This window comes from Geotrypetes seraphini, chromosome 10 (assembly GCF_902459505.1).
Source record: "Geotrypetes seraphini chromosome 10, aGeoSer1.1, whole genome shotgun sequence".
Lineage (NCBI taxonomy): Eukaryota > Metazoa > Chordata > Amphibia > Gymnophiona > Dermophiidae > Geotrypetes > Geotrypetes seraphini.
This window is the reverse complement of record NC_047093.1, coordinates 100,722,476-101,010,833: the sequence shown is the minus strand read 5'-3', so window position 1 is coordinate 101,010,833 and position 288,358 is coordinate 100,722,476. Positions and strand designations below refer to the sequence as shown.

The 288,358-nt window shown below is 43.7% G+C and overlaps 2 protein-coding genes and 1 long non-coding RNA gene across 8 annotated transcripts; 2 read left to right on the top strand and 1 right to left on the bottom strand.

Annotated features, from left to right (window-relative positions):
* Positions 1 to 49,309: 49,309 nt before the first annotated feature.
* NRARP (NOTCH regulated ankyrin repeat protein) lies at positions 49,310 to 54,068 on the top strand. The gene has a single exon (XM_033961568.1). It carries the CDS (start codon positions 50,149 to 50,151, stop codon positions 50,491 to 50,493), a length of 345 nt encoding a protein of 114 aa, XP_033817459.1. The 5' UTR covers positions 49,310 to 50,148; the 3' UTR covers positions 50,494 to 54,068.
* A 76,152-nt stretch (positions 54,069 to 130,220) lies between these two features.
* PTGDS (prostaglandin D2 synthase) lies at positions 130,221 to 278,415 on the bottom strand. 6 transcript variants are annotated; one of them, XM_033961560.1, is made up of 10 exons: positions 278,152 to 278,415; positions 272,521 to 272,663; positions 227,483 to 227,559; positions 206,850 to 206,963; positions 199,465 to 199,566; positions 183,025 to 183,074; positions 176,175 to 176,256; positions 153,456 to 153,623; positions 152,591 to 152,764; positions 130,221 to 130,459 (listed from the first exon to the last, which is right to left on the bottom strand). In XM_033961560.1, the coding sequence occupies exons 1-10, from the start codon at positions 278,260 to 278,262 to the stop codon at positions 130,428 to 130,430; spliced, it is 1,053 nt and encodes a 350-aa protein (XP_033817451.1). In that variant the 5' UTR covers positions 278,263 to 278,415; the 3' UTR covers positions 130,221 to 130,427. The 6 variants fall into 6 exon arrangements, with proteins under 6 accessions (XP_033817451.1, XP_033817453.1, XP_033817456.1 ...); XM_033961562.1 differs by having other exon boundaries at positions 183,037 to 183,074; XM_033961565.1 differs by lacking the exon at positions 278,152 to 278,415 and adding an exon at positions 277,970 to 278,027.
* Positions 188,274 to 199,528, top strand: LOC117368183. Its single transcript, XR_004540916.1, has 3 exons — positions 188,274 to 188,436; positions 188,892 to 189,052; positions 198,807 to 199,528. It is a non-coding gene; the product is annotated as an uncharacterized LOC117368183 (long non-coding RNA).
* Positions 278,416 to 288,358: the final 9,943 nt, after the last annotated feature.

Genomic DNA, 288,358 nt, shown 5'->3' with positions numbered 1-288,358 from the left:
TATTCAAAATGTGTGACTTTGAAGTGATGCTAGTTTTCACTGCTTTCATGTGCACAATTAAAGGAGCCTGTTCCATTGAAAGACAAACAAAAAATATTGCAGGTTCCTTCTCATGCTAATTCTTCATCTTTTTCTTCTTTTTTTCTACTACAAATTCATTAGGAAACAAAACTCAAGACATTAAATTGAAAACTTGTTTACTGAAGACTAAAAAAACCTGACAATCAGGGACTGACATTCTAGCAACTAGCACAGAACTGCAGTGACCAGATATGCTGGTGATACCAGTACACTGCAGAATACAGTGAATAAAAATGATGAGGACTTGACTCTGTCCTGGAATCTTATTGTTCTGATTGGGTTGTTTGTTGTTGTTTTTTTCCATCCATCTCTCTATCTCGCTTCATTAGAATGTGGGAATGGCTGGTTCCTTTGGACCAAACACAAAGATATTGCTGCAATATTATTGCAGTCAGGGCTGGATTTCCCCCAGTCAGGAGCGATTTTAGACATGCTGGGGCCCAGGGCAGAAATTAAGGATGGGGGCCTCTGATCCCCTCTCCTCTCTGCACCCTCCCCCCTGATATCCCTACTTCCCATTTCTACCACATAAAACAACTTTAAATTACTTCTTTAACATGACATAATTTTATTCTTCTATACTGCCAAAATAAAACAATTTCTAGGCGGTTTACACAGAATAAGGCTGGACAATCAGCAAAATACAATAATTAAAATACAACAAATTTCTTAAATACATTCAATATAAAATTAATGTTAGCCATAATATCCACATTTAGGAAATAAATTTATCAAACAATGCTGATTTACGGTAATTACTTTTCAAAATGCACCATAAGACAGCATGACTCCACCAATACAATTACCCCACCAGGACTGCTGCTTACTAGCTTGAAATGCAAGAGTCTTATCCAAAAAAGTCTTGTATCTGCAGCCAGTAGTTTTTGGATAAACAAATAGGTTGGAATTCCTGGTTATCCTCACTGGACTGTATAACACGAAATGAGATAAAAGGTAAGTTGGGGCTAATCCCCAAATCAACTTAAAACAAATACAAGAAAATTTGAATAGTACTCGTGCCTCTTCCGGGAACCAATGTAACAGTCGATAGTAGGGACTAATATGAACATTTTTCTTCAACCCCCAAATCGATCGGATAGCCATATTCTGTACTATTCTCAATTTTCTCAACATTTTCTTTAGTGGTCCCAAATAAACAATATTACAGTAATCTAATATGGATAAGACTAATGCCTGCACTAATAATCTGAAGGATAATGAATCAAAATATTTTTGTATGGTCTTTACTTTCCATAGTGCAAATAAGCACTTCTTTACCACTAAGTTTGTGTGTTCTACCATGGTTAACACACAAAACACAGGACAGACCTTTACCAAATACAGAACAAGAAATCACAAACAGAAATTGAACTGGGAACCCCAAGAAATTAAACTCAGCAAGTATTACAACACTGGAGAAATAAAAACAGTTATGCACTTCTTTTTATACAAGGATCCCAGGCTCAGGTCCACCAAAAAATAGCCACCTCCCTTGCTCTGGCTGGTGGAGATCCCAAAACCCTGCCGGTTGAAGATCACCTCCTCCAGTCTAGCAACCAGAAATCTTCATTTTCTGCAGCTAGCAGCAGAGTCCCTGAGCTATCACCAGCTGCAGAGCTTGAAGAGTTCTGGCCGCTGGACTAGAGGAAGAGGTCTTTAGCTGGTAGGGCTTTGGGAAGCCCATGGCAGGAAGAAAATTTAGTGCCCACTCCTTTTGGGCTCAGGGCCACTGCCCACCTTCACTCCCCCATCAGTTGTCTGGTAAGCCACTGGGCACAATGCAATGATCTGTGATGCACATATCCCAAAGCTAACATATTCCAGGTAATACATTTAAAATAAAACTCTTTTTTCTACCTTTGTTGCTTGTACATTTTATTTTTCCATCATGTTGGGCCCATTTTGTCTCTTCTGCTTTCTTGTGTCTTCTGCTCATTCACTTTTCAGTGGTTGCTGTCCATATGTTTTTTTCTCTTCTCTCCTCTCCTGACTTGTTTCATTTCATCACTACTCCTGTCTTTCATATACTCTTTCCTTTCTAGCTCTTCTTGCCCTTTTATAACTTTTCTGCCTCTCCATCCACTCAAATTTCACCCTTGTCGTCCTTTCTACTTTTCAGCCACTTACCTTCTCCATATCTCATGCTCTAGCTCTCCCATTTCATGCCTTCCCCAGCCCCCTATTCCCTTGTATCTTTCATTTATACCTCTGTACTTACTACCCTCCTCTCATTCATCTCCTTGCCACCCTCTCAGCCTCTCCAACATGATTCCACAATTTCCAGTACATCCCTTCCTTCCATTCTTGTTCCTTAATAACTCAATGTCAGCCTATGATGAAGTTTTTCTTCAAGTCTAATGTGGCTTTTAGTACACCACCCTATATCAAATAAAAATGAAATGCATAGCTCCGATGGAAGGAGTTGATATGCCAGGCAGAATTAACACAAATCAAGGGGCCAATTTTTCTGATCTGACAGGGCTGTATACATCTAGCACAACTACAGAAAAATAACTGTGTTAACTTAAGCAGTACTATGTACTTCTATTTTCATTGTGTTTCCTAAAACAAACACTGAAATAGTAATTGACAATCATCCCAGCTTTCCAAAAAGGAAAACTACCCTACTGCCATTATCTTTGCTTATTTTGTCAAAATAAGAACATTTTCGTAGAATTTTTTTTCCATCTGTTACTAAACTATGGCCCCTTTTTATCACACTATGTTAGGGTTTTTTTTATTGCTGGCCATGACAGTAAAAGCTCCGATGCTCATAGAAATTTTATGAGTGTCAGAGCTTTTACCGCCGCAGCGTGATAAAAGGGGGGGTCTATATTTGTTGCAAGATTGAATGTAAAGCGTGAGAAATGTCAGAATGTAGTAGGTTGGCAGTTGAAGTGCAATCTCCCTCTTTCAGCTCCCCTGAAGCGCTGGCTTCAGATTCTATGGTATGTCTGGCCTCTGGACTCCCACCTGTGGCATATCTAGCTTATTTGACACCCGGGAACTATCATGTTTTTAACATCCCCTCTTCTATACGAAAAACATGATTTTTAGTAATAATCTACAAGTCACACAAGAGTGTACTTTGGAAAAGGCAGCATCTTACACACTGCAGCGAGCACTAGAACATCAGTAGCCTTTATCCATCATGTTTCTATGTTTCTATAAGGGCCTGGGATAGGCACGTGGGATCTCTCGGAGAGAGAAAGAGATAATGGTTACTGTGGAAGGGCAGACTAGATGGGCCATTTGGCCTTTATCTGCCATCATGTTTCTATGTTTCCATCACTACACCAAAACATAGCCAGATTAAACATAGAAACATAGAAATAGACGGCAGATAAGGGCCACGGCCCATCTAGTCTGCCCACCCCAATGACCCTCCCCTACCTTTCTCTGTGAATAGATCCCACGTGTCTATCCCATTTGGCCTTAAAATCAGGCACGCTGCTGGCCTCAATAACCTAAAGTGGAAGATTATTCCAGCGATCAACCACCCTTTCAGTGAAAAAAGAATTTCCTGGTGTCCCCGTGCAGTTTCCCGCCCCTGATTTTCCACGGATGCCCCCTTGTTGCCGCGGGACTCTTGAAAAAGAAGATATCTTCTTCCACCTTGATGCGGCCCATGAGATACTTGAATGTCTCGATCATGTCACCCCTCTCTCTGCGTTCCTCGAGTGAGTACAGCTGCAACTTATCCAGCCGTTCCTCGTTCAGGAGATCCTTGAGTCCCGAGACCATCTGGGTGGCCATTCTCTGGACCGACTCCAGTCTCAGCACATCCTTACGGTAATGTGGCCTCCAGAATTGCACACAGTATTCCAGGTGAGGCTTCACCATGGATCTATACAATGGCATAATGACTTCAGGCTTATGGCTGACGAAACTCCTGCGAATGCAACCTATGATTTGCCTTGCCTTGGATGAAGCTTACTCCACTTGATTGGCAGTCTTCATGTTCTCACTGACGATCACCCCTAAGTCTCGTTCTGCTTCAGTTCTTGTTAGGATCTCGCCATTAAGGATGTAAGTCTTGCATGGATTTTGGCTGCCCAGGTGCATGACTTTGCATTTTTTGGCATTGAAGCTGAGTTGCCAGGACCTAGACTAGCGCTCCAGTAGGAGTAGGTCGTGCATCATGTTGTCGGACATTGAATTTATGTCTGTTGTGCTTTTGCCCACTACATTGCTTAGTTTGGCGTCATCGGCGAATAATGTTATTTTACCTCGCAGCCCTTCTGCCAAGTCTCTTATAAAGATGTTGAATAGGATCGGGCCCAGGACCGAGCCCTGCAGCACTCCACTGATTACCTCCGTCATTTCAAAGGGGGTGCCATTCACCACTACCCTCTGAAGCCTACCTCCAAGCCAGTTCCCGACCCATTTCGTTAATGTGTCGCCCAATCCTATAGAGCTCATGTTTCTCAGCAACCTGCGATGTGGTACGCTATCGAATGCTTTACTGAAATCCAGGTATACGATGTCCAGGGACTCCCCAACATTCAGCTTCCTCGTCACCCAGTTAAAGAAGCTGATCAGGTTGGATTGGCAGAATCTCCCCTTAGTAAATCCATGTTGACGGGGATCCTGTAGATTCTCCTCATTCAGGATCGTATCCAATTGGCATTTGATTAGAGTTTCCATTAGTTTGCACATTATTGATGTGAGATTCACTGGTCTGTAGTTTGCTGTCTCCATCTTGGAGCCTTTCTTGTAGAGTGGAATGGCGTTAGCCGTCTTCCAGTCCAACGGGACGTTACCCATACTAAGGGAGAGATTGAAGAGCGCGGATAGCGGTTCCTCCAAGACATCACACAACTCCCTGAGCACCCTGTGGTGTAGGTTGTCAGGCCCCATTGCCTTGTTAACCTTAAGCTTTGACAGCTCGCAGTAGACACCGCTGGGTGTAAACTCGAAATTACTAAACGGGTCATCTGCGTCAACCCTTGTCTGTAGCTGAGGGCCGAGTCCTGGCACCTCGCGGGTGAAGACTGAGCAGAAGTATTCATTTAACAGTTGGGCTTTTTCCGAGTCCGCTTCTACATAGTCTCCGTCTGGTTTCCTAAGACGTACTATCCCGCCTGAGTTCTTATTTCTGTCACTGATATACCTGAATAAGGATTTATCTCCTTTCTGGATGTTCTTTGCTAGAGACTGGCTGAGCTATTCAATCTCTCCCTAAGTAAGGGTAAAGTTCCCCTGGACTGGAAATTAGCTAATGTCGTTCCTCTGCATAAAAAGGGTTGCAGGGCAGAGGCTGCGAATTATAGACCGGTGAGTCTCACATCAATAGTGTGCAAACCCATGGAAACACTAATTAAAAGCAAATTGGACACGATCTTGAATGAAGGGAATCTTCGGGATCCCAGTCAGCATGGATTCACCAAGGGTAGGTCCTGCCAATCCAATCTCATCAGCTTCTTTGACTGGGTAACAAGAAAGTTCAACTTGGGAGAGTCTTTGGACGTCATGTACCTGGACTTCAGTAAAGCTTTTGACAGTGTCCCACACCGCAGGCTGCTAAGCAAGATGGAATCGATGGGGTTAGGAGAGACACTAACTGCATGGGTCAATGATTGGCTGAGTGGCAGACTTCAGAGGGTGGTGGTTAATGGTACCCTCTCTAAAACATCGGAAGTGACCAGTGGAGTGCCGCAGGGCTCGGTCCTGGGTCCACTCCTTTTCAACATATTCATAGGGGATCTGACTCAAGGGCTTCAAGGTAAAATAACACTATTCGTCGATGATGCCAAACTATGTAATATAGTAAGTGAATGCAGTTTACAGAATTATATGGCGCAGGACCTGCTTACATTGGAAAGTTGGTCCTCAACCTGGCAGCTAGGCTTCAATGCTAAGAAATGTAAGGTCATGCACCTCGGAAGCGGAAATCCATGCAGGACGTACTTTTTGAACGGAGAAACTTTAACTAGGACTTCAGCAGAACGAGATTTAGGAGTAATCATCAGTGCAGACATGAAAACTGCCAATCAAGTGGAGAAGGCTTCATCTAAGGCAAGGCAGATATTGGGTTGTATCAATAGAAGCTTCGTCAGCCGCAAACCTGAAGTCATAATGACACTCTACAGAACCATGGTGAGACCTCATCTGGAGTACTGTGTGCAATTCTGGAGGCCACATTACAGTAAAGATGTGCACAGAATTTAATCGGTTCAGCGGACGGCCACCAGGATGATCTCGGGGCTCAAGGGTCTTTCGTACGAAGAGAGACTGGACAAATTGCAGCTCTACACTCTCGAGGAACGTAGGGAGAGGGGAGACATGATCGAAACATTTAAGTACCTCACGGGACGTGTCGAAGTGGAAGATGATATTTTCTTTCTCAAGGGACCATCGGCCACAAGAGGGCACCCGCTCAAACTCAGGGGCGGAAAATTTCATGGCGACACCAGAAAGTATTTCTTCACAGAGAGAGTGGTTGATCATTGGAACAAGCTTACAGTGCAGGTGATCGAGGCAGACAGCGTGCCAGACTTTAAGAATAAATGGGATACCCATGTGGGATCCCTACGAGGGTCAAGATAAGGAAATTGGGTCATTAGGGCATAGACAGGGGGTGGGTAAGCAGAGTGGGCAGACTTGATGGGCTGTAGCCCTTTTCTGCCGTCATCTTCTATGTTCCTATGAGACTCCTCCATGCGGAATTTGGCCTCCCTAACTGCTGTTTTGACGGCTTTTGACTTGGCCAGATAGACTTCCCTAGAGTCCTGTTTCCCTGATTGTTTGTAAGAGATGAATGCTTTTTTCTTCTCCTTGATGAGGTCCGAAATCTCCACAGAGAACCACTATGGCTTATTGTTCCTTCGCCGTTTACTTACTGATTTAACATAGTGGTTTGTTGCTTCTTGTATGGTGGCTTTCAAAGTCGACCACATTTCTTCCACGTTATTGGTTTCTGCTTGGCTTAGTAGCGCCTGGTGGACGAAGTCTCCCATTTCTTTGAAGTTTGTGTCCTTGAATTTGAGGACCTTGGTCAGTGTGGTAGATTTAGTGAAACTTTTCCTGAGATTGAACCATACCATGTTGTGGTCACTGGAGACCAATGTGTCGCCCACCTAGACCTCTGTGACACTTTCTCCATTAGTAAGTATCAGGTCCAGTATTGCCTGATCCCTTGTTGGTTCCAACACCAGTTGCCTGTGTCTTGCTCCCTTCATAGAGTTTAATAGCCTCCTGCTGCTGCCGGAAGCAGAGGAAAGCGTGTCCCAATCCACATCGATCCTGCACAGCCAATGCTAACAGAAAACCATGTCTTTCATATACACAGAACACAGAAACACCCTCGCCCAGTAGGGAATAAGTAATCACAGACTAAAAATAGAAATTTATAGACAAAAGTTAAACTAAACCACCAAGAAGATGGACTCTGTATACAATGTAACATCACAGAAACAAAAACACTGATGGAAGTCCCTTAATATTGTACAAAATATAAAGACAGCAGATGTAAATTTGAAAAAAGAGAAATAAATCACTTTACAAATGAACAAATAAATTAAAACAAAAAATGGAAAATAAGGTAATACCATTTTATTGGAGTAATTCATTTTTTAATTAGCTTTCAGAGGTCAAAACCTCTTTCCTTGACTTGAAGAAAGGGGATTTGGTCTCTGAAAGTTAGTCAAAAATGCATTAAAATTAATCTAATAAAAGGATCACCTTATTTCCATTTTCTATTTATAAATATTTATCAACACTAAACTAAACTAAACCTTTAGAGATGCATAATCAAAAGATACGTCTAAGTCAGTTTTGGGCTTAAGTGCTAGTCGCCCAAAGTCGGACATGGGAAAAGGTCCATTTTTAAAAAATATGTCTAACATATTTTTTTTCAAAAATCGTCTGTTCGTCCAGCCGTCTGATCGTCCAGACCGCTAAGTTGTCCATCTTTATACCCCATTAAGAACATAAGAATATTTTTGTCTAAAAATTTGTCCAAGTCAAAAATGCCCCCAAAAAAGACCTTTTGGACATGGTCGGGGGTCAGCAAAGTGATGGACTGGACACCTAAACATTGCACCAGAGTAGTGGGGTACCTTACAGGGCAATGCTGTGAACTTCACAAAAAGGGTGCCACATGCACATCTCACCACAACAATCTTATAGGTCATGGTGAGCCCCCCCCCCCAACACCTCCCAGAACTGATTAGACCCACCTGTCTACCACCCCAATAGCCCTTATGGCTGCTGGTGCCACTTATATGGAAGTACATAAGGGTTTGGGGATTTTTGGGGGGTGCACGTTTCACCATGCATGCAGTGGTTAGAGTGGCTGATGGGCCTGGGTCCTCCTCTCCATGGTTCACTAGCCCACTCCCCAGACCACTTAAGCCACCTCTGTGCAGCTCTACTAGGCTTTCCTATGCCAGGCTGCCAGGTGCTGATGTTCTGGAGGCAGATCTATAAAGTTGTTATTACGATTTTATGGAAGTGTGTGTGTGGGGGGGGGGGGGGAGGGTCATCAGTTATCACTGGAAGAATGTGTAGGGGTCTGTACTTTGCCCCTACATGGTTATCTGGTCACTTTGGATACCTTCTTGTGACTTAGAACTGGTTTTAGATGGCCTAAGTCACAACGTTCAAGTTCCGTCTAGGCAGTGTTGTAACACTTTTGGTTATACATGTAGTACGACTAAGTCTAGGATGGCCCACGTCACGCTCAAATCCCACCCTCACCACTCCTCCTAAAACACCTCAATTTAGCTCTGGGCGTACTGCAGCACTGTGAAGGCCTAAGTCATTTTTAGATACGTCTAAAACCCGGTTCGATTATCGGCACTTGGACGACTTGTCTCACTGATCGTCTTAATGCCAATTTAGGCCGGTTTTTAGACGTATTTCTATTTCAATTATGAGCCCCTAAGCTTATATACCGCATCCTATCTATAAAGATAGAGCTCAGCACGGTTTACAGGAACTTTAAAATAAGGGAAAAAACATAGAATTAGTGATTATAAAGAGAGCAGGGAAATTTACATTTTTGAGAATAGCCAAGTTTTCAGATGTTTTCGGAATAATTGGAAGGAGCTCAGATTCCGCAGCTGGGCAGCAAGGTTATTCCAAAACTCAGTGATATTGAAGAAAAGAGATTTCCCTAATTTTCCAGCATAGATAACACCTTTTAACGAGGGGAAAGATAGTTTAAGTTTTTGGATGGATCTGGTAGCTTCAGGTCTTACAAAATTCCGAGATAGTGGAATTAGAGGAAGAGTTCCACGCAAGATCTTGAATGTTAGGCAGGCACATTTAGAGTGAACCCTACAAATTACTGGAAGCCAATGAAGTTTTGACAAAAGCGGGGAAACATGGTCAAATTTGCTTTATGTGAAGATCAACCTAGCCGCAGTATTCTGGATCTGCTGAAGTCTTTGAAGACTTTTCTTGGTTAGATTTAGATAGATGTTGTTACAATAGTCCAGCCTAGAAAGAATGATTGATTGTACAAGGACAGCAAAATGTTGTTGGTGGAAACAGGATCTCACTTCTCTCAGCAAGTGGAGACTAAAAAACATTTTTTTTTTACCAGAGAGTTAAGATGGTCATTAAATGAAAGTGTAGAGTCTATAATGACACCCAAGACTTTGCTTGAGAATTCAATCAGCAGTGTGGGTCCAGAAGGTAATGAAATGAGCAAGGGTAGCTGATCTAAATTTGGGCCAAGCAAAGTAGTTTTGTTTTGGATTCATTAAGCTTCATTTGGACAGTGAAGGCCCAGGATTGGAGTTTCGTTATACATGCTATTATATTCACAGCGAGGTTAGTAAGATTCGAATCTATCTCAAGAAGGACAAAGAAGTCATCTACATATGTATATAATTTTTCAAAGGGAGATAGTTTGAAAAGTTTCAAAGTAGACATATAGATGTTGAAAAGAATAGGGGACAGAGGTCATCCAAGGAGATGACATGGTGCCATTCATATTAACAGTGTATGAGCGAGATCGTAAGAATTTCAAGAACCAGTCTAAGACTGTGGAATCAATGCCTATCTCAGAAAGTTGGTAAATTAAAATATCATGGTGGACGACATAAAAGGCCGCAGATAGATTAAATTGTAATAGGATTGCAAACTTATTACAAAAATGTAGGTGCTGAACCTTTGAAATTAATGAGGCCACTAGGGATTTGGCTTGGCCCAAAGTTAGATTCTCTCCCTTCTGCTGTGATCTTAGACTCAGGAGAATCTTTGAAAATTGAGGGCTCCTTTTACTAAGGTGCACTAGCATTTTTAGCGCACGCAGGAAATTACCATGCGCTACACCACGCACTACGCTTCTAGAACTAACGTTGGCTCAAGGTCTAACACGGCTTAGTAAAAGGAGCCCTCGTTAATACTGGGTATTGTTGTTGATTCTTCACTTACATTTAAGGACCAACTAAACTTGCTTATTAAAAAATGTTTTTTCAGCCTCCATGCTCTGAGAAGAGAGCACTTTTTCACCAACCAAATAATTAGAAATAATACTATAATGATCTAGGTAGTTCATTACAATATCCATACCAATTAGATGACTAAATGTTTCAGAAACAAATATCCCAGATCAGATATGTTCTTATCTGCATGAAAGAGTAGAGCAGTGGTCTCAAACTCAAACCCTTAATGGGGCCACATTTTGGATTTGTAGGTACTTGAAGGGCTGCAGAAAAAATAGTTAACATCTTATTAAAGAAATGACAACTTTGCATAAGGTAAAACTGAGTTTTACCTTATGCAAAATTGTCATTAACTATTTTTTTTGCTGCCCTCACATTTAAAGTTTAATATCTTTCCTTTTTCAAAACTGACACATTTCAATCACTATATTGAAAATAAAATCATTTTCCCTACCTTTGTTGGCTGGTGACTTTATTTTTCTGTGCTTTTAACTATGTTTCCAGGGCCTTCTTGTCCTTTGACTGTTTTTCTCTCCGTCTTCACTTTCTGCCTTGCATCCATCTTTGCATAAATCAAATATCAAATTCCAAGCTTCCAACCTTTAAAGGTTTTTTGGGTAGTAGATTGTATGAAGTGTTTAAGGAAGATAAATTTTCCTCTCAGGTAAACTCATGTGGGGTTCCTCAAGGCTCACCTTTATCGCCAACTCTATTTAATATTTACTTAGCTTCATTGGGTAACCTTTTGCAAAGCTTAAATCTTAGGTTCTATATGTATACTGATGATATCACTATAGTCGTTCCATTTACGTGTCTGACAGTAGAGTTAGCAAATTCTATAGCAACCATCTTAAAAAAGATCGAATTTTGGATGATTGATTTCAAATTGAAATTGAATCCTGAAAAGACTAAACTCTTTTTAGTCAGTCCTACTGACAAGATTAAAGAATCAATGATACATTTTAATGGCCTGGACTATCCTACAGAAATGTCCATAAAAATACTAGGAGTGACTTTAGATTGACATCTTACTTTAGAACAGCATACAGATTTGTTACTCAGGAAATGTTTCTCAACTATCTGGAAACTCTGAACAATTAAGAAATATTTTGATACAGTTTCCTTTCGTCTGTTAGTTCAGTCATCGATATTGAGTATGCTTGACTATTGCAATATAATTTACTTGGGTGCCTATAAGAAAATTTTCTAAAAACTAAGGGCTCCTTTTACTAATGCCTCCATAGAGCTTGCGTTAGTATTTTTCATTTAGCGCATAGTTTGCACATGCTAAAAACACTAGCGCACTTTAATAAAAGGGGCCCTAAGAGTGGTTCAAAACACTATTGTTCGATTTGATTTTTGGTTTGAAAAAATGGGAAAATGTTACTCCCTATTACCAAAAATTACATTGGTTACCGATAGAGGCCAGAGTTTTATTCAAATTTTCATGTATCTGCTTCAAATCAATTTTCGGTATGTCTCCAGGTTACCTTGTTTCCTGTTTCTCCTTAAATTACTCAAACAAGCCTTCATCTAAAGTCCAGTTATTTACATACCCTCCTGTCAAATTATGTCGTTTTAAGATATTTTTAGAGAGAACTCTCGCATTTTAGGCAGCTAAATTGAATACCTGGTTTGGCAAAATTATACTAGAAGTTCCATCTTACTATAATTTTAGAAAATTACTAAAAACACAACTATTTGATAAATTTGTAACTTATGGTTCTGATGTTAATACTTTTAATCTATAGGCATTATGTATCTTCTAGAAATAGCTTTTCTTGTATTGTAAATCAGCTGGATATTCAGCCTTATCTTGCTGTGAACTGCCTAGAACCTTTTACTGGTTTGGCAGTATATAAGAAATAAATTATTATTATTAGTCCAGCCCTAATGCCTACTTGACCTGTTTATCTGCTTGATTAGATTGTAAGCTCTACTGAGGCAGCTAAATTGAATACCTGGTTTGGCAAAATTATACTAGAAGTTCCATTTTACTATAATTTTAGAAAATTGCAGGAGAAGAGCACAGGGAGCAGCTCCCCTAAAGCACTGCAGCTCGCGCCTGCCACAAGCGGATGGAGGTCAGCGGCAGCAACGCTCGCGCTTCTTCCACACACCTGTCGTGGAGAAGGGATGGTTTAAACATCTAAACGGGCCGGATATGGCCCGTGGGCCGTAGTATGCCCATGTCTGCCCTAATGCCTACTTGACCTGTTTATCTGCTTGATTAGATTGTAAGCTCTACTGAGCAGGGGTGCTCTCTTGAGTGTTTAATATACAGTACTGCATACATCTAGTAGCGCTATAGAAATAATTAGTACTACAAGGGGTGTTCAATAATTTATCTACCTGAGTATGAAAGAAAGTAGCCAGCATGTTGAAACAACATGTTGTGCTATGTCTCATGGTTACTTGTTCATAGTATGAGTCTAACATTTCAAGAGACAGGATATCAAGAGAGTCCTCATACAAATCATGAAAAAAAAAACTTGCTAGATTTGGAGTACCGTTCAGTGATAAAATTTCTCACAAAATAAGGGAAAAAGCCAAAGGAGATCCATGAATGCATGACTGCAGTTTATGGTGAGTCTGCCCCATTGTCCTTGAAAGTAAAATTTTGGAGCAAGCAGTTTAAGTGGTATAGAAAGTCCATTGAAGATGAGCCTCACACTGGCTGGCCTGTGGAAGCAACTTCCACAGAAATGTGCAAGAAAGTCGAGGATTTAATTTTTTCAGACGGACTAAATTCCCAAATAGCTGAAAAAATGGGTATCTCAGCAGATACAGTTTTGAAAATAATTCATGAAAAGTTGAGCATGTCCAAGTTTAATGCAAGATAGGTTCCAAGAATGCTGATGCCATGACAGAAGGCCATGAGGCTCCAGAGCTGTCAGGAAAACTTGGAGATGCTTCATGAAGACCAAGTGAATTTTTTTCATCATTTGGTGATTGAAGATGAGACTTGGGGTCTATCACAGATATCCTGAGTCCAAAATGGAGTCAATGCAGTTGAAGCACAAGTCATCTCCCATCCAAAAAAAGTTCAAGACAGAAAAATCTGCAGGCAAAGTCATGACAACTGTCTTCCGGAGTTTGTGCTATTCAAGACAAACATAACTAGGGAAGTTATGCCAGCACAATGATCGCTTTGCAGGAGTTAAACGAGGAAAAAAGATGAGGAAAACAGCAGGTATGCTGCTTCTTCATGACAATGTGTCAGTGCACATGTCACGACAATCACAGGTTGCCATCCGAGAATGTAGGTTTCAGCAGCTGAACCATCCACCCTAGTCTTGACCTGACTTCCTTGGATTATTTCCTGTTCCGAGTTTTGAAGAAATCTTTCTGTGGACAGCAGTTTTCAAGTAATGAAGATGTCAAGGAAGCTGTAATGTCTTGGTTTGAAGCTCAAAAAGAATTATTTTCAAAGGGGATAAAGTCATTGCAGGAAAAGTGGATGAAGTGCATGGAGCTATCAGGGGACTATATTGAAAAATAAAACCAAAATTTTTTGACAACTCTTTTCTTTCCTACTGAGATAAATTATCGAACACCCCTAATAGTATTAGATGTCACAGCAATAATTTTGAACCCAGAGTTCATTCTTGCCTAGTTTACCCCCTAGACATCGAGGAAGGGGGAGCTTCAAAATGAAGAGCCAGGAGGGGGCTGCTCTTCAGGCAGGCATGTTGGGCTTAGCCTGTTTTTTGAGGGAGGGAGGTTCAGGATAGAATACATTAGAAACATAGAAACATGGCAGATAAAGGCCAAATGGCCCATCTAAAGTAACCATCAGTGTTCCCTCTAAGCGGGCGGGTGTTGTGAGCAAACTTTTTTCACTGTGAGCTAAAAATATCGGGCGCCAGCAAGTTATGAGCCAAATAAATATGTTGCTTTCTACCACAGAACTTCCTTACGTTTGTATGGAATCTATCCCCTTTCAACTTTAGAGAGTGCCCTCTCGTTCTCCCTGCCTTAGCTACTAAGTCTATTCCCTTCAGTACCTTGAATGTTTCTATCATGTCCCCTCTCAATCTCCTCTGCTCAAGGGAGAAGAGGCCCAGTTTCTCTAATCTTTCGCTGTACGGCAACTCCTCCAGCCCCTTAACCATTTTAGTTGCTCTTCTCTGGATCCTTTTGAGTAGTACCGTGTCCTTCTTAAAGTACCAGTGCTGGACGCAGTACTCCAGGTGAGGGCGTACCATGGCCCGGTACAGCAGCATGATAACCTTCTCTGTCTCTTCAGTCCAGCATCTGCCCCTTCCATTCACTGTCTGTCTTTCCCTGCCATCTCTCCTCCTGCCCCCCCCACCCCCCAATTTGGTCTAGCATCCATCATCTTCCTTCTGTTCCCCTCATGGTCTGGCATCTCTATCCTTCCCTCCCCCCTGTGGTTTTTAGCATATCTCTCTTCTCATTTCCTCCACTCAGATCTGATCATTCTCTGCTCTCTCTTCCCTTTTCTTCTCTGGTCTTCCTTCTCTATTTTCTGCCTCCATCTAAATTAAATTCTTTCTTACTATTTAGTCCCGTTTCCCTCTTTTCACTGTGTCTACACACAGCTTGTCACCCCTTTCCCTCACCCCTCCATTATCTTACTATTTTCTTCCCCCTTTATTTATCTCCTCCTTCCATCCAGTATGTGTTCTTTCCCCACTTCCATTCAGCATCTGCTCTCCCTTCTCAACTGACATCCATCTGCCTTCTGCTCTCTCTCCCTTCTTCTCACTTCCATCATCTGTCCCCTTCTCTCTCTCTCTCATCTCCTCCATTCCATCATCTGCCCCTTCTCTCTCTCTCTCCCCCCCCCCCAACTTCCATCATCTGCCCCCCTTCCCCTCACCTTTGTGGGTCACTTTCTTTCCCCTGAGGGTGGCTCATGTCACAGGGGAAGCTTTGGCCGAGCAGAACCGCTTGATTGACAGTGGAACTTACTTGATTGATGTCGATGCTGGGGCCCGTTGCCGTTTGAAGGAAAAAAAAAAAGGTGGAAAAAAGGGACCTGTAAAGGCGAGAGGAAGGGAAACCTCCAGGACAGCTGCTTTTTGCCCTCCTTCAGCGGCCCAAGAGTTCAGACCAGCAGCGGCAGCTCTGTATGCTTTTAACTTCGGCACAGAGCTGCCCCTAATCAATAGTTTAGCGCGGTTTCATGAGGCAGCCTCGGGGCCTTTGATAGCCGGCCCGCTTCGATGATGCGATGTGGGCCGGCCTAGCAAAGGCCCCGAGGCTGCCTTATGAAACCGCGCTAAACTATTGATTAGGGGCAGCTCTGTGCCGAAGTTAAAAGCATACAGAGCTGCCGCTGCTGGTCTGGAGGTGCGGAGACAAGGCAGGAGGCAAACGCGGTGGAAGGCAGGAGTCCCGGCGAAGGCAGGAGTCCCGGCACAGCGACTGCAACAGGAAGTTGCAAGTCAGCTGACGCCGGCCTTTCGTTGCGGCGGGGACCGAATCCTTCGCGGACCGGCAAGATTTTGTTTGCGGACCGGCGGTTGAAGAACTGTGCTCTACACTGTGTGCGCTGTGACGAGAAACTTGTGCGCTGCGAGGTAATATTTTGAGCGCCAACGCACCCCAGCGCAGCTTAGCGGGAACACTGGTAACCATTATCTCATTCTTTCTCTGAGAGATCCTACTTGTCTATCCCAGGCCCTCTTGAATTCAGACACAGTCTCTGTTTCCACCACCTTTTCCGGGAGACTGTTCCACGCATCTACCACCCTTTCCATAAAAAAGTATTTCCTCAGATTACTCTCGAGCCTATCACCTCTTAATTTTATCCTCTTAATTTCAGCCCTCTCATTGCAGAGTTTTCTTTCAAATGAGACTCAACTCACGCATTTAAGCCACATAGGTATTTAAACTTCTCTATCATATCTCCCTTCTCCCGCCTTTCCTTCAAAGTATACAGATTGAGATGTTTAAGTCTATCCCCATATGCCTTATGATAAAGACCACGCACCATTTTAGTAGCCTTCCTCTGAAGCAACACCATTCTTTTCATATCTTTTTGAAGGTGTGGTCTCCAGAATTGTACACAATATTCTAAATGAGGTCTCGCCAGAGTTTTATACAGGGACATACTTTTTCCTATGCACCCCAGTATCGCAGTCACCTTTTCAACCTGTTTTGCCTCCTTATGATCATCACATACAATCACACCCAAGTCCCGCTCTTCTGTCGTGCAAATAAGTTCTTCACCCCCTAAACCATTCCCTCTGGTTTTTGCAGCTCAAATGCATGACCTTGCATTTCTTAGCATTAAATTTTAGCTGCCAAATTTCAGACCACTCTTCAAGCTTCGCCAGGTCTTTCTTCAAGTTATTCACACCATCCTGTGTGTCTACTCTATTGCAGATTTTACCAGACAACCCTTCAGCAATATCATTTATAAAAATGTTAAAAAGAACAGGCCCAAGAACAGAACCTTGAGGCACACCACTGGTAACATCCCTTTCCTCAGAGCGATCTCCATTGATCACTACCCTCTGTCGCCTTCCACTCAACCAGTTCCTGACCCAGTCCATCACTTTGGAACCCATCTCAAGGACACTCAGTTTATTTATTAGACGTCTGTGTGGAACACTGTCAAAGGCTTTGCTAAAATCTAAATACAGCACATCTAGCGCACATCCTCTATCCAATTCTCTGGTCACCCAGTCAAAGAAATTGATCAGATTTGTCTGACAAGACCTACCTCTAGTGAAGCCATGTTGCCTCCAGTCCTGTAATCCACAGGACTCCAGAAACTTGACTATTCTCTGTTTTAAAAGCATTTCCACTAATTTGCTTACCACAGAAGTCAGACTTACCGGCCTGTAATTCCCTACTTCTTCCTTAGTTGCACTTTTGAGGAGAAGGACTACATTCTTATTGATGGGTCAGGAGTGAAGGAGAGAACAAAGGAACACTCAGACCATTGTCCAGAAGTTATGCAGGTGAAGGCCAGTATTCAGTGTCAATACCTGCCTCCCTAATTGACCGAGGAAAACAGCAGTCTTTTCTACAATCCTCTCTGGTCACTTGGCTATATGGCACCAGCACTGAATATCACCATACCTGCATAACTCCCAGCTCCTCAAGGTCCACTTCCAGACCACCCTTCCATTGCTTGGATTCCACCTGTGTGGTTAATGTTAATATTCAGCAGCACTGCCCAATTAAATGCCACTGAATATTGGAGGACAACCAGATCAGTGGGATTTAAAAGGGCTTGAGAGACAATTATGTAGCTGCAATAGAGAAGAAGGGATGAATGAATGGAGGGAATCCCATTCCTATGCTGCCAGAGTTTGCCAGGAAATGAATTCATGCTACAAATGAGTGGTACAGTCAAAGGAGCTGGACACGATGGAGATTCTAGGGGGCAAGCAGAACCCATGAGACAATGCTGTCAGAGACTCCAGAGGATGTGAAAACAGGCCAGTTGACATCTCTTGCTCTCCCTGTCATGTGGAATAGGAAGAAGAACAGAATCCAATTCCACAATTATTGAGTGCTCCTGCCAAGTAAACCTTCCTCTGCTTCCTATGTGCAATCCGTTGAAGGATCTTTTCCTCACTTGTCAGACTGCTGGAAAACAAACAAGCTCTCCTTAGCAGGAAACAGGCGCTGGATTGCACAGATGCATCTTTCCAAGTGCTGGAAAAATCTTCCTGTGTTCAGGGCTCTGGGGGTCAACAACTGCAAGGAAAAACTCTATGCATGTAAGCTACAGAGGTCTAAGTCCAGTGCTTTTTCTATTTAAATGTGCTAGAGCAAGGATGTCCAAAGGTCGATCGCGATCGACCAGTAGATCGCAAGGGCAAGACCAGTCGATCACTAAGCCCATCTCAGGCTCCACAATAGATTTGCATTGCCTTTGCTCTCTACCTGCTTCCCTGCTGCACAGGCAAAAGCCAGGCCTGTGCAGCCACAACACATGCCTTCACCCCCCCCCCGATCCTCTCCAATGTCAAAATTGACGTTCGGCTGGGGTGGGGGAAACTTGTAGTGGCTGAACGGGCCTGGCTTTTGCGCGTCGGGGAAGCACGGATAAATTGTCGTCGGTGGCTTGGGGGGGCATGGAGAGAGATAGAAAGACAGTGGCTGGGGGGAGGGGAAGGGAGAGAGGGTAGAAAGAGGGGCAGAGTAGAAAGAGTAACATCAAGCCCAAAGGTGCAGCTGCTCCTTCAGGCTGAGCAATTGCAAGGCTATCACCTCTGGTCTGTGCTGCTGGGTTCCTGGTAAAATCTCTTTCCATTCTCTGTTGTACCAGAGAGAAGGTGCAATCAAGTGAGGTAGTACTCCGAACCATCCCTTTTCTTTTAATATGCGGCATAGTTCAACTAAATTGCGGCAAACAGAAGCAAGAAAATCTTGTCTCAACAGAGGAGAGATACGGAGCTCACCAGGTGTGTGCCGCCATCTTGACCACTCCTACACGATGGCTTGGGGGGCAGGGAGAGGAAGAAAGACGATGGCTTGGGGGAGCAGGGAGAAAGAAATGGGGTCAGGAAAAGAGAAAGAAAGACAGAAAGGGGGCAGGGAGAGCGAAAGACAGAAAGAAAGGGAGGTAGAGAGAGAGAAAGAAAGAAAAGGGGCAGGAAGAGAGAAAGAAAGGAGGGCAGGGAGAAAGAAAGAAAGGGGAGGAGGCAGGGAGAGAGGAAGAAAAAGTAGGAGGAGAGAAAGCACAGTTACTTACTGTAACAGGTGTTATCCAGGAACAGCAGGCAGATATTCTCTACATGTGAGTGACGTCATCAATGGAGCCCCACACGGACAGCTTCGCAAGCAGACTTGCTTGAAGATCTTCAAGTTTGCGAGTGTACTGTGCATGCGCATGTGCCTTCCCGCCCGAGTCAGGGCACGCGTCTCCTCAACGTGGCCTCAGTTCAGATAGCTAGCAATAAGCCAACCAGGGAAGGTGGGTGGGTTGCGAGAATATCTGCCTGCTGTCCCTGGATAACACCTGTTACGGTAAGTAACTGTGCTTTATCCCAGGACAAGCAGGCAGCATATTCTCTACATGTGGGTGACCTCCAAGCTAACCAGAATGGGACGGTGAGAGAGTTGGCAAGTTAGGAGAACAGAGTATGTAAAACGGACTGGCCAAAATGGCTGTCTCTTCTGGAAAAAGTATCCAGACAATAGTGAGAGGTGAATGTATGAACCGAGGACCAAGTGGCAGCCTTGTAGATTTCCTCAACAGAAGTTGATCTGAGGAAAGCAACAGACGCCGCCATTGCTCAGACCTTATGCCCCGAGACCCCACCCGGGAGCAGAAGACCAGCCTGGGCATAGCAGAAGAGATACAAGCCGCCAACCAGTTGGAGATGGTACGCTTGGAAACAGGACACCCCAACCAATTTGGATCAAAAGATATTAAAAGTTGAGGAGCAGTCCAATGAGCTTGAGTGCGTTGCAAGTAGAAGGCCAACGCATGCTTACATTCCAGAGTATGAAGCGCCACTTCTCCAGGATGAGAATGAGGCTTTGGAAAATAACAAAGGAAGAACAATAGATTGGTTGAGGTGGAAGTCCGAAACCACTGTAGGCAAGAATTTAGGATGGATACGGAGGACCACCCTATCATGATGGAAAACGGTGAATCCGCAACCAAAGCATGCAGCTCACTAACTTTTATAGCAGACGTGAGGGCAAAAAGGAACACCACTGTCCAAGTGAGACATATCAAATGAGCCCTATCAATTGGCTCAAAAGGAGGCTTCATTAATTGAGCAAGGAGAACAGTGAGATCCCAAACCACCATAGGTGGCTTGAGGGGAGGAATGAAATGGAAAAGACCTCTCATAAATCTGGAAACCACAGGATGAACAGAGAGTGGATTCCTGTCAAGCGGCTGATGAAAAGCCGCAATGGCACTGAGGCGGACTCGAATAGATGTTGATTTGAGACCAGCTCGAGACAAGTGCGCAGATAATACAGCACCGAAGACAAGGAGGCAGATTGCGGCTCCTTGCGATGCGTTGCACACCAAGAAGAAAATATAGTCCATTTCTGTCTAGTGGACTGTTTTCTAGAAGCCTCAAGAATGTCCAGTACAGATTGTGAAAAACGGAACGAGGCAATCAAGTGGAGAGGTACCAAGCTGTGAAGTGTAGAGACTGCAGGTTGGGATGAAGCAGAGATCCTTGACGCTGAGTAAGCAGAGAAGGAAAAACTGGTAGAAACAGAGGCTCCCTAGTGTTGAGTTGAAGCAGAAGGGAGAACCACGGTTGTCTGGGCCACAGAGGAGCTATCAGAAACACGGTGGCGCAGTCCAACTGGAGCTTGACAAGAGTTTTTCAGAATCAGGGAATGGAGGGAACGCGTAGAGAAACAGATGTGTCCATTCTAGAAGGAAAGCATCCATCTCGAGTCGATGAGGAGAGTAAATCCTGGAGCAGAAATGAGGCAATTTGTGGTTGAGGGAAGACGCAAACAGATCTATCTGTGGAGTCCTCCACTGAGCAAACACCTGACGTAGAGTCGAGGAACTGAGTGCCCATTTGTGAGGTTGCAGAAGACAACTCAATTTGTCTGCCAGACAATTCCACTGGCCTGAAGGTAGACCGCTCTGAGAAAGATGTTGTGACGTATCACCCAATGCCAAATCTTCAGAGCTTCCTGGCAAAGAGACAGGGAATCCATTCCTCCCTGTTTGTTGACATAATATATGACCACAGGGTTGTCCATCCAAACAAGGACCATGTAGTCGCAAAACAGATGATGAAAAGCTGTTAGAGCATGGAAAATGGCTCTGAGCTCCAACAGACTGAAGTGACACTGATGATCCATGCTGGGTCAAAGGCCCTAAGTACGGAGACAATCGAGAGGAGCCCCCTTGAAGCATAGGTTGAAGAAACTGACGTGAGAATCTTCTGATGAGGAGGCATGTGCAAAAGCAAATTCCCAGAAAGAGTGGAAGATAGCATCCACTATTGGAGAGACTATCTCAAGGAAGGAGTCACTGTAAAGTGAAAATGCCAGAGTCCGTTACGTCGCTAGAAGAACCTCCTGGCAAGACAATGCTTCGATAAGCCTGTCCTCGTAAAAAGGAAAGACCGGAAGACCCTGCGTCCACAGGACTGCAGTCACCATAACCAGGCATTGTGCTGTGAACGAGAAGGTGAGGCCAAAAAGGACCCGGTACCGAATAGGAAGATTCCCCACCCGGAATCTGAGGAATCTGCGAGAGGCTGAATGAGTGGGAAGATAAGGAAGCCTCATGGAGATTGAGAGAGCATAACCAATCGCCTTGAGCCCTCAAGGGATTGGAAGCAGGTAACCCTCTTTGATGGTGGTAAGAACCCAGAGGCTCCCATCGTTGATAGAAAAGATGGAAAGAAGGAACTGCGGAGGTTTAACCACAGCATGAGTCTGGGGAGCTTGCTGATGGAGGGAGCAGATTTCTGTGAATACCGACGCGGATGATGGCATCCACAATGGATTCAGCAACAACTCACATCCCTGGCCGGGCAGAATGGCCAGTCAATCCGGAAGAGTGGAATCAAGCCCGATGTCCCAGTGCCACAGAAAGGGTAGTGACTGTGGATGAAGGGTCAACATCAGCAGATGGCACCTGGACCACATATACTCAAAAGAGGTTCAAGGGATGGGGTTTACGCAGTACTTCAAATAAGAGGTGTTCTGCGGCCTAAAGCTGCTACCTAGCTGCGATTCCAGTGCCTTTTATTTAGCCATCAGTAGGCGCTTAAACCTTGCTTTTTTCAAGTAACTTAGGTGCCAGCAGGGCACCTACCGATGCCTAAATTTAGGCTCCTGTTTTAAAATTTCCCCCAAAGTGCCTAGTGGTAGTAATGACAGCCCTTCCCTCATGGGGGTTTCATGTATTTCCCTACTTAGACAACTGGTTGATCAAAGCTTCATCAACACTGCTAGTTTGGCATGCCTTCAACTCAATGGTTCATCTACTGGAGCTGCTGGAGTTTGCCATCAACCTTGCAAAGTCATGTCTATGCCCATCTCAGACCCTAGAGTTCATAGGAGCTCTCTTAGACAGTACTCGGGGTCTCGCTTTTCTAATGCAGCAGAGTCTCAACAATCTAACTCATTTGTGCCAAACAGTCTCCACCCTTCCATACATAATTGCATATCAGATGTTGTGTCTTCTGGGACGCATGGCATCCATAGTACGTTATTGCATTTGCATCTTCTCCTCATAATCCCACAGTGAACCCTGTCAACTCAATGGTCTCAGGATATGGGACAGCTGCTCCAATTCAAGTCTCGGTCCTCTGTCACTCCCTCCAATGCTGGATGTTACTTACAATCTTACTCAACGTCTTTACTTTCAGCCCTTTTACCATCAAAAACTTCTAACCACAGATGCTTCGATGTTAGGGTTAGGGTGGTGTGCTCATCTGGATGGCCTTCACACTCAAAGAGTATGGTCTCACCATGAGCAAAACCTCCATATCAATCTCCTTGAACTCCGAGCGATAGTCAGTGCTCTCAAGACATTCCAGGATCGGCTCCTCGAAGAAGTAGTTTGTGTTTGAATAGACAATCAAGTTGCCATGGTCTATTTAAATAAACAAGGAGGCAGAGCTCTCATGCCCTCTTCATGGAAGCAATTCAGTTTTGGTCCTGGGTGACTGCTCATGGCATTCTTTTCAGGGCAGTTTATCTAGTAGGGAAGCAAAATGTTTTAGCAGACAAATTGAATAGACTCCTTCAACCTCACAAATGGTCTCTCAGCACAGCAATTTTGCATCAGATTTTATCCAGATTGGTGACTCCAGACATAGATCTCTTTCTCCCCCCCCCCAACCACAAACTTCTGCTGTTCTGTTCCAGAATCTGTACCCCCAATTGCTTGGAGTTGGATGCCTTCCTCATTCAATGGGGGAACAGATTTCTCCAAGCATTTCCTCTGTTACCTCTCATTGGAAAAACTGTAACATAACAGCTTGCTTCTATACCGCATTACTGTGAAGATCCATTCAGTTTACAAAAGAGAGAAGAAACAATCAAGGAATGTTTTATTACCTAGAAATCTAGTGAACAGATATGTTTTTAGGTGTTTCCTAAGCTGTTGATGCATGCCAGAGTGTCGATGAGGCACAGATGCACCATGAACTTCCTAACCTGAGGGGTCTGCACGATCACTGCGGTGACAGCCACGTTGCCCACAATCGCCAGCACATCCAGGAGCAGCATGACAAAAAGCGCACGATCTCTGGGCTCCCCTGGGGCTCCGCTTGAAGAGGCTACAAAATAAACCCAACTGGGCAGGAAAATCGAATTGAATTGAAAAAAATGATTCAATGGGCTGAATCGATCGAAATTTTTTTCCTGAATCGGGCAGCACTACTGGGAACTTTCAATGCCTGCACCCCCCTTCCCCCAGCTGAAGCTGCTGCTGCAAATTCCTCCCAGCCCCACCCTGAAGCCAACCCTACCACACAACATGCTCCATTACCACCCACTCCCACCGCTGCACCAGCAACAACAGGGATGGGCTGGGCCAGCAGTGGTGTACCTAGGGTATGTGGCACCCGGGGCCCATCATTTTTTGACACACACCCCCCATGTAAAAAAATGTTTTTTGTAATAACCATGAAAAATAAATGATCATAATAGAAACAGGCACTGAAAATTTTCTTTTATTGAACCTCATATTCTTTTATTGAACCAATAATCCAAACATAACATAAATTATGTCTGAATTGTCATGACATCAGAAGTACATATGGAGTAGTTGCAGGTGATGCTTGGGACTGTTCTGATTGTGTTAGTTCGGTTTTATGTGTTTTTTGAATAGAAGGGTTTTTATTTCTTTTTTGAAGGTTTTGTAGTTTGTGGTCGATGTCAATAGGTTGTAGAGTTGGGGGTCGAGTGTTAGGAGGTTGACGAACAGTTTTTTTTCTTTTGACGATTTTGGTTGGAGGGTGTGTGAATGGTGCGTGAGTTCTCCTATGTCTGGTTGAAGTGGATTTAATTATTTAGCTGAAGAAATTAGTAACCCCCCCCCCATTCCACACACATTAATTCTCTTCCATTTTTGTTCCCATTCTAAAAAACACTGATAAGTTCCCAGAAAAAAAATACATTAAAATAAGAAGTGAAAACAAAAGCCCCAACAGATGAGAACATAACATAAGAATAGCCTAACTGGGTCAGACCAATGGTCCATCATGCCCAGTAGCCCATTCTCATGGTAACCAATCCAAGTCACTAGTACCTGGTCAAAACCCAAAGAGTAGCAACATTCCATGCCACCGATCAAGGGCAAGCAGACACTTCCCCCATGTCTTAATAACAGACTATGGACTTTCCTCCAGGAATTTGTCCAAACCTTTCTTAAAATCAGCAATGCTATCTGCTTTTACCATAATTTCTGGCCACTTCATATTTAAGCTTAGATCTTTCCTTCCAAACAGAGACCTTGCTAGATGTCAAATACAGAAAGAACAAGGTAACTTCACAAGGACTTAGCTGTGCAGGAAATGTGAATCTCCTCATACACCCACCATATAGTGCAAAAATGTGCAAAGGTCTGGTTTTTTCTTTCGATCACTACATAGCCTAATGCCACACAAGCAGCGCTGTTACAAACATATTCTGAAGGTCAATGCTAAGGTTACCAAAGTTTCCTTCCTTGGACCACAAGGAGATACTGACAAACCACTGGAAGAGATCCCAAAACAACTACCCAGGCACAACACCTAAAGACCCACTCAGTGTGTGAACCAGTTGAGTGAAGTGGACTAACTGGGGGGTGGAAATGGGCCTGGAGTTTGCTCAGCAGAATTTCCCAGACCACCTCTTCCTCTCAACACATTGACACGCTGCCGCCACCACCACCACCATTAGGAACACCTCACCGGGTAGGCCAGCAATGCTTATAAATTTTATAAAACACATTATTATATTTTCTTATAAAGCACATATTTTAACTGAACTCTCTGACATCCTCAGCCTTGCCATTCACAAAAATTGAAGGAAGATAAGTTCCAGTTTCCTGCTGTCTCATGTCTCCGGCCTATACAATATATTTTTCTTCTGCAGACCCGTCAAAACTCTGACCAAATCCTCGTTTCACTTGCATTATAAAGTACTGAGGATGCCATCTCTCTCCAATCCCAGGTCCTAAAGTCTAAGACAGTAGTGCAAACTAATGCTGCCCGATTCAAGAAAAAAAAAATTTTTCGATTCGATTCAGCCTATTGAATTGGTTTTTCGATTCAACTTTCCTGCCCAATTGGGTGTTTGTTTGTTTGTTTTTTTCAAACATCCTGGTGGGTTTATTTTATAGCTTTTTCACCCCCCTTTGGCTTCTCCTAACCACACTGGCGCTGTGGTGTAAATAAAATAAAGAAACAAAAAGGACTTTTCCTCTCTGTTAAATCCTAGCTCACGTTTGCGGTCTAACACCAGCTCTGGCAGGATACACATTTCAAATCTGACATATTGTAATCACAAAACAGAAAATAAAATTAGTTTTTCTACCTTTTGTTGTCTGGTTATTTTTCAAATCTTGTTGGTCTAAGGCTCTGGTTGTCTTCTGATAACTTGCTTGCCAGGGTCTCCGTCTTCCTTCTTTCTGCATGCTAACCATCCATTTGCCATCTTTGTCCTCCCCATTTCCCTTCCCTCCCCAGGAGGTCTGGCATCTATCCTTTTTTCGTCTCCCTCCACAGATCCATCTTTTCTTAACTACCCTTTCATCCAGCATCTCTTCCTCCTTTCCCACCACCCCAGGGTTCACCATCTCTCCCTTTCTTTTCCCAACTACCCTCCTATCCAGTATCTCTATCCCCCCCTCCACATCATCCCTTGTGTCCAACTTCTCTCCCTTTCTATTCCTTCCCTCTCTAAAAACCATGGTCCATCATCTCTCTCCCTCTTCTCTATTTTCAGACTCATTATTTCTTCCCACCCAAAGTCCGGCATATGCACGTCTCTTTGAACCCCCCCATTCCCTCCGTGTATTTCTACACCAGGGCCCCCCTCCCTGAAGGCCTGTCCCCCCCCTTAAAGGTCTGCATCCCACCCCTGAAGGCCTGCACCCCCCCTTGAAGGATTGCACCCCCCCTTGAAGGCCGGCCTGCCTGCCCCCCCCTTGAAGGCCTGCCTGCCTGATCCCCCTTGAAGGCCTATCCCCCCTTGAAGGCCTGTCCCCCCCTTGAAGGCCTGCACCCCCCGAAGGCCTGTCCCCCCCTTGAAGCCCTGTCCCTCCCTTGAAAACCTGCCTGCCTGTCCCCCCCCTTGAAGACCTGTTCCTCTGTTGAAAGCCTGTCTGTCCCCCCCCTTAAAGGCCTGTCCCCCCCTTTGAAGGCCTGCCTGTCTCCCCCCCCTTGAAGGCCTGCCTGCCTGTCTGTCACCCCCTCACCCTTTAAGGCCTGCCTGCCTGCCCCACCCCGAAGGACCGCTCGCCCCCTGCACCACCTATGAAGCAGCCCGCAGCGGGATCGCGATGTCAGCGATCCCTGCGCTGCTTCGGAGCTGCTTCCTCCACCGCGGTCCCGCTCCTCCTCTGATGTCATTTTCTCTGCGTACAGTGTACTTTGTGTTTTTTTTAATTTTGTGGTTACCATTATGTATTAATAAAATATTGTGTGCATATGAAAAATGGATGGAAGAAATTGCATTACAGTTAGTACTATTATTATGGGGGTGGAGTCAGGGGCTGAGTTTGGGCAGGTGTACTCGTTTTGGTATTTGTTAGGCTTAGAGGGTACTTGGCTTGAAAAAGGTTGAGAAACACTCTTCTAGATGATGAAGACTAAGAAGTTTGTGGTTTAGATAAAATTGTCAAAGTATCTTATCTGCAGCTTCCTCAATTTTTTCTCCAGTGCTAGTGGCCAATTTCCAAAAAAAAAAGTACTGTGATCCTCACATCTTATGAGAGCCATCCCTGGCTCCAGATCTGTAAAGGACTAAATGAAACCAATTTTATCTAATAGCCACCAGGGTAAGAAGGAAACTAGAGAAAACTGTAGATGATATTGGTATGATGCTCTGGTAAAGGTCCTGTCATGAAAATGTAGCAAAGTGAGGGTCAGTACTCACTTAGGGCAGTGGTCTCCAACACGCAACCCCCAAAGTCCTCTACTATGGTTTTCATTTTGCCACTTGATATAGTAAATATAAGCACTCTCTTAAGCGTGTTACTCAAGTTTCTCATTTATGGAATTTGCTACTTTTGACAATCCAAAATAAAGAGAGTTTTTAAAATATATCCTTGAAGTTTCCAAGTTTATTACCCTGTTTCCCTGAAAATAAGCCCTAGCGTGATTTTTAAAGATGCTCCTAATATAAGCCCTACCCCTAAAATAAGCCCTAGTTAAGATCGACCCCTGAAGTCATCTCCCCCCCACCCCCGACTCCATCCCTGCCCGATTTGCTGAAAAAAACTGGACTCATCGATTCAGCAACCCCCACCCCGGGTAAGACCTGGCATACCTCCACTCTGAGACCTCCTAAAGCAGCAGCGATGGCAGCGCTCTGAACGGGCTGCTTCGCAGCTTTCCCTCTGACAGTATGTCAGTCTTAGGATGGGAAGGTCAGTGGGGTTCTGCTGCACAAGGGGATGAGTGAGAGGGGAGGAAAGATGGGGGGAGAGAAAGGAAAGAGGAAGAATTGGGGTGGAGGAGAGGAAGGGAGAGATGAGTGTTGTACATGAAAAAAAATAAGACATCCCCCGAAAATGAGCCATAATGTGTTTTCTTGACCCAAAATTAATATAAGACACCGTTTTATTTTTGGAGAAACACTGGTAGTTATTTATATACTGTCTATCAGTGGAGATTTTCTATGCGGTTTTTACATTCAAGTACTCAAGCATTTTCCATATCTGTCTCGCTGGGCTCACAATCTAACATACATGTGACTATGGAGGATAAAGTAACTTGCCTAGGGTCACAAGAATCAATATTAGTATTAATTTTCAATATCCAGTTTGAACTAGCAGGTCAAGGCAGTTTACTAAATTAGCATGTGTAAGCTTGAAATTTTTGGGTGGCCCCCCAGAGCTTTCTTGTATTCACACTGTGGTCTTTTACATGAAAAAGAAGTGTTAACAGGTTGGTTCACCCTCTTCTCCCCTTAGGAAAAAAAAAAAAAGTCTGTAAACAAAGTTGGCTAATAAATTATGGACACTTTTTTTCCCCACTATGTACACAGGCCTAGTCAGAAACAACTTTCAGTGGTTCCAGATGAAAATGGGTAAACCACTGAAAGAGTATAAACACAGGACATCAAACAGTTCAAAAATTACATAGAACATCAGAGAGATAAGGACAAAACATAGATGGAAATGTATTAGGTTTTGTTAAATAAAATAGTTTCACCTAGAACTTGTTGCCCGTAATTCAAATGGACTAACCAGGGTAGTCACACTATTTATTTATTTATTTTTAAAACACTTCATGAAACTCTCCAGAACTTGATCCTCTCAACTTTACATTTCCCACCTCTCTCCTTATAACCAAGGCTTAGCAGGTTTTTGCTTGTTTTATTGGGTTGCCTGATTTCCCTGTTTCCAACAACTTGGGTGCATAAGATCAATTGCCCCGTTTTTATCAGTGTCTCTCTAGGGTTACCCATATAAAGTAACATTTTTCAGGTTATCTGTGCCTGGAGCCTCCCAGCCCAAATTTGTGCAGCCTACTGGTGACACATCAGCTTCTCTTTTACAGACTGCATAAAAGAAACAATAAATGCGATCTTTCAGCGCCTGATTTCCTAGCTGCTACTATAACTAGGCTTCTACATTCCAGATTGTTTGAGCACTATCAACGTCTATGAGGCAACACTGAAACCGGGGCCGGACTACACAGAGCAGCCACTTGAACAGTCTGCTGCTCTGCACTTCCGCTTTTAGATGTTCTCAGCACAGAAGCCAGCTCTGTGAGTGCCTGAGCACCCCCAATATCGAGCAAACTATTTCCATTGGGTTTCGCACCCCCAATTGTTTTGAAATGAGGGGCACATTATAACAATCGGTATAGTAGCGCGCCCTCTCCCCTGCCTTTAAGCCATCGTTAACAAAGTCAGCTACTAATCTGAAACCGCCGCTTTTGCGGCAGGAATGATTTTTGAACGCTTCCTGATGACGGATTTCTGGGAAATGAAAAGATGAGTCTGCGCAGCGACTATCTGCTTCGGTTCCTGATCCGAGTCCCAGTCCTTCCTCTGCCTTGCCGAGCCGAGCGTGCAGGTTATTTGATCTCGCTTTTAGCTTTTCTCTGCTGGGAAGAAAGGCTCTCCTCTTTCCCACGCTCCGCCACACATTTTAATGAATTAACTGGAAGGCCCGCCCCGCCCTTCCAGTCCAGCACTGGCTCACCAGGTCACGCCCTCCTCCCCATTCCTTCCCTGACTTGGGCCCGGGGCCTCCCAAGGGGGTCTCGAGGAACCGATACTTTGGGAAAGCTGAGACTGGCGATGATCTCTTTAGGGAAGCTCCAGGTGTGATCAATCTCAAGCGTTGTATGTCCATTTTCATAAAACAAGCGACATGAAATTAACTCTCTTTCTACGTCCTTATATATTCCCAGATTATATTATCATAAAATGTTTTTGGTACTGAGGGAGCACATATTTCATACTAGAGAGGATCTAAACCTCTCTGATGATTAATGGAAAATATATATTTTCTTTAGAAATAATATGCTTACACTTCATACTTTTATTCTTTACCTTTCTGCGGTATAAATTTGTTACATTCTTTATTGTTTAAAGACAAGTTTAATATTACTATATTTCTCGGCAAGTACGACCTTTCTGCCCCATTCCAGCCTGCTAAATGTTGGGAGCAAACTGAATGCTTTCCTTCTAGGGAGCGTCTGCAAACACTCAAACGGTGAATGGAGAGGAAGGGCAAATATTTTCCGGAGCCATTTTTAAATTAAGAATCCGACCATGTGAAAGAAAGCAGTGAGTAAAAGCTCATTCAGACCAAACGACAATTGATTCATACCGCTAACACTCTATAAGCAATGCATTTATATTTTAAATCCACACCTACTCTCTTTATAGACATGCACTTCAGCAGGGTACGGTAAAGCTATTTTCAAACGATTATAGTGAGCTGTCAGTGAAAATCAATATTTATTGCCCAAAGTTATATATGCAACATATTATTGTCTAAATTTATTTTTCCATTCCTAGAATAGTGTAAAGAAAGGTAAATTTGGTGGTTATTTTGTAGTCCCAGGAAGTTATGGCATGGTTCAACTCCTCAGACACCTTCTTTAATGTGAAGATTGACTTCTATGCTGAACTATTTCCCTCTGCTCTGGCTTCCTCTTTCATTCATGTTCTAGATCAGGGGTGTCAAAGTCCCTCCTCAGGGCTGCAATCCATATGCATGAGATCTATTTGCATGCACTGCTTTCATTGTATGCTAATAGATCTCATGCATATTCATTGGGGAAATCCTGAAAATTCGACTGGATTGCGGCCCTCGAGGAGGGACTTTGATATTCCTGTTCTAGATGTTAGGATTTGAACTAGGTTTCCCTGGTTTCTATGGTGCAATCTTGCAACGGAGCGCTCATGTTTCCGACCTCACTGCCACATAACTGTGCATGGACAAACTATCGAATACGAGTACATAAGAATTGTCATACTGGGACAGACCCAAGGTCCATCAAGCCCAATATCCTGTTTCCAACAGTGGCTAACCAAGGTCCCAAGTACCTAGCTAGAACCCAAGTAATAAACAGATTTTATGCTGCTTATATCAGGTTAAAATAAATATGATCATGTCACTCCTCTTCTACAAAAAGCCCACTGGTTACCCATCATATATAGAATAACATTTAAAATAGCACTTCTAACTTTCAAAACAATACAAACCCATGTCCCAGCATTTATTGACAGACTTCTTATTCCATACGACCCTCCGAGAGCTCTAAGATCCACCTCACAGCATACTCTTAATATCCCATCCTTAAGAATAATAGGTACTCGACGTAATACAATCTTTTCAGTAACTGCCCCCACGATTTGGAATTCCCTACCTATATATATACGATCTGAAAACAATCTACAGAAATTTAAAAATAGTTTAAAATGTTTCTTTTTTAAAGATGCCTACAATTGACTATACAACTGACTATTCGTTTCAAGTCCAGCAACTCTTGATTTCCCCCTCCCATTGTTCTTCCCTTTGCTGTATCTTTTCTTAATAAATATTGTAGTTCTCCCCCCCTCTTTTCCTATTGTATCCTTATAGATTAACAAAAAAAAAAAAAAAAAAACAACCCCACGAAGTATGTTAAGATGTTAGTCTCTGTGTACTTTTATCAATGTTTTAATTATTATTGTACAACGCTTAGTATTTTGATAGGCGTTTAATCAAATAATCAAATAAACTTGAAACTTGATTTCCCCAAGCCATCTCAATAATTACCTATAGACTTTTCTTTTAGGAAATTATCCAAGCCTTTTGCTAGCTCTGTTCCGGTTATCACGTAACGTAACAATTGTCTTTAATTTTTGATTCACCCTCATATACCAATCATCAACTGTTTTGTCTAAGTGGAGGAATGGGAAATCTAGTTCAAATCCCAAAGTGGCTCTTTCTGAGTCACTTAACCTTCTGTTGCCTTAGGTACCCGTTTAGATTGTAAGCCCAATAGCAAAATATTATTGTACTTGAATGTAACTCACCTTGAACCACAACCCAAAAAGATCTAAGTGTTAAGAGTCTGAGCTATGAAAGGAAAAGGGGATGGGGCCCACTTTTCTGTGGTTACAATCAAAATTACATATTACACACAGGAGCTGTAAGGTATCATTTTTCTAGACTTTGGTTAAAACTGAGAATCTGTGCAATAGTGGTGATGGGGGAAAGTTTAATTTCCTGATGTCAGAACCCAATGTGACAATGATGGTCTTACAACTACTGCCAAGATACTGTAAGAATATTAAACTATCTCTTAGAATAAATACATCAGCACAAATGAATCCTGTATGGAAAGAGAATGGAACTAAATAAACTTAGCAGTGCTTAGATGGCAACTCCAAAAATTCGAAAACAAAATCAATGTCGGTAAGACTTCTTTGTTCTGCGCTCTAATAATCACAAGGACATTCAAGATTACATATGTATATGTAGTATCACATCATACCTTATGCCAGGTGTGCCCACATTTTTTTGGCTTGCGAGCTACAAGTCAAGATGATCTACCAACAATAAAATTTTTAAAAACACAAAGCACACTGTACGCAGAGAAAATGTTAATTATAATTTATATTCGGGGGGGGGGGGGGGTGTTCAAAGAGGTCAAGGCAGATGACTTTAAAATATGAATGTCAACTCAGTAATAACTATACAAAAATAGACAAATATACCCCCTACCTTTTACTAAACCGCGATACCGGTTTTTAGTGTAGGAAGCTGTGCTGAATGCCCTGCACTGCTCCCGACACTCAAAAGCTCCCTGCGCTAAAAACTGATATTGTGGTTTAGTAAAAGGGGGGCATAGTGCAAAATATGGACATCAGATATAAATTCTCAAAACAGACACATTTTGATCACTAAAAAATAAAATAATTTTTCCTACCTATGTTGTCTGGTGATTTCATGAGTCTCTGGTTGCACTTCCTTCTGACTGTGCATCCAATATTTCTTCCCTTCTTTCTGCCTACTGCATGCTTCCTCTCCTCCAGACCTCATTCTATTCCCCAACCAACATCTCTCTCTGTCCCTCTATGAGTCCAACTTTTTCTTCCTCTCTCTCTGCCCCTCCCTTTTCTTTCTTTCTCTCTCCCTGCCCCCTTTCTTTCTTTATCTCTCCCTGTCCCCCTTTCTTTCTGTCTTTCTCCCTGCCTCCCAAGCCACCGTCCCCTCCTCCAAGCCACCGTGTGGGAGTGGTCAAGATGGCGGCACACACCTGGTGAGCTCCATGTCTCTTTTCTGTTGAGACAAGATTTTCTTGCTTCTGTTTGCTGCAATGTAGTTGAATTATGCCTCATATTAAAAGAAAAGGGATGATGTGGAGTATTACCTCACTTGATTGCACTTACTCTCTGGTACAATAGACCAGTGTTTTTCAACCTTTTTTGGGCAAAGGCACACTTGTTTCATGAAAAAAATCACGAGGCACACCACCATTAGAAAATGTTAAAAAATTTAACTCTGTGCCTATATTGACTATATATAAAGTAATTCTCTTGAATAGGAATCAAATAAACACAAAGAAAGTATTTTATAATTACTTTATTATGAAATATTAAGTAAACAGAATAGTGAAAAATTATAAAATACTTTATTCAGTGCGAAACCTGGGCCTGTTTAGCTGAACACAAAGCTGATATTCTGGCTGGAATCGAAGAAAGACACACACGTAGCTCTTCGTCAACAGCCGTTCCCTTCACTGCCCCGTCACCGCCATCCCTTTCACCGCCCCGTCACCGCCACTGCCATCCCATTCACCGCCCCGTCACCGTCCCTGCTGCATCCATATAAGCCTTAGTACTGTAATATTTAGCTTATTCCTTTCTTATAAATCAAAGTTCCTGCTGCTGAACTAGAGAAAGAGATGTTCAGCTGGCAGGGCTTTGTTTATAAATTTTTATCAACACAACTAATATACTATTTTATCCTAAAACAAAAAATAAATAAATAAATATAATTTTTTTTTCTACCTTTGTTGTCTGGTTTCTGCTTTCCACATCTTCTCATTCAATTCCTTCCATCTACTGTGTGTCTTCTCTCTACGTCTTCCATTTGCTGTTACTGTGCCTCTCCCTTCACCCCCCCCCCCCAATTGGTCTAGCACCCATCTTCTTCCCTCCGCTCCCCCATAGTCTGGCATCTGTCTTCTTCCCACTCTGTCTTCCACATTTCTCTTCGGGGTCTGTTCCTCTCCACCCTCCTTCAATGTCTGTCCTATTCCTTTCCACCACCACCCTTCCCTCCCTCCTTTACCATCTGTTCCTTTCTACTACCCTTCAGCTCCTCTCACGTGGCTTATCTATCTACCTTCCTCCCTCTTATTTTCATGGCACGTTACAATGTAATTTGTGCAAGCCACTGGAGCCTGCGAGCTCGGTCCCTGTCCCATCCCCACAAACCATCTCGCTTCTGTGCTCCTATTTTCTCCATTTCTAATATCTCCCCTATGTATCTGTCATTGCCCCCCCCCCGTGTCCATATACCATCCCCATGGCATGTCCCCTTTATGTCTCTGTCCCTATGCCCCATGCACATAATTTCCCCTCTTTCTGTTACCTTCCTGTGTCCAGATTTCCCCTATCTTCCTCTTCCATACCAGTGTGTCTCTTCTTTTCAACCCCATCTAGCTTTTTTCCCTCTTTCTTCCCCCCCCCCCTGCTTCTAGCATCTGGTTCACCTGCCTGTCCTTCCCTTTCTTTCCTGCTGTGGGTTTTTCTTTCCTTCTTCATCCCCTTGGCCCAGAATCCTTTTCCCTTTCACTCCCTCCTTCCAATTTGAGCCGGGAACACGAGCGATCGCACGGTCCCCGCAGCCACCACTCGCCTGCCCAATCGATCCTACTGTTTAGCCAGCTCTCTCCCTTCGCCTCACCTTAGTTTGTAGGTTTTGTTTTTCGGCGACATGCATGCTTTCCCAAAGAGCCGCGCACGCGCGGCTGCTCAGTGTTCAATCTTCTGCTCTGCTGCAACTTCCTGTTTCCGGTTGCGTCAGAGCAGAAGATCGAAACTGAACAGCAGCGGGGACCGGGGGAGTCCCATAGGAGCGCGTGCGGGACCCGGCCTGAGGCCTAATCAGTGTCTGCACCGTACGGCACACCAGGCAACATCTCGCGGCACACTAGTGTGCCGCGGAATAGCGGTTGAAAAACACTGCAATAGACAATGGAGAAAGATTTTACCAGGAAACCAGCAGCACAGACCAGAGGTGATAGCCTTGCATTTGCTTAGCCTGAAGGAGTGGCTGCACCTTTGGGGCTTGATGTTACTCTTTCTACCCCGCCCCTCTTTCTACTATCTCTCCCTGCCCCCCCCCCCAGCCACCGTCTTTCTTTCTTTCTCTCTCCCTGCCCCCTCCCAAGCCACTGACGACGATTTCTCCCTGCTTCCCCAATACGCAAAAGCCAGGCCCGTTCAGCCACTACATAAGCCTCTCCCCCACCCCTCCACCCCCCCCACCCCCCCGATATCAATTCTGACGTCGGAGAGGAAGTTCCGGGCCATCCAGGTGGCCCGGAACTTCCTCTCCGATGTCAGAATTGATGTTGGGGGGGAGGGGGGAAGCTTGTGCAGTGGCTGCATGGGCCTGGCTTTTGCGCTTCGGGGAAGCAGGGAGACCGCAAAGGTAACATGAGTCTATCGCGGAGCCTGGGATGGCCTCCGCGATCGACTTGCGTTACCCTTGCGATCTACTGGTTGATTGCGATCGACCTTTTGGGCACCCCTGCCTTATTCTATGAGTTTATCTTGGACAGACTGGATGGACTATACAGGTCTTTATCTGCCATCATCTATCTATTATGCTTCTAGATACTCATATGTTTGTGTATATATATATTTGACACTGGTTGGGTATATATACATCAATAGAGAAATGAACATCTTAACTGGAAATCTTGGCATGAGGAAGATGTGTGCAAAAATGGTCGTGAAGGAACTCACCGATGAACAAAAGCAAAGGAGAGTTAAAGTAAGATAATATTTTGGGCTGTGTTATCACTGGTGATGAAACATAGGTGTTCCAATATGTCCCTGAAACAAAGCGTCAAAGTGCAAAATGGAAGTCAGCCAATTCTCCATGAACAAAAAAGTTCTAGTCCAAACCAAGAGTCAAAATGATGTTGCTAACCTTTTTTTATATCAGGGATTGTTCATTGGACAAACAGTTAATCAAGTTTACTATTTGGAAGTGCTGAAAAGACTGTGAAAAAGTATGACGAAAACAACCTAAACTTTTCACCACCAACTCATGGCTCTTGCATCACAACAATATACCAGCTCACATCAGAGCAGGATTAATTATTCGAGGGCCCCTAGGCACACAAGTACACTGGGCCACCTAGCCCTGTCCTGCCCATACCCCACCCCCATTTATTTACCTGTTTTCTTATTTACTTCTTTATTTCCACTTGTATTTCTTTTTTTCTTTTATTATAAAATTCAAAACAAAGATTACCATACCAGTACCAGTGTACAGTTTTAGTTCTATGCAAGCCCCAAACATCTCTGAACAAATCCCCCTTTCCACCTACTTGCCCAGGACTTTAACTCTGAACCCTTTCCATACAAATATAGTGTTCAAATGCATTGTAAAGCAGTAATACTATCCAAAACATAAGTCTATATTAATAACCAAGTTTGCAACTCCTCTCAACTGCCTCACTCTATGTCATCCAACTTTAACACGTATGTATGTATAAACAACCAAATCTGTAACTCCTCTGGTATGTTCCACTCCATGTATGTTAATTTGTAACAAAACAAAGAGGCAAGCGGTCCACCAAATACAACGTGGAACAAAAGAAGATCGGCAGACATTAAGGAGATTCAAATCAGGTTTATTCAAGGTGCTCCCAGGAATCATGCCTGATGCATTTTGCCAAACAAGGCTGGTCAATGCTAACAGAAAACCATGTCTTTCATACACACAGGACACAGAACCACCCTCAGGCAGTATGGAATAAGTAATCACAAACTACCTCCCCCCCCCCTCTTTCTTTACAAAAGCATGGATGAGGTTTTTAGCACTGGCTGGCGGGCTGAATGTTCTGTACTGTTCTGATGATCATAGGAATTCTATGACCATCAGAGCAGTGCAGAAGGAATGGTACAGTTTAGGGGGTGAAGAAACAGTGGTGCATATCCCTCAATACTGAACAAAATATAAAGATAGCAGATGTAAATTTGAAAAAAGAGAAATAACAAATCACTTTACAAATTAACAAAAATAAAACAAAAAATGGAAAATAAAATAATACCATTTTATTGGACTAATACATTTTTTTTCATAAATCTTTATTCATTTTTTTAAAACTCACAATAGGTATAACACAAAATAATACTTTAACATTACTTATTATATCATCAAATTATAGCTTTCATCAAATATCCCCCTCCCTTATATCCAACAATTAATCATAAATAAAAGAAATCATAAAATATTTCCACTCCACCCTGGACGTGTATAAACAAAAGGGAATTCATATTTATTCTATGCAATAATTTCAATCTTTACAGTATCTTGTTCATGATTCCCAAATAACCTGGAATTTCTTAAGTTTCCTTGATACACAGCAATTATCCTTTCCATTTTGAAAATGTGACACAAAGAGTTCCACCAAAAGCTGTAATTCAGCCTCTCCCAATTTTTCCAGTTATTCATAATCTGTTGTATGGCAACCCCTGTCATAATGAGTAGAAGTTTATTGTTATTAGAGGATATTTGGTTTTGACATGCCAAACAATACAGTGTCATAGGATAATGCCACCGGATTATCTAACAAATTATTTATTTGACCCCACAAACCCTCTTCCATGTCATCAACAGCAGATGAATCTAGAGACTAGTGGGATTATGTCCATCAACCAGCTGGTGGAGATAGAAAGAACTGAGTTGTCCTCTGCCTTATTGGATGTAAAGCCTCCTGGCCACTCAGTATACTCTATCTCCAGCAGGCTGATGGATGTGTTCCTCACAGCTCCTGGTTTCTGCTTCTGGATTTTGGGCCTGTCCTGGCTATTTGGAAAAGAGGGATGTTCTGGCTCATCAGAGCCAGTTTAGAGGTCACACCTGGCCCCCTCCACCTAGCTCCCTGCCTCACCCTCTTCAAGGTAACACCTGCTCATCGCAGGTCCCTTACCCGAACTGACATGGTGCCTTCTCTTCAACTCCTTTTCCATTTAAGAAAAAAAAACAAAAAACCCTGAACAGGCACTGTTGAAAGGAGTACCGGTTTTCACAGCTGGTTGACTCCTTAAGAGGATTGGAGCTCTCTTGCTCCCAGGCGCATGTGGTCTTGCTACTGCAGTTGGCTGTTCCTTCTTGCTGGCAGGTAAGGATTCATGCTTTCGCAGGGAGGAAGCTAACACGTTTGCGATGGTGCATGTTTTCCTAGTCCCAGCGAACTTGATTTGAGGAGCTCTGCGCCTAGCCTTTCTTTTTCAGAGGGCACAGGCGAGAGAAGTACCTGGCGCTTTCCCACGCAGAACGGTGGAGGCCAATTTTCCCCTCAATCGCTCGTGGACATTTTGAGGTGGAGGTTGCGGCCATGGGGGGGCGCAAGTTGTAGCAAGTGCCTACGGTGATCATGACGGTTTGGGAACTGCTTGTTAATTTGGTGCAGTTTTGTTGGGGGTGTACACGCGACGGTAGAGCTTAGGGTTGATCAGACATGAAGGCAGCCTCGCTGGATGGTGTACAGGCCGATGGCTGTGGATATTTGATTCAAGCTATATTGGAGATCTTATTCCTCTCATTTTCTAATTCTCCTTTTTCCCTGATTTTAATTTCTACATCGCATTGCATACGAAAGACACTTTCCTATCATCCTCTACTTATCCAGATTACAGACTTTTATTCCCCAAAGACTTAGTCTGGCATTTTCTGATTTTTCTACATAGCATCAAATAATTTTATTGGCTTTGTACATTGCCCTTATTGTCCCAACCTAGGTATGGGCAGGAGAAGCCACTTTGTCAGTTACCTGATGGTTTTCTGGGGGGAGGATGCCCAGGTGTCCTAGCGTCTTAGTTCGGATATGAATGAATTATATATATATATGTCAGGTGTCGCTTCCGAATCCGTCACTTGGGACATCATAAGTGCGGCTCTAGCATGGAACTTGAGCCTGGACTGTCCTTTTGCCCAAAGAGGGGTCACGGTAGATAAGGGTAATGTCTATTTCTGTACCTTTCTGGTGGGATCATTTCTTATCTCTTCCTTTACTGGATCTCTGGTATATGATTTGGGGGGAGTTTCCTTACAGGGTTTATCTCCTCATTGGCTGTGGAGCCTTGCTCTGTTCCTTTGGTATCAGCATACCTGTTCTTAGTCGACTGCGGTTGTATTTTTTCCTGAATGTCATGGCTTTGCCATGAGATAGGATGGATGGAAGATATAATGAATTCAATCATCAGGAGTTCTTATGGATCCTTGGAGATGTGAAGGACTGGTACCCTGAAGTCATTCTCTTCGTGGAGGGTCATTGCAATGATGGTTTCCACAGCATATTGCTCTCAGGCACTGATTGCTCCTGCTCACATGTGCTCTGAGGGTTAGCCTCTGTCTAATCATGGGATACATATACTAAGAGCTTCTTTTATGAAGGCGCGTTAGGGCCTTAACGCGAGGAATAGCATGCGCTAAAATGCTGCATGCGCTAGCCACTACTGCCTCCTCTTGAGCATGTGGTAGTTTTTCGGCTAGCGCACGCTAATCCGGTGTGTGCACTAAAAATGCTAGCATACCTTTGTAAAAGGAGCCCTAAGTTTCCAAGTTTATTTAAAATTTGATGGATCGCTTAATCAAACTTCAAAGCGATATACATAGCTAAAATTCATACAACTTTGGGGAGGGGGACAAAACATGCCACATTTATCCACAACTAAGACTTACGCATAGTGAGGAAAGGGGGAAAGAAATACAATATTTTAAAGAAAATAAGACAAAAAGGGAATGGACAAAAGGGAGGGTAACAATAAATAAGGTTGCACGGCAGACCCTGAATCAAGACAAGAGTACTAGCAGTTGAAGGCATCTTTATAAAGAAAGCATTTCAATTTACTCTTGAATCGGTCTAACGGGGGTTCTTCCCTTAGTTGAATGGGGAGAGAATTCCACAGTTATGGAACCGTTAAAGAGAAGGATCAAAAAGTTGGTCCCGATATAAAATCCAACTACAGTGGTGCCTCACACAACGAACTTAATTCGTTCCAGGAGCAAGTTTGTTATGCGAAAAGTTCGTTATGTGAAACGCGTTTTCCCATAACAATACATGTTAAAAAAAATAATTCGTTCTGCAGCATAAAATATGCTAAGATGACATAAAAAAAGATAAATTTGTCAAAATGGTGAAAATGGTGGTCTTGCTGAGGCCAAACTCTTTGACGAGGTCACACTGTTTTACCCCACATTCACTCCTTCTAATTATTTCCCGTTTCATTTCAACAGAAATCACCTTCCTGCTTTTTTTAGAAGCCATGATATATAAAAAATATTGAGTTTATCTTAAAAGGACGACTGTATACAGTGAGAGAGGGCAGTTAAGCGCAGTGACTAACGACTGCCTGCAGTGCCTGCGCGGAAGGATGCAATACATCGGCAGCTCGGGCGACTTCGTTGTGTAAAACAAAGTTCGTTGTGTGAAACAAAGTTCGTTGTGTGAAACGAAGTTCGTTGTGTGAAACGAAGTTCGTTGTGTGAAGTTCGTTGTGTGAAACGAAGTTCGTTGTGTGAATCAAGACATGAAGTTCGTTGTGTGCAGCGTTCGTTGTGTGAGGCATTCGTTATGCGAGGCACCACTGTACAGGCCAATTGCTAACATTCCATATTTGGCTAAAATAACAGAAAAAATTGTATATAATCAATTATCAGAATACATAGAAAAAACCAACATATTGCACCCAAATCAAACCGGGTTCAGACAAAACCACACTACAGAGCACTCTTTGATTGGGATGACTACAATGATACTCTATCATCTGGATCACCACTCCTCTGTTGTATTGATTTCTCTCTATCTATCCTCAGCCTTTGATACCATTGATCATACTCTTTTAATACACAGACTTCACTCCATAGGGGTGACTGATCAAGTCCTTAGCTAGTTTACATCCTACTTTGAAAATCGTTCCTCTATAGTCACCTTCAACAATACTAACTCTAACAACTTCACATTACCATATGGTATCCCTCAAGGATCAATACTCTCTCCTATTTTATTTAATATCTTTCTCGCTCCACTTATGACTTTATGTCAATCCATTGGTTTTTCGGTATTCGCCTATGCCGATGATATACAATTATTACATCCAATTGACCCCAAGAATACACAGGAAATAACAGCAATAAATAACAAATTGGATCAGATTCATCACTGGCTGGATACTAATAAGTTATCATTAAATATTCTCAAAACCAACGCGATGCTCTTCCCATGGAAGGATAGTAGTTCATTTATTACCCCAATTTCGATTAATGGTAACCCATTACAGTTACAACAAAATATTAAAATCTTAGGTATTGTATTTGACAATAAATTATCATACCATGACCACATAAGTAACGTTGTTAAATCTACTTTTTTCAGACTACGCCAAATTCGTTCTGTCTCTAAATTTTTATGTACAAAATCTCTCAACATTCTGATTCATTCTTTAGTCATCTCTAAACTCGATTACTGTAATGCTTTATTCAAAGGTTTATCTCATAAAGAAATTAGACGTCTTCAAATTGTGCAGAATGCCGCTATTAAAATAATTCACAAAGCAAAAAAATTTGACCACGTCACACCCTTACTTAAAGAATCTCATTGGCTTCCTGTAGCACACCGCATTTTATTTAAGATATGCCTACTCACGTTTAAAACTCTCATTTTTCAAACTCCCGCTTTTATCCATAGAGTCTTAATTCCATATACCACTTCTAGAACACTGAGATCTCAGGATCAACATCTATTGACCATTCCCTCGTTAAAAATTATTAATACTAGACGGCTCACTATTTTCTCAGTGACAGCTCCTCAGTCCTGGAATGATCTCCCAATACATATAAGAGAAGAAAAGAACCTCGAAAAATTTAAGATCAAGCTCAAAGGTTTCCTTTTTAACGATGCTTTTAGTGAATAATGATTTTTTATTATTTTTTATCCACTTTTTTTACTGTCTTTCTTCCCCCCCCATGTTTTTACCTTTGTATTTTGAATTTAATATAGAATGTAACCATTAATGAACTTTCCCGTTGTTTCAATATAATACGTAATAACTTAATTTTTATTTTAAATGGTGTTTGTTTTTGTAATATTGTTTATTTATACAATATTTTACCTGTGTTTATAATTATTTGTATTATTTTGTACATCGCCTTGAATGTAGAGAAGGCGATTAATCAAATTACTTAATAAACTTGGAAAACTTGGAAGATGTATTGTCAGCGTGTATTGATAACCTTAAGAGGAGGAACTGAAAATAAATGCTGATCATTAGACCTAAAAATTCTTGTAGGGGCATAAGGAATTAAAAGCCTATCGATAAAAGCCAGGGTTTTATGAAGAAGGCATTTAAGGGTTAATAGACATATTTTATAAGATATTCTGTAAGAAACTGAAAGGCAGTGTGCTTTTTTGAGAAGCGGCGAGACGTGATCGAATTTTTTTGCTTGCATGATAAGTTTTATTGAGACGTTTTGAATAATTTGAAGATGTCTTATTTCTTTTTTGACAATTCCCATGAAAAGGGCATTACAGTAATCAACTTTTGAGATCACCAAGCAATGTATTAATATATTCAAAGATGTAGGTTCTAAGAATTTTGAGATGGAGCGAATTTGACGTAGTCTGAAAAAGGTAGATTTAACAACACTGCTAATATGTTCGTGAAATGTAAGCTTTTGATCGAAAGTTACTCCTAGGATCTTAATCGAGTTGACTGTCTTTAGTGTGTTACCCTTGAAGTTAATGGAGAAGCTAGAGTCTTTCCATGGGAAAAGCATTACCTTTGATTTTACAACATTTAGGGCCAATCTGTTAGCTTCTAGCCATTGGTGTATTTGTTCTAGTTTCTTATTAATTGCTAAGATATCATGGGTATTCTCGGAGTCTAGTGGGTGCAAAAGCTGGATGTCGTCAGCATAGATCAGGGGTGTCCAATGTCGGTCCTCGAGGGCTGCAGTCCAGTCGGGTTTTCAGGATTTCCCCAATGAATATGCATTGAAAGCAGTGCATGCAAATAGATCTCATGCATATTCATTGGGGAAATCCTGAAAACCCGACTGGACTGCGGCCCTCGAGGACCGACATTGGACACCCCTGGCATAGGTGAAAGCATTAAACCCAATGGATTGGCAGAGAGTCATCAGAGGAGCTAAAAAGATATTAAACAGAAGAGGTGATAGAATGGATTCTTGTGGAATACAATAGTGTACAGTATAGCGTTCTGAGGTGGAATTATTGAATGTGATTGTGGAAGTACAGTCTCTGAAATAGGAAAGAAACCACTGCAGAACCTGATCTGAGATACCGATAGCTTTCAATCTTTCGAGGAGAAGATTGTGGTCTATGGTATCGAAAGAGGAGGAAAGGTCAAGAGAAATTAAAAGAACAGATTTATGGTGATCCAAATGGTAATGAATAGAGGTTGACATACCTAATAGGGAGTGTTCTGTAGAGTGATGTTGCCTGAAACCTGTTTGATTTGGATGTAGGGTATTTGTTTTTTCAATGAATTCTGAAATTTGATTGAAGACAACCTTTTCAGTTACTTTTGCTAAAAAGGGAAGATTAGCAATAGGCCTATAATTTGATTTATTATCCGGCATGATGGTATGGTCTTTAATGATAGGATGGATGGTTGCTTCCTTCTAAGATTTTGGTAAAGAGCTGAACTGTAAACTTTCATTCACTAAAGTATGAATGAAAAGATCGAATATGGAGAAGTAATGTTTGATGATGAAAGGAGGGATGGATTCAGCACGCAATCCTTTAATATTGATGCTCTGGATGAGACGTTCAACTTCCTTAAGGCTTGGAAGGTTGAATTGGGAGCATTTAGAAGATAAAGGCGATGAATCGGCTTGGACAGGTTCTAGATTTAATGGTTTTGCTGAGCTAAAGTCTTTTCTAATGGTATCTACTTTATCAGTAAAGTAGGAAGCAAGTTCCTGAGCTGTGGTCAAGGTGCTACTCTACGCAACTTGTCTCTTGTTCTGAGGGTTTATGGATTTTAGTATTGCATAGAGTGCAGAAGAGTTTTTAGCCTTTTTGCATGGAATAGTATTTCTTCTTTGCTTGATTTATTTTAGATTTATAAAAGCTCGCTTGTTCTTTGAAATTTTCTAAATTACTGAGAGTTTTGTCCTTTCTCCATCTGCGTTTGGTTGATCTAACCTGTTTTTTGATAAGGGTTAATTCTGCTGTATATCAGGGATTGGAAAGGTTCCTGGGAGGAATTAATCTAGTCTGGAAGGGAGCTAACACCTCCATGAGTAGTGAAATGGTGGAAATCTTCCATTGGTGTAAGTGGTTTTCCAATGTTGATGATTTAGAGTCCAAAAATTCCAATTTGAAAGTTGAAACGATTGACTCTTTTGTAAATTTATCAAAATCCCTAAAATTGATTACCTTGGGCTCTATGTTAAGGTTATCATGAATGGTGGTATGGTTCACGGAGAAAAGAAAGTGACTACGGAACTGGAAAGATAGGTCCTAAGGAGTATTTGGAATTTGCAGACTTAGGGATTAAGATCATGTCTAATGTATGCCTTGTTTGGTGTTTTGGATCTGTCAAAAGAGGGAGAAGGTAAAGCCTATGGATAAAAGAGAGGGCTTTAACAGAAAGGCTATTGTGTGTATAATCAAAGTGGATGTTGAAGTCTCCAAGAATCAGCGGGTTGGGTGTGGAGGACCCGAAATCAAAGAGGAGAGATTGTAAGTGGGCCTCTAAGGGGGTGCACAGCTGGCATACCAGGTCTGGAACCTCCCACCCTACTCTGCCGCTGCTACTTTCCTGAAACAGCAGCAGTGGCAGTAAACTTTAAATTCAGTCATTGCGGGATCTTCCTGTACCTCACCATGACTGCCAGCCCACTCCCTCTAACGTCACTTTCCTGTTCCATAGCAGAGCCAGCAGCTGGGGAGGTGCAGCAAGGTCCTGCGCGATGACTGGATTTTAAAGTTTTACAACTGCTGCTGCTGGTTTGAGAAGCATGCAGCAGTGGAGAGGAGGTGAAGGGCAATATACTGGATGGCATTGGGATGGAGGGAGAGAGAAGGGAGCAGAATACTGGTATAGAAGGATGGTGGAGGGAGAGAAAAGGAACAGATGCTGATGAAATTGGTGTGCAGGAAAAGGGGGCGAGAGACAAGAGGGAAGGAGAATGGATGGAATTGGGTTGGAGTGAGAGAAAGGGGGGCAGATGTTGATGGAAGAGGGGTGGACGGAGAGAAAGGGCACACATTAGATGTTAGTGGGGAAGGTAGAGGGGAAGCCTATGCTGGATGGAAGGGATCAGAGACAGAAGGGAGCAGATGCTGAATGGAAGTGAGGAAAAGAGAGAGAAAGAGGGGAGCAGATGCAGGCAGGAAGTGGGGAGGAGAGAAAGAGGGGAGAAGACACTGAATGGAAGTGGAGAGAGGGGACAGACACTGTATGGAAGTGGACAGAGAGTGGAGGAGATGGATGGAAGGGGCAGAGAAAGAGGGCACATGATGAAAGGAGGGGATAAATAAAAAGAGGGCACATGCTGGATGGAGGGAAGAGGATAGAGTTAGTGGAATACTGGAGGGGATGAGGGAAAGGGATAGCAAGCTGTAGCTAGACACAGTGAAAAGGGAAATTGAGGACTGGGTAGTAAAAACTTTAATCTAGACAGATGCAGAAAATAAATTGAGAAGGGAGAGTGAAATGCCAGATTATGGGAGTGTGGGAGAGGGAAGGGAAGGAGTAGAGAGATGCCAGACCATTGGAGGAGGGAAGGGAAGAAGATAGATGCCAGATCAATGGGGGTGAAGGGAGAGATGGAAGGGGAAGGCATACAGTTTCTGGAAGGGGCATAGGAGAGAAGATGCCATATAGAAGGAGCACAGAGAGGGCAGACAGTGGATGGAAGGAAGAGAGTGACAAGAAGATGAGGAAAGCAGTAATCAGAGAAGACAAAGGTAGAAAAAAAAATTCTTTTTTTTAACTTTAGGATAAAGTAGTATTGTAGCTGTGTTGATAAATATTTATAAATAGAAAATGGAAATAAGGTGATCCTTTTATTGGACTAATTGTAATACATTTTTGACTAATTCAGATACCAAAACTCCCTTCCTCAGGTCAGGACAGGATACTGTAACAGCAGTGAGAGGTTTTGGCCTCTGAAAGCTAATTGAAAAATGTGTTAGTACAGTAAAATGGTATTATCTTATTTTCCATTTTTGTTTTATTTCTCCCCCCCCCCCCACTTTAGTTTTTTTTTTAATTGCTAGCTGTGGCGATATTAGCTCCAACGATTATATGAATTCTTTGAGTGCTGGAGCTTTTACTGCCGCGGCCTGCGATAAAAAAAACCCTAACACAGCTTAATAAAATGGAAGTGGGGGAGGGTATTTGTTAATTTGTAAAGTGACGATTGCTATTTCTCTGTTTTTTCAAATTTACATCTGCTATCTTTATATTTTGCACAATATTAAGGGGCATGCATCACTGTTTCTGTGTATGCAGAGTCCAGGTTCTTGGTGGTTCATTTTAACTTTTGTCTACATACTTCTAATTTATACCCCTGTTTACAAAACCTTAGAGCGTTTTTTAGCGCCGGCACAACTCCGATGTTTATAGGAATTCTATGAGCGTCTGAGTTGTTACCGCCATGGCCGGTGCTAAAAACCGCACTACAGTTTTGTAAAGAGGAGGGGTTAGTTTGTGATTACATATTCCATACTGGGCAAAGCTGTTCTGTGTGTATGAAAGACATGAATCTCTGTTAGAACTGATTGTTCAGGATCAATCTTGTTTCGTTTTACAATGGGTGTATTGGTTTACTGTTCACTGTAGTATGTAAGATGCTGCATTTTCCTAGGTACACTCTTGTTGTGCGGCCTGTGGATTGTTACTAAAAATCATGTTTTTCATATAGATGAGGGGGGGTGTCAAAAAATGATGGGCCCCGGGTGTCACATATGCTATGTACGCCACTGGGTCAAGGAACTTCAGAAAATTATAATTATAATGTACAACTATTTGGTGAGGATTAGAGGCGAGGGAAATTCGCTTACAGTTTTGCTGACCCAGGATTATAAAGCAACACCTCCTTTCCAGTTACAAAACCTGAGCTTGATTTATGGAAAGTGAGGAAGTGCCATGAGGAAAAACCTGTGATCAAGTACAGCCTGTATTCTCTCAAAATTGTTTAGTTATTTCTTTGTTGTGCGGTCCTTTGAATATTGCTGGTTAAAAGCAGATTAGAGTTAATAAAAATAGCATAATTGTTATAAAATACATCTTAAAGCTCAGAGAAATTGCATGAGATGTGTGCCTTCCTTCCTTCCAGGATAAAGACTTGCTATGAATACTGTCCAGTATTACTGTGACTTCTCTTACTTGCTATGCAGTCCTGGAAATACATCAGATTAGAACAGAGTGCAGTATTTTTTTTTTCCGAGGGGGTGGGAGGGAGGGTATTTCTTCTATAGAATGCTGGTTTTCTATACCTTTGGTACGGTTTATCCTTAAAGCCGATCCATTAACAATGTGCCCAGGAAGGTTAAATAAATTCCATGCCCCCAACTACCCCCCCCCCCTTTCCAGTTAAAGAGCTAAGACCCCTATCTTTAAAGGAATATTATTAATACTTTTTAATTTGTGCTTCATTCCAGGATCCGGCATGCAAAACTTGCTATTTATTTCACTCTAAGTGAATATAAACCCTTACAACCGACTTAGCCTATGCAAACCTATTGAGAGAAACGTTTTTCTCTAATGTACAATAAGCTCCAGAGACTAGAATTAACTAACCCCTCTAGTTAGGGATTCTAACACACCACGTACTTCGAGCATTTATTGTATGGGTTCTGGACAGTATTTCAAATAACACACACACATTTCAAATAAAAGCAAAAAGCAACACTTTTAATTCTAAACTCTGGACTTATTTCGAATAACATTCTGTTATATGTTATTAATATCAAATCAGTCTTTCTGAAAGAAAAGGCATATAAAAAAAATCGGAGGACAGAGATGAGAAGATTTATTTTTTCGTATAATATTCGTAGGGTCTTGTATAATAGCCTTTTTACCGATTATTCTTTAATATGTATAACATTGAAACCTGACCACAGAATGTATTTTGTTAACCGAGTCGAGCCCTCCTGTTGGGATGAATCGGTATAAAAAAAAAATCAAAGATTTGATTAGATTAGATACACAAATAAATAATGAGACGTCCCGAGAGAGACGAAAACAATAAAAAAAAAAAGTCACGTTAGTGGCACTGGAATTATTTCTACAAAATCCAAAAAGCTGAAAAAGATAGCAGAGATTTCGTTCCCGGGTTTTTATTATTATTATAACATGCAAATGGCTGACACCTTCTTGCAACAATTGAGTAATCATTCGCATTGTAGCATATTGCATTTCGTGCCTTCATGCTCCTTCAGCCTATGTGGTTGTTGTGCCCAGTTTTTAGCCACTGGCGCCCTCTGCCTGTTGCACCTCGCGCAAACGGAAGCACATATCGCTTGAACGTTACATCGTGTTAGATTGAAGGAGATAGCGATGGTCTTAGCGACGAAATTGCAGTTGTTCTGTCAAATATGCGATTCTATGTTGTGGTGCAGTGAGGTGAGAACTGGGTTCAATTCCCACTGCAAGTCTTGTCACTCTGGGCAAAGTCATTCTCTTAGGTAGAAAACGATTGTGGGCCCATTAGGGACAGAGAAAATGCCTGCATAGAATAAATGTTGTAAATCCACTACTCTTAGCATATGTTCCACCAAAAATAAGTACAGAAGTAGTCACGTACTGTAAAGATCGCAAAAAAAGAGGAAAAGAAACCTATTTCAGAACCAGTAGCATGTCTTTCCAGCATCGGCAATTTTGACACGATCCCTAACCTCCCTTGTCGCCCTGCCCCCCACGTGGGTCGCGCCCAATCGGCATACTTTCTCCCAAACCCACTTCCCTACCTCCCTAGCGAACCCCGCCCACGATACGTCACAGGTATGTTATTTTGTCATTCAAATAAAAGGTCTGTCTAAAAGGAGAGGCGCCGAGGCTTCCCGTCGACTGAAGTTGGAGAACGAGGGGAGCGGGGTGCAATTCAGGCTTCGGAGGGAAGGGCGAGGCGTGGAAGGGGGGAGACGGGTGCACGAGAGAACGCCGCTCCCCCTACCTTCGGTCTCTATTCGCCCCGTCGCTGCATGCCAAAGGACAAGTGTCGCTCACATCTTCAGTAGCCCGCAGAGAAGGACAGAATCCCCAGCAGAAGCAAGTCGGCTCCTCTTTCTGCCCCCCCCCCAACGTCTGTGGGGAGGCTAAGGCAGAAGCCTACCGGGGAAGTGGAAGAGCATCTGGTTTCGGTCGGCATCTGGGAGCTATTTTGGAGCATTCCTAAGTGACACTTGCGAGATTCGGCTCTGCGAACCCTCTCCCCGGCTCGAATCCAGTGCTGAGATCCTCGGATTTAGCTGCTGGGGGGAGGGGGGGAGGAGGGGGGGGGCTTTGGAAACCGCAGCCCTTGTGTAACCCTGTCCGAGAACTGCTTGCGAAGAGGCACCTGCATCCTGCTCTCATGATCTCCAGACTAACTGCCGCCCGCTTCCTGCTGGCTAAATAGCTGCGAGGAAGCGCCCAGCCCTGCAGTCTTGAAGCAAATTCTTCTTCTTCTTTTTTTTGGCAAACTTGGGGTAAAGAAAGAAAGAATATCCCTCGAATTGAAGGATTTGGCCTGTTCTAAAAACTGCACCTTCAAACACTTCTCCAGCCCCCAGGTTTGGGGCTGGTGGTGGGGAAGCCTTTGACTGGTTGCTACCCAGCGCCCCCTCCTGGCCCTGCAGTTGCTTTCGCCATGAGTCAGACCGAACTGGCCACCTGCACGGCGCCCCAGACCCAGAGGATCTTCCAGGAGGCGGTGAGGAAGGGCAACACCAAGGAGTTGCAGTCCCTGCTTCAGAACATGACCAATTGCGAGTTTAATGTGAATTCCTTCGGGCCCGAAGGGCAGACGGCCCTGCACCAATCCGTAATCGACGGCAATCTGGAACTGGTAAAACTGCTGGTGAAGTATGGGGCTGACATCAGACTGGCGAATAGGGACGGCTGGAGTGCCCTGCACATAGCTGCTTTCGGGGGTCACCAAGACATTGTCCTGTACCTGATCACCAAGGCGAAATACTCTTCCAGTAGCCGATGATGTCAGCGTGGGGTGTGTGTGGGTGTAATTATTTGTTTTCTTTTGTGTTAATTATTATTATTATTATTTTTAAGTGCTGTATCTCCTTGATGAATCCTAAAAAGAGAGAGGGGGGGAGGTGTATTGCTCATTTGAAAAGACAGTTTTGCTTTTCTCGTTTTCTTAAAGCCTACATGGGGTAATCAATGGAAACATCATTCCCTTATCTTCTCCCTTTATTTCAGGCTAAATTATAGGTAGTTTTTGTAAGTATTCCCTCCCCTCGGTAATAGTTTTCTGTTAGGTTTGAAGCTTGATTTTAAAGTACAGGGTGAAAGGTTCCGAATAGATGTCTCCAGCCCCAAATAAGAATAGTTGTCGATTGTTTTCATGCCTAAGGTACACTCTGATTTTACAGCACCTTCATGTGGGCTTGAGAAGCAAGTGTCATCTTAAAAGTAGAAGTTTTAATTTTTTAAACAAATTATATATATGTTATATATGTATAAATAAATAAATAATTTATATATATATAAAATATGTTCTTGAAATGTCAAAGCTGCTTGGTCTCCTGATTTTTGCGGAGAAATCTGGAGACCCACAAAGATTATGGAAAAAATATACATGTAAACGGCTTTTTACTTTTTTAAAATCTTGTTTTCTCACTTCTGGGTTTTTTTTTTTTTTTTTTTCTTTAACTACCTCGACTGTATTACAGTATTCAATTTTGTGAAAAAGCTAATCAGATGCTGTAAAGTTTAAACATAGTGTTTCCCTTCCCTTGGCCCATTGGAATGAAATCTGTCTAGGTCCGAACAGACAGCTAATTTAACCCCCTTTATTGATAAAAGGTGGGTTAATGTTTTAATGTCAAGCAGCCCCCTTAAAGTATTCATGCTCAGAACATTTCAACTCTTCCAACGCTTTTTTTCTTTGCCGGACTCTCTTCACCACTTACAGAGAGCAAACTTTTCACGACCTTGTTGCTTTAAAATACTTATAATACATCCTGCCTGTAGGGGAAGGGGTGGCTTTTCCTTTAGACTTCCCTGTTTTTTTAAAAAACAAGTGAAATTAACAGTTCAGCTTTTGTGGCCAAAATATTATAGCCCTTTAAGCTAATCATTATCCATGTAGATGTTTTATAAATGTAATTTCTCTGAACAGATCCGCTCACAACAAATCAAATATTTTAACGTTGATTACTACATGGCAAGCTCAAGATCATGATTTTATATTCTTTTTTTCTTTTCCAGTAAACTGAAAAAAAAATTGCTGGTAGGAATTTTCTATGATAAAGTGGCAAAAGAGAAATTGGTAGGGTGGGGGCGGGGGTAGGAATCTCGCTTTTACACAGAAGTAGAGATTGAGTGACCCCTGCTGGGTTGAAAGAAAGTTGCATAATTACCTGAAAACGAGCTTAATCGGAGTGATAGTAGGACTGAGTTTCACGCATCACAAATACAGAAAAAAAAAAATCGAATGGAATTTTATCTGTACAAAAAAACAAAACAAAAGAGAAGAAAACATCTTTATTTGCATTTGAGAAGTGACTGCACATACAATTTTCAATGCTGCTGTTTATTGCCATTAGCACAACACTATCATACAGAAATAAATGATAAAGGTGCCTCTTTGCACCTAAAAAAATTACTGCCAACTTTCTTGTTCCTTATCCAAAGCTGGAAAATGTAGTAACTTTTTAACTATTTATCTTTGTGTGTGTGTGTGGTTTTTTGTTGTTGGGGTTTTTTTTTTTTTTTGGGGGGGGATGAATTTTGTTGGGGAATAAAAGCTATTGCAAATGATGGTCATGTTGGTGAAAGAAATATGCCTAGCCTTAAAAAAAAAAAAGAAACAAAAGTAAAATTTGTCACATTTTGGTGCACTGACTAGTCTGCTTTATCTAGGATGCAGGTGTATCTTAAAGTGAAAAAAAAAATTGTAAGCAGACAAAAAGGTGAGACATTTTGTCTTGGAATGGGTCTACCTTATGACTTTCTGGTGAGATCTTTCCAGTATTTTCATTCCCAATCATAAAGCTTTTCCCAGAGAATTTTCTTGTTAGTGGCTCTGGGGGAAAATATTTAATACACCTGGCCCTAATTAGTGTAGGGATCATTCTGAAGAAAGAAGATAAGGATAAAGACCATATTCACCAGGCAACAGTGATATTTAATGTTGGCTGTTAAAAATATGAAGCATTTTCCTTAGATACAAAATGGAAAAAAACCCTGCAGTGCATTAGCCCTTGGAAATGTGATCTGAAAGTCATGGGAGGAGCATTCAACTACAAGACAGAGGTCTCACTCATAGATGTAGTTTACCTGCTTACTTTGGCGAGGTGCAAAGGCTGAGAAAGTCATATTGGCAGTGGGAGACAATTCAGCATTAGCATCCACAACATTTTAAGGTGTGTTTCTCCTTTTGCTCTCCTCTCCCAAACTACACCTGTGATCTCATTACAAAAAATATTAAGTAACTGATCACTTGCAGATTGCTTTAAAAACGCTGCAGAAGTTGTGGAGTGTGACCTTTGCTGTATCTGTGTGCATTGAGTACCAGACCCTTTGTAACTGCTTTGGTGTTAAAAAAGTTGCAAGAGATGAACAAAAACTTTTTATAGAGAATATAGAATAGCTTTCAGATGGCCGCACAAGTGTTTTTTGGTGGGGTTTTTTTGTTTATTTTTTGATAATAGATTTCCCACAATTTAAATGTCATAACATTTATGACATGCTATTGAAAATCCTGATTTTTTTTTTTTTAGGCCAAGCTCTGTTCTTTTTTTTAAAGAAAGCTTGGTTTTAAACCCAGTTTTAAAGGGAGTATTTTTTTTCTATAATGTTGTTAAAACACAATGTACCCATATTTATATTTTTATAAGATGCCTATAACAATTGTGAATCTCTATTCTTAGTTCTCAAGCTAGCATTCTTCTAGCCACCTGTCTTGGAGATTTGGAAAAATAACCACAGCCTGACCAATATTGCAAGGGGAAAGGGGTGTTTGCCTGACAACTGTTTTTACATTGATGAATTTTGACATCACACTATTATGTAACATCCTGAGAAGTTGCTGCCTTTTAGCTCATGTTTCAATTTTCTATGCAACCCCACACCCTGCTGTATCCTGAAGAGCATATATATGATTTAAAAGGAATGGTGATATTTTTACAAATGAGGTATTTTTCATAGTTTGATTTATAGTACAGTTGACCTTTCATGCCAAAATGGGGAGCGTAAGGGGGTAGGAAGTTCTTTTATGCATGGGTGGTCACTTTTGGGCAGATTTATAAAAAATCTTTAATGTGGGTGTTTTGTACTTTGAAAGAAGCAGTTTTATTGAAAATGTCGATGAGATTAGCGGACCTTGACGCTGATGCACAGATGACTCCAAAGAGGAGTTTTTGTGTACATTCTTCTCTAGATGTGAATACCTTTTTTTAATTATGTTAATTAATGCTAAGACATTTTGGGCTTATATTGAAGCTGTATGTGTCACTATTCTGATCATTGTAACTGGATAAAGTCTGTATAGACTTGTAACAGCAGCATGAAAGATTTATAAATAAATTTTTCATTGATCTTTTATATAAAAAACACTCTTCCTTTCTTACAACTTTTGCCTTGTGGTTTCGTAGAATTTTTTGCTTCTGGTGAAATCGAAATCTAACCAAGGAGAAGAAATGGAATGAAAATTGTTTTGTCCTTTCAAGGGCTGGTTGTCTGCTAGCTTTAAACAGACATCAAAGTTTTAAAACTTAGCTAATGCAGAGCTAACTTATTAGGGCAACTAAAGGTACCAAGTAAAACCATGCCATTTTATAAGACTATCTGGACTAGATGCACAAAACACAGTTGCTGTGGTCTGATTTTTTTTATCCGATTTCTAAAAAGTAATGGATGTTCAAATGGCTGCCCATGCAAATGAGTTTTGTGAAGGGCAGCCATCCCATCTGATCGTTAGGTTAGCAACTGGCTAAGCTGTGCTAACATGTGCAGAGCTGGTTTGGGGAAGCCTGAACAACTGAGTGGCAGGGGAAGCCCCAAAACAGTCTCCTGCCACTCAGATGTTGGGGCTTTATTCTTTTTTCCCTTTTTTCGTTAATGGCACAGATTTTGTGTATCTGTTACACATGCACAATATCTGTCCCCATAAAAAAAAGTGAGCCCCCCCCCATATGATGGTCCAACCCTTGATGACCCCTGGAACCAAAATAGAGACAGGAGGGCTGCCCGCTCCCAACTGCTGCCACAAAATGCCCCCCTCACCCCCTGTACATCAATAAAAATTGGCAGGAAGGATGCTTACTCCTGCTACCATGAAACCTCCCCTGAACTGACCCTTCCCCACTTTACAAAAAGTAGCAGGAGGGATGCCCATCCGTCCTTCCACCAGATGCCCCCCTCCTGGAACCACCTTCCACACCTCCCAAACCATTCCTGCATTAAGATGACAGCAGGAGGGATGCCCAGTCCCTCCTGCTCACAGGACTGCTACTCCAAAATGGCAGGCCTTTCCCTTCCTGGTGCATCTTGGGATGCACAGGGAAGGGCCCAAGGCCCTGTTTGACTCAGACGCCTAAGGCTCCTCCCATGCATCCCAGGATGCACTGGGAAGAGGAAGGACTACCATTTTGGAGTGGCGATCCTGCGAGCAGAAGGGACTAGGCATCCCTCCTGCTGTTATCTTAATGTAAGGGGATAGTTCAGGGTGTGTGTGGGTAGTTTTTAGGGGTCTGGGGGGGCATCTGTTGGCAGGAGGGAGTGTGCATACCTTCTGTCAATTTTATATATATTTTTTTTTTGTAAAGTGGGGAAGGGTCGGTTCGGGGTGGGGTCACGGTGGCAGGAGGGAGTGGGCATCCCTCCTGATTTTTATTGAAGTACAGAAGGGGGGTCCTGGCAGGGGGTGGTTTGGCTCAGGAGGGGTGGGGTTCACAGCTGCAGGATGGAGTGGGCATCTCTCCTGCCTCTATTTTTGTTCTGGGGGAGGGGGGCCAGCTCAACATTTTTTTAAAATGGGCCAGATGTGTGTGTTACACATACACAACATCTGTGCCATAGAAAAAGAAAAAACAGACCTGTTGTTTTTTGGGGGTCAGTATTTGCAGTCTGCTTATGGTATCCGATCAGAGCGTTTAGTGCATCTAGCCCTGTCTCAATTGTGTACTCTTATTATTAAGATTTTATTTAAAGTTTAATAATTAAATTTGTAATCATTGTGTTGACTTTATAGTTGAATATTTTTATTGAAGACACAAGTTGCAAAAAAGGCAACAACATACTTCAAAGATAACAAAATTAGTCTCAAATAACATACATTCAAAACAACAATTTTACAATGAATAACACCAACACACCCACACACATCACAGTGCTGGTGATCACATCCCTTCATTGCATTGGATTTGTAGGCATAAATTCATTTGTAATAGACTCCCAGAAGGCACATATATATAGAACTACCCCCTTAATGATAAAGAAATGAGAATATACCAAGTGGACCTACATGGAGGAGAGTGTGGTTTAGAGCTATAGCCTCAACTCTCTACTGCTCCTTGTAATGCTGAGCAAGTCACTTAATCCTCCACTGCCCCAGGTACATTAGATAGATTGTGAGCCTGCCTAGACAGATAGGGAAAATGCTTGAGTATCTGATATGTTCTGAGCTCCCCTGGAAGGACAGGCTAAAAAGTCGACACTGGGTTTTACTAAACAGTGCTAGCTGGCAAAGTAAATGCTCCAACGTTCATTGGAATTCTGTGGGCGTCGGAGCATTTACCTCGCCAGTCCATGCTAAAAAAACCTTTAGCGCCGTTTAGTAAAAGGAGCCCCAGATAAATAAATGCATGCCATACAATTTTCACTATGCAATACTCTGGTTAAAATTTGTGATAAGTGAGAAAGATCCTAAGATGGCGTCAAGGACAGACGCCGAGCATGTAGCTCTCCTCTTGATTAGATTTCAAATGCTCACCAAAGCTTACCTTGAATGTTTTTCCTTTTTTCTTTTTGGCTGCCTTATTTATGATGGGGAGGCAAAAGGGAAGCACTTGATCTGGTCCTCCAGTGGCTGGGAACGTGAGATATTTAGTTCAAACTACCATTGCAGGAATACAGATGCGCCAAATGATGTAGGCAACGTCGACCTCAGGAAAGACCCCTAATTCAATGGCGTATTTTTGTTCTGGACGGGTTTCATCCTGAATCAGGGGCAGGCTCCTCTCCAACCCGGACGGGAAAGTCCCATGGAGACAGAGGTGACACAGTCCTCCCAAGGGGAAAGGAAGTTGTCTAGCTATGGAGGAACAAAGGGGAGAAACTGATAGTTGAGATGGACCCCGCTGCAGCCCTGACATCGGAGGCTGGAGAGATTTATTCCACAGGGAGAGAGAACATGCAGTTTGGAGAGATGGTAAAGCTTGGAATTGTCAATATGGACGAATTGGGGAGGGCTATCAAAGTCTTGGACTCCAATCTCAAAAAAGCAGCAACAATGTTACAAAATGATTGTGGCTCTATCAGTTCCCTGGTAAACACTCAAGGTGAAGTGCTATGAGAATACGGTGAGAGTATAAAAAGACATGAAGAACAGATTAACCAAATTAAGACCTTAGAAGTGGAACTTATTAAAGAGTGATCTTATATTCAGAAAAAGTTAGAATTCATGGAAATAAACAGGAAAAATAATTTGAGAATGTTAAATTTTCCCAAATCTCCAATTGTGGCAGCAAGTTGAAATGGTATGGACATACTTGAAAGAGATTTTGTTAATTCTAACTGAAAATCTACCACCAATATTGAGAGCTCAATATATCTCTATAGGGAATAAATTAGCTAATTCTACTCCTACTGAAATGGTGAGAGTGGATGGAGGTGAGATAAATCTAATATTCTGGAAAATTCCTTGGAAGTAATTACTGAGAGAACTACTCATAGTGACGTTTGCTTTGGAATTTGATAGGGATTTAATTCTTCAGACTTAATTCAGACATATTAATGAACAATGATTCACCAGTGTGTTTGTTTCCTGATATATCTCAAGTGACACGGAAAAGAAGAAAGGACTTTTTGGCATATAGGCCGAGAGTTCAAGCTTTGGGTACATCCTTTATATTAAAATTTCCATCAAAATGTGTATCATGAGGGGGGGGGAAAGTTTCTCTTTTTTGAACCAATGCAATTGGATTTTATCGTGGCTAAAGAAGGTGTGGGGGGAGGGGAAGTAAGGATAAGAATGATAGTGTTACCCACAATTTAAAACGAACCAGCTGCCGACTTAGTCCTCCAATGCTGTCCTCTTAGTTATTTATTTACCACCTCCTTTACAAAGCTGCACTAGCATTTTTAGTGCCGGCTGTGGCAGTAACAGCTGGGATGCTCATAGGAATTTTATGAGCATTGTTGCTGATACCGCGGCAGCCGGCGCTAAAATGCTAGTGCGTATTTGTAAAGGAGGGGATTAATTTCTTTGAATAATTTTTTCTTTCTTGGGCCCTATAAGTTGTGGACTAAATAATATTATTTCTAATAGCTGGTGAATTTTGCCACCATATAATTATGTAGGGGTTGTTATTTCTCAATCTGTATTCAAGTATTGTATGTTTGTCTTTATTTGAAATTTGTTTTTTTGCTGCTGGTGGCATTATTCCTGGAATTTGCTACCAATTGAAATTAAGCAGTCTTCAGTTGTGGTGCAATTTAGAAAACACATAAAAACTATCCCCCTCTTTCACTTTAGTGGTCTGTGGTGACATTCAGTAGCACTGACAGGTTAATTGCCACTGAATATTAGTGGCTAGCCCTACACAAGCATAACTGGCCAGGAGCCATTTCTGGCCAGTTATTTTGCTTTGAATATTGACCCCAAAGTGAACAAGGTTATGTAGTTAGGTGGAACACATTGCTGCATATTACGCTAGCTCGGAGAAGTTGTGACTACTCAAGTGATAGAGAGAAAAACGAAGGCAGACAAAGACCTCACAACCCACCCAGTCTGCCCACCCATGTCATTTACTATCCCCTCCCCTCAGAGATTCTAAGTACTTGTCCCAAGCTTTCTTGGATTCAGATATGCTTTTTGTCTCCACCGAGAGGCCATTCCAAGCATTCACCCCCTTGAAAAAGTATTTTCTGAAGTTACTTCTCAATCTATCTCCTTTCACCTTCATACTATTCCCCTTCATTCCAGAGTTTCCTTTCAATTGAAAGACTCAGCTCATGTGTATTTATGTCATGGAGGTATTTAAATGTCCAAAGTATACATATTGAGATCTTTTACTCTGTTCCTGTATGAAGACCAACAACCATTTTAGTAGCCTTCCTCTGGACCAACTATCCTGTTTATATCTTTTTAAAGGTTTGGTTCTGTTTAATTATTTTTTTGAGACTTGAGTGGCTCCAGGGTGTGAGAGAATGCTAGTGGTTATAGCTATAGCCTCAGCTTCTGAGGTAGTGGGTTCAAGCCACTGAGCAAGTCACTCAATCCTCTATTGCCCCAGGTATGTGATCCCACTGGGACAGATAGGGACACATGGTTTGAGTACATGAATGTAAACCGCTTAGACAATAGGCGGTATATAAATAGCTAAAATAAATAAATATTGGCATTGGTCAATCAAGAGCAAATAGGAGAAGTCTAAGAACTATAGACCAGCTAGTCTGCCCCTAGTGGTAGATAAAGTAGTGGAGTCCCTGAAACAAAGAATATAATTCAGCAGATTCCAGACTCCCTGAGGCATCATAGTCATTCCAAAAAGGAGATCCTGTCCAACAAATCTGATCATTGTGGGCTGGGTTCAACTGTGAAACAAAAGATTGCAATAAAGATTTTGATACTGTTCCTTATAGTAGACTCATAAGAACATAAGAATTGCCATAGTGGGACAGACCAAAGGTCCATAAAGTCCAGTATCGTGTTTTGAATAGGATAAACTGAGTTGCTTCTGAATGGACCACAAAGTGGTTGAATGGTAGACAGCAGAAGATGGTGTTAAAAGGACTTTACTCCCAGTGAATAAACACTATTGGTGGAGGCTCAAGAATCAATCCTGTTAGGAAAGGTTTGTCTTTTTGTAAATGATACAAAGGTCCCAGTGGACATTTCTGATGAAACAGACACAAGGGGCAGTGGAGAGCTTGAGGTTTGTTACATGTTTGGCAGTTAAGATTCAATGAGTAAAAAATGTATAGAGTAATCCAGGTACATGAAAGGGCTACACAAATGACTAAGGGAATGGAACAGGTCAGAGTTTTCCAACTTGGAGAAGAGGGTATTGAGAAGATATATGACAGAGGTTTAAAAATTCATGAGCAGGATGGAATAAGTTGAAAACAATTATGAGGGGGTGCTGAAAAGTTTTCAACCCAAACCAAGAAGGGAATGATGTGGAACCATGAAACTTACAAGTTATTTCACATGTTTATCCTTAAGTTCAACACACTTGGTACATCGTGTTTGAAGTTTCTGTAACCCTTCCAAAAAAGACTCTGATGTCTGATTACTGAAATACTGCTCTGCTGCTGCAATCGCCTCCAAATCACTCAAAAATTGTCACTCTTTCAGACTCTTTTAAGGGTTTGGAAACAGAAAATAGATGGAGCAAGATCTAGCGAGTCGGGTGGTGATGCACTGAAATCTCAACTGCATCAAAACATTCATTGTTTGCCAGCCTTGTGAGCAGGTGCATTGTCTTGCAAAAAGAGAACTCCTATCCGCAGCTTCTCTCTACTTTTTTCTTTCAATGCACAGCAAGTTACAGTGGTATTCTGCGTTAACTGTTTGGCCCCTTGGAAGATAATCATTCATTGCAACACCTTCCTGATCCCAAAACACTGTGGCCATGACTTTTCCTGCTGAATTTTGGCCTTGAATTTCCTTGACCTTGGAGAACCTGAGTACTGCCATAGTATGGACTGCTGTTTTGTTTCCTGATCATAGTGATGTAACCATGTTTCAACAGTAACTAGTAACCTCAGCACAACCTGCACAAGTCTAGCTGCACCTCTAAATATTTTAAGTTATTTTACAAATTGTTTTACCTTTGTTTTAACTGTCATTGCTTTTACTTGTTCATTTAGCCTGCTTCAATCTCTCTGCCACCGCTGTGCGGTGGCGCGCCCGACGCCTCCCACTACAGCCTGCTTCAATCTCTCTGCCGCCGCATAGCGGCGGCGCGCCCAACGCCTCCCACTACAGGTCAGCTGATGCAATATTTAAACAGCTCATTTGCGGCGCACGCCTCACCTCAGCACAACCTGCACAAGTCTAGCTGCACCTCTAAATATTTTAAGTTATTTTACAAATTGTTTTACCTTTGTTTTAACTGTCATTGCTTTTACTTGTTCATTTAGCCTGCTTGACTAGGATTGCAGAATTTGGGAGGGAAGCAACAGCATGGTGTTTGTGCAACAGGAAAACAGCACTATACACCTGTTCTCAGTGCATAAGAACATAAGAATGGCAGAGACTGGGGAGGAGGTAGGTAGGGGAGTCAGGAGCTGAAGCGAGGTTTTGCCACTGGATCCCACTGGGGAAAGGAGGTTGGGAAGGCAGGGAAGGACCTATGCTCACAGGCTGGTGAGCTGGATGGCAGGAAAGGACAGATGCTGCATTGGCTGGGGTGTTGGGAAAACAGAGAAGGACAGATGCTACATATGCTGGGGGTGGAAAGGCAGGGAATGACTGGAGGTTGGGAAGGGCAGGCATGGGCTGGGGTGGAAAGGGAGGGAAAGAGATGCACTGGGGGTTGGGAAGGGAGGGAAAGAGAGATGCTGCCAGTAGGGAAGGAAAGAAAAAGGAAGAATGGTTGGACATAGATGAATGGGGCGGTAGGGAAAGAGAGATGGTGCACATGGGGAAAGGAAGCAAGAGAGAGAACTGGACTTGATAGTTATGGAAAGAAGGGAAGAAGAAATATTGGATGTGGTGTAGAGGGAAGGTTGGGACAGATGGAAAGCTAGAAAATTTGATCATTTAATGTCGCTCACTGGAGCCAATAGACAACCAGGAAGCAGTCAAGGGACTAGCCAGCAGAGAGAAGCAGGTTTTAAACCCAGGATAGTGGGGAAAATGAAAGCCTAAAAGTCCAAGAAGGAAAAGGAGACCAGTGAGGGACACCAGGTGGTGGTCCAAACCTTGACTCAGGGACAGCCCAAAAGAAGGAGCCTGGTTAAATCCTGTAATTTGGAGCCCACTGAAAGATGGAATGGGGTATTTGCCATGGTGTCTCAGCCAGAAATGGAGACTGAACTCCAGGAGGACTACCTGGGTCTAAAGCCTACCTCCAGATCTAGCTACTGAGCTAGAACAGGCTAAGTGCCAAATTAAAGGCCAGCTATTTACTATTGAATATGTAGCTAAACTAAAGGAGGAAAAGAAAAACCTCCAGAGGCAATTGGTAGAAGTTCAGGACAAAGAAAAAGGAAAGTGTGGAAGAGGCTCAAGAAGTCAACAAAGTTGTTCAGACTCAGCTGACTGAGATGGAAATATCTAAGAATAAAATAGAGAAGGAACTGAATAAGGAAATTAGCAACCTCAGAGCAAGGAATGAGGTATTGTCCCAAAAGTTAGAGTTGCCTTGTAACAGTCCAGGGGGATGCCTATCAAGCCAAAGCAGAGGCTGCAAATGCCAAAGTGGAGTAGCTGCAGCAGGAGTTGGCAGCAACAGTGCCAGGCTGGCAGTATACCATACTGCAGGATCAACTAAATGAAGCAGTACAGAACTGTGAGGCAATGAAAGGCAAGGGGGCTGGAAGACCTGAATGGCACGCTCCAACAAGAGATGCATCTCTGGGAGGAGGAGGGGATGAAGATGGCTGGGAGAACCCAGCAAAAGTGCACTCAGCTGAGAAAAGAGCATGATGTGTTGTCCCAGAAGTTGGAAGAGACCCAGGCTCAGCTTGCTACCAAGACTGCCAAGGGGCAGGAGTACTAAAAGCAAGTAGAAAATTTGGATGTGGAGATGCAAGCCATTCAGGAGCAGCTATGAAAGAGACGGGCCTATCAAATGGGGGAAGAATCAGCCCAAGGTCCAGGAAAGTGGCTTCCTGATGCCCTTATGGGGCTGAGAGAGAGACCATCTGGAAAGAGAGTACTCAGGGTGACCTTGAAGAGAGGGGCCTGACAACCTCTATAGAAGTCTGGAAAGAGGTAAGACAGGTATGCATGTTTGGTGATGGGGTATAAGTAAAGAACGCCACTGTGGAGTTCTCAAGAAGTGGAAACCCACGGCAATTTGCAGTTCAGTTCTACCCTGCACCTAGGCACCAAGGTAACTATAGATGAGAAAGACTCTTAGTCCACAGAACATAACAAGATTTCCTGGATGGGGGGAGATGGGAAGAATGGACTCTGATTTGGTTACAAGGGATAACCATACTCTTAAACCAAAACTCATCTATGGATCCAAGAGCTAAAGTGTCAAAAGGTCAAGTGTGTCAAAAGCCAAAGAGCGCATTGATCCGGGTCTCTCCAACAGGGGAAGGAACCCAGAGACTGATGGTCAGTAGCCCCATGACTATTATGGACTACAAGAAGATGGACTCAATCACAATGGTACTGCTTGTGGTACCCTGTTCCCTTATGTATGTATGAGTCATGGAGAGTAACAATTGGGGTTGTGGCTTTGGTGGTGGTCTTGGCAATTTAGAATAGTGGATAAGATCCTAAGTGCCCTGGGAATGTCTTACCCTCCACCCTTGGGGAAGGGACCTCTGGTAAAAGTAGGTGCTCACCTTATTAAGGATGAGATTAGGGGACGGTATATAACAGATTGAGGGGTTTCCCTCCCCCATGCAAATATTATACTCCCAGGCAGCAGGAGGTGCTAATCAAATGTGGAACTACAGGTCCCAGCATGCACTTGGCTATGGAGCTCAGTGTTGACTCACAGGAAAGAGGTATTTCTACCCAGGCTGGATTTATTCTAAAGAAGTCCCTGAGGGAGAAAGAGGAACTCTCAAATTTTCCCTAGATATAGGCGGGGCAGGCCTTGGGAAAACTGACTGGTGCTTGTATGTGCTTGGCTGAGGTAAGACAAATTCATTCTATTTTGTGTGAGGCAAATGAACATAAGAACATAAGAAATGCCTCCGCTGGGTCAGACCTGAGGTCCATCGCGCCCAGCAGTCCGCTCACGCAGCAGCCCACCAGGTCCAGGACCTGTGAAGTAATCCTTTATCTATACCCCTCTATCCCCTTTTCCAGCAGGAAATTGTCCAATCCTTTCTTAAACCCTAGTACCGTTCGCTGCCCTATAACGTCCTCTGGAAGCGCATTCCAGGTGTCCACCACACGTTGGGTAAAGAAGAACTTCCTAGCATTCGTTTTGAATCTGTCCCCTCTCAACTTTTCCGAATGCCCTCTTTTTTTTTTTTATTAAAACAAACAAAAATTCTCTTTATATGCAATTGTGTCTTGACTGTATGTGTGCTGAACTCTCTCGGTAAGCCAGGCTAGCCAGCCAAACCAGGCTAGTCTTCCACAAGAACAAATGTTTAAAAAAAGCATTTAATTTTGAAATTATTGACTGAAATACAGTATGTTAGCTTTGGGAAATGTGTACAGCAGATGTTTTTGTATTGTGTTTTTCTCCAGTGTTACTTGCTAAGTTTAATTTTTTGGGGGTCCCAGTTCAATTTTTTCTACTTATTTTTGTTTCTAATGTGTGACCTCTTGGTGAGGGTCTGACTTAAAATGTTTATTTGCAATGCTTTAGGTCCATAAAATTGTATAAAATTATTTTTCTGCTTTGAGCAGGGAGATGCGGGGAAGAAAATTAAGACTGCAGGGACAGAGAGAGGATGGGGCTGAAAATATGGGGGACAATGAGGGGTCGGGGTTGAAATATGTGCTTCACTGCAGGGATGGTGAGGGGATGGGGATGAAAATGAGAGGACGGTGAGGGGACGGAGATGTATCTTTGTCCCTTCTTTACTCTAGTTGGAAGGACCTTCTGTGCATCAGATGATCTGAGCAAAACATTCCAGATCAGCAAGGATCACAGAGCAGAACTAGAGTGGCTGCAGCAGTGGTAGCATAGGCAAGAGAAGGGAATGAGATGAGATTCTGGATCCATTTTGGGGTAGGAGGGTAGGGAAAAGGAGACAAGATGCTGGCCACTTGAGGAAGGGTTGATGCTGGACTGTTGAATAGGACTGAGAACCACCCAGAGAGAGACAGAAGTAGAAGGGTAAGGCTTTGAGCCACTCCAGGTGGATGGGAAGGGCTTTAAGCCACTCCAAGGAGGGGAAGCACATAGCTAAAGTTTTCCTTAGGGCATCAGATGCCCTTGGGCTTGCCCTGCCAATATCAGACAGCATTATTCAATCTGGTTAAAATCCTTCTGATTCCCAGATAAAGGTGCAATAGGATAGAACTGTAACAAGAATGCAACAGCTAAAGAACAGGAGAAGACTAGTAAATTCAACCATAAATGCCCAGGAGTAGAGATGACTATTGTCTGTGCTGTCAAATCAGCATCAACTCATGGCAACCTTATGTTGAGTCTTTAGGTAGTTAATTGTTGATAGAGAAATGTCCATAGCTGTTATTGAATCTGTCCATAACATGACTTCAATTCTTTGTTAATACTGTACATAAACCCATCAGAGAAGGTCAACACATAGCCTGCAAAGGCTGGAGGAAGCCAGGAATCTCTGGGGAAAATGGGTTAGGATTAAACTTTCATCTCTTCCCAAACAATGCAAATATGAATTGGCATGGCAGCTGTCTCTTACAGAGCTGTAAACCATGGAATGAGAAGAAACAGGACTGGTGTTTTAGGGATCCATGCCTGTCCGTTCAGGGAGGCTCTTTTGTGCTCTTCGGAGCAGTGAAAGCTTTTCCATTTATAAATTCCAGTACAGACACAACAACTGGGGGATGTGAGATGCATTGAGCCCTCTGTCTAGGGAGAACCTTCCTGCTGCCTTCTGTGGGTGGGGGTAGGGATCTGCTTTCTTTAATGCAATGCTATGAATGTGGAGGCTCTTTCTGCTCCCTGTTTAATAGATTTGAATATGAAAAGGTGGCATTGTCCAGGGTGAGGGAGCATTCTCTTTTGTTTGAGAGGGTTGGATTTATTGAGCATTTGGTGATTGAGGAGGGGTGGGGGTATCCTGTACCATCGGTCTTTGCAGTGTCCTTTTTTTCCAGGGGCTCATTAGCATAGCAGCTGCAATCTAAGAGGGAGGGGGGCCAAGCTAGCAAAAGAGAGGACAGCGTCCTGCCCTTGAATAGACAAAAATAGCTCCAATGAAAAGACGCAGCTCAGAACAGAAAAGAAAGGGGAAGGGTGAATTGGGGTGTTTGTTTGGGAAGAGGGGGAGAAGAAGGGGGATACTGGAAAGCTTAGAGAATGTTGCCATCATGTTTAGTTTCTGCAGCTGAAAAGTTTTCTAAGGATCCTTGAAGTCGGTTGGACCATCAAATGAAGCGGATTTAGGGAAAGCCCCACAAAGAAGCCTATGCATCTAAACTGGAGGAAGGGGGCTGCTTGTCTACCCTTAGCATTCTTAAAGTCTGGTTTGCAATACAGCAAGAAACAAAACTGTTTTAGAAAGAAACGTTCAGTTGATTCTTTTATTGAAGTTTTATAGGGAAAATAGAAAACATGGTTTGGTGAAGGAGTATAGTGGTTGTGGGGAGAGCTCCAGTTAAGCTTGGATGTATTTGATAATTCTGTGGACTCAGGATTAATTTCATAACACACATTTATGTGAAACATCCCCCAAAATGCCTATTTTATGACTATTTTACAAAGCCAACATAAGTACCTATTGTCTTTACCCAGCAGCGGCAATTCTTATGTTCTTATATGCTCTCAGAACTATCCCCAATAGAAAAGCAGGTGCCTACTTTTCTTTATGAAATAGGGACATAGAATGCCCATTAAAAGAATTATCCTCCATGTGTATAGACATATATTTTATAAAATTCAAGTGTATATCGCAGCTCCATCGTATCTGATCCCAAACTATGCGCCTGGGAACACCTATGTTCATATAAGCAAATGCAATCTTCTTATTTGTACCCATGTATTCTGTCATGCAATTTTATGTTACCCATTTTCAATGTGTAAAACATGTTGTATACATGTAACATGCTTCATGTAGCAATATGGAAATAATATGCACTGTATTGACTGTTTATAAGCTATTCAATTCATTACACAGGTCAACACATTATTTTCATCAGAGTTAATGTTGGGTGGGTTTTGTAGTATTTTTCATTCTGATTTCAAATCTGTGTTTAGTTTTTCACTAGCATGTCACATTTTTATAATGAGGCTCTTATATAATTATGAATTTTAATTGGGCAATATATCATGCGTGTATAGGATAAATGTATAAGGAGGGTTAATGACATTTGTCTTGGTTTTTTTATGCTACAGACGGTGATTAATATCAGTCTTTATCATGCCAAGACATTGTGCTAATCATCCAGATAGTTTCTGTTACGTCTGTGGTTCATTCATGACGAAAGCACATGTCGCCCAATTACCGTAGATCTGAAGAAGGTATACAAATATACTTTGGCTGTCCACTGGTGACCAGGATAAGTCTTGGGCTCTGCATATCATCTGTACCAATTGTTCCAACGGATTTCGTGACTGGCTCAATCAACGAAAGGCAGTGATGTCATTTGCAATCCCAATGATATGGAGGGAACTGCGAGACCATATTAAAGATCGCTACTTTTGCCTTGTGAACACAAGTGGATTCTCAGCTAAAACTATGCACAAAATTATATATCCTACTCTGGATTCTGCTATTAGGCCTGTTCCTCATGATGACTCACTGCCTGTCCCTGTACCTCCACAAGATGGACTTGCTTCTGAGGAACATGATGAGGAATGTGATGACGATGCAGTAGCTAGTCGTAATCCATTATCTGATCCTGATTGTGTGGATGATGAAGATTCAGAACTAGAGACCCGTACACAAGTTGAGCTCAACGATCTTTTTTAAAAAAATATATGTATTGAAAACTGTGAGCAAGACATACAGGCAGGAAATGTTCCAAAGAATATAATGCCAAAATCAGGAGTTGAAGACAAAGATAAAGCAAAACAAGAAACAACCAGGACATTCCGGACAAATGTTACAATCCTGACCATGCCCATGTCACAGCTGTATTTCAATTTAATCCCCCAACCAAGCATACTCCCAGTTGCCTGAAAGTCAAACCACCTCAAGTCCCACCATGCTCACGCAAACATACCAACAAACATCATACATGCTACAAACAGTCCTACACCCTATGCTCAATGATCTTATTCATGATCTAAATTTTTCAAAAGAAAAAGCAAACTTCTTGCTTTAAGGCTTAAGCAAAAGCACTTGCTTGCAAAAGATGCTAAGTGCTTATTTGACTTTGGACTGAAGATACTGCAACATTTCTTTAAGCTGATGCTGCAATTCTAAAACCCTATATGCTAAAACGCTATAAACTAACATTAATTATAACTTAAAAAGTTTACATGACTGAAAAAAAACTAATGATCTGAAAGCAGCGTGAAAAACTAATTTAGAAAAAAGTGCTGTGTTGTTAGATGATTCCGAAAAAATTTTTTTGGTTGCCTTATGTTATCAGTGCTATGGTTTATCTGCAGCCCTAGTAATTAGAGCTGCAGTTATGACTGATTCTGTATCAAGCTCTCTGCACCTGCTTGAGCTAGGGAGTTTCAAAGGGAATTGATTGGCTGGCTCCAGCAACTGTCAGAGGCCAAGGTCAGGGGTTTCTGGTAGTTGCTGGAAGCAGATCCTAATAGAAGCCAAGGTAGCTCTTGGATTTTCTAATGGGTGAGCTAGTAGCAGTAGTTACACTCCCAAAGATTTAAGCTCTGCTTTTGGTGCCAAAAATTGAGTTTTGGATTCTCTCCTGTCATCTGATCATCTAGTCTGAAGGAGAGTCCTTTCAATTTGCCTTTTGCCTGAAAGCTGAACACCTGAGAGAAGAATTATAGATCCAGGCTGTCTTTACCATCCAGGTTAGACATTATGGGGCTCATAATAATAATTTTTTTTTTTTTTTTTAAATGTTCAAAAAGTTGCCTAAATTGGTACTTGGACGATCAAAAAGACAGATCATCCAAGTACTGATAATCAAAGCTGGTTTTAGATGTATCTAAAACCAGCTTAGGCCTTTACCATGCCTCTGAACACCTAGAGCGAAAAGAGGCTTTTTTAGAGGTGGGGAAAGGGCAGGAGGTGGGCTGACCTAGACTTAGTCGTACTATAAGTATAACCAAAAGTCTAGGAAGATGGCCCAGTCAGAACTTATATGTTTTGACTTAGACCAAGTCAAAACAGGTATAAGTTCCAAATAGGGGCTGCTGAGCTGATCGTGGTTGCTGCGATCAGTTCAGCAGCCCCATCAACCTGCCCACCCACCACCGCAACGATTGCGGCAGGAGAGATGCCTAATATCTCCTGCCACAATCGCGATCCCCCCAAACTGCCAAGAACCACGGCAGGAGAGATGATTGATTGATGAATAATTTAAGATAAAAATATAAAAAATATATAATATAAACAATATATAAACAATACATAAATTACTGATCCTATGACGATTGGGTCCGGTGATTATTATCATTAGAACCTATGGGACATTCTAAACCCTCTGAGGATCGTTAAGAATTTATGTTATTTCTTATGAGGATTGTTTGACTGGTGTTGAATTTGAAATAAGTATGCTAGAGTCCAGTCTGGAATAGCCTACAATATAGATTTTGATTTGACAATCTCTCCTGCTGGCATCCCCCCAATACCGGCAGGAGAGATGCCCAATCTCTCTTGCTGAAGGCACACCCCCCCCCCATTGAATACTGGCAAGAGGGATCCCAAGCCCTCCTGCCGGCACCCCATCACCTCCTGCCAGCACCCCAATGCTCCCGCGACTACCAGCAGGAGGGAGCTCAAGCCCTTCTGCCGGAAGGCAAACCAACTCCCAACCCCACGAACTGGCAGGAGGGAGCTTAAGCCCTCCTGCCGGAAGGCGAAACCCCCACCACCCGCTCCTACAAATATGAGCAGGATGGATCCCAGACCCTCCTGCCCAGGGCGTACCCCCTGCGACCCTCCCAGTCACCCCCGATCAACCCCCGAATAGGCTCCCCACTACACAGGCTTCCCCTAACCCCAGATATCCCCTCTAATCCCCAACACCCCAATTTACTGCTATTTATGTAACATCTCTGTAAATGTAACAACACTGTAATATGTATCATCGCTGTAAATGTACAATCTCTTCTATTGTTAACCGCATTGAACTTCCATGGTATTGCGGTATACAAGAATAAAGTTATTATTATTATTATTATTTACCTTAACGTTGGCCAACTGGAATGGTCCCAAGCCCATACAGCTGGCAGGCCTATGGCCTGATTGGGCCGGGCGCCTAAGCCCCCTCCCATAGAAGGGCGGGCCTGCCGGCTGGCCAGGCTTAAAACCCATCCGTCCAACCAATGTTAAGGTAAGTTGGGGAGGGGGTTAGGGGGGTGTCCATGGTTAGGGGGGGCCTGAATAGAAGGGGGCTGTTCAGAGGTTTGGGGGGTTGCGCCATGAGCAGGAGGGCTTGGGCTTGGGCTACCTCCTACCAGTTTGAGGCAGTATTCATGGGGGGTGCACCTCGACAGGTGGGCTTAGGCTCCCTCCTGCCGGTTCAGGGGGTTGGGGTTCATCTTCCAGAAGGAGGGCTTGGGCTCCCTCCTGCTGGTAGTTGGAGGGTTGGGGTGCCGGCAGGAGAGCTGGGAATCCCTTCTGCCGGTATTTGGGGGGGGAAAAGGTGTGTGTTCGGTAGGAGAGATTGGGTATCTCTCTTGCCGTTGTTCGCTGCAGTTCAGGGGGGAATCGCGATCGCATCAGGAGAGCTTAGGCTTCTCTCCTGCCACGATCATTCAGGGGGGAGGGGATTCTGTAACTGGTGTTTTTGACAGATGCTGGTTATAGAATCCATATTTTAGGCGACGGACGATTTTTTGGTTGGGAATGTGTTTTAATTTTAGATGTGGTGGTCTGGGCAATTAAACTGCTGAACATAGAGGTAGGGGTTCATAGACAACTCGGCGAAAGACAAAGGCGCGCGCCGACAACTGAGCGCAAGACGGAGGTGCGCGCCAAAGAAAATTACAGTTTTTAGGGGCTCCGACGGGGGTTTTGTTGGGGAGCCCCCCCCCCAGTTTACTTAATAGAGATCGCGCCGGCGTTGTGGGGGGTTTGGGGGGTTGTAACCCTCCACATTTTACTGTAAACTTAACTTTTTCCCTAAAAATAGGGAAAAAGTGAAGTTTTCAGTAAAATGTGTGGGGTTACAACCCCCACACCCCCCACAACGCCCTCACAACGCGGCGTGATCTCTATTAAGTAAAGTAGGGGGGTTCCCCCCACGCCCCCCCCCGTCGGAGCCATAAAAACTGTAATTTTCTGCGGCGCACGCTTCCGCGCTGCGCTCAATTATCTGCGCGCGCCTTTGTCCCAGCGCGCTTTTGACCTGACACCGTTGTAGGCCATTCTCAAAAAAAACCCACTCATTTTTTGACACTGGACTGACGTTATTTTGAGAATGGACATTTTCCCTGCTGCTACTTTCAGTGTTTAGGGGCTTAGGCCATTAGGGGACTTAGACTTTTTTTTATTGTGGAAAGTTCCAGGTCTGAAACCCAGTACTGGCTTACTTTAGTGAGAAGGTTTGGGGAACACTACTCACCCCATGGAGTCTCATTTAAAAGGAGTTTAAGGAGAGCCTCAGAATTTGTGCAGCACACAGAAGATTTAGAATCAGAAAATAATATTAAATATTGAACTAGGCCAGTTACTGGGCAGACTTGCACGGTCTGTGTCTGTATATGGCCGTTTGGTGGAGGATGGGCTGGGGAGGGCTTCAATGGCTGGGAGGGTGTAGATGGGCTGGAGTAAGTCTTAACAGAGATTTTGGCAGTTGGAACTCAAGCACAGTACCGGGTAAAGCTTTGGATTCTCGCCCAGAAATAGCTAAGAAGAAAAAAAATAAAAAAAAAATAAAAAAAAAAAAATTTAAATTGAATCAGGTTGGGCAGACTGGATGGACCATTCGGGTCTTTATCTGCCGTCATCTACTATGTTACTATGTTACTATCCAGATAGCCCCTACTCCATTCCTATGGAAACCTATACTAGAAAGAAATTGTGCACAAATACTGGTACCAGAGTTTCCACCACAAAATCCTGGAATTAACAAAGGTACATTTCTGTGAACAGCTCTTACTATCTAATAAGAACTATGCTACTGGGCAGCCAACATTTGAAATAATCTAATCTAATCTAATCCTTAGGTTTGTATATCATCCTACCCTGAGTAGAAACTGCAATTTTTTTATTTTATAACATCTTGGTTTTGAGGAAAGGAGAATGGATGCCCACTGTATATAAGTTGGAACTGGTTGTGCTATGTAACTGTTTAAGCTTATGGCTTCTTTCATCAACTGGGAGAGTAAAATTCAAGGTTTGGGAGTTTGATATCTTGTGTGGTTTACCTTACTGGAGTGAGTGAGTAGACAGTCTGATATGTGCTTGCAATTGCCCTCTAGCTTCAAAGTTGATCCCGGCCCTAGTCCCAACAAATAAATTCTTTGTAAACCTTTTAACCACCATCTGTGCAGGGTCTAATCAACTGCCTAGCACCCCACTTAACAAAGGGGCCTTACACAAAATTATCTTCTTGCTGTACAGCTCAAATCTTTGTAATGGAGAAAATATCCCTAAGGGAAAACTTGTCAGAGCCAGCACAATGTACTTTTTAAAATGCCAGCCATGGTATTTAAAAAAAATCTATCTATCTATCTTTGAAGAGCAATTCTAAAACTGGACTCCTGCATTTATAAACCCCTTGCACACTGTAAGTACATATTCCCTGCTATTTAGACCCTGGGAGATCACTGATAAAGAACATAAGAATAGCCTTACTGGATCAGACCAATGGTCCATCAAGCCCAGTAGCCCATTCTCACGGTGACCAATCCAGGTCCCTAGTACCTGGCCAAAAGCCAAGGAGTAGCAACATTCCATGCTACCGATCCAGGTCAAACAGTGGCTTCCTCTACGTTTTTCTCAATAACAGCAATGAAGTTCCAGTTTATTTTTGGCTGGCTGAGACATAGCTGACTAGGTCAATATTCAGTGGCTAGCCAGCTAAGTCTCAGCAGCCAAAATAGACCACCCTAGACATACATTAGCTGGTCAATGGCTAATCCGCTAAGCCGGTTATTCAGCAGGAGGTAGCCAGCTATCTCCCACTGCATATTACAGGATAGCTGACTATGTGCTAATCAGCTGGCCAGGAGTCATTCCCAGACAGCTACTTAGCACTGAATATCAGCCTCATAGAATATTAGCAAGAGGATAGAAACATGATGGCAGATAAAGGCCAAATGGCCCATCCAGTCTGCCCATCTGCAGTATCCACTGTCTCCTCCTCTCCCTAAGAGATCCCACTTGCCTATCCCATAGTTTCTTGTCTCTACCACCTCTACCAGGAGACTATTCCATGTGTCTGCCACCCTTTCCGTAAAAAAAAGTATTTCCATACATTTCTCCTAAGCTTATCACCCCTCACTCTGGAGTTTCCTTTCAATTGAAAGAGACTCACCTCAAGTGTATTCATGCTACCTAGGTATTTAAATATATCTTTCATATCTCTCCTTTCCCGCCTTTCCTCCAAAGTATACATGACATGACATGGGTTAACTCTCTATTATCCACAGGAATCTTCCCACCGGAGCAAGGTCACATCATGATTACCCCCATTTTAAAAAACGCAAAAGAATCACCAAACTCCCCATCCAACTACAGACCGATCGCAAGCATCCCCCTATTCACCAAAATAGCAGAAGGGGTAGTAAAGGTAGAACTCTCCACATACCTAGAAAAATTCAACATCCTAAGCGACTATCAATCTGGCTTTCACACGGAAACCATCTTAGCCACCCTTCTTGACCATCTTCACACGCTCTTTAGTCAGGGCTCTAGTGCATTGATCATACAACTAGACCTAAGCAGTGCCTTCGACCTGGTCGACCACACCATTCTCCTTGAATGTCTGTCACACATTGGTATCTCTGATCAGGTCCTCAACTGGTTTCAGGGGTTCCTAAAAAATAGATCCTACAAAGTACACCAGAACAACGCTTTCTCATACAGCTGGGAAAAGGCTCCCCTCTATCCCCCACCCTGTTCAATATCTACCTAGCCTCCCTAGGTAACCTACTACACACCCTCAAGCTCAAATTTTTCATCTATGCAGATGATATCACATCAGTCATCCCTTGTACCAGTTTCTCACCTGAAAAAACAAATATCCTCAACCAGATTGAGCTCTGGATGCTAGCATTCAGGCTGAAACTAAATTCCGACAAAACAAAATTTTTTCTGGCCTCCCCCAACGACAAAATCAAGGACACCACAATCCAATTGAAAGGAAGGCCTTTCCCCCTTGAAAACACCGTAAAAATCTTGGGTGTTACGCTGGACAGACATTTATCCTTAGAAACTCACACCGACCTCAGCGTCAGGAAATGCTTCGCAGTACTCTGGAAACTCCGCACCATAAAAAAGTACTTCAATGACTCCTCATTCCTCAATGACTCCTCTAGTGCAATCTGCCATTCTCAGCATTCTAGACTACTGTAATATTATCTACCTGAACTCCACGAAGAAAACTACCAGGAGACTAAAAGTGATCCAAAACACCGCCGTTCGCCTCATCTATGGCCTAAAGAAATGGGAAAATATCACCCCTTTCTACCACCAACTTCACTGGCTGCCTTTCGAATCCAGAGTGCTCTTCAAATTCGCATGCTTCTGCTACAAATCGGTAAATGGCCTCTCGCCAAGATACATCAATCCCCTCTTTAACCTTTACTGAACCAACAAGAAATCCCGCAGAATTCAACTGTTCGCCTACCCCTCGCTAAAGCTCTGTCATATTAAAAGATTCCTAGACAAAACCTTCGCCTTCCAAGCAGCCAAGATGAACCCATGGATCACCCAAATGATTCTAGAGGCTCCCACTTACCTCAACTTCAGAAAAACACTCAAAACTTATCTATTCAACAAACAAGCCCCGTAACGCCCCCTCTCCAGAATTACCCGGCCACACGCTCGACCCTTTCCCCCCCTTTATTGATCGCTGTCTTCCTGCTCCCTTCCTTCTTCATCAGCCAAGTTCGGCTAAAGTTGTTGTAAATCCAATAAATTGTGGTAAATCGGCCCGTTCGGCCCTGCCCCCTCCCTCTATTGACCACTTTCCTCCTTCTCTCCTTCCACTTCCGCTTCTTCAGCCATGTTCGGCTGAAGGTGTTGTAAATCCAATACATTATTTGTAAATCGGCATGTCAATGCGGATCCTAATGTAATTGTTGTGAACTGCCTAGAACTCGATGGGCATGGCGGTATATAAGAATAAAATTATTATTATTATTATTATATTGAGATCTTTAAGTATGTCCCTGTACACCTCCACCTTCCTCTGGACTGACCCCATCCTGTTTACATCTTTTTGAAGGTGCAGTCTCCAGAATTATACACAATATTCTAAATGAGGTCTCACCAGAATCATATGGGGGCATCAATACCTCCTTTTTCCTACTGGCCAATCCTCTCCCTATGCACCCAAGCATCCGTCTAGCTTTCTCCATCGCCTTTTCAACCTGTTTGGCCACCTTAAGATCATCACATACTATCACACCTAAGTCCCGTGCACAAAAGTTCTTCATCCACTGTACCATTCCTTCAGGTTTTTGCAGCCCAAATGCATGACCTTGCATTTCCTAGCTTCACTAGCTCCTTCCTCATGTTATCCACACCATCAGGGGTGCCTACTCTATTGCATATTTTGGAATCATTCACAAAGAGGCAAATCTTACCAGATAGCCCTTCAGCCACAGGCGTCGGAATGGGGGGGGGCACAGGGGCCATGGCCTCCCCCCAAATTGACCATTCTGTGGGTGATCCAGTGGGGGGAAACCACCCAACACACACACATTTCTTGCGTGGCTGGAAGCTTGCCTACCGGCCAGCGTGCTTGCTAGTTGGCAGCCTCTAACGCACCCCCTTCGCCTGCATCTACTCCTCCCCCACCCATCCGCCTGCCTGCTCACCCTCCCGCCGTGTTTTAACTTCTTAGAAAAGTGCTGTGCCACCCTGCTGCTGGCCCAGTGAGTTCTTGCTACTGCGACCAGCCCTAGGGAAACAGGAAGTTGTCAGAGAAGGCGGGCCACAGTAGAGAGAAGATGCCGGGCCAGTGGCAGGGCGGCGCAGCGCTTTTTCTAAGAAGTTAAACATAGCGAATGAATGAGCAGGCAGAAGGGAGGGGGGAGGGGTATATGCAGGCAAAGGGGTGCATTAGAGAGTGCCAACCAGCAGGCACGCTGGCCGGTAGCTAAGTGTAGAGAGGAGCATATGGGACTGTGGGAAGGGAGAGATCAAATTGAACTCAGATGACAGAAGGAGGGAGAAATGTAAGGGAGGGAATGATGTCAGATGTGTGAGGGACAGGGAGAGATAGATTTGAGGATGGCAGAGGGGGTAGAAGGAAGACAGGGAGGGGGCAGAAGAGGGACAATAAGAAATGGATTTGTAGAAGGACAGAGGGAGTAAGAGAGAGAGAGATGGACATGTGGGAAGGGGGAATGGGAGAAATGGATGTGGAGGGGCAAAATGGGGAGAAGGAGAGAGAGATTTGGTGGAGGAAGCAAGATAGGGATAGGGAAAGAGATTCAGGGGAGAGGCAGAAGTGGGATGGCGAGATGGACAACTCGGGGAAAGCAGAGAAGAAAGAGAAGACATGACTAGGGAAAGGCAGAAGGGGTCTGGACTGGGAGAGGTGAGAGATGTCATACTTGGGATCATGCCAGGACCTCTAGCCATAACTCTGCTGCTGCCTGTGGTTTTGTGAAAAAAGAAGTGCAGCTGGAAAGAAGGAGGAGTAAACCTACTTGGATGTTTTAGAGCTAGCCAGAACACAGGTACATACTCTTGGAAGGGGGCATGAATTTGGGACATAGAAGGGAGGAAGGAAGAGAGGCACATTTTATCTGCCATCTCTTACTATGTTACTATGTTACATTGGGTCACAGGATGGAGGGAGAGGGGCATGTTGGGACACAGGAGGGAGGGGCACATTGAGACAAGGAAGGAAGGGAGCGTGAACTTGGGTCAAATGAGAGGGGGCATGAATTTGGGGCACAGAATGGAGAGAGGGTATGTGTTAGAAGTGCGAGGGGGCACAAACATGGGACAGGCTGGAAAGGAGGGAGGGAGCACTAACTTGGGACACAGAAGGGAAGGAGGGGGCATGAACTTCGGACATAGGATGGAAGGATGGGGAAAAGAGATGCTGAAGTGGGGGAGGGACTAATAATAATAATAACTTTATTTTTGTATACCGCAGTACCATAACAGTTCAGAGCGGTTTACAGAGGAAGAGACTGTACACAGACAGCGATGTTACATACAAGACATTCAGATTAGCTTAGCAAGTCGGGATTAGTCAGGTATATCCAGAGGCATATCAGAGATACAAGGCGGGGATACAAGGCAGGGAGGGAGTCAGAGAAATTTATCAAAGAGATAGGTTTTAATTGATTTCCTGAAAGTTTGGTAGGAGGGTGAATTTGAAATGAGGGTGGTTAGACATTTGTTCCATTTGCCTGCTTGGAATGACAGAGATCTATCAAGGAATCTCTTGTAGATACAGCCCTTTAAAGACGGGAAGGCAAACAGGTAGGCATTACGTGTGTGGGTAGGGCCTGAAAATTCAAAATGTTCTGGCAGGTAAACTGGAGAAGAGCCTGTTAAGGTTTTGAAGCAGAGGCAAGCAAATTTGAAGATGATCCTTGCCTCCATCGGCAGCCAGTGCAGTTTTCAGTAATAAGGGCTTACATGATCTGATTTTTTGAGATTGTAGATGAGGCGAACGGCAGCATTCTGTACGATTCTCAAGCGTTTGAAGGTTTTTTTAAAGGATCAACAAAAAGGATCTGCAACCCGAAGAATAGCCAAGGACCGCTTAGCTAATTTTTATGCATTTCTTTTTTTTGAATGAAAGCTTTTATTGAAATATACACAGAAAGATGCAGCAGGAAAAATAAGCAGCACAAAACAATAAAAGAAAACACCAAAGATGCTGCCAGCAAATAAAACATGTGCAATATCCACGATTATACAAGAACAAACTACAGAACCACCCATAACACAGCAAAATCCCCCCCCCCCCCACCCCCCAGGGACGAAACACAGATCCCACACCACCATAAAGGGTAAAGGGTTTCCTAACCCAACTCAAAGAAAGGAGCAGGAAAAGGATCTCCCAAGCACAAGTCCCCCCGTTCAAGCCCCAAACTCAACTCCCAGCTCCACCCCCACAACTAACCCCTACAGAGTCCCGAAAGCGGCGCCAAATACGAGCATAGCCATGCTGTTTACCATGCCGTATAGAAGCTGCCAGGTAATCAAGCGCTGCTCCACCATGTGCCATGTGGGAAGTTGCACCTGATTCCATAAGGAGGCTAAAGCCAACCGGGCAGCAGTGAAAGCCAACTTACAAAACAAGGAGTCTCCCCAGTCAAGATCCAATTGGTGCCAATACAAAAGGGCATGCCACCAATCAATCGGAATCTGTAAATTAAGGATCCGGGACACCCGAGTGAAAACCCCAACCCAAAAACCACTCACCCTCCCACCTGCCACCACATATGAAGGTAGGTACCCACCTCCCCACAGCCCCTCCAGCAAAGAGCCCTCGCCCCCCCTCGCCAGCGAGCCAGAGCCTGAGGTGTATAATACCAACGGAAAAGAACATTATACCCATTTTCAACCAAGTATCCAGGGAAATAGCAGACTCCCAATCTCCCTCCCAAGCCAACATATAGGGTAGGGGCAGAGCCCCCCGACTATTAAGGCACCTATATATAGCAGACATAGCACCCTTCCGGAGTACCGGACCCAACAGCAACTCGAAGGGAGTCTTGCCACCCCGCAAGTCCCCCAGTATGCCCGAGGTCCGGAGATAATGAACAGCTTGCAAGTAAGGAAACAGATCCCGAGCTCTAAAATCAAAACGGCCCTGGAGCTCAAGAAAGGGCCGAATTCAGCCCAGAACCGGATCCCACAATTGTACCACACAAACCAATCCACGAGATTCCCAACTAGCAAACACTCCCTCTCCCCGACCAGGCACAAAATCCGGATTATGTCGCAACGGTGTATACCAAGAATGGCGCCTACCCAACAATAAGCCTCTCCGGGTCAGATTCCAAACCCGTAAGGAAGTGTCTACCAAGGACAAAACACCCGCGGACCTTACTCTCCCAGGTACCCAAGGCCGATGCATCAATGGCACTCCGTCGGAAAAACTTTGCTCAATCACCACCCATGGTTTCGGGTCCTGCGCCTGCCATTCCAAAAGGGCAGGCAACTGAGCGGCCTGATAATACTTCACCACATTGGGAACCGCTAACCCCCCGTCACTCCGACCCAAACATAGGACCTTCCTGCTCACTCGAGGTCTCCGTCCGGCCCAGATAAAGTCAAAAATATGCCGTTGCACCCCCTCCAACATGCGCCTACTCACCCAGAGTGGTAACACTTGAAATAAAAACAGGAGACGAGGCAATATCATCATTTTCACTATTTCCACCCTACCCAACCAGGAAAAAAAGTGATCCTTCCAACTGGACAAGTCCTGTCAGATACGACTAAAGAGCGGGGGAAAATTAAGATCATAAACATCCACTCCCGGCGGGCCGAAATAAACCCCAAGATAGCGCAAAGAATGCTGAACCCAACGAAACCGCTCGTGACCCATTGCCAGTCTGAGTAATGGCCCTTTATTCCAACCCTTTGTTTCCTGCCCTCCAGCCAGTTTTTGATCCATCGGTGGACCTCCCCTTGCACCCCATGGTTCCATAGCTTCCTTAGCTGTCTTTCGTGTGGTACCTTGTCGAAGGCTTTTTGGAAGTCAAGGTAAACGATGTCTATAGATTCCCCTTTATCCACCTGGCTGTTTACCCCCTCAAAGAAGTATAGTAAGTTTGTGAGGCATGACCTGCCCTTGCAGAAGCCATGCTGGCTCGGCTTTAGCTGCCCAGTGTTTTCGATGTGTTCCCAGATGCTGTCTTTAATCAGTGCTTCCATCATCTTTCCCGGGACCGAGGTTAAGCTCACCGGCCTGTAGTTTCCTGGGTCTCCCCTTGAGCCTTTCTTGAAGATGGGCGTGACATTTGCTAGTGCTTTGAGTTCCCCCATTTTTTTTCCCAGGCTTCTGGCATTTGTGTACATACATTTGAGCTCCCTTAGTGCATTTGTGTACATACAATTTAGGTCTCTTGGTGGTACACTTCCCATCTGCTAATATATCTAAAAAAATATTTTGTCGTCCTCTCCCCCACTCCCCATTTTGGTTATTTTGTTCTTCCATTTGCATCTTTGCTTTCTTGACTACTTAATCAGCTTCTCTTAAATTTTCCTGATATTTTTGCCTGTCTTCCTCTTTCTATGAGCTTTTGTAGCTAACCTTTTTTTCCTTACCTTCTCAGCTACTACTTTTGAGAACAAAAGTTGCCTTCTTTTCTTTTTACTTTACTTACAATAGCTCCTTTCAGTTTTGCCCACTCCTGCTTCTTCCAGATGTTACCATCTAGACAACAGTTCCTTGACGTAAACACTCATCTAAACAAAGTTAGTTTTTATAAAAGTCTAGAACCTTCACTTTTGAATGAGCTCCCTCTATACCTGTCTTATTAAAGCACACCATGTGGTGATCACTGGATGCCAAATCAGCCATGATAACATCAGAAGCACTTTCACTGTTGGTAAGCATTAAGTCCAGTAAGGCCCCATCACATGTGGGTTCTATTACCAACTGCTGGAACAGTTCTGCGAGAAAAGGCACTGCCCATAAGATGAGTAAGACTCAGAGACTTTGAATAAAGTAAGAATCCAGGTTCTCCCTACTTCTGGGAGATCCTATAATAGGGATACTCCAATCAACATCTGGCATATTAAAACAATCTATTAGTAGTACTTTTTTTACAGCTATATTTTGAATGGCCAAGCACTATCGGGGAGTCCCTGGACATCGTATACCTGGACTTTAGCAAAGCATTCGATAGCGTACCACACCGCAGGTTACTGAGCAAGATGAGTTCTATAGGATTTGGTGACACATTGACGAAATGGGTTGGGAGCTGGCTTGGAGGTAGGCTCCAAAGGGTGGTGGTGAATGGCACCCCCTCCGAAATGACGGAGGTGATTAGTGGAGTACCACAGGGCTCAGTCTTGGGCCCAATCCTATTCAACATCTTTATAAGAGACTTGGCAGAAGGGCTTCGAGGTAAAATAACATTATTCGCCGATGACGCCAAACTGAGTAATGTAGTGGGCAAATGCACAACAGATGAAGATTCAGTGCCCGACAACATGATGCACGACCTACTCCTACTGGAGCGATGGTCTAGGACATGGCAACTCAACTTCAATGCCAAAAAATGCAAAGTTATGCACCTGGGCAGCCAGAATCCATGCAAGTCTTATACCCTTAATGGCGAGATCCTAGCAAAAACGGTAGCAGAACGAGACTTGGGGGTAATCGTCAGTGAGGACATGAAGTCTGCCAATCAAGTGGAGCAGGCTTTGTCCAAGGCAAGACAAATCATGGGCTGCATACGAAGGGGTTTCGTCAGTCGTAAGGCGGAAGTCATTATGCCATTGTATAGATCCATGGTGAGGTCCCACCTGGAATACTGTGTGCAATTCTGGAGGCCGCATTATCGCAAGGATGTGCTGAGACTGGAGTCGGTGCAAAGAATGGCCACCCGGATGGTCTCGGGACTCAAGGATCTACCATACGAAAAACGGCTTGACAAATTACAGCTATACTCGCTCGAGGAGCGCAGAGAGAGGGGGGACATGATCGAGACGTTCAAGTATCTTACGGGCCGCATCGAGGCGGAGGAAGATATCTTCTTTTTCAAGGGTCCCACGACAACAAGAGGGCATCCGTTGAAAATCAGGGGCGGGAAACTATGAGGTGACACCAGGAAATTCTTTTTCACTGAAAGAGTGGTTGATCGCTGGAATAGTCTTCCACTACAGGTGATTGAGGCCAGCAGCGTGCCTGATTTTAAGGCCAAATGGGATCGGCACATGGGATCTATTCACAGGGCAAAGGTAGGGGAGGGACATTAAGGTGGGCAGACTAGATGGGCCGTGGGCCCTTATCTGCCGTCTATTTCTATGTTTCTATGTTTCTATATTCTATAACATCATTTCCAGTGCAATAGGTGAGACATTCTAGACCACAGGGTTATTTCCCTTTATCCACATAGACTGCAGAAGAGAACCATTTCAGGTTTTCTACTCCACCTCAAGTTCTGCTCTCCCACATTTATTATTTTTAATTTGACGTAGTTTTGTCCCCTTTTGCAGTTCTTTTACATTTCAAGAAATTTGACAAGCTGCCTGCTTGAGAATTCACAGACTTTGGTCTGTAGCTGGCAGGCCGATCCCTTTGGAGTACCAATCTGCTAATTTTCCTTGTAGCACAGGGCTGGAGCCTGGTCTCACTCCCTGTTAAGCGAGGGGTCAAGCACAGACCGTTCAGCATGCTTAGGGGGGCTCAGCGGTGTTCTGCAGTGTGCAGGCTGTGTTTTGTACCTCTGCCTTTCTTTGTGTGCAATCAGTGGTCCGCAGGGGTGGAGGCATAGTCAGAGAGTACTAGCAAAGGTCTCAGCCTATTCGATATAGGCCCGCTGAATGCTCTGGGTTTTGCAGTGGGCTAGGGATTCCACCTCCAAGGCCACCCTGGCTTGTCTGCCTTTTAAGGGGCAGTTCTTATTTGGCAGGGGGTTGGATGATCTCATAGATGCTGTGATAGACCATTGCCCAAAGTCTCTGCCAGATAGTAGGGCCAGATCTAAGGGGGCTGGGAGTCCTAATTTTTGTGGCTCCAGAAGAAACTTTCGTGACTACAAATAGTTTTCTTCCTCCTCATCGCAAAGATCTGCATGGGGTTTCAGGGGTTGGTATGCGGGCTGCTGCCCAAACTGTCCGACCTTCCAACAAGACACAATGACGCCAGGTCACAAGGACCCCTCTAAAGATAGGGGGTCTTCTATCGGAGTTTCTGCCTGGCTGGATGCACATTACAGCAGACCAGTGGGTCTTGGAAATGATTAGATCAGGCTACAAACTGGAATTCACCCAATCCCTGTCCGATTGGTTCATGACCTCTCCTGCAGGGGGTCAGGAAAAAGCACATAGAGTCCATGCTATGGTTCAACACTTGCTGGATATTCGAGCAATAGAATCAGAGCTAAGCGATTTTTTGGGGCTCAGACAATCTGTTTACTTTATCATACCAAACAAAGGATTGGAAGATTGGAGACCTATTCTAGATCTAAAACATGTGAATGCAGCTCTCTAGATTCATCGGTTCTGGATGGAGACCGTGAAGTCGCTCATTGTGGTAGTGTCTCTGGGGGAGTTTCTGGCCTCCTTGGATCTTATGGAGGCATGCCTGCACATTCCCATTTTTCCAACTCTCTGCAAATTTCTAAGGTTTCAAGTGCTGGATCAGCATTATCAGTTTTCAGCTCTGCCTTTTGGCTTGGCAACAGCACCCCAAACTTCCACCAAAGTGATAGTGGTAGTAGCAGCTCATCTGAGGAAGATGGGGTTGCAAATTCACCCATATCTGGATGACTGGTTGATCAGAATACCCTCGTTGACAGAGGGGCGTTCTATGGTGGAAAGGATGCTCCAGGTGCTAGAATCCTTGGGCTAGATTGTCAACTTCAGGAAGAGGCATCTGATGCCCACACAATCCCTAGAATACTTGGAAATTCTGTTCAATACGGCAGTGGGCTTCGTTTACCTGCCTGAACCTCACAGACAAAAGCTGAGTGTGCAGATTTCGGCTCTGTTGAAGACGTCGGCTCCTTCCACTTGGGTCTACCTGCAGGTGTTGGGCTTTATGGTAGCTGCGCTGGATGTGGTCCCCTGGACGAGGGCGCACATCCATCCTCTTCAGCATGCCTTGCTTTCTCATTGGGCACCACAACGAGATGCCTTAGAGATGCATCTATCACACAATACAAAGGAAAAAATCACAACCCCATGTACAGGATATAAGAACGAAAAAGGAGTGGGGAAGGGACACAAAGTCAAGCCACTGTGAGGACAATCAATTTATTGAAACAACATATATCCACATCATACATATATCATAAAAATATAAGCATAAAAATATAAACTGGACCCAAACACAGTCCATATTTCAGCTAGGGTAGCCTTTCTCAGGAATGCATAAAATAGAAGCCCAGTAGATGGTGCCAGATTACTACTAATCAAACGAGTTGCTCTCAAAGTCTGCTATCTGACACAGTACCAAAATAAACACTGTGCCGATGCTGAAAAAAACGATGCAGAATACAAAGTACGGCAAGCATAAAAGTATTCTGCAGCTTTCTCTTCAGCATCGGCACAGCGTTTACTTTGGTACCATGTCTGATAGCAGACTCTGAGAGCAACTTGTTCGATTAGTAGTAATCTGGTACCATCTACTGGGCTTCTATTTTATACACCTCTGAGGAAGGCTACCCTAGCCGAAACACAGATCATGTTGGGGTCCAGTTTATATTTTTATGCTTGCCATATTTTATGTACGATATATGTATGATGTGGATATTTGTTGTTTCAATAAATTGATTGTCTTCACAGCGGTTTGACTTTGTATCCCTTCCCCACTCCTTTTTCATTCTTAGAGATGCATCTGCCATGGATGTTGGAGGCCAGAACAAGCATGGCCTGGTGGCTTCGCCCTCAGTCGCTCTGCAAGGGTGTCCCGTTACAGATTGCCTCTGGTTTGTGGTAACCATGAATGCCAGCCTTTGGGGCTGGGGGCTCACTATAATAGTCGTCCCCTTCATGGCTGTTGGACCCCTTCGCAGAGGAAGCGGTTCATCAACTGGATGGAGCTCAGGGCCATTTGACTATTCCTGAGAGCATTACAGAGTCATCTGGAGGGGCGAACTGTCCAAGTCTTTTCTGACAATGCGACGGCAATGGCATTTGTCAATTGACAGGGAGGGACCAGAAGCTCTCCCTTGGCTCAGGAGGCCCGGTTTCTGTTTCTTTGGGTGGAACGTCATCTCCTGGCACTGACGGCGTCACATGTGGCCGGAGTGAAGAATGTTCAAGCGGACTTCTTCAGTTGTCAGAGTCTGGATCCTGGTGAGTGGACTCTGTCACTTCAGGCATTTCAGGCGATTGTGAGACTTTGGGGACAACACTGTCTTGATTTCATGGTAACGGCACAAAACAAGAAAGTGCCATGCTTCTTCAGTTGCAGATTCAAGCCCGGAAGTGCAGGGCTCGATGCTCTCATACAGCCATGGCCTCCGGATGTTCTCTACATATTTCCACCATGGTCGATGATCAACATGGTTCTTCGAAGGATTGCGACTCATTCAGGCTGAGTCATTTTATTGGCTCCCGACTGGCCGCGAAGATCCTGGTACGCAGATATGATGCAAATGCGAATAGGACACAGTCTACGCTTGAGTGCCTACATGGACCTGCTCACTCAGGGCCCGGTAGCCATGGATGATCCTGGTTGCTTTACTCTTACAGCTTGGCTCTTGAGCATGTGGCCTTAGAACATACAAGCTATTCAGAGCTTGAGATCGCTACTCTTCTCAAATCTAAGAAGTTATCCACAGTGTCCGCCTACGCTAAGGCTTGGAGCACCTTTAAACATTGGTGTAACCAGGATTAGGTGGACCCTTTTTTGGCTCTTGTGTCGCGAGTCCTTGCCTTTCTCCAGGCTGGTCTGGATAAGAGCCTCACTGTGGCGTCTTTAAAAGTCCAGGTGGCCGGTCTATCTTGTTTCCGATCTTGTCACAAACACCCCTCTGAGTGGAGTTGCAAAGTGACAATAATCTTTGACCTGGTGTGCCCCTTACTACCAGGAGTTACCTCAGGGCTTATAACCGACCCTAGGCCCTTCCTGCCTGGGGTCTGGGAGTACGGGTAAGTACTTTTTGCATTCACAAATTCAAACTCAGTCTCAAAGTCAAAAATCAAAATGGCTTTAATTTTGAACCCAGTGGTCAAAAATGCATAACATACAGAAAATGACATTCAGCTTACACAAAAAATCAGATTTCAAAATAAAGGCAAAAGAAAATATATGCTTCTGGCAAACATCACAAATAATGTTATGAGCTTTAAACCAGCTCCAGTCCAGCAATGCAGTAATTATTAACCAGCATTCAGTTCCTTGCATAAAGGCATAGCCCTCAGTCCTGACTGCAGTGAGTTATCACAAAAAGTATTTTGAAAAAAACAAATGAACTTGTCTTGTATGAGGCAATACACTCTTGCTCAGCATTCAAAGTAAAGATGCTCTCAAGACACAGAACTACTTCTCAATGTCAATTATTTCCAGGCAGAACAAAAAATACACTGTATAATGTATACAGGAGTGTTGTAATTCAGTGGCTGACAGTTTGTACATTCTCTGAGGCACCAAGAGATATGTTGTAGCAGTAAGCAAGCTTTGCATAAGGCTCTCTGATTCCTATAGCAACCATTGGTAGGCAGCAAAGTTGAACGGTGTTCTGTGATTACTATCAGCAATGGCAAACACAGTGTGTTTTGTCCAGCATTCAAAAACACTAGCTTTGCACAGAGTTCTTTGGTACAAAATTAATATGAAATTGGTAGACTGTAAAAGCCCAGGCAAGTAAACTTCTTAGCCCAAAACTAGTGCCAAATTCAGAATCACAGAACAAAAACAGAGCATACTATGCTAGAGAAAAAACACCAGCTGTTTCACAGCTACTCACGGCTTTAGCTAATTTCCATTTGCTCTGACTGGCTTTCTGAGATAGGGCAGGCTTCCTGGATTTCCATTCCCTCCAAAGCCTCTGGAACATGAAAGTTAGAAATGGGGAAACTTTCTTCCACTTCCTGCATGGGCCAGTCCAAGACCTCAGGGTCTGCCTGCTCTCTCCAAGACTCCTGCCTTGCTTCAGTCTGCTGGAGTGCTTCTATCACGTCACTCTCCTTACTGCTTCCTTCAGCCTGCCTTTAACCAGACCAAAGCTACTCCCCTTCAGCCTGTAGAGGGGAATGGGTTTTGGTTCCACAGCAGGCTGTGTTAGCTCAAGCCTCCTCTGTTTGCTTTGCCTTATTCTCAAAGGCACAGTTACCTTGGCTTTAGCTGCCCTAGCTGATGTGCTGACAGGGTATGAATGCTGTGTTTCTCCTTGCTCATAAATAACCTGATCTAGTTTACCACTGTTCCTTCAGCATGGGCAAGGGAGGTCAGCCTCAACTTGCTCAATAGAGTTGACCTGGTCAGCTCTTCTGCACAGGATCTTCTTGTCAGCACTAGGGGCAAAACCAGTGTGGGGGCTGGGTTTGTCACAATCTTGGGATAGCCGGTCCTTGTTAGCTTCTCATACAGATGTTGTTCATTTTCTGAAGGGGGCTCTTCAGGTCCAGCCACCTGTTAAGAATCTGTTCCTGGCCTGGGACCTTAATGTGGTGTTGTCGGGCCTTGCCAGAGCTCCTTTTGAGCCTCTTCGTGATGCTTCTTGCCTGGTTCTTATGACCAAAACTGTTTTTTCTGGTCACCATCACTTCTGCCCGCAGGGTTTCCGAACTGCAGACGCTGTCTTGTAGAGACCCTTTTCTTCAAATTTCTGAGACAGGAGTTTCACTCCGGACTGTTCCTTCCTTTTTGCCAAAGGTAGTTTCAGCATTCCATGTCAATCAGGAGGTTTGCCTGGTTTTCTACCGACAGGTTCCAAACATCAAGATTGTCTCCTGAAAAAGTTGGACGTGCGCAGAGTTCTGCTGTATTATCTGGAGGCCTTGCTCTGGTTGTAAAAGGGCTGTAAAATATGCTTTATGTAATTCAGTATTGTTTAAGGATCTTACTGTTACTTGGATTCCTTATCCTTCTCTGACTTCTGCCTGATAAGGTCATTCAAGGTACTTCCTTTCCTCGGCCACCGAGAGCTATCTCAGCTCTGATTGGCCTCTCTCTATTGCCCCCCTCCTCTTACCTGGTGGGTTCCCTGCAGTTTCTATGTGCCTTGGCAGTCATGCTGGAACTCACATCTGACCACATGGTTTATGGCCGCATGGTAATTTAGGCCACCCTGATATCTCTCTTTGATTAGAGGACCATTGTTTTCACCTTTTCAATATGACCTTTCGCATGGGTTATCCTGTTACCCAGACTGGCTCTTGGACTTTTCAGTATATACCCCTACCTCTCACCTTCCCCCTACTCTTCAAACCTTATCACCGCTACATCATTCTGGAATAAAGAAGCTGTACCCAGAGGTAATCTTTCCATCTATCCTCTGAGAAAAAATCTACAACTGTGAGTATTTATGTTATATTTACTCAATAAAGTATATCTTAGAAAACTGGAAGAGTATCTGCGTTTGAATCAACATGGGGAGGGTTTAACTCTGCTTAAAATATGATTCATAATCTGGGATTTCATCTTATTAAAGCAGCAAATTAAATATTTTCGCTGTTTGTGCTGATGCAATCAATTAAGCAAGGTACTCCCGCTTCTAAGGCCATGATCTCCCAGTGGATCCATAGGGCCATTTTGTCTACTTACATTCTTGCAGGAAAACAATCTCCTGTTTCTTTTAAGGTGCATTCTATTAGGAGTGTGACTTCTTCATGGGCTGAAGCGCAATCTGTTTCTCCTGATGAAATTTGTAGGGCGGCGACGTGGTCGTTTCTTCACACGTTTGCCAAATTTTACAGAGTGGATGTTGCTGCCAGATGGGACTCAGCTTTCAGGTCCTCGGTCTTGAAGGCCAGTGCAGCAAGCCCACCCTGACTCTTTGGGGGACTGCATTTGTACGTCCCTATGGTCTAGAATGTTTCACCTATTGCCCTGTCCTTGCTGTGCCTGCTTTCAGATTTCAATGTCACATTGCAGGACCCATGAAACAAGCAGAGCTCTGAAGTCTCAATGTGTGGTTGAGACAATAGTGCAGAGATGAGGGATTTAGATTTGTTAGGAACTAGGAGATCTTCTGGGAAAGGGGGAGCTTGTTCCAAAAGGATAGATACATCTTAACTGGGATGGAACCAGGCCGCTAACACTAACATTTAAAAATGAGATAGAGCAGCTTTTAAACTGAGATGGGAGGAAAGCCGACAGTTGCCTAGGAGTGGATGATTCAGTGTAAAGTATCCTTGAAGGATTCTATTGAAACAGGAGATTTAGGGAGTCCCAATAGAGAGGTTTCAATAATGGTAAAAGAAAGCCAGGAGTGTTTATGAGGAAGGCAAAGTGAAGGACTCAAATTTTCCCTATCATCTTGTATGTATAGAAATGCTAGAAGCCTAAAAACTAATAGGAGAGTTAGAGTTTATAGCACTGAATAATGAGGTCCCGCATGAACGATTGCTTTGAATAATTGCAAGCCATGGAATTGAGGGTGAAATACTCACATGGATTAAAAACTGGTTAGTGGATAGGAAACAGAGAGTGGGGGGTAAATGGACAATACTTGGACTGGAAAAACGTCACGAGTGGAGTGCCGTAGGGTTCGGTGTTCGGGCCCATGCTCTACATATTTATAAACAACTTGGAAATTGGTAAGACGAGCGAGGTGATTAAATTTGCGGTTGATACAAAGTTATTCAAAGTAGTGAAGACACAGGATTGTGAAGACCTGCAACGTGACTCGAAGAATGGGCCGTGCCATGGCAAATGAGGTTTAACGTGGATAAGTGCAAGATGATGTATGTCGGTAACAAAAATCTTATACACGAATACAGGATGTCTGGTGCAGTACTCGGAGAGACCCCTCAGGAAAGAGACTTGGGAGTCAATGAAGCCATCCGCGCAATGTGCGGTGGTGGCGAAAAGGGTGAACAGAATACTTGGAATGATTTAGAAGGGGATCACAAACAGATCGGAGAAGGTTATCTTGCCGCTGTACTGGGCCATGGTATGCCCCCACCTGGAATACTGTGTCCAGCACTGGTCACCGTACTTGAAGAAGGACATTTGTACTACTCGAAAGGTCCAGAGAAGAGTGACTAAAATGGTTAAGGGCCTGGAGGAGTTGCCGTACAGTGAGAGATTAGAGAAACTGGGCCTCTTCTCCCTTGAAAAGAGGAGACTGAGAGGGGACATGATCGAAACATTCAAGATAATGAAGGGAATAGACTTAGTAGATAAAGACAGGTTGTTCACCCTCTCAAAGGTAGAGAGAACGAAAGGGCACTCTCTAAAGTTAAAAGGGGATAGATTCCTTATAAACGCAAGGAAATTCTTCTTCACCCAGATAGTGGTAGAAATCTGGAATGCTCTTCCGGAGGCTGTCATAGGGGATTCAAGACAAGGTTAGACAAGTTCCTGCTGAACCGGAACGTAAGCAGGTAAGGCTAGACTCAATCAGGGCACTGGTCTTTGACCTAAGGGCCACCGCTTGAGCGGACTGCTGGTCACGATAGACCACTGGTCTGACCCAGCAGCGGCAATTCTTATGTTCTTATATAATAGGTAGAGATGACACGGGGAAAAAATTTGTCCCTGTCTCCGACCCGTCCCCGTGAGCTCATCCTCGTCCCCATCCCGTTCCCGTGAGCTTTGACCCCCATCCTATCCCTGCAAGCTCAGTCCCTGCCCCGTCCCTGCAAACCATCTGATCCCATCTGCACAAACCATCTCCCTTCTGTGTTCCTATTTTCCCCATTTCTAATATCTCCCCTCTGTATCTGTATACTCCCTCCTGTGTCTGGCATTGCCCCCCCTCCCCCTCCCCGTGTCCATATACCATCCCCATGTATCTTCCCTTTATGTCTCTGTCCCTATGCCCCATGCACATAATTTCCCCTCTGTTTCTGTTACCTTCTTGTGTCCAGATTTCCCCTCTCTTCCTCTTCCACACCAATGTGTCTCTCTCCTCTCCAACTCCATCTAGTTTTTTTTCCCTCTTTCTCCTCGGCCAGCTTTGCTCTGGTGTCCTTTTTACCCCCAAGCTCTATGGGAAACTAATATATATATTTTTAAAAAGGTTCATTTCAGCTGGGTCCTCTTGTCACCAGCAGCAGCGCACTCCCTCCCTCTCGCCTGCCATGGTCCATGCATCTCCCTCCCTCGCCTTTATCTTCACTAACGATTTTTCTCTTAACAAACAGCTGGAGCATTTCCTGAAGTCACGTGCGGTTGGCTGGCTGCCTGAAACTTCTCTTCTGCTCTGATGCAACTTCCTGTTTTCGGTTGCATTAGAGGAGAAGTTTCAGGTAGCCAGCCAGCCACATGCGACTTCAGAAAATGCTCCAGCTGCTTGTTAAGAGAAAAATCGTTAGTGAAGGTAAAGGCAAGGGAGGGAGGGAGATGCTCGGACTGCGCCATCGGATTTTAAGTATTTTGCACGGGTTCCCTCAATTAACTGCAGGGACAAGCCAATTCAATGTTCCACGGTGCGGTGAATGGCCTTGTCCCCGTACCTGCGGCGACCAGGTTTTTTTTCATCCCCGTTTCAGCAGGTTACCCATGGCTACCCACAGATAACAGTCAGCGTGTCATTCTGTAATAATATATTAAAATAGCCCAATGTTGTTTATGACGTTGTCTATGTAATATACACCATCAATCTACAACGGTGTATAATAAACTTCAAAGTGCCTAATTTCTAAGTGATCTTTTTTCAGATAATACCTTTCTAAGTACCTCTATGGTCTTCAGTTCCAGCCAACCACCAGCCAAATTATTTGAAGATTTGTTTTTTTTTCTGGCTTTTATTCATCATCAGACCTTAGTTTTTTTTAAAAGTGCTTTTACTCTATATTCTATGTTTTGTGCAAATCGATAAACTTTTCTTATACAACTTTAAAACTTTTGTATGTAATGTAATGTAATGTAAATGTAATGTAATTATGTAATGTAATTTATTTCTTATATACCGCTACATCCGTTAGGTTCTAAGCTTTAGCTTTAGCTATTTCTTCATTCTTTTTTTAAACCTCGGGAAGGACCAGGTTCGCCAGTTTCACCCATAGGCTTTATCAAGAATGGGTCCCCTGCAAATAAGAGGCAAGAGTTGGTAAATGCATCAGTTTCATTGTTCTAAAACTTTAAACTCAATACCTTAGCAGTTCTAGTTTTAGAAGTAAAATTACCCCTTTTGTTTTTTTCCACAGCATCCCGATGTGTGTTCTTCTATGTAAAGATAGCCGCGGCATTTTTTGGTTCTGTTTAAACTCATGGACACCGCCAGACAACACCTTAGCACAGGCAAAAAAATGCTAATTATCCAACTAGATCTCTCTGCAGCCTTTGATCTGGTAGACCATAACATCCTTCTACAGATACTGGACTCAATAGGAATCAGTGGTAAGGTACTATCAAGGTTTAAAGGATGTCTACAATCCAGAACATACAGAGTTAAAACAAAGAAAAATCCGAGCCATGGTCTAACTCCTGCAGAGTACCCCAAGGATCACCTCTTTCTCCCACACTCTTCAACCTATACATTTCCTCCCTCGGCTCCTACCTAGACAAACAAGATCTAACCTCTTACAGCTATGCAGACGATCAACCGTTCGATCAACCAGCACCATCCATGGCAGACACAATACACAGAACACTTGAAACAATAGCAACATGGATGAAAGACCACAAACTAAAACTAAATCCGGACAAAACAAACTTCATCCTACTCAAAAATAACAAAACCCCAACTGTAACAAACCTTGTCATAAACTCTACAACATACCACATCCAACCCACTTTAAAGTTCCTGGGAATGCTAATAGAAAGAGGCTGTACAATGCAGCCACAAATTAACAAAACAATAAAAAAATCATTTGCAGTCATGAGAAACCTGAGGCAAATCAGAAAATTCTTTGACAGAAAACAATTCCAACTCTTGGTACAATCCCTAATCCTAGGTCTAATAGACTACTGCAAAATATTATTACTCTCATGCACAGCAACCATGATAAAACAACTACAAACAATACAAAACACAGCCCTCAGACTGGTCTACTCACTGAAGAAATTCGACCACATCACAGAGGCATACCACGACTCACATTGGCTCCCAATACAAGCGAGAATACACTTCAAATTTTACTGCCGACTATTTAAAGCAATAAACAGAGACAGCCTAGCCTATTGGAACAATTGACTAGTTCAATGCACAACAGACAAAGATTCAATGCCCGACAACATGATGCACGACCTACTCCTGCTGGAGCGCTGGTCTAGGACATGGCAACTCAACTTCAATGCCAAAAAATGCAAAATTATGCACCTGGGCAGCCAAAATCCATGCAAGTCTTATACCCTTAATGGCGAGATCCTAGCAAAAACGGTAGCAGAACGAGACTTGGGGGTGATCGTCAGTGAGGACATGAAGTCTGCCAATCAAGTGGAGCAGGCTTCATCCAAGGCAAGACAAATAATGGGTTGCATACGAAGGGGTTTCATCAGCCGTAAGGAGGAAGTCATTATGCCATTGTATAGATCCATGGTGAGGCCCCACCTGGAATACTGTGTGCAATTTTGGAGGCCACATTATCGCAAGGATGTGCTGAGACTGGAGTCGGTGCAGAGAATGGCCACCCGGATGGTCTCGGGACTCAAGGATCTTCCATATGAAGAACGGCTTGACAAATTACAGCTATACTCGCTCGAGGAGCGCAGAGAGAGGGGAGACATGATCGAGACGTTCAAGTATCTTACGGGCCGCATCGAGGCGGAGGAAGATATCTTCTTTTTCAAGGGTCCCATGACAACAAGAGGGCATCCGTGGAAAATCAGGGGCGGGAAACTACGAGGTGACACCAGGAAATTCTTTTTCACTGAAAGAGTGGTTGATCGCTGGAACAGTCTTCCACTACAGGTGATTGAGGCCAGCAGCGTGCCTGATTTTAAGGCCAAATGGGATAGACATGTGGGATCTATTCACAGAGAAAGGTAGGGGAGGGTCATTAGGGTGGGCAGACTAGATGGGCTTTGGCCCTTATCTGCCGTCTATTTCTATGTTTCTATGTTTCACCTCAACCAGACATAGGAGAACCCACACACCATTCACACACCCTCCAACCAAAAACGTCAAAAGAAAAAAACTGTGCGACAACCTCCTAACCACTCGAGCCGCAAAACTCGACCCACAACTCTACAACCTATTAACCACGACCACAGACTACAAAACCTTCAAAAAGAAATAAAAAAACCCTTCTTTTCATAAAACACATAAAACCAAACTAACGCCAGCATCACCTGCAACTACAACATATGAACTTCTAACATCATGACAACTCAGATGTAATCTGTACGACAACTTCTAATATCATGACAACACAGATGTAATCTGTACGACAACTTCTAATATCATGACAACACAGATGTAATCCTTAACAACTCAAAGAATTGTACAAACTACTCCTTAAACACTTCTAATATCCGGCAAACCATTTGTATTCCGCCTTGAACCGCAAGGTAATGGCGGAATAGAAATCCCTAATGTAATGTAATATCAACCGAGTGCCCCTGCCCAAGCTCCGCCCCAGACCACAACTCCCATAATAATAGTACCAATTGTAAGGCCATTTCTTCTATTTATTTTTATAAACAACCAATCTCAGCCAAGATCTTGGTTTCTTATAAACTTCTTCCATTTATTTTTAATATACAAACAATACTGTATAATTTTATTAACAATACATAATGGTAATTACAAAATTAAACTACATATAAGTAAGTACATAAGTAGTCGCCTCCGCCGGGGCAGACCAGAGGTCCATCCTGCCCAGTGGTCCGCTCACGCGGCGGCCCATCAGGCATATTGCCTGAGCAGCAGTCCCTGACTATAAGTAAGCAGTCCCTGACTATATCAAAAACAATTATTTCACTCTCATAAAGTAAACTGTCTAGCCTCTTGTCAGCTGGTGTGTTCTTACTGATCTTAGTGACTAGTCAGATTCCTTTTTTCATTTTCCCAGAGAAATAAAAGATAAGTTGGTCGGTCACTATGTGTAAATTCTCTTGACTGTAGGCCCATGTTTGTTCTTACAGTTTTAATGGGAGACATGGGCTTTTTTGGATGAAATGGGCTTTTTTGGATGAAATAAGCATTTTGAATCTTGGTTTCAATGTACTAATTCCCACAATCAGATCATTTTCTGGACACAAGCGTTTTCTTATTTTAGATTTGAGAGCTATTAAATGAAAAAGAAGCTGGTTTTCACATAAGTATATAGAAGTGAGAAAGTTCTGTAAGAACCATTTTTCTTAGCTGTGGGTATTCCCTTTTCTGCATCTGCCAAAATGCTGCAGTATTTCTCAGGCCCTCATTTTGCACTGTTTTCAGTGTACTGTCAGAAGAAAATTCAAACAGTTTATCTTATGCTTCATCTGGAATCTCTGCTGCTGAAATAGCATGGCCACTGAAAGGATTCAGAATCCAAAGTTTGTGCATATCTTCTCTTTCATCAGTACTTGGAAAATAATGTTCAAAATTAACTCCAGATTTGTCAAATGCTCACTGATGGTGTTTTTAACACTATCAGCCAAAGAGAGGTTGTTTTCTTCACAGAATTCTGTGAGCTGTGGAAAAGAATTTAAGTTTCCTCATAAAGCCATGTTTTGTTTTGTTTTTAAAGCTGTCACCTTATCTTGCAATGTGAACATGTTCGTGCAAAACTCCTGCAGTTGTAGGTTCAGGTCATTGATTTTGTCAAACATGTCACTAAGCAAGTTTGCAAATCCACTGTTCATCTTCAAAATTACTTAACAGTACACTTTTCACATCACTCAGGAAAGCAATCACTTCATTCCTTAACTCAAAGAGACAATTCAGAAGCTGTCCACGTGATAGCCAGCGAACTTCTGTTTGAAGCAGAACTGTGATATGATCAGCTCCCATGTCATGGCACAGTGCCCGGAAAGACATAAATTTAAAGCTCTTACCTTTATAAAGTTGACAGTTTTCAAAGCAACATCAAGAACATCATTTACATCTCTGCTGAGTTGTTTTGATGCAAGTGATTCTGAAAGGTCACTTTGGGCAGCCAAAAAACCTAGAGACTTGAAGAAGGCACAGATAGTTTATTAGCATACGTATGTGACTCCCGAGCTCCAAGCTGGCTTCAGAAGTGCCGAAAACAGGACGTTACAGAGATATTTATACATTCTTCTGGCTATACAACTGAATTCTAGAAAAAACTTCGCCGGGACAGGGAGGGCAGAATAGGGGGAGGTGTAGCATTATATACTAAAGATGACATTATGGTCACAAGAATCTCAGATGTCCAGTACACTGGGGAATCCCTTTGGGTTAATTTGGCCAGAGGGAAGGACAAATGCTTGTATCTTGGCATAATTTACAGACCCCCAAGACAACATGATGACCTGGATATGGAAATAATCAGTGATATAGAAAATATCACCTTGCGTGGGGACACAGTAGTGTTAGGTGACTTCAACATGCCTGATGTGGATTGGGTTACACTTACCTCTGCTTCCGGCAGCAGCAGGAGGCTATTAAATGCTATGAAGGGAGCTGGTCTCAAGCAACTGGTGTTGGACCCAACAAGGGATCAGGCAATACTGGACCTATTACTTACCAATGGAGAAAGTGTCACAGAGGTCTCGGTGGGCGACACATTGGCCTCCAGTGACCACAACATGGTATGGTTCAATCTTAGGAAAGGTTTCACTAAATCTACCACACTGACCAAGATCCTCAAATTCAAGGACACAAACTTCAAAGAAATGGGAGACTTCGTTCACCAGGCGCTACAAGAACAAGCAGAAACCGATAGCGTGGAAGAAATGTGGTCGACTTTGAAAACCACCATACAGGAAGCGACAAACCGCTATGTTAAATTAGTAAGCAAACAACGAAGGAACAATAAGCCGAAGTGGTTCACTACAGAGATCTCGGCCCTTATCAAGGAGAAGAAAAAAGCATTCATCTCTTACAAACAATCAGGGAAACAGGTCTCTAGAGCAGACTACTTGACCAAATCAAAAGCCGTCAAAACGGCAGTCAGGGAGGCTAAGTTTCACATGGAGGAGTCTCTGGCAAAAAACATCAAGAAGGGAGATAAATCCTTCTTTAGGTATATCAGTGACAGAAGTAAAAACTCAGGCGGGATTGTACGTCTTAGGAAACCAGACGGAGACTATGTGGAAAAGGATTCGGAAAAAGCCCAACTATTAAATGAATACTTCAGCTCAGTCTTCACCCGAGAAGCGCCGGGGCTTGGCCCTCAGCTACAGACAAGGGTTGACTCAGTTGATCCGTTCAGTAACTTCGAGTTTACGCCCAGTAGTGTCTACAGTGAGCTATCAAGGCTCAAGGTTAACAAGGCAATGGGGCCTGACAACCTACACCCCAGGGTGCTAAGGGAGCTGTGTGATGTCCTGGCGGAGCCACTGTCCAAGCTCTTCAACCTCTCCCTTAGCAAAGGCAGCGTTCCGTCGGACTGGAGGACGGCTAACGTCATTCCACTCCACAAGAAAGGCTCCAAGATGGAGACAGCAAACTACAGACCAGTGAGTCTAACATCGATAGTAAGTAAACTAATGGAAACTCTAATAAAACACCAATTGGATAAGATCCTGGATGAGGAGAATCTACGGGATCCCCGTCAACATGGATTTACAAAAGGGAGATCGTGCCAATCCAACTTTATCAGCTTCATTGACTGGGTGACGGGGAAGCTAGATATTGGGGAGTCCCTGGACATCGTGTACCTGGACTTTAGCAAAGCATTTGATAGCGTACCACACCGCAGGTTGCTGAGCAAGATGAGTTCTATAGGATTAGGTGACACATTGACGAAATGGGTTGGGAACTGGCTTGGAGGTAGGCTTCAAAGGGTGGTGGTGAACGGCACACCCTCTGAAATGACGGAGGTGATCAGTGGAGTGCCACAGGGCTCGGTCTTGGGCCCAATCCTATTCAACATTTTTATAAGGGACTTGGCAGAAGGGCTTAGGGGTAAAATAACATTATTTGCCGATGACGCCAAACTAAGTAATGTAGTGGGCAAATGCACAATAGATGATGTTTCAATGCCCGACAACATGATGCACGACCTACTCCTACTGGAGCGCTGGTCTAGGTCCTGGCAACTCAGCTTCAATGCCAAAAAATGCAAAGTTATGCACCTGGGCAGCCAAAATCCATGCAAGACTTACACCCTAAATGGCGAGATCCTTACAAGAACTGAAGCAGAACGTGACCTAGGGGTGATCGTCAGTGAGGACATGAAGGCTGCCAATCAAGTGGAGCAAGCTTCATCCAAAGCAAGACAAGTCATAGGTTGCATACGCAGAGGCTTCGTCAGCCGAAAGCCGGAAGTCATTATGCCATTGTATAGATCCATGGTGAGGCCCCACCTGGAATACTGTGTGCAATTCTGGAGACCGCATTATCGCAAGGATGTGCTGAGACTGGAGTCGGTTCAGAGAATGGCCACTCGGATGGTCTCAGGACTCAAGGATCTCCCATACGAGGAACGGTTAAACAAATTGCAGCTATACTCACTCGAGGAGCGCAGAGAGAGGGGGGACATGATCGAGACGTTCAAGTATCTCTCGGGCCGCATAGAGACGGAGGAAGATATCTTCCTCTTCAAGGGTCCCACGACAACAAGAGGGCATCCGTGGAAAATTAGGGGAGGGAAACTACGAGCTGACACCAGGAAATTCTTTTTCACAGAAAGGGTGGTTGATCGCTGGAATAGTCTTCCACTACATGTGATCGAGGCCAGCAGCGTGCCTGATTTTAAGGCCAGATGGGATCGTCACATGGGATCTATTCACAGGGCAAAGGAAGAGGAGGGATCTATTCACAGGGCAATGGTAGGGGAGGGACATTAGGGTGGGCAGACTGGATGGGCCTTGGCCCTTATCTGCTGTCTATTTCTATGTTTCTATGTTTCTATGTTACTTTTCTTAACAATCATTGGTCCTTAGCTCACTCTAGCAGGTCACTAGCAAGTCACTTATCTAGGCCCTGCAGTCTTTCTGTTGCATGTCGTTTTTGCTGAGATAGCCATAAGAAGTTAGAATGTCCAAGCTAACACCCAGTACAGGCAGAGATAAGTTAGGTCTGCAGCTAAACATAATTCAGCATTTTATTAAAGAGAAAACTTAGTTCAACACTTAGGAAAACCAGTCCCAGACTCCTTCAGTACTTGGAAAACCAGTCCCAGACTCCTTCAGTCCCCCCTTTCAGGCTAATCGAATGAAGGAGGAAGGAGACGAGTCTGATAAGTTTAAGAAGGAGGAAGGTCAGGATCAGTTGTAGGAACTGGTAGATACTTGGGTGGGTCTGGATTGGCACTTGAATTAGCGCATTGGCGCATTTTGCATCCACGCATTTTGTATCCACCCCCCTTTCAGGACAGACTGGCCCGAAAGAGTGCATGCCCAAGTCTGTTCCTGAGAAGTGTATTGGGGTGTAAGGGTGCCCAGAAAAGGAATGATTGTATACAAAGGGGCCGAAAAAGGGGGCAGAGACTGGCAGCTCGGGCTGTACAGTCGGCAAGGGCATTGCCACGAGAGACAAGATCAGTGACACAACAGTGGGCTCGACAGTGCATAACCGCAAAATAGGAGGGCAATTTGATGGCCTCGAGGAGGTCAAGAATGAAGGGAGCATGATGGATTAGGCAGCCAGAGGCTGTAACGAAACCTCAATGTTTCCAGATGGCCCTATGGGAATGCAAGGTAAAGAAAGCATATTTGGAGTCAGTATATATATTGCAAGACTAAAGAGGCAGAATATCGCAGGGCAGAAGTGAGGGCATACAGCTCAGCCAGAGGGCAGGGGCCTGAGTCAGAAGTTTTTGGAGGCAGCGGAAAGACCACTCTTCTCTTATGGAATCAGAGAAAATGAAGAAAGCAAGCAATGATAAATCAGATACAGTGAGTTCAGATGGACAACTAATAGAGGTAAAGAGTCCACATGAAGAGCATGGCCGAATATATCTTGAGTTTAAGGAGGAGGTTTATTTCCTCCTGCTGTTTTAGAAACTGCAGGACGAGATTAGTTTATTTTATTTGTATTCCTCCACTGTTTAGGATTTTACAGGGCAAATTTGCACTTGCACTTGCCTTGCGGCCACTAAAAACTGTCCTAAATAAATTAACTGCTTGCTGCCTATATGCCACTAGGGTAAATCTACCTTTGCAGCATATTTATGAACTGCTGAACGGGTTGTATGCTAGATTAAGTTAAGATAACTACTATATGCTAAACTAGATCAAATGTTATGACAGTTTTTATGTCAGATAGTGGCACAAACACTATACTAGTGGGTCAACCTGGAAGTTAACTAGATTACTATAAATGTCTGTATATTGTCGCAGCCACGGTTCCTGATATGTGCAGCAAATCGGGAAATCTGTGATAGATACAGAATTGGTGTGTTCCTTCCTACCTCACGATCCTCCGAGAACTCTACGATCTGCCTCTCAGCACCTTCTTTATGTCCCATCCTTAAAATCGTCAATACATGCAGAGCAACTTCATTCGCCACAATAGCCCTTACAATATAGAATTCGTTACCAATACATTTAAGGTCTGAAAAAAATCTTGATAAATTTAAGGGCGGTCTTAAAAGCTTTTTATTTAAAGATGCTTATGATTTCAGGGTCCTTCCATGCCAAATTTTGCTTTTTTATATTTATCACTGATATGATCCCTCTCTTTTCCCTCTTGTTTAACCGTAATTGTTCGCTTTTGTTTTAAAATTGTATTTCTCCTGTTGTTTCCATGCAAGTACTGTCATGTCACCAATAAGTTTGTTAATTGTCCCCCTTTTTAATTTTTTAACTGTAAAATAGACTAATGAGAGTAGAATGGCAGGGGAATACAAGCAACTGGAAAGAAACAAACATAGGAGTACCACAGGGATCAGAAATGTCACCCGTGCTGTTCAATATCTTTCTCCAACCATTGGGGGAATTCATCACAAATCTGGGATGGGAATCCTACATCTATGCAGACGATGTCCAACTAATCATCCCAAGAAATGGGTCTTGAAGACTAAACAGAAGATCAAGACAGGCCTAGAGAAAATCTTTGGATGGTTCCAACCAATCGGCCTAGGAAAAAACAGAACTACTTGTAATCAACAAATGTGGTGAAAATAGCTCAAGTTACCAACTAACACTGAACCATAACACCATAAAATCATTCATGGAGGGAGTGAGAAACCTAGAAGTATGGTTAAACCCAAACCTAGAGATGACAATACAAATCCAACACATCGTGAAAAATGCCTATGTCAAACTCTACTAGGTTAGAGGACTGAAACCTTACCTAACTTATTAAGCGATATCCAATATAATATCTCTAGTACTCTCAATCTTTGACTACTGCAATGCAATCCTGCTGGGCTTTGCCAAGAACATGATTAAGCAGATCCAAATAGTGCAAAATGCAGCAGAATGATTTCTACTGGGTAAAATCAAAGCAGATGAGTGCCACCCCACTACTGAAAGAATTACACTGGTTCCTCATCAAAAGCAGAATAACATTGGTACATGCAAAGTTCCATTTGCCTTTCATACTTCAGTCACTCTCCCAAAAATAACTTCAAAACCCCAACTTAGTGGCAAAACAATTGCAGCTTTATTACAAACATAACTTAACCACATTATCATCAACATATCATACTTAAATACAAATTGCTTCCTTCACAACTAGGCGGTACCACACTAGCTGTCTACTAATCAATCTTTAATTTCTTATCACCCCACAATACATGACCTGCGGTACTGCAAGGTCATGTTCCGTCTCATGGTGATATCACATACGAGTCTCCACATAACATTCGTCAATAAACCCCACAATACCTTGCAAAATAATGTAATTGCCCCTCTTCCCCTTTTTTTCTCTGCCCATTGCAATTGCTTAACCCACCTCCCTCAAATAAAAATCCCAGCACTTTTCTCCTCCCAGCTCCACCTCCTGGCAACCCACTACCAATCTCTACTCTCCATTCGATGTACCACATCGCTTCCTCCAATTCCAAGCCTGTCCTTGTTTCACAACCTCCTTTAATCCCTTCTTTCCTTTACTACCTTTCTCTCACTCTAAACCTTCTATATTAACTGTCTTACTTATCTTAAAAACCCAAATTTACACCCTTTATCAAAATTAAGCTCCCCCCATACTCCCCCTACCCCCACCTAATAGGCTCATGGAATGCTCACCACTGTTATCAGACCTCAGATTAAACTTTCTTTAAATTCAAAATCATGTTGCTGACACACAAAATCATTCATCTTTCAGAATTGCAATACCTAGTATCCAGATTTACACAGTCATACACCAACATACACCCTGCGAATGAGCCATGAATACATACTGGAAATACCCTCCTTCAGAGACATCAAATACAAGGATGTTCTCAGTGATGGCATCAATGTAGTGGAAATCCCTACTGAAGGGATTAAAACTAGAAAAAGACACCAGAAAGTTCAAGAAAGGAATAAAGACCATCCTTTTCATAGACCACTTTAACTTATAAGCATTCGGGGGGGGGGGGGAGGAGTAGCATTGAGGAGGAAATAATGACCAAACCCATAGGCAGCAGAACTCTTTTTTGTTTGGGGGGGGGGGCCCGATAGCTCCGTCCCCAAGCCCACCCAATCTCTACCTCAGACCCCACCCCGTTAATAGTATTAATTGTAATACCATTTTTTTCCATTTGTTTTTCATATATACACAATATCATCTTATTGACAACACATAATGGTTAACCACAAAATTAACCTACACAAAGTACACTGTATGCTTCTCAACATTCATTTCTATCAGAACACCTGGTCTTGGTTACACATGCAGAACACAGATAACCCCTATGCAAATATGGGACCACAAAATAAAAGTACTAATACCATGTTTCTCTGAAAATAAGCCCTATCCCGAAAATAAGCCCTAGCATGAGTTTTAAAGGTGCTCCTAATATAAGCCCTACCCCAAACATAACCCTAGTTAAGATCGACCCCTGAAGCCCCTAATGTCCCTGACCCTCCCTGTCTCCATCCTTGGCACTCCTGCTGCCTGATTTGACAAAGAAAATCAGACTCATCAATTCAGCAACCCCCCCCACCCCAATAAGACCTAATATACCTCCACTCCGAGGCCTCCAAAAACAGCAGCAGCGGCAGCATTCTGAACGTGCTGCGAAGCCTTAGCTTCTTAGTGCTCGATTTGCTCTAGTTTCAGTGGCCCACATAGCATACATCCTGTTACACTTCAGTGCATAAATGTAGACCTATACACCAACTGTGTATGAAACTCAATATAGGCATTACAATGATGTGTATTGTTTTGAAAGTTAGCAGGTGACAGAATGTCTCTGTGGGCAAGATATGTATTTTTTTTGGAGATTAAGAATATACTGTATATACCCAAAGGCACTTATACATGTTTGGCACTGGCACAGAGGCTATGTGGGAGAGTGCTGACATGACGAGCCTTTTTTAAAAGGTCCACACCCAAATGTTTGCAAGGTTCCAAACGATGGCCTAATTGAGGTAGCTGCTATCCTTTTTTGTGCACACTTCCCGCCATCGGTGTGAACATTCAAACAGATACAGCAAGGCATGCAGTCCTAGATCGCACACAGCACATTATGGCAACCTAGAAGAACTTTTGTAGAGGTTAGGAACCATGACAGTTCCGGAAGTGTGCATTGTGCGAGAGGTTCACCTGGTAGGCCTTAGTGACACAACAGCAGTAGAAGTGGCATGAGAAGACATTTGTAGTGGGGGCGGAGCTTAGATGGGGGTACTCAGTTGATATTTGTTAGACTTGGGGGGTACTTGGCTTGAATAAGTTAAGAAACTGATGTAGATGATAGTGCTGCACACAGTTGAGGCATTTTTATCCCACAGTTGAGGCATTTTTATCCCTGAATTAGATGGTGTACAGCCTTTCTTGAGGCACATCAATGAGCTCCTCTACTTGGGGCACATAACAGATATGCTTTGTGATGAAAGATGCTACATTACCATCCATGCTGCAGTGTGTAGCTGATACAGGAGATATGCCACACCAAACCCTTGAGGTTGCGAATCATATTCCTACTGCAGTTCTTTGTAACTGTGGCAGAGTCCCTTGATGTTTATTTGAGGCAGGTACAAAGTACCTGTTTAAAATATGTTTTCTGCTTTTCCAATATTGATGTCCTGTCCCCTTTACACTCCCACCCCCTACATGCAATGAATTACATATGACCATCATTGCTCCTAGGGTTTCCAGATTTTCCGTCTGGAAAATCTGGACCCCTAGACCTGCCCCCAGGTCCAAGTTTCCAAGTTTTATTTAAAATTTGATTAAGCACTTATAGAAATTTCTAAGCGATTTACAATTAAAAACCAAGGTAAAACACTCGGGTCATACAAGACAAAACAAGACTGTTACTAATAGAAACAAAAATAGAAAAACAATGAATGGGCAAAACCAAAGGAAGGATAAAAGGGCTAAGTTGTCACTGTAGAGAAGTTAATTATTTTGGGGGTGGACCGCAAGTTTGCCACTAGCTTCAGCTCTCAAAAGCATCATTAGGGGTGGTTGCAGGAGTATTTGGAAGTGAATGTGGAGTGTGGGGCATCGATGGAGGCAGTTTGGGAGGGGTTAAAGGCTACCCTTAGGGTCAGATTGATTGCTCTGGCTTCTGCCCGGCAGCGTAAATGTAGGGAAGCTGCAGCGGCTTTGCTACTGTTGATAGGCAGGTTAGAGAGCTTACATAAGCGTAGACCTTGGGATATCGAGTTGCGTGGGCGATTGCTTCAAGCTCGCCGTGATCTCCAGGCCTTGGACTTGGAGCGTTTGCAACTTAATTTGCAGCTCCTACAACAGAGATATTTTGAGTTTTCTAATAAAGCTAGCCGATCGTTTGAAAGTGCGGCAGACGCGCAATCAGATTCTCTCGATTCGGGCGGCTTCTGGAGAGTTGTTGCGGAAAGATGATGCTATTCGTGCACGCTTTGTGGAGTTCTACTCCCATCTCTATACTCCGGAAGAGACTGGGTCCTTGCAGGACCTAGATGCCTATTTAACTTCGGCGGTGATGCCCAAGATTGCGCAGGATGATGTTGCTAGGTTGGACCGTCCTCTCACGCTGGTTGAGGCTCGTGGAGCGCTGCGTTCTATGAAACCTGGTAAGTCGCCTGGGCTGGATGGCTTTACTGTTCGGTACTACAAACGTTTTCAGGATCTTCTGCTGCCTCCTCTGTTGCGCTTTCTTAATTCTTTGCAAGAGAATAGTGCCCTTCCGTTTTTTATGCGATTGGCAGGCGTTATGGTGTTGGCCAAAGCGGGGAAGGACCCCCTTCAGTGTGCTTCTTATAGACCGATCTCTCTGTTGGGGGTTGATACTAAGATCTTCACGTGGATTTTGGCGGACAGATTGATGAGCTGGATTCCCCGGTTGATCCATTTGGATCAGTCGGGCTTTGTGGTGGGTAGGCAGGTGGGTGATAATACTCGTCGGGTTTATAACTTGTTTGAAAGGGCCAGGGGGTGTGTGCGGGAGACTGTGTTTTTATCTATCGACGCTGAGAAGGCCTTTGATAGAGTCTCCTGGCCTTTTTTGTTTCGGGTATTGGATTCTGTGAGTTTGGGTCCGCGCATGCGGGACTGGATTCGTGTCCTTTGTACTTGTCCGGTAGGTTGTATTAAGGTGAATGGGGGTTATTCTGAGACTTTCTCTCTTGCACGGGGAACGCGTCAGGGATGCCCTCTCTCCCCGCTCCTCTTTGCCCTGACGGTGGAACCCCTGGTGCAGCGGGTGCGGATGAATCGGGATATTAGGGGGGTTGCTGGGCCGGGAGGGGACTATAAGTTGTCTCTGTTTGCGGATGATCTTTTGTTTACGGTGGAGGATCCTAAGAATTCTTTGCCTGCTGTATTGCGGGAGTTGGATGCTTTCGGTAAAGTGTCGGGGTTTCGCGTTAATGTTGGGAAATCTGAACTACTTAATATTAATTTGACCCCAGACAGAGTGACTTACCTACGGAACCGGTTTTCGTTTCGGTGGGTTCAGCATTCTTTGCGTTACCTTGGGGTTTATTTCGGACCGCCGGGAGTGGATCTTTATGATCTTAATTTCCCTCCGCTCTTTCGTCGTATTCGCCAGGACTTGCTTAGTTGGAAAGATCAGTATTTTTCTTGGTTGGGTAGGGTGGAAATTGTGAAGATGATGATATTACCTCGTCTCCTGTTTTTATTTCAGGTGTTGCCGCTCTGGGTGAGTAGGAGTACGTTGGAGGGGGTTCAACGGCATGTTTTTGACTTTATTTGGGCTGGACGGAGACCTCGAGTGAGCAGGAAGGTCTTATGTTTGGGGAGGAGTGAAGGGGGGCTGGGGGTTCCCAATGTGGTAAAATATTATTAGGCTGCTCAGTTGCGCGCCCTTTTAGAATGGCAGACGCAGGACCCGAAACCGTGGGTGGAGATAGAGCAAAGTTTTTCTGACGGGGTGCCATTGTTGCATCGGCCTTGGATACCGGGCAGAGTGCGGTTTGCGGGAGAGTTGTCTTCGGTTGGCACTTCTTTACGGGTTTGGAATCAGACCCGAGGAGGCTTATTGTTGGGCAGGCGCCATTCTTGGTATACGCCGTTGTGACATAATCCGGATTTTATACCGGGTCAGGGTGAGGGAGCGTTTGCTCATTGGGAGTCGCGTGGTGTGGTTTGTGTGGGACAATTGTGGGATCCGGTTTTGGGCCGTATTCGACCCTTTGCAGAGCTCCAGGGCCGGTTTGGCTTTGGAGTCCGGGATCTGTTTCCTTACATACAAGTTGTTCATTACATCCGGACCTCGGGCCTCCTGGGAAACTTGAGGGGTGGCAAGACTCCCTTTGAGCTGTTGTTGTGGCCTGTACTCAGGAAGGGAGCTCTGTCTGCTATATACAGGTGCCTTAATTATCGGGGGGCTCCGCTTCCCTATATGTTGGCTTGGGAGGGTGATTGGGGATCTGCTATTTCTTTGGACACCTGGGGGGACATCTGGAAAGAAGTTTTCTCGGCGGGTATTGCAGCTTTGTTGATTGAGAACGGATATAAGGTTCTTTTTCGTTGGTATTATACTCCTCAGGCTGTGGCTCGTTGGCGGGGGGGTGCGAGTGTTCTTTGCTGGAGGGGCTGTGGGGAGGTGGGTACCTACCTTCATATGTGGTGGCAGTGTGGGCGGGTGCGTGAGTTCTGGACTGGGGTTTTCTCTCGGGTGTCCCGGATCCTTGATTTCCAGATTCCGGTTGATTGGCGGCATGCCCTATTATATTGGCACCAATTGGACCTAGCCTGTGGAGATTCTTTGTTTTGCAAGTTGGCTTTCACTGCTGCCAGGTTGGCTTTAGCCTCCTTATGGAATCAAGCGCACCCTCCCACGTGGAACATGGTGGAGCAGCGCTTGCTTACTTGGCAACTTCTTTACCACTTGACGGCCTTACGGCATGGCAAACGGCATGGCTACGCTCGTATCTGGCGTCATTTTCGGGCTTCTGTGGGGATTCATGGTAGGGGTGGAGGGGGGCTGTGAGTTGAGTTTGAGGCTGAACTGGGGGGATTCGGACTGGGGGGGATCTTCTTCATATTCCTCTCTTTGTATTGGGTTGGAAGATCCTTAACCTTATCGGGTGCTGTGGGTACTATGTTTCATCCCTGAGGGGTGGGAGGGGGGTATTTGGCTGAGTTTTGGTGGGTTTTGTAGTTTGTTATTGTAAGTATGTGGGGATTGCACATGTTTTCTCTTGTTGGCAGCACTTTTGGGGTTTTCTTGATTGCAGTGTGTTGCTTTTTGTGTTTTTTGCTGCATATTATATGTGTATTTTATGTTTTGTGTATATCTCAATAAAAGCTTTCATTTGAAAAAAAAAAAAAAAGCATCATTAAAAAAATAAACCTGTAAGAGAGCTTTTAAATTTATCTAACCGGGTTTCAGCTCTGATAAAAGAAGGCAGTTTAGTCCAAGTTTGTGGTGCAGTTACCGAGAAAATTTCTACTCTTCTTGTACTGATTATTTTTAGAGAAGGGATGGTCAGGAGATTTTGATCAGCCGATCCGAGAGATCTTGATGATGTATAAGGAATGAGGAGCTTATCTTGGAAAAATGGTTGTTTTGCTTGGCAGATTTTGAAAGTTAACAGTGCCAGTTTGAAAAGTAATTCTATGCTGTATTGGTAGCCAGTGTGCACTTTTCAGAAAGGGGGGGGGAGACATGATCAAATTTTTTTTTTGAGTTCATGATGATTTTTATTGCTGTGTTTTGTATTATTTGCCTTATTTCCACCCGCCCCCTCCTTGTCCCACCCCCAATCCTGCCCCCACCCTGCCTCCAACCCCGCCCCCCCCCGCCACCTACTCTCATCAGACAGGACATCTAAGAATGCACGGATTGTTGTGATGATGTCACATGCGTGACATCATCGAATCATATCCGTGCATGCACGGATGCTCTACTGCGTGAAGGAAAGCTTTTCAAAACCCGGACAAAGTGCCGGGTTTTGAAAAGCCGTCTGGACCCCTGGACATGTCTGAGGAAATATGATAGGGATTACACCTGGCCTGAGGTTTGTCGAGTTTCTTACTGTGTTGGTGCCCTGATCCTGCCACATTCCTATTTCCCAGAGCATGTGATATACTACACAGTTGGACTTTGCAGTTTCACGTGCAGCATTACCGTGTTTCCCCGATGATAAGGCAGGGCTATCAAATAAGACAGCCCCCCCTTTTTAGAAAAAATTGTAAAATAAGGCACCCCCCCCCGCAAATAAGCCACCCACCGATACCTGCGCTTATCCGAATCGGGTGGTACGGTGGGTGACTCCGTGTGGTCCCTCCGTCTACCGCGGGGGTCGGCAACCCGCGGCTCCAGAGCCGCATGCGGCTCTTTTCCACCTTTGTCGTGGCTCCGGTAGTGTGTCACGCAGGCATGCAACTTACAAGTCCGGCGTCGCGGCGGGAAATAGCCATGCTGAGCAGTGAGCTCAGCACGTACACAGATGAAAGCCTTGCTTGCTGATTGGTCCGGCAATCAGCAAGCAAGGCTTTCATCTGTGTAGTGCTGAGCTCACTGCTCAGCATGGCTATTTCCCGCCGCGACGCTGGACTTGTAAGGTGCACGCCTGAAAAAGAAATCATCCTGGCCGGGGTCGGTGTCATGCTCCGAAGATCTACAGCCTTCCTATCTCCCTCTCCCTTCTACCTCCTTCCGGCCACATCCCCTGCTCCGCGGCTCTCTTCGGCAACTCAGCAGCAGCGATCGACACAAGCTTCTGACGTCGGGGCCTACCCTCTGCGAGTCCCGCTTGTTTCAACTTCCTTTTTCCACAAAGGCGGGACTCGTAGAGGGAAGGCCTCGATGTCGGCAGCTTGTCTTGATCACTGCTGCTGATGAGTTGCTGAAGAGAGCCGCGGAGCAGGGGGGTGTTGCCAGGTGCAGGTAGAAGGGAGAGGGCCAGATGCAGGACTCGTGGGTGAGGGAGCAGAAGAGAGAGAGAAAGAGAGAGGGGAGGGAAACAAAAGGAAATATTTCATACTGGGCTGGGCCGGAGTGGAGGGAGGGTGGAAAGATTCTAGCTACAGGGTGCAGTAACAAAGGAAAAGGGGGGGGAAAGCTGAAAATGGAGATAGTGACACAAAGAAGAGAAAGGGTAAGCAGGACCTACTGAATAAGGATAGAGATACAGAGGGGACATGAAAGGGTAAATAAGGCATCCCCCCGAAAATAAGCCCTAGAGCATATTTTGGCCTTCCAAAAAAATAAGACAGTGTCTTACCATCGGGGAAACACGGTAGATTGACGTGTGCATATAATATGCACACGTCAATCTTATCAAAACCAAGAACAATTGGCAACAAAGTTTCAATCCTGCTCAAAAACAGACACCGGTGTCTATATTAAGTCACAAAATCGATATTAGGCCTTCAGTACTGTATTTGATAGATTCAAAGTTTGGAAAACCTTACTTTCAGTGCAAATATCACGGCTCCTGATTAAAACTCTTATGACAAATTTAAATGGGTAAAGCAAGAATCTGCAGCATTTGCTTCACTAATTTTACGTTTGTACAGAATCTATCCCCTTTTAACTTTAGAGAGTGCCCTCTTGTTCTCTCTACCTTGGAGAGGGTGAACAACCTGTCTTTATCTACTGTCTATTCCCTTCATTATCTTGAATGTTTCGATCATGTCCCCTCTCAGTCTCCTCTTTTCAAGGGAGAATAGGCCCAGCTTCTCCAATCTCTCACTGTACGGCAACTCCTCCAACCCCTTAACCATTTTAATCGCTCTTCTCTGGACCCTTTTGAATAGTACTGTGTCCTTCTTCATGTATGGTGACCAGTACTAGACGCAGTATTCCAGGTGAGGGCGTACCATGTCCCGGTACAGCGGCACAATAACCTCCTCCGATGTTTGTGATCCCCTTCTTAATCACTCCTAGCATTCTATTCGCCCATTTTGCCGCCGCCGCACATTGCGCAGACAGCTTTATTGACCAGTACTCCAAAGTCTCTTTCCTTGAGTGGTCTCTCCAAGTACCGACCCGGATATCTTGTATTCTTGTATGGGATTTTTGATACTGAAATGCATTACCTTAGACTTATCCACGTTGAACCTCATTTGCCATGTCGCTGCCCATTTCTCAAGCGTGGTTATGTCGCGTTGCAGATCTTCACAATCCCCCTGTGTCTTCACTACTCTGAATAACTTCATATCATCCGCAAATTTGATCACCTCACTCTTCGTACCCATTTCCAGATCATTTATGAATATGTTGAAGAGCACAGGTCCAAGCACCGAGCCCTGCGGCATCCCACTGGTGACGTTCTTCCAGTCCGAGTATTGTCCATTTACCCCCACTCTGTTTCCTATCCGCTAGCCAGGTTTTAATCCACGTGAGTATTTCACCCTGTGTTCCATGGCTCTCAATTTTCCAAAGTAGTCGTTCAGGCGGGACCTTGTTAAACACCTTCTGAAAATCCGTGCAGCATCTGTCTTATCCTGCCTTCCCAACCCCCTCCCAGCCCGTGCAGCATCTGTCCTTCTCTGCTGACCCAACCCATTCCTGGCCATGGCCCCTGGACCCCTCACCGTTCCAACACCGATGCCACCAGGTATCCTACACTTTAGACAAACATTCACGGTCTGCAACTTCGCTCTTAGGCGATATGTACAGTTTCATTAAGACTTGAATTTATAAGCATAACTTTTAAGCACCTAAATTAAGATTAATTTTCAGCTGAAAATTTAGACTTCTAAGTTTGACATGAAATAGGGCACAAACTTAGGAGTTCAGCTTTGTTTTGAATAGCAGGCCCTATGTTTCCTAAACACTTTGTGCCACATTCACTTGCCAAATTTTTTTTATCTGTTGCAATTTTCAATCAACCTCACTACGTTGTACTCCTTTAGTTGCATCCCCCCACCTCTTTGTTCTTGCTCCAAACCCTTCATCTGAATCAAACCACTCACACCAGTAACCTTCCTCTGCTTCTCTTCCCCCCTAGCAATTAAAAGGAACAAAGCTGCAGTTGTCTGGAGCTGGTCCTGGGTATTGCTGACCCCAATTTTCTGTGTGGTTGGGCAGGGTGAATAGGGCCATTGAGAGACTATGGATTGGCACCTTGATGCAGAAGCTGTGTCCCATTCCTGCTCTCCCCCACCCTCCTCTCATTTCTTTGCTCTCTCTTTTTTCAGTGTTCTTTTCCTGTTCATTGCTTCTCACTGGCTCCAGACTTTTGAAAGAAAACTGAGAGGTGATTAAGGACCCCCATCTGAATACAGAAGACATCAGCTGTAAAGGATCAGAGCTCACTTAGAAGTTGGAATCATCTCTGTTCAGCCTGACCTGCGTTTTTGCACTTCTGAGCAAGGTCTTTTTGTCCCAGCAGAGGGGCATGCTTGCTTTATCCTTTACTCCGGATGCATCCTTTAATTTTGGGGTTGAAGAACTGCAGTCAACTTTGCTTTGAGTATTTCTGAAGAGTCTTTGGAGAATGAGGTTTCGGAAGAATTATAGAGGGAATTAAAATGTACTCCTTAATTGTCCAGTCCTTGAAACTAGGTATTTCCTGATCCTTTCATCAGAACAGGTTCAAGGCATTGTTACCTAAGAAAATAAAATTAGAGTCACATTGCTAATATAGCTTTAAAAGTCACCCAGATATCCTATTCTATTCCACTAATGACACCTATACACAGTTCTGCCTACTGCATCCCTCTGCTATGCCACATAAAAATCTACTGTTCTGTGTGCCCCTGCTCTTTCACTGTTGGTAGTCATACCCAAAGCTCTTCCAATGCATCTCCCCACCCTAGCAACCTCACTGAATGCAACCAGTGCATTCAGTGGTGATTTGCACTATCCCCACTATTCCCAGACCTCATGCTAGCTGTGCGCTGTTTCTGTGAATTGCACAGATGCTAGATAGGAACTGGGCGGAATGTCCCTAACAGTTTTGATTTCAAGTCTCCTGTTGTGCATAGCTCATGGTCTGCCACTATCCCCTGTGCAGTCAGCCCCTGAGCTATGCCTAAATTAACAATGACAGTCTCTTGCTGTCATTCTGTGCCCAGATGGGCCACGACTTCCTCACATTTATGTACAAGAATTCTGATAGAGCACCTGTTTTTCTGAATAGGCAAACATTCCAAATGCCTTGTACTGGTTGCATAGAAGTAGAAAAATCACTTTAGCTTTATATTAAATTTGTTTTGTTTTCAAGGGAGGGGGTGAGAGCGAATGTTAACTTTTTCTTAATTCTGCGTAAGGCTCAAATCAGAACGCTAATGTTCACTTTTTCTATCTACTATTTCCTGGTCTATTCAACCAACAGCAACCAGAAATTTCAGGATAGGTAGCTCTGTAGAAATAAAAATAATGGTTTCTTGGGATGTACCAAACTTTTAGGGGGAAATCCCTAAGAGCTGCTCTGCAATATTTTTCTGTTTTCTCTCTTGCAGGAATAATTTAGCAATTGTGCAGATTGACTTTTCTGTAACTTACTTTTCTGGGCTTTTTTTACTGTATTTTCATGGGGAAAGTGTCAAACAAATACTTTTATCCTCAGGGAAGTAGTAATGCATATAAATGGAAATTTTTTAAATGCATTTGGAGTTTGGCTGGAAAATGTATTGGCAGAAAAAGAAGATGCAGTACCGCAAAAAGAGAGAAAGGAGCGTGCACAGTGGCGTACCAAAGGGGGGGGGGGCGGTCCGCGGTCCGCCCCGGGTGCAGTCTTAGTGGGGGGGGGGGGGGTGCACAGCCGGCCAGGTCCAGAAAATGGTCGATCGCCAAGGCAAAGTGAGCCGATCGTGGAGCCCATCCCAGGCTCCGTGATAGACTCACTTTGCCTTGGCGATCTACCAGGCTGATCAGCCTTCCACCCAGCCAGGCAGCGATTGGCTGGCCTGAACTTCCCACCAGACTTTGACATTTTTCCAAAGTTGAAACAACCTATGCGTGGACATTGTTTTGCATCTCTGGAAGAACTTTCTTCTACCGGTACCTGAGCCATTCAGCAACTGAACTAAAACTGTGTCTTGGATAGAATAATGAAGCTTCCCGGACGTTGGGACTCAGTCACTGCAAAGCAGGGAGACTATATTGAAGGATTGTAAAGAAATACTTGAAAAAACCAAAACATGTAAATTTTAAAAAATAGTGTACATTATTTATGAAATGACCCTTTTATATATATATATATATATATATAAACCTATTTGGTGGGGTAAAGAGGACTCCTCTTTGATAATTATAGAAAAAGATATTTAATAATGAATTACTCAAGCAAAGCAAATGATATAAATATATAACCTTATTCCCAAAAGGCTAAGAAAATAAGAAGAGAATCCTAATCCCTACTCAAAACGGCTGTGGTTCAGAGCAAGTAGACATGTCTGATGCACAATCTTGACATCATTGTGACATCATCAATATGCACATAGGTGGCAGATTGTCACTAAACAAAAATAGGAATATATGCTGGGGTTCCTGACCATACTAGGGATTTGAACCAACCACTTCAGGAAGATGAAGAAGTGCCTTTAACCACTGAGCCACAGAAAGTTTCTTTTAGGGCTTCTTGCCATGTGAGATGATACCTATCCTTGAAAACTGGAGAGGTACCAGAGGACTGGAAATTGGCGAATGTCACACCTATCTTCAAGAAGGGATCGAGGGGTGACCCCGGAAACTACAGGCCGGTGAGCCTGACTTCAATTATAGGGAAGATGGTGGAAGCTATGATCAAGGATGGTATTTGCGAGCATATCGAGAGATATGGCCTACTGAGAACAAGCCAGCATGGATTCTGTAAGGGAAGATCATGCTTAACGAACCTTCTGTACTTCTTTGAGGGAATAAGCAGTCGGGTGGACAATGGGGAACCTATAGACATCATTTACCTTGATTTTCAAAAGGCTTTCGACAAGGTGCCACATGAAAGGCTGCTTAGGAAACTGTGGAACCACGGGGTGGGAGGGGATGTGCACAGATGGATCGAGCACTGGTTGTCGGGTAGACTGCAGAGGGTCGGAGTAAAGGGACAATACTCTGACTGGCAGGGAGTTACAAGCGGTGTGCCACAAGGATCGGTGCTAGGGCCGTTACTCTTCAACATATTTATCAATGACCTGGAAAAAGAGGCAAAGTGCGAGGTTATAAAATTTGCAGACGATACCAAACTGTGCGGCAGAGTCAGGTCTAGGGAGGAGTGTGAGGACCTGCAAAGGGACCTGGACAAGCTGGAAGACTGGGCAAACAAATGGCAAATGCGCTTTAATGTGGAAAAATGCAAGGTCATGCATATAGGGAAAAAGAACCCGTTGTTCAAATACAAATTGGGGGGGGCATTATTGGGAGACAGCAGTCTTGAGAGAGACTTGGGTGTGCTGGTGGATGCATCACTGAAGCCATCTGCACAGTGCGCAGCAGCCTCGAAAAAAGCCAACAGGATGCTGGGCATCATAAAGAGGGGCATAACAACCAGGACGCAGGAAGTCATCATGCCACTGTATCGAGCTATGGTGCGTCCACATCTGGAATACTGCGTTCAATATTGGTCGCCGTACCTCAAGAAGGACATGGCAGTGCTTGAGAGAGTCCAAAGGAGAGCAACGAAACTGGTAAGAGGGCTGGAACACTGCCCATACGCCGAGAGGTTGGATAGGCTGGGGCTCTTCTCTCTGGAAAAAAGGAGGCTCAGGGGAGATATGATAGAGACCTTCAAGATCATGAGGGGCATAGAGAGGGTGGATAGGGACAGATTCTTCAGGCTGAAGGGGTCAACAGGCACGAGGGGGCATTCGGAGAAACTGAAGGGAGATAGGTTCAGAACAAATGCAAGGAAGTTTTTCTTCACCCAAAGGGTCGTGGACACTTGGAATGCGCTACCGGAGGAAGTGATCAGGCAGAGTACGGTACAGGGATTCAAACAGGGATTGGACGGATTCCTGAGGGATAGGGGGATCGTGGGATACTGAGAGAGGTGCTGGGATGTAACACAGGTATAGAAAGCAAACCAAGTAATAAGTATAGAAATCCAACCAGGTCGTGCATGTGCAAGACCGGAGGGTTAGGACTTCGATGGGAAGATAAGACTCAATGGGAAACCAAGGTGGCAAGGGGGCCCCTTCTGGTGACTCAGACAGGCCGTGACCTGTTCGGGCCGCTGCGGGAGCGGACTGCTGGGCAAGATGGACCTGTGGTCTGACCCAGCGGAGGCACTGCTTATGTTCTTATGTTCTTATGTTCTTATAAGGTATCATCTCACATGGCAAGAAGCCCTAAAAGAAACTTTCTTAGGAGATCATATCCATCTCAGGGAAAAAATAAGTTTCCCTCTGGATCCTGGAAATGACAGAGTGCAAATGTAAATGGCAAAGTCCAACCCATACTCTCTTATGAGACCAAAGGGAAGCTGTTAAGGTATTGGGGGGGGGGGGGGGTTGTGGTGATTTGAACCCTATGGAAGATGGAAGAAGTGCCTTTAACCACTGAGCTACTGGAGCTTTTGTATAGGTGGGGGTTCCTATTATTTTTTAGAGACATTCTGCCATCTAGGTGCATATTGATGTCACAATGATGTCAAGATTGTGCATTAGACATGTCCACTTGCTCTGAACCACAGCCATTATGAGTAGGGATTCTCTTTTTATTTTCTTAGCCTTTTGGGAATGAGGTATAGTATGTTATATATATTTCATGAGCTTTGCTTGAGTAATGCATTATTAAACAACTTTTTCTATTATTATCAAAGAGGAGTCCTCTTTACTCCCCAAAATAGATGGTTTAGTAAGCAATATATATAATTTTTTCAAGTGCTTTGCTTAAGTAATTAATTATTAAACATCTTTTGACCTTACTATCAAACTGGAGTCCTCCATACCCCTAAAAATAGAAGCCCCATTCACATATTTGCGGACACCTTCAGCACGCCTAAGTTACATTACATTACATTACATTAGTGATTTCTATTCCGCTTGTACCTTGCGGTTCAAAGCGGATTACATAAGAAGAAGCTGGACATTTTCAGGAGGGTACGTGACATTTAGGGTAAGACATAGTTACAGAATGAGTATAGACTTGGTAACATTGGATGAAAGCAGTTATATTACATTACATATCAAATCTTTTTCCAGGCGTTGGTAGGTAATATGAATCGGTAGGATGAATTAGGTTTTTTTTTTTTGTTTGTTTTTTTTTTTGGTCGGTTGAGGATATGGTGTCAGGGAGTGGGTAACCTGGTCGGTGTATGTGGAAGAGGAGATTAGGTGTTTTGAATATGCTTTTTGAAAAGTAGCATTTTGAGTTCTTTGCGGAATGCTTTGAAGTCAGATGTTGAGGTTAACAATCTGGTTATGGAGGGTTCGAGTTTTGCTGCATGCGTTGCTATGAGGTTATCGTAAAGCTTTTTACGATGAGTGCCGTTGAGTGGTGGGTATGAGAATGGTGTCAGTGTTCTTCTTATTCTGGGTGGAAGGTTGCGGTGTAGGCGATCGATTAGATAGGCAGGTGCTGTACCGTTGAGTACTTTGAAGATTAGACAGTATAGTTTGAATTGGATTCTGGCTCTAATCGGTAGCCAATGTGAGTCTAGGTAGGCGTTAGTTATGTGGTCATATTTTCCGAGGGAATAGATTAGTCTGAGAGCTGTGTTCTGAATGGTCTGTAGTTTTTTGATCATTTTTGTAGGACATGGTAGATATAGGATATTGCAGTAGTCCACAAGTCCTAGTACCAGGGATTGAACAATGATCCTGTAGTGTTCTTTGTCGAAGAATTTCCTTATTTTTCGTAAGTTGCGTCTACCTAATTCACGCCCAACTCATGCTAAAAAAAGTAGACCTGCTTTTGCAACGCCTACATTTTAGGCATTAGGTAAATGCGTTAGGATGCTGAGCGGCATGTGATTCTGTAAATGGATATCTATATCAAAGCCACGTCCATGCCACACCAATGCCTATCCCATTAGTTGTAGCTTTTTCCGATGGGCGTCCATGAAATTGTGTACGCCTATTTTGTGAATTGCGTCCAGCCTTTGGATGTCTAACTTTCAATTATTGTTTGTCATAGTCGTTAATTGGAATTAATAGCCATTTATTTGGATGCCTATGTTATCATACCTAGACTACTGCAATTTGGTGCTTCTGGGTATACCTGCATCAGCACTGAGTGTGCTGCAGGAAGCCCAGAACGTGATTGTTCAAACTCTGTTTCGATTAAGAAAGAGTGATCATGTGACAGAATGCTATATATCTTTGTATTGGTTAAAATTAGAACATTGAATCCTTTATAAATTATTGGTCATGGTGCATCTTTGTATACACAATAAGGCACCAAAGCATCTGATGGATAACATTCTGTCATATGAACCACAGCGCATGTTGCGCTTGGTGTCTCACAATGACCTACATATTCCGACAGTGAAACAGCTGCTGCTAGCTGCGTCTAGAGCAGGGGTCTCAATGTCCCTCCTTGAGGGCCGCAATCCAGTTGGGTTTTCAGGATTTCCCCTATGAATATGCATGAGATCTATGTGTATGCACTGCTTTTAATGCATATTCATTGGGGAAATCCTGAAAACCCGACTGGATTGCGGCCCTCAAGGAGGGACTTTGAGATCCCTGGTCTAGAGCTAGCATGTTTTCGTGTGTGGGTCCTCGGAAGTGGAATAAGCTTCTAGGTTATTTACAACAGCAAACAAGTTTGAGTAGTTTTAATAAAATGTTGAAGAAACACCTCTTCTGTAAGATGAAATATGGGACTTGATCTATAGTTTTTTGATGCGAGGCGCTGGAAGCCTCTTTGTAATTTTAGGAGGCTTTACATTAACATTATTATGTTTTATTGATGTTCTGTTTGTTATAATGTATGTGATCCTGTTTATGTATGTACTCTATTGTGACCTGCCTTGGGAAAGACGGGGTATAAATAAATAAATACAAATACAAATTATAACATTTTCATATTTGTTTTCCATTCCTTTCCTGATAATTCCTAACATTCTATTTGCTTTCTTTTTTTTTTTTTTTTTTTAATTTATTCTTTATTGAATTTTCATTTATTTTTAATGATATTACAATCATATCTGAAATAAACAGTATCTACCACAAATCAAATTATATAGGAAATAATTTTAGGAAAAATAAAATAACTGTTTCAACTGTTAATTAGTCCACAATCACAGGAGAAGGGATTTCAACAAAATTGAAGATAATTTACTCAAACATTTATTAGGAAAAAGGACAGGAACCTGAATTAATCCCAACGTACTAACTTAGAGCTTTTATTCCTGAATATTGGCAGGGGTGCTTACAGATCTCACCTCATTTTCAAAGATAAATCTCGTCAATTGTGCAGAAACAAAGAAAATACATCTAGCTCCCTTGAAATTAACAAGGCTTTTACATGGGAATCTTAATACAAAAGTCGCACCCATTTTTAAAACCTGGTATCTCAAAAGCAAAAATTGTTTCCTTTTTTTGTGTGTTTCTCTGGACACATCTGGATACATTCTTATCTTTTGATTCAGAAACAAAACATCTTTATATTTTAAAAAAACAACTTCAACAACCACTCTCTATCTGAATCTAAAGCAAATTAAATAAACAATGTGGCATAAGTAATTTGTTCTGAATCTGACTTCTCTAATAAATTTGTCAAGTCCAAAACATCTATCGCTGGTTCCTGGGGATCTTCCGGAGATTTCTTCTTTCCCGAGGAAATGTAATAGATTTTTGAGATAGGGGGAAATGAGTTCTGTGGGATTTTCAAAATCTCCGAGAGATATCGTTTAAACATATCTAGTGCTGGAGTAGTAGCTACTTTAGAAAAATTAATCAATCTTAAATTCTGTCTTCATGTTATGTTTTCCAGAACTTCCAGTTTAAAGTTGATATTACCATTTTCTTTTATGAGGAGCTGATTTTGTGCTAAGATTACCAATTTCTTTTCTTGTTCAACAGATTTTGTATCTAATTTGTCCACCTTTTGTTGCAATGTGAGTGTCTCAGATAGAATCACTGAGCAATGAGAAGAAAGTGTTTGCAATTGAGTTCCCAGGAACAGAATTTAAATCTACCACAGAAGGCTTCTGCAGAGGTGCTACCATATAATTAAATCTCAATTCCTTGAGGTTCACAGTACCTTCTTGTAACTTATTCCGTGGTGATTCTTGTAAGTCCCCTGCCATTTCCAGGTCTCCCAGCGGTGATAGTTGGCTCACTGAAGCAGCTGACACTCTCCAGACTGCTTGTTCTTCTTCCTTCTCGTCCTCGCAGCTCTCGGAGGCAGCTGCTAGAATCCCCTCACTCCCCGTGTCCTGCAACACGAGTTGGGGGAGTGGCTTTGCCGGCGTGGTTTGCTCTTCCGGCAAAAGACTGGTTACCTTGAAAGAGGTGCCGGGGCTATCCGATATGCCCCCACCTTGCGCCAAGGATTTTTCATCCGGCTCTCCGTGGGGACCATGTTTGATGAATGCATCCATCGGACCAGGCAGTTGTTGCACCCCGGGTTCCGATGGATAAACCCGGGTCTTAGATTTCCATTTCACCATTGGTAAGTGACTCGAGCGCATTCAGCCGAATGCCTTCAGGCTGCCATCTTGGTTAAGCTCCTCCCCCTCTATTTGCTTTCTTAACCACTAAAGCACATTAAGCTGAGGATTTCAACAGATCCTCAATAATAACACCCAGATCCTTTTACTGGTCAGTGACCAGTAAATACAAAACCCAGCATCACGAAGCTATAGTTCAGGTTCCTCATTCCCACATGCATCACTTTGCACTTGCTCAAATTAAATGTTATCTGCCATTTTGATGCCTCGTCTTCCAGTCTCACAAGGTTATCTTGTAATTTTTCACAATCCTCTTGTGATTTAACAACTTTGAACAACTTTGTAACTTTGTGTCATCAGCAAATTTAATTATCTCACTAGATATTCCCAATCTCTAGATCATTGATAAATATGTTAAAAATCAGTGGTCCCAGCATAGAACCCTGGGGAACCCCACTATTTACCCTTCTCTATTGAGAATATTGACCATTCAAACCCACTCTCTGTTTTCTGTCTTTCAAGTAGTTATCAATCCATAAAAAGACTGTTACCTCCTAACTCATGACTTTCTAATTTCCTCAGACATCTTTCGTGAGGTACTTTGTTGAATGCTTTTTGAAAATCCAAATACACAATATCAACTGGTTCGCCTTTATCTACATCTTCATTCAACCCTTCAAAGAAATGCAGTAGATTGGTATGGCTTTCTCTCATTAATCCATGCTTATGTATATTTTCTGACATTTGTTCTTTATAATAGTCTCTACCATTTAGCCCGGCACCGACATCAGATTCATCAGTCTATAATTTCCTGGTTCACCTCTGGCATCACATTGGCCACCCTCCAGTTTACCGGTACTATGCTGGATTTTAAAGAAAATTACAAATTACTAACAATAGCTCTGCAAATTCTTTTTTCAGTTATCAGCACTCTGGGATGTATAACATCTGGTCCAGGCAATTTGCTACTGTTCAATTTCTCAAATTGACCCATTACATCATCCAGTGTTACAGAGATTTGTCTGAGTTTATCTGATTCATCAGAATTGAATACCATTTCTGGCACTGACAACTCCCCAACATCTTCCTCAATGAAGATCGAAACAAAGAATTCATTTAATCTCTCCACTATGGTCTTGTCTTCCCTGAGAGCCCCTTTTATCCCTCAGTCATCTAGCGATCCAACTGATTCTCTTCCCAGCTTCTTGCTTTTAATATACCTAAAAAGGTTTTTACTGTGTATTTTTGCTTCCAGTGCAATCTTCTTTTCAAGGTCTCTTTTTGCCTTCCTTATTAGCGTCTTGCATTTAACTTGACATTCCTTTGCTGTTTTCAATTATTTTCAGTCAGATCCTTCTTCCACTTTCTGAAGGATTCTTTTTTAGCTCTAATAGCTTCCTTCATCTCACTTGTTAACTATGCTGGCTAACATTTGGTCTTCTTTCCTCCTTTTTTAATACATGGAATATAATCTAGTCTTGGCTTCCAGGATGGTATTTTGGAATAACTTTAATGTCTGATATATATTTTTTACTTTTGCAGCTGCACCTCTGAAGTTTCTTTATTTACCATTCTCCTCATGTTATCATAGTCTCCTTTTTTAAAGTTAAGTGCTGTTGTATTGGATTTCCTGTGCAAACTTATTCCAGGGATTATATTAAATCTGATCATGTTATGATCACTGTTATCAAGTGGACTCAGCACGTAATGGTTCAGGTGTTTCACTAAGAACTAGATCTAGAATTGCTTCACCTCTTATTGGTTCCTGAACCAGCTGTTCCATAAAGCAGTCCTTGATTCCATCTTATCTCCCTAGCATGCCCTGATGTTACATTCACCCAGTTAATATTGGGGTAGTTGAAATCACAAAAGGCCCATAGTAAGAATACCATCAATCCTAGAACAATAACTATACTCTCTTGTGAAGGGGTTCAAATGTTAGTCTATTATGAATATAAAGTAGAAAATCTTTTTGAATATAAAGCGGAGAAAAAGACCTCAGCACACAAATTGCAATTTTCAACTCAGGCACAAGCCTGAAGTAGTCAAACAAGAACACCTCTATCATAGGCCAAAAAACTCCACTGTTTACTTCAATATCAGAAGACAATCATTTGAACCTTGCTTCAGGAATTTTGGTCATAAAAAGAAGAAAAACTCTCGAATGGTGTGGCAAATAATCACTCATTAGGCGCTTATTCAACCAAAATTGGCAAATAACTGAAGGATCACTATATACTTTAGTAAAACATAAAGGTCACACTCTGATCGTGCAGACATCCAAAAATTCTCAGCAACAAAAATCCCAAACAAGAAATATAATAAATATTTCACAAAAAAGCACTTAACTGTCCAACACAATCTTCATCCGACGTATCTCTGTCCTGAAAGTTTTAGCGTTCGCCACGCTGCTACATCGTGATCTTCCAAGGACTTCAGCTTACCGGACAGGAAAAATAAACTCTTTCTCTTCCACAACCACACACCTCACTGCAGCCAATAAACTGTACAGCAAAAGCCACACCAAACAACAAACTCCCAACAGGAGACCCTGTTTGGCAAGTGCGTCTTCAGGGGAGAAACAAGTTGAGAGATAAAAAATAATAATGACGCGGCTGCAAACTCTCCAACTGCAGCACGCTACCACATTGTTAAAAAATGAAACCGGCTGATGTCAGCCACTGACGCTGACCAATGGGGACAAGCAAATACTGATCAGAGAAAGGCTTTCCATTCGACCGCCAAATTCAAACCCTTTGGTACACATTAGAGAATGACACGGTGACAAAATTCATCACCGTTCCCGTCCCTGCGGATAACCGCGGGAAATAATCCCTTGTCATTTTCTAGTGTCTATTTCAACCTCAGTCCTTCTACACCAGCATTCCTCAGAGCAAAGCTTGCGGGTCAGTGGTTGTGCCCAATTATACTCTGATTCTTCCCTCTCTCCTTAAAGAATGACATGAAGATGGTTTCCCGCGGTTATCCACGGGGATGGGAACGGTGATGAATTTTGTCACCGTGTCATTCTCTAGTACACATGTCTGCAAAGAATAAATCCAGCGCTGCTCTTTTCTTCTCAACTGCATTCGAATATCACCCCTCCTTTCACTCTCATTCAGCTGTTCCAGAACAACACACTTAAAGGCAGAAATATCATGTCCATATTCCACGCAATGATCCATCAGAGGTTCCATAGGTTTTCTGCTAGTCACACAATGTCTGTGTTCAATCGGACCTAGTCGACAGGGACATATCAAGGCATTGATAACATTGTGTGAAATACAGGAAGTGTTAGATCTCAGAGCAATATTAGTTTGTGTCCTCACATCATGAAATACAGAAGTTTCAAGCATTATAGCACAGACAGAACAATGTCCACAGTGAAGATGTTTCCCATGCACAATTCTTCTCTCCCCATCCCTCGTCCATACTGATGCAGGACACAAAATATCCTTCAAATTTGAATTGCGCCTGTATGAAAATAAGACATTCAAATCTCTAAATGCTGGGTGGGCTGCCAAAACGGGTTGATGTTTCTTAATGTTGGGTGAGTTTTGTAGTATTTTGTTTTTTCACTAGCACATCACATTTTTGTAATGAAGCTCATTATATATAATTATAAACATTAATTGGGCAATATATCATATGTTTATAGGATTAAAATATAAGGAGGGTTAATGACAGTTCTCCTTGTTTTTTTATGCTACAGATATTATTTACAGTGATTTATATCAGTCTTTATCATGACATGACATTGTACTAATCTTCCAGATAGTTTCTATTATGTCTGTGGTTCATTCATGACGAAAGCACAACGTTGCCCAATTATCGTAGATCTGAAGAAGATATACAGATTGTACTTTGGCTGTCTACTGGGTGACCAGGATAGGTCTTGGGCTTCACATATCATCTGTACTAGTTGTTCCAATGAACTTCGTGACTGGCTCAATTGATGAAAGGCAGCGATGTCATTTGCAATCCCAATGATATAGTGGGAACCGCAAGACTATATTAAAGATTGCTACTTTTGCCTTGTGAACACAAGTGGATTCTCAGCTAAAACTAAGCACAAAATTATATATCCTACTCTGGATTCTGCTATTAGGCCTGTTCCTCATGATGACTCACTGCCTGTCCCTGTACCTCCACAAGATGGACTTGCTTCTGTGGAACATGATGAGGAATGTGGTGATAATGCAGCAGCTGGTCACAATCCAGAATTATCTGATCCTGATGATGTGAATGATGAAGATTCAGAACCAGAGACCTTTACACAATCTGAGCTCAATGATCTTATTTGTGATCTAAATCTTTCAAAAGAAAAAGTAGAACTTCTTGTTTCAAGGCTTAAGCAAAAGCACTTGCTTGCAAAAGATGCTAATATAACTCATTACAGAAAAAGGAATCATGACTTAACAACATTCTTCACTGTAAATGGCTCATTGTGCTTTTGTCATGACATTAACGGGCTCTTCAACAGATGATGTCCAGATGAATGGCATCTCTTCATTGATTCTTCACAGGGAAGCTTGAAGGCAGTATTACTGCACAACGGAAATTCAAAATCAAGTATACCATTTGCCCATTCTGCTCATCTAAGGAGTCTTATGAGAATATGAAGAATTTACTAGAAGCAATCAGTTATAAATCACACCAGTGGAACATCTGTGGTGATCTGAAGGTCATTGACATGCTAATGGGAATGCAAGGAGGATTCACTAAATACTGCTGTTTCCTGAGAAGGGAGGGAGAGAGAGAGAGAGAGTGAGAGTCCTGTACAAAATTATCACTGCAAAACTGAAGGAAGGGATATATAAAAGGCCAAAGATCAAGTCCGTTATGCAGGATGAAGATTTTAAGCAATCACTCTCAGCAACTGAGCTTGAAGCTTGGGAGGCATTTAAATGGTTAGTGGAAAACTTTCTGGACAACCATGTCTCCTTCATACAAGGAAGGAATTCAGAATATCCTTGACTCATATCAAAAACTTGGCTATCGCATGTCATTAAAAATACACTTTTTGCGCTCACATCTTGACTTTGTCCCGAAAATCTTGGTATGCAGAACGTTTTCACTAGTTAATGGAGCGGAGCGTCGCTACCAAGGCTTCTGGAATGAGGGTATGATGGCTGACTACCGCTGGATGTTGTGCCATGACAATCCAGACACAACTCACAAAAAGAAATCATACTTTAAGCATTTTTGAAGAAATATTGGTTGCTAAGTTAGAGTACAGTATAATTATGTTATGCTGTGTGCTTATTTGACTTTTAACTGAAGATACTGCAACAGTTCTTTAAATTGATGCTGCAGTTCTTAAAACCTTATATACTAAAACGCTATAACATTAGTCATAACTTTAAAAGTTTATGTGACTAAAAACTAATAACAGATCTGAAATCAGCATGAAAAACTGATTTAGAAAAATGTGTTTTGGCAGATGAGTCCAAAAAATTTCTTTTTTGCTGCCTTGTGTAATTTTTCTTTTGTATTATCTTGTATCACATTTATTTTAAAAGACACAGCTGCATGCTTATATTAATTTGCATTCACCTTAATTTTTTTTAATGTATCAAAGAAAGGATGAAATAAAAAAGACACTATTATTGATAAAAAGGCTTGAGTTTTAATTTTTTTTGGGGGGAGAAGCACCTTATGTCAAAAAGCAGCATTGGACTGAAATTTTGATGGGGCCTGAGGTTAACATGGGTGGGCTCTAGGAACTGCAGATGTTGGCACCACCTTCAGTTTACATTACATTAGGGATTTCTATTCCGCCTGTGCCTTGCGGTTCTAGGCGGATTACAGTATAGAAAATATCTGGGACATTCCAGTAGAATTACATTTCAGGATAAGAGTAGTTACAGGAACAGTAATGAGTTATGATCCTACAATTTCACAGAAGATAATACTTATTACAGAAGATAATACATATAACAGAAGATAATGCATTTTACAGAGGTGATACATGTCGACTAGATCGGTTAAATCGGGTGTAGTGTAGAAGAATTACAGTACATTCTAGATCACAGATAAAAAGATAATATAGGTGGGTGTTTCCGAAGTCGTTGATTGGGAGCTCATTGGGTGGTGGTTAGAGTGATGGGAGATATTTTTTGAACAGTAATGTTTTTATTTCTTTGCGGAACTCTTTTATGTCTGTTGTTTTGGTCAGTAATTTTGAGATGTCAGAGTCTATTTTAGCTGCCTGTGTCCCCAGCAGGTTGTCGTAAAGTTTCTTATGACGAGTACCGTTGAGTGGTGGGTAGGTGAAGAGGTTCTGTGTTCTCCTTCTTCTTGGTGGGAGGTAGTGGTGAAAACGGTTAATTAGGTAACTGGGTGCCGTGCCGTGGGTTACTTTGAAAATGAGACAGTAGAGTTTGAATTGTGTTCTTGCTTTTATTGGTAGCCAGTGGGATTCAAGGTATGCATTGGTAATGTGGTCGTGTTTGCTGAGTGAGTATATGAGTCTGAGGGCTGTGTTCTGGATGGTCTGTAGTTTTTTTATTGTGTTGGTCGGGCAAGGTAAGTAGAGGCTGTTGCAATAGTCTACAGTACTTAGCACAAGGGATTGGACAATGATCCTGAATTGCTCTTTGTTAAAGAATTTTCTGATTTTTCTTAGATTTCGCATTGTGAAGAATGCTTTTTGGGTGATTTTTTGGATTTGTGTTTGCATTGTGCAGCGTCTGTCTAAATGTATACCTAGGATTTTGAGGGCGCTCTGTATAGGGTACTTGATTGAGTTTACTTCCAGTTCTGTTAGGGATGGTTTTTTGTCCTTCTCTAGTAGTAAGAATTTAGTTTTGTCAGAGTTCAGCTTCAACTTGTGATCTGTCATCCATTTTTCCAGTTTCCAATGTAGTTTCCAGGCGTCCTGAGGAGATTGGGTCGTTTATGTCGAATGGGAGGAGGATGGTTATGTCGTCCGCATAGCTGAAAGAAGTAATATTTAGGGCATCCAGGGTGGTGCCTAGGGAAGCTATGAATAGGTTGAAAAGTGTGGGAGAGAGGGGAGAACCTTGTGGTACTCCGCATGGATTCGACCATGGTTTAGATAGAATGTCTTTTGATTTGACTCTGTATGTTCTAGTTTTAAGGAAGCCTTGGAACCAGTTATGAACTTTACCTGAGATTCCTATTGCGTCTAGTATTTGGAGAAGTATGGAGTGGTCCACCAGATCGAATGCAGCTGAGAGATCAAATTGGATGATTAGCAGTCTGTTTCCTTGGCTGAGGTGACTTCGAGCTATGTCTAGTAGAGATACCAGAAGAGTTTCTGTACTGTGGTTGGTTCTGAATCCGGATTGGGATGGATGTAGGATGTTGTGGGCTTCTAGGTACATGGACAGTTGTTGTGCGACTAGTCCTTCTATTATTTTGATGTATGTTGGGATAGAAGCGATTGGTCTGTAATTTGATGGGTTATTTGTTGGACCTTTGGGGTCCTTCAGTATAGGCGTAATTATAATTTCTCCGAGGTCTGGTGGGAACTGGCCTTCCCTGAGTGTGGTTTGTAGCCATAATGTGTAGCTAGCTTTGAAGTTGGTGGAAGCAGTTGCTAGTAGGTATGGTGGGCAGTTATTCAGATCACATGATGATTTGCAATATTTTTTGTATAGCCTGTCCAGTTCAGTCCACTGGGTTGTAGGGAAGTCAGTCCAGATCCTGTCTGCTGGTATTGCTTCATCTGTTGTGGGTTTTATTAGAATCTTGTCTATGTTGTTTTGTGGGTTAATGAATGTTGTTCTAATTGAGATGATTTTGTTTTTGAAGTGGTCTGCTAATTGAGAGGCTGTAGGTGTTAGGTTTTCCTGGGTGGCTAGACATGGTTTGGTGTCGGTAAGGTTTCTTACTAGATTGAACAGTTTTTTTGTGTCTGGTTTGTCGGTGCCTATGAGGTTGGAGTAATAGTCTTTGCGTTTTTCCTTCAGTTTGATTTTGTATTGCTTGATTTGGATTTTCCATTCTGTTTTAGTAATATCTTGTTTCTTTTTTATCCATGCCCTTTCTAGTTGTCTACATTTCCTTTTTAGTTGTAGGAGTTCGGTGTCAAACCATTTATCTGATTGTCTATGTATTTTGTTTTTTGCTTTTAGTGGTGCTAGTTTGTTCAGTGTCGATTCGCTGAGAGACCGCCAGGTGTTTATGAATTCACTAGGGATGCTGGAATCTATTGCTGGATCCACTGCGCTCCAGAATGTGTTGGGTTCGATTTTCTGCCTGGTCATAAAGCTTGTTTTGGGAGGAGTGGGTTTATTTTTGTTATGCTCCCAGTTGATGGTGAAGTTGTATTTATAGTGGTCCGACCATAGGGTGGGTTGCCAGGTGCCGTTGGTGATTTGTATGTTTTGTGAGTTGAGGTTTGGGGATGAGTATGCTGCTATATCGAGTTGATGACCTTTTTCGTGTGTTGGTTCCGGGTTGAGGATCTGGTACGATAGGGTACTGAGGTATGATATAATATCTACTACTTGTTTGGAGGTGTGGTCTTCTAGATGGAGGTTTAAATCACCAAGGATCAGATTATTTGTAGAGGAAAGAGAGTTCTGGAGGATGAACTCTTCTAGGTCATGTTTAGTGATGTTCCATTTTCCTGGGGTGATGTAGCATAGAAGGCAATTTAGATTTCCTGTAAGTTTACCTCTTATTAGCTTATGCTACTCTTGCTTCTAACTGGGTAGGCCTAATTTCAAATGGTAAAGTCCACCTGTGGCTATAACCTTGATTCCTGTGCCAAACCACTGAGATTAGAGGTTGCCATCCGGCTTCAGGTTTGTCTAACAAGATTGACCCATTTCTGTTTTTTTCCCATTACACGTTGAGACTTGAAGACTTGCTTCCCTTTGGGAAATACAATTGGAAAATTAAAACTACAAACCTCTGCATGCTGTGGGATTAATCCTGGGCTGGATCAATCTTGTGAAAATCTGGGATGAGTTGGTAAACCTCATCCCTGTGCTCAGTACTATTCAACCCTCTCCTGAAGGAACACCTTGCCACTATGAATACGAGATAAGTCTTCAATGTATGCCAATCTTTCTCATATATTGTTTATTCATCTGATTACTTAGCTGTACTTCCAGGAGAGGGTTCAGAAGCACTGCTTTGATAGTGGTTCTCAACCCAATCCAGGGGAAATGCCCATCCAGTCAGTGTTTCAGGATATCTACAATGAATATGCATTTTGAATTTGCATGAACTCTCTCATGAATATTCATTCTGGGTATCCTGAAAACTTGACTGGCTGAGTGTGTACCCTGGACTAGGTTGAGAAACACCTGCTCTAAAACATCCAGTCTGAGGGCTAGATTCCCAAAAATCCGCATTAAAAACCGATGGGCCACTGTCACAGCAATTATTATAGCAATTTTTTAAAGGCGAGTCATTCTCTTATGCAAATGAGGTTGGCGGAGAGTAGTGAAGATTTGCTAAATCTGCATGTGCCCATCGCTGTTGATAGCGATGGGCACATGTGCAGAATAAATTTTAAAAAAACCCTAAAACAAAACCAAATCAAGCTGCCAAAGTCAAGCAACCCCCCACCCGACACCCCCCTCCCTGGCAGGTGGAGAGATGCCCACTCCCTCCTTACACCAAGCAATGCACCTCCTGACACCCCCCTCCAAAAGTGGTATAATTTGGCTGCAAATGTAGCATAATAAGGTTAGAGAATCACTCGGCGATTATAGAGAATCGCTCGTAGTGATCATTTTAATTTTAATGACCTCGTTGTACTACATTTGCATGGCTGTATTGGAGACTGCTAGAAAACTCTTACAAGACCTCAGTAAGCTATTTTGATAATCCGCTGCTAAAATATTTGCACGCCAAGCCGGTTGGAACCAGTTTAGCGAGCATGTTAAAGGCAGATTTTAGTTTTGAGAATCTGCCGCTGAGAGATGACATTACAGAACAGCCAAAAAGAACCAAAACAATACCAATACTGGAAAAGAATCCACTTCTACTTCCTTTTACATTTTTATTTTTCTCCCCCTGTTACCACTCCGGACGTGTTTTTGCACTTCATTTTTACCAGCTCATTTATTTATTTATAGATATAAAGGTATGATGATGTACGGGGCAGGATTCATTTAGACTTCGGTCTAAGTGCTTGTCACTTCATGAACTCCTGCCTGGGGCTGTTGGTTATTGCGAGGGATGAATTAGGCCCGTACTGATTATTGCCTTTTGCTTTTTTATTAAATTAGTTCCTTATTTAAGGATCTAACTGGTGGTGCATGTTCCACGTCGTTGTTGGTCCGGGTCAGGAGAATAATATACTGTAGTACCAATTTTTGTGACGTGGATTACAGAACAGCTACATGATCATACTATGCCTGTTGTACATAGGCTCAAACATAGTGGGAGGAAACTCATGTTTTTGTATGCTTCCTGTATTCCTGGAAATCCTGGCTAAAGCCATGAATTGAGGATATTTGATTCATGTTCTAAGCACACCAGGATGACTCCAGGGATTTAATTCACTCCCTGGTATAAGGACTGTGTTTGTGGATGCCTGATTTCTAGTGAAACAATGTTATACTAAAGTAAAAAGGATTGCATCTGTATGAGATGCTCAGCCAGAAATGAACACAGAATCATTGAAAATCAGACAGGTCTATGAAACTTTTATTTCTACTTTCTGGTACACACTCATATTCTTTCAATAAACTGTAGGGTATCTGCATTGGTATCATACTTCATAAGAGTTTCTGAATGTAATGTCCCGAATAAACTTTCTGGCATTTTGCGCAAAGCTCAAAAGCTGTTCAGTAACTTTTTGGGCCTTGAGGGGATGGCAGAGTTCAGTTTGACACAGCCAAAAATTCTTCATCTGCTGCAGAAAGAAAAGAGACAGGAGTCATTTACTGCAGATCAGGGGCAGTACAGTAAAATGGGAGTGATTGTGAACATTCATGTGCACCAATTGGCCCATCCAGTCCATTACATTTCCCTTAGAACCAGCAAATGGCTGGGAATTGCAATTTGAATTAATAAGCACAGTAACCAACAAAACAATTCAGCTATCAAAGACAATTTTAGATTTAGTTAAAGGTTACATACGTTTTTATATAAGACTAGTCTTTAAGCCCGTTATATTAACGGGTGCTAGAATAGATTTGTGTGTCTGTCTTTCTTTCTTTCTGTCTCTTTCTTTCTCTCTCCTTGGCCGCTGTATGTCTGTCTGTCTTTGTTTTGGTTTCTGTCTCTTTTAATCTGTTTCTGTAGCCCCCTGTCCTTCTGTGTGTGCCGCAAAAAACGCACCGGACATATATGCGTCGCCGGTTCACCCTATTTAAAGCCTTATCTTTTATGCTTTGAGGGGGTGTTGGGAGGAATCCCCCCCACTACAGCTAGAAGTCCTAGCGCTCCTGTTGAGTGTGTGAGTGGGGGAACCCCCCACTACACTGAAAACTCCTAAATAGGGAAAAACGGGAGTTTACCGTGTATTGTGGGGGTTCCCTCCCAACTACGGGAGCACCATCACTTCTACCTGTAGTCGGGGGGTTTCCCACCCAAATCGCTAGAAAAGCTGAAACCAATCTTTCACCAATGCTGTGGGGTTTCCCACCCACACACACCCTCAGAGCATAAAAGATAAGGCTTTAAATAGGGTGAACCAGCGTCACGTATATGTCCAAAATAATGAATGCCGACCTTGACGTGGTGGCAATATCCGAAACTTGGTTCACAGACTCATGGGTGGGATATGGCTATACCGGGATACAACTTATTTTGTCAGGACAGAGAGGGAAAGTCAGGGGGATGGGTGGCACTATACATTAAAGAAGACATCAAAACTACCAGAATCACAGATGTCAAGTACACCGGGGAATCCCTCTGGGTGAACCTGGCCAGAGGCAGGGAAAAATGCCTGTATCTTGGTGTAGTATATAGACCTCCAAGACAACTGGAAGACAAAGACTCCGAACTAATTGAAGACATAGAGAATATCACTCTATGGGGAGACGCTGTTCTGCTAGGGGACTTCAACATGCCTGACGCAGATTGGAACTCATACTCAGCAACAACCAGCGGCAGCAGGAGACTGTTAACATCCATAAAGGGAGCACGACTCAAACAAATGGTATTGGAACCCACTAGGGCCCAGGCGATCCTGGACCTGGTACTCACCAACGGGGATAGTGTCTCGAAGGTCTCGGTAGGAGATATGCTAGCCTCCAGCGACCACAACATGGTGTGGTTCTACCTCAGGTAAGGTTTCCCTAGATCAAACACAAAAACAAAAGTATTCAACTTCCGAGGCACTGACTTCGAACGCATGGGAGAATTCGTCCACCGGACACTGCAGAACCAAGCTACGACCGATGATGTGGAAGCTATGTGGTCATCACTGAAATCTACCATACATGAAGCGACAAGCCTCTACATTAAATCAGTACACAAATGGTGGAGAAACAACAAACCCCGCAGAAATCTCGCACCTCGTCAAGGAGAAGAAAAAAGCATTTATTTCCTACAAACGAACGGAGACTAGGGAAGCTAAACTAGAACATAGGGCGAGGTCTGCAGCGGTCAAAACGGCAGTCAGGGAGGCCAAACTTCAAGTGGAAGAGACTCTGGCAAAGAATATGAAGAAAGGGGACAAATCCTTCTTCAGGTATATTAGTGATAGGAAAAAGAACACAGACAGGATAGTACGCCTTAGAAAACCAGATGGGAACTGCACAGAATCAGATTCCGATAAAGCAGAACTACTGAATGAATACTTCTGCTTGGTCTTCACCTGCGAGGCACCGGGGCACAGTCCGCAGTTGCAGGCAAGGCCCAGCATGGAAGACCCGTTTCAAAATTTCGAGTTCACACCTGGCAACGTCTACTACGAACTGGCAAGACTCAAGGTGAACAAAGCCATGGGACCGGACAATCTACACCCCAGGGTGCTTAGTGAGCTGCTTGATGTCCTGGCAGAACCGCTATCAGGACTCTTCAATCTCTCCCTAAGTTCGGGGAGAGTCCCCATAGACTGGAAAACAGCTAACGTCGTTCCACTGCACAAAAAGGGTTGCAGGGCAGAGGCTGCAAACTACAGACTGGTGAGTCTCACATCAATAGTATGCAAACTCATGGAAACACTAATCAAATGTAAATTAGATGCAATCTTGGATGAGGAGAATCTACGGGATCCCAGTCAACACAGATTGACCAAGGGTAGGTCCTGCCAATCCAATCTCATCAGCTTCTTTGTCTGGGTAACAAAACAGCTAGACTTGGGAGAATCCGTGGACGTCGTATACCTAGACTTCAGCAAAGCTTTCGATAGTGTCCCGCATCGCAGGCTGTTGAGCAAGATGAAATCAATGGGGCTGGGAGAAACACTAACTACATGGGTCAATGACTGGCTGAGTGGCAGACTTCAGAGGGTGGTAGTTAACAGTACCCTCTCTAAAACATCGGAGGTGACCAGTGGAGTACCGCAGGGCTCAATCTTGGGCCCGCTCCTTTTCAACATATTCATAGGGGACCTAACTCAGGGGCTTCAAGGTAAGATAACGTTATTCGCTGATGACGCCAAACTATGCAATATAGTGAGAGACGGCAATTCAGCCGATAGTATGAAACAGGACCTATATTTGTTGGAGCTTTGGTCCTCGACCTGGCAGCTGGGCTTCAATGCTAAGAAATGCAAGATCATGCATCTCGGCAGCAGAAATCCGTGCAGAACTTACACCTTGAATGGTGAGACCTTAGCTAGAACTTCAACAGAACGAGACTTGGGAGTGATCATCAGCGCAGACATGAAAACTGCTGATCATGTGGAGAAGGCTTCATCTAAGGCAAGACAGTTGTTAGGTTGCATTCGCAGGAGTTTCGTCAGCCGGAAGCCTGAAGTTATAATGCCATTATACAGAAACATGGTGAGACCTCATTTGGAATACTGTGTGCAATTCTGGAGGCCACACTACAGAAAAGATGTGCTGAGAGTAGAATCGGTGCAACGGATGGCCACCAGGATGGTCTCGGGGTTCAAGGATCTATCATACGAGGAAAGGCTGAAAAATTTGCGGATGTACTCACTCAAGGAATGTAGGGAGAGAGGAGACATGATCGAGACGTTTAAGTATATTACCGACCCTATCGAGATGGAAGAAGAGATTCTCTTTCTCAAAAGGACCCTCGGCCACAAGAGGGCATCCGCTCAAACTCAGGGGCGGGAAATTTCATGGTGACACCAGGAAATATTTCTTCACCGAGAGAGTGGTTGATCCTTGGAACGAGCTCCCAGTGGAGGTGATCGAGGCAAACAGCATGCAAGAATTTAAGAGCAAATGGGATGCCCATGTGGGATCCCTTAGAAGGTTAAGCCAAGGGAACCTGTCACCAGGAGTGGGATCCCTAGGATAGTAGACTTGGGGGTGGGTCAGTAGAGTGGGCAGATCTGATGGGCTATGGCCCTTATCTGCCGTCATCTTCTATGTTTCTATGTTTCATGCTTGTCGGAACGGCTTTGTCCACTGCACTTTTAATGGTGTACCGGCAGCGGGGGTCATCCGCAGGTGGGAGCCATATCAATTGTGATCCTGCCATGATTACTGGTGTTCTGGGAACAAGATCTCATGTTGCAAGCCACTGGAGGCTCATTTGGCACTGGCTGGAGGTGGCAGGAAAGACCCCAGCTCTGCCTGTGGCTACATCTTGAGGGCATCCGTGCATATGTGTGATATTATCACGTATGTGCATGCTCGGATGCACTCCACATGCAACCCCGAGCTCAGGCAGAGCTGGAGCCTTTCCTACCACCTCCAGCCAGCACCATATAAGCCTCCAGCAGCTTGCAACAGGAGTTCCTGCCCCTTGACCACCAGAACCCATGGTAGGACCGCGATTGAAGTGATTCCCACTGTCTCCAGGTACCCATCCTGCAAGGGGGGAAGGAGAGGAGACTATGCAGCTGTTTGTGTGAGTGGCAGGGCTGGAGTAGGAGTGTCCTCTTTTTTATTTTCAGAAATATTGTAACCCTAATATAACCTCCTTGTGTCCGCATCCTGTTAGATTTCCTTCTTACTGTATTGAATTCACTGATAACCTTGAGATTCTTTAAGTTGAAAATGCTTAGATCTTTCTTACCATTTTACAATATGTCTTTCTACTTGAAATTCAGCTAATGATTTTGTTAATGTCAGTGTGAGTTTTGATACTTGCAAGTTCTATAGTACATTTATAGTAACACAGTGCATTGCAAGTTCTACAGTATAATTCTTGAAATGTCACAATGTCTCTATCACTAGTGCAATCCCTGATACTTCTTCATATTGACTATTACAATGCTCTTTATTCAGGCATTATAGAGAATTACTCTGGTGGCTATACTAATAACCGGAATTAATCCATAAACTTCATATCATAAACATCCGGTTAAATATAATATTCACCCATTCATAAATGAATATACATAAGGAAATACTTTGATACTCGATCCTCAGAGGGTTGATCTCCCGTTGGTTCAGGTGAACAGAGCTCACCGAACCCAATCTTCATAGGATCTCATGGGATCAAAATATAACGTTTTTTAATAGATATATCTATAAAAAAACGTTATATTTTGATCCCATGAGATCCTATGAAGATTGGGTTCGGTGAGCTCTGTTCACCTGAACCAACGGGAGATCAACCCTCTGAGGATCGAGTATCAAAGTATTTCCTTATGTATATTCATTTATGAATGGGTGAATATTATATTTAACCGGATGTTTATGATATGAACTTTATTCAGGCATTAGCATTACATCTCTTAAAATGCTTGTTAATACAAAATACTGATGCCAGACATGGAAAGATTAGGTTCTTACCTTCGCTAATCTTTCTTGTAAATCCACACTCTATTCCTGAACAAATGGGTAGTCAATCCCATTTCATGAAATCTCTTGTAGGAAGCCTCATTAGCATAACTCTTTGCTCCTTCTCTTACCTCTAGACTACCCTCCAACTTCCACTGTGCGACAAAGTTGATCTGCCCTTATGGACTGCACCTAATAGCATGAACAGGTGATTGGACAAATGAAACTCATTTGTGACCTCCATGTTCCTCAGCAAAAGCCTGCACACATCCAGCAATTTCAAAACCCTGTCATGTTTGCTTGAACTCAAGGGTGTAAAGGCTGGTTGATGTGGAAACTAGAGACCACCTTCAGAAGAAAGGAGAGGACAGTGCACATGATCACACTCAATTCCATATCCAAAGAATAGAATCTCTGCAGGACAAAGCTTGAAGTTTGGAAACTCCAGAGGCCAACGTAATGGCCACCAAGAATACCGTCTTGATAGTGAGAGCATCAGAGAAGCTCAGTCTAACAGCTCATAGGGTAGAGCTGCAAGCGACCTGAGAATCAAATTAAGATTCCAAGGTAGAAACAGCTGATGCAGTAAAGGGTGGAGCAGACCTCGGTGGGCCTTGATCCTTCACAGAAGATGCCTTATCATGGGCCATGGAGGAAAGACCATGGCATCCAATCCTTTGCTTCCTGGTTTGCAACGGTGGCAGGAGAAGTGAATTGCCTTCCTGTTGTTTGCCAACACCATCAGGTTGAACATCGGATGACCTCACTATGAGACAGAGACTATTCCCTTGGATCCCGAGTTTGGTGGCTGAGATAATCCGCTTGCACATTGTTTACTCAGGTCTACCGAATCCCCTACAAATATAATATAATCACTTTTTTAGTTATGTCCTCTGGACTTCCTTTTTTCTTGCACAGTTTTTTAGTTCATTATATTGCACGGAGATCACTTCGCTCATCAAACCAACATCTTTGCGTGTTCCTTCTTTTAGGCAGTTATTTCTTGATATACACAGAAATTCTTCATTCTCAGTTATGGCACCTACTCTTTGGAACTCACTTTCCATTTATCTCTGTGAAGAAAAATCGTTCCCTACATTCAAAGCTCAACTGAAGGCATTCTGCTTCTCTCAAGCATTTTACTCATAGTTTGTTTGTTTTTTAAACTTCAAATAATTTTTACTTTTTCTTTTTTAAGTAGGTTTATATTATGGCGTCCCCTTTTTTTCCCCCATTCCCTAATTTAATCTAACCTTATTGTTTTTTCCTTTAAATGTAATGGAGTTTGTTTTTGTATTGTTTTACCTCCCCAATTTATATTCATTGTAAACCGCTTAGATTTTAACTTTGGTTTTATATTTGTGGTATATTAAATAAATTGAACTTGAACTTGCACCTCCGAGATCTGTAGAAAATTATTTTCCACTGTGACATTTCCGCTCCCCGAGACGGTCATGTCCGAGGGAAACCCCAGCCTAAAACCTGTGCCCGAGACCAGGGAGTGATCGAGAATGAACAGGCAGGGGATACCGAAAGCAGAACTGCCTATCCTGAGCCATCTGAACCTGATCAGGAGCCAGAATACAAGTTAGCTCTACGGCCCAGTAAAAACCCCAGCTACACTAAGAGGTTTAATCAGGCTCCCAGTGGTATTCTGCCCAGCAACCTGGGGGGGGGGGAGCCCAAGAGCACGAAAACTAGGCACACAGACACCTAGTACAGGGTGTGGCCCAAAGACTCTTAAGCAGCTCTCCAAGGCAGTAAGAGAGGCTGCACACGAGGACCTGGCAGAGAAGGCTCTCCGGGTCAGGCAAAGGCCAGACCTCGCTCAGGAACCCATGGAGGGTGAGGATTCCTTTGCTCAGGAGCCAGCAGAGCAGCTGGGTATGCCAGAAAATATGGACACGGATGAATGGACAATGCCTGAAGCTGACATCGAGGAAGCCATGGATGTGAGCTTGGCAGCTTCTCACTAAGTACTGCAGGTACGGAGGTGTATAATAATATAGTGTTGAAGATTGATAGAAACTATTTTTGTTTGGTGTGTAAAGCCAAGCTCAGAGCAGTGCTGCACCAGCTTGATTACGTTGCTGCACTCCAGCTGTGCAAAAGCCCAGAGAAACTGAAGAAAGTTTTCTGGCTTGTGAAGCAGTTTCCCTGTTAGCTATCTCAGTTCCAAGGACTTACAGAATTGGGGTAGGTGCCCCGAAGATCTGAGGGTTGGGATTCAGAGGGAGCTTGTTAAAGCTGAGTAATAAAAAGGGGAACCAGCAATTCTGTGGCCCAACAGTGGGAAGGACTGAAACTGATTATTGCTGGAATAACAAGAGCCTGCAGTAAGGCTTTATTTTTTTTTTCTTTTCATGATTGAAGTTTGCTTTACCATGTGAAATGTGAGTGCCTGGTGAAGAAACCGGATTTTAGGATTAAAAGTCCAGGACTCAAAGTATTCTTGAGGACTTCTTTTTGGGACTAGTGTTGTGTGCTCTTACTGAGACTGTGGTTCAGGGCAGGGTGAAGCCCTAGAACCTTGACTGTGAACTTACCTAACCTAAACACTGCTGTTCTTTCATTGAACTGTTTGAAATATAAAAATCTGTTTTTTTTTCTTTGGAGAAAAAGGAAGCTTATGCACTAGTGCTTCTTTATATGATTTTTGATTTTCTAATCCTTGGGTTTTGGAGACAAATTAAACTTTGGACATTGTTTTTGATTTGACTTGGCTCGCTGTGCTTTATTGTTGCAAAGCCCAAAGTATTGGGACACCAGTGAGGTCTTCCACATTGGGAGCCACGCCAGGGTCGTGCTGCCGCCTGTCGGTGGTCCTCCGCAAGCTTTCAGGGACCCCGGCAGGTGACACCACCCAGCAAAAGAGAAACTCCGACTCCCACTGTAGGGAATGCTGCCGTGCCATTGTTCAAGAAAACTCAGACTGCTTTGCCCTGGAGTACCTGCTCAAAGTGCAGGAGAGCTAGTTGGATTGTTTGAAGCTCCAAGTGATTGATCAACCACTCCCTCTTGGAAGGAGAACACCATCCCTTGGCTGAACTGTCCGCTCAAAAAGCCCCCCCAGCCATAAAGGCTGGTGTCCATAATCAAAATCACCCAGGTGGAGAATCCCCCTGGAGAGAGCACGAGGATGCAACTACAAGACTACGACAAACTTTCATTGTCCAAGGGAGTTTCAATATAGTGGATCCCTTTGTGGACTCGACTGGGAGATAAGATCATCCTGAAGCACATGGTGTCTCACCCAGGGGGACCATGTTGATCGTTGTGACCATCGACCGCAGAACTTGCAAATATTGCCAGGCTGTTGGGGTGGGAATGTTCAGAAAGGTACAAATCAACTGGAGAAGCTTCTCCTTGTGTGGTTGTGGAAGGAACACCCGGTTCGCTCCCATGGTGAATCTGACTCCCAGATATTCCAGGTCCTGCGTCAGAATGAAATGACTCTTCTGAAAGTTGATCACCCAGTCTAAGTTCTGTAACAGCTGGATCCCTAGGTGAACTGCTTGGTGACCACCTGACTCTGATAAGCCAATCATCCAGATATAAATGAACCTGAAGGGCAAGCCTGCAAACTGGAAGTGCTACTGTAAGATGTGGAACCTCAATAATCCTCTGTACGCCAGAAAAATGGGAATATGGAAGTAGGCCTCTGTCAAAGCCAGAGAAGCCAGAAATTCCCCCGGCACAACCAAGGTAATCACTGACCTCACTGTTTCCAAGCAGAATTGAGGGATTTGGGGGGCTGCACTGACCACGTTGAGATCCTGAATTGGTCTATAGCAGGGCTGCCCAATTTCAGTCCTCGAGATCTACTGGCAGGCCAGGTTTTCAGGATATCCACAATGAATATGCATGAGAGAGATTTGCCTGTACTGCCTTCATTGTGGATATCATGAAAACCTGACCTGCCAGTAGATCTCAAGGACCGGAATTGGGCAGCCCTGGTCTATAGTCTTCAGAGCCTCTCTTTGGCACGATGATGTAAATTGAGTATCTGCCAAACCCCCGAGTCAGATTATGGGACGTGCTCTATGGCTTCTATATCTTTGGACAGTGGCTCTTACCTTTGCCTCCTTTTCTGGTTTCCCCACTGGGGAGTCCAGGAAAAGGTACATTAGGAGATGATAACATTTAAGTTTGTACCCCTCTCGTAGAATGTCCAGCACCCAGCAATCTATGGGGATGCCTACTTACTCATCTAGGAATGCCGAGGGCCTCCCACCAATTCACGGATGGTCGGCCAAAGACCTGGCATCAGAATTGTTTCTTTGGGGTGGAAGCAGAGCAGGCTGTTGAAGATTGCAGGTTCTGAGCTCCACTGAATCTCTGTCTCATGTACTGATAAGATCTCTGCCCTGAGGGACCCCCGCAATATTGATGATATCGTTTGGAGGAAGGAAAATTAGAATATCTCAATCCTTTAGATGACTGAGGCCTGCTGTTCAATAAGGACTTAGATTTACAGTCCTGCACACTAGCCATAATAGATTAATGTATACTTCTCTATCTGGAAATTGTTTTCTATACTCTGAAAATGTATTTGAAAATCTTGCTTTTTTTGTAACCTTTTTAAATGCAAACCTGAATTTTCTGCTAATTGTCTAATTGCCTTCCCCTGTCTCCTCAGATTGTGACTGGATTTTACTCTAAGTTTGGTTCAACACTTACCTGTGACCAGTGTTCTTCCTAGCTAGGCTCCACCCTGCAGCCCTCATTCCAGCATTTAAAAGGTCAATATACCCTGATTTCAGTCTTTTTTCTCTGTGGGGAATATCTCTTACCTCAATAGATTAATCTACACTGGTAATTGTTATCTACTCACCAACATAAAGTGACTTTCAAAGATAGTTTTTCACACACAACTCTTCTGCTGCCTAGGTCCTCTAACCCTGATCCTCATCCCACTCACATTAAATGTATACTAAGCATGAATCTCAACCTTCCTGCTTTTCCTGACTAAGGAAATTTTCACTAATTGAGTTTCCTACCAACTCAAAATAATCTTTTCATCACATCCATCTTCCCTACAAAAGAGACCTTATATTCCACCTACATACTCTTTCCAGCACTGCCCAGGGTGACCCCTAACCAGCCCTTACCAACGTCTCCTCAAGCGTCATTTCTAATTGATGTCACTTGTGGCACCCACTCATATACAATTACAGCAATTAACCAGACATACAGACTATAGGGAACTAACATCTGAACATAATCCAGCTCAGAAACAGTTACAGTATTTAACCAAACTTACTTGCTATAAGGCAGTAATCTCCGTATGTGGGTTCATTCAAATATATCTGCAACATCCACCAAATCTTCTACAGTGAAATAACCCAGATGAATTAGTATCTCATACTAATTCTCTGCCTACTGATCAGCACTAGATGAACTGAAGCATACTCCATCCCTCCAGACAGCAGATATATATCCCCTCAGAACACACAGCCCCATCATGGAGTAACTGTGCTGACCACATGCAATCACACCGCTGGTTGGATCACACAGACACCAAAAACCATACTACAATCGCATCACTAAACCAAACCCAGGCAATCTAATAAAAATCCCAACCACTTACACTAATGAAGGAGTACTTGCCTCAATCCCATGTGGATATATTAACGTGAGATCAGTAGTCAACGAGACTGAAACTATAAAAGATCTGCTTGATGAATTACAACCCAGTTTTCTGTTCCTAACCGAAACATGGATACCAATGCAAGCCAACCCCAGATTACAACTTCTATGCCCACTAAACTACAAAATCATCCACCTATCAAGATTTGGTTGCAGGGGTGGTAGCTTGGCGATACTGCACAAATCATCTTTTCACATCAAAATCATGGAATCTATAACTCTTACCTCACTAGAACTACTAACGGTAGAAATAAACAGTGATTCTTACCAAAGCCCCATTTGCTGCATACAATTTTACATTCCTTCAATTCAATTCAATTCAAGCATTTCGAAAAGATATCAAAACCATACTATTCAAAAAACACATACCAACAACATAATCTCCCCTCATCTCCTATCCCCTCCGCACCTTCCCTGCAATTCCTACCCTCAGGCAACATCTTATAAAGTCACTATGACGATACGTCAATATATACCCGGAAACATTGAAACCACCAAATATCTCAAAATAACCGATACCTCCACCTATAAACAGAATCTAGCTCTCTGTAATGTAAAGTTATGATATGTAAAATAACGTAATGTAAAGTTATGTAAGTACAGTAAGGTAATGTAAAGTTATGTACGAAAAGTCATGTAAAGTAAGGTATGCAAAATTTGTAAAGTAATGTAAAGTATTGTATTGTCATCGCCTGGAAATGACCAGCCATCTTCTAATGTAATCCGCTTAGAACCGCAAGGTACAAGCGGAATAGAAATCACTAATGTAATGTAATGTAAAGTGGCTAGAATCTGAACCATTGTACAATATGAGTCCACTTTCATTATAGGAGACCTCAACCTCCACCTAGACTCAACCTCAGATCTCAGCCCTGAGATTCATTCACTTCTTAAATGAGCTAGACCTCAAACCCCTATTTTAACAACCCACACATGAAAAAGGCCACCAGTTAGATCTATTTGCCTCTTCAACAAAAAGCACAAGCTACTTAGAATTTAATTCCTTATCCAAAGTACCACCTACTCCTAAAATTCACTATATTCTGGAAACCAACCCTCTGAGAAGCCTTTTATTATAGAAACAAAAAAACTCCTGAATCATGCTGGAATTAAATAGATAACGCATTATTATCCCTCCTAATCCCTGACTAAGACTTCCTCGACCACTGGAAAATGATCAATGAACAAACCCTACACAAACTAACCCTGCTCAAATGCAGCAAAAGAATCCAACAAGCCAAATGCTACTGGCATGAACACCTATCTCCGTAAAACTGTGTATCACAAACTGCCTCCTGAGATTCCAAGTGTGCCGCAGCACACTGAGGAGCATTGGGTCCCTGTTGAAACCCATATTGCATTAAATTTAACATGTCTTGTTGGGCAGGCCCAAGATGGCAGCGGAGTGGTGACTATGTTCCCAATCGAGCGCGACAGTAGATAGCAAATATTACCTTCTTTTTTGGATATGCCAAATTCCAAGCATAAAGAAAGTATTCATGTCTTCCCCTCGGTGGCTAGAACATCTTCTTCTGTTCAACGCTCCATCCGGGAGTTTACAGTAGCCTCGGAGACCTTTGGATTAGTCGGAGAGGAGTCTGCTGCTCATTCGGTGAGAGGAGAGACTGAAGAGCTAGACTTGGAAACAACTCTTTCACCCTTGGAAGCCGTTCCACCATTGAGTCCTGCTCTGTTCATGGCAGCATTGTTGCCACGAGGAATGTGGAAGAGCAGAGAGAACTGGGGCTGGAGTTGCAGCTTGCTCCCAGCTATTAAAACCGCTGGTGGTGACACTGGAGAGTATATGGGTAGCTCTCCAGAATCTGTACACAATAGTTGTCAACTATTCCCAGGATACTTCTCAACTTGTGAGTACTGTTGCAGCTTTAGATAAAAAGGTTTAATTGTGTTGATTTTGAGATTTGTTTTTATTCCATTTATTCTTAATTTGTTGAAATGTAATTTTATCTTTGTAAAATTAATAAAAATGAAAAAAAAAGATGGAAGGTATAAAATAAGATTTTGCCACTGATTTAAAGCTAGACAAGGACAGTGTGAAAAACCTTCAAGATTTGACTTCTGACACTATAAAAGATAATATTTCTCTTAACAGGAAGATGGAACAGTTAGTGAACTTTAATCGTAGACTAAATATGTGTTTGCTGAATTTTCCTAAATCTGTAGTAATGACTCCTTTGGATTTATTAAAAAAATATTTGATTGAAGTTTTGAAATTTCCTTCTGAAGCTATTCCACCTATCAGTAAAATTTACTATTTGCCTTCTAAGAAAGATCTATGAGTAAACCCAGAGGTGGAGCAAATTAATACAAATGGACAGGAAAACCTAAATGCTACAGATATGCTTGAAATAAGTTTATCGGACACATCTGAAAGAATTACCTTATTAGTATCATTTGTATTTGAGCAAGATATCAATGCTATTTTTCGATTGTATTTTCATAATTCACAAGCATTGTTCTATGGTTAAAAAAAAAAAAGTTTGGATGTTTCAGATGTGACTTGGCAAACACAGGAACAAATGAAACTAATTTTGGCAATGAGATCTGAGGCACTGGCCTCATTTCTCTTAGCTTATCCTTGTAAGTGTATGATTAAATACCTAGGAGTAAAATATGATTTTTATTCACCAGAGCAATTGAGAACATTCCTGGATTTGAAGAAACTGGTGACTTGAGTTGTTCAGTTAAAATCTAGAACAGCTGTTACGGAAAATTAGGACCCTAAGCCATTAGGCCTTTTCCCTTTTATTATTATTTTGATTCTAAATGTGGTTCTCTTCCCTTTTCTAGGACCTACCCCTAATTATAGTGGTCTAAGGAAGATAGAATATAATTTTGAGTTATTTGGAGGTTTTTCCTTCTTTTTCTTCTAGATTTTCTTTCTGTATTTCTTGAGCAAGAGTTGTCTTGTTGAATTATGTTCAATTATAATTAAATAAATCAAAACAAACAACCAAAAACGTGTCTTGTATAGAAAAGTTTTATGGATTTAGTTCTAGAACAGGGGTGCCCAACGCGTCGATCGCGATCGACCGGTAGCTCAGGAAAGCAACGTGAGTCGATCGCAGAGCCCATCCCGGGCTCTGTGATAGACTCGTGTTGCCGTCCCGATCTACCGGGCCTATCAGCCTTCCTCTCCCCGACGTCAAAGACGCCGACGCCGGGCATTAGGCTGTTTTTGTCATTTCGGGGGGGGGGGGGCGTGGTGGCGTGGCGACAGCAGCAGCAGCAGCAGCCTGAAAAAGAGAAATCATCCTGGCCGGGGTTGGTGTCATGCTCCGGAGCTTCTACAGCCTTCCTATCTCCCTCTCCCTTCTACCTGCTTCCGGCCACACCCCCTGCTCCGCGGCTCTCTTCGGCAACTCAGCAGCAGCGATCGACACAAGCTTCTGACGTCGGGGCCTACCCTCTGCGAGTCCCGCTTGTTTCAACTTCCTTTTTCCACAAAGGCAGGACTTGTAGAGGGAAGGCCTCGATGTCGGCAACTTGTTTTGATCACCGCTGCTGACGAGTTGCTTAAGAGAGCCGCGGAGCAGGGTTTTTTTGCCAGGTGCAGGTAGAAGGGAGAGGGCCAGATGCAGGACTCGTGGGTGAGGGAGCAGAAGAGAGAGAGAAAGAGAGGGGAGGGAAACAAAAGGAAATATTTCATACTGGGTTGGGTTGGAGTGGAGGGAGGGTGGAAAGATTCTGGCTACAGGGTGCATTAACAAAGGAAAAAGGGGGAAAGCTGAAAATGGAGATAGTGACACAAAGAAGAGAAAGAGTAAGCAGGACCTACTGAATAAGGATAGAGATACAGAGGGGACATGAAGAGGAGGTGAAATAGAGACATAGAAGTAATGCTGAAAAAGTGTGTGTGGGGGGAGATAAAGACATTGAAAGGGCAAATGGTGAACATGGGATAAAGACAAGGACAGAGACAAATGAAGATTCTGAAAAAGTGGTGAGATAGGGATATAGGTGAGATGGACACAAAGAAGGGTGATGCTGGAAAATAGGTGGAATGGTAATTCTGACAGACACAGAAGGGAAATGCTGGATCAAGGAGAGATGGGGCTCAGGCTGGATGGAATGAGGAGAAATGCCTTGTTGGCCCGGAACTTCCTCTCCTATGTCAGAATTGACATCAGGGAGCAGAATGCTGGTCAGCGCGACGCTTCTGCAGGGAAAGCTTGGGACGGCGGTGGCTTGGGGGCTGTTCCCCGATGGCGGTGGCAGCAAACCGAGTGGCTTGGGGGAGGGCACGGAGAAAGAAAGAAAGGGGGCAGACAAGGAGACAGAAAGAAAGGGGAACAGGGAGACAGAAAGAAAAAGTTGGAGGAGAGAATGAGGTCTGGAGGAGAGGAAACATACAGGAGGCTGAAAGAAAGGAAGAAAGATTGGAGCACAGTCAGAAGAAGAAAGTGCAACCAGAGACTCATGAAATCACCAAACAGCAAAGGTAGGAAAAATGATTTTATTTTCAATTTAGTGATCAAAATGTGTCGGTTTTGAGAATTTATATCTGCTGTCTATATTTTGCACTATGGCTCCCTTTTACTAAACCGCAATATCGTTTTTTAGCGCAGGGAGCCTATGAGCATTGAGAGCAGCATGAGGCATTCAGCGTAACTCCTTGTGCTAAAACCTACTATTGTGGTTTAGTAAAAAGGGAGGGGGTGTATTTATCTATTTTTGTATTTTGTTACTGAGGTGACCTCTTTGAAAAACCCCGGAATATGAATAATTAACATTTTCTCTGCCTTTCAGTGTGCTTTGTGTTTTTTTTAAATTTTATTGTTGGTAGATCATTTTGACTTAGTCATTATAAAAGTAGCTCGCAAGCCCATAAAGTGTGGGCACCCCTGTTCTAGAATATTTGGTTAAATATTTACCTTTTCCTAAGCTTAAAAGGCATACTCAATCTATGTTCTAACATTGTTGAGTTTCAGTCAGCCAATATCTGGAACTGTTTACCTATAGTACTAGAAATCAGAATTCTTATTTTTTCTTTTTGTAACCTCATGTTGGCTTTTTTTGTTTCATACATTTTTGAAGAATAATTTATTTTGTTATTCTGAAATGAATGCATTATATGTTAATTTGTTTCTATTGCTTTTCATGATTTTATTGTTTCATTTTATAACTCTCAGCAAATGAACTGACTTCTATTTGTGACCCACTTTGAACCTCTGATTGAGAGGATTTGGTAGAATATAAACAGTAGTGTACCTAGCATATGTGACACCTAGGGTACATAATTTTTAGCACCCCCTCCTCTATATGAAGAACATGATTTTTAATAGGAGACTGAGAGGGGACATGATCGAAACATTCAAGATAATGAAGGGAATAGACTTAGGGCTCCTTTTACAAAGGCACGCTAGGGCCTTAATGCGCGGAATAGCACACGCTAAATTGCCACGCGCGCTAGCTGCTACCGCCTCCTTTTGAGCAGGCGGTAGATTTTCGGCTAGCACATGCTATAGTGCGCGCTAATACGGTGCGTGTGTTAAAAACGCTAGCGCACTGTTGTAAAAGGAGTCCTTAGTAGATAAAGACAGGTTGTTCACCCTCTCCAAGGTATGGAGAACGAGAGGGCACTCTCTAAAGTTAAAAGGGGATAGATACCGTACAAATGTAAGGAAGTTGTTCTTCACCCACAGGGTGGTGGAAAACTGGAACTCTCTTCTGGAGGCTGTTATAGGGGAAAACACCCTCCAGGGATTCAAGACAAAGTTAGATAAGTTTCTGCTGAACCGGAACGTATGCAGGTAAGGCTAGTCTCAGTTAGGGCACTGGTCTATGACCTAGGGGCCACCGTGGGAGCGGACTGCTGGGCGCGATGGACCACTGGTCTGACCCAGCAGCGGCAATTCTTATGTTCTTAGTAATAATCCACATATCACATAACAAGAATGTACCTAGGAAAAGGCAGCATCTTACATACTGCAGTGAGCAGTAGAACATCAATACATCTTTTGTAAAACTAAACAATCCAGACTAGTACAGATCAATCCTACACAGTCAATGCTAACAGAAAACCATATTTTTTGTACACACAGAACAAAGAAACACCCTCACCAAGTTTGGAATATGTAATCACAAACTAAAAATAGAAATATGTAGACAAAAGTTAAACTGAACCACAAAGAAGCCAGGCTTTATATACAATGGAACCCCACTAAAACAGAAAAAGTGATGCATATCCCCTAATATTGTGCAAAATATAAAGATAACAGATGTAAATTTGAAAAAAAGGCTGAGAAATAGCAATCATCACTTTACATATTAACAAATAAAAATAAAACAAAAAATGGAAAATAAGATAATGCCATTTTATTGAAATCATATATTTTTCAATTACCGAATATACGCAAATATAAACTGAGATTTTTGGGCCAAAAATAGGGGTCTTAGTTTATATTTGGGTCAGCACTGACCCGCCCCCTTCCCGAACCTGTCTGCAGGCCTCTGCATCTTCTTTCCTTCCCTTCCCTCTCCCAATCGTCTGGCATCTCTCTCCTCTCTTCTCCTTCCTTTACCTTCCCTCTTCAAGCCCCCCCTTCCCAAAGGTCTGGCATTTCACTCTCTCCTCTCCCTTCCCTTCCCTTTTCTTCCCTCATCTTCCTTCTCAAATTTATTTTCTGCATATGTCTAGAGTAAATTCTTTCTTACTATCCAGAATATAAGAATAGCCTTTACTGGGTCAGACCAATGGTCCATCAAGCCCAGTAGCCCATTCTCACAGTGGCCAATCCAGGTCACTAGTACCTGACCAAAACCCAAAGAGTAGCAACATTCCATGCAAACAATCCAGGGCAAGCAGTGACTTGCCCCCATGTCTTTCTCAATAACAGACAATGGGCTTTTCCTCCAGGAAATTGTCCAGATCCTTCTTAAAACCAGCTACGCTAGCCGCTCTTACCACAATTCTAGAGCTTAACTATTCTCTGAGTGAAAAAATATTTCCTCCTATTGGTTTTTAAAGTATTTCCCTGTAACATCATCAAATGTCCCCTAGCCTTAGTAATTTTTGCCGGAGTGAAAAATCGATCCACTTATACCCATTCTACTCCACTCAGGATTTTGTAGACTTCAATCATATTTCCCCTCAGCCATCTCTTTTCTAAGCTGAAGAGCACTAACCTTTTTAGTCTTTACTCATATGAAAGGAGTTCCATCCCCTTTATCATCTTGGTTGCTCTTCTTTGAATCTTTTCTAGTGCTGCTATATATTTCTTGAGATAAGGAGACCAGAATTGAACGTAATACTCCAGGTGAGGTCGCACCATGGAGTGATACAGAGGCATAATAACATTCTTAGTCTTGTTAACCATCCGTCTTTTAATAATTCCTAGCATCCTGTTTACTTTTTGGCCACCACCGCACAATGGCGGTAAGGTTCATCGTATTGTCTACGATGACACCCAGATCCTTTTTCTTTGGCGCTAACCCCCAAGGTGGACCCTAGCATCCAGTAACTGTGATTTGGGCTTACTTCCCAATGTGCATCACTTTGCATTTGTCCACATTAAATTTCATCTACCACTTGGATGCCCAGTATTCCAATTTCCTAAGGTCTTCCTGCAATTTTTCACAATCTGCAAGTGCTACAACTTTGAACAGTTTACTGTCATTTGCAAATTTAATCACCTCACTCGTTCCAATTTCCAGATCATTTATAAATAAGTTAATAGTACTGGTCCCAGTACAGATCCCTGTGGCATTCCACTATTTACTCTTCTCCATTGATAAAAATGACCATTTAACCCTACCCTCTGTTTTCTATCCAATAACCAATTCCTAATCCATAACTGAACTTTGCCATCTATTGCATGACTCTTTAATTTTCTCTGGAGCCTCTCATGAGGAAATTTGTCAAAAGCTTTCAGAAAATCTAGATGCACTACATCAACCGGCTCACATGTATCCATGTTTATTCACACCTTCAAAGAAGTCAAGTAAATTGGTGAGGCAAGATCTCCCTCGGCTGAACCCATGCTGACTCTGTCTCATTAAATCATGTTTGTCTGCATGTTCCACAATTAAAACCGGGCAAATACCAGACGACTGGAGGATAGCGAATGTCATCCCAATCTTCAAAAAAGGATCGAGAGGAGAACTGGGCAACTATAGACCTGTGAGTCTTACGTTGGTTCCTGGGAAGATGGTTGAAGCACTAATAAAGGATAGCATAGAGCAACACCTGGAAAATCACGACCTGATAAGAGCTAGCCAACACGGCTTCAGGAAAGGGAAGTCATGTTTGACAAATTTACTTCAATTTTTTGAGGAGGTGAACAAACAAATTGACAGCGGTGAACCGGTGGATATAATATACTTTGACTTCCAGAAAGCGTTCGACAAGGTTCCTCACGCAAGGCTTCTGAAGAAACTACAAAGCCATGGATTAGAAGGAGATATACTAAGATGGATAGGCAAATGGCTGGAAAACAGATTGCAGAGGGTGGGCATAAATGGGAAGTTCTCGGACTGGGAAGAGGTGACGAGCGGTGTACCCCAGGGATCGGTTCTTGGGCCCATCTTGTTCAATATCTTCATAAACGACCTAGAAGATGAAACAACAAGTAATTTAATCAAGTTTGCAGATGACACAAAACTATGTCGGGTGGTTGGGTCACAAAAGGACAGAGAAGAACTTCAGAGAGATTTGAACCAGTTAGAGAAATGGGCAGATGAAGTTTAACATAGAAAAATGCAAAGTGATGCACCTGGGTAAGAAAAACAAGGAACATGAATATAAAATGTTAGGTGTGACATTGGGCAAGACCGAACAAGAAAGGGACCTGGGGGTACTGATAGACAGGACCCTGAAGCCGTCGGCTCAGTGCGCAGCGGCAGCAAAGAAAGCAAACAGGATGTTGGGCATGATAAAGAAGGGAATCACGAGTAGATCGGTGGACATCATAATGCCGTTTTACAGAGCAATGGTCAGACCACACTTGGAGTACTGTGTCCACTGGTCTCCCTACCTAAAAAGGGATATAACCCTACTGGAGAGGGTGCAAAGGTGAGCCACGAAGCTAGTTAAAGGTATCGAGAATTTGAGCTACAAAGAACGCCTTGGAAAACTGGGATTGTTCACCCTCGAGAAGAGAAGACTGCGAGGGGACATGATAGAGACTTTTAAAATACTAAAAGGATTTGACAAAATAGAGCAAGAAACATCGTTATTCACATTGTCAAATGTGACTCGGACAAGAGGTCATGGACTGAAACTGAGGGGCACCAGGCCCAGGACAAATATCAGGAAATTCTGTTTCGCACAACGAGTGGTGGATGCTTGGAACGCTCTCCCGGAGGAGGTCGTGAGGGAGACCAACATTCTGGGATTCAAGGGCAAGTTGGATGCATACCTTCTTGCAAATCACATTGGGGGATACGAGTAAACAAGGTTTCTCAGCAGGGCCTCCGCAAGTGCGAGTCGCCGGACTGGATGGACCTAGGGTCTGATCCGGCAAAGCCATTTCTTATGTTCTTATGTTCTTAATTGTTTCCACCATTTTGCCCGACACCGAAGTCAGGTTTACCAGTCTGTAATTTCCTGGATCACCCATGGAACCCTTTTTAAAAATCAGCATAACATTGGCTATCCTCCAATCTTCAGGTATTAGAGATGATTTTAGCGACATCACTAACAGCAGGTCAGCAATTTCATGTTTGAGTTCTTTTAGTACCCTTGAATGTATACCATCCGGTCCAGGTGATTTATCACTTTATAACTTGTTGATTAGGCTTAGTACATCTTTCAGATACACTGAGATTTTTTTCAGTTCCTCTGTATCATCACCCTTGATAACCATTTCTGGTTCAGGTAGATCTCTTAGATCTTCTTCAGTAAAGATCGAAGCAAATAATTCATTCAATCTCTCCGCTATGATCTTATCATCGATTCCCTCACAGGTTTTCTGCTTCTGATGTACCTAGAAAAACTGTTATGAGTTTTTGCATCTTTTGTAAGTTTCTCTTTATATTCTCTCTTAACTTTCTTTATCAATGCTTTGCATCTAACTTGCCAGTGCTTGTGTCTCTTCTTATTTTCTTCATTCAGTCCTTTTTTCCATTCTTTAAAGGATATTTTTTTGGCTCTAATTGCCTTTTACACTTCATCTTTTAACCATGCCGGCTCTCGTTTCCTCTTTTTCTCGTTCCCTCCAGTCCTCAATTTCTCTCTTTGCACTGTGTCTACCTACAGCTTGCCCCCTCTTTCCCTCATCCCCTCCAGTATTTCACTAACTCTGTTCTCTTCCCCATCCAGCATGTGCCCTTTTTTTTATCCCCTCCTTCCATCTAGATGGTACAATGCCTGAAATTTTTAAGAATATGATATCTCGCTATCAACCACAAAGGTCCCTCCGTACTGCAGGTGCTGTATTGTTGAAAACAAAGGCCAATCCTAAACATGTAGATGCGAATGCTAAGACCTTTACATGTGCTGGAGTTAAGCTGTGGAATGGCCTTGTTGGCCAAATTTGAAAATGTGGAGAGAGGAATTCTTTTAGGAAAATGTTGAAGACTCAGCTATTTATTAATACATTTTTCTGAGCAATTGATTTATATTATACTTACATATATTTATATTATATGATTTATATATTATATTATTCATGCTGTACTGTACATTTTTATTTTATCTTCGTATGTTGTATAGACTTTTAACATTTTATGTATGTAACCCCTTGTGAACCGTTTTGGATAAAAACGGTATATAAATTTTTTAAATAAATAAATAAATCTACACCTTCCATCCAGCATTTTCTCCTCTCTCTGTCCTCTCCACATCCATCTAGCATCTGCTCTCCTTTCTCTCTTATCCCTACTTCCGTCCAGCATCTGCCCTCCCTCCCCTCCCCACTAACACTTAATGTCTATTTCCTTCTCACTCTCCATCCACCCAACTTCCATCAACATCTGCCTCCTCTCTCTCCCTCCAACCCAATTCCATCCAGTATCCTTCCCTCCTTCTGTCTCTTTCTCCTCCCTGCACCCCAATTCCATCAGCATCTGCCCCATCTCTCCCTCCACCCCACTTCCCTCTCCCTCTTCCATACCAGTATCCTGCTTACTTCTCTCTCCCTGTACCTCCTGCTCTCTCTCTCTCCTGTCCTCTCACCTCCCCACTGCTGCTGTATGCTGCTCGAACCTCCCTGCAGCTGCTGGCTCTGCTCTGCAATAAGGAAATGACATTGGATGGGTTGGACCAGCAGCCACGGGGAGATACAGGAAGGTCCCAAGATGGTTGAATTTACAGTTTACTGCCACTGCTGCTGATTTGGGAAAGCAGCAGCGGTAGATTAGGGAGGGAGGTCTCAGTGTGCTGGTTGTGCACACCCTTAGAGCATGCACCTGGAGTGGATTCCCCTCCCCCCACCCCTTGGTCTACGGATTGGACTGGAATGGACTTGGCAGGACAAGATGTGAGAGTTGTAGTTTTATTAGAAGGTGATACCAATTACCAGGTGAAAGTTTCACAAAGATTAAAAGATGATCCTTACCATCACCAAGCATGCCACAGTACTCCTTACACTCCTTCTCCGTATAGAATTTGTTGCCATTCCCTTGACAGCCTCCATAGATGAAAGTGACACATTTACCTTGAGATGAGTCGAAGGCCCAGTGATTCTTTACAGCTCTGCAGGGGCCTGTCTTTATCTGCAATCTACATGCAGCTACAAAGAAAGACAGAGAGAAACTTAATCACTCAAAAGAGAGATTCCTGGGTGGTTCTTCCCTTCACTGGGTGGTTCTTCCCTTCAATAGCACTGTATTTCTTAGTCATTCATCACTGCCACAGACTAGCACATCGAGATAGAGCAAATCTATTGAAAGAGCATTTGTCCAATTTACAGTTAGTTTTCTTCTACACAAGTGATAATCATATTGTATTTTTCTCAGTCTCTTATGGTAATTTAGCGGCTTTAGTTCAGTTTTTTTTACTTTTATTTGCAATTATTGTGTTGTTCCTTTCCCATGTTTATGTTTAAGAAGACATGAGGTTGGTGCAAAACCCATGAATAAAAGTACCTTCAGGTTTATGTCTATGTGGACAGAATTGAAAATTTCTCCAAGAATGGACACTGTCATTCTATTCCTTGTGTTAATCAGAGGCTTGGCAAAAGCTCAAAGCTTTAAATGGTGGCCATGGCAGGGGCTACCAATTCTTGTCTAACCTTAGTAACCACTTTCTGCTAGCTGCTTTTGAGGGTGCTGATGGGGTATTTAGCTTGGGTCCTGACTGCCTTGTGGATATTAGAGAAACTCTGAGCCCTTTCCACAAGGATGAAAATACTAGTGCATTGCCCACATAATACTGGGTGCTCATAAGCTGTCTGGGTTTCCCTGCTTCTAGCGGCCACCTACCCTCTGTCCTGCAGGTCTGTAAACATTCTTTCTCCGAAAAGAAATTGTTCCCATTTCCAAAGCAGCCTCCATAATTGAAGGTTTCACAAGCCATGGAGGAAAAGTTGTAGAAGAATCTGCTATTCATCCCCAAGCAAGGGCCAGCATCTTTATTTAATCTGCAGGCAGCTGAGAGCACAAGAAAGCAAGATGACAAAATGTACAGCATTATTATTCTTTATAATGAAAGCATGGAAGATTACCATTCCATCTTTGACAGTGTAAGAAATCCATTGTAAGAGTGGATGGACAAATGCAACGCTTATCATGAAGGTACAAATTGTAGAGAATCACATGGGGACAAATTTATCCCTGTCCCCACGGGATCTATCTCCATCCGTGTGAATTCTGTTGCTGGCCTTGCCCCATCCCTTCAAGCTCTGTCCTTCTGCACAAGCCTTGAACACTTTAAAATCATAAGTGTTCAAGGCTTGTGCAGATGAGGACAGAACTTGCAGGGACAAAATGGGGATGGAGATAGATCCTGCGGTGACAGGGACAAATTTGTCCGCGTGCCATTCTCTATGAAAGCAGCTACAAACAGAGTCAGTGCAAAGATAGTGACTCCCTACGTAAACCTTCAGGTTTACACCCTGCTTCAATTAATTTTCAGAACCCTAGTTTGTAGCCTCCCTCCCAAAATTATTATAATCAGAGTATTTATGGTGCTAGTATTGCATACCGGCACTTTTTTTTCTTTCTTTTTTTACCAAGAGCTGCATATTTAACGCATTAATAATGTGATTAACACATTAAAACTTTAATGTGCACCAAAATTTTTAATCACAATTAACACAGAAAGCAGACACACAGCCGGGCACCTCTCAGTTTCCAGGCTCCTGTCCTGTCCTGTGAACCTTGCCTGTCTACCTGGATGCATTGAAGACACTCCTTCCTGCTGGCACAGACCTCCTTCCTTCTGCCATGGGCCACTTCATCTGACACAATTTCCTGTTTTTGGCATGGCAGAAGGAAAGAGGTCTGCCCCAGCAGGAAGGAGTGTCTTCAAGGCTGCTGAGCAGACAAGTAAGATTCAAGAGGCAGGCCCAGAGAGGTGAGTCAGAGAGAGAGGCACCAAGCTGTGTGCCTGTTTAAGATTTTCCTTGAGGAAGGCTTTCTGCTTTCCTATGTCTTCTCTTAACTCTTGTACCAAGGTTTTGTATTCTTTTGTTATTTTTCTCTCTCCTTCTGTCTTCTTCATCTCTTCTACTACATCTCTAACATTGGTTTTTTTCCTCTGTGTTCTTCAGTTTATTTTTCTCTCTCTCTCTTCATTCATTCTTACTCTATATTTTTCAGTTTCCCTCTTTTTACTGTCTCTCACACCATACTTCTCATTTCTCTTCCTCTTATTCCCCCGTCTTTCACTAACTCTACCCTCTATCCTGTTCCATCCAGCATGTCCTCTCTCCTCCCATGCCCTCATCACCTCACGCTTAGATTACTGCAACTCGCTACTCCACTCTGCCATCTTTCTCCCCTTCAATCTGTCCAGAATTCAGCTGCACGACTCATATTCTGTGAGAGCCGTTATACTCACATTACCCCTTTCCTGAAGTCACTTCATTGGCTTCCCATCCATTTCTGAATACAATTCAAAATCCTCTTACTGACTTACAAATTCACTCAGCTGCCCCTCACTATCTCTCTTCACTTATCTCCCCCTATGTTCCCTCCTGTGAGCTCCGCTTAGCTGATAAGTCCCTCCTATCTATGTCCTTCTACTCTGCCAATGCCAGACTCCATCCCTTCTGTCTTGCTGTGCCATATGCCTGGAACAAACTGCCTGAATCCCTACGACGTGCTCTGTCGCTGGCAGTGTTCATGTCCAAGTTAAAAGTCCACCTCTTCAAGAGTGCTTTCAACTCCTAACTCCTCTCACCTTGGGTTCTGCATCCACAACCTCCCTCCCCATCCCTCTCTCCAGCTTCCGAAGCAGCAGCAGCAGTGGTCCTGAACCTCCAAACCCCCTCCCTCCCTCCCTCACTTACCTGAAGCAGCAGTGGTAGCCGGTTAGCAGAGGCAGTGGTGTAAACAACCTGCTTGTGGCCAGCAGGGCATTTCTTCTGTTGCATCACTTCCGATGTGGCAAAGGAAAAATTCTGCTGGGGTTGGTCATGAGCAGCCTGTTTACAGCGCTGCCTCTGATGACTGGCTACCACTGCTGCCTTGTGGAGAGGGGGAAGAGCCAGAAATGAGTGTGAGGGGAGTGTTCAGCAGGGTGAAAAGCAGGAGAGGGGAGAAGGATATGCTAGACCCCATAAATTGAGGGGTGGAGGGCAGGGCCAGTTTTAGACATGCTGGTGCCCAGGGCAGAAATTAAGAAGGGGGCCTCTTATCCCTTCTCCTCCCTGCAACTCCTGCCCCCATCTCCTCACCTACTATTAGTACCACACATAATACAACTGTGAATAACTTCTTCACAACAAAACCACGACAGACCTTTACCAAATGGAGAACAAGGGATCTCAAACAGAAACTGAACTGGGAACTTCAAGAAATGGAGAAATAAAACCAATACCATATTTTTCGCTCCATGAGATGCACTTTTCCTACCCCAAAAAAGGGTCTTATGGAGCGAAGACAACCCACACACCCCTTCTCCCGGAAGATTTTTAAATCACCGCCCACCCGCCCTTTAAAAACACGGCCTGCCCGCCGGCCCTTCCTTTTCAAACTCCCGCCCCCGTCCCGTAGTACCTTTTAAAATGCCCCTTAAGCCTGGTGGTCCAGCGGTGTATGGGCCTGCAGGAGTGTGTTTTTTGCACTGCTGCCTACCCGCCCTACTTTCTGAATGGCTGCATCAGTTCTCGCGGGTACTGCGGGGCAGGTGGTGTTTTAAAAGGAAGGGCGGGTGGGCGGGCACTAAGGGTGTTTTCAATGGCAGGTATTTTTTTTTAAAAAAAGGTACCAGGAAAGGGGGGAAGGAAAAATTTGTTAGTCGGCTGGAACAGATCCCTCCTGTCCCAGCCTACCACTAGACCACCAGAGGTGAGGGGAAGCAGGTTACTTTTCAGGGCAGTGGAACAGGGTACAGAGCCTGGCAGGGAAGGGGGAGGACAGGATGTGGAGCCTGGCTGGGAGAAGAACCTGGCAGGGAGGGGGGACAGGGTGCAGAGCCTGGCAGGGAATGAGGGAGGCTGGGTGCACAATTTGGTTCAGAATGTTTTTTTTCTTATTTTCCTCCTCTAAATCTAGGGTGTGTCTTATGGTCAAGTGCATCTTATGGAGCGAAAAATACGGTATGCACATCTTTTAGTACTGAACACACAGGGGTCCTGGGTACAGATCTACTAAAAATGAGCCACTCCCATGTTGTGGCTGTTGGGGATCCTGAAGCCCTGCCATTTTTAGACCACTTCCTCCGGTCTGGGAGCCAGAAATCTCCAAGCTCTGTAGCTAACATACGAATATTCCCTGAGTTGCCACCAACTGCAGAGCTTGTATATGGCCATTGAACTGGAGGAAGAGGTTTTCAGCTGGCAGGGCTTTGAGATCCCCACCAGCTTAGGTATTTATTTGCTTTTGAGCAGGGAGAATGAGAGAGGACAGGAAGAAAATTTAGTTCCCACTAACTTTGGGCTCAGGGCCACTTTTCCCCTCACCCCTCACTCCCCCATCAGCTGTCTGTTAAGCCACTGGATACAATATAAAGATCTGTGATGAACATATCCCGAAGGTAACATATTCCAGGTAATACATTTAAAATAAAACACTTTCTTCTTCCTTTGTTGTCAGAATATTTTATTTTTCCAACATGCTAGTCCAATTTCGTTTCTTCTGTATCCCTATGTCTTTTGATGATTCCCTTTCCAGTGGTTGCTGTCCATGTCTTTTCTCCTCTCTCCTAGGGTTACCAGATTTTTGTCCGGAGAAACCAAGACACATGGCCTCACCCCATAACCATACCCCATTCTGCCTCTAGCCCTGCTCTTACAAAGCCTTGTCTTTGTTTTCCAACCTCTGGGCCGCATCTGGAAGGTCTCCAAGCATGTGAGGAGGTGTGCGATGTCATCCGCACATGCTCAGAGGCCCTCTAGATATAGCCGTGAGGTTGGAGCTTTCCAAAACCTGGGAAAACTACCGGGTTTTGGAAAGTCTATTTGGGCACCCAGACAGTCCTTGGAGTAGCGTTACTGGACATCTGGTAACCCTATTCTCTCCTGTATTGTTTCATTCCTTCACTACACCTCTCTTTAATATACTGATCTTTCCTTTTTTTGCTCTTCCATCCACACAAAAGCCACCATTTCCTTCTTTTTACTTTTCAGCTCCCTACCAACTTTCCATCTCCATTTCTCATGTTTAGTTCTCCCATTTCCCATCTCACACCTTCCCCAGTCTCCTATACCCTTTTGTCTTTCATCTACTCCTCATTACTACAATTCTACTTCTGAACTTACTCTCATCTCCTTGTCACCCCGTCCCTTGGTCTTTTCCATTATTCCACAGTTTTCAGGATAGCCCCTCCCTCCATTCTTGTAGCCCAGCATCTCCTTTCCAACTCTCATGGCCTGACACTTCCCTGTCCTTTTTCCTTCACTATCTTCCTATCCCAGCTCTCTTCCCTCATAGAAACATAGAAAGATGACGGCAGAAAAGGGCCATAGCCCATCAAGTCTGCCCACTCCATTAACCCTCCCCAAACAACCCCCTAAGGGGTCGCTCACAGGTGGCATCACCTCTACACTGCCATCATAAAGATCTGATGTGGGCATCCCTTTTATTATTAAAATCTTGTATGCTGCTGGCCGCGATCACTTGCTCTGGGAGTTTGTTCCAATGGTCTACCACTCTTTCTGTGAAGAAGTACTTCCTGATATCCCCATGAAATTTCCCGCCCCTGATTCTTAGTGGATGTCCTCTTGTGGCCGACGGACCCTTGAAAGAGAAAATGTTGTCTTCCACCTCTATGCGGCCAGTGATGTACTTAAATGTCTCAATCATGTCTCCCCTCTCCCTACGCTCTTCGAGAGAGTATAGCCGCAATCTGTGCAGCCTGTCCTCGTATGAGAAATCCTTAAGCCCCAAGATCATCCTAGTGGCCATGCACTGAACCGACTCAACTCTCAGTACGTCCTTACGGTAGTGTGGCCTCCAGAATTGCACACAGTACTCCAGATGAGGTCTCACCATGGTTCTGTACAATGGCATTATGACCTCCGGCTTCCGGCTAACAAAGCTTCTACGTATACAACCCAGCAATTGTCTAGCCTTGGATGTAGCCTTTTCCACTTGGATGGCTGTTTTCATGTCTCTACTAATTATCACCCCTAAGTCCTGCTCTGCTGCCGTCCTAGCTAAGGTCTCGCCGTTCAGTGTGTATGTTCTGCACGGATTATTGTTGCCAAGGTGCATGATCTTGCATTTTTTCGCGTTGAAGCCCAGCTGCCAGGTCGTGGACCAATGTTCCAGTAAAAGCAGGTCTTGCTTCATGCTGTCGGACAAATCATTTTTACTTACAGTGTTACATAGTTTGGCGGCGTCGGCAAACAATGCTATCTTACCTTGAAGCCCCTGCGTCAGGTCTCCTATGAATATATTGAAAAGGATCGGTCCCAGGACCGAACCCTTCGGCACTCCACTGGTCACCCTGGACGTTTTGGAGAAGGCACCGTTAACCAACACTCTCTGAAGTCTACCACTTAGCCAGTCATTGACTCATTGAGTTAGTGTTGCACCTAATCCCATCGATTTCATTTTGTTCAATAATCTACGGTGGGGGACGCTGTCAAAAGCTTTACTGAAGTCCAAGTACACGACGTCCAGGGACTCTCCCTGGTCCAGCTTTCTGGTTACCCAGTCAAAGAAGCTGATAAGATTGGATTGGCATGACCTACCCTTGGTGAAACCGTGTTGGTGGGGGTTGCGTAGTTTCTCCTCGTTCAGGATAGTGTCTAATTCACGTTTGATTAGCGTTTCCATGAGCTTACTCACAATCGAAGTGAGACTCACCGGTCTGTAATTCGCAGCCTCTGCCCTGCAACCTTTTTTGTGCAGAGGAACGATGTTAGCAGTTTTCCAGTCCAAAGGGATTTTTCCCGTACTCAGGGAGAGGTTGAAGAGTACGGCTAATGGTTCCGCTAGGACGTCACACAGCTCTCTGAGCACCCTGGGGTGCAGATTGTCCGGTCCCATAGCTTTGTTCACCTTGAGTTTTGATAGCTCGCTGTAGACGTCACTGGGTGTAAACTTGTGGTTCAGAAACGGGTCTCCCGAGTTGTGCTTCTCCTGAAACTGTGGGCCGGACCCTGGCCCCTCACAGGTGAAGACAGAGCAGCAGTACTCATTTAGTAGTTTGGCTTTATCTGTGTCTGATTCTGTATAACTCCCATCAGGTTTTCTGAGGCGTACTATCCCATCCGTGTTTCTTTTTCTGTCACTAATATACCTGAAGAAAGATTTGTACCCCTTTTTGATGTTCTTTGCTAAGTTTTCTTCTATTCGAAGCTTGGCCTCTTTGACTGCCAGTTTGACAGCTGCTGACTTGGCCGTATATTTTGTTCTAGCCACTTTTTCCCCCGAGCGTTTGTAGGATATGAATGCATGCTTCTTGTCTTTGACTAGATCTGATATCTCTGTGGTGAACCATTGAGGTCTGTTGTTTCTTCTCCGTTTACTTACTGATCTTATGTAGTGGTTTGTTGCTGTGTGTAGGGTAGATTTCAAGGTTGACCACATAGCCTCCACATCATCGGTCATCGCTTGGTGTTGCAGTACTTGATGGACAAAATCTCCCATGCGTTTAAAGTCCATGCCTCGAAAGTTGAGTACTTTTGTTGTCGTGCTTGATCTAGAGAAACCCTTTTTGAGGTTGAACCATATCATATTGTGGTTGCTGGTGGCTAGCTTATCGCCTACCGAGACCTCCGAGATGCTTTCTCCGTTGGTGAGCACCAGATCCAGTATCACTTGGGCCCTAGTAGGCTCCAGCACCAATTGCTTGAGTCGTGCTCCCCTTATGGAGGAGAGCAGCCATCTGATGCCGCTGGTAGATGCTGAAAGTGAGTTCCAATCTGCATCTGGCATATTGAAATCCCCTAGCAGTACTGTATCCCCCCATAAGGTGATATTCTCAATGTCATTGATTAATTCAGTGTCCTTGTCTTCCTGCTGTCTTGGAGGTCTGTATATTACACCAAGGTACAGGCATTTTTCGTTGCCTCTGGCCAGGTTAACCCAGAGGGATACCCCGGTGTACTTGACATCTGTTATTCTTGTAGTTTTGATGCCCTCTCTGGTGTATAGTGCCACCCCTCCCCCTACCTTGCCCTCTCTGTCTTGGCGAAGCAAGTTGTAACCCAGTATAGCCATATCCCACCCATGAGAGTCCGTGAACCAAGTCTCAGAAATTGCTACTACATCTAGGTCAGCAGTCGTTATTTCGGTCTCTAATTCCAGAATTTTATTGCCCAGACTGCGTGCATTAACATACATAGCCCTCCATACCCTGCGACTGCTAGGCTCTCGAGGGGAGTTTTCCATCTGAACTGACGTGGCACCTAAAGAATTGTTTGCAAGGTGAGTACATACCTCGGACACAGAAGTAGAGTAGCAACTTTCCTCCTCCAGATAGTTGCTTACTGTACCGGTACCCTCACCCAACATACCTAGTTTAAAGCCCTGTGAAGCAGTCGGGCCAATCAGTGTCCGAAGATGTTCTTACCTCTGCTGGTTAGATGGAGTCCCTGAAGTGCCTTTCCGTGGTCTAGGAATCCAAAGTTCATCTCCCTGCACCAGCCACGTAGCCACTCGTTGGTCCTCTGGATACGCTCGTCCCTGGTTCTTCCTTTGCCTCTAACTGGGAGGATCGAGGAGAAGACCACCTGTCCCTCCCCCATGATCTCACCTCCTCTCTCTTCCCTCCCCCTCAGGGTGCAATATTGCTCCTGCTCTCTTTCCTACTGTTCTCTCCTCTTCTCACCCTTGTGACAAACGGACTTCTTTCCCAAGGTTTGCCACAGGGAAAGGAAGGAAAGTATACAAACCCTGGTGCAGAAGGGCTGACCAGGTCAGTGCCCAAGACAATAAGTTAGCTGACTACCCTGTGAGAACAGGGAAGCTTAGACTTACCTGGAGCAGTCCCAAAGCCAGGCAAGAAGAATCTGCCTTGAAAATGTCCAGTGCCTGTAAGGCAGAAAGCTCACAAGCAGTTTCCCCTCAGAGAAACGGCATGGGCTGAGGAAGGAATTCCCTTCCTCCATCCAAAGCCAAGGGGGAGTGGTTCTTTCCCTCAGCTTAAAGCCAGACTCGTCAGAGAGCAAGGGGAGGAAGGAGGTGGAGCAGAACAAGGCTTGGCAGAAAGAGCAGGGCAAGAGCAGAGTAGAGAGTTGCGCGGGGACAGAAATCTCACCCGTCCCCACCCGTCCCCGCCAAAGTCCCACCCGTCCCCACCCGTCCCCGTGAGGAATCCCACCCGTCCCCGTGAGGAATCCCTCCGTCCCCACCCATCCCCGCGAGGAATCCCCTCCGTCCCCACCCGTCCCCGCCTGTCCCTATAAACTTCAGAAATAGTTATTTCATTTAATTATGCTACTGAATTAAAGGCTCTGGTAGAAACCCATTTACAAATAAGCAAAAAGACTTTATTAATTTGAAAATATTAATTGGGAAGAATACATACTTTGTAAACGGGTTTCTACCAGAGCCTCTAATGTTTATAAATTTTTATCAACACAACTAATATACTACTTTATCCTGAAGCAAAAAAAAAAAAAAAAGAAATAGAATTATTTTCCTACCTTTGTTGCCTGGTTTCTGCTTTCCTCATGTTCTCATTCAATTCCTTCCATCCACTGTCTCTCTTCCTTCTGCATCTTCCATTTGCTCTGTTACTGTGCCTCTCCCTTTCTTCCCCCTTCCAAATTGGTCTGGCACCCATCTTCTTCTCTCTGCTCCCCCCATAGTCTGGCATCTGTCTTCTTCCCTGCCAGCGTTTTCTCCCTACTCTCTCTTCCTCATTTTCAGTGTCCTTCTCCCCCCCATCTTCCCCATGTCCTTTCAGCGTCCTTCTCCCTCTCTGTCTTCCCCATGGCCTTTCAGCGTCCTTCTCCACCCCTTTGTCTTCCCCATGTGTTTTCAGCATCCTTCCCCCCCCCGCCCTTCCCATGGCCTTTCAGCGTCCTTCTCCACCCCTTTGTATTCCCCCATGTGCTTTCAGCATCCTTCTCCCCCTCTGTCTTCCACAAGTGCTTTCAGAGTCCTTCCCCCCCGCCCTTCCCATGGCCTTTCAGCGTCCTTCTCCACCCCCTTTGTATTCCCCCATGTGCTTTCAGCGTCCTTCTCCCTCCTCTGTCTTCAAGTGCTTTCAGAGTCCTTCCCCCCCCCCCTCCTGTCTTCACCATGGCCTTTCAGCGTCCTTCTCCCCCTTCCTTCTCTACCGCCCCGGGTGCAGCACAGCCGGCCAGGTCCCCTTACTTTTGTGGCACTTCCCCGACCGACCGACAACAGCCCCGGTCCGACAAACCTCCCTGCCCTTAACCGCGAATCTAAATTACCTTCTTACAGCTGCTGTAAGAATGTAATTTAGATTCGCGGCTACAGGGCAGGGAGGATTGTTGGACCCGGGCTGTTATCGGTCGGTCGGGGAAGTGCCACAAAAGTAAGGGGACCTGGCCGGCTGTGCTGCACCTGGGGCAGGGCGGACCGCCCTCCTCCCTTGGTAGCCACTTGAACCGCGAGGCTACTCTCCTTCTCCTTACCTGCCCTTCCTGCAGCACAGAGCCGAACGGAAGTCTTCCCGACGTCAGCGCTGACGTCGGAGGGAGGGTGGGCTTTGTTTAAGCTTTGTTTAAGCCCTCCCTCCCGTCCGACGTCAGCGCTGACGTCGGGAAGACTTCCGTTCGGCTCTGTGCTGCAAGCAGAGAAGGTAGGGAGAAGAAGAGCCGCGCGACTGAGTACATGCAGCCCCGCAGGAGCCCCGCGACCCTCGGAGGCATCCCCATGGGATCCCCGCGACCCTAGGGGCGTCCCCACGGGATCCCCGTGACCCGAAGGAGGAACCCGCGGGATGCCCGTGGGTCCCGCAGGATTCCCATCGTCCCCGTTCCCGTGCAGCTCTCTAGAGCAGAGGCAGGACGGGGCTGAGCTTGCCTCAGACCCTGCAGAGCAGTTCCTCAGCACGGACTGGGAGATGACTGAGGAACAGACTGGTAATTTGGCTACAGAATTCCTTCCCCCAGAGCCAATGGTGATGGAAGATAGTAGTGCTGTGAAGGAAAGCTGGCCAGAGGAAATGAGCTGAACACACTGGGAAAAGGTCTGTGAAAAGGTTTTTCTTTCTGGCTGTATTTTTGTGTTTGCTCATTGAGATAATGACTGTGGGAGTTATCAAGGAACGTAATCCTGTACTGCAGTTTCCACTTGCTAGTTTGCTGGACTTTGTGAAAGGCACAGTAATCTCCTTTTCAGGACATTTTCACAGCTGAACCAAACACTAGGCTGTAATTCTAGCCAGTTTAAACCCAGAGGTTCCAGGTGTCAGGACTCTGTGCAAGAGCCCAGCTGTGAAGTGATTGCTATAGCAATTAGGTAATTAAATTAGCCTGCATGCCCGTAGGGAAAGGAGATTAATCCTCTCAGGGTAAAGCCTGCTCCGTGACTATGTGGAAAGTCCAGCCCAGCTAGAGAGTGAGTGCACTTTAGGAAAGCACAGAATGTCTCTTAGGCATGAATATGAATGTCTCCTCTGTAGTTCTACAGTGAAAAGTTATTTTTGCCAGCTGTTTCACCTCTAAGCCTCATGAAGAGCTAAATGACTGTATATGATTTGCCAAGCAAGCTCAGAGCTGGTTACTGAGTGATAGTGAGTGAAATGAACTTTTTCTTTTTGGTTTTGTATTATGTTCATGCTACCAGGAAAACCTGGAGTGGCATAGTGATTCTATGGCTGGTGGCCGAATAAAAGCTTATGTTTTGCACCAAGGCCATTCTGACAAGTGTGATTTCTTCAAAGCCCTTAGTTAGGCATTTGCCTAGTGGTGGCCAACTTGAAAGGACACCCTAATTCTAAGGGACCACGCCAGTAGCAAACATCGTGTCACTACCCGACGGCTCAGGATGTCCTCAGAGAGCACGAGTGTGACACTCTATAATACAGCCCCCCTCCTACCCTCATCCAACATTTCCCCTTCTTTCCCTCTCTCTCATCCCCTGCTCCAACATATTTCTTGCTCTTCCCAACTGCCCTTCCATCTAGCACCTTCTCCTCCCCAGGCCTTCCTGTCCTGCCTGGGTTCAACATCTCTGTCATTCTCTTCCCTCCCAGCAGTGTAGCCATGAGGGGGAGGGGGAGCTAGCAATCCAGGCCCCCCATCCTTTGCTGAAGCTCCCTTAATGGCAATGCATATACTGTCTGGCATTCCCCCACCTCACAAACTATGCAGTCCAGTATCTCTCTCCTTTCTCTCCTCCCCTGTCTGCACGATAGACCATGGTGAAAGGGAAAGACACGCAAGACAGTGGGAAGGATGGAAAGGAGAGAAACACTGGATCAGAGGAGGTGGAAGAGGAAAAAAATGCATCTCTACCTGCCATGAGGAGGTGTGAAGGCATGTGTTGACCCCCACAGTCCATCCCTGCTCCCCTCCATATTTAAGGGCTGCTTAACCCCTTGTAATCCCTTTCTCCCATTGTAACATAGTAACATAGTAGATGACGGGAGATAAAGACCCCGAATAGTCCATCCAGTCTGCCCAACCTGATTCAATTTAAATTTTTTAATTTTTTTCTTCTTAGCTATTTCTGGGCAAGAATCCAAAGCTTTACCCTGTACTGTGCTTGGGTTCCAACTGCCAAAATCTCTGTTAAGACTTACTCCAGCCCATCTACACCCTCCCAGCCATTTACAGACACAGACCGTGCAAGTCTGCCCAGTACTGGCCTTAGTTCAATATTTAATATTATTTTCTGATTCTAAATCCTTTGTGTTCATCCCACGCTTCTTTGAGCTCCGTCACAGTTTTACTCTCCACCACCTCTCTCAGGAGCGCATTTCAGGCATCCACTACCCTCTCCGTAAAGTAGAATTTCCTAACATTGCCCCTGAATCTACCACCCCTCAACATCAAATTATGTCCTCTGGTTTTACCATTTTCCTTTCTCTGGAAAATATTTTGTTCTACGTTAATATCCTTCAAGTATTTGAACGTCTGAATCATATCTCCTCTGTCTCTCCTTTCCTCTAGGGTATACATATTCAGGGCTTCCAGTCTCTCCTCATACGTCTTCTGGCGCAAGCCTCCTATCATTTTTGTTGCCCTCCTCTGGACCGCTTCAAGTCTTCTTACGTCCTTCACCAGATACGGTCTCCAAAACTGAACACAATACTCCAAGTGGGGCCTTACCAATGACCTGTACAGGGGCATCAACACTTTCTTCCTTCTACTGACTACGCCTCTCTTTATACAGCCCAGCATCCTTCTGGCAGCAGCCACTGCCTTGTCACACTGTTTTGTCACACTGTTTTTTCACCTTTAGATCTTCGGACACTATCACCCCAAGGTTCATCTCCCCGTCCGTGCATATCAGCTTCTCTCCTCCCAGCATATATGGTTCCTTCCTATTATTAATCCCCAAATGCATTACTCTGCATTTCTTTGCATTGAATTTTAGTTGCCAGGCATTAGACCATTCCTCTAACTTTTGCAGATCCTTTTTCATATTTTCCACTCCCTCTTCGGTATCTACTCTGTTACAAATCTTGGTATCATCTGTAAAAAGGCACACTTTTCCATCTAACCCTTCAGCAATGTCACTTATATACATATTGAACAGGATTGGCCCCAGCACCGATCCCTGAGGGACTCCACTACTCACCTTTCCTTCCTTCGAGCGACTTCCATTAACCATCACCCTCTGACGTCTGTCCGACAGTCAGTTTCTGACCAAGTTCACCACTTTGGGTCCTTACTTCAGCCCTTTAAGTTTGTTCAACAGCCTCCTATGAGGAACTGTATCAAAGGCATTGCTGAAATCCAAGTAAATTACATCTAGCATATGTCCTCGATCCAGCTCTCTGGTCACCCAATCAAAAAATTCAATCAGGTTCATTTGGCACGATTTACCTTTTGTAAAGCCATGTTGTCTCGGATCCTGTAACCCATTATATTCAAGGAAGTATACTATCCTTTCTTTCAGCAACACTTCCATTATTTTACCAACAACTGAAGTGAGACTCACTGGCCTGTAGTTTCCTGCTTCATCCCTGTGACCACTTTTATGAATAGGAAGCACATCCGCTCTCCTCCAATCCCCAGGAATCACTCCCGTCTCCAGAGATTTGTTGAACAAGTCTTTAATAGGACTCGCCAGAACTTCTCTGAGCTCCCTTAGTATCCTGGGATGGATCCCGTCTGGTCCCATTGCTTTGTCCACCTTTAGTTTTTCAAGTTGCTCATAAACCCCCTCCTCCGTGAACGGCGCAGAATCTACTCCATTTCCTCGTGTAACTTTGCTAGATAATCTCAGTCCTTCTCCAGGATTTTCTTCTGTGAACACAGAACAGAAGTATTTGTTTAGCACATTTGCTTTCTCCTCATCACTCTCCACATATTGGTTCCCAGCATCTTTTAGCCTAGCAATTCCATTTTTCATCTTCCTCCTTTCACTAATATATCTGAAAAAATTTTTGTCTCCCTTTTTTACATTTTTAGCCATTTGTTCTTCTGCCTGTGCTCTCTCTTGGCTTCTTTCAGTTTCACCCTGTAGTCCTTTCTGCTCTCCACTTCTTGGGTTTTTTAATATTTCACAAACGCCAACTCTTTCACCTTTATTTTCTCAGCCACTAGGTTGGAGAACCATATCGGCTTCCTTTTTTTCTTGTTTTTATTGATTTTCTTCACATAAAGGTCCGTAGCCATTTTTATCATTCCTTTCAGCTTAGATCACTGTCTTTCCACTTCTCTTATGTCCTCCCATCCTAACAGCTCTTTCTTCAGGTAATCTCCCATTGCATTAAAGTCCGTACGTTTGAAATCTAGGACTTTAAGTATCGTGAAGCCGCTCTCCAGTTTAGCCGTTATATCAAACCAAACCGTTTGATGATCGCTACTTCCCAGGTGAGCACCCACTCGAACATTAGAGATACTCTCTCCATTTGTGAGGATCAGATCCAATATCGCTTTTTCCCTTGTGGGTTCCATCACCATTTGTCTGAGCAGAGCCTCTTGAAAGGCATCTACAATCTCCCTACTTCTTTCCGATTCTGCATCCGCAACATTTCAGTCCGCTTCCGGCAGATTGAAATCTCCCAACAGCAGAACCTCCTCTTTCCTTCCAAACTTTTGGATATCCACAATCAGATCCTTATCAATTTGCTGCGATTGAGTCGGAGGTCTGTAGACTACACCCATATAGATAGAAGTTCCATCTTCTCTTTTCAGAGCAATCCATATCGCTTCTTCCTCTCCCCAGGTCCCTTGCATTTTGGTCACTTGGATATTGATCTTTACATAGAGAGCTACTCCTCTACCTTTTTGACCATCTCTGTCCTTCCTAAAAAGATTATATCCCGGTATGTTTGCATCCCATCCATGTAATTCACTGAACCATGTCTCTGTGATAGCGACAATATCTAGATCTGCCTCTAACATCATGGCTTGCAGATCATGAACTTTGTTGCTTAGACTGCCAGCATTTGTGGTCATCGCTTTCCAGCTATTTTTCAGCGATAATCGCCTTTTTTGTATGGATTTTTGTTTCGTTTCACTTTCCGTTGCAATACTAAGAAATGAGTTGCTGATATTGCTTATGTTGCAATCTTTACTACTTTAACATCTTTTCTTTTGCCGGGGGTGGTCTCTATAATTGTCCTTCGTGCATACACCACCCCCACCTTCTAGTTTAAATGCCTAGAAAAATATTGTCTAAATTTCTCTGCAAGGTTTCTTTTTCCTGTTGTAGTAATATGTAGCCCATCAGTGCAATATAGCTTCTTGTCCTTCCATGTATTTCCCCATCCTCCTATGTACCTGAAGCCTTCTTGATGACACCAGGCTTTGAGCCATCTATTAAAGTCCTCTGTGTTTTTCACTCTTTGCTCTCCATTTCCATATGCAGGCAGTATTTCAGAAAAAGCTAAAGTGTTTACACCCTCACCAAGCTCCCGAAAAGCTTTCTGTGCTGCAAGTGTGGAGTTGTTGGCCAGGTCATTTGTTCCCAGATGGATAACATCAGTGTTAAAATCCTTAGCTTCTTCCTTAATTATAGTCTGTATTTGCCTGGAACTCCTGGTAGCTGAGGATCCTGGAAGACATTTCACTATTTTGGTCTCCTCACCTTGTGTTCCAAGGTTAATGCCTCTGATGATGGAATCCCCCAACAATAATAGTTTTCTGTTTTTGGCCTTTTTATTTGTGCTTAGGGTGTGCTTGTTCTCTTGAGTTACCTTCATTGGTTCCAGTCCCACCTCCCTTCTGTTTTCTTGAGTATCGCCGTGCACTAGTGGAACGAAGGAATTCTGTAGAGGTAATATTTGTGAAGGTGGATGTTTCTGTGTTACATGTCGCAGTCTTCCTGAGCCTACTGTGAACCATTTATTCCTGGGCTGTTTTATTCTTTGAGGTAGAGGTGGTAAGTTGGTGTGATTTTGAGGAGTGATGAAAGCTGCTTTAATTGTATTCAATTCCTGTTTAAGTTTGCAGAGCTCCTCCTTAATACTAGCAAGTTGAAGACAGATGGGGCAAGCCTTAAGCCTCCAAATAGTATGTCTTGGAATTAAAGCACCACAGTGATTGCATAGAATAAAGGTCATCTTGATTGGTTATGAAGTGACTTGATTTGAGTAGTCCTGATTATTTGGGTCTCTATATATGAAAAGTGGTCCCTGGGGTTGGTGGGACTATAATTCTTAACCTTATTCCTATGAAGGGAAAGGGAAAGAGGAAATACGATTTAACAAAGGAAAGACAAGGGTTTATTTTTTTGTGTTTTTGTTTTTTTAAGTAAGAAACGGGGAGGAGAAGAGCAATTATGCAGATATAATGCTGAAACCAGTGAAAAGAGCAGAATATGAAATGCAGAGCAACTTATCTTATTGAAGTTCACAGGGCAGCCTTGTTCACAGCACTGTCCCAAAGATAATGCAGTTAACCTTAGAAGTAAATCAGAGCCCCTCCCTTCTCCACCTAATCAGCAGACACAATGGCTAAAAACTAGTAAGTCAGAAATACAGGCTCTAAACCACCTAAAACACAGTATTTTAAACAAAAATGCAGGTTCTATAACAAATCAGTGGCTACCCTAAAACACAGGATTTATAACAGGATTTTCCCTACTTTAGTCACCCTGAGCTACAGGCACCAGGATTTAATTAGAGTTAATAAAGTCTTACCCTTATTCCTATGAAGAGGAAGAGGAAATAAGATTTAACAGAGGAAAGAGAAGGGTTTATTTTTTGTGCTTTTTTTGTTTTTTGTTTTGGTTTTAAGTAAGAAACAGGGAGGAGAAGAGAAATTAAGCAGATATAATGCTGAAAACCAGTGAAAAGAGCAGAATATGAAATGCAGAGCAACTTATCTTATTGAAGTTCACAGGGTAGCCTTGTTCACGGCACTGTCTATCATCCATCATCCACACAGCACTGTCTATCATCCATCTCTCACTGTCTATCATCCATCTCTCACTCTCTCTCTCCCACCCCTGCATTTTCCCATCTCTCTCATCCCTCCCCACCCCCACCCCTGGGCTGATTAAAACACACAACAAGGGTGCACCTAGGAAAAGGCAGCATCATAAACACTGCAGTGAGCATTAGAACATCAATACACACATTGTAAAACTAAAGCTAGATTAATATGGATCGATCCTGCACAGTCAATGCTAAAAGAAAACAATATCCTTTTCATACATACAGAACACAGATACACCCTCACCCACTATGGAATAAGTAATCACAAACTAAAAATAGAAATACGTAGACAAAGGTTAAACTGAACTGCCAAGAAGCCACTCTGCATACAGTGGCTTCTTGGCAGTTCAGTTTAACCTTTGTCTACGTATTTCTACACCACAGAAACAGTGACACATAGCACCCTAATACTCTGCAAAATATAAATATAGCAGATGTAAATTTGAAAAAACTGACAAATAATCACCACTTTGCAAATAAACAAATTGAAATAAAACAAAAATTGAAAATAAGAAAATACCATTTTATTTGACTAATCCATTTTTCAATTAACTTTCAGAGGCCATAACCTCCTTCTTCAGGTCAGTATACAGTATCAAGTCCTGACTTGAGGAAGGGGGTTTGGCCTCTGAAAGTTAGTCCAATAAAAAGATTACCTTATTTTTTGTTTATAAAAGTTTTATACAACTACAATACTATTTTATTCTAAATCTTTTTTTCTACCTTTCGTCGTTTATGCTTTAATCATCTTTTCTACACTCTCTTTTTTCTATCCAGCACGACTGAATGGATAGTAGTAGTAGCAGTAGTAATAAGGCTAATACTTATTCCAACATGTTTAACTCAACAATAAACTAAAGGGCAGTATATCTGAAGCCTGGTGATCATTTGGCTACCTACCAAAAACATGGATAAACAAATCATTTTATTGATGTCATTAAACACAGGATTTCTATTAGAGTGCTTTTTTGGTCCATAATTCCATGGAATATGTTCAGTGTTTATATATTACCATCAGTAACAGAGGTACAGGGGTGGAGAAGGTGGCGGAAAGACTGCTGCTGACAGCCCAAAGATTGTAAGTGGCAGCCTGGAGGAGAAAAGAGAGAGAGAGATACCCAGCTAACCATCCCATAGGGAAGAGGGAGGAGAAATGTTACACCTGATTGGGATAGAGGGTGGGAGTATGGAAGAAGGAAGACCAGGGAAGGGAGAGGAGAGAGATGCCAAACTACAGGGGTATGGGAGAGAGAGATGGAAGGGAAGGAGACAGAGATGCCAGACCATTGAGTGGGGTAGGGTTGGGAGGGAAAGAAGGAAGGAAAGCAGAGGAAAGAGATGCCAGATCATTGGGAGGGAAGAAGGGAGGGAGAGATGGAATGGAAGGAGACAGATGCTAGACCATGTGATGGGGCAGAGGCATACCAAGGGCAGACACTGGATGGAAGGGGTAGAGAGAGAAAGGGCAGATGCTGTATGGAAAGAAGAAAGGTGGCAGACACTGAATGGAAGAGAAAAGCAGAGAAAGAAGGCAAATGCTGGTTGGAAGGGGTAGAGAGAAAAAGAGCAGATACTGCGTGGAATAGAGAGAGAGAGGGGCAGAAATTGCTGCTTACGTTGTGATAAAATTACTCTGTTGGCCATGAGTTTGGGTCTTTTTTGGGAAACCGATCATTGTGTGTTGTAGTGAATGAGAAGCAATCTGATTGGGTTCCTTTGTCCTGCAGGGTTCCTCAGGGCTCTGTCCTGTCAGCGGTCTTATTTAATATCTACATGCTCCCATTGTATAATGTGTTGCATTCGTTGAGTGTCATGTTTCATCTTTACGCTGACAACATTCAAATCCTTATTCCTGTGGAAAAATCACAGGCTGAAGCTTTATCATACCTGAATGACTGTTTTTCTGTCATTCAGGAATGGATGTCTCAAAATCCATTAAAACTAAATATTGATAAGACCGAGGTGTTATACATTGGCCATGGAAAGAGCTTGGAAGCTTGTCCTTCGGAGATTTCAATTGCAGGTGAAGTTGTTCCTGTATGAAAGTGTAGGTACCTAGGAGTTGTGTTTAATTCAATTTATCCTTTAAAGCTCAAATTAAAGATGATATATCTGCCGTGTTTTTCAAGTTGCGTGTATTACGGAGGTTGCGCCACCATCTTTCAGACGATAACGCCTTTGCTTGACTTTGTAATTCCATTTATTTAGGTCTGCCTAAATATGTCTTGCGAGAATTGCAGTTGGCGCAAAATGATGCAGCACTCTTTATCATTCACGCTTCAAAATTCAATCATATTACACTGATACTTTGAGAGCTTCACTGTTTGCCAATTTATTTCTTTAATTATTTAACAATTTATATACCGCATAAAACTATGCGGTTTACACGTTACTTACATACATATTATCCTGGTTTCCCTTTAGTCACTGAACAAATGACACAAAGAATAGACAAACATGAATTTCTCATCCCCCCCGAAAAAAATACAATATCAAAGTAAGCATTATCAGATCATAATATCAATACAAACATTATTAAATCATAATTTCACTGATTAAGATGCAGAACAGCATTAAATATTAAATTCAAGGTAAAAATATTCTTTAACACTATATCTTAAAAACTGAAGAGACAACTGTAACATTAGCATAAGAAAGCATTGACAAGGGGGTGATGCCCTGATTGATCTCAGTGGAGCGCTGCCGAACCATTTTCCTAATTCTAATGGTTAAATGGACGTCAAAGACCTGGGTTTTCCCTTCTGAACCCAGGCAAGTACCTTTGCGATCAGGTCCGATGGACGCTTTCGTCGAGAGACAGCCTAGAGGAGAGCTGGATGAAAAAAAAGCCTCGGCTTGAGGCGAGAGTCGGTTGGAGGACTCTTTAGCTTCCTTCGAGGCAGTCATCCTCTCTCCGGAGGAGCGGAGAACGTCAGTGCAGCCACACCCCTGGCTGTTAGCGTTCAGCACGGCTAGTGAGGGAAGTGAGGCAGTGATGTCAATATGCAGTAAAGAAGGCGAAGAGCTTGCTGCATAAGGGGCTTCAGCTGCTTTTAAAGAACAACTATCATTGCGTGAACTCCTGGAGTCAGCAGAGGAATGGCAAATACTTCATTAATTTCCTCAGCAAGAACTATGAACTCTAAAATTTCTGTGGTAAATTTTGAGATTTCCCAGTTGAAGAAACCCCTGGTTATAGAACTGAACTCCATTTGGGAGGCAATTTCCCAGTTACAATCCTCGTTGGGTACTCAGATGAAAAATTTAGCCACTTACTGTTCTGGAATACTTTAGGAATCATTAAATATTCAGCAAAGAATGGAAAAAATTGAAACAGATTTAGTAGAGCAGAAACAAAAAGTAGAAACTGTGGGGATACAAAATCAATTGCTGATGAAAGAAAATGGAAATATCAGCATTAAATTAGAAATGTTGGAGAACACATCAAGAAGAAATAATATAAGACTAATTAATTTTCCAAAAGTAATGACAACACCAACCCTTGATGTGTTTAAGAGGTATCTTTCAGAACATTTGAAGATTCCCCCAGTCTCAAAAGTTTATTATCTCCCCGAGGGAAAAAGGAAAACAACTGAAGATCAACAGTCTCCAGCTTTGGATATGTTGAACTTAACAAATATCTTGGAAAGATCAGAGACTGAGCAGATGACGGTAGCTACACTCTTTGTTTAGTTAGCATTGGACTTGGATCGTGATTGACTTTTGAAGATTTTCTTTAAGTATAAAGATAAATTATTTTTGGATAAAAAAGTTAGAATGTTTCCGGATGTTTCCAGAGTTACTCCCAAAAAATAGGAAACAATTTGTGCTCTTAAGGCCTCAGGTCTTAAAACTAGGAGGGTACCTTTGTTCCCCTGCTAATTTCCAGGAGGAAGGCTTGTGAATTTAGAACTAGATTAGTTAGCAGAAGCACCACTTAATTCTCTTAATGATGTTTTGATTTTTTATTAAACCGACTTATTAAAGCTATCTCCCCACATCAGCCAACACCCACCATGACAGACACACTACACAGAACTCTAGAAACAGTGGCAACATGGATGAAAGACCACAAACTAAAACTGAACCCAGACAAAAAAAATGTATACTTCTTGAAAAAAATAAAACCCCAACCATAACAAACCTAGTAATAAACTCAATCACATACCCCATTCAACCCACTTTAAAACTTCTGGGAATGACGATAGACATGCTGCACCATGCAACCACAAATCAACAAAATAATACAGAAATCATTTGCAGTCATGAGAAACCTAAGGCAAGTTTGAAAATTCTTTGACAGAAAACAATTCCAGCTCATGGTCCAGTCCCTAGTCCTAGGTCTCCTTGACTACTGCAACATCTTCTGTCTCCCCTGCCCACAACAGTGATATAATAACTACAAACAGTACAAAACACAGCCCTGAGACTAATCTATTCACTAAGAAAACATGACCACATCACCGAGGCATACCTCGACTCACACTGGCTCCCAATTCAAGCAAGAATACTATTTAAATTCTACTGTCTTATTATTTAAATCCATAAATGGTGACAGACCAGCCTACTTGAACAACCGCCTAATCCAAACCAGACACAGGAGAACCCAGACACTATTCACATACACTCCAAACAGAGACATCAAACAGAAAAAACTGTACGATGGCCTTCTAGCCACACAGGCAGCAAAACAAGACTACTAACTCTCCAATCTACTAATTGCGACCCCCAGACTACAAAACTTTGAGAAAAGAAATAAAAACCCTGCTATTCAAGAAATCCATGAAGACTAACTAACACCGTATGAAACATTTCAATCCTCTGAAGCAAACTCTGTAACACCTCTGGACATGTCCAGAAATCCTCTTCTGTAATTTTGAAATCCTCTTCTGTAATCCACCTTGAACCGCAAGGTAATGGTGGAATAAAAATCACTAATATAATCTAATATTGTGGACTAATAATACAGCAATGGAAAAAAGAGTTTACTTTGAAATTATTGCTTGTAAAGATTTGAATGTTATTGCTCATGTGGAATGATATTTGTGATTATATAATAATTTAAATGAAATAAAGAAAAAAAAAAAGAAGAAAGAAAGCATTGACAAAAAGCTGCGTTTTTAACATTTGGCATGCTAGTCGAATTTAAGGTTCTTTGTGTGATGTTTAAGGTTCTTCAGCATAATTGCCCATCAAGTGTCTGCTCTCTTCTGCAGTGGCATTGTCCTTTGCACAAGTTACGGTCTTCAGACAGCTTGAGTTTAAAAGTTCCATCTTTAGCGATGGTGAGACTTACAGGGAATCATAAGTCTATGTTCTCGGTCCAGGGCCTGGCGCTATGGAATGCTTTACCTTTGTTTCTGTGCCAATTTGATATGCTCTGATATTTTAGAAAGGAGGTGAAAACTGTATTATTTGAGTGCTTTTGTGGTGTGAGCTATGTGACAGTGTGAGTTGAGGCAGTTCTTTTTTATCCTGTTTTTCTTTGCTGTTTTGAATTTGTTTGTATTATTTATTGTGATTTTGTTCCTCGCTTAGATTTTTGGATAAGTGGGTTATAAATAATTTTAAATAAATAAATGAGTGATATTTTGTATTAACAATATGCCCAGTACTAGATTTTCTGACCATTTGTTTCATTTCATGGTTATTACTAAAAATATATTTTTTTTATATAGAGGGTATGTTAAAAAATGATTGGCCCTGGGTGTCACATACACTAGGTATGCCACTGCCTACCCTAGCTCTACCCCTTTTCAAAAATCGGAATCACCGACCATCTATGCCTATACAGATTTTAACCTTCCTCTCTATCTTGGTCCTTCAGCCTCACTGTGGTGCCTATTTTACAAAAGTCTGCTCCCCCTCCCATCAAAACCTGGCTACACCTCTAGCTCTTCACTCAGTCTGCCTCTTGATAAGATACTAAGAACATCTCAGCATGTCACCCTGGGTAGAACCAGATTCGGGGAACGTCTCACTCTTTAGTGCTCCTGATTCTCCAAAGTGTGCTCAGAGTCACAGGCTCCTTTGGTAATGCTTTTGCTCCTTACCTTCTTTATTAATAACCTGTGGAGAGATGCTTTCGTCCATCCCTGAGCCCTCCTCCTTGGTTAACACTGATCTCGCAATCCTCTGCAAACATAAGTAAGAAAATATGTTTTTAAAATCTGTACAGTAGAATCCATGCAAGCACTGTGAGGTCCTGGAGGGGCAAGTGCCTGCCTACTAATCATAAATCACAATAGGTTTGTTTATACCAACCTAATTCCTTTCATCCTGGTTATTTACAAGTCAGTCCTGGTTTTGCAACCCTTATCTCAGTGCTCTTGGGCTTGATCTTTAGTCTTCCATAGAACAGTCACTATTCCCTAACCTAGCCCCTCTTATCATGTTGTTTCTTGGCCACCCAAGCCTCTTCAAGCTTCACAGTTTCACTTCCTTGTTAGCTACAAATTAGGACCTGGGCATAAGTAAGCAAGAGGCAGTTCTATAGGACTTTTAAATTATTTAGGGGGGTAATCCCGGAGGACTGGAAGATAGCGAATGTCACACCAATCTTCAAAAAAGGATCGAGAGGTGACCCGGGGAACTACAGACCGGTGAGCTTAACCTCAGTTCCGGGGAAGATGGCCGAATCGCTGATCAGGGAAGGTATCAATGAGCATATAGAAAAAAATAATCTGATGAGAACAAGCCAGCATGGTTTCTGTAAATGCGATCATGTCAGACAAATCTACTGCATTTCTTTGAGGGGATAAGAAAACAATTGGACCAAGGTGACCCCGTAGACATCGTATATCTAGATTTCCAAAAAGCCTTCGACAAGGTACCCCATGAATGCCTACTGAAGAAACCGTGGAGTCACGGGGTAGAAGGGGACATGCACAGATGGATCAAAAATTGGCTGGCGGACAGGAAGCAGAGGGTAGGAGTAAAGGGGCACTACTCTGACTGGATAGGGGTAACGAGTGGTGTTCCGCAAGGGTCAGTGCTGGGACCGCTGCTGTTCAATATATTTATTAATGATCTGGAAACGGGGACGAAGTGCGAAGTTATCAAGTTCGCGGATGACACAAAACTCTCCAGCAGGGTCAGAACTGTTGAGGAATGCAAAGAACTGCAGAGCGACCTGAACAAACTGAGTGAGTGGGCAAAAAGATGGCAGATGAGCTTCAATGTGGAGAAATGTAAGGTCTTGCACATAGGGAAGGGGAACTCCATGTACAGCTATATGATGAGAGGGAGGGTACTGGGGGAAGGCAACCAAGAAAAAGATCTGGGGGTATTGGTGGATGACACAATGAAGCCGGCGGCGCAATGTGCAGCGGCCTCAAAGAAAGCGAGCAGAATGTTGGGCATTATCAAAAAAGGTATCACTACCAGAACGAAGGAAGTTATCCTGCCACTGTATCGAGCAATGGTGCGCCCACATCTGGAATACTGCGTCCAATATTGGTCGCCATACCTCAAGAAGGACATGGCAATACTCGAGAAGGTCCAGAGGAGAGCAACGAGGATGATAAAGGGCATGGAGAACCTTTCATATACCGAACGGTTGGACAAGCTGGGGCTCTTTACTCTGGAAAAGCGGAGACTGAGAGGGGACATGATAGAGACTTATAAAATCATGAAAGGCATAGAGAAGGTGGAGCGGGACAGATTCTTTAGACTAGCGGGGACAACAAAAACAAGAGGTCATTCAGAAAAACTGAGAGGAGACAGATTCATAACAAATGCAAGGAAGTTCTTCTTCACTCAACGGGTGGTAGACACCTGGAACGCGCTTCCCGGAGAGGTGATAAGACAGAGTACAATTTTGGGGTTCAAAAAGGGACTGGATGACTTCCTGGAAGCGAAGGGGATAACAGGGTACAGATAGAGGTTTACCTTACAGGACATTAAGCGAACAGGGTATGGACGTTTTAGGTTAGGTAGGGAACACTTACAGGTCATGGACCTGGGGGACCGCCGCGGGAGCGGACTGCCAGGCACGATGGACCCCTGGTCTGACCCAGCAGAGGCAGTTCTTATGTTCTTAATGTTCTTAATAACAAATTTGTTTTCTTTAATATAAAATGAAGTTTACCATCCTTGCTTGGAGACTATGTACACCATTTTATTTTGGGAGTTGTTTTAGAGAAATAAGGTTCTTAGATATTGATATAGGGAAAGAGAGGCAGAGATAAACCCAAGGATGGGGTGAGGATAGGAAGGGAGGAATGGGAGGTGAGAGGAGCATAATGAACATAGGATCATAGGAAGTGCCGTGCTGGGCAAACTATAGGCTCTTGAGCCCGTCTTGTTTCCAGAAGTGGATACAGAAAGGGGAGGATAAAGGATGTGTAGCAAAAAATGAGAGAGGATGGGAGACAAGAAAAGGTGAGATAAGGATAGGAAAGTGGAAGAGAAGACTGAAGGATTGGGAATGGAGAGAGCAGAAGGAGAAAAAGATAAGAAATGTGGGATGGAGAATTAAGTGAGGGGATGGAGCATTGGCCTAACCATGAGTGGGCCATGCCCACCCTGTAGCAGTACATCTACATGTAGCTGGTGAGGAAGACCCCCAAGCCCTACCAGCTAAAAACTCCCCAAATCTCTCCTACCGTGTATCTTTTGGAGAGCCGATCTTTGCCAACAGTGAGCAGTGTGATTGATACACACTGGTTGTGCCGGCCCCACAGTCTTCCTTCTAACATACTCTGCCTACGTGAAAAAAGGAATTTGCATCAGAATAAAAGCTGTGGGGCTGGCACCAGCATCATGTATCAGTCATGCTGCTCGCTGCTAGTGATGATTGGCTCTCTAAAAGGTATGCCATAGCGGACTTGAGACACCTAAGCACTGGGGGGCAGATTGCCTGGGCTGGAGGGGGCAATGGCACACCAGCACACTGGGGGGCCAGATCATCTGGGTAGGAAAGGGGCAGCCTGAGATACCAGAGTGCTGGGGACAGGAGCTGGATCACCAAGGCAGGAGAGGGAGAGAGCTGGCCATTCGACTCGGGTCCAGGTCCATCCAACTTGGGTGTCTGGCTATGCCCCTGAGATAGAATGAGAGATAAAATGAGAGAAGGATGGTTCTGGAGCCTTGAGGAAATCACCAAATGGTGATGAAGAAAGTTATGGGTTCCTGGAGAGGACAATTTAGAGGGAGAAATGGGTGGTGCCCCATCACCAGCTCTGTGCCCATTCTCAATCACCCTCCTCTCATGCCATCCTATCCTCATCTCCAATCCTCCTCTTTCAGTACACAGACGCCCAATCATCCCAGCCCCCCTCAACCCCCCCACCCCTCCCTAATCCTCTCCTCTATGCTGAATGGGAAGGTAGGAGGAAGGAGTGAGCAGCAGAACATCAGGCTAACTATTTCTCCTTTACAGCCTGTGGCTTAACTGTTGCTTTGAACTGTGTGTGGGACAAGCAGCATTTAAGATCCAGTCAGCAGAAGACGATACAGTTCAAAATACTGACACTCACCATCTCCTCCAACCTGCCCTATCAGTACAAGAAAGGAGAACAACTAGAAATGCATTGATGAGCAGCTGCTATCTCCCAGATTCATTTCAGACCCTAGTCATGGTTGTGGTTCTCTGGCCAATTATGCAGAAAAAGCTACATTTTATGACCCAATAGTCACTAAATCATGGAAAAGTTGGAGCTTTGACTAAAGGCATGGGAGTTAGAAAGCCAGGACTGTACTAGAATGTACAGAAGAAACAAGATTTAATTTACTTAATTTAAAATGACATTTTTAACCAGTTAATCCAGAAAAAAACCTTGTTTGAAGACAGTTTGCATAAAAAAGAACCTCTACAAATAAAATATATACAATAGAACAAAATTAAACTGGTAAATCCTATGAAGCTGGAAAGTTTATCTGTCCATTTCCATTTCAATGTTGGAAACCTTTCTTAATGAAAACTGACCATTAATAACAATGAACAATAACAATTAGCCCCTTGTGATTAATAGTTTATGCAATTATAAAAGCCTGTTGGCAAACCCAGTTATTCTTTCATTGATTCTGAAAGCTATGATCAGTCTGCACACACTGAGGTATAGGATGATCAGAAACATCATGTGGGAGAAATATTTAGCGACCTGTGGTGCTCAATCTTTTATTCACGTACAAGACCCGACACATATGTGCGTTGGCCCTAAGGCCTGCTTCAGGAATCTTATATTGAAATAATTCAGTTCAAAGTCGTAGACGGTGATTCAAAAAGGTGGGTTTTGGTATCTGTGTTCTACCTTGAGAAAGTAGAATCTCCTGTTTGGGTGTATAGAAATATTTAGCACTGCAAGAGTCGATGAGTTTTTGGATGAATTAAAGGACATTTATGAAATAGATTGAGTCCACTAGAACATTTCCACTTTTTTCTTTGCATCTTTGAGTTTGTGGATTTGGTTCTCCTGTTTTATCCCTTGACCTCGTTGTACTACATTTGCATGGCAATATCAAAGCCTGCTAGAAAACTCAGAAAACACCTCGGTAAGCTGTTTTGATAATCCGCTGCTAAAATACATGTACACTAAACCACTGGAACCGGTTTAGCGAGCATGTTAAAGGCAGATTTTATTTTTGAGAATCTGCCCCCAAGTGCATACATTTAGGACGGCTGTTGTACTGTCCTAATTTTATGCATCAAGTTAACTGTGCATTGGTTTGAATATAGGTCAGAGCCTGGTAACTTCCAAGTCAATAGACGTATCTAGATATTCATTGCCGGGTGTCATGCAGAGCTAGGTCAGCCTGCAATTGGAAGCAGCTTGCCACCACAGGCTGAATATTACACCATTTATTTCTTGAAATTATTTAAATTTGAAGCAGGGACTTTAGATCATTTATTATTCTATTGTCCATTTATTATGAATTTTTGGAAATCAATTTGGGACCAAATTAATTGTTTACTGTGCTGTTTGGTATGGCAATGAGAGCAAAAAGTCAGATTTCTACAAATAATAACAAATTATTACTTATAATGACTGGGGTTGCCATTCAACAAATTACGTATGATTGGAAAAATTGGAGTAGATTAAATTATAATTTCTGGTGGAATTCCTTATGTCATGTTTATAAAATGGAGAGATTCATTGCAATACAGCGGGGATGTTTCAGGAAATTTCAAGATGTGTGGGAACCATTAACAAAGTATTGTACTGATTAGATGACATTTTTTCCCTTAAATTTACAGGTTCAATTATGGGAGGGAGGGGGGTAATTATATGATTACATATTGTATAAGGTATTGACTATATAATAGGAAGGGGTGGGAAGGGTGGGAGATAAGTGCATATTAATTGTACCATTGATGATTATTAAGTGATATATTTATTGTTAATTTGTTTGGACATATTGTCACACTTATTGTAAGTTTGAAAATGAATAAAGAATTTAAAAAAATTTAAAAAAAGAAATTATTTAAATGCACAATAACAATATAGAGGATCTGTTATCTTTTCAGCTTTTCCTCTCTAATATACCACTGTACATATTTCAGAATTTGGGTTACAGAAATCCAAAGTAGCTTTATGTAATAGGATGTGAAAGGCTGAAAAGAATGGACCAGGCAAGAGATTTCTGAGTAATAGAGATGAGAAAATCAAGGTGGCAAAATAATGTTATACAGCTGTGGCCAAGGCATAGAGAGAGGCATAACCAGCAGAAAAAAGGAGCCTATAATGCATCTGATTTCTACCTATTACATATCTCTTCCTCTCCTTCCCCCAGCATACATATATTCTGTTAATTGCAATAAACTCCTGGGCCAGGGGCCAATCTCCTGGAAACCTGAAGTCAGAAGCCCTGATTCTAGTGACTAGTTGGAAGGGATGGTATGATGACAGTTTGGTGAGAAAAAAAAAGGAGCGGGGAAGGGACACAATCACCCAACTTGAAGGACAATCAATTTTATTGATAACATGCAAATAAATAGCATACCATTTTCTTAAAACTATGGTATATTTATCTTATTTGTTTGATTTGTTTTAAAGATTGCATTGCAGGGCCTTTTTGGTAGCAGTTTTTAAAATTTATTTATTATTCTCATATATTTTTTTATCCTTTTTAAGACCTAATTTGCATATTCTTAAGGCCTCTCTATACGATGTTTGTATACTGAATGTACTTTTCAAATATTCATTTTACTTTTGTTTTATAGCATTCCTTTTTGGTATTTCAACAAGTAGTTTGACACCATCTACTGGCTATGTTTGGTTTTATTTGATTTGATCTTCCACATATGTTCTTTACACATCTATTTTTTTCATTTGATTTGTGATAATAATTCATCCTTTTGAGCTCTCAATTATATTATTGTGACTTTGTATGCTTTAGTTATGTTGAATCTTTTATTTTATTGAATATGCTCATTTGTATTTTACATGTTCATTTGTATTTCTTATATATTAATTTTATTCAGTTCTTTTAAATTCCTTTGGATTTTAGGCATAGTTATATACTTATGTTCAGCATCATTTACTCTATTGTGTATGCTTATAAACATTATTCCACATAGTTCTTTCATGATTATCCATCATTAGCAATATTTCTCGTATGTTTTTTTAAAATGTATGTTCATGTGTATATACATTGTTGCTGTTTTGTTTTATAGACTTCATTTATATACCCCTGAGGAAGGCTTTCTTAGCCAAAACACGGACTGTGTTGGGTCCAGTACTAAAAGGCTTTAAAAATCTCTGTTAAGCTTAAATTATCTTTTAAATATATTTTATTTATTTGCATATTATCAATAAAATTGATTATTTTTCAAGTTGGGTGATTGTGTCCTTTCCTCACTCCTTTTTTGTCTGGCACTATTATACGTGGGGTTGTTTTTCCTTTTTTTTGGCAGAAAGATTGGTGAGAACAGAATATCATAGAATTTATTTACAAACTCACCATCTGACTCACCTCAGATGGAACTTGAGACTCACCAGGAACACATTCACCTATATAAGAGGGCAAAGAAAAGATGGGAAAAATTTAAGTCATTTAATTATTTTGTGAAGTTTTTTGAACTTTCAAATAATTCTAGACATTTTTGGAAATATCTTAAAGTTTAACAGAACAATTGAGTTTTGAAATAATAGCTACTGTTGATAATATTGCCTCAGAACAGACCCCTAAAAAAACCCCTCTCATAGATAAAACAGGAACCCAAACAAAATGACTGAGGCTCTCACATGGTCTCCCCATTGCTGAGGTCTTAGGAATGGAGCTTTGAAAAGTAATTTATCTTCTTCAATTGAACAATCCAAGGTAGTTTACAAATAATATAGTTCTATAACGAGCAATAATACTTTAAATATATTGGAATATAAAAATAATCAAATATCAATACAAGTATAATAATGCATTGTGGCACTGAGCCCTTAATACAGCTACAGAGATTTAAGTGTGAAAGAAAATCATTTATTTTCATGGAGAGGAATTGTTCTGGACTCTTTAAAAAGTGCTGTCCTAGCTTGATCCTTGACTAAGGCAGACATGAGCTTTAATCTCCAGAGAGTAATAATCTTAGCCCACCAGCATGTACAGGAAGTCCTTCTGAAATTTACTGTATTGAATAAATGTAGTTAATTTACTCACAGTAAGTAGATTCTCAGAAGCTTGTTGCCTAAGGCAAGAGACTTCGTAGTAGTAGTAGTAGTATGTGGTGAGGATGGAAATTTGGAAGATAAAGAGGTGTTATGGCAGAGGATGGAAAGTCATCAAGTAGATCAAAATGGGTCCAGAGGTGAAATGCTGAATTGTGTAAATATATGCTATATGTGTGTGTATGTGTGGTAAAAAGACAAGTTCAGTTCTAAAGAGGAGGGGATAGATAGAGAAGCACATGTGCTTCTGAGGCAAGATGGAAGAACACAAACATAGATAGGAGTGTGAGGTGAAGGGCCTAATAAAGGGCAGAACCTGATATTAGGTTACAGAACTTTCTATAGTTATGCTGATGACATTATTCTTCTTTTGGTTGAACAGTGACATTATGAGATTGGTTTCAGTTTAAAACTCTGTATGCAAAATACTCAAAATCATCATGTTCATTAGATTCTTGCTCTTCTTCAGTTATGACAGCCTCTAGCTTTATTTTTCAAAAAAATCTTTTCAATTGGTTAAACCATAGTCTGGCCACAGGTAGCTTTCTACAAAGTACAGGGCATATTTGATTATTCCACTTATTAAAAATTCATACATTCCCTTGCCAGATGTTAGCAACTATAGGCCAGTAGCTTCAATACCTTTCTTCATGAAATTAATGGAGGGAAGAGTATACCATCAATTATTGGACTATTTGAATTTGTTTCCTTTCCTACATGAGTCACAATCAGGTTTTTGACCTTTGCACAGTACTGAGACTTTAATCATCTCGCTCTTGAATTATTTATATACCGTACTTGGTTTAGTAAAGGTACTGGAGTGCTTTTACTGCAATTTGATCTTAGTTCAGCTTTTGATCTTGTAGATCATGATATCTTACCAGATTGTTTGGATATGATGGGAATTACAAGGAAGGTACTTTCTTGGTTTCAAGATTTTTTAAAATCTGGTACATATCAGGTATATTTCAATGGTTCATACTCAAATAGATGAAATAATCTGTGTGGGGTTCCACGGGATTTACCATTGTCTCCCGCACTTGTTAATATTTATCTGGCCTCTTTAGCTCTGAGATTATCTTCATTTAGCTTCAAAATATTCAGCTATGCTGATGACATTACTATTGCTGTTCTCTCAACTCCCAGGAATATTATTCAGATTATTTTTACAGTGAATAATTGGATGAGGGAGTATAAATTAAAACTTAATGCTGATAAAACAAAATTTTTTTATGCCTCCCCTTCTAATAAAATGATAGTGTAGTTTATCCCATCTACAATCAGTTCTTTTTCTATCAATACAGAAATTAAAATTTTGGGTGTTTACCTGGATAAGAATGTAACTATGAAACCATTTACAAATGCCGTGGTTAAAAAAAATCTTTCTTCACTCTTTGGAAGTTATGTACGATTAAGTTTTTTTAAAGTCCCATTTCATTTAGAATACTGGTCCAATCTCTGGTATTTAGTATACTGGACTACTGTAATTCAGTTCACTTGGCAGGTCTCAGTCAAATTTGCATAGATATCACAAAATCCAGAATGCGGCTGTGCGTCTAATTTTTGATTTGAAAAAATTGGATCATGTTACTCCATACTACAGGCAACTCCATTGGTTGCCTTTTGAGGCCAGGGTTTGGTTTAAATTTGGGATGCTCTATTATAAAGCCGTATATGGCTAGAATAATTTATATTTTTTATGGCGGTTCGTCCACTAAGGATAACTTCATTATTTGTGTTCCCTCCAGTACGAGGATATCTTTACAATAAATTTTTGCATCGAACAATTGCATATCAGGCTGCTAGTTGAGATTCGGAACTGCATATTTTGTTTGCTTCAATTTCATATATGCATTTCCGAAAACTATTAAAGACATCTATTTTTGTAAAATTCTTAGGAAAGTAAGAAAGATGATAATTCTCTTGTATTTCACTGTGATGTACAGTCTCTTGATGATGTAAACTGCATCAGTCTGGAAGGTATTGAGGTCTAGAAATGTATTTTAATGCAATGTAATGTCATTTATGAGACAATGGAAATTTAGATATGGAATGCTTTGGTGGGTCAGTTGTGACAATGTATTGATAAATTTCAAGTCAAGAAACAGCTAAAAACCCAATTGTTTGTCACTGCATTCTTATGACTTAACAGTTCTTTGGAAAAGAAAAGATAGTTTGTTATAATTATTATGTTTGTTTTGACTCACGTGAACCATTTAGTTCTTAAGCGGTATAGAAAAATTTTAAATACATAGATGAAGGTCCATAAATTAAAATTTAACACAGATAAAACACTGTAACACTTTGGCATCTTCATTAAAATTATTAGGGATTATAGTGTATAGATGCTGCATCCTTCAACTGCAAGTTAACAAAGTGGTCCAAAAATATTTCTTGATTATGCATAATTTAAGGAATATTTTTAAATATTTTGAAGTGGCTCAATTTCATCTCTTTGTTCAGGCTTTGATTCTGGGAATGCTAGATTTCTTCAATGTCCTGTATTACCATGTTCAGCAGCTGTGATACAACAGTTACAGACTATACAAAATATGGCTCCCTGTGCAAGTCTGAATTTTATTTAAATTTTATTGCTTGTTACATACAGTTTTATTTGGATCTGCTCCCATTTACTTGAATGCTCAATATGTTATGACAGGGATGGTTAGATCGAGAAGAATCCAGAACCCCTATACCTAACCCCCAATTAAAAGAACAAAGAGACCTAAGATATTAAAAGGTTTATTGGCATTTCAAACTGCAAAACTGGATGTAGATGCCATTAATACATTATCTAAGATAACAAGCAGAAAGGGATATGCTGAATAAACCAGCAAACACACAAAAAGGCTACTGTGCTTCTTTTTTGTGCAAATTAATACATTATCTAACATTCCAGATTATAGAATTTTCCAGAGGGAAATTAAAACAATGTTATTTTGGAAATATGTTAAACTGTGTTAATTTTGAGGGTTATTTGCTATGTTATAACCTGTAATTCCTGGAAATGTCCATCTCTATTTTTTCAGTAATCCATCTAGAATTGCAAAGTCAAGGCAGAATAGAAGTCAACAAATGTAATGTAATATAATGTCACTAGTGTTTAAGCCAGATACATTAACGGTTGCTAGAGTAGATGTCTGTCTGTCTGGTTTTTTTTTTTTCTTTGTCTCTCTCTCCTTGGACACTGCTGTCTGTTATTCTTTCTGTCTGTGTCTCTCCCTGGCCCCCTGTCATTTTGGCTTTCTTTCTGTCTGTGTCTCTCCCTGGCCCCCTGCCTGCCTGCATTTCTCTGTTGCGCCATGCCTGCCTGTCTCACTGTGGCTCCCTTCTGTTTCCCCCCCCTCCAAGAGCAAAGCATGATTGCTGTCTGCCCCCAGCACACCCCTCCCCCCAAAGCAGCCCCCTTTCCCTCTCCCCCTGCCCCCTGCATGCCTGTTCTTACTCTCCCTCCCATCAGCACGAACCACTGCTGCTGCTGCTGCCTATTCTTACCCTCCCTCCCACCGGCACAAACCGCTGCCGCAGCTGCTGCCTATTCTTACCCTCCCTCCCACTGGCACGAACCTCGCAGGCTGCTCTCTACCTCGATAGTACGTTCCCTCTGACGCGATCGCATCAGAGGGAACATGCTACTGAGGTGGAGAGCGGCCTGCGAGGTTCGCTACAGCCGGCCGGAAAACCTCAGCAGGCTGCTTTGAAGAGGAGCAGCAGCAGTTGGTGAGTGAGGGCAGAGGGGGAGTCGCCGGCGTGTTCCCTGCCTCCGTGTTCGAAAATGGAATTTGGCATAGACCCAGACACCATGGAGGCAGGGATCACGCCGTCCTAAGTGCGCATGCACACTTAGGGTTTTATTATAGAGGATAGAAGGTAGTCAATGATTGGAGAGAGAGGTCATACCCTTGCTGACCCATCAGAACAAAGATAGTAGAGGTAATCAGGAAATACCAGCAGGTAGGCAAAGGAATCAAGCTCAGCTGAGAGAGAGAGAAAAAGAGATGGAGGAGGCCTTAACAGGAGAAAAGATCACTAGTAGCAAGGCGTCTACAGATAAGCAGGAGTGGTTGCAGTATGTAAGAAACTACATTACACACATTGCCTTGCTCATATATCATGGCAGAAAATGATTGCAGTACTAAAGTTCTAGGAAGTAAGAATAGCATTAACATATCTTAGTTATATCATAAAAACAGACATAAAGCTGCTGGGGGTAAAACACTCCCCATTTGATATTGATAGATACTGCTATCATTATTATGAACAATTTAATACATTTGTAGCATAAAAAGTCCATTCAAAGTTCATATATAATTGGAGCTTGATGACTGGATGACTTCTGGCTTCTTTTGATATCTCCGATGTATAGATGACTTTTCTCTTGCAGTCTCACAGGACCTGAAACAAGAGACTGGCAACATGAACCAACAACATAATAGAGAGTGTCTCTGAGTCTTTTCTTCTTCAAGGGTGGATGGTTGTCCATGGTGCTCATGCTTCTTCATGTGGTATGAGGAGCACGATTTTAGTGATAGGTCTGTTCTTTGCAGGTATTCATTAAGTTGGGTTCATAATGGTCTGCTTGGCTAGATCACAGATTGCGAAAAGCCTTCTGAAGACATCTCTGAGGTTATTGGCAAGCATATCCCACATGAATGTCACAAAATTCTGTCTCATCTCTGACGGTGCTTCCTTCTGCTATTGGAGCATCTCAAAGGTAACAACCAACTCAGCCTCCAGCTTGACAACAGCAGTAGCAACATTGGCCTCTATTGGCAGCAACAGCCTCCATCTTAGCAGTAGCCTTTTTCCTTTCTTTTTCTGCTTTAAGTTTCCTTAGTTTCAAGGCTGCTTCCTGCTGACTCTAGGGAATCTATGCTTTAGCAGCCTGTACTTTAATTTGCAATTTGAGATGATGGATCAGTTAGAGTAGTTTGTCCTATATGTCTTAGAAGATGTAGGGAAAATGCTTGAGTACCTGATTGTAAAACCACTTAGAAAACCTTGATAGGCGGTATATAAAATCCTAATAAACTTAAACTTAAACTAGATGACTTAACTGTATGCCTGTCTTGAGGATTTACAACTTCATTCTCTGCCTTCTTTATAGCTTTTGTTACTGTAGCTCTGCATTTCTGGTCAGTGGCTTCATGGTGTTCTGTCTGTCTACAGATTCTGTTCTTTTTTGGTTTATTTAAGAACTGGATGTACTGCCCTCTGCTGGTAGTGATTGTGGCTGGAATGCAGTTGTGATATGTGGGCTTCATGACTGTCTCTGAAATACTGATAATATCTCTCTCCACCTTCAGCCACAGCCTTGTTAAATTGACCAGGTAATTTTCTTGTTTGTCTGGTAAATTTCCAAAGTCTTTGGGTTTAACTTTCAAGTTATTTTGGGCTTGGTCTGAGGTTAAGGCTGAAAAGAGTCTATGAGCTCTCAAGGTCTGCATTATCATGTGGTTCAGCCAGTGTACCTTCTACAGCAGGTTCTTTGACTAGTTCATTCTGTACAATTCTAAATTCTGCCATCGTATGCTTATTTGCTTTTCTTTGTTATGTAAGAAACTCGCTCTTGTTTGGGAGGAGGCTAGAGGTGCAGGCAGAAAGACTGCTCTGCAAGGGACTTGCAATTGTTCCTCTTTCTTTACTGGCTTAAATAGGAGATCTGGCTTTCACTCCACCAGGCATAGCACTGGATCAAATTTCACTAGTGCCAGAGGCTAGGGGAGCTGGGGCGGGGGAGGATGGTTCTAAGTCAGGAATCTTCCCAGTGAGTTTGTCACTTGGCAACTAACTGCTCTCCACTCTCCATGGTTGAGGGCAGTCTTTAAGGTTCAAATTTCCAGTTACTGTGCATGCAGAGGAGAGGGGGAGGTAGCTTTCATAATAGCTAGCTTATAGGTTAGAAATTTGCAATGCAAAAGGACTAGTCTCTGGAGGGCTGATGTTAGGGGGGTCCAAACAAGGCAGTTGCCCTGGGCCCCAAGGCTCTAGGGGGCCCCCATGAGCTGCCATAGCCTCCCCCTTCTAAGTATACCAGTCTGACATCACCTTCACTACCGCTCACATTTTTTGTTACAGGGGAATGTGAAGCCGGCTGCGGTAGCAACGCTGACTCTCAAACGCAGCCTACAGCCTCCCTCCCCGGATTCCTTGTGCCGCGTTCTGCCCCCAATGATGCAACTTCCTCTTTCAGCCTGGACAGACCGCGCTGCACAAGGAACGCAGGGAGGAAGGCCGCAGGCTGCGTTTCAGAGTCACTATCGCAACCAGCATTCCCCTGTAACAAAAATGCAAGCAGAGGTAAAGGGGAGAACATGCCATGCCAGGAAGCTCCCAGAACTGATTTTCTGTTGATTTTTTTTTTTTTTAAGAAGAATGGGATTCAAAGATGTGCCAGGTGGGGAATGAAGGGGAAGGATTTATAGGGCTAGAAACATGGAAGGACTAGAGATAGAGATGGTGGGCAATGGTCTGGAGGGATTTAGATTTTCTGTTCTCTGTTCTCTTAAAGTATTATGTTACCACTGTAAACTGTAAACCGAGTCGAGCTCTATTTGGTTTATGACCCGGTCTATAAAATTAAGTTTTAGTTTAGTTAGTTTTAATTTAGAAAAGGAGAGTAATTGGACGTGGGGTGCTGTAAAGGAAAGGGGAATGAGATACTTGAAGGGAAGACAGAAAGAGACAGGCAGAGATGGTGGACCTGGAGGTGGTGTAGAGGGAGGGAGGAAGATGTATAGAATAGGAGGATAGGATAGTTGGAAAGGGAGAGATATGGCATGGGAGGGCAGTTGAGAAGAGAAAGGGTAAAGGAATGGAGCAAGAGGGAAGAGGAGAAAAAAATGTACAGTAGACACTGGAAAGATAATTAGTAGAAGATAGGCAAAAGCTGAAAGAGAAACTGGGACCAAGATGATGGAAAAACAGAATGTCCAGACAAGGTAGGAAAAAGTGTTTTATTTTGAATTTATTAACTGGAATATGTTGGCTTTGGGACATGTATATCACAAATATGCTTGTATTAACATAGTAACATAGTAAATGACATAGTAAAATTGTGAGACATGGAATCGAAGGTGAAATACTCATGTGGATTAAAAACTGGCTGGAGCATAGGAAACAGAGAGTGGGCATAAATGGACAATACTCAGACTGGAAGAGTATCACCAGCGGGGTGCCGCAGGGCTCAGTGCTTGGACCCGTGCTCTTCAACATCTTTATAAACGATCTGAACATTGGTACGATGAGTAAGGTGATTAAATTTGCAAACGATACAAAGTTATTCAGAGTAGTGAGGACACAGGGGATTGTGAACATCTACAAAGTGACATAATCAAGCTCGAGAAATGGGCATTGACATGGCAAATGAGGTTCAATGTGGATAAGTGTAAAGTGATACATGTCGGTAACAAAAATCTCATGCACGAATACAGGATGTCTGGGGCGGTACTTGGGAGTTCTGATCGACAAGTCGATGAAGCTGTCTGCACAATGCACTGCGGCAGCAAAAATGGTGAACAGAATGCTAGGAATGATTAAGAAGGGGATCACGAACAGATCGGAGAAGGTTATTATGCCGCTGTACCGGGCCATGGTGCGCCCTCACCTAGAGTACTGCATCCAGCCGTACATGAAGGACACGGTACTACTCGAAAGGGTCCAGAGAAGAGCGACTAAAATGGTTAAGGGGCTGGAGGAGTTGCCGTACAGTGAGAGATTAGAGAAACTGGGCCGCTTCTCCCTTGAAAAGAGGAGACTGAGAGGAGTCATGATCGAAACATTCAAAATACTGAAGGGAATAGACTTAGTAGATAAAGACAGACTGTTCACGCTCTCCAAGGTAGGGAGGACGAGAGGACACTCTATTAAAGTTGAAAGGGGATAGATTCTGTACAAATGTAAGGAAGTTCTTCTTCACCCAGAGAGTGGTGGAGAGCGGGAACGCTCTTCCGGGGTCTATTGTAGGGGAAAACACCCTCCAGGGTTTCAAGACTCAGCTGGAAAAGTTCTTGCTAAACTGGGACGTACGCAGATGAGGCTGGACTCATTTAGAGCACTGGTCTTTGACCTGGGGGCCGCTGCGTGAGCGGACTGCCGGGCAGGATGGACCACTGGTCTGACCCAGCAGCGGCAATTCTTATGTTCTTATGACAGCAGATAAAGACCTGAACGGTCCATCCAGTCTGCCCATAAGTTATACTCATTTAAAAAATACTGTACATGATTAGATTAAAATGTCTCTTCTTTGATATATCTGGGCCATAGACTGTAAAGTCTGGTATTGTCCTAGGTTTCAAATTCTGAAGTTGCTGTCTAAGCTCACTCCAGCCTATCCAAACATCCTGTTGTTTGCAGGACATCTACTGTAAAGTCTGCCCCATTAAAAAAAAAGAAAAGAAAAAAGCACCCCCTCTGCCAGCAATGACCCTCCCCGATGTTTCCCCAATGAACCAGCACAGGGGACCCCCTACACCAGTGAAAATTGGCTGAAGGGATGCCCACTCCATCCTACCTTGCTGACACCCCCCAAGTGAGAATAAATTGGCAGGAGGGATGCCCTCTCCCTCTTTGCCAATGGAGCCCCCACACACACACCAGGTGCCACCCCTAAATCATCCCCTCTCCTCCCCTCTTCACCCCCCAAAAGAGGCAGTAGGGATGCCCACTCCCTTCTGCCACCGGATGCTCTCCCGAACCTCCCCCCACCCTCCGAACCCCCAGTACCTTTGTGTTAAGGTATGCTGGCCGGCAGGAAGATGCCGCTCCCAGGAAAGTGTCACCTGTGTAGATTCACCATCGGCCCCATTGCCACTGGGAATTTTTGGGGAGGCCATGGCCCCTGTGGGCCACCCCCAGCCTTGTAGGAGGAACTTTGGCAGCATTTACAGATAGGAAGAGTTAGAGAACTTGGGATACAAAATGGAAGGAGGGAGGGAAGCATGAACTTGGGACATAGAATGGAAGGAGTGAGGGAAAGAGATGCTGAGGTGGGGAGGGAATAAAAAGAGAATTGTTAGGCATGGGTGTCTGAATGAGAGGGAAAGATAGATGATGCACATAGGGAAATGAAGAAAGAGGTGAATTGTTTGGCAAAGGGAGGAAAAGAGAAATACAGTGTTCCCCAACAAATTCGCGGTTCACGAATTGTGAATCGCTTTCCCGGTCATTCGCAGTCTGCTCCGACCGCCTCTTCCTTTAGTAAAGTCGGGCTACACCAATCAGGAGCTGCGTGTCAAAGCAACTCCTGATTGGTGTAGCCTGACTTTACTACAGGAAGAGGCGGTTGGAGCAGACCTCGAGTGATTTCCTTCACCCGCCAGCACTCCAGCTGCCCTCTCCTGCCTCTCCAGCTGCCCTCTCCTGTCTCCCCGGCCTAAAAACTGCATTTGCGGCTTTTCAAAATTCACGGGGGGCCCTAGAATGGAGCCACCGCAAATTTGGGGAGAGAACTGTATTGAACATGTGGTGGGAGAGGCATGAGGTACAAATGCATGAAGAAGAGAAAGATGAGAGGAAGAAATGTTGGATGTGGTGGTGGAGAGGGTACAGTGGGACGGCTGAAGAACAAAAGTAAGTGTAAACCTTCTATCTTTTCTTTCTACTTAAACTACAGTACTTCATTTTGAGGACTGTTTCTTTAATGTTTCTATAGAATGTGTACTGTACAGGATCTGAGCTACATACAAATTCAACTTAAGAACGGTTTAAAAATTGGAACTCGTTCTTAACCCAGGGACTGCCTGTAAATAAATAGTGCACTTTCATTAATGGATGCTAATTGAATAGTTCAGAAATGATGTTGGAGCACTTGGCCCCTCCTAAAAAGGAGGCCATAAGGGAGAAATTCTATAAACAGCACCTAAATTTAGGCATCACTAGATTTCAGCAGCTGATCGCGGCAGGAGAATTCCCCCTCCCCTATCAGCTGAGTTGCAGGGACTCCCCAAAGCCGCGATTCTGTAACTGGCGCCCAAATTGGATTGCCTGTCAATCATTCTAGGGTGCCAGTTATAGAATTGCGGCTTTGAGGAGACCCTCCTGCTCAGCTAATGAGAAGGGGGGGGGAATTCCCTTCCCGCGATCAGCTGAGCAGATGCAGCAGAGAATCCCTCTTCCCTACCCAATTCATTCATAGTTTTATATACTTTAGAAGCTTTTTTTTTCTCTATTAAGAGAGATTGTGTGAGTTAGGAGAAATATCTCTACACATCGGTCTTAGGGAGATGAAGGATTCTAAAATCAATAGCCAATTTTGTAATTCAAATTCAGGGAGGTCCAGGATACATTTCAGGATTTTTAATGATGTAATTTCACCCTGAAAGGTTACTTGAGATAGAGCCTATATATTATTTGATAGACAGGTCTCTTTAATTCCAGAGATAATATGAGATTCAATGGCGCTGTTATACCAAGTTTCAAGTTTATTAAAATTTTGATTTGAACGCAATATCAAGTATTTTCAATGCGTATAACAATAGTAATTTGGGGGGACAAATGATAACAATCTTATCCATAGTTATTTGAAGATACATAAGGAATTCAAGGATAAACTACATTTGTTTAAAATAAAAAAAAAACAAATAAGAAAAACATTTAGGGAAGAACAACATCAGGAGGGATATTAAAAAGTTTTTGGAGAAACTTGGTCTAAAAGGAATGTGGTCCCAATGTGAAAGGACTAATGCCATCTTAGGTAGGGGGTATGTGACAGGGAAGCCCCTGTCAGGTGGAAAAACCCTGCTCTAAAACCCTCAATCCCTAAAACTAAGCCATTTCAGCAGCCAGAGTAAAACAAGCAGGGTTAAAACAAGAGAGCCATCCATCAGGAAACCCAGTAGGGAGGGCTCCCAAACCACAGTCTAATTGCCATTATTCCTTTTCCACGAGCAAAGAAGTTTCCTTGATAAACCAAGCTGTGAAAAATAGAATCAACCCAGAGGGGGGCGGGGCTACACTGGGGAAACTGCAAGCACCTAAGCCTTCAGACTTGAAGCAGAAGGGAAATAAATTAACCCCAGCGGTGGCTGGAAGAGAGATTACAGGCTGGACATTCCCTCTACCGAGACAGAGAGGCTGCTCTTTGCCACCCAGAGAAGGACAAACAAAAATTCCCCAAGCAGCTAAGTACTGGGACCTTGCAGAGGGTTTTATAAGGGAAATGCTACAGAGGGGGGAAGGGAAGCTTGGCCAACCTGCTCTTCTAACTACCCTGAAGGGGGAGGGGAATGGGAAAATGTAAATGCAGAAAGCATGGAAATAGCTGATGATGATTGTGATATCAGTAATATGGGCTGGGAGAGCCATGCTAATATCCCAGAAGAATAAAATTTGCCAGAAGGCTTGCAGTTGTAATGAAACTGCTCATCAGCACTGCACTTTGCAAATGTTTCCCCAGCCAGAATATTAAATGAGCTAGGAAAGTGTTGGTGCTGGGGGAGGGCTACAGAATACTGATAAGAAACAGGGACCAAGCACAAGTGCTAGGGGAATTAGCCAATCCCTTGAACAAACTTTTAAACTGCCTTGCGGAAGCAAGGGGTGTTTGGAAACTTGGGTGGAGCATAGTACAACTTTATGCTCAGGAAGGGTTTTTTGTTTCCACCCCCACTGCTTAGGCAGAATGGGAGAAGTCCCAAGAGAGAAAAGCCGTGAAGGCTGAGAAGTTAAAAGTCAATGAAAACTGGTTTTGGTTTATTGTTTGGACCAGCTATGATATACTAGGCATTGCCTTAAGAGAGGGGAGTAAGCTGGTAGACACTCCCTAAGGGGGAACCTAACTACCTGCGGGTAGAGGTCCCAACAAAGACTATCATATTATTTGGACATTAGTATTCGGGGCAAATGAAGCCTGGTGGCAATTAACCTTGAAATGAAATTCAATAATGAGAATGAATGTTTACCCAGGTGGCAGTGAAGATTGAACTGCAAGGAAATTATCACTGGATTTAAGTCTGATATTTTTGGGTTTTTTCCTGTGGACAAATAAAGTGTAAACCTTATTTTGAACTGAATCTAGAAAAAATTCCATGTTTTTCTTTTCGCCAACCAAATCAAAGGCGCCCAAAATCTTGCCTGCATTCCGAGCCGGTTCTTTCGCTTGCCGACTCTGGGAAAGGAATAGAAATCATACTGAAAATGTAATTTAGTTTGGATGCTAAAACCATTTTAATGGCTTCAGCTCTTCCCCAGCAGGAGAGAAAAAAGGGAGACCAGGATTGTAAGATGGTTGTTGTTAACTCAATGATGAATTTGGAATTTAAAGTCAGTGTTTTATTTACAGAGGAACTATACCAAATGCCCAAATATTTAATCTTATCCAGTTAAATATCCCATTTAAAAGGATATTTTGAGATGTGATGTTTACGTACACACCAATTAATCTTGTATCCAGAGAATTTAGTATAAACATATTTTAACATATATGGATAAATAATTAATACAAGCCATACATTACAAATATATATTCAGTTTTCTTGTATTTTATTTTTCCTTTTTACCTTTTCCTTTTTTATTATTTTTCATTTTTTCTTTATTTTTCTTTTCCTTTCGTTTTTTCCTTTTCTTCTTTCTCTTCCGTTTTTTCTTTTTTTCCTTCTTTCTTTTCTTTTTTTCTTCTTTCCTTCTTTTTATTTCCTTTTTTCTTTTCCTGTTTTTATTTTTTCTTTCTCCAATATTCACATAATATAATCTATCTATCTATCTATCATATACTTTTTAGATTTAGGGCTCCTTTTACAAAGATGCGCTAGCGGTTTTAGCACGCGCTAAAATGCCACGCGTGCTAGACGCTACGCCTCCTTTCTTCGGCTAGCGTACGCTAAAAACGCTAGCGCACCTTCGTAAAAGGAACCCTTCATCAACATCAGTTTATCACTGGGACCAAATCAGTTTGGAACGCCTGTGAACATCTGAATGCTTTCGGTAATGCTGCTCTTCTTTTACATTTATTATCACTATTCATTCATCATTATCATATCATGATTTTACTTCTCATTTGATTTGATTTATCCTTTATTTGATATCTTTTATTTAGTAGTTTGATTCATTGTTTTGTATTCTTATATGTAAATTCTTATATTTATTGGTTAGCATGATACATTGGGGTCCTTTTATCAAGCTGCGGTAGGGGTTTAACGCGCGTAATACCACGCGTTAACCCGCCTGCCATGCTAGCAGGCATTGAGCAGGCATAAGTTTTTTATCTGGTCGCGGGGGTTAGCGCGTGATGAAATATCCGACGCGCTAACCCCGCTAGCACGGCTTGATAAAAGGACCCCATTGTGTTTTTACGTGACTTTATTTAATTTTAATGTAATCCTTTGTCATTAGATGAAGAAAAAACCAGGTGAAAAAAACAAAACCACAAAATCAAACACAAAAAAACAAAATGGAATTGTCCAGATAATGATGTGCACTAAAACAGTGTTCTCCAATTCATCTGGTAATATGAAGATCTTTATTCCTCCAATATCACAATGATACGTACAACGTCTCAATGAATCAATGACTCGACGTGTACATGTTTCGGCTAACAGGCCTGCCTCAGGAGTCTATAAGTACATATATAATCATATAAAACAGCATAAGTAACTTCATATAAATTAAAATCATTAAACACACATTTGAGAATAAAACAAACATAAACAATGATAGTTAAAAGATGAAAAAACATAAAAATGCATATGCGTTGTAAATACATAAATTAGTCATTTAAACAATACTGTAATATCAATAAATTATAATAATATAAATAACAATGTTTTAGTGCACATCATTAGCTGGACAATTCCATTTTGGTTTTTTGTGTTATCCTTTGTCATTAGGCCTTATCATTGTCATATTTTGTATTTCTGGTTTTAGACTCCTGTTGCAGGCCTTTGGCTGAAACACAACTTGAATTGAGTCAGTTTGTAACATTGAATAAATTGTTCCCGCTCAACTCAATTGGTTTAATCTCAGGAGGGGGGGGGGGTGAACAGGCCTTCAGGGATGGTGGCATAGGCCTTCAGGGGGGACAGGTAGACTTTCAGGGGTGGGGTGCAGGCCTTCAGGGGGGGACAGACCTTCAGGGTTTGTAGGTACTTACCTCATGCAAAGTTAAAGATGCATCTTTTTACAGAATCTTTTGGAAGTTAGATACTGGTTGTTCAGTATTGCTAATCTCTGTGAACCGCATTGAACTTAACGGTATTTGCGGTATACAAGTGAGTTTTTATGTTATGCTATTTCTTTAATAAGACATTAACTATTTTTTTCTGCGGCCTCCAAGTACCTACAAATCCAAAATGTGGCCCTGCAAAGGGCTTGAGTTTGAGACTACTGCTGTAGAATGTGCTGTCTCATCAGTTACAGCATAATAGACAATAACTTATTGAAGGATTCTGCACGTAGGGTGAGGACCAGTGTTCCCGCTAAGCTGTGCTGGCGTGCGCTGGCGCACAAAATATTACATCGCAGCGCACAAGTTTCTCGTCACAGCGCACACACGTGCTTGCAGGCAGGCGAGCTGGCAGTCCATGTAACGCGTCGCAAAGGTAAGGGGAGGCTGGGGGAGGAATCGGACGTCGGGGTGGGGGTGCGAGCAGGGAGGGGGGCGATCGGAAGAGGCGTACGGCAGATGGCAGGGCGGCGAGAGGAGAATCGGGCGAGTTGGCTCATAACTTGCTGGCGCCCGATATTTTTAGCTCACAGCGAAAAAAGTTTGCTCACAACACCCGCCCGCTTAGAGGGAGCACTGGTGAGGACATAAGAATATAGCTGAAGGGATGGACACATGATAGAAGGATAGGGTATGTGAATAACCAAATATGGGAAATAGGGTTTGGGGTCGGAATGAGAGTAATGGGAGAAATAAGCAAGGGCATGAAAATGGAAGTATAGAGGGAAACATTTGATCGGTTGTGAACTATTTCTGCTCTAACCAAAAATCAGGCAAGCAGGATGGACTAAGACATTTGTGGATTAACTATATAATGGATAATTACACTAAGTTCTATGTGCCTACTTTGATCTTTTTGCATTTGAACACCCTGTCTGGCCAGAGAGAAAATAAATTATTGTCTGCTTTACCCAACGACTTTCCAGAGTATCCTTGTGAGCTGTTTCTTGTTCCTCACACCATCCTCCCTGGCACACAGCCTTCTGGAACCTGGAATTCTAGAACCTACACGCTACTGTGACCATCCTAGCTACTAGCGTGTCACAACACATACTTTTACAAAATGTGGACATCAGCAAGTACACCTGTTTTGAAATATAATGTGGACGGGATTTTCACCAGTGATTGAAGGGACAGTTGTACTTCATTTTCTAGTGTTTAAAATCCCCTCAAAAATTGTTAGTGTTTTTCAATGTGTAATTAACTTTGCAACTGATTTCTAAACATGCTATGCTGCATTAAATGTGTGTGTGGGGGTGGGGAGCGAGAGGGTATCTATTTGAAACACCATTAAGGCATATTATTTTACTGTTAAAACCAGTTATTAGTAATAATGTCTCATTTGAATAAAATTAGATAAAGAGTAGCCCATGTTTATTTTTTAAAATTGTGTTCTTTGTAGGCTGTGATTTTTCATTACCAAACTATTGTAAGCATTATATAAGATGATACTATCTATGAGCTGTTGACCACATAGTTCCCTTCCTGATATAGGATGAAAATCAGACTTGTCAAAGCAGAACTGTCCATGCATCCAAGGCACAGAAATGTACAATTTCACTTTAATGTAATACAATGAGTTACCTTTGTTGATCAAGGTAAAGATGGAGTTTTCAAGAATGCCTTGGTCCAAGGCAAACTGCCTAAACTCTCCCATCAAACTCTCTCGAACCTCCGGACTCCGTCCTAGGGGGTCACAAGTAAAAGTATTTAGAAAGGCTTAAGAGAATTTCCTTTGCTGTTTGAAAATCAGGGTCCCTGGGTTTCATTTGCATGTGTTTCCATGCTAGTATGCATAAAGCATAGTCAGAACTCCTGGTATAGAGGGCTACAACATGTACTGCAGGTATAGGATGATGTCTATATGTTGCTTTTTTTTGCATTTGTTTTATTGAAAATGTCAATATTCAGCATAATATTGAAAAGGGTCAATATTCAGCATAATTTAAGCAGGAAGGAGAAGTTCCTGCCCATTTAAACCATGCTGAGTGGGCTGTCTGCCAATATTCAGCGACACTTAACAGCTATTGCCACCGAGTATCATTTCTGACTCCAACAACACTATCCAGGCAGTACCAGAGCATTCTGGGAGTGGATTTGGGGCACAGCTCAAAGATACCTGGGAACTAGTGATATTCAGTGCCAATGACTATATACCTAACTGAACACATAGGACTGCATGAAAAGCAGTCCTATCTTTGTCCTGTTAGTTATGCAGGTATCAGTAATAAATATTGGCCAGCCACATAACTTTTGGGTCCTCTGATGACCTGTATTTTTAATACTGGTGCTCAGACATGGCCTAGCATTGAGGACTCAGATGTAATTTAGTTTGCCATTCAATAATGACTTGGTAGTTTGTAAACTACCGGTACATTAATAATGATTAATGATACAAGTGGCAATCTACAAGATTTTCATTTCATGATACAATTTACAATTTTGTCATATAACAAGAGATATTCATTCGGAAAATATAATAAAAAATTTATAATCTTGTAGGCACTACTCATACAAATGTTATTACATAGTAACATAGTAGATGACGGCTGATAAAGACCCGAATGGTCTAGTCTCTCCAACCTGATTCAATCTAAAAATTTGTTGGGGGGGGGGATTCTTCTTCTCCTTAGCTATTTCTGGGCAAGAATCTAAAGCTCTGCCCGGTACTGTTCTTAGGTTTCAACTACTGAAGTCTCTGTCAAAGTTCACTCCAGCCCATCCTCCACCAAACGGCCATATACAAACACAGACCGTGCAAGTTTGCCCAGTACTGGCCTTGGTTCTTCAACATTTACTATTATTTTCTGATTCTAGATCCTCTGTGTTCATCCCATGCTTTTTTGAACTCCGTCACCATTTTCCTCTCCACCACCTCGCTCGGGAGCGCATTCCAGGCATCCACCACCCTCTCCGTAAAGAAGAATTTCCTTACATTGCTCTTGAGTCTCCTACCCCTCAACCTCAAATTATGTCACAATGAGCCATACCCTTCCAAAATCTTGAATGTGACTGAGCTTTGAAAACTTTCATCTTAACACCTGGGCTTAGAATCAGAATAGAAGGTATCAAGGGCATCTTTTAAGCTCCTAAATTTAAGTTCCTAAGTTATGCTCCTACGTTTGTGTCAGAACCTGTAGAATGTACTGCTAATTGGATTGCTACATATTATGTACTCCAATAACGATCTTGCCTTATACATCATATCTGCAGTCTACTCCTTTGTTTTCATTGTTTGACTCTTCATTGCGGATCTGTTGGATTGCTCTCTTGTTTTGTTTTATATAAGAACTCATACCAGCAGTGTTGTACCCGCAACTTCTCAATCTCAGAAAGGGAAAATAATGCCTTTTGAACAAAAAAGAATTGAGTACAATCTGCCTACATCCAAAAGAGCAACTACTTGAAACTTCATCCATGAAACCATACTTCAGTGAAGCAATTAGTTCAGAAATCTCTATGTGGAGATCAAGTATGTGCTAAGAAATATCACCTTTTGACCTTAGCCCAATTTAAATTAGGGGCTGATTCAAATGTTGAAGGTTAGAATATATGACAACCCATGTTCTCCCTCCTAGACTCTAAAAGAATAATAATAATAATAATAATATAACAGTTTATATATTGCAGGACCGTGAAGTTCTATAATTAAAAGATGTTACAGATTGAATAGATTTAACAATGTTCTGCCGGTTAACATTGATTGAAAGATTCTACAAATTGAGTGGATTTAACAAAGTTAAAAGCTAGTGATTAACAGCTCTAGGGATCAGTTATTGTGGAATGAGATTGTGCAGGTTAGTTGCCTAAGTACTTTAGGAACAGATATGTTTTTAGGTGTTTCCTAAATTCCCCATAAGTAGTAGACGTAAGCAGGAATAGGGAAATTGATGTTCCTAAAGAAGTAACAACTGAAGAAGGCAATTTATGAGCATAAATTGCAGTTAGGAGCATAAAGCCTTTGAATATTGAACTTATCATTTTGTTTAGTTTCCTGTGTTATTTATGATATTTTTTGATTCATTGAAGCTTTTAAAATTTTATTTTTGTTGTTGTTTTGGGGACAATGTTGTCAATAATATATACTATCATGCAATAATGTACATTATTGTACAAGGGTGGTTTGAAAAGTTTGGCAAAAAGGCAAGTTAAACAACGTAGTTTTCATTGAGAGCTATGCACTTATTCCAGCAAGTTTCCATTTTTTTGTATTGTAGGAAAAATAGCTTATGAAAAAAATGGAAATTCACTGACTAAGGTCCTAAATGCACTAAAGTCAGCAATCATCTAACGATCGTCGCTAAACCAGTTTTGACTGGTTTAGTGATGATTGCATTTGCCTACCCAATGCAGAAAATGGTTCACCGTGTGGCTTATTCTCTGATCCAGCCATTCAAATAAGATTATTAATATTGAAATGCCATGTAAACTAGCTGAGTGATTGATTGTGATCCATAAAAAAAAAAAAAGCAAACACTTTTAGCAATCTGAAAAAAGCGAATGGTCAAGATCTGTTGCTTACGTATCTAACTGATAGTTCAGCCCTGAAGTTAATATGATATTTATAACTGGCACCAGAACCCCCTCCTCCCCTCCCTATGGCAGTCAAAATGGCAGGAGGAATGTCCATTCCTTCCTACCAATGAAGGCTCCCCCCCCCCCCCCCCCGCAAAAATGAAAAATGGCAGGAGGAAGACACACTCCCTCCTGCCAATGGAGACCCCTGCATCAGGTGCCCCTCACCCCGAACCTTACCCTACCCTCCTCCTCCCCCCCCAAAATAGGCAGGAGGGATGCCCACTCCTTCCTGCCACCAAATGCTCCCCCAAACCTTCCCAACCCCCTGAATTCTCCCTTGTACCTTTGTGAGAAGTTGAGAGCAGGAAGGATGCTCGGTTCTTCCTGCTCCAAGGCCTGCCATTCCAAAATGGTGGGCTTTCCCATCCCCAGTGTATCATGCGGTGCATGGGGAGGGGTCTCAGACACTGATTGACTCAGACTCCTAAGGCCCCCTCCCAAGGGGAGGGCCCTTAGGCATATGAGCCAATAAGGTCTTAGGCCCCTCCCTGTGTATCCCGAGATACAGAGGGAGGAGCCTAAGAACCTGATTGGCTCAGATGCCTATAGCTCCACCCCTTGGGAGGGACCTTAGGCATCTGATCCAATCAGGGCCTTAGGCCCCTCTCTGTGCATCACATGATGCACCAGAGAGAGAGTAAGGCCCACCTTTTTGGACTGGGGGGCCTCAGAGCAGAAAAGACCAAGTATCCCTCCTGCTCACAACTTCTCTTAAAGTTATGGGGGGATCAGTGGTGGGGGGAGGTTCAGGGGAAGCATCCACTGGCAGGAGAGAATGGGCATCCCTCCTACTTTGGGGGGGGCGAAGGGGGAAGGAAGGGGAGGGGATGGTTCACGGGTGGGTGCCTGGTGCGGAGGGAAATGGGCATCCCTCCTGCCATTTTTGATGCTGGGGGAGGGGTTTTTGGGGAGGTCCTACTACCAGTTCAGGGGTAGTCTTTGGGAAGGGCCGTCATTGGCTAGGGGGGGGGGGCGGCACAGCATTTTTTTAAATGGGGTAGATATTGTACGTGTATAACACATGCATCTAACAGCTGAGGGGTTTCCCTCCCACTTAGCTGTTAGGGTTTCCCCAAACTGGCTGTGCACATGTGTCAGTTGCTCTGAGTGACCAATCAGACAGGGATAACCACGAACCTCCATGCAAATAATTTATATGGAGGTTTGTTGGTGCATCAATCACTATTCCAGAGTTGGCCAAAAAATCAGCCAACAGCAATTCAGACGGTCTTAAGGAGCTTGTTTTGTGCATGTAGCCCTAAGTGTCCTTGAAGGAGACTACATTGTTTAACTTGCTTTTTTACCAAACTTTTCAAACCACCCTTGTACAATAGGGCACCTATAGATAAATAATGTGCATTATTGAGCAAGAGTGATTGCTATCGATCACACAGGAAAAACCCCCCCAAAGTTTCAGGGTTTTTTGTTATTTTGGTTTAAAAAAAACAATATGATACAACACGGGGAAAGTCACTTACATTTCCCATTTGTTTCAATCGAATGTAAATCCCTAGTGTACATAGATGTAGAAAAAGAGTGGCTGCTATAGGGCTTGGGACCACAACTACCCTGTCTGATTTTAGGCCAACATAAACAACAGGAATGGTGCTGCTGTTGCGATCTAGCGCAGCTTGTCATGCTGACCTATTTTCATGAGCAACAGAAGAGGCCTTCTAATGGACTAGTAGGCCCATCATTCTAGTAAAGTGCAAGTTATGTTATCATGACCTAGAGAGGCCAATAGTGTGAGTGACAGGGGTGCTGCTTCCCAGAAGCATCATCAGACTGGAGACACAAATACAATGAACAGGGCCTCATTACTAGCTCCACAGAATTGGGGATCTAAGCAAGATCTTTCAGTCCCCACTCCATTCTATCCAAACAAGTTTCTTAATTCTGGCAGGTGATAGATTTGATTGGGCATCTTTTTCCTGAACTGTTTGCAGTCATCACTTTCCATCATCAGTGTTATTAGATTTGCAAAGGAGGGATTTACAGTTTTTCCACTGGTAGCTGCTGTATGAGGCAGGGGGCTCTGCTATTCTCCTTATTATTCAATCTGTATATTAGACCTGTCCTAGACATAGACCGCAAATATCAAATACAGATTCACTCCTTCATGGATGATATCCAACTGTACCTACCTCTAGGACAGGGGTGTCAAAGTCCCTCCTCGAGGGCCGCAATCCAGTCGGGTTTTCAGGATTTCCCCAATGAATATGCATGAGATCCATTTGCATGCACTGCTTTCATTGTATGCTAATAGATCTCATGCATATTCATTGAGGAAATCCTGAAAACCCGACTGGATTGCGGCCCTCGAGGAGGGATTTTGATAGCCCTGCTCTAGGAGAAGCCCTTGACGCCCAGATTGCAAAACTCTGAAACTGCCTCTCAGAAATAAAAAAATGGATGTCCGTCAACAAATTACAACTAAGCGCCTCCAAGACGGAACTCCTTTGGAACCACACCCATCCCTTGCTGCACTGGGACTCGACTACTATAACTGCAAAAGACCAAGTGCGCAACCTAGGAATACTCTTGACTGCAGCCTGTTGCTTTCTGACCAGGTGGTATCTTCCTCATTTCCTCTCAGGTGGTATCTTCCTCATTTTACTACCTGCAAAAACTCAAAAAAAAATAAGGAATTACTTTTCAGAGTCTGACTTCACCCAACTACTCTATGCCTTAGTACTCTCCCGCATGGATTTCTGCAATGTGCTATTCAATGGTCTAACGGCAAAAAATGTACGATGTCTCCTGTGGGTTCAAAACGTGGCAATTAGGCTTCTAAAAAGCCTCCATGCCCATGACCCTATCTCACAGGCTCTAGCGTCGGCTCACTGGCTGCCTGTAGCCTATCATTGTGTCTTCAGGGGCAAGATACTAGCATTCAAATCCTTGCACAACATGGCGGACAACATGATGGCTAAACTTCCTCTGTGCATGCTGAACCTGTCCCTCCGATCCCAGGATAAAATATGCCTCAAAATGCCCCCTGATTGTGCCCTTCAACTGCAAACCGCCAAATGGCAGTTCTACTCCCACTTCATACTGAGCCACTGGAATCGACTGCCCTCACAGATCAGATCACTTGAAAGACTCCTCAACTTAAGAAAAGAAATAAAAACATACCTCTTCACCTATACCCATGCCCTGGAATGATGAACTACAAAGAAATGTATATCGGTACCAGAACCAGTATGTGTCACGTAAGGAAAACTTGTATTGTAAAACCTTGAACTGTAACTATGGCAAATCTAACCTGTAAACTGTCTATATATGTCAAATTAGGATAAAACGTGCACTGAAAACCTTGCATTGTAAGAATAACTATGGCAAACTGTAACCGGTAAACTGTACATTATATATATTATTAGACTCCTAGCATGTGTCAAGTTAGGCTAAAAACTTGTATTGTAAACTTGTACTGAAATTATGTGTGTTTAACTTGTAACCCGTTCTGAACTCTTTGGGGACAACAGGGTAGAAAACAAATTAAAAAAATAAATCTGCTCAGCATCATGGCTCAATGCCTTCTCCCATTCAGGCCTGGCATCATGAAAAACAACCAGAAATAATTGTTCTGGATTGTTCTATCTCTGTGCTTCTTCTGCCTGGAAGCAACGAGTCAGGGCTTCAGCAGCTGGAAAGCCCGAACTGATATCTGTCCCGTCTGGACTTTTGCCGTTGGGATTATTTAAAATATGCTGAAGCAACAGAGCTGCTTCAGGAAATTGGACTTCTGCCAGACTTATTTGATTTTGTTTTTCAATTTTTTCTTCCAGTTTATGAATTATTTTAAATTTTATTCCATTGTTTTTTACCCCTATTCTTTTTATTTTATTAACTGAATTCTATTGTTTAACGGTTCTTCCCTTCTATTCCTTTTTACATATTACTTTAATTCATTTAGATATCATTTACATAGATGGTGCTCCTAACCGTAAAGTTAGGAATTTCTATGAAATATTCTACATGCTTCTCTCCTCTCCACTCCTTCCTGCCCTCCATAGTCCTCCCTGCCCTCTTCCAACCCCTTCCTCTGTAATGTCGCCTAGAGCAGTGGTTCCCAACCCTGTCCTGGAGGAACACCAGGCCAATTGGGTTTTCAGGCTAGCCCTAATGAATATGCATGAAGCAAATTTGCATGCCTATCACTTCCATCATATGCAAATCTCTCTCATGCATATTCATTAGGGCTAGCCTGAAAACCCGATTGGCCTGGTGTTCCTCCAGGACAGGGTTGGGAATCACTGGCCTAGAGCATGTATAGGTATGTGTGACACAAAAATGGAAGAAATAAAATATATAATACTTAGGTAAAAGAGAAGCAGAATATAGAAAGCAGCCTTTGTTTTCATTAGTACAAGTGTTAAGTCTATAATTACCATAAAGTTTCACTGTTGTAGATGTCTCGGCATTCTTTGTTTTCCGCATCAGAATGATGGCATACTCATTGTAGTTGGTGTACACCACATAGGACACAATGGTCATTCCCCATTCTAGTCATAAGAAGAAAGTTTTGTTATAGATGTGATGGCTTATCAAATTAGTAAATGTTCTACCAGAGAGGGCAAAAGGGTCCAAGCAGATTTATTTTTAATATATTTCCTGAACGTTCAGCTTTCTTAACTTGTGCAAATTTCCTGTACCCACTTAGAAAAACTTCTTGTGTTTTTGAAAGGCAGAATAAAGATTTGAGAGCAGAGTATGCCAGATACAGCTGATTTATGCTAAATGTTTTTGAAACAAGAAAAAGGATGCGGGCCAGGAATTTGAGACTGGAGACCATAATGCAAAAATCCTTCCCATAATCTATGCATTTCCTTTCAAGCAGAGCTTAGCTGATCATGATTCAAAATTAGATACCAGTGAATCTATAAATGTAGGGATATATAAAAATGAAGGGGTCAATATTCTACAGGAGTTAACTGAGCAGGAATGGCTCCAGCCTGGTTAATTCCTACTGAACAGCTCGCTGTAAGAAAAAGTAAAATTACTTACCTGTAGTAGGTGTTATGCAAAGGCAGCAAGAAGATATTCTCACATGTAGGTAAAGTCATCTAGAGAGCCTGGTATGAATAATGCAAAAATATACTGTCACTTTAAAAACTCTCGAGACTGCTGTTGAGGCATTCTGACTGCTCTGTGCGTGAGAGTGGAGAAAGTGAGCCAGATGGTTGCTGGCACAGGCCTGGAGTTCAAAACAGATTTGCAAAGACAAGTGGAGGGGACAACAGTTACAGGAAAGAATATGGAATGATATTGCCTGGGTGCAATTTTATATAATCAACACACTTGTTCGGGATTGGAGTGGCGGATGTGATTGAGTCAGGTGAGCTAAAAGATAATGACATGAAATTGTTAAAGATTGAGTGCTGCAGAAGCTTTCTTTGCAAGGCAGAAAATAACAGGAAGCTTGAAGGAGGTAAAACAACAATGGAACAGCTTTGAGGTTAAGTACAAAATAGGTGACAAGACGTGACTTTTGATATAACAATAAGCAGTAGTTGTGGTAAGGAGCTGTCAGCTCATTTGGAAAATTCCACTGAAGACCATAGTAAAATAGGTCAAAGGTTTGAAAGAAAATGAAAAAGCTTGCTACTGCCACCTTCTGATTAATCTCAAGTAATGCTACAACTTTTAGACTTTCTGTCTAATGTCAATCCTTAGGATTAGCTTCCAGAATTTAAATTTTTAGATATAGGGAATATTGAATATGTACACTGAGTGACATTTTAGAACAAGGATAGACTATTTAGAATTAAATAAGAGAACTAGGACTTTTTGATTGTAGGAGTTTAGACTCTTTTATTTGTATAAGATTAGTGCAATAGAAATAGTATCTATAATAATAAAATGCTAAGCGCGCATGCGCACTCTTACCGCGTGCTTCCCTGATCCCTGATCTGTCAGGCTGTGGCGGTAAGAGTGCACAGGTAACACGCCGCAGCTTCCCCCCACACCCCCCTCCGCTGACCCTACCCGGCACACCACTAACACACCGCGACTCCGCTCACCCCCCTGCCGACCCTACCCGGCAAACCAGAAACCTCCGTTGACCCTCCCACCCTACACATCCGACAAACCTCGCAGCTCCAGCAGCGTCCCAAGCACAGTAAACACGCTGCTTCGGGTCTTCTACTGGCCTAATTTCCTCTGCCGCGTCCCTGAGGCAGGCAGGCTGGCAACGGGGGGTGGGGGGTTTAAATGAAACATGCTGCTCAGGGGGATGGGAGGCAGGCACCAGACTGGCATCGGGGGTGGGGGTGGGACAAAGTTTGGAAGATAATGATGGGGACATAAGAAAGGACATAGAAAGGGGCACTGAGGGCACAAAGGACATAGGATGCACTGAGGGCACTAAGCAGGACAGAGGCACTGGGGGCACTAAGGACACAGGAAGGAGGCACTGGGGGCACTAAGGACATAGGAAGGAGGCACTGGGGCATTAAGGACACTACGCAAGCACTGGGGCACTAAGGACACAGTAAGGACATGGGAAGAAGGCACTGGGGGCATTATGGACACACTGGGCATCCTGCTTCTTTATTGCCCACCTCTACCCCTTGGAACAAATCCTCTGATCTTGTCCTCGAGACCATAATAAATGCCTTCCTCAAATTTCAAAGACTACTGATCATTGGGGATATCAATCTCCACCTAGATGACATCACCAGCAAGGATACGGTTGAGTTTATTAGCTTCCTCACCTCCCTTGGCTTCCCCCCTGCTCTATCCCCAACCCATGAAAAGGGGCACACACTAGACTTCATTAGTTTCCTCGATCTTACCGCTTACAAAACTTCAGCCGATGACATCCGCTGGGATCATGTCCCCTGGTCCGACCACTTCTTAGGGGCTTTCTGTCTCCCCATCTTCATGTCGCACCTTGGGGCTCTACCCCGCAGTTCCAATTCCATTACCTACCACAAAAAAATTACGAGCGATCTGTTCTGGTCTAAATTTCTCAACCTATTCTCCTCCGCTCCTAAGCCTGCAGTCTCTGAAGCTAATTGGCATAACTGGGTTGCTCTCTCTGAGTCCACCTACCACTCCCTTGCCCCTCTCTCCACTAAATCTATCTCCTACCCCCGCAAGGCCTCTTGGTACCTCCCATATCACAGAGAACTAAAGCAAAAATGTCGAGCCCTGGAGCGCATTTGGAAAAAATCTAAATCCCCTATAGATAGACAGTCCTGGAGAGTCAATATTAAGCTGTACAATACAGTGCTAAAAAAAGCTAGGAAGAACTTCTACGGCGAAAAAATCTCCAGATCCAACAACCAGAGCAGTACACTATTTAATATCTGGTGCTCCTTAACCTCCAAAAAAGACCCCATTTCGCTCCCCTCCTCTCCCTCAGCCGATGTTCTGGCAAAATTCTTCAACGAAAAGGTCTCTACCCTGAGATGCTCCTTCCCACCTTCAGTCTCCTACAACTCCCTAATAATCGTCGACTCCAATTCTACCCAAACGGTCTCCAACTCTATCCCAGCCGACAGATCCTGGACTACCTTTGAGCACGTATCTGAATCCCTGGTTTTCAAATTCTGCCTCAAACTGAAATCCTGCAACTGTTCCTTGGACCCATTCCCCTCCTACCTATACGAGAAAATTCCTGCATTGGCTCTGCTATTACCAAACTCATAAACTCTGCCCTACATTTGGGCCTTTTTCCCCCAGAAATGGGTCATATCGCCTTGACCCCTCTACTGAAAAAATCTGACCTAGACCCTTCCACACCATCCAGCTATCGCCCAATAGCAAATATTCCTCTCTTAACCAAGATGCTAGAGTCTATCATATCTACCCAACTCTCATCATACTTAGAGAGATTCTCTATTCTTCTCCCTTACCAATATGGCTTTCGTCCCAACTTCAACACCGAATCCCTATTGACCTCCTTGATCTCAAAGGTTCAACAACTTCATTCTCGAAATAAGTTTGCCGTTCTCCTACAATTCGACCTTTCCACCGCTTTCGACGTTGTCCATCACGACATTCTCGTATACCAACTCTCTGAGATAGGTATTAACTCCACAGTCCTTGACTGGTTCTCAAAATTCCTACGGTCTCGTTCTTACACTGTCAACATGAATGGCACCTCATCCTCCCCCTGGAAACCGTTATGTGGAGTCCCGCAAGGTTCACCTCTATCTCCCATCCTTTTCAACATTTACATGACCTCCCTAAAACTCCTCCACCTATCCCCCCTTGAAACTATTTACACTTATGCTGATGACATCCTGGTCCTCCTGGAGACTGATTCGAACCTCACCAACCTTTCTGAAAACATAGCCTCCAGTATAACGAACCTCCAATCCTGGGCCCCTATTGTTCAAATGAAACTAATCGAGTCCAAAACAAGACTCCTTTGGCTTGGTCCAAAACTTAACCAACTACCCTCCTCCTTCTCTCTGCCCTCTGGCTCCACTCTGCAACTTGAGTTCTCAAGCAATGTTCTGGGCATCACTATTGATTCTACATTGTCCTTCAACGACCACCTCAATTCCTTGGTAAAAAAAAATGCTTTTTCAGCCTTCACATGCTGAGGAAAGTTAGATCCTGTTTCCATCAAAATCACTTTACCGTCCTTGTCCAATCCATCATCCTTTCCAGATTGGACTATTGCAACTCTATCTACTTAAGCCTAACTAAGAAAAATCTTCATAGGCTCCAGCGGATTCAGAATGCCGCGGCCAAGCTGATTTTCGCAAAAAGTAAATTTGACCATGTCTCTCCGCTTCTGTCCAAGCTTCACTGGCTACCGATAATCGCCAGGGTCCACTTCAAATGCGCCTGTCTAACTTTCAAAATCCTACATGGGATCCTCCCTCCATGTATCCCTCTTTCTTGGAACTCCTCAAATCCTAATACCACCAGATCCACCCACAAATTAAAACTATCCTTCCCCTCAGTAAGAGGCATCTCCCATAAAGGAAAACTAGGGACCTCCCTTCCCTTCAGAATCACCGAACTCTGGAACAACCTTTCCTCCCCTCTACGGAACATGAGCTCCCTCCAACTTTTCCGCAAACATCTGAAGACCTGGCTATTCTCAAAAATCTGATTCTTTTTCCATGTATGACATCCTAAGCCCTCAAAAAACTCTTCATACTTGGTCCTCTAACCCTTCATTGTAGCTCCTTTCTTTCCCATCTCCTGTAAACCTCTACCTTTCATTGTAGTTCTTTTCTATCCCATCTCCTGTAAACCGTGCCGAGATCTACGAATGTGGAGATGATGCGGTATACAAACCTAAGGTTTAGTTTAGTTTAATGGGGGCACTAAGGACGTAGGAGGGAGTACTAAGGACATGGGAAGGAGGCACTAGGGACACTATGGACATAGGAAGGGGCACTAAGGACATAGGAAGAAGGCACTGAGGGCACTAAGGACATAGGGAGAGACACAGACAGAAAAAATGACAGACAGGCAGCTTGCAAGGGGAGAGAGACAAAGAAAAAAAAACCCAGACAGACAGACATCTACTCTAGCACCCGTTAATGTAACGGGCTTAAAGACTAGTTAGTATATATTATAGGAAGGTCACATGACAAGAGAATAAACCTTATAGTTGAAAGATGCTACAGCTTATAAGTTCTATTACCACTAGTAAGAATAAAAGCCTAATTTGTTTTGCTATTGATACAATATATACTTAGGAAAGAGGAAATTTATGAAAATAATCAAATAAGGGAAAAAGGTGAAATAGCTGCTCTCAACCGTGTACAATGTATGAATATTTAAACATAACCATAAAAAAGCATATGCAATTAATTTGGAGCAATTACTATATAAGTTGTCTTGTAATTTGAATTTGGAGGTTGTATAATACAGATTCAGAGAGAGCATAAAATCTCCTACACAGATGTGATTTATTCTTTTATTTTTCCTGTTTGTTCAATAAATAATTTTTAATCTCAACCTCTGTGCTTTTATTTTTTGCTGCTAATACAAAACTGCTGCTAATATAGAGTTGGGGAGCCCTCAAAGATGTGAAGGACCCTCGTCTCTAATTGGCTACTTCCATTCTAATGTTCCATCCCCAACACTGCCCATACCCTGCCCATACCCACTGCACAACGCCAACTTATGGGACCGTCAGTTCAGTAACAAAGCTAAGAAGCCAACTAGGAGAGGTGGGAAGGTTGTGAAAATATATGTCTGCTGACCTTGGATAATATCTGATTCAGGTGAGTAACTTCATTTTATCCGAGGACAAGCAGACAGAACACTCCCTAGCTGCCAGGGTCATGCCTCTGAGAAGAGGTTTATTGACAACTACCATGAACCTGGTAAAAACCACAATGGTTGAAGGGAAGTTGGCATCTAAGAGGTGAATAAATTTTGCAGAATTGACTGGCCGAACCAGTTATCCTGTCTGGAATGATTCTCCAAACAATAGTGGGATTTGAATGTATGAATTGAGGACCAGGTGACTGCTTTAAAGTTGGCCTCAATTGGAGTGGATCATAGGTCAGCTACTGAAGTCACCATTGCTCAAATATATGTGCAGTGACACGGCTTTCAAGCCTCAACCTAGCCTGAACATAGCAAAAGGAGATGCAGTCCACCAGCCATGTGGAGATGGTTCTCTTGGTGACAGGAGCTCCAAGTCTATTTGGATCGAATGATAGGAACAGCTGAGTAGAAGTTCTGTGAGGCATGATCTGAAGCATGTAATAAGCTTGATTACAGTCCAATGTATGAAGTACAGCTTCACCAGGGTGAGAATGTGGTTTCAGAAAGAAGACAGAACTATAGACTGGTTCAGATGGAATTCAGAGATGACCTTCAGGAGGAACTTGAGATGAATGTGAAGAGCTACCTTATCATGGTAGAATGTTGTATAAGCTGGATCTGATACAAGTGCTTGAAGTTCACTGACTTGGCATGAAGATATGAGGAATACTACTTTCCAAGTTAGATACTTGAGAGATGAAGTCAAAAATGGTTCAAATGGAGACTTCATCAGAGTGGAAAGTACATTAGGCCTTTCATGAATCTAGAAACCAAAGGATGTACCGTCAATGGCTTTTTGTCTAGTTGAGTATGGAAAGCATTAATAGCACTGAGATGAACTCTGACTGAATTAGTTTTTAGTTCAGAGTCAGAGAGGTGTAGATGATAATCTAGAACCAATGGGAAAGGACAGGTGATTGGATCTAGTGAGTTCTTATTACATCAGATTGTGAAATGAGTCCATTTGAAATGATAGTGCTGCATAGAAGTCTTTCTAGAGGCTTCAATGATGGCTGACATGGGTGCAGATATTATAAAAGCATTCAGTGGTTGGGAGAGAGGTACCACACTGGTAGAGCTAATGAACATAGATTGGGGTGGAGGAGAAAGCCCTCATTTTGTATCAGCAAGGTTAGAAAGATTTGAAATGTGATGGGTTCCTGAACATTGAGTTGTAGAAAAGGGAACCATGGTTGGCACAGTCATTGAGATGAAATGAGATCAAGGATGGCTTGTTCTTAATGAAGTTTGAGTAGTGTTTTCCTAAGTAGAGGAAATGGAGGGAAAGCATAAAAGAACTAGTTTCACAACTCAAGGAGAAAGGCATCTGACTCTAGACAATTAGGACTGTAGAATCTGGAACAGAAGAGTAGAAGTGTGTGATTGCAGGGGGAAGCAAAAAGGTCCACTTCTGAGATTCTCCAATCCATAAATATCTGATGTAAGATGGTGGAGCTGAGTGACCACTCATGCAGCTGTAGAATTCTGCTTAACGTCTACTAAGATATTCTGGTTTCCTGCTAGATAAAATGTTTTCAGGAAAATGTTGCAAGGTATCACCAGGACCAGATTATGATTTGTTCATTACAGAGCTGGGGAGACTCTGTTCCACCCTGCTTGTTCACATAGAGGGGCATAATAAAAAAATACATCTAAGTCCGTTTTGGGTCTAGGGTGCTAGTCGCCCAAAGTCGGCAGCATCTAAAGTCCATTCTCGAAAAATATGTTCTCTTTGGAACTCTTGGCCATTAAGATATGGGCTTCAGATGAGATTAAGGGCATTTCAGTGGGGGGGACTGAGAGTGTGGTAACGTTATTCGCTGATGACATGTTACTTTTCATAGGGAAGGCAAGCTATACTCTCCCTAGAGTGATGTCTTTAATTACCCAGTTCAGCTCGTTTTTCGGGCTCTGCATTAATTTCAGCAAATCAGAGGCCATTCCAGTTTCTACATCCTGCATGTCCGCCACCAATGTTGCATTTCCATTGCGTTGGGCCACCTCAGAACTGAAATATTTGGGAGTCTATCTTAATGTGGATTGGATGCGGGTATACCAAAGAAATATCTTAGACAAGCTAGATGCTATTAAATCTTACTGTTCTAGATGGAAGGATTTGCCACTCTCTCCAATGGGTAGGGTAGCGCTGGTCAAGATGGTCCTCCTTCCCAAGCTGCTTTACCTGTTACAGATGGTACCCATATGGATTAGAAAAAGGGAGGAATGGGTGTATTGCTCCGTGGTAAATTCTTATATATGGGCTTCTAAACAGGTGCAGATCAACTTTTGGAAATTGGTGCGGAGCTGAGATAGGGGCAGACTTAAATTGCTGAATCTTTGCTTGTACAATGTAGCCTCAATTATGTGCTGGATTCATGAACTTCATACAGGAGATACTCGTTATGCCCCTAGGGGACTGATGGAACATTGGACTGCACCCTATGTCCCATTGGCCTACCTGTGGTAGGAGGAGGGGTTTGTTGACACCTCGGATGGCACCTCAAATGACACCTTAGATGGCCTGGTGAGGGCCTGGTGCTGGTGGCATAGAGTTATTGGGGGCAACATGGCTAACTGGGCCATGCTCCCTATATGCCAGAATCCAGAGTTTTCTTGGAGGGAAGGACTGGTATGCAGGCCCGTTTTGGATGGGGGCGGTATATGGGACATTGTATATCAGTAGGGCAGGTGGCCTTTCCTACATACACAATATTGTGCCGAGAGTGGGAGACAAGGTCTATGCCCTTCTTCACTTACCTACAGCTTAGGTATTATTACTATCACTAGAATCAGGAGGGCAGGGGGAGAAGTTTCTTACGTATTAATCACATATTTCTGCATCTCCCTAGTTCACATAACTCGGTCTCCATGTGGTACAAAGTAGGGAGAGCAGATCTACGATCTTCCCATTTGGCCTCTTTGGCCCATCAATGGACACATGATTTGGGCACTGTAATCTCAGAATAATATGTGCAGGACTGCTTTGTTCAGATAGCCAAGAGTTCCCAGAATGTCCAGTTACAGTAGTTGCAATATAAACTGCTTCATTGGGCCTATATCATGAGGCTGCAGGGTGCGAAGGCCTACCTCTGGGAGGGGGATGAGTGTGTCAAATGCAAACATCAGAAAGGTACACTTTTGCAAATGATGGTGGAATGTGTGATCCTGGGTCATTTTTGGAAGGGAATGTAGGACTTTGTGCTTTTGGTGCTGGGTAGGACTGTACAATGGTCTTATGAGACCCTAGTACTGGGCCATACTGTGGATCTCTTGAACCAACAAGTGTTATTCCACCAAAGTAAGTTTACTACAATTGCTCTTCTGCTGGCCAAGAAAAGCATACTGTGTGTTTGGATGGCTGACTCTCCCCCCCCACACACACACACCACACACACACCCAGTTTCAGTCTGGAAGGCGGCCATGCATGATATGGCACGCTGGGAATCTTATGGCCTCCTTGATACCAATGTGGGTTTACAGGCATCTTACCAGCGGCTTTGGAGGAGTTGCTTGAACAGGCTGTAACCCACTGTACTTCCTGTGTTATGGGGTGCCCATGCCCATGATGGGGGGGATGGGCAAGGGGTGGATAGTAGGGTGGGAGATCTTCTTGTTCTTCTTTTCAGGTTAGGGTCTACTGTCTATAGGGCTATTCATTGTTTATTGCAAAAAAAAATAAAAAAATTGAAGGAGGCATGAGGTTCCCTGCTGCAGTGCCAATGTATGTTCTCTGTATTCTTTACATTTTACTGCCCCAGCAGCCCTAAGAGTTTTTGTCTATATCTATTGTTGAATTGTCTTGATTGCTGCTGTTTGTTTCACTTGTTCAATATGTTTCCTACGGTTTATATGTTTCGTATGCTGTATGTACCTCATGTTTCTAATATAATAACAATAAAAATATTCAAACAAATAAAGAAAAAGACAGACTCTCTGACTTTCATCAAAGAGATGGAGGAGATGGATAAGATGGAATCCTATAGGACTCATCTGTAAACAAGTTAGGGTAGTTACTAGAAGAGTGTGGTGAGTCTTACATACTCCTCGATGTCAGCCCTTGCAGATGTAGAACGTCAAGGAGAGCTTCAAGATGGATGTGGGATGAGCATCAAGAGTATTAAGATGATGAACTATGCTCCCTAGAAGAAGATGGACCTCTCCTCGACTTAGACACTTGGAGGGGCAAAATCAAAAAAAGCGTCTAAGTCCCCTTTTGGCCTAAGTCCCTAAACGTTCAACCCAGAAGCAGGGAAAGTGTCCATAACCAAAACAAACGTGCATGTTTTGATTATGGCCTTCCTCTGCCTAAATACCCAATCTCCACTACGTCTAAAAGTACCCCCACAGCACGTCTACACTTTTTAGCCATAATGAAACAAAAAAACGCCTAAGCCACAAACGTCCAACAGAAGGCCTTAAGCAACATCTTCTTGGAGGAGAGTGTGGCGCAATGGTTATAGCTAAAGCCTCAGCACCCTGAGGTTGTGGATTCAAACCTTGCACTGCTCCCTGTGATCCTGGGCAAGCCACTTAATCCTTCATTGCCCCAGATACATTAATTAGATAGATTGTGAGCCCACCGGGATAGAAAGGAAAAAATGCTTTGAATGTGGTTGTGTCACTATAAAAAGACGGTATACAAGTCCCTATCCCTTATTCCTTATTTTCTTCAACTTGGAACCGAGCGTGCAAGAAGTATCCTGATGTTGAGGACCTAAACACTAGAGGCACCAGTTATGTGAATCCTTGTCTGAAATGGTCCCGTGGCATCAAGTGCACCACTTGAAGCCGTTAGGCACCTTGGACATGAAAGGAAAAAGCTCCGATGCAAGGTCAAAGGCCGCAATGGTCCGGGGAGGTCAAGTTATTGGTAAACCAAAAATGAGAACAGACTGAACAGTGCCTGCAGGCCTAAAACAAAAAAAAGTAATCAAAAATTGAAAATTTTGATATGTAATAATAATAAATTTTATTTTTATACCTTAGTACCTCTCAGTTCTGTGCGGTTAACAATAATGAAAAGCTGGACAAAAACAGCAATAGTACAGCAATAGCATTAAAATTCATGATTACATCAAGTGAATTTATCAAAAATAAAAGTTTTAACATTTTTCTTAAATGTTTGGTAGGAATTAGAAGCCACAATCAAACTATTTAATGTTTTATTCCATTTGCCAGCTTGGAAAGATAGTTCTTTCAAGAAATCTTGAATAACATGCATCCTTTTAAGAGATCAGAAAAAAAAAATGATGGAAAGGCACAAAATACATGTGCATAATATATGCACTTAGAGAAACTCTATGAGCAGCTTCTCTGATCCACAGAAAACTAAGAACTGATGGTCGCATAAGCTAGCATTGGGCAGGAAGACACTTGCACATGTACAGTACTGGCAGTCTCGAGAATTTTTAAAGTGACAGTACACTTTTGCACTGTCCATACCAGGTTCTGTAGAGAACGTTTCCCACATGTAAGAATATGCTGCCTGCTTGTCCTCAGATAATTAGCAATACTGAACTGGATAGTGTCATTGAATATCATATTTGACCACTGTGACACTAACCAGTTAGTGCTGGAACAGTCCAGGTGAGGAGCAGAGAGGAGCTGGAAGTTATCCAAACACCGCCAATATTCAGTGCCACTGCCCAGCAAGTAGAATTGCATACATAGCAGTCCTAATAGCTAGCTCAATACTACTACTACTACTATTAATTATTTCTATAGTGCTACCAGACGTGTGCCCAAAGAAAATCGAGTCACAAAGAAGAAAACAGTCCCTGCTCGAAAGAGCTTACAATCTACACAGACAAGACAAACAGGATGTCATGGATACAATTAAGGGGAATGGTTAATCAGCTGGCTGGGTTGGTGGGCAGAGAAGTAGGGTTCAAGATTGAAGGCTACATCAAAACAGGTGGGTTTTCAGTCTGCTTTTAAACTAGGTAACGGAAGGGGCTTGGCAGACAAACTCAGGTAATTAATTCCAGACATAGGAGGCAGCTAGATGAAAGGAACAAAGTCTGGAATTGGCAGTGGAGGAGAAGGGTACAGCCAGGGCCGGATTTTCCTATAGGCTAACTAGGCTTCAGCCTAGGGCCTCAAGATCAAGAGGGGCCTATATTCAAATTGTTAGCAAAATTAAAATTACACTATTCTAAAAACAGTGAACACTAAAACACTGAACCGAAAATAAGGAGAAATTCTACGCATATGACTAATAAACAAACATAAAAATGTATTGGTTAAGATCAACGCGTTCGGCTCATTGGGTCTGTTCGTTTGTATATACTAGATCAGGGCTGCCATCAGAAATTTCTGGGCTCCTTATTGAGCAATCCTATTGGGCCCCCCACGCACCCTTTCCCCCCCCCCCCGACCCCCCTTCTTCCATGGGCCGAATACACACATACTTTTCTCTGTCGCCGCACTCTTTGACCAAAAGATTTGTAAGCCTGCAACCACGTCAAGGTAGACTCTTTCAGCAGGGCCCTAACCTAACCTAAACTAAACTAATCTATACCTATCTATTCTAAACTAACATATGTCTAATACTGAACTAATAACAAACTAACAAACATCTGCATAATAAATAACTAATAAATAATAGTGCTAGTAGCTATAATTCACTTTTGAATGTAAAATCTCAGTTAAGGATTTCTTTTGACCTTTGTAGGCCAGAAGTAGATCACAATTGCACAATATTTTTTGTAACAAGTATTAAATGTGTTTTTATAAATACTGTAAGCTTAATAAATATATCAGAAAAAAATACACATCTGAGCGCATATCTGAACATACACATCTGTATGATCCCTTCCTCCTCTGCTTGCCTATAGCTGCATCATGCATGTTAAAAATTTACGATATGTTGATATGTGCACCTTCCTTCCTTCCCATCCATCCTCCTCAGCCTGTCCTTACACATCCACAGCTGCATGTTAATGATGATGTATATGTTATGATGATAAATAAGTGCATATGAGCACATCATTAACATGCAGCTATGGATGAATATAAAAAAGAAACAATATTCTGTACAATTGTCAATTTATAAATCAGCGTCTTCTCCCCATTCTCTCTTCCCCATTTCTCTTCAGCGTCCTCAGCCCACTCTCTCTCCACTTTCCTTCAGCACACGCACATAAAAACAAGCAAGTAATTTATATCATTTTCATTCTATTCATTCATAGAAATTAAAGTCTAAATAATGCCAGTCACATAACAAAACATGATTAAATTCCCTGCACAGTCAAGCCTTCAAGGATTACTAGATGTCTTTCAGCAGTTCCCCTCCCTCCCTTCCCCTTACCTTTGTGGCCAAGTCAAAATGATCTACCAACAATAAAATTTTAAAAACACAAAGCACACTGTACGCAGAGAAAATGTTAATTATCATTTATATTCCGCGGGTTTTCAAAGAGGTCAAGGCAGATGACTTTATGCAATGTCACCTCAGTAACAACTATACAAAAATAGACAAATATTCCCCCTCCCTTTTTACTAAAACGCGATAGCGGTTTTTAGCGCAGGGAGTTGCGTTGAATGCCCCACGCTGCTCTCAACGCTCATAGGCTCCCTGCGCTAAAAATAGCTATTGCGGTTTAGTAAAAGGGGGCCATAGTGCAAAATATAGACAGCATATATAAATTCTCAAAGCAGACACATTTTGATCACTAAATTGAAAATAAAACCATTTTTCCTACCTTTGGTAATTTCATCAGTCTCTGGTTGCACTTTATTCTTCTGACTGTGCATCCAATATTTCTTCCCTTCTTTCAGCCTCCTGTATGCTTCCTCTCCTCCAGACCTCATTCCCTCCCCAAACTTTTTCTTTGTTTCACCCTGCCCCTTCTTTCTTTTTCTCTCTCTCCATATCCCCTTTCTTTCTGTATGTCTGTTTTTCTCTCTCTCACCCTGCCCCTTTCTTTCTCTCTCCACACCCTCTTTCGTTCTGTATGTCTGTCTTTCTCTCTCTCTCTTTCCGTGCCCCATTTTTCTTTGTTTCACCCTGCCCCCTTTCTTTCTTTCTGACTTCCTGTCCCCCCTTTCTTTCTTTCTCCCTGCCCTCCCCTATGCCACCACCATTGGGAAAATGCTGCCACCGCCACTGGGGAATAGGCTGCCACTGCCACCATAGGGAACAGGCCAGCGCCGAGTTCGCCCTGCTTCTCTTCCCCGCGGGGCCGACCAACTCTCGCCACCCGACGTCAATTCTAACGTCGGAGAGGACGTTCTAGGCCAGCCAGGCAGCGATTGGCTGGCCCAGAACGTCCTCTCCGATGTCAGAATTGACACGAGTGGCGAGAGTTGGCCGGCCCCACAGGGAAAAGCAGGGAGAACTTGGCGCCGGCCTGTTCCCGATGGCGGCGGTGGCACTCAAGTGACTAAAGAGCCGCAGTTTGCCGGCCTAGGGAGAACACTGGAGGGTGGCCAGCTGTGCACCCCCTTGGGACGTAAACCCGGGGTGGGGCGGACCGCCCCCCCCCCCACCCTGGTATGCCACTTTCTGTACCTCACTCCCTCCCTATGACCAAAAATTCTCCTTTCTTCTATTCCCCGTGTACACAACCATCTCTTTCCCTCCCTTCCTCTCTCCCAAGTCCATGCCTTCTGTGTCCAAAAACTCATTCCCTCCCCCACCTCAGTATCTCTTTCCCTCCCTTCCTCTCTCCCAAGTCCATGCCTTCTGAGTCCAAAAATGCATTCCCTCCCCCACCTCAGCATCTCTTTCCCTCCCTTTCTCTCTCCCAAGTCCATGCCTTCTGTGTCCAAAAACCCATTCTCTCCCCCACCTCAGCATCTCTTTCCCTCCCTTCCTTTCTCGCAAGTTCATGCCTTGTGTCCAAAACGCACTCCCTCCCCCTTTTGTGTTCCGCGTTTACCTCCCAGCCCATCTTTGCAACTTTCTCAGCAAAACGAAGCTCAAGCCGCGAGGCTTGTCTTCTGTTTCCTGCCCGGAGCTGACAGGGGGCCCGGGCTCCCCCAGGGTCCTAGGCCACAGTCTAGGGGGAGGGGAGGTCCGCCCCACGTGGACAGGAGAGAGCTGGACGGGGGACCCGCGGAGTTCAATACATCTTGAGCTGCGAGGCTCGTCTTCTGTTCCTGCCTGCCCTGCCGCGCACAAATAGCCGACCGGAAGTATTCTCCGATGTCAGCGCTGACGTAGGAGGGCAGGCTTTGCTTAAGCCCTCCCTCCGACATCAGCGCTGACATCGGGGAACACTTGCGATCGGTTATATGTGAGCGGCAGGGCAGGCAGGAACAGAAGACGAGCCTCGCGGCTCGAGATGTATTGAACTCCGCGGGTCCCCCGTCCAGCTCTCTCCTGTCCACGTGGGGCGGACCACCCCTCCCCCTAGACTGTAGCCTAGGACCCTGGGGGAGCCCAGGCCCCCTGTCAGCTCCAGGCCCCTGAATGCAGGACTGGTGGTACTGCCCTGATGGCGGCCCTGTACTAGATTGCACCAAAGTGTAGTTCATACGTTCACTGATTGCTATGGCAAATATTGACGTGCCTTATGTTACTAAGCTCTGGTTTGTTCTTGCATAAATAAAGTGCAGATTGGTGTAGATTGGAACAGGCAAACGAACAGATCTATTGATATCCCGACGTTCGGTTATATTCGTGTTACTTCGATATTATGAAACACGTGTTAATGTTATTAGAAAAGATTCTTATTTTAGGATTGCGTACACGATCATTTGATTCTCGCCTTTTGAGTTCAGTAGGTTCAATACTTTAGTGAAGTGTTTATTGAAAAAAATTTTTGTGACAATATCTTCATTTCGCGGAATTCTAAGTAAGTTCTTAACATATGTTTTAATTTGCATATTTTAAAATGTATATTACGTGCTTTATTTTATATTTTCATGATTATATCATAAATAATAAAATCCTAGAGCGCGCATGCGCTGTTGAAATATCGTGAGTCCTGGTGGCGTGAGGTGTGCTTCTGTGTCACTCCTCACGGCGCCTGCGCCAGCGACTCATCAAAATTCAGCCGGGGGTGAGGAATCCGAATTGCACACGTGCTCCAGTTCCGGATCGGATCCCGCTGCTCCTCCCTCCCCCCTCCCCCCACCCCTTTCCTGGCTCCGGAGGGGAATTGGTCTCAGCCCCGGGTGGGGGCGTGCGCCGGTCCCCGATCCGATCCTGCCTCCGGTTCAGGTTTTAGCCACTGCCCGGTTACCTCGGTTCCGCTTCGGGATCGGAACCGGCTCCGGCCACAACGGGGCGCCGACTCGGCTTCTCCATTTCTTTTTCTCACCCTGGGAGGAGGATCGTGGAGGGAAAGACGTCAGTCCGGAAACAGCTGGGCAAAGCCCAGCCCTGCGGAGAGAGAGGCAAAACGTGGATCCGTCAGGACAGGGCGGACCAAGTTGGCATCGGTGGGGGGGGGGGTTTTCATTGGAAGGGGGATGGGAAGCAGGCAGGTTGGCATCGGAGGGGGATGGGGGGTTCAATGGGAGGTGAAAGGAATAGCCTAGAGCCTCTTTTCATCTAAATCCGGCCCTGGGTACAGCTAAGAGTGGCTTATCTGAGGGACGGAGTTCTCTGGGAGGTGTATAAGGAGAGAGAAGCGAGGAGAGATATTGAGGGGCAGCAGAATGAACACACTTGTAGGTCAGCAATAGGAGCCTGAACTGTATGCGATGGCAGATAGGGAGCCAGTGAAGTGTTTTAAGGAGAGGGGCGACATGAGTGTGGCAAGGTTGGTAGATGAGTCGTGCAGCAGAGTTTTGCACAGATTGCAAGGGGGAGAGGCAAAACTACAAGAGACCAGTTAGAAGTAGTTTGCAGTAATCTAAGTGTGAGGTTACGAGAGTGTGGACAAGAGTCCGGGTAGTGTGCTCAGAGAGGAAGGGGCAAATTTTGGTGATACTGAAGAGATAGAAGCATATACCGCTGACTTGTCTTAGCAGCTTGTTGGATGTGTGTAGAAAGTGAGAGGTTGGAATTGAAGATGACTCCAAGGTTGCACGCAGAGGAGACTGGAACAATGACAGCATTATTTACTGAGATGAAGAAAGGAAGAGGAGGAGCAGGGGGTTTAAGAGGAAAAAGGAGCAGCTCAGTCTTGGTTTCAGATGATGGCAGGACATCCAGGAAGCAACTCCAGCCAAACAGGCAGAATATCAATGGCACCTGGATAACCTCTGGGCAGGACTGGCCTTGCTACTAGACAGAGTAGTTAGTATAAATTGCATAATTTTGGGGCTGTGGCAAGGCTCCAGCACAGAAGAGAACCTCCCTCTCTTCTATTCTGATGGCCTGCTGTTGCCACAGTCGCTACCTTACCTCTTCTAAAGCTGGACCTGAAGCTATGAAAGTACTGAACCCTATGGGTGGGGGTTGGTATATGGCAGCACTTGAAAGTGGGACAGTACTTAAACAGTCCATACAGTACTCAGTGCTCTCATAGCTTTGAGCCTGGCTCAGGAGGAGGTAAGGCAGTATTAGTGGCAGGAGGCACAGAAGAGGAGAGGAAATGCTTGAAATAGGTTATAAGTTGGGAAGAGAAGATGAGGAGATATTGGTCACTTGTGACAGTAGTAGAGAGGAGAAAGGGAGATTCTGGCAATCTTGGGGTAGCATTAGGAAGGGGAAGGGAAGAAGCTAAACAGGGGGAAGTAAGGCCTTGTGCCACCTGGAAGGTAGGAGAGGGTACATAGCTAAAGGTTCAACTAACATGTCAGAAACTCTTGGACAGACCCTGCTTCTGGGAACCGCCAGACACAGATATTCAGTGCCAGTACAAGGATATGGGCTAGCACTGAAAATCCAATTCAGTCCACTGCAACCAGTGTTTAAATAAAATGCTGCCTACCTGGGAATTCCACAGTTTGACAAAAGTATACTGGATTGATTGATTCTGTCTGATTTGTGATATGAAAAAACAAGGCTAACTTGTATGTCACTAATGATCTGGAACCAGAGGTAATATCTAGACTAGAGCGTACACACACAAGGTACCTAAAATATCTGCAGGTAAAACTACAGTACTCCCCTAATATTTGCAGGGGTTCCGTTCCAGGAACCCCCGCGAATCTCGAAAAACCGCGAATATGGTTTTTCATGGGGGAGCCTGGAGAGGGCAGCAGGAGCATAGCCGGAGCGCCGCGAGTGCAGGAAATCACTCGCTGTATGCTCCTACCGCCTTTTCCTGCACTAAGTTGGGCCTTATCCAAGAAGGGATTGGATGATTTCCTGATGGAAAAGGGGATAGATGGGTATAGATAGAGGATTACTATACAGGTCCTGGACCTTATGGGCCGCCACGTGAGCGGAATGCTGGGCACGATGGACCTCTGGTCTGACACAGCAGAGGCACTGCTTATGTTCTTATATTTCCTGCACTCGCGGCGCTCCGGCTACTCTCTCCTGACTCTCCCGCTGCACTCTCTTTGTTGGCGGTTCGTGGTCCGAAAATACCACGAATGACTGGGACCGCCAACCGCGAACTGCCAGGGGAACACTGTACTTTGCTATACATGAGCATTTTGGTTTTTACTTAGCCATCGCCTCATGTTGGCTTGGGCTTCTAGCACAATCAGAACCAGGGCTGACACCTGATGTCATGAGTCTTTATTCACAACTACTTAGAGATATTTATCTCTTATTTTAGAGCAGTGGTTTCAACCTAGTCTTTGGGGCACATCCAGTCAATCAGGTTTTCAGGATTTCTTCAATGAATATTCATGCATACCAAGGAGGAAGTGCATGGAAATCTATCTCATGCATATTCATTTTGGATATCCTGAAAAGTTGACTGGTTGGGTGTGCCCTGAGGATTGGGTTGTGTTCTGCACCCACATTCATGGGAGCAGATTGCTTGTATTGAAATATGTAAACAGAGTGTGATTCTTTAACTCAAGCTCCCAGTGTGCATTGCTGTTTACTTAGGCTGAAGCCCCCTCTCTTCTGCCTGTGCAGAGAGCAGACTCCATTTTTAGCTGCACATGACCATCGGAAAGCATGGTTCAAACTTTTGAATCTGCTAGTCTAAATGCAGCTTAGTTTAGAGTACAGTATTGTCCATCAAAGAGTATGTGGGATACACTCCTGGCCATTTCTATCTCTGGAATATAATTCCACTGGAGTTCCGTTCCTTCCCTAACCATGTAAACCGTGTCGAGCTCCATCTGCGGAGATGATGCGGTATATAAACCCAAGATTTAGATTAGATTAGATTAGATTAGACTTTGTAGAAAACAAGGGGCTGGTTGCTCTAAACTTACTGTGCCTTTAACGACGGTTGCTAAACCATTCCAGCTGGTTTAGCATGCCAGTATTTTACCACCCGATTATCAGAACAGCTCACCGTGATCTTTTCCGAGCTTCCAAGCAGCCTCCAACTCTGCCATGCAAATGTAGTACAATGAGGACATTACTATTAAAATGGCTCATTAATATTTAAATGAGCTCTCTGGGTGATTCGCCAAATGAAGTGCTGGTTTTTAATGGCCAAAAATTACCGGCTGGTCTAGGGGTACCGGTACTGTGAAAAGTGTGTCTCAGACACGTGTTTCTAGCTATGGCTCATGATAAAATTTTTTTAAAACACACTATCCACATAAATTATAGCAATAGAGTGATGGGAAAAAAAATTTCAAAAGCATGCGTCTCAAGCACTTGCATTAAAGGTGTGTATTAAATGCATGCCTTCCCCTCCCATACAATAGTACTGGTGCACCTATGATTGACACAATAACAGTGTTGCTGGTAGGTCTCCTCTCCTTCTATCCACCCATGCCTCTTTCCATGAACTATTCTACGCATGTGCCGATCACTACCACCAGTGACTGATCTCATGTAAATTTGGCAAACCTCCGTGAACCTCATTTGCATGCGTAGTTCTTTGCGAATGACTCATCTTTTTTGAATCGTTAGATATATGGCCACTACAGTGACCCATCAGATTTTACCAGTGATATTAGAGAATCCAACCCAAGATCCCTTAAGAACAAATGAAATGTGAGTTTACTTAAGGAATACAAAGGGCTCCTTTTACTAAGTTGCGTTAGGGCATTAACGCATGGAATAGCGCACGCTACAATGCCCCACGTGCTAGATGCTAACGCCAGCATTCAGCTGGCGTTAGTTCTAGCCTCGTAGCACGGGGTTAGCGTGCTAATCTGCTGCGTGCACTAAAAATGCTAGCTCACCTTAATAAAAGGAGCCCAAAGTTCAGTCTCATAATATTATAGGCTAAAGGTTCAATGAGTTTATCTGTCTGGGATTCTCTGGGAGAAGCCAATCATAGTTTGAGAAGCATTGTTTTAGGACATGCCTCTTCAACTTACTTTAGTACAGTCATAGTGGATAGCCCCTGGCCAGGTGATTGTAGGGCAGTTCTGATAGAAGTCTATTCTATAAAAGAACATTGGCCCCTACTTTCCTTTATAGAATATTAACCAAAAAAGTTAGATGCTAACCTATAGGTATGCATACTTATGCCAGCCATAGAGCTGGTGTAAGTGATGGCATTTAAATGTCAGATATATGCACATAATTTACAGTATTCTATAAGTTAAGCATGTAAGTGTGAATCCTGCTCATGCTTTACTCATGCACACTGCTCTTGCACTCCCCTGGTGGCCTCTAGATCTTTCTCAACCCACAACTGATCCAGGGAATGGATGGCTTGAGCTTGGACTCAAACCCAGGTCCGTCTGCATGATATTGTAGAACTACCAAGCAATCATAAAAAAAATTTCAATAAGAGAAATGATAAGATCAGTTATCTAATATATAGAGAGCTGTAAACTTACTTGGGCTGTAATAGTTGAACTTTCCAGGAATGTTAGTTTTTTGGTATGCACCATGGACTTGGGTACACTTGCCTCCCCTAAAATATAAAAATGAGTCATTTTGCCTGTGTGCACTATCTTTCACAAAACTGCAAGGTGTGCATTAACATTGCAATGCCCTTCTACTCCCTAAGCTCACCCAAAGCATGCCCCAGTACTTTGCATAAATGATAGGGAAAGTAGGCTAGCAGCTTTCACTGAGAGTGTGCTTGGAGCTGTAAACATACCATAGGAATAACATTTAAAAAATAAATGTTATTTGCCAAACTTCACATTACAGATAATTATATTAAACCCCAAGGCTTGTAGCATAAAATGTAACAGTTAAAACACAAGACCATGGAGAATAACACAGGGAATAATTAATCAAAAAACATACTCCCAGCTGCTATGGGTTTTTATTTCAGCATATTCATTTCCAGGCTGTACCTTGTTACTGGTGCTGAATATCCTGGTCTAAAGCGACCACCAGCACTTATCTGGGTCCCACAGATATTCAGACTGGGATAGCTATCCAGAAAAAGTTAAGATGGACTTCTGTTATATAAACACAGGGGTCTGTATATTAGGTGATCAATCTGTGCTCGTGAACTACTTACAGAAGGGTGTCAATCATATCTTTCAGTTCCTCCTAGAGTATAGTGCCTTCTTCAGTTTTTCCTTCTGAATGTGAACTGAGAAGTTGTGTTCTGATCTGCTCTGTTTTGATTTATTATTTGGGGGTATTTTCTTCCATTTTGGGAGATTTTCTTGTCAAGAGGACTCCAATTTGGGAGCTACTCTGCCTGGTAGACTCTGTAATGGCGGACAGTTGAGCCAGCCTGATTTGTGCTTCTTTGAGGCTCAGGGTCCATTCCCTTGGGAGACAACTCACTTTCTGATTTATCAGAGGCTTGTGGGCTGTGGGGTCCCTGTGTGAAACCCTGTGGGTTTCATGGATCCAGCTGCATTTTAATCCCCCATCACGATACAAGGATCTGTGGAGGTAGAGCCCTCAGTTGAAATCTATTCAACTGGCAACCCAAAGATCTCCAGTTGTGGACTGTTTCCTACAAGGATTTGAGGCTGAAAGTCCTCCCCATTCAGTCAGGCTGCAGCAAAGCTAACACAGGCAGGCATCAGCAAAGCATGGTGCGTACAGCTCATTATTCCCTATAGGGAAAATCAGGGGGGGTGTCAGAAAAAGTTAATTTTAAAGGTTTCTGGAGCCAGAGCTAGGGTCCCCCTCTTCCAAAACCCTTTTCCCTTCAGAGAAGCCCTCATGGGTAGGGTTACCAGAAATCCAAATTTACCTGGACATGTCCTCTTTTTAGAGGACATGTCCGGATGTCCGAACAGCTTTTCAAAACCCAGCACTTTGTCCGGGTTTTGAAAAGCTTCCAGCTTGGGACTGCTTCGGGAGGGCATCTGCGCATGTGCTGATGCAATACGGTGATGCCAAGCACCTGTACACATGTGTGTGATGTCATTGTGTCACACCTGAGCAGATGCCCTCCTGACATGGCTCCGAGCACGAGAATAGTTTGAGGGGGCGGGGCTGGGGGGAAAAGGCTGAAGCAAAATGGGGCATGTCTTGGGTGGAACAGGGCAGGGCTAGGTGAATGGGGCAGGCCTACTCCTGGGCTGCTTTTGACGTGAATATGCTGGCATGCTTGGCGGAGCCACTGTCCGCGCTCTTCAACCTCTCCCTTAGTACAGGCAGCGTCCCGTTGGACTGGAGGACGGCTAACGTCATTCCACTCCACAAGAAAGGCTCAAAGATGGAGACAGCAAACTACAGACCAGTGAGTCTAACATCGATAGTGAGCAAACTAATGGAAACTCTAATCAAACACCAATTAGATAAGATCCTGGATGAAGAGAATCTACGGGATCCCCGACAACATGGATTTACTAAGGGGAGATCCTGCCAATCCAACCTGATCAGCTTCTTTGACTGGGTAACGGGGAAGCTGGATATTGGGGAGTCCCTGGACATCGTGTACCTGGACTTTAGCAAAGCATTCGATAGCGTACCACACCGCAGGTTGCTGAGCAAGATGAGTTCTATAGGATTAGGTAACACATTGACGAAATGGGTTGGGAGCTGGCTTGGAGGTAGGCTCCAAAGGGTGGTGGTGAACGGCACCCCCTCCGAAATGACGGAGGTGATTAGTGGAGTACCACAGGGCTCAGTCTTGGGCCCAATCCTATTCAACATCTTTATAAGAGACTTGGCAGAAGGGCTTCGAGGTAAAATAACATTATTCGCCGATGACGCCAAACTGAGTAATGTAGTGGGCAAATGCACAACAGACGAAGATTCAGTGCCCGACAACATGATGCACGACCTACTCCTACTGGAGCGATGGTCTAGGACATGGCAACTCAACTTCAATGCCAAAAAATGCAAAGTTATGCACCTGGGCAGCCAGAATCCATGCAAGTCTTATACCCTTAATGGCGAGATCCTAGCAAAAACGGTAGCAGAACGAGACTGGGGGTAATCGTCAGTGAGGACATGAAGTCTGCCAATCAAGTGGAGCAGGCTTCGTCCAAGGCAAGACAAATCATGGGCTGCATACGAAGGGGTTTCGTCAGTCGTAAGGCGGAAGTCATTATGCCATTGTATAGATCCATGGTGAGGCCCCACCTGGAATACTGTGTGCAATTCTGGAGGCCGCATTATCGCAAGGATGTGCTGAGACTGGAGTCGGTGCAAAGAATGGCCACCCGGATGGTCTCGGGACTCAAGGATCTACCATACGAAAAACGGCTTGACAAATTACAGCTATACTCGCTCGAGGAGCGCAGAGAGAGGGGGGACATGATCGAGACGTTCAAGTATCTTACGGGCCGCATCGAGGCGGAGGAAGATATCTTCTTTTTCAAGGGTCCCACGACAACAAGAGGGCATCCGTTGAAAATCAGGGGCGGGAAACTACGAGGTGACACCAGGAAATTCTTTTTCACTGAAAGAGTGGTTGATCGCTGGAATAGTCTTCCACTACAGGTGATTGAGGCCAGCAGCGTGCCTGATTTTAAGGCCAAATGGGATCGGCACATGGGATCTATTCACAGGGCAAAGGTAGGGGAGGGACATTAAGGTGGGCAGACTAGATGGGCCGTGGGCCCTTATCTGCCGTCTATTTCTATGTTTCTATGTTTCTATGCAACAGCCATCTTGGATTTTAAACCCCCTTGATCTGGCTCAAAATCAACTGGAATGGACTCCTCAAGCTGTTCTGCCACTATATCATGCGTTTTGTGCTGAGGCATGTGAGGAAGTGGCAGAAGCTTTGGACTTAACCTCCTTTGAGTCCTCTAGGGCTGGCGAACCACAGGGGGGGGTATTACTGTTAGGGATAAAATCCCTTCCAGAGACCACAAACAGCAAAAGGTGTGAAACACAAGTGAGTGCACACTGCGAAGCCAAAGAGAAGCCAGTCTGAGGTCCTGCAGAGGTTGATGGGACCATCTGTGCAAGGATTGACCCCAGAGTTTGTAAATCTCCTGTGGAAAGCTTATTTGATGGGTCCTGGATATGCTGCGCTACCTGGGGGTGCTCTAGCAGTGAGTGAAGGAGAGATCCCTCTTCCAGAAGTCTCCCTACTGTGCGGAAAGCTGGCTCCCTAAGTAACCAAGCAGAACAAGACGGAGGATTGTAGGTCAGACTCCATGCCTTATTGTCCCAAGACTCAGCTGCTTTCCTGGAGGATTCTGGTTCCCTGCTGGGACTGGGCATCAAAAGGCGATAGTTGCCCTTGACTTGGGAGATTACCCACTGGTGTGACAGCTTTTCATGTTGGTTCCTGTCCCACATGTTATTATGGATGTACTCAGGGAGTTAAAGTTGGAGCCCCAACAGCCATCCACTTCATAATGCACGGTCATGAGTGGCTCATATGTTCATATCTTTTTCCCTGCATATCCAGCTATCACCTTGCTGGTCACTGAGCAATGGGAGACTTTGGAAGGCTCCCTGAAGGTGGCAAAAGCTTTACCCTATCATTCCAGTGTTTCAGCAGTGTCAGCTGAAGGTGGATTCCATGGTGGCTCAAGTGACTAAACATACCTCCCTCCTTAGTGAGGGGAAGTGATGTTAATGGATGATAAGATCACAAGGTAGGCATGATTCTTAAGAGGCAATTTGAAGAACTAGCTTTGGGAATCTAGTTTGTGGCACATGCCTGCCACACCAGGTAAAGGCAGAGTCCTATTGAGAAGGAGGACATTTGCCCCCAGATGGAGATGGAAGGATGGATTATGTAGCAGATGCTCTATGTGACATCATAAGAACATAAAAACATAAGAATTTGCCTCCGCTGGGTCAGAACATAGGTCCATCCCGCCCAGCGGTCCGCTCCCGTGGCGGCCCTCCAGGCCCATCACCTGTGCAATGGGCCTTGACTATTCCTATAACCTACCTCAACTCCTATCTGTACCCCTCAATGCCCTTATCCTCTAGAAAACTATCCAAACCCTCTTTGAAGCACTGTAACGTGCTCTGGCGTATCACAGCCTCCGGAAGCGCATTCCATGTGTCCACCACCCTCTGGGTGAAAAAGAACTTCCTAGCGTTTGTTCTAAACTTGCCCCCTTTTAATTTCTCCGAGTGCCCCCTTGTACTTGTGGTTCCCCACAGTGTGAACAATCTGTCCCTGTCTACCTTTTCTATGCCCTTCAGGATTTTGAAGGTTTCTATCATGTCTCCTCTAAGTCTCCGCTTTTCCAGGGAGAATAGCCCCAGCTTTTTCAGCCTGTCAGCATATGAGTAGTTTTCCATACCCTTTATCAGTTTAGTTGCTCTTCTCTGGACTCCCTCAAGTACTGCCATGTCCTTCTTGAGGTACGGCGACCAGTACTGGACACAGTATTCCAGATGCGGGCGCACCATTGCACGGTACAGTGGCAAGATGACTTCCTTCGTCCTGGCCATGATACCCTTCTTAATGATACCCAACATTTGGTTTGCTTTCCTTGAGGCCGTCGCGCATTGTGCCGACGCCTTCAATGTTGTGTCTACCATCACCCCCAGGTCTCTTTCAAGGTTACTTACCTCTAGCAGTGATCCCCCCATTTTGTAGCTGAACATCGGGTTCTTTTTCCCTAAATTTAAAAGACACCACCAACATCTTCTCTCTTACCAGGCGGCATTATGGGGCAAAGACTTGGAAAAACTAATTCTAAACGCTAATAACTATGGTGAATTTAGGAAACACCTAAAGACATACCTATTCTTGAAATACTTAGGTAGAGAATCTGTACAATCTCTCCCATCACAATCTCCCATCTCAATCCCCCCATCACAACTGTTCCCTTAAAATGTTAGCCACTATTCTTCAACTATGTAAGTTCTACTCTATTTGTAGCATCTTTCTAGTCATTGTAAACCACATAGAACTTCATGGTCCTGCGGTATATAAACTGTTATTATTATTATTATTACATGCATGACCTTGCATTTCTCTATGTTAAAGCTCATTTACCACTTTTTTGCCCACTCTTCCAGTGTCGTCAGGTCCCTTTGCAGGTCCTCACAGTCTTCCGCGGTTCTCATCAGAGTCATGAGCAAGGTTTCCATGTATGCTAATTTGGCCCACGGTATGCTCTGGATTAGTGCTGCCCGATTCGCGATTTGAATAGATTCACCGATTCACTTCGGGTGAATCGATTCGAATCGATTTGATTTTGTAAAAAACCGAACTCACCGATTCGTCTGCCCCCTTGCTAGAGACCCGTTCGAGCTTTCTCTCTGCCACCGGAATCCTTCCATCTAATGTAACTTCCGGTTTTGCGAAACCAGAAGTTACACCAGAAGCAAGGACTCCAGTGGCAGAGGGAAAGCCGAGTGGACCTCTGGGAGCAGAATGGCGGCAACAAGGTGATTTTTAATTGGTTGGCTAGAAGCAGATGCCTGCGCCTCATCTTCCCGCATGCATGCTCATGCTTCCCCCCGGAGCCCGGCAAATGCCCCCGATCTACCACCTGCATGCATCGTTCTTGTTGCTGCTGCTGCTCAGTGGCGCGCATCTGCTCTTCTGGATCCTACCAGCGGCTGGCCTTTCATTAGCCACATGACGGCCAGAGCCCCGTGCACCTGTGAACACCGGGTGATGTGGTGCCGCACGGGGGCTCCTGAGGAGCAGTGCGAGCGCATTGGGAAGTGCTGCAGTGCGGAGACACTTCTCACTCGGCTTTTGCAAGGCCCCCATCTTCTGCAGCTCACAGGAAAAGTGTATGACCACTGTGTGAAGCGCACAGAGCTCTTGGTAGGTGCCACAATACACAAGTGTTGCCCTCTGCCAGCCAAATATTGGGCTTCTGTGTTGGGAGTCAGAGCTGGGGGAGAGGGGAGATGGACTTGGAGTTGGTGGACTGGAGAAGGAGAGATGGGGAGAAGATGGAAGAGGAAGATGGATGGATTTGGGGAAAGGAGAGATGAACTTGGGGGAGAGGGGAGTTAGGAGAGGGAGAGGGGAAATGGGGGGAGGGATAGAAGAAATAATGGAGAGGGAGAGAGATAGTGGATAATGGGATTTAGGGAGGGAAGGAACAGAAAGGGAGAGAAGTTGTACACGGGGGGGTAGAGATACTGGATAGGAGGGTAGTTGGGAAGAGAAAGGGAAAGCTGGTGGAACCTTTGGTGGTTGGGAAGGAGGGAGATATGCTGGATGAAAGGGTAGTTGAGAAAAGGTGGATCTGGGGATGGAAACGAAAAAAATGAATGATGCCAGACCTCGGGGAGAGGGAAGGGAAACAGAAGGGGAGGACAGAGATAGAAGATGGATGGTTAGCACGAAGAAAGAAGGAGATCCTGGCAAGTGAGTTATCAGAAGACAACCAGAGCCTGGGACCAACAAGATCTGAATAATGACCAGACAACAAAAGGTAGAAAAATAATTTTATTTTCTATTTTGTGATTACAATATGTCAGATTTGAAATGTGTATCCTGCCAGAGGTGGTGTTAGACCACAAACGTGAGCTAGGATTTAACAGAGAGGAAAAGACTTTTTTGTTTATTTTGTTTACACCACAGCGCCAATGTGGGTAGGAGAGGTGCAAAGGGGTGAAGAGGCTATAAAAGGGGTGAAGAGGCTATAAAATAAACCTACCAGGATGTTTGAAAAAAATACCTATTTGGGCAGGAAAATCGAATCGAAAAATTGATTCAATAGGCTGAATCGAATCAAATCGAAATATTTTTTCCTGAATCGGGCAGCACTACTCTGGATTAGGCAATGGGTGGGAAATTCAGTCTCCAAAGCCACTTTAAGCAGACTATCCTTCAAACGACAGATTCTATTTGGTAAAGGCTTAGACGACCTTATGTTGGATTGCCACCCTAAATCTCCACCAGAAATCAGACCTCACTGGCCCATTGGGGAGGCTGAGGCAATTTTTGTTCCTCACAACATTCCCGCTAGTACTATACAGGTTCCTCCATTCAGATATATCATGGACCCAGAGAGAGATTTAACAACTCCAGATGTCAATAACCCTTGGGGTCTCATGTTGGCACCACCTCCAAGAAGTCAAAATGATATCAAGTCAGCAATCACACCCCCACACATTGGCAAGAGGCTGTCAGCATTTTGGAGGGAGAGGAAGCAAATTTCCATGGGCCACTGGATACTAGATGTTATTTGAGAGAGCCACAAGATCGAGTTCTATTGCCCTCCTTCAGATCTGTTCAGTGACTTACCAAATAGGCTTCAAGAAACCAAAAGGGTAATAATAACTTTATTTTGTATAATAATAATAACTTTATTTTGTATACCGCCCTACCCAGGGAGTTCTAGGTGGTTCACATCAATTAATTAAGGTTACAAACAATGAAGTTATTGGAACCAACACGGGGGGATGCCACTCTTGACCTAATCCTCAACGGGCTAGGGGGACCTGCAAAGGAGGTGGCGGTGCTAGGACCCCTAGGAAACAGCGATCACAACATGATCCAGTGCAAGCTGGAAATTGGATCATCAAAGGTGAAAAGAACCACAGCGACAGCACTTAACTTCAAAAAAGAGAATTATGATGGCATGAGGAAAATGGTGGGAAAGAAACTCAACGGCAACGCAAGGAAGATGGAGTCTGTAGAAAAAGCCTGGTCCCTACTCAAGGGCACGGTGCAAGAGGCACAGAACCTGTACATCCCCAGATTCAGGAAGAGGTGCAAAAAAAATCGAACAAAAAACCCAGCGTGGATAACAACTGCAGTGGAAAAGGCGATAAGTGACAAAAAAGCATCGTTCAAAAAATGGAAAAAGGAACAAACAAAGGACAACCAAAAGGAGCACAAAGAACACCAAAGGGAGTGTCACCATGTGGTTAGGAAAGCTAAAAGAGAATATGAGGAGAGACTGGTGGGGGAAGCAACAAATTTCAAATTGTTCTTCAGATATGTGAAGGGGAAGCAACCGGCAAGCGAGGAAGTGGGGCCATTGGATGATGGAGACAAAAAGGGAGTGGTAAAGGAGGAAAAAGAGATAACTGACAGGTTAAATAAGTTCTTCACGTCAGTCTTCACGAGGGAGGACACATCCAATATTCCGGAACCGGAGGACATCGTAAATGGGGATCGGGATGAAAAGCTGGTCCAACTAGAGGTAAGCCAAGAGGATGGCCTCAGGCAGATAGACAGACTAAAGAGTGACAAATCGCCAGGTCCGGACAGCATTCACCCAAGGGTACTCAAGGAACTAAGGAACGAAATAGCAGAGCCATTTCGCCAAATATGTAACCTATCCTTAAAAACTGGAGAGATCTCAGAGGATTGAAAAATTGCAAATGTCAAGCCCATCTTCAAGAAGAGTTCAAGGGGGGACCCGGGAAACTACAGGCCGGTGAGCTTGACCTCGGTCCCGGGAAAGATGATGGAAGCACTGATTAAGGACAGCATCTGTGAACACATAGAAAACAATGGACAGCTAAAGTCGAGTCAGCACAGCTTCTGCAAGGGTAGGTCATGCCTCACAAACTTATTGTACTTCTTTGAGGGGGTAAACAGCCAGGTGGATAAAGGGGAATCCATTGACATCATTTACCTTGACTTTCAAAAAGCCTTCGACAAGGTAACATAGAAACATAGAAACATAGAAAGATGACGGCAGAAAAGGGCTATAGCCCATCAAGTCTGCCCACTCTACTGTCCCACCCCATTAAGTCAGAGTGCTGCTCGACCCACGTAGAGATCCCACGTGGATGTCCCATTTATTCTTAAAGTCGAGCACGCTAGTGGCCTTGATCACCTGCACCGTACTTAAATGTCTCAATTATGTCACCCCTCTCCCTGCGCTCCTCTAGAGAGTAGAGCTGTAACTTGCCCAGTCTTTCCTCGTATGAGAGACCCTTGAGTCCGGAGACCATCCTAGTGGCCATTCGCTGGACCGACTTAGCTCGAAGTACATCTTTACGGTAATGTGGCCTCCAGAATTGCACACAGTACTCCAGATGAGGCCTCACCATGGTTCTGTACAGTGGCATTATGACTTCAGGTTTACGGCTGACGTAGCTTCTATTGATACATCTCATTATCCGCCTTGCCTTGGATGAGGCCTTCTCCACTTGTTTGGCAGCCTTCATGTCTGCACTGATGATTACTCCCAAGTCCCGTTCTTCTGAGGTCGTAGCTAGTGTTTCTCCATTCAAGGTGTATGTTCTGCATGGATTTCTGCTGCCGAGATGCATCACCTTACACTTCTTTGCGTTGAAGCCCAGCTGCCAAGTTGAGGACCAGTTTTCCAACTTGATCAGATCCTGCGCCATACCATCCGTGATATCCCTTTCACCTACTATATTACACAGTTTGGCGTCGTCGGCAAACAGCGCTACTTTTCCCTGAAGCCCTCGGGTCAAGTCCCTTATGAATATGTTAAAAAGGGATGGTCCCAGGACTGAGCCCTGCGGCACTCCGTTAGTCACTTCCGATGTCTTAGAGAGGGTGCCATTGACCACCACCCTCTGTAGTCTTCCACTCAGCCAATCATTGACCCATGCCGTTAGTTTCTCACCTAACCCCATCGATTTCATCTTGTTTAATAGTCTACGGTGTGGGACACTGTCAAACGCTTTACTGAAATCCAAGTACACTATGTCCAGAGACTCTCCCGAGTCTAGCTTTCCTGTCACCCAGTCAAAGAAGCTGATAAGATTGGATTGGCATGACCTGCCCCTAGTGAATCCATGTTGACAGGGATCCCTCAGATTCCCCTCATCCAATATCGTGTCTAATTTCCCTTTAAGTAGAGTTTCCATGAGTTTACACACTATTGATGTGAAACTTACTGGTCTGTAATTGGAGTACTGTGTCCAGTACTGGTCGCCGTACCTCAAGAAGGACATGGCGGTACTTGAGGGAGTCCAGAGAAGAGCAACTAAACTGATAAGGGGTATGGAAAACCTCTCATATACTGACAGACTGAAAAAGCTGGGGCTGTTGTCCCTGGAAAAGTGGAGACTTAGAGGAGACATGATAGAAACCTTCAAGATCCTGAAGGGTATAGAAAAGGTAGACAGGGACAGATTTTTCAGATTATGGGGAACCACAAGTACAAGGGGGCACTTGGAGAAATTAAAAGGGGACAGGTTTAGAACAAATGCCAGAAAGTTCTTTTTCACCCAGAGGGTGGTGGATACATGGAACGCGCTTCCGGAGGCTGTGATAGGCCGGAGCACGTTACAAGGCTTCAAAGAAGGTTTGGATAGGTTCCTAGAGGATAAAGGAATTGAGGGGTACAGATAGGAGTAGCGGTAAGTTACAGGGATAGTCTGGGACCACTGCTCAGGCAATGGGCCTGATGGGCCACCGCGGGAGCGGACCGCTGGGCGAGATGGACCTCTGGTCTGCCTCAGCGGAGGCAACTTCTTATGTTCTTATGTTCTTAACAGTTTAGGAATGTACAGGTCATTGAAGTTGACAGAACTATACAAGAGTGGTCAATAGGACAATAAAATTTGTTTACAGTAAAATACAGCTTTTTGAAGTTAAGAGGATAGGAGAGTACAATAAGAAGGAGTAGGTGGAGATTCACGTGCATTGAAGGAAGTTGAAGAAGAAGAAGAGGGTGAGTTAAGGGTTCTGTCCGTGGAATAAGTGTGTTTTGAGTTTTTTTCTGAAGTCAAGGTAGGTCGGGGCGTCGAGCACAATTTGGGCTAGCCATGCGTTCAGTTTAGCCGCCTGGAAGGAGAAGGTTTTATCAAGGAACCTTTTGAAATGACATAGTTTTAGGGAGGGGAAGGCAAACAGATGGATTCTGCGGGAGTTCTTATTGTTGTAATTTAGACTGAAGTGTGGGTTGAGGTAGCTTGGGGATATACCAAATACTGTTTTGTAGCAGAGGCATGCGAACTTGAATAGGACTCTGGATTCGAATGGTAGCCAGTGCAGTTTGTGGTAGAAGGGGGTGATGTGTTCCCATTTGTTTAAGCCGAATATAAGATGGAGGGCGGTGTTCTGAATCAGTTTTAGTCTCCTGGTGGTTTTCTTCATGGAGCCCAAATAAATGATATTGCAGTAATCCAGGATGCTGAGGATGGAGGATTGTACTAACAGGCGAAATGAGTTGTTGTCGAAGTATTTTTTATGGTGCGGAGTTTCCAGAGCACCGAGAAGCTTTTCCTAACAGTAAGGTCAGTGTGTTTCTCAAGGGATAGATGTTTGTCTAAGGTGACTCCCAGTATTTTTAAGGTTTGTTCTAGGGGAAATCCGATCCATTCACTTGTATTGTGGTGTCTTTTATTTTGTCGTTGGGGGTGGTTAGGAAGAATTTAGTTTTTACTAAATTTAGAAATTTAGAATTTGTCAGAGTTTAATTTTAATCTATAGGATAACATCCAGAGTTTTATCTGACTGAGTAAGCTTGATAGAGAGTTGAGCAACTCTGATGTGAAACAGGTTAGCGGGATGACTATTGTGATATCATCTGCGTAGATGAAGAATTTGAGCTTGAAGCTTTGCAGGAGGTTTGCCAAGAAGACGAGATAGACGTTGAACAGGGTGGGGGACAGGGGGGAGCCCTGGGGAACCCCACAGGAGTTGTCCCAGCTGTAAGAGAAAGAGTCATTCTTGAACACCCTGTATGATCTATTTCTAAGGAACCCGTGGAACCAGTTGTGAACTTGGCCCAAGATGCCGATGTGTGCAAGGCAGTCTAGGAGAATGGTGTGGTCGACTAGGTCGAAAGCACTGCTCAGGTCAAGTTGCAAGATCAGGGCGCTGGAGCCCTGGCTGAAGAGTGAGTGCAGATGATCGAATAGGGAGGCTATGACGGTTTCGGTACTGTGGCCAGAGCGAAAGCCTGATTGGTTGTCGTGTAAGATATTGAATTTTTCCAGATATGTAGTGAGTTCAGCATTTACCACCCCTTCTGCTATTTTGGTGACTAGTGGGATGCTAGCGATAGGTCTGTAGTTAGACAGGGCGTTGGGTGGTTCTTTTGTGTTATGTTTTTATAATTGGAGTTATCGTGATGTGGCCTTGCTCTACTGGGAAATTTCCTGAGGATAGTAAAAAGTTGACCCATGCCAGCATGTTGGCTTTGAAGTGGATCGGGGCAGTTTTCATGACATTTGGGGGGCAAGTGTCCATTCTGCAGTAGGAGTTATATTTATTGTAGTATTTGCTAAAGGTTTTCCAGTCTATGGTTGTGAAATGGTTCCAGCTTAGGTCTGTTCTGGACCCTATGTCAGATTTGGATATGTCTGTGTCATGGAGAATTGGAAAGTGCCCGTGGGGATTGGTCGGGGCAGTTATTGATGATCTTAATTTTTGTATCTTGGAATTGAAGAAATCAGCTAGGGTGTTAGCAGTTAATGTGGATTCTTCCTGGATGTCAGTAAGTGTCTCGAGATTGTAGAGGTCGTTGACCAGATTGAAAAGGTTTCTACTGTTAATTGTAACGTTTCCAATTTTTTGGGCGTAGAAATTTTTGCGTTTTTCCTTTGTGAGGTTTTTGTAGTTTTTTAGTTTTGATCTCCAAGCAGCTCCGTGCTCTTGAGTACCAGATTTTGTCCATAGTCTTTCTGATTTTCTTAGGTCTCTCTGTAATATTAATAGCTCTGAATCAAACCATCCCTCTAGATTTGTAGTTCTAATTCTGCGGGTTTTCATGGGGGCAATTTTGTTTAGAATGTTTGTGCTGTCTTTAATTCAGGAGGGCATGATTTTGTCCGTTGCTACATTTTGTTTTGTGATATTCTCATAGTGGGACCAGAATTCTGTCGGGTCGATCTTACTTCTGGACGTGTGAGTTTTATTATTTCTTGTTTTGTTGTTTTTTTGCTGGCATTCAATAATGAAGTTACATAGTCTGTGGTCAGACCATAGGGAATCTGACAAGTTATCTTCTTTCCAATAGAATTTGGGGTTGGTTTGTTCTTTGGAGGAGAATGTCACCAGGTCTAACTGATGACCTCTTTGATGGGTTTTAATTGGAGGTGGTATGAAGTAGCCTAGTTGGGAGATAAGTAACCAAAAATCTGATATTTCTGGTTGGTCTGTTTGCTCTAGGTGAATGTTGATATCCCCACATAGTAAGTTGTATGGACTTGCTAATGAGTTGGTTAGTAAAAATTCCATGAAATCCTCCTTGGCTAGGTTCCATTTTTTTGGTAGGACATAAAACAAAATAGTTGTTAGAGAGGCAGTTAGGGATTTTGAAGTTAGTGAGAGCGATAATATCTCTAAGTTGGGCGAGGATTTGGAGTTAAGTAAAGCGCAATTTAAGTGGTCTCTGAAGATTATTGCTAGTCCTCCTCCCCTTCCCCAGGTTCTGGCTAGGGATAGAATCTTGAAACCTGGGGGAAGACAGTCTTTGATGATAATGTTGTTATCTGATAGCAGCCAGGTTTCTGTGAGTAGAACAAAGTCAGGGTTAATTTCGTTCAGCCAATCCTTGATCAGTATGGATTTGTTCCTCATCGATCTTATGTTTAGGTAGAAACCTTGTAAGTTCTGGTGGGTGGTGTGTTCAGTTGGAAAGTAATGGGAGTAGGCTAGTTTTTTTAGTGATCGTTGATTTTTAGTGTGAGGCTTGGTTGAAGTGTGGAGGGGCGGTGGAGTTGGGATTGAGAGGGGACCTCTCTCTAGGTAGTCGTATGGTTTATGGGGTGTGAATGTCGGGAATTTGGACTTAACCACGCGGTATAAGGAGTAGTGAACTGGGATTGGAGCAGGATATAATGAGTTGGCTGTGCAGATTCTGATGCAGATAAGATAGAGTAGGAGCACCAGTGCGCAATGATGTGAGTTTGGCAGGGCCATGGCGCAGGGCTCCAGGGGGGGGGGGAATTGTCTAGCAGTTTAGGGAGAGGTGGTCAGAGGGGGTGTGGTGTATTATAGGGAAAGATGAGTGGATTTTGGGAGTAAGCGGGTAGCAGAGAAAAAGCAGTACTTGTCTGGCAAATGCCAGGCTTATCGGGCATACAAGGCTTATCAGGCTGTTAGACTTATCAGGCTATGCAAGGTTTAACAGGCTATTAGACCTATCAGGTTATACAATTCTGGCTGTACAATACTTGTCAGGCTATACAGTACGTGTGCTTAGGAAAACTGCACAGATTATTTATGAAACTTTGTGATACTTATCCGATTGGTCTTCTGGGTCCAGTTCTGCAGTGCAGGGTGTCCAGACTGTCCAGTCTGTGAGGTCTTGTACTGTCATGGAGGTTGACCAAAGCCACCAGGGTTAGAGGGCCAGGGATCAGGCCCAGGTTTTCTGCTGGAGGTGTCCAGTCTGTGTAAGGTCCGGTCTATGGGGTCTGGTCCTGCTGTGGAAAGTTGGCCGCTGCCACTGAGGTCAAAGGATCTGGGGTTGGGTTTTCAGGCTCCTGATGCGGCTATGCTAATCGGGCTCTCCTGCTGGTTTGGGAAGGGGGTGGAGCAGGGCTCCCACGCTCCTCTCCTCAGTGTGGGGGGCCGAGGAAAAAAGGCCACGCTCCGCCAGTGCTAAGTCGGGCTCTCCTGCTGATTCGGGAGGGGGGGGCGGAGCAGGACTCCCACGCTCCTCTCCTCAGTGTGGGGGGGCCGATAAATACCGTGAAATCTCTAATTGAAAAATTGGTTAAAAAATCCCTTTTATACCCAGCATCAGGATAGCACCTGCACTATAAATCTAACCTTACAATTTTCAATTTTCAAAAACTGAATCAGGGGATTTCAGTATGGGCTCAATTTTCCTTACGAGCGACCAAAGGCCCCGAGCAGGTGTTCATAAGTGACTAGCACCAGAAGGTCTAAATAAACCCTGCCCTGTACATCATGATTACCTTTATTTCAAATGATATCATTCAATAAATAAATAAATAAATACAAAGTGCAGATGTGCATCCGGCATAGAAAAAAGTGGAAAATTATAGGGTGTGTTTGAAATCAGATGGCTGGAAAAAGAGGCTAGGGTCCAAGTGAAGGTGCAAAAGCTATTGACATTCAAGCCAAAGAACGAATTCCCAAGAATTGGGATCTGGCAAATGCTCCATATACTTCATTGTGCCCAAGAAAAGCATAGATGACTGGAGACTGATCCTGGACCTAAAGTCCATGAATGTGATGCTAAAATCTCACACTTCTGTATGGAGATAGTTCAGTAAGTCATTGCAGCAATGACTCCAGGGGAATTCTCAATCTCCCTAGATCTATCGGAGGCATACCTTCATATTCCCATTTTCCCAGACCACAGGAAATAGTTGAGATTCCATGTCCTTCAAAGGCATTTCCAGTTTGTGGCTCTGCATTTTGGATTAGCAACGGCCCCATGCACCTCCACCAGGGTGATGGGTGATTGATGATGGTCACAACTCACCTCCACAGGATGGGGATACAAGTACACTCATACCTGGATGACTGGCCAATAAGAGCCCCTTTAAGACATACGTCACATTGTAGATCTCCTACAGGATCTGGACTGGATAGTCAACTTCAAGAAGAGTCATTTGTTGCCGACCCAATGCTTGGAGTATTTGGGAGTCTGCTTTGACACGTTAAGTTTCAAGTATCAAGTTTATTGATTTTTAATATACCGACCATCAACGGGTATCTAACCGGTTTACAATAAAAGATAAGATAGAAGTAAAATTATGGGGGGTCACGTGATGCAGCCTGCCTGAGCGGTCGCACGAACGGAGAGCTCCTGCCTCACACCCGCTAAATCGGCGATAATACCGACCCCTCTGTGTCCCCACTGCAGAAACGAGCAGGCGAGTCAGGAAATAACACCCCGCTCTTCTCTTGACCCTCAGGAGCGACCGCAGCGGCACGGGGTATGCCCGTTAAATCGGCGAAAAGCACCCGGGACAAACCCTCTCTTACCCCCTCCAAGATGGCGGCGGAGCAGGCCACATTCACCATTCCCGCTGGCGACTGGATCACCGACATCACGCGGTCGGTCACGGCGGCGCTGGCAGATAAACTTAACAAAATCCAATCAGCGGTGGACGAAATGCATGAGAAGTTTGACTCCCACAGCCAGCACCTGACGGAGGTCGAGCAGCGCGTGTCCGACCAGGAGGACACGTGCGTGACGCTGACTGCCCAGGTGGAAGACCTACAACGAACGTCCCGGGAGTTACTGGCGGCCCTGGAAGAGCAGGAGAACAGGAGCCGTCGGAACAACCTGCGGCTGGTCGGGCTCCCGGAGACGGTGAGTGAACAGGATCTCTACACGATTTTCAACACGTGGCTCCCTGAGACCCTAAACCTGTCTGGGGGCGCGGAGGCCTTCGCTTGCGAACGGGCGCACCGCATTGGGAACCGTCCCCCGGAGGGGGGGAGGGCGAGAACTGCCATAGCCCGCTACTCCAACTGGAGGGAAAAGGAACTCATACTTAGGGCTTTCCGGAAGGCGGGAGCCTTGGATTACAAAGGATCCTGAGTGCTTATATTCAACGATTACTCTGTGCGAGTGGCGGCCCAACACAAGCTTATGGCACCCTCATGCACTGACCTCCACAACAGAGGAGTTAAATTCGCGCTGGTCTACCCGGCGAAGCTTCGAGTCTGGCATGAGGGCAAAACTCTCACCTTTAACAGCGGAGAGGAGGCCAAAGCGTTTCTGGCGACTCTACCCGCCTAATGTTATCCTGAACCGGCGGCCGTTGATTTGAGATTCACCTGCAACTACGGCTCATTCTTTCCAGGAGCTGTGCTGGAGTCCTTTTGAAAGTGGCCTTTGTGTGCACCGTGGGACCGTGAGACCAAGCCGCTGATGCGGTGGTGGGGCTCACCTCCCCGGCTTGGATATGACTTCCGCACCCGAGTGGTTGTAGCAGCCTGAATGCCGCGCACCAGGCCTTGAGGGTCCGCGGTGCTTATGACTTTCCTGTGGACTTCTGTATCCCCTCCGGCTGCACCACACCCGGAGGGAATCTATCTGACCTGGGTGCGGGCCGCCCTGGCTGGAGGGGATCCCTGTTGGAGCGGCACGCGGCAGCTCTGGAGAACTCCTTTGGACTTGTTGGTATCACCCTTTCACTGTCCACTGTTAATGTTTCACTTTCTGTTCTCTTAATAATTGTAGGGACTATATGCTAGGGGTATTGTTCGGTGGGTGGGGGGTGGAGGGCTCCGGGCAGGTTGGGGGACGTATATGGGTATGTATGCTGATGGGATGGGATCAGCATGGGGGGAAAGTGTGGGGGGGCGGGTGGCGGGAGAGTTATGTGGGGGGGGGTGAATGGGAGTGTGTGGTTGAATCCGGGATGAGTGGGCAGGGGGGATGGGTGGGGGTCTGGGGGGTGGACACAGAGGGCACAAAATTAACCAGGACAGCGAAGCTTAGCTGGGAGGCTTCGTCTGGGCCTATCTGTTCTTTCTGCATGGGTCGAATGCGTGTCTGGCTGGTGGAGAATGGATGAGCTCACACATCCTGGGAGGGGTGTTTCCTTCCGGATTGCTGTGCTGCATAGAGCTACTCTCTCCCTATCATGGCTGATTTAAGAGTTGTTACCTTTAATGTCGATGGCATCAGGTCCCCGGTAAAGAGAGCCCGTATTCTTACCAGCTTGCGAAATTTGAAAGCGGAAGTGGCGTTCCTGCAAGAAACCCACCTCACTCAGATTGAACACTCTAAATTGCGGAGAAACTGGGTCGGGGATGTCTATTCCTCCACATCGGGGGGCAGGAAATGTGGGGTGGCAATACTGTTGCACAAGAGGTTACCCTTTATCTTGCATAAACAATTGACTGATCGGGAGGGGAGATATGTACTTGTGCTGGGGGAACTTTGGGGTTTAAAACTGTTACTCTGTAATTTGTATGCCCCCAACTCTTACTGTCATAAATTTTTCTCCTCAGTTCTCTCCCTAATATCGGCTTATCCGGATTATCAGGTGGTCCTGGGGGGGGACATGAATATCACTGCAGACCCGGGGATGGATTGCAAACCCCCCAGGCGCTGTCTGAAGGATCATGATAACAAGGGGGTGGGCTTCCTGGCGCAGCATCTAGGTCTGGTGGACGTATGGCGGACACTGCACCCATATGATTCGGATTTTACTTTTTACTCTCACATGCACAAGGTATATGCCCGCCTGGATTATATATTACTAGACCAACGGCTGTTCTCTAGGGCTACCAGATCGGAGATAGTGGACTCCTCGATCTCGGACCATGCTACTGTGGATCTCACCCTGACACTGGCAACTGGCAGTAAGGTCTCCTCTTGGAAAATGGCGTTACACCTGTACCAAGACCGGGAATTCCGGACATTTCTCCGGGCATGATGGGCGGACTATCAGGCTACTAACGATACCCCAGATATTGGACCGATATCTTACTGGTATGCCTCCAAGGCAGTCCTGAGGGGGCACGTGATCGCGTACACTGCGGCTAAACGCAAGGCCCGGGGAGCTGAGCTCCTGTCGCTCACGAGACAACTGCACGGTTTTCGCAGGGCCCATATCTCTTCTCTCTCGGATACAGAGCGACAGGAGTACAAGAAAATACGTGATCGTATCGAAACTTTGCTTCAACACCGAGCAGAGCAGACCCTTGCGTTTCAACGGTATAACTTGCATAGATGGGGGGAAAGACGGGGAGACTTCTGGTGAACCTAGTGAGACCCTATAAGAAACGTCAAATTATTACGGCAATCCGTGATGCTGGGGGCACTCGGCACGAAGGGGAGAGACGAATTGCGGAACAATTTGTTAAGTATTATGAAACTCTATACGGTAAGAGACCTCTGGATGAGATGGCCCTCCAGACTTTTTTCAGGGGGTTATCGTTACCACGCCTGGAGGAGGATCAAGCTGCATCTTTGAGCCTGCCGATTACCGAGGCTGAACTCCGTGTCACCATACGGTCCCTTAAACTGGCAAAGGCGCCCGGCCCGGATGGGTTTGGGCCCGAATACTACCGCATTCTAGAAGATCTGGTGGCGAAGCCCCTGAGTGCAATGTATAACGAAGTGGCGACATCGAGGGGCTCCTTTCCAGATAACATGGCCCACATAGTCCTACTACCTAAACCGGGTAAAGACCCGGACCTGGTGGGGTCGTTCCGCCCGATCTCCCTACTAGATCAGGATATTAAGCTCTTGGCTGCGACTTTGGCGAGACGTTTGAATGGTCTTCTTCCCGATCTTATTCACCCAGATCAGGTTGGGTTTGTGCCGGGTCGATACGCCTCTATGAATTTACTGAGGGTCTTGGGAGTGATCCATGACAGGGTAGGCAGGGGTGGACAGGAGGCGGTGGCGGGACTGGACATGGAGAAAGCATTCGATAGCATCTCTTGGGATTATCTTTTTTGGGTCCTGCGTCGGGGTGGATTTCAGGGTGATTTTTTGGCCTGGGCTTCGGCCCTATATCACAACCCCAGGGCGCGCTTAATGATCAATGGGGGTTTAACGGAAGATTTCGGCTTGCAGAGAGGAACAAGACAGGGATGCCCGCTCTCACCGCTCCTCTTCCTCTTGGCTATCGAACCTCTTGCGGCAAAAATCCGGCAGGATGTGACAATTCAGGGAATAGTGGTGCGGGGACAGGAATGCAAAATCAGCCTGTTTGCAGATGACATCTTACTCTACTTGGACCATGTTTCTCTGCATTTGCCCAGAGCTCTGGAGGTGATTCGAGCCTTTGGAGCACTGTCGGGCTTGCAAGTTAATTGTAGTAAATCGGAACTTCTGCTACTGGCCGGGGGTCGGGCGGAGCCCTGGCATGCGGTGTTGCCCATTGCGCCCACGACTAAACCAATGAGATACCTTGGAATATACCTCAGCACTGATCTACCCACGCTTTACAACGCAAATCTCCGCCGGCCCCTTGAGGCCGTCGCAAAACTGTGCCAAGCTTGGCAAGACCTGCCGCTGGGGATTCTGGGTCGGGTAGCCTTGGTGAAAATGATTCTAGTACCAAAACTCTTGTACCCCTTGCAGGCCATGCCGCTTTGGCTCACCAGGAGGGATGAATTTGTCTTCAAATCTACTATCTCTCGCTTTGTCTGGAGGTCTCGCGCTCCTCGGATAGCGATGTCCAAGCTTATCTTGGATAAATCACTGGGGGGACTCAATGTCCCGGATATTCGGCTTTACAATGTTGCCTCTCTCCTCCGTTGGATCCACGAGGGCTACACTGAGTGCTCCCGCTACTCCCCTCGGGGATGGATGGCGAGCTGGAGTGCCCCCTTTCACTTTATGAATCTTATTCACCGACATGATGACCCAGGGAGGCGCTACACTGTTTGTTCTCGTTTTCTGCGCCCGTTCAGGCTGGCATGGCGTTGGTGGAGGCGAAGACAGCAATTGCCTCCGGACATATCCCCTTTTATGCGTCTGGAGGGCAACCCCAGGTTCACACCAGACAGGGGTAAATCTGTATTTCAGCTTTGGTCGGCCCAAGGTTGTAAGTCGATGGAAAACATACTTGATTTGTCTCCCCCTGGATTTCCCACCTTTCAGCAGGTTCGGGACGCGTGGGGCCTCCCTTCGAGTTATCTGTTTTCTTATTTTCAGGTTCGTCACTACTGGGAAACGGAGCGTAGAGGAGCGGCGGGGGCTTGGGACAGGGGCCCTCTGGATACCCTGTTCTCGGCCACCCAGCCCGTGCTAAATTCTCTTGCGCACTGGTATCGCGTCCTTAAGTTGTCTCTGACCACGTCGGTACTCACGCCGGTGCGTACTTCCTGGGAGCGAGACTTGGGACAGGATATTTCTGAATCACAGTTCACTGCCTGCTTCACTACACTATATTCCTACACTAAATCTGCCGACTTCCAGGAACTCCAGTATAAGATCCTTCATAGGGCTTACTTCACGGCACAGAGGGGAGCGCGAATGGGACTCTGGGAGAGCGGTTTTTGTATTAAGTGCAAGAGCAGCGCCGGTACATATATACATTCCTTTCTGGAGTGCCCCCGGCTGGATGTATGGGGGGAGGCCCTCCCCTTGTTGGAACGAGCGGTGCAGCGTACTGTGGAATGGGACTATGGGTTCTTGCTCCTGGGTCTGCAGACATCCCTCCAGGACCAGGGATTCACCACGCCCCAATGCAGATTTCTTTATAACGCTATTTTAGTAGTGAAAAAATTAATCTTGACATACTGGATGTCTGAGGAGCCCCCTCCGTTGCCGCACTGGAGGAGTCGGCTTCGAGAGGTGGCTCTGTTTGAAATTCGATCCCATGAGAGAGCACCGAGCGTGCTTAAGCAACACTATGCTGGCTTATGGGTGAGACTACGGGACTTGGTGTCGTCGACCGCACGGGAGGGGGATCAGGGGCCCTCTTAACAGGGAATTGACTTTACATTTTCTTGGCCGGCCCTCGGTGGTTTGCTTCCATTAACTGACTCTTTATAGCCTTCTTTCTCTTTCTCTCTTTTCCTACTTTGGTGCCCTGGGGAGGGGGGGAGGGAGGGGAGGGAGTCACCCGGGATATGAGTGAATGGCTAGTATGGGATGGATGATGATGAGTGTAATTGGTGTTCTGAATGTTGTGTGGCATTTGGGGGTTTTTCTTATGGAAAAAGGTGGGAGATCACTGTTCCGGATGGGCGGCTTACCTTTCTAATTGTACCTCTCAGCTTTTGCCCCCACTGCTCTTTTTGTATTGTTCTGTTTTTGTATATTACATGCATATGGGGGTGTACTAGGGGAAGTCTTGCTATTGTTCCTGATTGTTCCTGCTTGTTATGAGTGATGGACTATTCTTTGTCTTTTTGATGGTTCCTGTTACGCCATGATGGGCGGTGTATTTTTCTCGCTGTCAATAAACATACGTTCAAAAAAAAAAAAGAAGTAAAATTATGCTTATAGATTGTAAAACTAAATAAAAGAGCAAAAGGGGAAGTGAACAATTAAAGACATTGACAGTGACAGACATAAAAGTGGGGTTGACGAGGGGGGGAGGGGGAAAGTTACATTATTAGTGGTGAAAAGAGGGTAAAAGAAATGAAAAAAAAAGTTTTGAATAAGAGAGGGAGGGGGAGGGGAGGAACAGAAGGGAGTGAGGTCGCTTCATAAAAGCGGTTGGGTGAATTGGAGATGGGATAGTCATGAGCAATAGAATGCGTCTTGAAATAAGAAGGTTTTCAGATTGGTCTTGAATTTATCAATAAGTTTTTCCTGACGAAGTTGGGATGGCAATGCGTTCCATAGAGTAGGAGCGACTACAGAAAAGTTGGTTTTCCTGGTATAGAAGAATGTCTTTATGGAAGGGACGGATAGTAAATTCTGGTCAGCAGATCTAAGAGTCCGTGATGGGCAGAACGGGATAAGAAGTTTGTCAAGAAAAGATGGTTGACGGGAAGATTTGATTTTGAAGACCAACATGAGAGTTTTGTAAGTGATACGGTGTGTAATGGGTAGCCAGTGTGCTTCTTTCAAAAGAGGGGTGACGTGGTTATATTTCCCTAGCTTATATATAAGTTTTATTGCAGTGTTTTGGATAAGCTGAAGACGTCGTGTTTCTTTTTTCGGAATTCCATTGTAAAGAGAATTACAATAGTCAAGATGAGAAATGACTAGTGAATGAACTAGGGTCGTGATTGCTTCTGTGTCGAGAATAGAGGTTAGGGATCAGATAAGTCGGAGTTTGTAGAAACAGGTTTTCACCACTGAACTGATATGATCATGGAAGGTTAAATCTTTATCTATGGTAACCCCTAGTAATTTTATTTTAGTTTCCATTTTGATCGGATGAGATTTAAGGCAAATTTTTCCTGTTACTGATTCATTGGGGTTGGTTGAGAAAAGTATACCACATGATTTATTAATGTTAAGGGAGAGTTTATTTGGAAAGAGCCAATCACTTATTTTGTCTAATTTTTAATTAATTTCTTGAATATCGGAGATGTTTGTGGTATCAATGGGGTGGAGTATTTGAATGCCATATGCGTAGGCAAAGATTGTGAAGCATATTGACTGGGCTAGAGTGAGAAGAGGAGCCATGAAGATATTAAATAGTAGAGGAGATAGAATAGAACCCTGTGGGACACCGTAAGTTTGAGCTATAGATAAAGAAGTTTCGTTATTTGAGTAGACCAGGGGTGTCCAATGTCGGTCCTCGAGGGCCGCAATCCAGTCAGGTTTTCAGGATTTCCCCAATGAATATGCATGAGATCTATTTGCATGCACTGCTTTCATTGTATGCTAATAGATCTCATGCATATTCATTGGGGAAATCCTGAAAACCCGACTGGATTGCGGCCCTCGAGGACCGACATTGGACACCCCTGGAGTAGACATTAAAACTATGATCAGAAAAGTATGAGATAAACCATAGGAGAGCTTGTCCAGTAATACCACAGTCTCTAAGGCGGTCGAGGAGGAGAGAGCGGTGGACTGTGTCGAATGCGGCTGAAAGATCAAGAGAGATAAGGAGAACAGATTTTCGGTGATCAAGGAAATAGTATATAGTGGAAAGAAGTCCTAATAATGATAGTTCGATGGAGTAGAAATAGCGAAAGACTGTTTGGTGAGGGTGTAAAGCGTTGGTTTTATCGATAAATTTGGCTAGTTGGTTATGTATGATTTTTTTAGTTATTTTAGAGATGAGAGGAAGATTGGCAATGGGACAGGAATTTAATAACGAGGTTGGGTCTGAGCTATGATTTTTTAATTTTGGGAAAACAAGAGCCGATTTCCAGGCTTTTGGAACAAAACTATTGGACAGACAATTAGTCACCATTTCCAATAGGAATTGTCCAAAGAGAGGGAAGAATTTTTTGAGAATTAAGGGGGGGATACTTTCTATTGAGTTGTTGGAAGCATTTATAGATTGAAGTGTTTTCTGAAGGTTTGCTAATGAAGGAGGAGTGAAGTTGTTACAGGTACTAAAAGGTAGAAGAGTCGACTTGTTGGTGTCATCTTGAGGTAGAGTGTGGATAGATTGACTGAGGTGGGCTCTTTAATTTTGTTATCGAAAAAGCGGGCAAGCTCAGAAGCTGGTGGTTGAATGGGTAGTGAGGGGGTTCTTATTAGAATATGGAGATAATGATTGAACTATATTGAAAAGTGCTGAAGAGTTGTGGGTTATGGTAATGAATTTAGAATAATATTCTTTTTTTTGCTTGTTGTATTGCATTTTTGTACTGGGTAGCTTTTTCCTTGTATAACACGAGAAAATTGTTAGATTGAAGTTCCGCCATTTATGCTCTATAGATCGGAGGTGTCGGTAAAGGAGGGCGAGTTGGTCATTGTACCACGGTTTCCTATTTAGTCGAGATTTTGATGATCTTTCCTGGGGGGGTGGGGCAAGAGAGTTCATTAAAGATTTTATTGAAGTAGTCCAAAGAGAAAATTGTTCTTCTATTGAAAGATTAGAGAAATCTTGTAGATTTATTTTGAGAGAGTCCTGAATAGTGGAAAAGGTGATTTTTTTGAGATTTCTGGTGGTGTATGTAGTTTTTTTGGGGGAAGATGGTTGGGTGAAGGAATTTAGTTGAAAGTTTATAAGAACGTGGTCAGACCAAGGGAGAGGATGAGTTTGAAAGTTTTGAAAAAGATGGCTAATGGATGTTGGGCTGAATATCATGTCTATGGTGTGTCCAGCAGAGTGGGTGGGCAAAGTAAATAGTGGAGTTAGAGATAGATCAGAGATTAAGGTCAGGAATTCTGCTGTGTTGTGATGGTTGGGAAGATTGAAATGAATGTTAAAATCTCCGAGGATAAGAGGTTAGGGTAAGAGTCTGATAGTGGAAATAAGGGCGGCTAAAGAAGATTTTGTAATGGGGGTGGGGGGAGAAGATAAGTAAGAAGGAAATTGACGGGGTGGGAATGTTTTATGGAAAATTGAAGAGTTTCCACCGGATGGTTGTTGTATGGAGTGGGAATATCAGAATGGAAAGGGATAGAATTCTGAAAAATCATTGCAAGGCCTCCTCCTTTTTTATGTGAACGAAGTTGGGATTCAGCTTTGTAGTTATTAGGGCAGGCTTGGGTCAAATAGGCCTCCTCCCCCTGAGATAGCCAAATCTCGGTTAGACAGAAGATGTGGAGGGTATATTCAAGGATTAGATCATGGATTAAATGGTGTTTGTTTTTGATGGAACGTACGTTTAAAAGACCTATATTGAGATTAAGTATTTGTTGTGATGATGGCAGAAGGGTAGTGGGGACTGTAGTGGTAGTAATAGTGGTAAGCCATCTAGAACGATTATTTATTAGTGGTCGAGAAAGGGGTCGGCGGCCCCATATGACCGGGATGGAAGACATGAGTGAAGTGTTATTGTAAGAAAGGGGAGAAGAGGAAACGATAGAGAGGTAGGGAAGAACTGTATTTATAGAGCCGTAGGTGAGAAAAGTATTTAGGAGTAGAGGAAAGATTGGAGCTATAAAATAGCTTAAAAAGTAAATGGGGCGAAAATGAGACGGCGTATGAAGTAGCTGCATGAAGGAGCACATAAAGGAGCAGAACTTGCTCCTTAGGTGCGCTCCTTTGGCGCGCGCCTTCAGTGTGCACTGCAAAGGAAGTGGTTTTATGAGGGAGGCTACCGAAAGTTTGTGGGCGGAGTCATCTTTCTTCCATGTCTTTCTTCCCAAACCATGAAAATGGAAACACAGGAAGCAGATTGTACAGCTCTTAGTGATGCCGAACCCTATGGCCTGGCATTAGTTCCAGGTACTGGGCTGGATGGTGGCCACTCTGGAAGTAACTTCCTGTGCAAGGGCACATATGTGCCCCCTCCAGAATTCTCTGCTCTCCAGGTGGTAACATAGTAACATAGTAAATGATGGCAGATAAAGACCCAACCATACATGCTCCATAAATTAATTTACTTTAAATGGTCTTTTTTCATAGATATTTCTGGGGCAGAAACCCAAAGCCCTGCCCAGTAGTGTGCTTAGGTTCCATCTACTGGAGTCTCCATCAAAGCTCACTCCAGCCCATCTTAACCATCCCAGCCATCAAAACTCTCCCCAGCCCGTCCTCAACTGGCCGTGCAGGACTGCCCAGTACTGGCCTTAATTCCTTCAATGTATACCCATTATTTTCTGATTAAAGATCCCCTGTGTTCATCCCACGCTTGTTTGAACTCTGTCACCATTTTCTTCTCCACCACCTCCCTCGGAAGAGCATTCCACTCATCAACCACCCTCTCCGTAAAGAAGAATTTCCTAACATTACTCTTGAATCTACTACCCCTCAACCTCAAATTCTGCCCTCTGGTTTTACCATTTTCCTTTCTCTGGAATAGATTTTGTTCTATGTTGATACCTTTGAACGTCTGAATCATATCTCCCCTGTCCCTTCTTTCCTCTAGGCCGGGTATACATATTCAGAGCTTCCAGTTAGAGAATGACACGGGGAAAAAAATTGACCACGTCTCCGCCCCATCCCCACAAACCATCTGATCCCATCCACACAAGCCTTGAATAGTTTTATACTGAACTTATTTTCTTAAAACATAAAAAGAAACAATATTCTGTACAATTGTCATTTTATAAATCAAAGTTCTGGCTGCTGAACTAGAGAAATAGATGTTTAGCTGGCAGGGCTTTTTTTTTAATACAGTTTTATCAACACAACTAATATACTACTTTATCCTAAAGCAAAAAAAATTAAATAAATATAATTTTTTTTCTACCTTTCTTGACTGGTTTCTGCTTTCCTTATCTTCTCCTCATTCAATTCCTTCCACCCACTGTCTGCCTTCTCTCTACCTCTTCCATTTGCTCTGTTACTGTGCCTCTCCCTCCACCTCACCCCCCTCCCCAATTGGTCTAGCATCTCTGTCTTCTTCCCTTCAGGGTCTTCTCCCCACTCTGTTCCCCATTTCCCTTCAGCGTTTTTTCCCCTCTCTCTCTCTTCCCCATTTCCCTTCAGCGTTGTTCCTTTCCACCTCCCTCCTCCACTCCTCTTTAGCGTCTGTTCCTTTCCACCCCGTTTCCTCTCTCCATGCCCCTTCAGCACCCCTCACACGGTCCGTGCATCACCCTCCCTTCCCCTTACCTTCGTGGCGCGTTTTAATGTAATTTCAAGCAGCCCGAATCTGAAGTCGTGTGCGTCTGCGAAAGCTTCTCCTCTGATGGAACCGGAAGTTGTGTCAGAGGAGAAGCTTCTGCAGATGCACGCAACTTCAGGCTCGGGCTGCTTGAACAAATTAAATTATGTCAAATATATTTTATTGAGCAATCGAACACAACACCAATGCAAGAATACCAATATAATACAGCTCAGCATTTAAGAAGACAAACCAGCAGAAACCCCCCAAACAACCACCCCCCAATCCCAAGCTAACCCAAACAACCCCCCCCCCCTGCCCCCCGGGTCCTCCATCCCAACATTCAGTACCAAGGAAACATGTAAGAAAACAAGTTAACCAATCAATACATATGAATCAAAGAACAAAAAGAAATTCAACAGTTAAGTACTCGGCTGCGAGCCAAAGGAGTCAAGGTAGTCCAAAAGGGTTCCCATGTGTTCTGAAAGATGCGGCCTGGGAGAGAAGAGAGATCTTTCACATCCCTCCGTTCCCACATCAGGAGAGCGATCATCCGACATCTCCATAATGAGTAGTCCGGAGCAGCAACCTCAAGCCAGTTTAACAAGATGCATTTCAGAGCAACCAGGACTGTCTACTTAAGGAAAGCTGCAACTCCCTTCGCACGAGGGAAATAATGGGGAACAATTCCAAACAAAAGTAAAGGGGATTGGCGAATGGTAATGTTCCAAATGCCCTCCACAAAGACAAAAATTATATTCCAAAAATCTTGAACAGCAGGGCAAGACCAAAACATATGTCCCAAGCCTGCCTCCGGAGCCTGGCAGCGAGGACAGGCAGCAGTCTCTCGGAAGCGTGATAAGTAAGCCCGTTTGGGAGAAATATATAAACGAAAGATTAACTTATAATGTTGCTCCCAAAAGGTAGTGTATTTTCTGAAAACAGGTAGCCGCCGGATAGCCTGTAAAAGAACATCAGTGGGCAACTCTACAGTTAGATCACGCGACCAAGCGTCGCGCAGCCTAGCATGGTCAAACAAAGGGGACTCATCCTTCAAATGGCGATGATGAAACTTAAGGGGAACCGGAAGTTGAGAGCCAATGGTAAAAGCCGTAGAAAGTAACTCTTGGCAGGAGGCTTGCAAAGAACTAGAGGGTAATGAAAAAATATAATGCTGAATTTGCATATAAGCAAAATAATCAGTGGGCGGGAGGTCAAACTCATCCCGCAACTGATCAAAGGACTTAATATGGCCATCATCATCCACCAAATGAAAGACATAATGAATACCCCTTGTTTCCCACCAAGCAAAGCTCGGCCCATCAATACCAGGTAAGAAGGAGCTATTAAAGCGGATAGGCAGAAAGGGAGAGACAAAAGCAGAAAGTGCATGATATTTACAGACCCAGCGCCAAACCTTCCGCAGAGGACGGTGCAACACCTTTACAGAAAGAGAGTCTGGCACAAGTGAAGGAAGAGAATGAAGATAAGCGCTAAAATGAGTGGAATGAAAACAGGAAAGCTCTAAAGAAGTGTTCGTGAACGCTGAAGTACCCCTAAATAGATCGTTAATATGGCGCATACCACATCCAACACTCAAATACCTAAGGTTCAATAAGCCCAGGCCACCCCTATACCGGGGAGTCGCCGCCCATTTATAAGGTAAGCGTGGCCGCCTCCCAGCCCAAAGAAATTTCTGAACCAAGCGTTCTAGCCGCCTTTCATCACGAGCGGTCAAATAAAGGGGAAGGACTTGAAAGACATAAAGCCAACAGGGGACGAGGAGCATGTTATACAGATGAACCCGCCCTAAAAGCGAAAAGGGGAGAGTACCCCAAAGTTGCAATTTGTTCTGAAGGGCTTGAAACAAGGGGACAACGTTTAAACGATACAGATTAGATAAATCCTGAGGTATAGTGACCCCCAGATATCTTAAATGCGAGTCAGCCCAACGTAAAGGAAAAATGCCCCGCCACTTCGTCCATAAGTCAGGCGGTACAAATAAAGCAAAGGACTTATCCAAATTAAGAGAAAGACCCGAATAATAGCCAAATTTAGAAATTAGGTCCAATGCTATCGGCAAAGAGTCTTCAGGCCTGGTAAGAATCAAAAACATGTCATCCGCATACGCTAAGGTCTTCAACTCAAACTCACCAAGCCGCAGGCCATGCACTTCCTTGAACCCCCGAAGAGTACACAGCAAAGATTCCAAAGAAAGAAGAAACAACAGGGGGGAAAGAGGGCAACCCTGTCGGGTTCCATGAAGAATGGGGAAATAGTCTGTGCGGGTCCCATTAACCAAAACCGAAGCCCTCGGATTGGAATAAAGAGCACGTATAGCATCAAGATAAAACCCTTCCAACCCAACATGTTCTAGTGTACAAAACAGGAAGGGCCAATGAACACTATCAAATGCCTTAGAGGCATCAAGGCTAACAAAGAGAGCTGGAATATGATAAGAATGACAATGAGCAAGTGCAAGGAGGACTTTTTGGACATTGCAAACAGATTGACGGCCCCGAACAAACCCGACTTGGTCCTCATGAATAAGCTGATGGAGATGGGGGGCAAGACGATCAGCCAACATATGGGCCAAAAGTTTCAGATCTATATTAATCAAGGATATGGGACGATACGAACCAGGTTGGTCAGCCTCCTTTCCAGGCTTCAATAATAAAGAGAAAAGGGCCTCATTAGCATAACGCGGAAAGGAGCCCTGAGCAATAGCCGCGTTAAAATAATCCAGCAAAGGGCCATACAGAGTGGAAGAAAGAAGCCGGTAAAAGTCTCCCGAAAAACCATCCGGACCGGGGGCCCGGTCCGATCGGAGAGCTTTAATGGCAGACTCCAATTCAGATGCTCGAAACGGACTATTGAGAGAAGACACCACCTCCCCTGGTAGACGAGGTAAACCAGAAGAGCTAAGGTAATCCGTCAACAAGTCCGGAGAGACTTCCTCAGGAGCATCATACAATCGGCCAAAAAAGTCAAAAAGTACCCCGGAAATATCAGATGTAGCCCCCCATTCGGAGTCCGAAGAGACAAGATCGGTTTCCTACCCGTCTCAGTCTTAACCAAGCGGGCCATAATGCGGCCAGGCTTGTTCCCATAACGTTGAAAACGGTGCTGATAAAATGCTCTCCATTTTTGGGAACGAGAATGAAGTAGCGAATTTAAGGCTTCCTGAGTAGACAAGTAGCATTCTCGAGTCTCCCCCGAAGGATGTAAATGAAAAGACCGCTTAGCTAATCGTAAGGCGCGTTCCAAATTAACAATACCGCTATTAATACGCCTGTTGCGAGCACTTAGAAAAGAGATAATACGGCCTCGAATCACAGCCTTTCCTGCCTCCCAAAACAAAATTGGATCATCCACATGGGGAGCATTATTGATAGAATAATCTTCCCACTGAGCCTGCAGAAAGGTCCGAAATTCCTCATCCTGTGTGAGATAAAATGGAAACCGCCAGAACAACGTCCGAAGATAGGTAGAATCCAAGGGAATATCCACCCAAATCGGGGCATGATCAGAGATGTTCAAAGGACCAATTTCGGCCGACAGGACTGACGAGAACAATGTAGAAGATGGAAGAATATGATCTATCTGTGACCAGGTACCATGTGCACGAGAAAGATGGGTATAGTCACGAACTTCAGGGTGAAGGAGGCGCCAAGGGTCCACTACTGAAAGAGTATCACAAAAGTCAGAAAGGAGACGACCTTTTGTACCCAAAGAAAAAACCTGAGATCCAGATTTATCCAGATCAGGATCCATCACCAAATTAAAATCACCCAAAAGAAGAAGAGGATCCCCAGGAAAACGGGAGCAAAGTTGAAGCAACCATTGCAAGAAAGACGATTCCCCCCGAATTAGGGCCATAGATCACAAGCAGAAGATAAGATTGCGCTCCCAATATAAGTCTCAAAAGCAAGGACCTACCATCAGCTGCCTTATCAAGAATTTGCACTCCAAGAGGCGAAGATTTACAGACCAACACTGCAATGCCCCCATGACGGCCCTGAGAGGAGGCAAAATACACCTCCCCCACCCAAGAACGATGCAACTTAAGATGTTCAGCGTCAGTCAGACAGCTCCTTCCGATTTCTAATCCCCAAATGCATTACTCTGCACTTCTTTGCATTGAATTTTAGTTGCCAGATATTAGACTATTCTTCTAACGTTTGCAGATCCTTTTTCATGTTTCCCATTCCTCCTCGGTGTCTACTCTATTACAAATCTTGGTATCATCCACAAAAAGGCAAACTTTTCCTTCTAACCCTTCGGCAATGTCACTCACAAACATATTGAACAGGATCGGCCCCAGCACCGATCCCTGAGGGACTCCACTACTCACCTTTCCCTCTTCCGAGTGAATTTCATTAACCACCATTCTCTGGCATCTGCCCATCAACCAGTTTCTAATCCAGTTCAACACTTTGGGTCCTAACTTCAGCCCACCAAGTTTGTTCAAGAGCCTTCTATGAGGAACCGTGTCAAAGGCTTTGCTGAAATCTAAGTAAATTACACCTAGCATGTGCCCTTGATCCAACTCTTCAGTCACCCACAGCATCATTCTTTCCAGATGCAGCTTCCCTGGATAGGGAAAGTGAGGAACAGCTTGTGCTGGTGGCTTCAGGAAGACTCCTTATCAAATGGCATGCCCCTTTGAATCTCCTCATGGGTGACACTTACAACCAACACCAGCCTATTTGACTGGGAGGTCCATTGCAGCAGCCATCCAGTGCAGGGCCAACGGACCCTCCCACAGAGTCAGTAGTTCATAAATCACATGGAGCTTCAAGCCATTCATCTAGCGTTGAGGGCATTGGAGAAGCACCTGAAACAAAAGGCAGAGTGTTCTCATAGAGAATGACACGAGAAAAAAATTGTCGCCATCTCCGCCCCAACCTCGCGAGCTCGGTCCTCGTCCAAGTCCCTGCAAGCTCAATCCCCATCTCCACCCCATCCCCACAAACCATCTGATCTCATCCGTACAAGCCTCGAATAGTTTTATACTGAACTTATTAAAGTATAAAAATAAACAATATTCTGCACAATTGTCTTTTTATAAATCAAAGTTCTGTCTGCTGAACTAGAGGAAGAGATGTTCAGCTGGCAGGGCTTTGTTTATGAATGTTTATCAACACAACCAATATACTACTGTATCCTAAAGGAAAAAAAAAAAAAAAGAAAAGAAATATAATTTTTTTTTCTACCCTTGTTGTCTGGTTTCTGTTTTCCTCATCTTCTCGTCATTCAATTCTTTCCTTCCACTGTCTTCCTTCTCTCTGCCTCATCCATATGCTCTGTTACTGTGCCTCTTCCTTTCATCTCTCCCTCCCCACCCCCAATTGGTCTGGCACCCATCTTCTTCCCTCCTCTCCCCCCATAGTCTTGCATCTCTGGCTTCTTCTCTTCCATCTTTCCTTCCCTCCTCCAGGTGGTTTTTAGCATTTATCTCCTCCTTTCCTCTCCTCAGATCTGATATTTGTCTTCTCAATCCAGCATGTGCCCTTTTTCCTTTATCCCCTCCTTCCATCCAGTATGTGCTCCCCCCTCTCTCTCCTCCCCACTTTCCTTCAGTGTCTGTTCCACTCTCCGCTCCCCACTTTTCTTCAGCGCCTTCTCCCCACTCTCTCCTCCCCATTTCTCTTCAGTGTCTGTTCCTCTCACCCCTCCGCCTCTCTCTCCACTTCCCTTCAGCGCCCTTTGCACAATCCATCAGCTCTCCTCCCGATCGCTGCAGTTCAGGCATCTCCCTCCCTCTCACCTTCACTGGCGATTTTCATTGTCTCCGAGCAACCGGAGCCTTTTTTCTCAAGTCACGTGCAGCTGCCCAAAACTTCTCCTCTGATGCAACTTCCTGTTTCCAGTTGTGTCAGAGAAGAAGTTTTGGGCAGCTGCATGCAACAACCATTTTTTTTCCTCCCCATTTCGGCGGGTTACCCGCGGCTAGCCACGAGTAACAGTCACTGTGTCATTCTCTATGTTCTTAGACAATGCCACCATAGTAGCTTATGTGAACAGCTAGGGAGGCACCAGAAGTGCTTCATTACATCTGGAGGCCCAGATGTTCAAATAGGTGGAAGCTCGGCTTCAGACACTCTCCACAGCTCATGTAGTGGGAGTGGAGAATGTACAGTCCAGCTTTCTCAGCTGGCAGACTTTAGACCCAGGGGAGTGGTCACTGTCCCAAAGAGCATTCAACCTTATTGTTCAGTGTTGGGAAAAATCTGAAATGGACTTGATGACTTCAGCTAAGAATGCAAATCTGAACTGCTTCAACAGTCAAAGACACGAACCGGGAAGCACAGGTTTGGATGCGTTGGTTCAGCCCTGTCCAGAAGAGAGGCTTCTATATGTGTTTCCACCATGGCCCATGGTGGGCCAGGTTATCTGGTCTCCTGGGACTTGTGATCCTGGTAGCTCCAGATTAGCCTCACCGGCCTTGGTATGTGGATCTACTACATCTCCAACAAGACAGCTGCATCAAATATTGTACACACAGGGGGCCTCAGCCAGGAACCAATTTCCATAGAGAACCCGGAGCACTTTGATCTTATGGCATGGCTGTTGAGTGCACGACCTTAATCCGTAAGGGTTATTCAAAGGTAGTTATTTCAACTCTTCTTCGAAAGAAAAAGCCATTGACATTTGCAGCTTATACTAAGGCCTGGAAGGCTTTCCAGCTCTGGTGCACCAAAGATCAGGTATAACTTTTTGAGGCACCAATTCCTGTGATCTTGGCATTTCTATAGGACAGACTAGAAAAAGGCTTAGTGGTGGCATCTCTCAAAGTTCAGGTTGCAGGTCTCTCATGCTTCTGAGCTCGAGGAGGAAAGCTATCACTGACATCTCATCCAGATGTGACACAGTTTTTGAAAGGGGCACTCAGGTTGTAGCCTTCGTCATGCCAGCCTTTTCCATCCTGGAATATTAATATCATTTTGAAGGTCCTTTCTAAGCCCTGTAGGAGCCTCTCAAAGAGGCTTCCCTTCTAGATCTCATGGTGAAGATGGTATTTCTGGTGTCAATCTCAACAAGACAGATCTCAAAATTTCAGGCTCTTTCCTGCAAAGAGCTCTTCCTCAGGATCACAGAGGCTAGGGTTTCACTGCATATGGTCCCTTCCTTTCTACTGAAGGTTGTGTCAGCCTTTCACATCAACGAAGAGATTTGTTTGCCCACTTTTCATCCTACAGGGTCAACTAAGCAAGATAAGATATTGCAGAGGCTGGATGTGTAAAGAGTTTTATTCCACTACCTGGAAAGGACCAATTATTCTCAGGTTTCTGATCATCTCTATGTTCTAACCAGTCAATCTACACAATGCAGACCAGCATCCAAGGCTTTTATCACTAGATGGATTCACATGGAAATTTTGTCAACATGCACTGCTGGTGGCAAACAGCCACCTATTCTCAAAGTTCATTTGACTAGAAATGTGGCTTCCTCATGGGCAGAGACCTGGGCAGTTCCACCCAAGGAGATCTGTAGAGAAGCTACTTGGTCTACTCTCTATACTTTTACAAGGTTTTAAAGAGTGAATGTGGCAGCTAGAGAGGACACCACTTTTGAGTCCTCAGTTTTGTGGGCAGGCATATCTGTCCCACCCTAGAGGTCTGACACTGCTTTGGTACATCACCTAATGTACATACTCCTGTGTTTATGTAATAGAATTAAAGATTAGATTCTTACCTGGATAATCTTTTTTTTAGCTAATATACACTGGAGTCTTTTTGTTCTGCCCTGTGGGTTCTGCATTTCACCTGCTTTCTGCCTTAGACAACCCTATAGTCCAGAACTGGAGTTCTTCTCCTATCAGTTGGATAGACATGTATGAATAAATTAATAATAAAGTACTGAATTTATCAAGCTTTGGAGCTCCTAATGTGTTAGTGCTAGATGCACACAGCAGGTTGGTTCATTGATACATCTATGTTACAAGTTCATGCTAATTATTATTCCTTTTCATGAGTTACAGAGCAGAATAGAAATACATGATATCTCCAGGGAAGTTCCCCATACCCCTCCTTTTCTCTTCTGTTACAGTGAAGATCAATTGCTTTAATACAATCTGAAGAGGGCACTATACTCTACTGGTGCAGGAGGAGGAGCTGAAAGATTTGATTGATACCCTTCTGCAAGCAGTTTGCGAGTACAGATTGATCACCTAGCATATAGACCTCTGTGTGTATTAACAGAAAGAAGATTATCCAGGTAAGAACCTAATCTTTAATTTTTGCAATTCTAACTTTATCCGGATAGTAACCTGGTTAACTCCAGTCATGATACATGGGTTTGTTGTGCCACTGGGACTTGCACACATCTGAGAAGCTAAAAGCTATGCCATGGATAGTTTTACTACCAGCAGGGCCTCCCAAGGTGGATAGGCTTCAGGGAGATGGCAGACTAATGTACTACCACTCATCTGGGCAGCAGCAGATGGGCAGTGTTGAAGATGGAGGATCACATATGATCAAAATCATCAAATTTATACTGTGCAGAAGAAAGGCCTGGCAATCTACTTCTGTATTCTGCCATGAAAACCTGATGATGTTCATCATGTCACTAGAACTCAAATACAAGTTGATGGCACCTAACATAACAATCTGGTTAATGGATCAAACATATCACTAACTGGATACTCCCCAGTTCCACCTTAGTTTCCTTCCTAGATTGCCCTAGTGAATCTAGATAGTACCAGGACAGTTAGGACTGGATTCAGTAAATAGTGCTCCATAAACAGCACGCAAAAAAAAAAAAAAAATTAGCCTGGAGTACTATTCTATAAATAGAAACATAGAAACATAGAATATGACGGCAGAAAAGGGCTGTAGCCCATCAAGTTTGCCCACGCTAATGACCCACCCCCAGACTTCACCCGGCTAGAGATCCCACATACATATCCCATTTCTTTTTGAAATCGAGCACGCTGCTGGCGTTAATCACCTGCAATGGAAGTTCATTCCAATGATTGACTACCCTTTCGGTGAAGAAATACTTCCTGGTGTCACCATGAAATTGCCCACCTTTGATTTTCAGCGGATGACCTCTTGTTGTTGAAGGTCCTTTAAGAAAGAAGATATCATCTTCCACCTCGATGCGGCCCGTGATATAATTAAAAGTCTCAATCATGTCCCCCTCTCTCTACGTTCCTCGAGCGAGTATAGTTGCAGTTTATTCAGTCTTTCCTCATATGGGAGGTTCTTGAGTCCCGAGACCATCCTGGTGGTAATTCGCTGAACTGACTCGATTCTCCGCACATCTTTTTGATAATGTGGTCTCCAGAATTGAACACAATATTCAAGATGAGGTCTCACCATGGATCTGTACAGGGGCATTATGACTTCGGGCCTCCAGCTGACGAAACCTCTACGGATGCATCCCACCATTTGTCTAGCCTTGGATGCAGCTTTCTCCACCTGCTTGGCAGTTTTCATGTCTGCACTAATGATTACTCCCAAATCACGTTCTGCTCTAGTCCTAGCTAAGGTCTCACCATTCAGAGTATAAGTTCTGCATGTAGAGAAGGCCTCATCAAAGGCAAGGCAAATGATGGGATGTATCAATAGAAGCTTCGTCAGCCGGAAACCTGAAGTCATAATGCCACTTTATAGAACCATGGTGAGACCCCATCTGGAATACTGTGTGCAATTCTGGAGGCCGCATTACCGGAAAGATGTGCTTCGAGCTGAGTCGGTCCAGAGGATGGCCACTAGGATGGTCTTGGGGCTCAGGGGTCTCTCATACGAAGAAAGACTGGGCAAACTGCAGCTCTATACCCTAGAGGAGCGCAGGGAAAGGGGTGACATGATTGAGACATTTAAGTACGTCACGGGTCGTGTCGAGGTGGAAAACGATATATTCTTTCCCAAGGGACCCTCGGTCACAAGGGGGCACCCGCTCAAACTCAGAGGAGGGAAATTTAGTGGTGACACCAGGAAGTATTTCTTCACAGAAAGGGTGGTAGATCACTGGAACAGACTTCCGGTGCAGGTGATCAAGGCCACCAGCGTGCTCGACTTTAAGAATAAATGGGACATCCACGTGGGATCCCTACGAGGGTCGAGTTAAGGAACTAGGTCATTAGCATTCAGACTTAATGGGGTGGGTCAATAGAGTGGGCAGACTTGATGGGCTATGGCCCTTTTCTGCCGTCATCTTTCTATGTTTCTATGTTTCTATGGTTTTTGCTGCCAAGGTGCATGACCTTACATTTTTTGGCATTAAAGCCCAGCTGCCAAGTCGAGGACCAATGTTCCAATAAGAGCAGGTCCTGCTCCATACTGTCGGGTAAGGTGCTGTTATCTACTATGTTGCCTAGTTTGGCGTCGTCGGCGAATAGTGTTATTTTACCTTGAAGCCCTTGAGTCAGGTCTCTTATGTATATTTTGAAAAGGATCGGTCCCAAGACCGATCCCTGTGGCACTCCACTGGTCACCTCCGATGTATTGGAGGGGGTACCGTTAACCACCACCCTCTGGATTCTACCGCTTAACCAGTCATTGACCCATGTCGTCAATATCACTCCCAATCCCATCGAAGTCATCTTGCTCAACAATCTGCGGTGCGGGACGCTATCAAAAGCTTTGCTGAAGTCCAAGTACACGACGTCTAGAGACTTCCCCATATCCAGTTTCCTTGTAACCCAGTCAAAGAAGCTGATCAGATTGGATTGACAGGACCTTCCCTTTGTGAATCCATGCTGCTGGGGATCCTGTAGATTCTCCTCAGTCAGGATCGTATCTAATTCTTGTTTAATAAGTCTTTCCATGAGTTTGCTCACTATTGAGGTGAGACTGACCGGTCTGTAATTCGCAGCCTCCGTTCTGCAACCTTTTTTGTGCAATGGAATGACATTAGCTGTTTTCCAGTCCATGGGGACTTTTCCGGTACTTAGGGAAAGATTGAACAGCACGGATAGCGGTTCCGCCAGGACATCACACAACTCCCTAAGAATCCTGGGGTGTAGATTGTCCGGTCCCATGGCTTTGTTCACCTTGAGTTTTGATAGTTCACCATGGACGCTGCTGGGTGTAAACTTGAAGTTTTGAAACGGGTCTTCCGAGGTTTGCCTTGCCTGCAGTTGTGGACCGGTCCCCGGTGCCTCACAAGTAAAGACTGAGCAAAAGTATTCATTTAGTAGTTTGGCTTTATCAGAATCTGTTTCTGCATAGGTCCCGTCTGTTTTCCTGAGACGTACTATCCCATCTGTGTTTCGTTTCCTGTCGCTAATGTATCTGAAGAAGGATTTATCCCCTTTTTTAATGTTTTTTGCTAGTTGTTCTTCTGTTTGAATCTTGGCCTCTCTGACTGCCGCTTTGACTGCTTTAGACCTGGTCAGATAGTCTTCTTTTGTCACCCTGTTTCCTGTATGATTGTAGGAAATAAAAGTTTTTTTTTTTTCCTTGACAAGATCCGAGATCTCTGCAGAGAACCACTGGGGCTTATTCTTTCTCCGTCGTTTGCTTACTGTTTTTATATAGCGGTTTGTTGCCTCATGCAAGGTGCATTTCAGGATTGACCACATAGCCTCTACATTATTGGTTTCAGCTTGGTTTTGTAGCGCCTGATGGACGAAGTCTCCCATGCGTTTAAAGTCAGTGCCCCGAAAGTCAAGGACCTTTGTTGCTGTGTTTGATCTAGTGAAGCCTATCTTGATGTTGAACCATACCATTTTGTGGTCGCTGGAGGCTAGTGTATCGCCTACCGAAACTTCTGAAACGCTTTCTCCGTTGGTGAGTATCAGGTCCAGTGTCGCCTGATCTCTGGTGGGCTCCAGCACCATTTGTTTGAGTCGCACCCCTTTTATGGAGGTTAAAAGCCTTCTGCTGCCGCTGATAGTAGCGGAAAGTGTCTTCCAATCAGCATCGGGCATATTGAAGTCCCCTAGCAGAACCATGTCCCCGCGTAAAGTGATGTTCTCAATGTCTTTGATTAGTTCCATATCCCTGACTTCCTGCTGTTTTGGGGGCCTGTATACTACACCCAGATACAAGCATTTTTCGTTTCCTCTGGCCAGGTTCACCCAGAGTGATTCCCCGGTGTAGTTGACATCTGTGATTCTGGTGACTTTGATGTTATCTCTAGTGTATAGTGCTACCCCACCCCCTATCCTTCCCTCTCTGTCCCGACAAAGTAAGTTGTATCCTGGTATAGCCATGTCCCACCCATGTGAATCTGTGAACCAAGTCTCAGATATCGCTATTACATCGAGGTCGGCGTTCGTTATCTCTGTCTCTAATTCTAGAATTTTATTGCCTAAGCTGTGTGCATTAACATACATAGCCCTCCTTACTTTATGTTTGCTAAGACCCTGTGTAGAATTTCCCGCCTGAGTTTGAGTGGCTTTTGTATGATTGTTTTTACTGTGTGAACTTACCTCGGTTTCAGAAATGGAGTGTCGATTCACCTCTCTTGGAAAATTACTTACTGCGCTAGTACATGAGTGGGTACTCTCCCCCAATTTACCTAGTTTAAAGCCCTTCGGAGGAGGTGAGCTAGTCAATGTCCGAAGGCGTTCTTGCCTCTCCTTGTCAGGTGGAGTCCATCTGGTCCCTGCAGTCCCTTTAGTGCCTCTCCATGGTCCAGGAAGCCGAAGTTCATGTCCCTGCACCATTCATGTAGCCACTGGTTCGTCCTCTGGATACGCTCCTCCCTGGCTCTTCCCTTGTCTCTTACAGGGAGGATCGAGGAGAAGACCACCTGCGCTCCCATCTGCCTCAGCCTCTCACCCAGGGCTCCAAAGTCCTTAGGTATGTTCTCTGGGGTGTTCCTGGCAGTGTCGTTCGTACCCACGTGAATAAGGAGCATGGGGAAGTAGTCCTCGGGCCTGATGAGTCGGTCTAGGCAGGCGGTCACGTCCCGGATCCTGGCCCCTGGCAGGCAGCAAACCTCTCTCGACTGCAGATTGCAGATTGGTCCCTCGGTGCCCCTCAGCAGGGAGTCCCCAATGACCACTACTCTACGCTTCTTTGAGGGGAGCTGATCAGTTGTCTCTGGAACTGGGACTGTCTGAATGTTGACCTCCTGTGCCTCACTCGCGGGTCCTTCCTGTAGTATCTGGAATCTGTTCCTCAAGATTATTAGTGGGGTCGATGTAGGGCTGCCCTGTGTGCAAGAGAAGGAGACAGGAGAAGAAAAGGAAGAAAAAGAAGAAGGTCTTCCATGTTTTCTCGTGGAGAGGTTACCAGATGCCAGGAGTCAGCATCCCCATCCTCCTCCTGCACCCCAGTCGTTGGTGCCAAAGTTGTAGGTTTGGTCAGTTTGGACGTCTCGAGGATGATCTTGCCTGGCTCCTGCTCGGTGATCTGGGACAGCTCCTGGATGACCTCGTCGTTGAAGGCCTCGTCCTCCCTGATGCTCCTCAAGCGCTTCACCTCCTCTCTTAGGCTCGTCAGCTCACGCAGGATGTCTCCGTCTAGCTGGTCTGTCTCGTCCGTCTGTGTGGAGGCTGTAGTTGTCTGCTTGGGGATGGGGATGGGGAGGGCCTCGGTCTGTGCAGAGACCTCTGCCCTCTGTCCTGGTTCTCCCTCTGTCTGCACGTGGACCGAGGCCATCCCCTGGATCCCTTCTGTGACTGGGCTGCCGGTCTTGATTGTAGTCTTCGCATTCCTCGTTCTTCCTGCCATTTCTAAGAAAAATTTTTTTTTTTTTTTTTTTAGATAGTTTGAAAGTGTGAGAGTGAGAGTGAAAGGGGTAGTTTGAGAGTGGGAGGGATAGAGAGACTGGTAGGGTCTGCCTGATGTCTGGTATGAGAGGATTGTCTGCTTGTTTACTAGCTAGAAGGGTAAGAGAGTTGAATAGAAAAGATAGAAGGGTATGAGAGTTGAGTGGAAAAGATAGTCTAAATGTTAAGTAGCTAGTTTTATGTGCCTGGTATGTGTGGAGTTCTTTCCCTTGGTGGTTGTCCGGAGCCCTCCCTTGAGGCCCTTCGCAAGGCCCTTCACAAAGGCGCTCTCGCTAAGGCGAGCGCCTTTGCCGCCCGCCTTCGCCGTGCGCCGAACGGCTGTGCGCCATTGGCTCCTCCCCTTTTATGGGCGGAGCTTGGCTGGTGATGTCGGGGGGTGTAGGCGGAGCTTTCACTGCCTCCTCCGCTCTGCTATCCTCTCCCCGAACTCGCCCCTGCAACTTCTCTCTCCGATGCCTCTCTCCTCCTCCCTGCTAGCTCAAGCAGGTCGCTGCACGCTGCCACGTGCTCTGCTAGGCTCAGCTCGCCCTGCACTCCCTGGCTGGCCTAGTGAAGTGAGTTCTCCGTCGCTGGCTCCTCCCCTTTTATGGGAGGAGCTTGGCTGGTGATGTTGGCTGGTAAATGGTACTCTAAGTCAGTGTTTTTCAACCTTTTTACACCTATGGACCGGCAGAAATAAAAGAATTATTCTGTGGACCGGCGGTTGAAGAACACTGGGCTAAGTCATGGGCCAGACCCGCCCATCTCTACCCAATCTCCACCCCAGATCCCGCCCCCATAATAGTACTAATTGCACCTTGCACGTCCCGTGCTTCATCTGGAAGCCTTCCCTCTGACGTTGCTTTGTGCACTGAATCAGTTAGGAAGAGGGAGCTGGCTCTAAGATAACGCCGCTTCGATCGCACCGTGGACCGGCAGTTGAAGAACACTGTTTTGGGCCTGATGCATGTGCTGGTCCTGTGGACCGGCAGTAAATTTCTGTGGACTGGCACCAGTCCATGGCCTGGTGGTTGAAGAATACTGCTGTAAGTCAGGTGCCATTTAGAATTGTGCTTAGAGGCAATTTCCACACCAAACTTTGGGTGCAAGGATTTACATCAACAGAAACCTGGTGTAAATCTCGGTGCATTATTTAGGCATGCACTAATCCAAATTGCTGCCAGTTTAATTGTGGAAGTATCTCAGGATATCACACAATTTTTTATTTGGAAATTTGCATGACTTTTATAGAATCTATGGCTTAGTGCATAAGCTCAAAAGTGGAGCGGGTATATAGTATAATTCTTAACAAAATATTATAAATTATTTTCAAATACAGTGGTACCTTGGTTTATGAACATAATTTGTTCTAGAAGCATGCTCGTAATCCAAAGCATTCGTATATCAAAGCAACTTTCCCCATAGGAGATAATAGAAACTCAGACGATTCGTTTCACAACCCAAAAATGCACAGTAACCCCTTTTGTTCTCACTCTTGCTTTAATGGCACGTCCTGGGTACGCCCAACTTCACACCCCAGCCCGCGGAAGCAGCGCAGATCGCCTTGTGTGCTTACTTTCTTTATTAGTCATTCTCTCGCACGCTGTCTCAGGCCTGCGTTCCCTCTCCTTCAGCGCAGGATCCATCCACCACCAACGGCTGGGGAACAACAAGCCGGCCCCAGTCGGTCTTCTACTAGCTTGAAGGTAGGTTGGTCCAGCGCCCCCTCCCCGGATCCCTGAGCTGATTTCTCCTCGTTTCTCCCGCTTAACTTTGAGTGCCACTTTCAACCCGTGCCAACTTCTGGGGACGGATGCTGGCTCTCGCTCTCCACCAATCAGAGGCTGCCAAAAAGAAGGGTGTGAGAATTTGAAGGCAGGCTTCGAAGGGAGGGTAATGGGAAAGCACGTATGTGATTTTTCTTTTGCGGATAAATTATCTTCCAGGGTTTCCTTGGTTACGAGTTGACCACGTTGGGAATTCGGCACATGCTTCTTTTAACTCTTCTCTCAGAGAAGCTGTTCTGGTAGCACTTGCAATGGTGGTTTGGAGGACAAGTTTATTGGGATGGCGCTCGTCTTGCAAGTCAAAGTTTGCTGGAGTGTTTTGCTCATCTTGCAAAATACTTGCTAACCATGTTACTCGCAAACTGAGGTTTGACTGTATGTCTAAAAAGTTATTACTCATTAAATATCATAATCTAAGTTGGCATGAAAATTTCACATAAATCACTTAAATCAAAAGTGAAAATCTTGGGCAAAGGTGGAACGATCTCGGACACCCTTTCTCTGTTCACAATTGGACAGTAAATGCTGCTCTATTCAAGGGGTTTGTCTTTGCAATCATCGGTCCACCACCTCCTCCAACAGCTTAAACATGCAAAAAGATATAAATATGCATAAGAATAAAGTGAAGACTTAGGGGCTCATAATCGAAATAGAAAAACGTCCAAAAACCGGCCTAAGTCGGCACCTGGACGATCATCAGTCAAAAACGTCCAAGTGCCGATAATCAAACCGGGTTTTGGATGTATTTATAAACGACCTAGGCCTCCTTAGTGCCACTGAACGACCATAGCTAAACGGGACGTGTCAGGAAGAGTGACGAGGGTGGGATTTGGGCGGGACGTGGGCAGGCTTAGGCTTAGTCGTACTGCATGTATAACCGAAAGTTATACAGCACAGGATCGACGGAACATGGTCTAAGTCACAAAAACCCACCTAAAGTGGCCAAATAAGCACTGCAAACACATAATACAGACCCCACACACTAATACATAATACAGATCACCGACACACCCCACCCACCCCCATAAAAATATTAACCATAACTTGAAAATTGTGCCTCCAGAACATCATCACCTGGCAATCTGGCATAGGAAAGCCTAGTCGTGCTGCACAAAGGTGTCTTAAACCGTCTTGGGGTGGGTTAGGGACCCATAGAGAGCTGGACCCATGCCCATAAGCCCCTGTAATCACTGCACTGATATTGAAACATGTGCATTCCCCTATACGCCTTCAAAACCCTTTTTTACTAGCATATAAGAGACTCCTGCAGCCATAAGGGCTATTGGGGTGGTAGATAAATGGATCTAGGAGATTCTGGAGGTGGTTTGGGGGAGCTCACCATGCCCTTTAAGGGAGCTGTAGTGAGATGAAGACATGGCACCCTTTTTGTGAAGTTCACAACAGTGACCTGTAATGTACCCCACTATTTAGGTGCCATGTCTGGGAGTTCAGTCCATCACTTTGCAGACCCCTCCCACGTCCAACAGGGCTTGTTCTAGACGTTTTTGACTTGGACGAAAAGTTGGCTGAAAATTTGGTATACAGATGGACGATTTAGTAGCTTAGACGATCAGATCAGCAGGACGTATAGTTAGACGATTTTCGAAATGAAAAAAAATTTGGACGTATTTTTCGAAAATGTGTCCTAAGCTATTTTTTACTTTGGGCGACTTGCGACTTGGATGAAAACGGACTTAGACGTTCCTTTTGATTATGCCCCTCCACACTTATAATCTTGAAATCAGATCAATAAATTTCTGATCGCTGATCTCAACGGGGCCTGAGCTTCTTCAGGAGATCATTATTTGCAAGTAAAAATAATAAAATCCTCAAAATGAATGCTAAAATGGCTTATACAAACCATATGAATACCCGAGTGCTAATGAATAAATATCACGCTTCTTTAAAGGAAGCATCCATACAAAGGAGAGCATACAGACAGACAATAAGTCCTGGACCCAAGAGGTCACCATGTACTATAGCTGCATGAAAACAGTTTTCCAATATTCATGGTTGTCACAAGAGATGGGCAATCAGGACTGATCATCCTGGGCACCAAGCCCAGGGGGTGTCACACCAGTCTGGCAATCTATAAGCATGCAAGTCAAAAGTAACATTTGCCTGGGCACCATTTCATCTAGCAAGTGCCATGACTATCTTTGTTTTGTGCTAAGTACTCACTTGAGTCTGGTGCTGGTGGTGCTGATGGTGTCACTCGTTTCCCCCACTCCAAGCACCAGTGTTCCCATGTTGAATTTATCCTTGAATTGCTTCAACCATTTGCAGGTTGAACCGACAGCAATGTCATACCATTTCCCATATATCTATGATAAAAGAGTCCTCTTTAGCAAATTCACTCCGCATTTGAATAGAAAATCACACCTCTTCATATTAATTACCCCATTCAAGATCAAAATGGGAAACAAGAAGTGTCTTAACATCCCAATAAAATCCATTTCTTGGCTGCTTTTGAAAGCTACTCTCTCTCTTCATTAGTTAGTCTTATGCAAAATCTATTTAATCACTAAAAGGCATTATTGTATATTTCATTATGTACACATTTCTATGGTGTGGCTGCACCTCAAATATTGTGTGCAAATTTGGTCACTACATCTCAAAAAAATATATAGTGAAATTAGAAAAGGTACAGAGAAGGGCAACAGAAATTATAAAGAGGTAGGACAACTTCCCTTTTAGGGAAGCCTAAAGCAGCTGGAGTTCTTCAGCTTGAAGAAGAAATGTCTGAGGGGAAATATGATAGAGGTCTTTAAAGCACTTAATGGAGTGGAATAGGTAAATATGAATCACTTTTCTACTCATTCCAAAAATACTAGAACTAGGAGATATACAATAAAGCTATTAAGTAGAAATTTAAAACAAATCGGAGAAAATATTTCTTCACTTAATGTATAATTAAACTCTGGAATGTGTTGTCAGAGAATGAGGTAAAAGCAGTTAGCTTAGCAGGGTTTAAAAAAAAAAAAAAAAAGGGGGTTTGGACACGTTCCCACAAGAAAAGTCCATTAGCCATTATTAAGATGGACTTTGGAAAATCCACTACTTATTCCTAGGATAAGCAGCATCTTGCCAGGTGCTTGTACCCTGGATTAGCCACTGTTGGAAACAAAATACTGGGCTTGATGGACCTTCAGTCTGTCTCAGTATAGAAGTGCTTGTCCACCCAGTATCCAGTGCTATTTAACTGGCCAGGAACAGTTCCTAGCTGGTTAAATAGCATTTGGCTGACTAACCACTAATATTCAGCAGGAGATAGCTAGCTATCTCCACTGAATATTCATGATTAGTGGCTAAAACCTAGCCAGCCATATTGTGTGATGACCTCCAATATTGAACACTGACTAGACGATGACATCCAACTGCTTCACCCCCTAAATTCTACGTCACCTGATGAAATAATTGAAATCAATTACAAACTCAATAAAATCAGCTCCTAGCTCCTGCATAACAAACTTTCATTGAACATCTCCAAAACTACTGGTGCACCCGTTTGTATTGACTCCTCTCCAATTCAAATTGACCGCAAAGTTAAACTTCTTGGGATTATCCTTGATAAAGACCTTACCTTCCATCAACAAATAGTGTAGTCACACTGAAATGTTTTCATAAGCTAAGACTCATCCGCTCCATCTCTTCTCTTCTTGATCCCCCTTCTATCAACATCTTGATTCATTCCCTTGTAATTTCAAATATTGATTACTGTAACGCCCTATATCGGGGCATAACCCAGGAAGAAATCCATCGTTTACAACTACTGCAAAATACTGCTGTCAAATTAATCTATCATGCAAAAAAATATGATCATGTTACCCCCCCCCCTCCATAAAGCACACTGGCTACCCATCATTCACCGTATCACCTATAAAATTCTCCTTCTTACCTTCAAAACAAAAATCTCCAACCAACCGGCCTTCATTGACAAACTTCTGATCCCATATTCATCCTCTAGGGCTCTCCGATCTAACAACCAAAACCTACTTAATATTCCATCAATATAGGAACTTTTCTATGACACCGCTCACAAATCCATTTTTTCAGTCACTACACCCTCTTTGTGGAACACCCTTCCACTGGATCTCCAACTAGAAAACTCTCTAGAAAAATTTAAAACTAAACTCAAGACATTCCTTTTCAAAGATGCTTATAATCTTTAATCTCAGCTCTATTCTATAATTCACTTCTACTCCCTGAAGTATCTTGGAAAATCAAAATGCTTCTTTTGAAGCGCGTCCTACCCTAATGCATTTCCCTTTTCCATTTTCCTCCCTTTATTTTTATTTTTATCTCAATGTATTTACAATCTTACCTGTCCCTATTTCCCCCTCATTTCATGTATGTCAGTGTTATTATGCCCCCGTACTTTAACTTAGGATATAATATTTATTTTATTTTGACATTTTATTTTTAATTTCTCATTTTATTGTAAACTGTTTAGATACCCGTCTGATAAACGGTATATCAAATATAAACAAAACTTGAAGTATAGCGGACCAATCAGGCCATGTATACAGTAGGTCGGTCTTTGGCCGCTATTAACTTAACTAGCCAGAACTGAATATTAATGTAGCCAGTTAACACTTGCCAAAACCCCCCCAGATATTCAATGCTAGTCACTGGAAACGGTCCAGTAATGAATATTTGGATTCAGTGCCAGCTGTGGGAATTAACTGAGCTACATCCCATGGGCTGAATATCGGTCCCTTATGTTCTTATGTATTTAACTTTCTAAACCCCAAACCCCCCTCCCTTTTTACTAAATCATGATAGTGGTTATTAGCACAGGGTGCTTCACTGAATGCTCCATGCTGCTCCCAACACTTATAGGAACTTCAAGAGCATCGGGAACAGCGCAGAGCATTCAGCATGGCTCCCTGCGCTCATAACTGGTATCGTGGTTTAGTAAAAAGGGGAGGGGATAAGTTCTATATATAGCTTTTTATTAGCCATTTAAAAGAAATGGATGCTCACCAATATTTCCTCTAAGTTTTCATGGGATGTGTTTGGGTGTGGTTTGTTTACGGCACATAAGTTTTGCATGTGAGTGGCAGAGGCTTGGGTGGGGGGTAGGGTCTTTCCTCCCCTAGCATCCAATATCCTTTTTCCAATTTATTATTCACCCGATCCCCAGCATCTGTCCTTTGCCTTCTTAAGGTATAAGAAGTGCCATACTTTCTCATGGCAATAGTCTATGGAGCCCAACATCGGTTTTCTGACAGTGGCCAGTCCGAATCACTTGGAAGAGCTCAGCAGATCGTTCTAGAAAATTCAATTGCCTGCTCACTCCCAGAAATATGAAGTGGAGACATAGGTTTGTGTGGCAATAATTTTGTATGGAACTGACCTCAAGAATCTTTTCAAGACCTTCAAGATTTAAGATTGAATTCAGCTATGTCACTAGCTGAAATCTGCTATTTGTTGATTTCATAGAATAAGCTCTGTACTGCTCATAATTTTATAAACCTCCATTATGTCCTCTTTCAGCTGTCTCTTCTTTCTTCTATGTCTTTGCTCATAAGAGAGTTCTTCCACCCTCTTTTTCATTTCAGTACTTTTCCCTGTAACTGTCTCTTTTCTAAAATGTGGTGAGCAGAACAACCCACAGCACTCAAGGTGTGGTTAGCATAAGAACATAGGAATAGCCATACTGGGTCAGATCAATTGTCCATCTAGACTAGTTTCCACTGTTTCCACAGTGACCAATCCAGGTCACAAATACCTGGCAGAAACCCAAATAGTAGCAAAATTCCATATTAACAATCCCAGGGCAAGAATGGCTTTGCCATGTCTGTCTCAATAGCAGACTATGAAATTTTCCTCCAGGAACTTGTCTAAACCAGCTATGCTAACCGCTGTTACCACATCATCCAGTAACAAGTTCAAGAGCTTAACTATTCTTTGAGTAAAAAAATGTCCTTCTATTTATTTTAAAGGTACATTATTTCCATGTAACTTCATCAAGTGTCCTCCTAGTCTTTGTAATTTTTGAAAGAGTTTAAACTTGATTCACTTCTTCCTATTCTACACCACTCAGGATTTTGTAGACCTCAATCATATCTCCCCTCAGCCATCTCTTTCCAAACCGAAGAACCCTAACTTCTTTAACCTTTCTTCATATGAGAGGAGTTCCATCCCCTTAATCATTTTGGTTGCTTTTCTTTGAACTTTTTCTAATTCTACTGTATCTTTTTTTTTTTTTTTTTTTTTTTACATAGCAACCAGAATTAAATGCAATACGCAAGGTGAGGTTGCACCAAGTCTTATCATGACTTGATAAGAGACTTTATTATATTCCCTGTTTTATTCTCCATTCCCTTCTGAATAATCCCCGATTCCATTTGTTTTTATGACCTCTTCCAAACACTGAGCTGAGGATGTCAATATGTTTCCCACATGGATTTCAAGTCTCCTTTGCTGATGGGTACATCCTAATAGTGTAACTATCATTAGGATTTTATTTTTTAATTTTTAGAGCGCTTTATTGAAATTCAAAGCGGAATGAACAATCACATAGAACAGGATACATTTCACCAATGGACCTATTACCCAAACAGGTAGAAAAGGTGACAGCAAATGCTAAAAAGAATGCTTGGGTACAGTGGCATAACGAGGATAAGAGGTGGTGGCGGTGCCCCCCCCCATGCCCTCCTCTCCGCTCCCAGTCCTACGCCAACCCCCCACCCGTGCCCTCCTCTCTGCCCCCACTCCTTCTGCATCAACAAATATAATCAAATGCAATCTCTAATCATTAAAAGAATTTTACCAAACTTTTTCAGTCTGCCAAAGCCCCCATTCTCACCCATCTTCCAACCCACCCCAGCCAACCAAGCAAGATGTATTTATTACTTATGAAAGAATTCACTGAAGACAGTGTACAGCAAAAATAAGTCAAGCATAAGCAATAAAAATATTCAAATAATGCAAGGTATGGCATAGTAAACTACATTGCAATGCCAACATAATATACAATAAAACATTTTAATAGACAGCATAGGGTGTAAGCAAAGATGAAATGTAGATAGATACGATAAAGGAACAAAAATAAGGGAACTAATTTACCCCCTTTTACAAAAGCGTAGCATGATTTTTAGCGCCAGCCCCCAGCAGTAACAGCTCCGATGCTCATAGAATACTATAAATCGCGCTACACTTTTGTAAAAAGGGGGTGGGGGTTAAAGAAAGTTACACATGAGGACAGAATGGTGCTTGAAAATGATCTTGGCTAGGGTAGACAAAAAGAGTTGCCCCTCTAAGTGCATCATTTTGCAGTTACCATATTAAATCTCATTTACCATTTAGATGCCCATTCCCTCAGTCTAATAATATCCTACTCACATTCTGGTTGTATTTTACTAACTTTGAATTATTTTGTGTCATCTGCAGATTTGATCACCTCACTCATTGTTCCCCTTTTCAGATCATTTATATAAATGATGAACAGCACTGGCCCAGCAAAAAGTAAGGGAACATTGTGATGGCTCCCTCTACTCCAGCAGCGGTTCAAAAGCCAGTGGACCATGCTACTGAAGAGCCAATACTTCTCCTCAATGTGAGCAAATGTGATCCCCCCTGCCTATTGGTTCAAAACTGGCTCAGAAGGAAGAGGGCTGCTCACCAAGCCAAAGGCTTCACTCCTTTTAACTTCTGAGATGTCACAGGATTAGTGATCAGCTTGACTGTGCTAAGGCAATGCGATTGCACAAGGTTGCCAGCCTGTCAGAATCTTGGCAACCCATCAGATTTTGATAAGGACTTTGATTAATTTTTATAAAGTTTGAAAATCTGAATGTTTATTACCTGGGAAAGGTCAAAGTTCTCTTGAACTTGAATGTCCTCCTGCACTTGTACGGGATTCCCACAACATGATTTCAGGATTATTACAAGAAAAAGAGCACACTGTAACTTCATGATTCCTAGACTGCAAAAATGTCTTTTGCTCTTGGAGAGAATATGAAGGTAACCTTTTTCCTTCTGTATTCAAAAATGAACTAGCTCTGATCTCTACTTGTTACCAGAGGTGCACAATCCTGTGGGCATGACATATCTGAGTCATTATTTAACCAGCCCAATCAAGAGGTAGGAGTATTGCTTGCTCTTCTCTTTCAGTCTCAATTTGCTCCAGAGTTCATGGCCATTGACCATCTGATGTTTTTAGATTAAAGGATAGACTCAGACAGAAATGGCATTACATTCTGGATGGATAACTCAAAGAGACTGATTCATGCAAATTCAGGGCTTACAAAAATCTAAAGTTAAAAGTCATTCTTTGAGTTCAGTGAATAAAAATCAAAAGTGTAAGAAAAAAATAAAACCAAAAAGCTGTGATTCTAATTGTATAGTGGGAAGATTATTGTTAGGACTTAACATACTTATCTTTCCAGTTAGTAACTCAAGCAAGTTACATTCAGGTTTTTCCTGACCCTGCAGGGCTTACAAAAGGCGTCATGTATGTAGGTAAATTAGGGAAATCCCTTTTCTTCAAACCTCCCTGCCCCACTGCGAAACCTAGGCTCATTCCAATTATTCCGAAAGCATCTGAAAACCTGGCTTTTCTTCAAAACATAAAACTATCTATTTAAAATGTAAAGCTAGCTATCCTCTTCATAACCTCTAATTTCTTATTATGTCCTTCCCTCATTTATTGAATTACCTGTAAACCGTGCAGAGCTCTATCTTTATGGAGATGATGCGGTATACAAACTTAAGGTTTAGTTTAGTTTACAATCAAAGTTTGCACATAAGGCAATGGAACGTTAAGTGGCTTTCCAAGGTCACAAGGAGCTAAAGTGGGATTTGAACCCTAGTATTCTCTGGTTTGCAGCACACTACTTTAGCCACTAGGCCTTGCTAATGCTTTTTCTAGCTTTGTTGTACTTTATTCCAGAAAATCCATTAACCCCTTTCTAACATGCTCACACTTTTGGTATCTTTCCGTATATGGAAAGATATTCTTCTATCAGCAACACATAGAACTAGGGAGAAAAAGCACACTGTCTTTGCTCGTATTGCCTTGTCAATTTGAACCAAGGGCAAACTAAAGACACTGAGGGGCATAATCAAAAAAAGTGTCTATGTCCCCTTTTGGCCTAAGTCCTTAAATGTTCAACGCAGAAACAGGGAAAGTGTCCATAACCATACCAAATGTCCTTGTTTTGATTATGGCCTTCCTCTGCCTAAACGTCCAATCACCACTACGTCTAAAAGTACACCCACACCACGTTTACACTTTTCAGCCATAATGAAACAAAAAAACGCCTAAGCCACAAATGTCCAACAGAAGGGCTTTTAGGCGAACGAGGAGCCAGTCCTTCGCCTAAAAGCTGGATTCTGTAACCGGTGTCTGTCAAAAACAACACCGGTTACAGAACCCCTCCACACACACACACACAACGATCCAGGCAGGAGGGTGCCCAAGCCCTCCTGCCATGTTGAACCGCGACCCCCCCCCCCCCCCCGACAACATCGGGGCAAGAGGGAGCTCAAGCCCTCTTGCCCCGGCCAACTGCGGCACCCCCGACATATCAGGGCAAGAGGGAGCCCAAGCCCTCTTGCCCCGCCGATTAACATCGGGCCAGGAGGGAGCCCAAGCCCTACTGACCCCGGCGACTCCCCCCCCCCGCCGCTACTTGAATGGGCCAGGAGGGAGCCCAAACCCTCCTGGCCCCCGCGACCCCCTCGCCACTACTCGTTCGGGCCAGGAGGGAGCCCAAGCCCTCCTAGCTCTGGCGACCCCCCCACCGCTACTCGTTCGGGCCAGGAGGGAGCCCAAACCCTCCTGGCGCCGGCGACCCCCTACCCCCACCCCGCACTACATTACGGGCAGGAGGGATCCAAGGCCCTCCTGCCCTCGACACAACCCTCCTTCCTATTCTGATTGGCCCAGGTGCCTTAGGCCCCCACCTGTGGGCGAGGCTTTGGGACAGCTGGGCCAATCCGGCCCCATTTTGCCGTTGGCTGCCTGCCGGACAGGCGGGTTTGGCACCCATCTGTCCGGCCACCTGAAACAAGGTACGGGGAAGGGGGGTGGGGGTGGGGGGATCGTGGGGTCGGCCGGGGTTTGCAGGTCAGCTGGGGGGGCAATCGGGCTTCTGGGGGGCGGTCGTTGGGGGGAGGGGGGGTTGCGTCGAGGGCAGGAGGGCCTGGGATCCCTCCTGCCCATAATGTAGTGTGGGGTGGGGGTAGGGGGGTCGCCAGGGCCAGGAGGGTTTGGGCTCCCTCCTGGCCCGAATGAGTTGCGGCGGGGGGGTCACCAGGGCCAAGAGGGCTTGGGCTCTCTCCTGGCCCGAACGAGTAGCGACGGGGGGGGGGTCGCGGGGGCCAGGAGGGTTTGGGCTCCCTCCTGGCCCATTCAAGTAGCGGCGGGGGGGGGGGTGTCTCCGGGGCCAGGAGGGCTTGGGCTCCCTCCTGGCCTACTCAATTCGGGGGTTGCCGCGGGCCAGGAGAGCTTGGGCTCTCTCCTGGCCCGATGTTAATTGCGAGGGGGGGTGTGATGGATCGTGGCAGGAGAGATGCCTCATCTCCCCTACCGCGATACCATCACTCCTCTACCGGAACTGCCGCGACCTGCGGCAGGAGAGATAGGGCATCTCTCCTGCCGCGGGTCACGGCAGTTCGGGTAGAGGAGTGATGGCATCGCGATAGGGGAGATGAGGCATCTCTCCTGCCGCGATGCTTGCGGTGGGTAGGATGGCGGGCCGCTGAACTGATGGCGCCAGTGGCCATCAGCTCAGCGGCCCCTTTTTTGGCACTTAGACCTGGTTTGACTACGTCTAAGTCAAAAAGGTCTAAGTGCCGACTAGGCAACCTGTAAATGTTTTGGTTATACCTGTTGTATGCCTAGGTGTAGGTCGGCCCACCTCCCGCCCACTGCCCGCCCTTTCCCCTCCTCTAAACACACCTCTTTTCTCTCTGTGCGTTTAGTGGCAGGGGAAAAGCCTAAGCTGTTTTTAGATACGTCTAAAAAACAGCTTTGGTTATGGGTACTTAGACGATCAGGCTTTTTGATCGTCTAAGTAGCCATTTAGGACACTTTTTAGACTTTTTTTTTATTATTATTACCCCCACTGCTCACACATCGGTCCAACAAATGAACCACTTTAGCATGCTCAAGGCCCTAGTCTATGTAAAGCAATGAAGAGAAATGGAATGCTCATGAAATATAAAAAGCTGTCTTTCTCAATATAAAAATAGTCATGAAGTAAAAACTGTATGCTATCCAAAAGTTAGGAAAGGCTCACATATAGCCAGAATAAAAATAATGAAAATGTCATGTTATTTTTATATTTTGCCTAGAAAGACATACTTTCCTTTATTATTCTGAAATATCAGTATTCACAATACCTCTCCTAATATATGTTGTCTTGACATCTCAGAATGAATTATGTTCATAATGCAACAATTTATAAAAGAAAGGAACCCCACTGAAGATAGGAAAGATAGAGATAGAGATAAGATACGTATATCCTAACATGCATACAATGAGGATGGAAACAAAGATTACATTAAATATAAAAATACTAGTTAATTATAAATTATAAAGATTAAGGAATTAAAATTAATTAAAAAGATAATAAATAATATATAATAAAATAAAAAATAAAATAAAATTCCAGTCAGATACTCCAGTCCAGTGGAGACAAAGAGGCCCCTCGATAATGCCGTGGAATGCAACCGTTAACGGCCAAGAAAAAATAACAGAAAATTTAAAAAATGCTTTCCTAATAGCAGTTCATTGGACACTTTTTCACTCTGGTCGCTATGGCCTTTTTTCAGTTTCCTCACCACTGGCTTCCTGCCCCTGGGAGGGCTCCTCTTCTCACCCTCCAGCCGCTTCCCGTTCAATTTGAAAGAGCCCGAAGTTACACTGCCCCTAGTCTGCAGCAGACTGCCTCCACTCACCAGACTCCTGACGGCTAGCCCCAGGCAATTGCTGCTCCTCTTCACATCGCAGCCGGATGCCGCCAGAGCCCCGTCATTGCACTCTTCTGAAGGCCTGATGCCCTGCATGCTTCTTCGCCACTCCCGCTGGCCTCGCAGCTTTCTTCCCAGCTGCGCCTGGAGCGGGAGGCAGTGCAGAGGGGGATGCTCCCACTGGCCTCGCAGCTTTATTCCCAGCTGCGCCTGGAGTAGGAGGTGGATGCTGCTGCTGGAGTGGTTTCGGCCATGCTCTGCTGTGCCCCATCAAGCAGCGATCCACCAACGTCATCAGTGGGCCGCAGCACATCAACCAGGCCCCCGGCAGACCAGTGCGCAATCCCATGAAGATGACCAGAGACAGCAGCAGGGGAAAAGTGGCAGAAATCAAGAGGCACTACCGGCGTGCCGCACTGCATAGGTCCACCACAGGCAGAGTCTGAAGCATCGAAACAGGCCACCACACCTCAGGCTAGTAAGATTGGAGAATTCTGCCATTAATGGCCATGCCCGGGTGGTTTAATTAGAGACAAAATAAGGATCGATCAAACTAAGATTAAAAATTAGAAGAATGAAATAGCATAAAATAGTAAAAACGGAACAAGAATAGGATAAAAAATAATAAGAGAAAGTAAAACAAAACAAAAATAACAAAAAGATGGCGGGAGGCACCACAGCACATGACCTATATTATATTAAATAATCTAATAAATAAAGGGTATAAGAATAGGGAGAGAATATTCATCTATATTAGGCAATGCTGTTATCCTTAGTTATCTACATTCCATGACCTGAATCAGCTGTCTCCAGTTTTTCAGGACAGCTTGGATTTCCCTATCAGTTTATTTAACTAAGAAAGTATGGGGCCCTTTTATGAGGGTGCACTAAAAAACTTAGTGCATAGCCGGGAATAGCCATGCGCTAATGGTCAAATTAGCACATGGCTACACAGCGCGTGTCAGGGGGTGTCTGTGGTAGTGCAGCGTTAACGTTAGTGATGTGCTGATTTCCACATTAGAAAATGCTGCGCGGTGAACACACACATTGTGTGCAGTAATAGTCGTGCACTAAACTCAGGCCTATTCTACTTAAGGACATGGAGAACTCCAGTGCTCCAAAAGAAGAATAGACCTGGGTTTAGCGCGTGAGTATTATAGCGCGCAATATGTGTGTTCACCGCACGGCATTTCCTAATGTGGAAATCAGCACATCACTAACGTTAACGCTGCACTACCACAGACACCCCCTGACACGCGCTGTGTAGCCATGTGCTAATTTGACCATTAGCGCATGGCTATTCCCGGCTATGCACTAAGTTTTTTAGTGCACCCTCATAAAAGGGCCCCATACTTTCTTAGTTAAATAAACTGATAGGGAAATCCAAGCACACAGAGCGTTACTAATGTTAATGTGTGACAAGGTGTGTTCACAGTAGCACAGTGTTAACGTTAGTGACACACTGATTTCCATGTTAAGAAATGCCATTTGGTAAACACACATTGTGCATGGTAATAGTCGTGCGTTAAACCTAGGCCTATTCTACTTAAGGACATGGAGAACTCCAGTGCGTCACTAATGTTAATGTGTAACAGGGTGTGTCCACAGTACAGCAGCATTAACATTAGTCACGTGCTGATATGCATGTTAGTTAACGTCATACAGCAAACACATACGCATTGCACATGGTAATAGTCATGCTGTCTTACATTTCAATTGTAAAAATAGATGCGTACAGCGGCTGAGCTGATAGTGGCATGAGAATCACTGAAGACCCGTCTCTTTAACAAATTCTAATTCCCAATTCTTGCCCAATCCCCCTCAGCTATCCTCATCCCATTCCCCAATTCTCTTGATTTTAGATTAACTCATCCTTCTTCCCATTGTAAAGGTATTCCACCCAAATTGTTTTCTCCTGCACCCCAATCTCTGACTAGATACTTCCTTTTGATTCAAACCATCTTGGTTCTTTTCCATTTGCAATTTGTATCCCAGAAAGTACTTTTTCTGTTCCCCTTACATCTCATACACTCATTGTATGTATCTTGTTGTAAACATCTCTTACTTCCTGTTGTAAACATCTCTTACTTCCTGTTGTAAACATCTCTTACTTCTTGTTGTAAACATCTCTTACTCTCATTGTATGTAAATTGTTGTAAACCGCTTTGAACTTATAGTATAGCGGTATATAAGAAATAAAATTATTATTATTATTAATCAGTTGAACTGGCAAGATATGCAGAACCGTGGCTTCTGTGAGTCCTGACATCTCAGCTGATCAGAGGGAAAATACCCCTGCTGCGATCAGCTCAGCTGGCTGTTACAGAGGGGCCCCCAACATGCGCAGAGGTCAATACACTTCCGGGTGCCTTCTGGCCAGGGCACTGGATTTAGTGTGCCGCCGGCCGGAAAGTTTGCGAGACACTGAGTTAAGGTCGCATACCAGTGTAGCACAATCAATGAAATAGCTATAGCTTCAACATCTGTGTTCCTCCAAATGGTCACCTCATCGATAGGGGAGACTCCCAAAGCACACAAATCATGCACAGCAGAACCTCACCAATGGTAATGCTGCTAAATATCAAAAAGAAGATTTGCTGTGCCAGCTGGGATAAGTATATATGCACATGTCAATCTAATGCTGCACGTGAAACTGCAAAGTCCAACTGTGTAGCATAACACATGCTTTGGAAAATAGGGAGGTGGCAGGATTAGGGCACCGACAGAGTAAGAAGCTCAACAAACCTCAAGCCAGGTGTAATTCCTGTCATATAGTGCGCAAATAGCGGTCATAATTAATTCATTCAATAATCTGGGGGACAGGATATCAATATTGGAAATGCAGAAAACATATTTTAAACAGGTATTTTGTACCTGCCTCAGTTACAAGGAACTGCAGCAGGAATGGAACTTGCACCCTAAGGGGTTTGGGGTGGCTGCTCTAACCACTACAACATACCTGCTCTTACTGCAGCATGGATGGTAATAAGAACATAACATAAGAACATAAGAATAGCCTTACTGGGGTAGACCAATGGTCCATCAAGCCCAGTAGCTCGTTCTCATGGTGGTCAATCCAGGTCACTAATACCTGGCCAAAACCCAAAGAGTAGCAACATTCCATGCTACCGATCCAGGGCAAGCAGTGGCTTCCCCCGTGACTTTCTCAATAACAGACTATGTACTTTTCCTACAGGAACTTGCTCAAACCTTTCTTAAAACCAGCTATGCTATCCGCTCTTACCACATCCTCTGGCAACGCGTTCCAGAGCTTAACTATTCTCTGAGTGAAAAAAAAATTTCCTCCAATTGGTTTTAAAAGTATTTCCCTGTAACTACCATCTTTCTGGTAGGGGTGCTCGCTGATATGTCTCAAGTAAGACTTTACAATACACCATCTAATTCAGGGACAAAATTGCTTGAACAGTTTGCTGCATATGTTTTCTCATGCCACTTCTACTGCTGTTGTGTCACTAAGCCCTACCAGATAAATTTCTCCCCCAACTTTCCTTCTTCTCACCCTCCCCTCCCCCTGTGCCATTAGATTTTATTCCTCTTCCCTCCCCCTGTGCCATCAGACATCCTTCCTCTCCTTCCCTGTATTCCTAGGCTTGCTTCTTCAGATGATGGTATCAGCAGTGACTCTCATGTGCTGCCTGCCGCTAACCCGGAAGTCTACCAGTCTACCCTCTGCTGTGGAGAGACTTCCGAGTCAGCAGAAGACAGCGTGTAGGAATTGCTGCCAATACCATGACGAGATTTGGTGCTGATTTTCTCCCCCCACTTCTGATTTAATGGTCATTCACTCCCCTCCCGCCTCCGCCACCGATCTAAAGCAGCAGCAGTAAACAGCTTGCTCGGCAGCCTCCCCGCCAGGGCTTCCCTCTGCCACATCATCAGTGATGTCATCAGTGACGCAGCAGAGGGAAGGCCCCACAGGCAGGCCATGAGCAGCATGTTTACCGCTGCTGCTTTAGGTCAGAGGCGGAGGTGGGAGGCAGAGGAGGGGTGCAGGCCGAATCAGCATTGAAACTCATCACGGTATCAGCAGCAATTCCCACATGCTGTTTGCCGTTGACTCAGGTGAGGGGGGGAAACAAATCCATTCAATTGAATTGGGCAGCACTACTGTGTACCCCCAACAAGCGGCTCATGTACCCCTAAGGGTACGTGTACTGCATGTTGAGAAACACTGATCTACATCACACATCATTACTCCCTGTTAAATTGTTGAGGCATGGACCCTGCTAACATCTTTTCTGGATGTACTCTGATGTGCCTTCTTACTCCCCTCCCCTACCTACTTGGGAACCTGGGGTACATATGGTAGTGCTATGGTTGAGGCCCTGCTGTCCCTTCCTGTGGAATAAAGGGTGAATCTGGATTACTGCAATTCAGTGTATTTGGGTCTTTCAAAGGTCAGTCTGCGGAGACTTCAATTAATACAGAACTCTGCAGCTAAACTTATCTTCGGTAAGAGTAAATTTGATCACGTAACCCCTCTGCTTAAGGAATTACATTGGCTTCCAGTGTATCTCAGAATTCAATTTAAGTGCATTTGTATTGCATTTAAGATTCTATTTGGCATTTTTTGATTCCTTTAGACTGGAATGTTCATAGATCTCATCTTGCCAGAAGTTCTCAAAAATTCAAACTTACATTTCCCTCTCTCAGTGGTAAAAACAGAACCTTTAAGAGATTTAGTTATTATTTTGCTTTTAAATTAACCAAATTCTGGAATGCTTTACTACTTACATTAAGAAGTTTAGGTTCTTTTGCTTTATTCTGGAAAGTTCTGAAAACATTTTTGTTTGATAAAACATTTTGGAAATTAACTATTTCAGTCTACTTTTTCTTGTCAAATTTATGTATTATGTTTTACATTATTGTAAATTGAGTAGAGCTCCTCTTGGTTGATGACTCGGTTTATAAAACTAAGTTTTAGTTTGAACCGGAGAGCGCACACAGCACAGATTCCATCTCCCAAACATACCTGACTCCTCAGCCTGTGCTGATATGTATTGGCTTCCCAGGTCATGCATGCCAACTCCACATGTATTCCACAGGTATGAGGTTGATGGTGCTTTCACCTAGACATTTGACTCCAGCCTTGTGCCTCACGTCACTGTTCAACCAGTGCCATTTTCTCTTGCAGTATTCCACCTGGTACACTGCATTCAGATGCTGGCATACGGCTTCCCACTCTCTCCCCTTGGTATAGGCACAGAGTCACTGCCCCTTGGGGAAAACAGATGGGCAAGAGAAAGAGAAACACTCATGGGGAGTTGGAAAGAGAAAGACAGACAGAGAGAGAATCACCCTTGGGGGTGTTGGAAGGAGAGAGAAACAGAGAAACGCCTATGGGGTGAGATTTGGAAGGAGAGAGAGAGACGCACACATAGTTAGTAAGTAGGGAGAGATGCTACCATGGGGAGCTTTTGGAGGATAGAGAGCAAATAGGGAAAGTGAGGCAGATGGTGGGATGGGGACGTTGATTAAAAACAGATTGGATATGATTCTGGATGACGAGAGGCTAAGGGATCCCCACCAGCATGGATTTACGAAGGGAAGGTCTTGTCAATCCAATCTGATAAGCTTCTTTGACTGCGTAACAAAAAAACTAGATAGGGGAGAGTCCCTGGATATAGTGTATTTAGACTTCGGTAAAGCCTTTGATAGTGTCCCACACCATAGGTTATTGAACAAAATGGATACAATGGGACTATGGGAAACATTGACTGCATGGGTCACTGATTGGCTAAGCGGTAGACTGGCTCAGTGGTAGACTTTAGAGGGTGGTGGTAAATGGTACTCCCTCAGAAATGTCGGAAGTGACCAGTGGAGTGCCGCAGGGCTCAGTCTTGGGTCTGATACTATTTAATATCTTTGTACAAGACCTGCCCCAAGGACTTCGAGGTAAGATTACATTATTTGCCGATGACGCTAAGCTATTCAAAGTAGTGGACAACGCAACCGTACCCGACACTATGAGGCAGGACCTACTTTTACTGGAAAAATTGTCAAATACTTGGCAACTGAGTTTTAATGCCAAAAAGTGTAAGGTTATGCACCTTGGTAGCAGTAACCCCTGCAA

Coding starts and splice junctions, on each gene's coding strand:
- NRARP (XM_033961568.1), top strand. CDS start 50,149: ATGAGTCAGACCGAACTGGCCACCTGCACGGCGCCCCAGACCCAGAGG.
- PTGDS (XM_033961560.1), bottom strand. CDS start 278,262: ATGAAGTTACAGTGTGCTCTTTTTCTTGTAATAATCCTGAAATCATGT. Junction 227,560..272,520: donor ACCACCAGCACCAGACTCAA/GTGAGTACTTAG, acceptor TTTATATTTTAG/GGGAGGCAAGTGTACCCAAG. Junction 176,257..183,024: donor CATCTGAGGTGAGTCAGATG/GTGAGTTTGTAA, acceptor TTATGTTTGCAG/AGGATTGCGAGATCAGTGTT.